Below are 220,148 nucleotides of genomic sequence, written 5' to 3'. Positions count from 1 at the left end.
TCTAGCTTCGCACAAATCTAGTATCATGCCACTCAAAACGAAACACCTACATCCCAAAGCATCCCAGAACACTGTTGCAAAAACCCCCACAAAAGTTAGTACATATAGATCTGTAGAAAATAGCTTCTGGTATTATTTCACCTTGGACTTAAAGAACTCGCTAAATCTTAGTGTGTTGATTATCATAAAGTACGTTCTTAGAAAAAATTAATTGTAAGCACTCTTCCACTTCAACACATTTTGATCTGTCATTATCAATTCTGAATTGTTCTGAAATTCATCTTATCTGTAGACTTTTCTAAATATATTTCTTAGAAAAGGCGAGTAAATTCAATGGGTACACGGGGGTTTTACCGCTTTAGCCTTTAGGAGGAAGAAATGTACGGCTCGTGTCATGTGTTAACACCTGCATTGAACTATCAGTGCAAATATGCCTATTACACATTCTATTTTTATTTATGTTTGCTTAATACTCTTTATTTTAACAGTATGGTACAAAGCAACAAGCTCTAGCCGATATTAGGATAAAATGCCTACAACTGCATGTCTGTTTCAGCAGATACCTTATTCCATGTTGTTGAGTTTTTGGAGAAGCACGAAGTTTAAAGGGCAGTAGCTGTAATTCCAACAGGCTGCATGCAATTTTTAAAATCCAGTGGTCACAGATGTGCAACTGGCCACCAAACTCGACAGCTCATTATTAAAGCACCCAGATTCCTCATGCCCATGCATTCCAGTTTGCCTGCACAAAGTCATAAGTAAGTTGCAATTTTTTATTTCATAATGAATTTAATATCAGAAGAAAATTCATGAACGTGTGCAGCATTGTGGAAATACTGCTAATACCATTAGTATGCCAGAAAAAGAAGGAGATAAAAAGAATATCTGACTTGGAACACTGAGCATGGGTACTGATAACTTTGGTTATTATGCGCACTATAAAAGTGCAGATTGTTAAGGAAATGATGATATACTTTTGTTCCTGGATTGTGAAATTCTAATTTGGCTTACTTTTTAATATTTCCATAAGGTAACTACCAAGCAGGCAGCCAAAATCTGCGAGAATTGAAAGAATGTCGCACGGTGGCAGAGTGATACAACAAATACTCCAATCAAACAAAAAAGCCACCGGAACTCCGATTAGATTTGGTCAGTGCTCATTTTCTCTTTTAATTTTTAGGGATCTTTTGACGGGGGACATTGTAAGGAACAAGCTGTGTCAAATTTCCTGGTAAAATAGCATATTTAAAATGATAAACAAATTTTTTCTTAATAAAATGTCTTTCAAAAAATAAAAGTTTTTAAAAAACATATCAACTAGCTTATAGTTTTCAAATTTACTGAGCAAATAAGTTTATGCAATTATCATTATTGACACAGAATGCACAGCTAACCGACATCGAAGGAGTAAGAATGCCAGGAATCACTATTAGACCATTCAATGCAGAAGTGTTCCACCCCCATTGCCCATACTTCTGCCCGCCAGTAGTTGTCAGCCCTAGGGTGTCCCCAGTATAGCTACTTCACAAATTACTATTTAACCTTTGCTTCACATCTTCAACACTATTCCAGTTTTTCATCCTGCCAGCATTGGACCCCAAACCCTGGAAGTGAATTTGAAAGCATTTTGTTTATAATCATTTTAAAGTTTGTTTTTCTTACTCTCGGCCAAGACTTATAACAGTGTTTTTTGAATATAGCCAGAAGTGAACACATCCCAGCCTTCTTTTGGCCATAGTCGAAAAAAAAATGAAATAAATAGGATCAGATATCAAATAGATATTAGACAAATAGAAAAGGCAACCAAGAGTAGTTATATTTCAAGCATTGTGAATTTATATGAAGCCACAAAGATTTACATCTTATAATCGTTTCTGCATTGTGTCGTTGTTCCAGGCTCAACTAGAAAACCTGGACAGCACAACTTCTTTTCTGAAAGAGAGAGAGGGTGATAAAGCATGTAAAAGAGCTTCAAGGATGAGAAGAACAACACCAGGAAAAGATAAGAGAAACTGCAGGGCGTTCAGTTCCCTACAAATCTTCAGGGATTGCTTGAGCCTCTGGAGTGGGTGAAAGACTGACCCAGGAAAAGACCGACACACTCAGTATGTGCTGTATTCTATTTGTTATAGAGGAGTCAAAATTATTTTGCTATTCCCTTTGAAGGTTTTTATAGCATTTATTTATGAACAATGTTTTTTTCAAGTCTGCAGTTACTAAAAAGTAACAAACGCATGATTATGTGCATGGATTACAGTCTGTAATAAATCTTTCTGTACAACTTCAGCCTTGGTACAGAGAAAAATGGGAATTCCTTAATAGTATTATCCATATTTGTTAATATATCCATAACATGTATCATGATACTTGCCCACTAGCAACTTTTTTTTAAAATGCTGTATCTTATTATTTTGTTTCCAGGAATGCCATTTACGATGGGGGAATATTCACTTTAAAGCAGCGTGTGAGGAGCATACTTCTGTGCATGTCAACTGACTCAGCCGTGTTACAAACTTCAGTGGTCTGGAAGAGAAGAAGGACTCAAGAACCACTCCTTATTACAAACAGTCAGGTAAGATTTAAATATTGACTGTGTTTCATGAGATATAAAAAAACTTACAGGGAGACCAACTTCTAAGCCTGGCAAACTTTGCTATCCTCATTCATTGGATCCACTACCATTTAAAATTAAAATAGACACTATTTTAGCAGTGTCTAGTCCTTTAATCACGCTGGTTAAACACTCTTGTCTTGTAATGAAAGGAATGAAAATAGATATTAGAGAGATTGTGTGATTTTCACCTATTCAGGTAAAATTATAGTATCACGTATACTCTAGTGAGTTTGATGGTGCCTTAATTATTAGACAATTCTTAATCGGAGATATCTCACTTGGAGGTGTTGCTGATTATACGACTTAATAATAGGGGTTATGGCACTAGATATACATATGCTATAGGTATCGAATGGAAGGAGATGTTGCGCTGTGTAGGCCTTCCTTTTTTGGTACTCACATTATTATTTGGATTTATATAGAGGATTCGGATTACCTGCAATTAAGTGATCTACTGTGGTTTTAAGCGGACCTCATACACTTCCCTCATAATTATTTTCTTGTACTACTATTTTTAGAGTTATTCTGCCTGGCACTTTCAGAAACAGTTCATATACCAATTAGAAGTTCTTAGAATGCTGACTCAGCAGTTTGTAAATATCTTAATGGTTTAGCTGGTGGCTCATCAGCGATAAGAATGGTTCAATTCAGCAGAAGTGCGAAGGTGCGCTTCGCAGCCACCATGCATGTATCAACAGTCAGTACAATTGTTATGGGGTGGACGACTGAAGTAAGCTGGTACACTTACCTGCAGAAAAAAACGACATGTCTTAGGCTTTTAACATAAGATTTTTTTTATCCGATCCTAATTTAATAAAGTAGAAGTTTTAATATTTGCATATTTTTTTTAAAATGGTTGTAGTTTCCATTTCATACCCCCCCCAGCAAGCTGCACATCCAGCCCTGGACGTTTCATATTCTATATTATATCTCGCTGCGATTTTTACATGTTCTATTATAAGTGAGAATTACGTCTTGTTGCATGCATTTTTATTTTAAAACTTCGCTATTTTTTGAATGTAGCAATTTTTGGAGTTTGCACTCTTTCTCGCATACACGTGAAAAATGGCTATTTTGAATATAGATAAATAAGAAATCATTTTGAACCCTTTTCTTTGGGAAAACACTCTAATTTATTAATAGATAAACTAAAGCCAATTTAATATTTCTAATTGGTGTTTTGTCGTGGCACTACTATGTTTTCTCGCTTCTTCTACAACTCATAATCTAAACACATTAACGAACGTGTCTTTTTGGCCTATTTAACATGTGGTTGTTATTCATGAGGACATTTATTTATCAGCATTTAAATGGCGACAATGCTTCACACCATTGTTTTTGTAGGCTTTACACATTTAAAATTATTTTTTTTTTAATGACCTTCATGCTTTTTATCCTTATTTTACTTTCACAGACATTTTAGACTTCAATATAACCCAACAACGTCAGTAAAAGACAAATCATGTTTTTTTTGTTTTTTTTGTGTAACATTTTGCATTTTTTGTGCACTTTTTTGCTGCTCTAATTAATGTAATCATGCAAACACTCCTTATTAATCCATTTGTTTGGCATTACTATTCATGGTAATTTATGCGTTATTTGATGTTATTTCTGATATTACTCACGGTATTTTTTAGGAATTTTTTTCGGCATAATCTGTCTGATTTACATTGTTGTCATCAGGATATGTCAAAATTACCTAAAATACCAATAATATCATCCAAGAATCAACTGTTATTTATCTGGGATCTACCCGGTTTTACACACACACACACATCCTTCACACACACCAAAACACATATGGTTTTCTTATTTGTCCATGCCTTTACCCGTTTTCACTCTTCGGTCTTGAGACCCATATTATTTGTGCAAGATGAATCCCAGGGTAAATCCATATGGGTTCTCTCTTTCAATGTCTTTATACTCGGGTTGTTAGGTTAAGAGGAAGTTTATAGAGGGAATTTATAGATTTCTACAATTTTCCTAATATTTGCTACTTCTAAAGAGTATAACTAAGTAAATATAGTTTTCAAGTTAAAAGGTTAAAAGGATCAGAATTGCCAATGTCTTTGATATCACTGCATTGTCATAATGTTAGTGTCTAAAGGTGAATGACGATACATGGCTATCAACTTTTCAATTTTCGAGAAAAAAGGAGTTGTAGATTGTGAAACCAAAACTAAAAACACTAAACAGATTTAATACATTCTACTTTTGTTTTAGCTATTATGTTCAGATCATAAAAGAAACTTTCTGTTGTGACACATGTGATATGGAAAAGTGTACAAAATCTTTTTTTTCTAATAAAAGTGTGCAGTAAAATGTTACATTAAGTGTAAGCATGCTTCAGTATTCATTCCTACCCCTGAACAGCTGAACTACTGTCGTTCCATCCACAGATCATCCTTTTGATTATTCACACACATTTGTGTCTCACCCCACTGCCTCAAAGTAGTGCTACTTCCTGATAATTATACTTTCGGTTAAGAGGTCTAATTTAGGTATAATTTAATCGTATTTAATCCATGTACACTTGTCAACATTTCACTGCACATTTCAAAAAACTTTGTATGCAATGTGCATCAGTTTTGAATTGCATTGTACATTTTCCAATTGATATTTTTGGAAATGTATATTATTACACTGAAATTGCTCCAGCCACACGAATTTGCAATTAGATGATGCAGTAAATATCTGTAATATGATACTTTAAGGGCTCAGGAAAGATGTATTTTTAGGGTAAAGAAATTAATGGATAAATGTACCTGTCATGTCTGCAACTGTTTGTTCAGTAAACACAACACAAAGAATACTGAGGAAGTAAAATGTTCTACCTACAACAAAACTTCCTGTAACACTCATTGTGAAAAAGACCAAAGAGGAACAAAATAAATCAACGAATGATTTTTTCAAAGCAATTCTCGTAATCGAACCAACAATGTAAGGTATGTTTTCTATCAAAGTCAATGTGCATAAATAATAAATATAATTTTTATACATAGTTTACAACATAAGCTCTGATAAGTTCCCTAGTGTTTATTGTTTATAACAAAGTGTGGTAAACAACCTTACTTGCACCAGCGTGGCTTAAGCCCTACCCTCCCCCTACTCCTCTTGGGATATACGGATATTACATTCTACTGAAAAATGATTCTTACTTAATCAAACTATACAATATCATTTTTGTTAACAAATATAAGTAATGATGAAGTGTTGTTTCATAGTTTAAGTAGTAAGCACTTTTTAAAAAAAATTTGGCGACAATAGTTCTTTATTCCTAGGAGGATATGAACAGTAAAGCAGGGGTGAATTTTTTTTTTTGTAAAGTGGGGATAACTGAAGTTAAATTGATAGACAACTACAAAAAATCATGAAAAATGACAAAAGTGTTAGATGAATGTACAATACGAGTAATCAATTATATTTACAAGAGGTTTGTGTACCTGAAGTCAGGAAATCCTCAGATGACATTTATTCCATGGTCATTTAATGTGGGTCTTTGTGCGAAGTTTCTGCGTCGTGAATAGAAGGCCCGTTTGATCTTGGGTTTCGAAAGGAATGTTTACACAATTCCGGTTTAGAGATGAGATGGTGATGAGATAGAAAACTAGCTCACAGAGCGCTCCTCGAGTAATTAAAAAAAAATAAAGTGTCTGGTTAAAATGAGAGTACGAAGCTTCAGAGAGATAGGTGTATTTTCAATCATGAATAGCATGGATAGTCTGAAGCTTAAACTAAGACCTGTTTACTAGTGGTAAGACAGGAAGGGCGAGAAAAGGGAGAGAAAGGAGGAGTAGATAACCTTCCCTCTTTTAATGACTCATTTTATTTATTTCAGACAACGGTCCTGCTCTTCGGTTCGTGCCCGAAACAATATCCGGGTGTGCGAAGTTATTTCAAACCAAATCTTTTTTTGTTATTTTTTTGTTTGTTTTTTTGTGATTTACACCAACAAACAAAACATAACATGTCTATGCTCTTTTGTGTGTGCATGCACACCCTTCTTTTTGAATGCTGTATAGATGCACAGTGTTCAGTCCTAAACACATTTTTGCAGTACTTTTTTTTGTTTTGTTTTTGTTTTGTTTGTTTTTTTGGTTGTTTTTTTTTGTTTTACAACATTTATAGGTCAATTTTTGCCTGTGAATTTCTGATACAAAGCAACTTTTGTGTAATGTTTTGTGTTTCATATTATAAGATACATTATTGGTGGAGAAAATAAAAACTTGAAGAAAAAACCCCCCAAAAAACATAACAATGAAAGTGGACCTTAATAAATACAGAAACATTTCCCATGCCATTGAACATACAACTATTACAATGTCAGCTACCAGGGAGACCTGTACACATCCACTGACTACCCCATTTCTTAGACACTATACCCCCTAATCCCTACTAATTTCACCATAACAAAAATCAGTTTCACACAATTCTTAAAGTTATATACCTTTTAGAGGAAAAAAAGTTATTATTACAGTGTTATATATGTTGTTCTGTCATTGACTGAATCTATGATGTCACACATATCTGTATTTCACAAATAAGAAATTATGACAGTAGGTATGTGATTTTTTTTTTAAAGAAAAAATATATATATGATATGTATTGTATATTTAGCATTTGTATATCGCAATAGAGGTAGAAGCAGAATGGAATAGAATATGTGTGTGAGTGAGGGTGTGTGTGTATATGTGTATGTGTTTAAAACATGTCAATTTGGCATCATGTACAATCTATACCATAAGTGTAATCTGCTAAGGAAAAAAGGGAATAATTGTATAATTTGATAAAAAACATCAATAGTACCTAGTAACACAAGTTTTGAAATAGCAATGCTTTGTCTTGACAAATATAAGGACATGTAGGTGTATTGAAAAAAAAAATGACAAGAGATGAAAGTAGACAAATATTCTGAAATCTTAATACAAACTTACACATGATCCTCATCATTCAAGTAATCACTTGCACCGTGATGCTTGAAATATGTTTACAAATAAAACAATTTGATAGAAGTGATTATAATGATGCTATGAAGACTTACATAAAAGGTAATGATCCTGACTTATTATAATGTACATGTGTTTAGAAGATTAAATAACAAATACTAAATTAATGGACATTAAATAGCATTACACATTATGCACATTAAAAACTATGGATTGTCAAAAAAAAACAAAAACACACACACACAAACACAAAAGAGAGAGAAAGAGGAGAAAGAGGAATGTGGAAAAAAACAGGATTCGCAGGCTCCTCATTAGACCACAATGTAAATGTATTCTCACTTAAAAAAAAAGAATGCACAAACAAAAACATTCAATGTGTGAAGAGAAGCTGCTTATACGGAGTCCATTTTTGCGAAAAACATTCTGGCTTACTATTTATTGTGTAGTAATATTTCTATACATGATATCTTTTCTTTATTTCCAATACAAATGCATTCCCACTTAGATGAATATTGAAACATGTGCACCGGTAAATATATAACTTTAACATTATTAGAATAAGGCTGAATATCTTATCTGTCATTTTGGACTCCAAATAGTATTAGCTGTTTCTTTACTTCTATCTGCTCACAATGAGCACATTTTTCTTTTAACTTAGTAAAGAGATCATTCCAAAATTTTTTAACAGTAATACAATCAAAAAACAAGTGTTCTATAGATTCTCTTGACTGAGTGCAGAAAGTGCAAAGATCTGAGTCCCTTAGTTTTATTTGATATAATAGTGTGTTTGTAGCTAGAACACGATGCAGAATCTATGATATTGAAACACACTGAAGTTTTGTATCCATTGTAACAATAAAAGGGTGAGCAAATATTTGTCCCCACTGAAGGTACTGGAAAAACTTTTTCCCATTTTCTAATGCATGTAGGAGGCGTCTGTGAACATAACTGTTTATTATATATATATCTTTTGTGCCTTTTTCTGCTTGATTATGGCTAACAGTTGTGCATAGCCTGTAGTATTTCTGTCCGATTGTTTCCATAAGTGACCAATCTTTCTTTTATAGTTGACAATGGCCATGATTCTACTATAAATACCACTCAGAAGTTTTATATTTTTGCCATGAATTTGTTGGAATACTTCAAATTATCATAGATAGGTATTCCATTATTATAAGTAAAATCCACAATTATTCATTTAATATTTACAGTTTAACCATTTTTCTACTCTTTTTTTTTATGTATCATTTTTGGACAGAAAAGTATTAAAAAATAACGGTTCATGCAGAAATTCTGTAAGTGACAAGGGGGTAGATCTAATGCAAAAGTCAGAAAAAATAGCAAATACATCTTTCCAAAATACATTTGTTTCAGCAATATTTTCCAGAAAGTATCCTCCATACTGTTGAAAATTTAAAATCTGTGGATGAATTGAATTTAAAAGGTACTTCCAGCCTGCATTTGATGTACAAATCTTCCTTATCCATGTCAGCTTGAGTGCATTATGAAAAGCATTGATATCCACTACCTTTAGTCCCCCTTCTGAGTATTTCCTGATAACAGTGGTTTTTATTTAATTATTTGATGAATTTTCTTCTTCCAAATGAACGCAAAGGCTGATTGACTAATTTTATTTAAGAATATCTCTTACCAGGACAGGGAAGAGTAATAAATAGATGAGTAAATATAAAGACAGTATAGGGATTTGAATACAGCGTTTTCTTCCTATTGGTGTGAGATCTCTTGCCTTCCATTCCCTCATATATCTTGTGCATTTTTGTAAAATTCTTTTGGTAGTTAATATTTATCACAGCTTCAAGGTCTAGAGAAAAAGTAATACCAAGGACTGTAAATGCTTCGGGATTCCATTGAATTTTTAATTGAGTCGTATAGCGTGTCAAACAGCCTTGATTAATACCAATCCAAATTGCAGCAGTTTTATCAAAGTTAATATTGAGACCTGAAAACAGAGCAAGCCTCTCCAATTCCCAAACAGTTGCTTGAAAAGATTCTTTAGATCCATCAAGAAACAATGACATGTCATCAGCAAATTGTGACACTAAGAATGATTTGTTTCTCACAACTATACCTTTAATATCGGCATTATCTCTAAGTAGAATGGAGAGAATTTCCGCACATATAAGGAAGATATATGGCGAAAGAGGATCGCCCTGTCTGCATCCTCGTTCTATACGAAAACGTCGAGAAACACAACCATTTACAATGAGGCAAGATTCTGCATCTTTGTAAAATGCATTTACCCACCGTAAAAGATCTGGTCCAAAATTAAACAGTCTAAGGGCTTTCTGGATGAATGAGTCTGCAATAGAATCAAAAGCTTTCTCAAAGTCCACTAGCAGTAGCAAACCTGGCTTCCACTGTAACTGAGTATGGTATAATATATCGTATACTAGTCTAATATTATCTGCAGTCAATCTTTCTTGCATAAAACCTCTCTGATCCTCGTGAAGCATAACCCGCTTTATTCTCATAGCTAAACAGGCTGAGGCAATTTTATATGACACATTTAATAAAGAGATTGGGCGCCAATTTTTTAACAGATGTTTGGGTTTGTCTCCTTTTGGTATTAGTGTTATAACCCCCTGTCTCTGTGTTACAGATAAACTACCCATTTTAAACCCCTCATTTAGTGATCTTATTAGAAATATTCCTAAATCTTTCCAAAAGAATTTGAAGAACACTACTGGGAAACAATCATTTCCAGGGCTTTTATCATTCTTCATTTCTCTAAGAGCTCTGCCTGCTTCTTTTTCTGTTATTAAACCTTCTAATTCATTCTTTTCATCTTCAGTTAGTATTGGGAAGTTCTTATTCTCCAGACAGTTTGGCTTAAACTCCATTAATTCAGACTCCTTACTTCTATACAATTCTCTATAATATGCTTCACATTCTTCTGTAATCATTTCTTGATTGCAAAGGATTTCACCATTTTCTTTCTCTATTGTCTTCATTAATTTACTTACAAAATGTCTTTTCTCTAAATTACAAAAGTTATTTTTTTCTCCTTCAAAAATCCATTTTGCCTTGGATCGTATCCTCAATCCTTCAACTCTGTGTTCCCTAATATTCTGTAGTTCATTGTGCAGTGCTACAAGCTGTAATGTGGAGTCTTCAGTCATTTTTTCTTCTGTTATTTATTTGTTGTTTTAGCTCTTTCTCTCTTGTAATCTGCTTCTTCTTTTTGGCAGATGCATAAGCTATACTGGCTCCCCTAATATGTAAAAGTAACATTTCAAAAAAAAGTTGATCACTTATTTGGAGGTGAAGATCAGAAGGAGAAATGGAGTCAGGGATCCACGACAATATGGCAAAGCTGTATATTGTTCTCTAGTCTCACTAATAACCTTCTTGGCTAATTGTATGTACTCTTCATCTTTAAGAAGGGATTTATTAAACTTCCAGAATGTCCTACATTTTCCATGATTTCTTCCTAGCTGAAGTGATATCATTATAGGGGAATGGTCAGATCTATAAGATGGTTCTATTTTTGCTGAAGTAACTTCCCCGGCTAATGTTTCTGATATCAGAAAGAAGTCTAACCTAGCCTGTTGTAGTGGGTGTCTCTTCCGCCAAGTGAAACCATTAGTCTCAGAATGCATCTCTCTCCAAATATCAACTAGATTAAACTCTTCAATAATGCTTTTTACTATTTTCTTCGAATTGGGATTATTTATTCTTTTATAGTTGTAATAATCAAGAGTTGGGTTTAACACCAGGTTCCAATCACCAGTCATGATGACATAAACTTGTTCTCGACTATGCAGCTTTTCTTTAAGTTCACTGTAGAAAGCCGGAGTATCATTATTTGGGCCATGAAGGTTAATTAGCAGATAATCAGAGTCATCAATGCCCACTTTTAAAGTCATAAAGTTTCCAGCTGGATCATTGTATAGATCTTTGTATTTGTATTCGAAGTTATTATTGATTAATATTGCCAGACCCTTAGCGTTTGAAACTGTGAGAATTAAAGTAAACATCATATCCCCATTTTGCTTTGACAATATGTTCTATTTTTTGAGTAAAATGAGTTTCTTGAATACAGTTACGTTGTATTTTGTTTTCTTTAAGGAAATGGAGAATATCATCTCTTTTATTCGGGTCTCCCAAGCCTCGACAATTCATAGAACATATAGTTAACTTATCCATTATTTTTAATTAGAGAAAGAAAGAAAAAAAATCATAACTAGACTGCCAAAAGAGTCATAACTAGACTGTTTCCTCTTCCGAAAGTAAAAAGTAACAAAGTACAGAGAAACAACATGTAACAACAAACAAAAAGGCTGGCACGGTGGCGCAGCAAGGCCACAGCATTTTGCCATGAGCGGTATTCACAGATGTATCGATGTCGATGATGCATATTGTTGCAGAAAGGGATGACATAAATGTCCCGCTTTGCATCTATGTGTCTAGTGCAGGGGTGAGAAATTGGGATGGTTTTAGAGGGCCGGACTAATATAGTTAACTCAGTTTTACCCAATACTGTATATAAAGTATATATACTGGCGGGCGGGCGGGCCAGCGGGCGGGAGGGCCGGTCAGAGACAGGAGGCGGGCCGGATCCGGCCCGCGGGCCGGCCTTTGCGTAGGTCTGGTCTAGTGACTGATGTCTTTTTGAGAACACAGAAATGGTAAACGCTTTGTAACATCATTCGGAAAAGTTAAACTAGATAAATATTTTTAGCTGGTCATGTTCTGAAGGTAGGTGCGCATGTACCATGCTGTCTTCAAAGACAAAGAACAAGAGCAAAAGTACTGCACATCAACTGGAAACGTTGCCATCGTCACGTGAGTGGCTCAGAGTTGAGCCTCGATAGACGAAATGGTGGCGCTTTTAATGTTTCATGACTTCGACTCGTTTATTAGAACTCATCTGAGAAGTAAAATTATAAATTCTTTTATAAATTATACCAGATACCGATGTGTAAAAAACAAAATCACTCCGATCTTTCTTCTCATGCCAGTCGATAAGACCCTAAACGATTCCCTATTTCTACTCCTGATGCTGCATCTTTTGTTTAAAAAAATTTTCACAGTCACTCAGCTCACTTTTTCTTTCTCCAGAAAAAAATGTGGTGATGAAATATAATGAGCTCTGAGTGGAAACGAGATCCTGTTCATTTCAATTTCTACAGTATGTCCTCTGTGTGACCATTGTCTTACCGTGGTTCCGAGATTGTGCATGAAAGCTTTGTACTGCTCCAGAACAATTATATTTTACATTTATTTCAAAGAGAGCATTCTGCGATAGTGTATAATGCAGTATGAAGTACAAAGGCAATAAATATTCAACAGATTGACGTGGACCATAAATTACATGAATCCTATGGCCTGCAATCTTGAAGATGTAGACCTGCTCATCACTAACAAGGAGTCTAATAGCCAGATGTCTGCGTCTATCCAGATGTTTGTCCCGATGACCAACACGGGCGAACCCACATAACCGTTCTTCAGCTGGTACTAGTCAATGAACGAATAAATATTTTGTTTATTTACTTTTGGGGAAATAGTATCTTGCTCTGTGCCCGGGTACCTCTCCGAAAAAATTCTTATTCGACAACACTGCACTCAGTTTGTTTTAAGAATATCGAGAGAGGTCATAACAGTTCTGATGATAAATTTTGAAAATTCGAATTCTAGGATGTTAAAAGAGAATTTGATTTCAGGGTGACTTGGATTGAAATGTCAGTCCCGACATGCATGCATAAATAATTTCCTAAGTAGTTTATCATCCCTCATGCAGTATTCCAATTTGAGGATTGGAAAGGATTTTCTTTATCTTTCAATTTAGACGAACGTTCAGTGAACTCTACAATGTCCAGCCGTGTCTTCATTGCCATGCAAGAACTCTCAGCAACTACTCAGTCGATGAAATGTAAGGCGAGGCTTGCATTTCTGAAATGTCAATGAAACTGTGTCAATATTTCTTCGAATATTCAGAGCGGAAATGTTGTCTTAATAACTGACTGTGTGGCTGCACTGGGGAGTAGGACTTCCCTGTACTGTCTCTGACATACAGTCGCAAATCAACGAGAGATGTCTCCGAGAATGGTCTCTGTCACAGCTGCTGTCATCCTTCTCTTTACCGGCTGTGAGTATGGAATGCTAGTGCATACAAATTTATTTAATATATCACATAATAGACTTTGTGAGTTTTTTTAGAAAATCATATAAAAAAACCCTTTAAAATCTAAGAAATGTTCGTTTTTGAATTCTTTAAATCACTGAACATTCTTCAGTATGAATCCTTGTCTTACACTTGCTCACTTGGCTACATGACAAAACTCAGAATCATCCTATGACAAACCAACGGGTGAAAATGCTTTGACCTGCATATTTTACAACATATGTGTTTGTCTAACTTCACAAACCAGCGATAGAGTCATGAATAATAAACTTAAAAGGTATAAACACATTTACAAATAAAGTCACATGATGCATTTATCCACAGTCCGCAATGCTGATATCCCTAAATGTCAAAAATAAAGCAACCCATATTCCTCAACATGTTATCGCCCCTCTCACATCAAAGATGTCTTGTGTCATTTTCATCGTTACATATATAACTACATTATTCACCTGTTTGTACATAAAAATTTACTATAACGTGTTTACACTTGCCTGGGAATAAATCAGGCGCATCTCAGATAACAGGCAACTGTGGTTCAGGCTGGGTGCTTCTTCATTCCACCTGTTACCACCAGTCTCTGAAACCAAAGAACTGGTCCTCAGCCCTGGCAAGCTGCCAAGAAAAAGGCGCCGATCTGCTGTCATGGTCAGAACAAGTAAGCAGCCGGCAGTGAAATTAATTCTTTTTACAAATGAGTCCAAAAACCATGGGTGTGGGATGGTTCATGAATGAGCCTTGAGCTCATAGTCACTTTATAAGAGAATAGAGTACAAGGTCTTGCGGTCATGGTATCCAAGTAGTCCTGTTCCCTTTCTATGTGGTTCTCTATCCACATCTTACCTTTCTCTCAAGTCTATACTTCCAAGGCTTAGGTTCTTTTGTCATCACATATCAAACTTATTAACCAAATAGCCAAAAAGATCTGGGAGGTTGTCACCCACAGCTGATCATTGACAGGAAGAAAACAAATTCAAAGTGATGATCTAGTTACCTTTGCTAAAGATTTTAACATCTTCATCATGACTATGACACTTTCTGTGATTTAATTAAGGCCTACCCCACAATATAAAATAAGATTAGGTTTCATACATTTTAGCATTGACGTGTCTACTGCATGTCTATCTTGATGTTTTTTGTTCCATGTACAACGTTTGTGCTGTATTTTTTTCCTTTTCACATTTTTAGCTTTCTGTCTGCTTTGTTGTTTTAGTTAACAACAGATTATAATAATTATTAAATTATTACTTTAGTTAATTAATTAAAATCTCATGTCTTAGTCTTAGAGTTTATTTACTTCTTCCAATCCTTCTACATTTTTGGAACCACAAATTGCTCTTCTGGCATGAATACCAACCGAACGATATACATGTATACATAGAGAGAGGGAAACACCTGAGGGAAATATAGACAGTTTCTTCTCTGTGTGACCTAGTTGTAGACCTAGTTAAGCTTGATAGATAATTTGATATAGAGAACAAGGAAAAAATTATTTAGCCTTCGTAATCTCTAACAAAATATCAGGCAGTAAACTTGTCTCGAATCATACCTTATACAGGAGTAAATGGACATTTAGTACTTTTCAACATGTTACCACCATTTCATCCATATTTTCATAATGTAAACGGAGTAAAGGGCTACAAATAATCACTGCAATTCTTTGTTGTATTTTGTTGTCACTCTGGAAATAAAGAAACTGTCAGAGATGGAACTTGCTGACTCTGAAGGAACCTGGTGGGTAAAACTACAAAGTAACTCAAGTGAAAGCAAGGGGATGTCACTCTATGATAGCTCATCTTTCTCAGGGGAAATCATGTAAGTCAGCTTTTATATAGAGTAGCTGTTGCTAATTTTGTCATTAATAGTTTCATCACGTTTACAAAACATACCCTTATTGAAAGTGCAAATTTTCTCTGCTAAAAAAGATTTGCATCAATAAAAATTTGTAAATTCAAACGAGTGAATAAAGCAAACAAAATGTCATGATGATGTGATATTCAATAATAAAAGAATGTTGTAACTGGATGTGTATCAGATTGACCCAACCTGCCTTCTGTAGATAAAGAGGACTACAAAAAAGAACAAGTTCGGCGATGATTGCCACGTATTTGTTAAGATTTGGTATGAATAAATGTTGAAATATATCAGTTTAGAGAATTCTATAAAAGTCAATATTCCTCCTTTTACTTTGGATGCTCCAAATGTTCCTTGATTAAAGATTGTGGAACGAGGGCGAGCCCAACAACCTAGACAGTCACGAAGACTGTGTGGAGATGTACCCTACGGGGAAACTGAATGATGTTCCCTGCTACCGGCAACAAAACTACATTTGTAAGAAATATTTAAGTGAGTACCGCCAGTTAGAAAGTTTTCAAAACTAGAAGCACGTGGGTTTGGTTTGCTTCAGCAACCTTTCCCAGTCAACCCAGCTGTTAGGGGACATTTTTAACCTTTACTCACAAAAAATTCACCTTTTATTCCATTTGTCAGTAGATGAGTAGCTATGACAGCTGATAATATCTATACTAGACATTTATCTACATCTATATATACATAATGAGAGAGTCAGCCAAGCACATATATATTCATATAAGGTTAGATAATAGCGTTTACATATTCAAATTCTATGACACATTTGTTTCCTTGCGTAGAGCTCGATATCCACTCTAGGAACAGTTGTGATACGAACTGGACCATGATCTTGGATTCCTGCTACAAGCTTTATAATGAGAAGAAGCAGTGGAAAGACGCAAAGAGCAGCTGTAATGAGGACGGCGCCAATTTGCTGACGTTGGAGTCTTTAGATGAGCTGGTATGCGACCTTCATACCTTCAGGTTTCTAGATACTGAATTAACATTTAGCATGCTGTACTCTGTATGTCCACTTGTCTACAACAGTATTAATTAATTTTGTCTAAAATGTGATTGCTCTTGCTTACTACTTATCTTTTGAACAGAAATAGAACAGGGACTCGAAGTTTTATTTCTAACTGTTTAATGTTTTGGATCTGACATTTACAGACTTGCTTAAATTATTTATTCTAATGCTTTCATAATAACAGTCGAAAAGTAAACATTAGGTAATCTTTTCATATGTAAGTGTCCATTGTTGCGTAAAAAAATGTTTGTCAAAAGCAGGTGCTGCTGACATTTCATACTTTAGTATACATCTATTTACTTACTGCATCGCCACTTGTTTGGCCTGAAGTTGCAGGTCAGGAAAGAGATGGATCGCATCGCCAGGGACGAACATTGGTGGGTGGGGCTGCATGAGATACCAACTAATCATTCTAGTGCCAAGTGGCAGTGGCTTGAAAGGCCTCCAATGATATCACCTGCAGTTACGTGAGTTACTATTTTATTCATTTTAAAGACCTATCTAGGTAGATATCTACCTGCATACCTGTCTACATCCCTTAGTTCAGACATTGGTAAGGCCTTGCAGATCGCTGCTGGTGCCTGCTATCAAATCATGATTTCATGCTTAAAGATGTAAATACATTCTTTGTCTTGTTTCACATCTCCTAACGACAACCCTTATTTTTTTATCCCTTCAGACAGTGGAAGAAGGACGTGCTCATCACAGAGGACTGTCTGGTGATGGACTCTGATGGTTTTCTGAGTGGCAAGCCATGTGATTCCTCTCTGTTCTTCATATGTGTGAAATCAAGTGAATACTCAAGAATTATAATCTATATTCGTTTTAATGAAGTTAATAAAATATTTAAAACATGATGCCAACAGGTCATCATAGTAATGACGAAGGGAACAACGCCCGTCTTTGGCTGAAATGTCTTGTGCTGTGAATAGTGTGTACAAGTGTGGGTGAACATGTTGTAAGACCAAAGAGATAAAAGTGCCAAACTATATTTAGTGTAGAAATAATGAGCTACATTAAATAGTAGATGTCATGCTAACTGACAGATAAATTCTTGCTAGTGACCGGTATTTGTCCTCACTGACAATGAATGCTTCTATGAATAATGATATTGAAGGGCATCTCAAAACATCAACCAGGTCATTTTCTCTTTATTTGTAGACAACTGTGAATCTGAAAGGATCGGCAGAACCCCTTCGTGTTACAAGTTGTCCAATAAGACCATGTCGTGGTCTGGTGCCCAAGACAGTTGCAAAGCCGAGGGAACAAATCTGCTGATCGTCAGAACTTTAAGCCAACTGGTCTGTAGTGTAGACAAACACAGTTCAAAAATATTTTCTGAAATTTCTTTTCGTCTTTCTATATTAGATTTGCCAACAGGGTAACAAATGCTGGTAATTTCATGTCTGGGACCATATCGCTGCTGAAATCGTGTTGCTATTAACATTAATATACAGGCTTCTACAAAATTATGTTAGATTTTTCAAGAATATAAGAATTGCTCTGTGTGTGTGTGTGTCTCGTTATCATTTAGTTCGTATGTATCTAGCACCTTTCGTATCGTCTGATGATGACATTTTACTGGTGAGATTACATTATGTGAATAGTGTATGTGTTGTCATTTGATTTATAAATAATAATACCATGACATTTTTTTTCTATTCCCATCCAGATAAAGATACAGAATGATATTGATATGAAAACTTCGCCATGGTGGGTAGGAGTGCGGACACAAAAGTGTGAAATGATCGCCTCGAATAATTCACTGGTCTTCACGGACTGCACAGAATTACACTCCTACATCTGCCAAAAAACTCATAGTAAGTGGGAAACATTTTTAGCAATTCACAGGCATTTTAAACATAACCAAGATATATAGAGGGAATTGATAGATTTTTACAATTTTCCTAATATTTGCTACTTCTAAAGAGTATAACAAAATACAGTTTTCAAGTTAAAAAGTTACGAGGATTGCCAATGTTTTCGATATCAATGCATTGTCATAATGTTAGTAATGCTAGTACAGTGGTTCTTAACCTTGTTTGAGGTACCGAACCCACAAGTTTCATATGGACATTCACAAAACCCTTCTTTAGTGTCATCACGAATTTACATAATCACTCCGGTGTGTCTTGACTTCCGTGGCAGACGCTCCGCCGAACCCCTGAGTCCGACTCACCGAACCCCTAGGGTTCGATAGAACCCCGGTTAAGAACCACTGTGTTATTGTCTTAATGTGAATGACGATACATGGTTATCATCTTTTCAATTTTCGAGAAAAAAGGAGTATAGATTGTGAAACCAAAATTAAAAACACTAAACTGTTTTAATATTTTCTAGTTTTATTTTAGCTATTATGTTCAAATCATAAAAGAAACTTTCTGTTGTGACACATGTGATATGGAAAAGTGTACAAAATCTTTTTTTTCTAATAAAAGTGTGCAGTAAAATGTTACATTAAGTGTAGGCATGCTTCAGTATTCATTCCTACCCCTGAACAGCTGAACTACTGTCATTCCATCCATAGATCATCCTTTTGATTATTCACACACATTTGTGTCTCACCCCACTGCCTCAAAGTAGTGCTACTTCCTGATAATTATACTCTCGGTTATAAGGTCTATTTTAGGTATAATTTAATCATATTTATGTCATATATTGATACATTTGTCAACATATCACTGAGGAAGTAAAATGTTCTACCTACAACAAAACTTCCTGTAACACTCATTGTGAAAAAGACCAAATAGGATCAAAATGAATCAACAAATGATCGATGCTATACAATTGTAGTAACTGAACTAACAGCGTTTGGTATATTTTCTATCAAAATCAATGAGCATAAATAATAAACATAAGATGTATATTTACGACATAAAAACTCAATTGTAAAGGATACTCTGAAAGTTCAAGTAGTAAGCACTTGCTTGGTATCTATGACAAAATGGCCGTGCATTAATGAAGACCTCTGTGCCTTTAAATTCCTGAGGTGTGTCATGAACATTTAGTTTGTTATGCTTGGTTAGTGTTATGCGTGGTTACACAAATCTGGACATTGGCGAGAACAAATATCTCTGTAAGTCAACTCAGTTGACTGCCAAGTTGTTTTGGACCTCTCGATCGGGATGAGTGCCCTAGGTCCGCGAACATCCCGATAGGTAACCCGCAAATTTTTATCGCAAACCAGCCGCTGACAATTATCCCCTAGAAAAATCAGTTGGTGAGGACCCTCTGCAGATCCTCCCAGGAAAAGGTGAGAAAAATAGCCAGAACACTTTTGCCTTTTCATTAATTGGATATGATGATTAACATGATAACCATGATGATGATGATGATAAACATAATAACACAACATTACTATTTTATCATGAAAACTCAATATTACCCACATTTTTCACAGGCTAAGTTGTTTGTGTTATAATTTAAGAATGTTGATTTAAGCTCAGTGGGTACCAAACAAAATCGCTAAGACTGTCAGTATTACTGGTAATCTTTCAGGTCAACAAGTACCCATCAAAAGCTTTTCTTCTTCACGGGGTCAACAACAAAGAAATTAGACTCCAACAGTCGTCCAAGATAGATGGGATGGAATTATATCTTTTTGATAAAATGAGTCGTAAGGTCTGTACGCTTGTATTTTTTTGTGTTTTGTAGCAAGTGATTATGCACGCACAGTATATATATATAATTTGCTTTGATGTAATACATGATTAGATAGAAGTGGGACCTTTGTCTTGTTCCCAAACTCGCTGGTGGGGATTATAAGCTAGGAGTATTTTCCATTATTGTGAAAATTTGATTGGTTTGTCTAAAAGTTATGAATTATAGCGGTATCACGCTTAAAATGAGGTTTTTACCCGTGAGACAGAAAAAAAAGAAAACAAGTATCAGTCAAAAACATGGTTATTAAATTATGTTTGCTCGTGTCTAAGTTTACATATTTCTGTTCCTAGAAAATATTTTGTAATTTGAATGAATACTGTATGTAAAAGATTCAAACTGTGAAGTCACTCAGTAACTAACCTCAGAATGTTCTCTTAAAACAGGTTTCCACAAGAGCTACTATCCTGTTAGTGGAAATGTGGAAGTTGAAAATTGTTTTTGTGTGATATTCTACAATAATAATTAATGCTTTATAATATTATACATAAAATCAAACAGAGATGCCTACATACAACGGTCTTTGTAACATCTGCATTCATCGTCCTGATTCTTTTCCCTGAAAGTAAGTATTCAACTCTGATTCAGTAGAAAGGCTTCTGGATTGTGTGCAGAGCTCAATTCTTTCAAGGTACATATAAAAGGCACATTTCTACTGTTTTCCTGTTATTCTTGTTGATGATACATGGTATAAAAGCTTATTTAAAAGGTCCTATAGTAAGGGAGGCAACCACTTTTCTATGCTAATATGTAATAGGGTTAAGTCCCCTGAGTTGTGACCAGAAAAATGACTGAGACTAAGTCGTACATTTTCTCTTTTTTTTATTATTATTCAAACACAGTTATCTTTGATTCTTAATTTTTGGATACATTTGTTATTTTGCATTTTACTTGTGCTGATACTCTAAGAACGTTGTAAACAAACAGACTCTCCAGTAAGACTTTTAGCTTTTTGTTCTTTCATTTAGTATGAACTAAAAATTTCGTTCAGCTCTGTGCCGCATGCACTTATGGATCATTCAAACTCCAAGGTCTATGTGTCCAGAACTGGGACTACTTTGAGAGGCGGACGTTGAACGTTAAGGCAGGAAGAACACGTCGACTTTCTTAGAGGAGAGGAGGACATCTGTATATTTTCTCGTGTTCCAAAGCACCGGACTTGGGAGGAGGGTATAGCATCAGATTGGTGTCTGTTCGGCGGATATACGTGGTATTGTTAACCCCGACTCGCTACACTGTGTGCTGTAGGATGTAGATGGCAATCTCATTTGCATGAGCAAAGTTGATGAGATTCTGTATGAAAGAGTGGATGGTGGTCATAACGAGAGTTAACAGACCTGTAGCTTGGAATATAACGGATAAGACTTGAATTAGATAAGCCAGTGTGTTTTGCATTTATTTAACATAATTCTATGATTGATAAATCTGTTCTTCTTGCATTGATTCGCACGTTGTCAAGTTTTCTGTTCAAGGAAGAGCAGGGATGGGGAGTCGTGTACCGCTTGCTGAGCATTGTATGTAACTGTCGCCTTCAGGATTATTTTTTAACCTGATGTCTGTGTTTTTGACCTCCTAAGGTAATGTTTGTGGTCATGTATCTCAAGAATAAAAAATAATATAAAATATGCAAAATTTGTAAAGCGCATACTCACACTCCTCAGGAGCATGCCCTTAGCACTTAAGAACAAGAACAAAACATGGACAGCATACGAGGGACAAGAAAACAAACAAATAACATAAACTATAAAAGAATAAACAACCGTACTAAACAAAGAAAAAAATCAAATACAGAAAACAAAGAGGAAGCAAACAACAAGAACAAGCGCTAAGAGTAACATGATATTACAAAAGGAAGGGTGTGAAAAAGGACGATTATTGGAAAGGTTGAAAAATAGGAGCTTGCAATTGAAGTTTACTAAATCATTACAAAAGAGTAATCACTTCAACAGACCTTTAATAGGAATTATGACGGTTGGCTAGTAAGCACTGGCTGCTGTCGAAGTATATAAGTAAAAGCTACACAAGATGCTGGTCACTCTTTGCATCGCCTCTATATGTGGCTCATGATTATTTTGGGTGGTGGTTAGCCTGCCCAGTTGCCTCATCCAATACCACAGCACAGCCATGAAGAGACACAGCAGTCCACCTGCCACAATCAACTCCATACCATTGTAGACTTCCATGACAATGCAGACACAAGCTATTAGGGCTATGATGAATATCACAGAGGTCGTGACTTTCTGGATGTGAACGAAGCCGTACTGTGTTTGCCATTCGTTGATGATACTAGAGAACTGGTCGAACTCTTCGTGGATGTCTTTCTCCTGAGGAGCAAAAGGAAAGAAGAATTGAGGATCTCCCACTGCCCCTAGAACTGATAAGTCACAAACTCAGTATGACAACACACACACGCACACTCATTATCCTAGAACAAATGAAAACCAAGGTAAAACATAAATACCTACACCTGTATCTACTTGAAAAATCACGTAGCGATTGTGGGCATCCTTCAAGACACTCTTGAGCTCCACGCTTATGTCCTTCAACTCCCTCACAAAGTCTCTGTGTATCCGGTCTCCGAAGGTGAAGGCCACAACCAGATGACGTGCGATGTCGGAGTCGTCTGCCCAGAGCCGCTTGAACTCTTTGTAGATGGCGTAGTCATCGATCATGTACTCCATATCGAGGCGCACGGCCAACAGGATGATCGGCTTTTCATGTGATGTCAGTGTCTTCCACCTCTTAATTTCTGTTATCTGATTTTCAGGTTCACAGCTCAGGCTGAAGATGTCAGGAGTATCCAAGACCTTTGCACGAATAAAACAATTTTATGACAGTCTGCCAAATCGAACTGCGAGTCAGGAAGACGCGATTTTATTTCAGATACGTTATTAGTGAAACAGAGTAGAAAGAAATATCCTGAAAGATTTATAATCAGCCTGTAAATAAAGTTACGATGACTGGTCCTCTCTCTCTCATTGTATCTCACTCTCTCGTCCTACATTCATAAAAGCCGATCCTGTCTGTTCTCCATCTTTTTACATGGAACAGTTTAAATAGAAGTCCTCAAAATTAAACAAATATATCTCGACTAATTATCCCACATACAATTATCTCACATGCCCCACTTCTCGCCACACTTGGTGGCTAACGTATTTCCTCTAAGGTACCAGACCCTCCTGTCCCTGATGGATCGTATACTTGTTATGTCACCTGACATTTGTGTTGGAGGCATGGCGGCGAGATAAGAAAGTCATTACTCTGTCTATTTAATTGTATTTGTTTGTTTGTTTGTTTGTGTGAGTGTAAGACAGAAAACTATTATTTCTTGCAAGAATCTGCGGTTGCTTGAGAATAAATATGAGAATACTATGCAACATCGCACCGTTGATATTGTGTGTCTTCTTATTGTTGATTTTATCTGAGACTTCCTTGTTATTGGATAAGACCCATCTCCGATTACGAAGGCATGTCTTCCGAGAAGAGTGTTTCCTATCCTGCTTTTTCCACTGCCGCTCCTTCCTACAACGATAAACACGTGAGACTCTGCTGTTATGTAACGTGCATACCTGGGCCCTGTATGAAGGAAAGAAATATAAAAATTCAAAGAGAGCAACACAATGAAATACGAGCACACACCTTAGACACACTCCAACAACTAACTACCCAACTCACATCCACCCGATCACAATCTCTATACCCTACCTGTCTCTGGTTCTCTCTCACCTACACCCTCAGATGGTAGCTTGTATTTTGTTTCAATATTAAATAAAATTTTTAAAAATTCTAAGAGAAAGGTCATTATAGCGTTTGATGAGGATTGTTTGTCTCATCCTTTACTCCTTTATCATGGTAAACAAATCAGATTATGTAAAAAACTGTGATTCTAGGATGGAGACAACTGGAAAGAATTCTAATCAACGGTCACGTGTCTGTTAACAGCGGGCAGAAGTTAGAATAAACTGTCGATGTACAAACATCATACAGCAGACTTGTATTGTCCACATAAGTATTGTTACGGTGTATATGTCTATGAAGATGTTTTTGTACAACTGACAGCTTTGTTGACATCAGCAACACCATAAACACGTGAGTGACACGTTAGACTACGACAACCACACCGAGGGACTCACCACACCAGATGCACGAACAAGTGTGATGGACTAAAGTAGCACTGAAATAAAAGACATTGACTGATTCTTTATTTCACTGTTGTATAAAAACAACAAATCATTTCTGTGGTATCTAACACCTTTTTCCTGTTCTTAATAAATTGTAGACATTACGGTCTATTGTATTATGTGTAAATAATCAAGCGCAGATATAAAGAGCTCGCCTTTCGATCTATGGGAGACAACTTACCTTTAGCAGTTTGTTTCGAATTTACTTGCTTACCTCCCCTGAACAGTTTGAATTCAGTTCCCATAAATTTTAGTAAGCGCACCTGTTTCATCAACTGATCTGAATGTTTGACAACGTTGAGCTTAAGGTGATGCAATTTTATAGTAGTTTGAAACAGCTTAGGAATATGTGTAAAGGCCAACAAGAATAGTAAAAGACATCAGTGTATCTAACACATTTATCGCATTCCTAAAATACTATAATGCTAAGACAAATATACTGCCTACATTAGATCAAATCTGATGGAATCATTCATGAAGGTATCGGAAAGCTGGCGAAGTCCAGTCCATGGCTTTCACGATTTTTATTTTCATTAAACTTAGTTTGTTGTGAAGGCGTGGTAGCAGGATTTTGTGAGCCTCGGGGAGAGCTGGGTGCTCAATATTCTTCTCTCCAACTCACCATATGGAATTGGATTCAAAGCAGACGACATGTTGAAGTAGACTATTCTCGACTTCTTTTGCTTTGCTATCCCGGTTATTTAGGATGTTGTTACAGTTTTACTGGATAGATGGACACGGTAAAACAGAAAAGGAACTATATCAAATATCTTCTACACGACAGCTAATATGAAAATTGTCTGGTCGTATTCTTGTTCAGCACACCTCGATACTAGAGATTAGGACCTTTTTAAGTCAGTAATACTTTCAGTGCTAACCAGAGTTATGACAACTCCAATACTACAGACAAGCTTTTATTTCTTTAACAATTATGTTTTACACTCTACATACATGTAGTTCAAAAAGTTTTTGAATTATTCATTCTGATTTAGAAAGTAAAATATTCCGATTAGAATGATTCCAATAAAATTAAAAGCTTTTATTTATTTACTCTTAATTTCTTTTCAATCCACATAGTTCCATGAGTCATTCTCGTTATTTTTTGTTTGCATAAATAAAATGAAAGTAATCTGAAGTCACACAGAGTATATAATACATATATACACGCAAATTCAATTTTTACCATGAGTTCAAGCAAGACGTGTTTAGAATTGGCTTACAGACCACAACTAGCAATTTCTGATTTAATGTTTATTAACCTTAAAGGGCTGGTTCAGGAGTATGTGTTGATATTGCCAGTGAATTGTTCTTAAATTCGGTTCTCCATCGTGTTTTCATAGTCATTAACTCCCCCCCTCTCCCCCCCTCTCCCCACACAAACAAACACACTTTGTTCACTCATCGATGTTCAACGTGTCTAGTCACTGATGTCTGTTGAGAACACAAAATACGTTTTACACCTTGTAACATCATTTGGAAAAGTTAAATTATACAAATATTGTTAGCTCTTGATGTTCTGAAGGTAGGTGCGCATGTACCATGCTGTCTTCAAAGACAGAGAACAACAGCAAAAGTACTGCAAATCAACTTGAAACATTGCCATCGAGTGGCTCGGTCCTAATTTTTTTTTTTGATCAGCTTAATAAGCCAGGGAATGGGATGATCGGATATCAACAGAGTTAAGCCTGAGATAAGCGAAATGGTGGCGCATTTCATGTTTTATTACTTAGACTACTTTATTTGAACTCATTGGAGAAGTAAAATTATAAATTTAACCAGATACTGATGAGCACAAAAACAAAATCACTCCGATTCGTCTTCTCATTGTTGTCGATATGACAACAAAAATATTTACTGTTTCTAGGCACGATGCTGAATCTTATTTTTTTAAAAATTACAATAAGTTTTTCTTTCTCCATAAAAAAGTGGTGATGAAATATAATGAACTCTAAGTGGAAACGAGATCCTGTTCATTTCAATTTCTACAGTATGTCCTGTGTGTGACCATTGTCTTACTCTGGTTCCAAGATCGTAAATAAAAGCTTTGTACTGCTCCAGAACCATTATAATTATTTTACATTTATTTCAAAGAGAGCATTCTGCGCTCATGTATAATACAGTATAAAGTACGAAGGTACTAAAATATTCAACAGATTCCCGTTGACAATAAGTTACATGAATCCTATGTCCTGCAATCATGAAGATGTAGACCTGCTCATCACTAACAATGAGGCTAATAGACACTGATTCTATCCAGATGTTTGTCCCGATGACTAACACCGGCGAACCAGTATAACCGTTCGTCAACTGGTACCAGTCAATGAACGAATAAATATTTTGTTTATTTACTTTTGGGGAAATAGTATCTTGTTCTGTGTCCAGCCACATGCAACATTCGACAACACTGCTTTCTGTTTTAAGAATATCTAGCGAGGTCTTGACAGTAATGGTCATAATTTTTGAAATGTCGAATTCTAGACTTGCTTGAAAAAGCTCTATTTTCTAAAAGGGGCTAGCATGTTGAGGTTTAGATATTTGAGATCCTTAAGACAAAGAAGAGAAAACTAACATTTGTTTTAGTCTCAACATTTAGGACATCAGTGAGACTATTGCTTATATCAGGAACCTCACAGAATTGAAGATTATTCAGAATAAAAGGTTACAGTCCGCACTGTCACTGTGTGTGTATATATGAGTTTTATATAACATGTGTACAAAACAGGATGTTGAAAGAGGATGTGATCTTAGGGTAACATGGAGTGTAATGTCAGTCCCGATATGCATGCATAAATAGTTTCCCAAGTCGTTTATCGCTCTTCAGGTAGTATTCTAAAGTGAAGATTGAGAAGGATTTTCTTTATCTTTCAGTTTAAAGAAACTTGCAGGGAAATCTAGAATGTTCGACCGTATCTTCATTGCCATGATTAAACTCTCAGCAACTACTTAGTAGATTAAATGCGATGCTTACGTGTTTCTCAAATGTCAGTGCAACTGTCCTAACAACTGACTGTGTGGCTGCACTGGGGAGAAGGACTTCCCTGTCCTGTCTCTGACATACAGTCGCAAATCAACGAGAGATGTCTCCGAGAATGGTCTCTGTGACAGCTGTTGTCATCCTTCTCTTAACAGGGAGTAAGTATGCAACGCTAGTGTGTAAAATTTATTTGAAATATCAGATTATAGACTTTAAAAACTTTAAAATCATAGAAAGGTTCGTTTTTTAAAAATTTTTTTAAGCAATGAACATTCTTCGGTATGAATCCCTGTCTTACACTTGTTCACTTGGCTACATGACAAAGCTCAATCGTCCTACGACAAACCACCGGGTGAAAATGCTTTGACCTGCATATTTTACATGTGTTTCTTTAACTTCACAAATTCAAAAGAGAGTCATGAATAATAAACTTAAAAGATATAAATACATTTACAAATAAAGTCACATGATGCATTTATTGACAGTCCGCAATGCTGATATCCCTAAATGTCAAAAATAAAACTTCCTATATCCATAACACGTTATCGCCACTCTCACATCAAGGATGTCTTGTGTCATTTTCATCGTTACATATATACCAACATTATTCACCTGTTTGTACATAGAAACTTAATGTAACATGTTTACAATTGCCTGCGGAAAAACAGGCGCATCTCAGACAACAGACAACTGTGGTACAGGCTGGATGCTTCTCAATTCTTCCTGCTACCAACTGTCTCTGGAACCAAAGAACTGGTCCTCAGCCCTGACAAGCTGCCAAGAAAAAGACGCCGATCTGGTGTCTTTAGAATCATGGACAGAACAAGTAAGCATCCGGCAGAGAAATTAACTGTTTTCACAAATGTGTCCAAAGAGAAATATGGGTGTTGGATGCTTCATCAATGAGCCATGAGCTCATAGTCACTTTATAGGGGGATAGAGTACAAGGTCTTGAGGTCATGGCATCCAAGTAGTCCTGTTCTCACCGCGTGGTCACTGATGTCTTTGCGATGATAGAAGACAGTCCTGACGACTGGTTGCCGCTGACCTTGCGATGTGATTCTCTAGCTTAAACATCCGGGCTTTTTCTCGAGTCTATACAGCCTTCTTCTTCGTCGTTCACTCAAATGGACACGCCTGTCTCCTGCACAAATGATGCTGTGCGCCGCAGGTCCTCCAGGCTGCCGTGTAGCCAGGCCTGACGAGAGGGGGGGACAGGGGGTCTGGTGTACCCGGGCCCGCGGTTGTCAAGGGGGCCCGGCCTTGGTCAGTGGATTTTTTTTTCTTCTTCTCCTTTTCTTTTTCTTTTAAAGAAAGGTCTAAGGACAGAACACCCAAGCATTACACTTGCAGAAGTTGAGTTTCAAGTCTGTAGAATACAATTTCGGGGTGCTGGGGCCTGTCGTGAGAAGTGTAGTCAGCGGTTATCATATTCTCGCTGGGCAAGCCAAGAGGCGACGGCTGCTGGACACTGAAGATTTTATCGCGTGTGAACCGCCCTGAAGAACGTTCGTGCCATGAGATTGCTGGCTACAGGTGCCACTACGGGAGGGGGGAATGGAGGAGGGGGCGGGCCCTGCAAGCAAATCGGACTTAACAGTGGAGATCAGGCAGGTATGTTACTGATGTGTGCACTGGCCACTCTGTGAACCGACATGGTGGGGGCCCGACCCTGGCGCTGCAGCCTGTAAGCGAGAGACATCAAGGCTGCTTTTTTTCGTAGTTACTAAGCAACACTGAGACTTTCCTTAACCGTATCTCCATCACCATGCAAACAACTACATTAGTCTACATAGTAGATCCTTGATACAATGAGACTATATTATCCTGTAATACTATCGCAGCCAGCAAAATAGAACACATTATTGCAAAACATTTTAAAAAACTGCTGTCCGCAAATATTAGGTTTATAAATTGATCACGGTGGTTCTTTTGCTCTTTGCCGACAAAGCTCCCGGTAAAAAGGAGGTACTATCTACCACCATCCGTCCCCAAAGCCACCTCGGAATCTTTCTGATTGTGCGCTAGTTGTCTTCAAGGAAGCTGTCATATATGGTGCTGTATATTGAGTTTTGCGGTGGCTGCGACATTTGCTTTCGAATTATCACATATATTTGAATGTGTTTTTAAAGGAGCTTCGTGTAACGTATATTTGTTTCACGATGAAGAATGGAAGAAAAGAAAAGTTTACAGATGTGTTATGAGTTATGACATAAGTGTTAGTTTGTCCACGTTTTCATTAAATTTCTCCATGTCTTGAACCCCACAATCAAGGTAGAGGCAAATTATGTTTTAGTTTAGAGGCCAGTGACTAAGATGACAGCAACTTCCACCCATGACGGCCATCGTGGGCCGTAATGCATTGTTGTTGACAACACGACAAAAGGGAAAGGGGGTGGGGGTGTGATAGTTTCTGGAAGACTCCACGGAATGGACTGGGAATTAAATGGTCGGGGTTTGGAGCAATTGGAGGTGTAGACTGATATTTTTATGAGATAGACGAGTCAGCGGTAAAGTCGCCGTGTGTTTGACCTGACACTTAATTTTCCCATCCCTTTCGATCGGAGTCATTGGACCAAAGAAAGCTTGGACAGATGGACCTTAGAGATAGCCATAGTCACTTAATTTCACACCGCACTCTCCTGCCTGTCGCACGCTGTCTTCTACACTCGAAAAGCCGAGATACGCTGCACTTTGTTATTATGGTAAGTACACTATTTTTTATTTATGCTTCTGTGATTTTCTGTTTATTGGCAAATAGCATTTGACAAGGCAGGAACATCAGTGTCAATGAGAGTGACTAGCGTCTCAAATTGACTGACAATAATGAAGTTTGTGAGAAAAGCTTATTAAGTTTGTAGCACTCTAGTAGTGTACGAAGTATAATGTCTTTGGGTTGTAGATTTGCATCTATATTCTAGAATGTTCAGCACGGCAGCAATGTAAAAGGTAGAATGTCTTGTGAGAGGGAGGAAATGATGTTCAACAATGTAGCAATGTTCACAGTAAAATGTCTGCGAAGAAGGGCTAGAATGTTCGAGGGTAGGGAGAAGAAATAGTAGGACTGACAGTGGGATGGCAGCTTTTGTGAATTTGAGAGAGAGCAGTTAGGCCAGACGCTGAGCAAAACTGAATAAAAAACTTCAGTGCGGAATTCAATCTCTGTGTTATTTCTGGTACGACAGCCCCCTCTACGTAGCCATTTGACATGTTGGGTACAAGTTTTTAGTCAGCAGGTAAAATGACAATATTAGTACTGTATAACTTTGTTCTATGAACTATTACGATTCAGCTAAAATATACTAAACATTTCTATTTTTATGTCATTGTCACAAAACCTTGTAATCTCCTTAAATATTAAAAGTATTAACACTTACTAGCTAACTAGTCTTTAAAACAGTTGCTTTGTCTTCTAAAACTGAGCACGTATTTTAACGGCTAGTGACTGATGGGGGTTGAAGTCGACCGAGTTAATGCTTCGTAAAAAGTTGGATAAATTCAAAATGTGTGTGTGTGTGCGCGCGCGCGCGTGCGGTTTTGCTAAAGGAATAATATAGGAAGGACTTTCGATAGGTGCTGCGTGTTTGTTATGTAAGTTGATAAAAATGATAACTGATGTGCTCTGCTGTTCGTCGCAGCAAACACTTTTTTAATGAGGTTATTACGACACTCGATGAAGACTTGTTTAGGCATTTACTTCTTTGGTTCTTCCTCTTTACATGTAGAAGTATAAATCACTTACATAGAGAACATTTCCTTGCACGTCAGTGAGCTTAGTACAAAAGGGCTATGTGATACCACAGTGTTGGGATAGACAGAAGACAATTAAAAGAGGTACTAACGAGATTACGAGAGAGATACGTCTTAGCCCTAGGCAGTTTTTAAAAGGTGATTATTGTATGACACTACAGTCAAATCTCCCTACTATGCCACCTACCGGGACCGAGCAAAAGTGGCTTAGTAGCGAGGGTTCGTAAAAACGGCTTTATTTGCTCAAGTTACTTGTCAGTCCAAAGCTCTCAAGAATCGTCGGCTGGCGCTAGCTGTCTCCTCTCATTCTCCCCCTCACCTCTTCATCCTCCACCCCTCCCAACCACATCCGCGCACCTGCATCCTGTCGCTAGTCGACCCCATCCCGCTCTCCCGCTGTCACCCGGCCAGCGACCACCACCCCCCACATCGCCAGCCTCCACCCTCCCTGTGTGCGTGCTAGGTTCCATCCCCACTAACTGCGATGTCGCACACTACCGTACAGTATAATAATCGAGCATTGCGTGGAATTTCACAACTTGTGTCTTTTAACAGTCACACAATAGTGGCATAGTAAAATTTTTTTTTACATTGAATTTATAGTCGGGACCGAGCAAAAGTGGCACAATACCGAGAGTGGCATAGTAGCGGGTTGGAATAGTAGAGAGATTTGACTGTATTTTACTATTTTTTTTACTAAATAGAACACTGTGCGAGATCTTGCAGGCCTTATAAGCAATCTTTTTCAAAGTTTACGCCTTTGCAACGAAGAGGTCTACTTACCCACGGTAGAGTAAAATGTAACGGGTACAATTTCATTCACTTTCTTGCATTCATTACTAGCATGGGTACTGCATTTTGTCCAGGTGATGTCCGTTTGCCTGATAATCTTCCTGTCAAATTTAGTTGAATTTGACAAAATGTGTGGATTTATATCGATGCCAGTGCCATGCGCACCACGCACTCATGCACATACCCCTCAAGCGCTACAAGTCTGATCCTTTAACATCATTTGTCCTCATTTACTAACCACTCGCATGTAAACAACTTTATGTTCAAGTAGTGATGTAGATCCTAGTGCACTTGTCCTACTGTTTGCAGTCTATATTTGGTTACTGAATGTCATGGATCAGTCCGTGCCTCCTTTGTTTTTTTTTGTGGCAATTGCGCCTGAGTTTGGTGAAAGGAAATGGAGGGGGGAGCGGGGTGGCGTAGCCAGCCCTGTGTGTGTGTTGCCCCTCTGCGATGGACAGTCAACGGCGTAATTAGTTGACGGATATAGAGGTCGTGAACCCCACGTGAGTTTCGGACATCACGTGCGGCTGAAAGAATGCGACACCTGGTCTAGGAGACTGGGGGTGAAGATTTAAGGCGGACCGTAGCGTCGGTCGGGGGTGGGGGGGAGGGAGAAACGAGTAACAAGAGGAAGTATCGAGCAGCGAGTTGAGGTGGGGAGAGAGCCATCCAGCGATCGAGAAGCTGATTGATACAGCGGCGGCTGTTAATTGTGTTAATTGTGAGTGGAGTGTATTGATGACGGACTTGCTTTACCGTGTTTGCTACGGAGCCGCTGTTTGCTGTGTTTTGGGGATCGCAACTTCAGTAGAACTGCTGCTGAAGGGTTCCTCGCCGAATCTGCTACTGGGAGCGGTGGACATCGCCGAGCTGAGAAGTTCCAGAGAAGAACAACCCGAGCCGACGACTATAGGCGGGCAGCATCTCATCACAGCTGGGGAGTGTTGAGCAAGGGGCTCCACTCTCGTACCTGACAACGACGACGACACACCGACCGCGTGGAGGGCCGTCGCTGTCGTCTTTTAAAAGTCGTGCAATGGAGTGTCGAGGACACTGACGATTTGATTGTCCGCTGGTACCGACAACGCAAAGTAAGACTTTTGCCTTTTGAGTTTACCTCCAGAGAGAGAGGGGGGAAGGTCGTACCCCCCATTGTTTATCTCCACCGTCAACTTTAGAGGGAGAATAAAACGGTTTACACGGACTGTGTGTATGTGTTTGATGAACATTTATGAGTACACGGACATTGCTGGTGGCTAGAAAGGTGCTCGGAGAGACGTATCGTTAGATGTGGATTGAAACGGACATATGTATGAGAACTGTTGTAGCAGCCTGCGCGCTGCCGTAGTGTCGGTGTTGAACCAACCTAGGATGTATACTTTCTGATTTAGATCGGATAACAGTGAACTTGTGCTGTATGGTTTAATTTGACCTCCTGGAAATTCTTGTATTACAATTTATGTTTTTTTTAGTATTTTTTTCTTTTTGGTGTATAATAAATAACAGAACGTCTCAATCTGAAGTGATCTCTTGTCGTTCTTCGTAAAGAATGCGCAATGTCCGACTACCGGTCGTGACACTGAATAAAGTGTAGATATTGAAATTCGAATTGTAAACATACATTATATACTGGGAAAATAATTTACGATTACAAGTACAAGGGGCCCGGAGAGGTCGTCTGTCCCGGGGCTCGGGCTGGCTCTCGGCGGCCCTGCGTGTAGCTTCCTCAATACTGGCGTCTCATCAGTCCAAATGCGGTGCCTGAGTTCTTCGTGCATAGGGCATTCTTGCAGTAGATGTGCTGTCTATACATCCAAGGCTCATGTACTTTGGTCATCACACATCAAGCATCTTAACTAAATAGCTAAAGCGATCAGGGAGGTTGTCACCCACAGGTGATCATTGACAGGTAGAAAAAAATCCAAACTGATGATCCAGTTACCTTCGCCAAAGATTTTAACATCTTTACGCTCATTACTATAACACTTTATGTGATTTGATTATGGCCTACCCCACAATGTAACATAAGATTATGTTTAACACATTTTAGCATTGACGTGTCTACTGTATGTCTATTTTGATGTTTTTTGTTTCAGCTACTATATTTTTTGTTGAAATATTTTTCTTTCTGTTTACATTAATATCTTTATGTCCGCTTTGTTGTTTTAATTAACAACAGATGTTAATAATTATTGTTATTATTTTAACTAATTAACTTAAATATCATGTCTTAGTCTTAGAGTATAGTCACTTCTCCCAATCCTTCTACCCTATGGAACCCCAAATCGCTCTTCTGGTATGTATACCAACCAAACGATATATATATATATTGAGAGAGAAACAGCGGAGGGATAAATAGCAAGAAAGTTTCTTCTCTGTGTGATAGAAAAATGGTAGACCTAGTTAAGCTTGATAGATTTTATGATATTGAGTACAACACAGAAATTATTTAGCCTTCGTAATCTGAAACAAAATATCAGGCAGGAAACTCGTATCGAATCATAACTTATACAGGAGTAAATAGACATTTAGTACTTTTCAACATGCTTCCACCATTTCATCAATATTTTTATAATGTAAACGGAGTATAGGGCTACAAATAAGTACTGCAATGCTTTGTTGTATTTTGTTGTCACTCTGGAAATAAAGAAACTGTCAGAGATGGAACTTGCTGCCTCTGAAGGAATCTGGTGGGTAAAACTACAAAGTAACTCAAGTGAAAGCAAGGGAATGTTCCTCTATGATAACTCATCTTTCTCAGGGGAAATCATGTAAGTCAGCTTTTATATAGAGTAGTTGTTCCTAAGGCTGTAATTAATACAAATTTTGTCATTAATATTTTCATCACTTTTACAAAACATTCCCTTATTGAAAGTGCAACTTTTCTGTAATAAAGAAGATTTGCATCAACAAAAATTTGTAAATTAAAACGAGTGAATTAAGAAAAAAAAGTGCACGATGATATGTATTCAATAAGAAAAGATGATAAAAGACCTGGATGTGTATTAGATTGACCCAACCTGGCTTCTGTAGATAAAGAGGACGACAGAAAGAAAAGTTCGGCGCTTATTGCGCGCTCCCACTTATTTAAGATCTGGTGTGAATAAATCTTGAAATATATCAGTTTTGAGAATTCTATAAAAGTCAATATTTCTCCTTTTACTTTGGATGCTGCCAAATGTTCTTTGATTAAAGATTGTGGAACGATGGCGAGCCCAACAATGTAGAGAATCACGAATACTGTGTGGAGATGTACCCTACGGGCAAACTGAATGATGTTCCCTGCGAACGGCAACAATTCTACATCTGTAAGAAATACTTAAGTAAGTACCGCCAGTTAGAAAGTTTTCAAAACTAGAAGCACGTGGGTTTGGTTTGCTTCAGCAGCCTTTCCCAGTCAACCCAGCTGTTAGGGGACAATATTTTTAACCTTTACTCAGAAAAATTCACCTTTTATTCCATTTGTCAGTAGATGAGTAGCTATGACAGCTGATAATATCTACATTAGTCATTTATCTACATCTATATATACATAATGAGAGAGTCAGCCAAGCACATATATATTCATATAACGTTAGATAATAGCTTTTACATACTCAAAGTCTATGACACATTTGTTTCCTTGCGTAGAGCGCGTTAACCACTCTAGGAACAGTTGTGATAGGAACTGGATCATGATCTTGGATTCCTGCTACAAGCTTTATGGTCAGAATAAGCAGTGGAAAGACGCACAGAGAAAGTGTAATGAGGACGGCGCCAATTTGCTGACCCTGGAGTCTTTAGACGAACTGGTATGCAACCTTCATACCTTCAGGTTTCTATATACTGAATTAACATTTAACATGCTTTACTCTGTTTATATGTCCACCTGTCTACAACAGTATTAATTAATTTTGTCTGAAATGTGATTACTCTTGCTTACTATTTATCTTTTGAACATAAATAGAACAGAGACTCGAAGTTTTATTTCTAACTGTTTGATCTCATTTTACCAGAAGGCAAACTTGCTTAAATTATTTATTTTAGTGCTTTTTTGGGAAAGGAGACATTAATTTATCTTCTCACATGTTAATACACATTGTTGCATAAGAAATGCTTGTCAAAATCAGGTGCTGGTGACATTTCATACTTTAGTATACATCTATTTACTCAGTGCATCGCCACTTGTTTGGCCTGAAGTTGCAGATCAGGAACGAGATGTATCACATCACCAGTATAGTCCACTGGTGGGTGGGGCTACAGAAGATATCTGATGGCAATTGGCAGTGGTTTGGCAAGCCTCCGATGATATCCCCTGCAATAACGTGAGTTACCATTTTATTAAAGACCTATCCAGGTAGATATCTACCTGCATACCAGTCTATTTCCTTTAGTTCAAACATTCGTCCTGTTGGTAAAGCCTTGCAGATCGCTGCTGATGCCTGCCATCAAATTTATGATTTCATGCTTAAAGATGTAAATACATTCTTTGTCTTGTTTCACATCTCCTAACGACAACCTTTCTATTTGTATCTCTTCAGTCAGTGGAAGAAGGACGTGCTCATCACAGAGGACTGTCTGGTGATGGACTCTGATGGCTTTCTGAGTGGCATGCCTTGTGATTCCTCTCTATTCTTCATATGTGTGAAATCAAGTGAATACTCAAGAATTACAATTTATATTCGTTTTAATGAAGTTAACAAAATACATAAAACAGGATGCCAACAGGTGATCATAGCAATGACGAAGGGATTCACGCCCATCGTTGACTAAAGTGTCTTGTGATGTGAATAGTGTGTACAAGTGTGGGTAAACATGTTGTAAGACCAAAGAGCTAAAAGTGCCAAACTATATTTAGTGTAGAAAGAATGAGATACATTAAATAGTAGATGTCATGCTGACACAGATAAATTCTTGCTAGTGTCCGGTATTTGTCCTCACTGACAATGAATGCTTGTGTGAATAATGATATTGAAAAGCATCTCAAAACATCAACCAGGTCATTTTCTCTTTATTTGTAGACAACTGTGAATCTGAATGGATCGGCCGAACCCCTTTTTGTTACAAGTTGTCCAATAAGACCATGTCGTGGTCTGGTGCCCAGGAGACCTGCAAAGCCGAGGGAACAAATCTGCTGATCGTCAGAACTTTAAGCCAACTGGTCTGTAGTGTAGACAAACACAGTTCAAGAAATATTTTCAAAAATTTCTCTTAGTCTTTCTATATTAGATTGGCTAACAGGGTAACAAATGCTGTCAATTTTATGTCTGGGACCATATCGCTGCTGAAATCGTGTTACTATTAACATTAACCTACAAAATTATGTTAGATTTTTCAAGAATATAAGAATTCCTCTGTGTGTGTGTTTTTTTTTTTTATCTCTCTATCATTTTGTTCGTATGTATCTAGCACCTTTCGTATCGTCTGATGATGACATTTTACTGGTGAGTGTACATTATGTGAATAGTGTATGTGTTGTCATTTGATTTATAAATGATATTACCATGACATTTTTTTCTATTCCCATCCAGATAAAGATACAGAATGATATTGATATGAAGACTTCGCCATGGTGGGTAGGAGTGCGAAGGACATCTCCAAGTAACGAGGATCTGAAGCAGGACAAGGATTCACAAAAGTGTGGAATGATCGCCTCGAATAATTCACTGGTCTTCACGGACTGCACAGCATTACACTCCTACATCTGCCAAAAAACTCGTAGTAAGTGGGAAACATTTTTAGCAATTCACAGGCATTTTAAACATAACGAAGATATATAGAGGGAATTGATAGATTTTTAAAATTTTCCTAATATTTGCTACTTATAAAGAGCATAAAAAAATACAGTTTTCAAGTTAAAAGGTTACGAGGATTGCCAATGTTTTCGATATCAATGCATTGTCATAATGTTAGTAATGTTAGTACAGTGGTTCTTAACCTTGTTTGAGGTACCGAACTCACAAGTTTCATATGGACATTCACCGAACCCTTCTTTAGTGTCATCACGAATTTACATAATCAGTCCGGTATGTCTTGACTTCCATGGCAGACGCTCCGCCGAACCCCTGAGACCGACTCACCGAACCCCTAGGGTTCGATAGAACCCCGGTTAAGAACCACTGTGTTAGTGTCTTAATGTGAATGACGATACATGGTTATCATCTTTTCAATTTTCTAGAAAAAAGGAGTATAGATTGTGAAACCAAAATTAAAAACACTAAACTGTTTTAATATTTTCTAGTTTTATTTTAGCTATTATGTTCAAATCATAAAAGAAACTTTCTGTTGTGACACATGTGATATGGAAAAGTGTACAAAATCTTTTTTTCTAATAAAAGTGTGCAGTAAAATGTTACATAAAGTGTAGGCATGCTTCAGTATTCATTCCTACCCCTGAACAGCTGAACTACTGTCATTCCATCCACAGATCATCCTTTTGATTATTCACACACACATTTGTGTCTCACCCCACTGCCTCAAAGTAGTGCTACTTCCTGATAATTATACTCTCGGTTATAAAGTCTATTTTAGGTATAATTTAATCATATTTATGTCATATATTGATAAATTTGTCAACATATCACTGAGGAAGCAAAATGTTCTACCTACAACAAAACTTTCTGTAACACTCATTGTGAAAAAGACCAAATAGGATCAAAATGAATCAAAAATGATCGATGCTATACAATTGTAGTAACTGAACTAACAGCGTTTGGTATGTTTTCTATCAAAATCAATGAGCATAAATAATAAACATAAGATGTATATTTACGACATAAAAACTCAATTGTAAGGGATACTCTGAAAGTTCAAGTAGTAAGCACTTGCTTGGTATCTATGACAAAATGGCCGTGCATTAATTAAGACCTCTGTGCCTTTAAATTCCTGAGGTGTGTCATGAACATTTAGTTTGTTATGCTTGGTTAGTGTTATGCGTGGTTACACAAATCTGGACATTGGCGCGGAAAAATATGTCTGTAAGTCAACTCAGTTGACTGCCAAGTTGTTTTGGACCTCTCGATCGGGATGAGTGCCCTAGGTCCGAGAACATCCCGATAGGTAACCCGCAAATTTCTATCGCAAACCAGCCGCTGACAATTATCCCCTAGAAAAATCAGTTGGTGAGGACTTAACCTCTGCAGATCCTCCCAGGAAAAGGTGAGAAAAATAGCCAGAACACTTTTGCCTTTTCATTAATTGGATATGATGATTAACATGATAACCATGATGATGATGATGATAACATAATAACACAACATTACTATTTTATCACGAAAACTCAATATTGCCCACATTTTTCACAGGCTAAGTTGTTTGTGTGATAATTTAAGAATGTTGATTTAAGCTCAGTGGGTACCAAACAAAATCGCTAAGACTGTCAGTATTACTGGTAATCTTTCAGGCCAACAGGTATCCATCAGCAAAAGTTATTAATTTTCGTAAAAAGAGAAGCTTTTCTCCTTCACGTGGTCAAGAACAAAGAAATGAGACTCCAACAGTCGTCCAAGATAGATGGGATGGAATTATATCTTTTTGATAAAATGAGTCGTAAGGTCTGTACGTTTGTATTTTTGTGTTTTGTAGCAAGTGATTATGCACGCACAGTATATATATATATAATTTGCTTTGATGTAATACATGACTAGATAGAAGTGGGACCTTTTTCTTGTTCCCAAACTCGCTGGTGGGGATTATAAGCTAGGAGTATTTTCCATTATTGTGAAAATTTGATTGGTTTGTCTAAAAGATATGAATTATAGCGCTATCACGCTTAAAATGAGGTTTTTAACCCTGAGACAGAGAAAAAAAAGAAAACAAGTATCAGTCAAAAACATGGTTATTAAATTATGTTTGCTCGTGTCTAAGTTTACATATTTCTGTTCCTTGAAAACATTTTGTAATTTGAATGAATACTGTATGTAAAAGATTCAAACTGTGAAGTCACTTAGTAACTAACCTCAGAATGTTCTCTTAAAACAGGTTTCGACAAGAGCTACTATCCTGTCAGTGGAAATGTGGAAGTAGAAAATTATTTTTGTGTGATATTCTACAATAATAATTAATGCTTTATAATATTATACATAAAATCAAACAGAGTTGCCTCCATACAGCGGTCTTTGTAGCATCTGCATTCATCGTCCTGATTCTTTTCCCTGAAAGTAAGTATTCAATTCTGATTCAGTAGAAAGGCTTCTGGATTGTGTGCAGAGCTCACTTCTTTCAAGGTACATATAAAAGGCACATTTCTACTGTTTTCCTGTTATTCTTGTTGATGATACATGGTATAAAAGCTTATTTAAAAGGTTCTATAGTAAGGGAGGCAACCACTTTTCTATGCTAATATGGAATAGGGTTAAGTCCCCTGAGTTGTGACCAGAAAAGTGACTGAGACTAGGTCGTAAATTTTCTCTTTTTTTATTATTATTCAAACACATTTATCTTTGATTCATTATTTTTGGATACATTTGTTATTTTGCATTTTACTTGTGCTGATACTCTAAGAACGTTGTAAACAAACAGACTTTCCAGTAAGACCTTTTAGCTTTTTGTTTTTTCATTTAGTATGAACTAAAAATTTCGTTCAGCTCTGTGCCGCACGCACTTATGGATCATTCAAACTCCAAGGAATTGTGTCCAGAACTGGGACTACTTTGAGAGGCGGATGTTGAAAGTTAAGGCAGGAAGAAGACGTCGACTTTCTTAGAGGAGAGGAGGACATCTGTTTATTTTCTCGTGTTCCAAAGCACCGGACTTGGGAGGAGGGTATAGCATCAGATTGGTGTCAATTCAGCGGATATACGTGGTATTATTAACCCCGACTCACTCCACTGTGTGCTGTAGGATGTAGATGGCAATATCATCTGCATGAGCAAAGTTGACGAGAGTATGTATGAAAGAGTGGATAGTGGTCATAACGAGAGTTAACAGCACTGTAGCTTGGAATATAACGGATAAGACTTGAATTAGATAAGCAAGTGTGTTTTGCATTTATTTAACATAATTCTATGATTGATAAATCTGTTCTTCTTGCATTGATTCGCACGTTGTCAAGTTTTCTGTTCAAGCAAGAGCAGGGATGGGGAGTCGTGTACCGCTTGCTGTGTGAGCATTGTATGTAACTGTCGCCTTCAGGGTTATTTTAACCTGATGTCTGTGTTTTTGACCTCCTAAGGTAATGTTTGTGGTCATGTATCTCAAGAATAAAAATAATATAAAGTATGCAAAATTTGTAAAGCGCATACTCACACTCCTCAGGAGCATGCCCTAAGCACTTAAGAACAAAAACAAAACACGGACAGCATACGAGGGACAAGAAAACAAACAAATAAAATAAACTATAAAAGAATAACCAACCGTACTAAACAAAGAAAAAAATCAAATACAGAAAACAAAGAGGAACCAAACAACAAGAACAAGAGCTGAGAGTAACATGATATTGCAAAAGGAAGGGTGTGAAAAAGGACGATTATTGGAAAGGTTGAAAAATAGCTTGCAATTGAAGTTTACTAAATCATTACAAAAGAGTAATCACTTCAACAGACCTTTAATAGGAAATTATGACGGTGGCTAGTAAGCACTGGCTGCTGTCGAAGTATATAAGTAAAAGCTACACAAGATGCTGGTCACTTTTGCATCGCCTCTATATGTGGCTCATGATTATTTTGGGTGGTGGTAGCCTGCCCAGTTGCCTCATCCAATACCACAGCACAGCCATGAAGAGACACAGCAGTCCACCTGCCACAATCAGCTCCATACCATTGTACAAGACTTCCATGACAATGCAGACCACAGCTATTAGGGCTATGATGAATATCACAGAGGTCGTGACTTTCTGGATGTGAACGAAGCCGTACTGTGTTTGCCATTCGTTGATGACGCTAGAGAACTGGTCGAACTCTTCGTGGATGTCTTTCTCCTGAGGAGCAAAAGGAAAGAAGAATTAAGGATCTCCCACTGCCCCTAGATCTGATAAGTCACAAACTCAGCATGACAACACACACACGCACACTCATTATCCTACAACAAATGAAAACCAAGGTAAAACATAAATACCTACACCTGTATCTACTTGAAAAATCACGTAGCGATTGTGGGCATCCTTCAAGACACTCTTGAGCTCCACGCTTATGTCCTTCAACTCCCTCACAAAGTCTCTGTGTATCCGGTCTCCAAAGGTGAAGGCCACAACCAGATGACTTGCGATGTCGGAGTCGTCTGCCCAGAGCCGCTTGAACTCTTTGTAGATGGCGTAGTCATCGATCATGTACTCCATATCGAGGCGCACGGCCAACAGGATGATCGGCTTTTCATGTGATGTCAGTGTCTTCCACCTCTTAATTTCTGTTATCTGATTTTCAGGTTCGCAGCTCAGGCTGAAGATGTCTGGAGTATCCAAGACCTTTGCACGAATAAAAAATTTTTATGACAGTCTGCCAAATCGAACTGCGAGTCAGGAAGACGCGATTTTATTGCAGATACGTTATTAGTGAAACAGAGTAGAAAGAAATATCCTGAAAGATTTATAATCAGCCTGTAAATAAAGTTACGATGACTGGTCCTCTCTCTCTCATTGTATCTCACTCTCTCGTCCTACATTCATAAAAGCCGATCCTGTCTTTTCTCCATCTATTCACGTGGAACAGTATAAATAGAAGTCCTCAAAATTAAACAAATATATCTCGACTAATTATCCCACATACAATTATCTCACATGCCCCACTTCTCGCCACACTTGGTGGCTAACGTATTTCCTCTAAGGTACCAGACCCTCCTGTCCCTGATGGATCGTATACTTGCTATGTCACCTGACATTTGTGTTGGAGGCATGGCAGCGAGATAAGAAAGTCATTACTCTGTCTATTTAATTGTATCTGTTTGTTTGTTTGTGTGTGTGTAAGGCAGAAAACTATTATTTCTTGCAAGAATCTGCGGTTGCTTGAGAATAAATATGAGAATACTATGCAACATCGCACCGTTGATATTGTGTGTCTTCTTATTGTTGATTTTATCTGAGACTTCCTTGTTATTGGATAAGAACCATCTCCGATTACGAAGGCATGTCTTCCGAGAAGAGTGTTTCCTATCCTGCTTTTTCCACTGCCGCTCCTTCCTACAACGATAAACACGTGAGAGGCTGCTGTTATGTAACGTGCATACCTGGGCCCTGTATGAAGGAAAGAAAAATTAAAATTCAAAGAGAGCAACACAATGACATTCGAGCACACACCTTAGACACACTCCAACACCTAACTACCCAACTCCCATCCACCCGATCACAATCTCTTCACCCTACCTGTCTCTGTTTCTCCCTCTCACCTACACCCTCAGATGGTAGCTCATATTTTGTTTCAATATTAAATAAACTAATTAAAAATTCTAAGACAAAGGTCATCATAGCGTTTGCTGAGGATTGTTTGTCTCATCCTTTACTCCTTTATCATGGTAAACAAATCAGATTATGTAAAAGACTGTGATTCTAGGATGGCGACAACTGGAAAGAATTCTAATCAACGGTCACGTGTCTGTTAACAGCGGGCAGAAGTTAGAATAAACTGTCGATGTACAAACATCAGACAGCAGACTTGTATTGTCCACATAAGTATTGTGTACGGTGTGTATATGTATGAAGATGTTTTTGTACAACTGACAGCTTTGTTGACACCAGCAACACCATAAACACGTGAGTGACACGTCCGACTACGACAACCACACCAAGGGACTCACCACACCACCGGCAATACTCGTGAACGTAACACACGTGACTGGAGCCCTCCCACTGTGCGATTCCATGAGTGGTGCAGCAAAGCTTGTTATTATTTATATAAATACTTTAGTTCATACAGACAGATATTGGGGATCAGATGTCCCTCTTCTACTTTCCCCAGTAAGCTATTCTATCAAACCAACTCGAGTAGCTACACATGCAGGTACAAGCTAGCACTTCGCCAGTTTGGCCTCACTCATTACCGTGCACTGGAGACTCACATGAGTAATCACTGGCTCTCAGTTGGTTGGACACGTGACTGTAGTCACGCCTGAATGGCGATAGCGGGTCATGGTCAGGGGCTGTCCGGTGAGACACGCTGGTTTCACGGCGCATATCCGCCATTCCAGACACACACAGGTGGAGGGTCAAAAACCCAGGTAACTTGAATGTCCATCAGATTCGAGTGACCTTACACCACGTCAAAGTTTATATGTCGTCACTGACAGGACGTCAATAGTAGTATGTCGTCATCAGCTCATTCCTCTCTCTCTTTCACTCTCCCTATGTTCCTCATCTCTCTCTATCTCTCTCTCACACACACTGATCAGATAATACATCAATTTTCTGCTTCATTCACTTCTTCTATCCATCATGTAAATTTTTTAAAATCATATCACCTGTTGTATATAAAATCAAATAATAAATTACAGGATGAAACGTCGGGAGAAATATTTCTCTCCCTCTTTGTCATCATTACCTAAATCACAGATGCGTTCACTTACTTGCTTTATATATATATATAGAACACACTTATACATTCATTTAATTCTTTTAACAGTGCGCTGCGATCTTTCACATTAACCTGACGTTATTTTTCATGTTTAGCTTATCAATCCATTTGTTATCCGTTTTAAATATTACATTTCAAACGTCAATTATGCTTTATGGCTTTACTTTTATCAAAATAAGGACAATCTGGCAGTATTCTTCGTGTGCTTGGACAAATAAACATAATAAAAAATTATATAATTATAGTTTACAAATTAATTATTTAATTTATAAAATATAAAATACTAAATTTCTTTCAAACATTATATGATATACTATATTCAATTTATCATAAGTGCATTAAAAGAAATTTAAAAACTTTTTAACAAACAAGGAGTAATCTAATGAGCACACACAGAAAATGAATTACATGTGCTTTTAATTATCTGCTGGTAGGTGAAAATATTCCAGTTTGGGCCTGGCTTTTTTCTGTTTTTGACCCAGGTGGAATCTGCTTTAGAGATAGGCCAGAAATATTTATTACTGCTCTCTAGGAGTAGCCATTCATCGGGCATGATGGCTGCAGACTTCTTTCCATCGTCAAATAGGTAGACAATGTGGTACATCTTTTAAATTGAAAAAGTTTTGTTAGGCCATCAAAACTTAGGAAATAAATAGAAAAAGATTATATAATAGCTTTAACAAATTAAATGTCTTATCTAAATCTTATTTCTTTAATCAAAATACTGCAGACATTTCATTTTGGACACTGGTCTATATCAATCTAAATAACTTGTTTACAATTTTTTGTTTTGTTTTTATTGATCATGCATTTTCTATTTAGTGTATTTAATATTATGAGCACACCCAATACAGTAATTTTTGAACAGACAGAAAATATCTAATGCTAACAAGAATAATATGCTCTGAGCAGAAAAACCCCTCCAATGCCTATATACTGTATACTCATACTCAATCCATTTAAATTTAACACACTATCTCCTCTAGATACATCTCTGTCGTTAAAATTTCATAATTTATGTGCAGCATTGGCTTATACCACACGAAAAAGAGAAATCCTTTAAAATAATTAAAAAGCATCAAACAAATATCACTTTCCTGTTGTGTAGTATAAAAATATGGTAATCTCAATTATATGGCCGAGACCGGACCATGTGGGAAGGGTTGCGCGAGTGAGCGTTCTTGATAATATATATATACTTTATAGTTTTTTACACTGTGACAACCATAAAGTATAAAATATATTCGTATGTTACTTAACAATCTACAAAATAATTACAAATACACACTTTGTAAAACGTGTCTTGATAGTCATAAATCATTCATGTCAGTGAGGTTGGCTCAAACTTGGTGACCCCGCTTGTATCGCGAATGTTGGCGGGTAAGCGGCTCGCCAGTCTTTGCCAATGTCCTCATCGCAGCTGATGTGAACGATAGCGCTGCGCGCGCACCGTGAACGTTGGCGCTTGCTTGGGGATGCTTGGCAATGGGCAAACCAATGTGACAAGCTTTTCCCAAGCTTGGCCCAAGATTGGCCGAATCTTGCGTGTTTGCTGGGTAATTCATAATTAGTTTTGCCGAACGCAGAATGAGCGAGAATAGAGAATGTTTGGGACATAGCAACACACCCGGCAGTTTGAAAAACTGGGTCACATCGCAGGTCTTCGGATAGAGCGTTCAATCTTCTTTCAATCAAAGTCTAGGTCTTTGTCGATAAAAGGTTCCCACGCTCTGATTCGAGGTCTTTTCGAGACAAGACAAAGGGTCGGACATTTCCTTATATGAACGCATGCGTAAACACTCTTTGCGTATACCCAATGAGAATTCACTAACGCCGACCTGGAGGGGATCATAGGTCACACGAACACGCTTCGGAAGTTTTCGGGTATCCCACAATGCAACTGTCATGGCTTGCGGTTGTAAACAAATGTAGACAGTAAGCTAGTTCTGGGATACTTTCTTTCAGAGACATTAAGTGTTCATTGTGCCTGCCAGACGCTCATTTCTTCTCAAAATACCACGTGCGAACGAATAAAAACAACGACGCCATTCTTAGATAGTCGTAACAGCGAAAAAAATGTAACGGTGAGCCGAATTCTTCTGTCGAAATCGCCATCAGTCACGTGGTAAGCGCCTCGAAGAAAAAAAAAGAGAAGTTTTAATTTCTGCTGCAAATCTCTGTAACAATCGGGACCAGATGTGAATGTTTATAAATTTGAGTGAACTTGAGAGCTTGTTTTTATGTACTTTGTCTGAAATGTTAGGAAACAGAGCCTCACATCGTTTGCACAGTTTGTTAACCGGTCTGCCTTAATTTTCACCTTTCACCGTAACATAAATAGTCATTACCTTATCTTTGGAATGCAAACATCACATACAAAAAGGACCTCGTGGCAGTGTATGGTGGTGGATGATGCAAGAAAATTAAAACAGAAATATTTTGGGAATCCAGGTAACCAGATTTAAGACGTATAGGCATTATTTGCATTATTTCATGTTGGACAAATAAACTTAATGAAAAAATAATACAATAATTAAATTTAATTAAATTTATCTTTACGTTTTGTGCGAAGTATTTAACTCTCTACTTACTTTTCTTTTGACAAATGTAGGAACGAACAAGCGTGCAGTCCGCGTAGTTCAAGCCGTCAGGAGTGATCTCTCCACACGTTCCCGTAGTATTCTCCGACTTACCAATGCTTGTAACAGATGAAGCTGAAGCACCTGGATCTGTTATTTGCAGGTTTACCCACCATCGAGAGCTCTCCAATCTGATCATTTTTCAGTAACTCCATCTTTATTTAAAAAACCAGAAATAGGTTGTTCACAATCGCTACAACATCGGCTGGCAGTAATGACTACCATTACACTGTGATTTCACATGCACAACCTACTGCGAACGTTTTTTGTTTGAGACCCATGACTGATCACAGGTGATCGCAAAAAAGAAAAAAAATTCTTCCATTTTGTGGTATAGTTTTCATGCCTTACATATTTTATTATCAAATATCGATGCTGTAAGATTTATCAGAATTGATTGATATGTACTCTAAGCTAAACACCTTCTTAATAAGAGACTTTAAATGTCTGTGATTGCTCTGTGCTTCAGTTTGTCACGATGTTTTCCAGCTGAGCGCTCATGCACGACCATGAATCCCACTAAAACCACGACTTCATTGTAAAGCGTGTAAACTTATAGGGCAACAAACTTGTTATCTCATTTTTTTTTCAATTGAACAACTCTTTACACAATTACAAGCACAAACACACAAACACAGAAAACATTCGTGAGAGTTCATATCATTACCCACTTCTATGTAAAGGGTACATAACTCATTCGCATTATGCTCATGACTTTAGTATAACTTAATCGTTATAGTAATCAAAAATGTAAGTATAAAGATATTGATTACAAAGTCATAAAACTACAAACAGAATATTTTTGTAATCTTTACTTTTGTTTAGTGGTGTTTGTCAACGCTACATACCAGTTCGTGAAAGGTGTTCACCGACAGCAAGTTACCTCCCTCTGCTTCGCAACTCTTCTGGGCCTCAGATTGCATCATCATTGGGAAGAACTTGTAGCAATTGTGTGAGATCAAGAACCAACCAGTTTCACAGACATTGATTCCTAATCCTGTAATAATAGTAAACATGCAAAAGTGCTCACTGACGATATGGCGCCCAATGGAACAAATGTGTAAAGAACTCTTCAATGCCTCTAGAGTACTGCATACATGTAATACTGTCCCATCTACTAATCTTCCTTTCCCCGTGCAGTATTCCTTCTTCAAGCAGAATTCAACATTCAGTAAACTAATAGGTAATGGAGTAAATCCTTATGAGTCAAAATACGCAGTGTGATTAAAATATTCAATGTACTTTAATTATTAAATTTCTTATTGCTCACTTGATATTTTCACGCATAATACGTGGTGAGAGGAGTTACATGCCACACCATTTAGCAGACCGTCAGAGTCCATCATCACACAGTCCTTCTGACTCAACACCTTGTCGAGCTCGTCTTCCTTCCATTGTCTGCCAAATTAAGCAAGATTTTGTGGCAAGTTTAAAATAGCATATCCTCAATTTCTTGTCCGCTTCTTGTTTAATAACACCTTTTAGCCTGTCCTTCTGGCGAAAAAAGAGCTATATAAAGACCCGCATGGAGTCTTCCAGTTTTTTTCGAAGCAGTCCATGCTATTGAATGCTTCAATTGGAGTTATTAAGTTTTATGTCCTCTCTTCAGTTCTTTGACAAATAGACAGATATATTTTTTCTTACCTGATCCATATAGCACTGCATATACATAAACACAGGTGCACAAGCACACACATTAATCAGGCATGAAATACACTGACATCTGATTCTCACTATCGTGGAGACAGGTGCTTTAACCACTGAGCCTCCAGCTGTAGATTTATTTGTTTTAATTTTTTAAATACTGTTCTCTTGAAATGTTTTTGCAAAACTTTATTATATGTACGTATAGCTTCAAAGTCTAGTACGTTTTCAATCACTGGATTACGCTCAACATAAGGTACTGTTTGCTAAAATATGGTTAAACAACTCCCATTATTAAGACAAGCTTCTACAAACATCTGCACACATAGAAAGAGTTCAAGCTCATAATTATTGTCGTTTTTTTCACAGAAACTCACCACTTAACATATAGTCCTAGTCCTTCTATGCTGGTCATTTAGCTACAATACCATATCGTCTAGCAGCATTGCCCTCCCGTTTCCTCCATGGAAATGAGGCCATTTGACTTCTGGTGTTGGGACGATTTGAGGACATGGTTATAGTAGGGTCGATTCGACTGAGGCTGGTGATGTATATGACTTCGCAGTAAGGTTTAGAACGGAAATAAGCACAAACTGGTTGAAGCCGAGACAACTTAAACGTATCTATGTATAATCCTGAGGTCTCCTATTAAGTGGATCTTTTTATAATAGACTTAACAAGTTTCTTGAGGTGTGGTTAGGTGATTCACGTTGCAAGGACTAGAGCAATTATTCCGGTGGGTAGATGGCTTGAATGAGGCGTTTCAGGATGTAGAAAACGTATTCTTTTGGACATACGTGAAGTCGATGTGATGGCCAGACAAACTGGGTTTTTGCCACGAAGATAGATGTCTTCTCAAACCATCAAATCGACGAATAGTATTCCTGGACGCTGCTACACTTGTCTGTCATGATTATCATGACCAGAGTGACCCTTGCCATGTCAGAAAATATTTTTTTGCCCCACTACTTCATTTTCCCTGCCAGAATGCCTGTGTCAGCAGCACACACGGAAGCAGTCTTATTGTACAAAGTTATACTGGTGTAGACTGTTGTGGATGCTCTGCTATTGGTATTGAGGTGTGTTGCCATTTTCAGGTCTGTTATCAGAGATGGGTCTGTTTCTCAAAACTATTTGACTTAGAAACTTGCCATCGTGGTGTACTGTCTATTGGGACTGTATACACTCAATACAATGCTTAGTGATGTCCATAGTCTGAAATTGTTTCAACAGTTGCTAAATAACCTTCTCTCAACTGTCGGGCTACTTCTTTTCTGGATATGATATTCTGAAGTCATTCCAGAGTCTGGGCGCAGACCACCGGTGTCCAACGTCTTCTTAACTCATGTTTGTTCTAACCTTATTCTCTCTCATTTTAAATACCCTTTGAGAAATAATATTGATCAGAGTTTATACTGCCAATAGGTGGCAGGGGTATACAGTGATTACGTTGTACGGTGACAGTTTTGGTTCACCAGAGCATCTTGCATATTTGAGTTTATGAAGCGTTTCTATAACACTGTGGGGAAGTTTCAGGCAGCTACAGTAAAAGCAAACCAGGTAAGCTTTTTATATACCATGCACGCATTTTAAAAATTTCCAGTTCGTTCCACGATGCCACAATTTACATTCCGTGTCCAAAATTGTCAACTTATGATGCATGCAAGGGCAATCTGTTCTTAGCTTTTTGTGAGTAATTATAATTATGTCTATCCGGAAATTATAAAAAAAAAATAGTTTGCACTGTAGCAGATATTAAAGCTTTCAATATTCGTTTAAATTCAAGAACTGTTTGGTCCTTTAAAAATTTTGCACAGTTAATGTGAGACGAAAGTTAACAGTTTACAACATGAATAATCAACCATTGCAATGACAACTGAGTATAAACAATCCAGTGGGTCTAAAGGAGTACCCGCTAGGAAAGGTAACTATTCCGTGGCGAACGGAAAAGAATTCGCAGAAAAGATTGCTGTAGGTAACAAAGTTTGAAGACAAAACTTTTCTTTTTATCTTTTTAATTTAGGGAGTAGTACTGAATGATCTGTTGCTCGCACTAACTCTTCATCTTTACAGCTATCTACAAATATTGTACATATTGCAGTTTGCTTACTATTTACTCTCACTATAATACTTCTGGCTAATTTGTGGATCATTCTCCGCCTCCACGCATCAGGCAAAGATAAAGATTCGACTAAACTTGAAAGTGCATTAATAGAGAACTCACGTGACCCGTGGTGAAAAAGAGGAAGACACGCCCTACCATCGCCATCCCCTGTCTCCTGATGATAGTTTTTGTAGACCTACCCACGATGCTGATAGGGGGTGTCTTTCTATGATTTTTTTCTTTATCTGCAACTTTACATAAAACAGTTCTAGATGTAATACGACATGTTTGCTTGCAGCACATCACTGTAACAATATTTATATCATTAGTGCTGTGTGTGCATAGGGTTTTATTTAAAATGTAACACAGAGAAACCGTTCGTATACTGCATAAAAATCTTTGGGTTATACAGTCCATATATATACATATAAGTAATGTATCTGTTATACGCAAATGATAATGAAGCAAATAGTCATTAACTTTGTTCGATAAAACGTCACAGAAATTCTCATATATTTTAAAAAAGAAATTCTCATATATTTTATCTTTATCTTCTATAAATGTTGTGTTTCATGCACACACCTATTGCAGATCTGCTGACAAAACTCTGCTCTCTCTCATATATATATATAGTGCGCTTCACGGAGCATAAACCCAGTGGATGAAAGTTGGTGAGACCTTAAACAAATTCTACTCAAATCTTTTTCCTTTCTTTATACCTCAAATAGTACTGTTTCATGAAGAAAATAAAATAAACCAAAACCTACGGGAAAACAAGGAGCAAAACAATCAATTAAAATGAAGTTTACTGCTCTACATAAAATTCTCTTAATTTCACTCCTTTAATTGGTATCAGTGAAAAGGTTGCGAGTTATCTAATTTCGCTACAACCACTGATTCAAGCCGACCGTTAGACACAAATAGATAATCAACGGCTCCGAGTTCAAATGTACAGGTTGGAAAATCGACAGAAAATCCGAAAGTCGCAGAAGAAAACAAAAGTCAGACAGACGTGCACAGCAACGACGCAAAAAAACAAGAAAAAAAAACAAAACAAAAACACATTAGCCTACACAATGGGCACAAAAACACAATAAGCTAATAAAAAGAAATTGCGGAGAGCCGCCTCTCTCAAACCTGTTAGGCGAAGGGACGCCACTCTAATCTGTGTCTGATTTGTATCTGTAACCGATGCCTTCCACTCACTTTAGGCATAAAAGATGCACTCTATAAAGTCGGTCTCGAGAAAAAAGTTAAACCCTTAACAATGCGGCCTACATCGCTGTGAACTAAGCAGTCATGACATTATTTAACTCATTCAACTGAATTGTACTTTGGTCCAAGTTTAGATATTGATGAACATGTTGTTCCAATGAACCAATAATGTGCTTTCATCCCACATAAACCATGGATTTTTGTTTCTCGTCGGTCACAACTTTGCTACACTTGGTCACCATCAATGATATTTTCCGAGGATAAAAATTTCTTAATAATCATCAAATAGTGGTCAATATGTTCTCTTACCAACTCCTGTAAAGAGCTCACACTGAACAGGTTACTTCCATGTAATGTACAGTTTGCTTGTGCATCCATCCATGTAACTGCATCAGTGGAGAGCTTATAGCAGGAACGATTGATGAGGATCCACCCAGCACCACAGTCTGCTGTTGCATTGTCTGCCACCCACAACAGACAAAATGCATTTTGTTTATTCTGTGGTACAACATCCCTATAATATAGAGACACTGCCATGTATAAATGTGCAAATTCTTACTATATATATAACAAAATATTTTAATGTATTTCTGCTCGTTTAATGTGTATAAATTTACATGTTTGAAAATTTGTCAAGAAAACTTTGAACAAATCACTCTAGCGGCAGAGAATACTGAAAACACACAGGTTCCATAAAAAGCATTAAGCTCAATACTTGTCAAAATGGACATTTTTTCGGCATTCTTCATTTTTATGGCAACTCCTAAATCGTTTGGAGGTAAACTGTCAGTAGAAGAGTGAAATTTTATAAAAATTATAGAAACTATGCTAATATCAGCTTTTACGAAGTAATAACTTACAGTAACAGCAGAGACATCTACCGTCAAATTCCCTGCTAATGGACACACACACACGCACACAAATTCATATAAACAGGAATATAAAGAAAGAATCAGATTATCACACCTTGAAAGGGCAGAGGATTAAAATGTGGATTGGTTGCACTAAGTCATTAAATAGTTATGTGTAGGTAAAACGACAACCAAGTATAAACTTGAAAACTATTTTTCGTATAAATAATTACTCTTAATTCAAAAAGCGCTGTTTTCGCGCCTTAGATTCATACAGGTAAGTGACCCGTGTTTGAATCATGACCGCCGGCCATTGTGTTGATTACCTGCTTTTGTCATTAGGCACGTCCGCTGCTTGCAGCGCATTTTCTACAGTTGCTAGAATATGGAATCTCCTATCACTAGTGTGCTTAAATATTTTTAACCATTCAACTCTCCAAATGTGTTTCTTCGTAGAATGCTTTGAAAAATGGGATAGTCACAGGTTAAATTTACATTCTTCACTCCTGCTTTTTTTTTTTGCTATTTAAATTCATTTTAAAACTTATAGCAACAAGCCCTCTTCAAACGTTTCTACTTACTTAATTGTTTTTTGCAAATGTATCGGCGAGACCGCTGACAGGACGCAGCACTCAGGAGGCCGTCAGGACCCATCACCGCGCAATCATTGTTGTCTTCGTCCCTGGGCTCGTCTGTGTCCCACATTCTTTAGTTCAAAGAGAATTGGTCAGCGGTGATAAACAGATTTAGAGAAACGATAGACTAGACAAGCACCGTGTCTAAAACATCGTGTACACGACTGTGCTAGTAGTAACTAGCTGTAAAAAGGTAGTTCACCAAGGGGAATACGTGTTAATTAAAAAATCCGAAGCAAATATAAATTTAAACGACTTTGTCACATGTAATAAGCGAGATCTTTCAGATCTCCTCTGGAGAAAAAAACTCACGTGACTAGAGGTGTATATGACGATGTTTCAGTCCACTGACATTTGCCGGATGGTTGGACCTTTTGTAATCCTACCCACCATCTTGATATAAGGGGGAAACGTTCCATTTCTTTCTTTATATGCAGCTTTAGATAAACCAAACCAAGGTATCAAAGATAACAATAGATATAACGGTAACAATATATATATATATATGTGTGTGCAATAAAAGTACTTAAATAGTGGTAAAGTACGAATTTGACAAAACCACTGCTTCAATAAATAAATTAAAGACAGTTTTTCTTCCCCGTTGAAAAGTGCATACCACACAGTTAAATAAATAATGGGAAAAACAACTCCAATCATAAATTCTCGAAATTTGCTCTTAAAGCAGTGTCTATAGAGAGAACATACCAGTTCATCTATAGAGTTTATAGAAAGCATGTCAGCGCCATCTGCATTGCAGCTCGCTTCAGCATCCGACCACACCATGTCCTCTACAGACAGCTTGTAGCAGGAAGAAGAAATAAGGATCCAGCCAGTTTCACAGTTTTTTGAATCTCTGGTGTGGTCTGAAAAACCAAATCCAAGGAACCACTAGATTATGTAATACATCTCTCATGACCTTGCCTTGTACGACTACTATCCATCTATATATCACATGCAGTGTGTGTGTAAGGACGTGTACAGGTGGATTGCTGTCTGTCTGCCAAGACCAACGTTTAGCATCTTGCGAAGTTCTCTACTGTTAGTCTCGGCGAGCCGTAACAAAGAATGTGACTTAACCGGAAGCTTTGTAGTCTCATGGCTCGTTTAAGTAGTTGACTGGAGAAAATCGTCTGCCAGTATTCCGGGGATATCATTTCGTGGTGTGTGTGTGTGATCAGGATTGGGAGGCGATGTACATAAGCGGCAAGTAGATTCTACAGCTTGGAACCAATTTAAAAAAAAAGTAAATTCTAAGCTTTAGTGAATAATTCAATCCTAATAATGGATAATGTCCAACATATTCAAAACACCAGCGAAAGTTTAAACTATATGTCAAAGACTAGCATAAAGGATTTTTTTTATTCGTTTCGGGTAGTCACCTTCATAATTTGATAGCTGTTTTCATCTTTAGCTCAACAGTTTTTGTCGCATAAAATTCTTTTAAGAATTTCTTTCCTCTTTTTTTCTTGGAGTGTCCAGCAAATATTAACTTACTGATATGTTTTTCACAGATGTATGGTCGATTGTTGAAACAGTCCACGTCGTTCATGAATCCGCTAGTAAGCATCTCAGCGCAATTCTCCATATTGCGAGTGTTGTCTGGTTGATTCACATCCCACAATCTTCAGTTTAAAACAATGTAACAATTAGTCATTAGTAGTCAATTCAACAACAGAGTGTGTGAGAGTGTGTGTGCATGTGTGCGTGAGTGCTTATGTGTGTAAAAAAAGGTTAAGGTCACCCCTAACCTTTACGGGTCGTTTGGGGGGGGGGGAGGTGTTGGTGACTTCCCTTTTCGGTACCAGCTATGTATGTGTTCAGCTCCTCTCCCTCACTGACTTACCTTCCCCAACCCTTTCTGGAGTTAAGTACCCATTCCCGCCAGCTGGGTCGAGTAGGGAAATTTTGCTGCACTAATCGCGCATTAACAAACAATAATAAACAAACAAACTAACACTGTGAGCAGTTGTTTTGCTCGTCGAGGTGACGATTATGTGTACTCACTTTTATACCCAAGATGTAATATTAGGTGGATCTCATTAAACACGGGTGATTTATGTAAAAATGAAAATACGAAATGTCGACTGCATGCTGTTGAGTTTGCTGTCAGCACGAAATTCTCTCTTCGCATCGCTTACACCAAAACAATTAATTTTCAGCTTTCGGGTCTTTAGGCATTTTACCATCTGGAACGACTATAATGCGAATTTTTCTCCTCTTTTAAAGGACTATTGAGGTAATAAGGATATAACACAACAGTGATCTATTTCACCCACCTCTTTACCTTCAAATTTCTCTGTAAAAAGCAACTTAATGGGTAAGAGGCTGTAACGGATAAGTACTTGGTACAGGGGGTAAGGCGGGAAGGTCGACAACCGTGGTTGATCTGATCTAGGGTAGTGGGCTGGAAGTTGTTTGCCCTTGAGCAAATGACGTAAATTGTGATGTCAAAATAAGGTGACGAAAAAGATAGAGGAAAATAACGTTAGGAAAAAACGGTAACAGAGAGCAAACGGCGGAACAGAAGTTGGAGTTGGTGGTTTTTCTCTGGACTTTCTCGCTACTGCTGCGACCGCGGAATTAGTATTACCGGGGAAGTAATACTGTGTCTATACTACAGTGGATGTACTTCACAGATAGTGATTTACTGTAGTCCGTGTCCGCGCCGTGGGGAGGTCTGTGGCATGGGCATCCCGCAGTACAGTTTGTTGGTGGGGCCAAGAAACCACACACTGGTGTGAGCGAGTAACCGACGGATCCAGAGCAGAAAACTTGGTGCAAAACTGGTGCACCGACCACCATCCGTCGCCCGGAGAAGACAGTTCCAAACAGCCCGAGATTAAACCGCCGGTGGAGGGAAGGTTTTCTCTCGGCCTTCAGCTCACCTATCATCATCCTGCTAAACACCCAGGAGGCAACCGCATGTGCAAGTCCGCGACGTTCTGCTTGTAAACTGTCGGTATCGTAAAACAAACACTTTTTTTAAAATTATAAATCGACTTATAGGAAATAAGATTAGTGTTACTCATTAGAATAGAAGACTTGGGAGGGTTGCAATGACTGTAATATAAAAAAGTTTGGGTTTCGTCAAGAACGAACATTTTATACTATAATACAGTGGATATTGACATCAAGAAATGACAGCACCGGAAACAGCGGAATACTTCATCAGTGACAGTATTTATGATAATCAACTTTATTGTTAAATCTAATAGTAAGTTGGATGAATGATGTAATATATTGGTAATATATCTTGTGTGGCGAAAGAAGGAGTGAATCTCTGATTGTTGATCCTTTGTCATTTTTCATTTAAAATTGTGTTTGAATTCAATAATTATTGGTGCCTCTAAGGAGGTACGCCCACCCTCAAGCGATCAGATTATTTTGGTTTGTGGAAAGAATGCGCGTGTCTGCGGACGGTCCGTGACAGAGGCACCCCCGTATCCGCTCTGACCTCCTACTAACGCGTACTGCGCATGCACTGAATAATTGCCGAAATACCTTCATATCGTATTTGTTGCGCCTGCTGTCTTCCGCAGACTTAACGCCTGGTGGAGTCCTTTTCTAAGACCAAGAAAGGACTGACCCGTGCGGACAGTAACAGTACCGATACCAGGGGTCACCAGAGCAGTTTTTCCCAATCGTGGCCCTGCATCCCTCAGCCCCACGCTACCCTTACAAATGACCCCACTCTGACACCTCCTTAACCTCGGAAAGTTGTATTTGTTGGCTTGTCCGTTGATCCAAAGTATAAATGCCTAAACATATACGTGTAACTTTACAGGCTATCACTCCGTGCCAGCGACTTTATTTGATTCCAGTTGTGATCCTGGTGAAAGGACTCACATTACTAGTGGTGTCAAAGATGGGGGCTCTTCAAGCCATTTCCACGTGTTGTTTGATGACATGTTCTTCCGAAGTCCCACCCACCAGTGTGATTCACGTTCTCTTCGTTTCATCTCCTCCCGTACTTGCAGCTTCATGTAAAATAATTGACAGGTAAAACAATGTTTAAAAAAAAATAAGTCACAAGAGAAGGATTGTGAAGAAGACTGAGTTCTTTTTCTATATTACCACTACTACTTTACAGTATCATACGATTGTGAAGCTTTATGTTTATTGCCTAATTCCAACTAAAGATTGTTGGTCTTCGTATTCTCTGCTTTCGCTTAATATTTGTTTTAGGTATGATTTACCTATATACCTAAAATTGCTTCCAGTAAAAGTGCCTCGACCAAGCAGCTTACATTTATGGCTGAAATATTAACGAGTTCTGTCACCGGCGATTTAACAGAAATATTTTAAAAGTTTGAAAGATTCAGGGCATCAAAAATCCCACACAAGAAAACGACATTACAAAAGGCCGTCATAGGTAAGTATACAAACTTACCACAAATGCAAATTTTTGCTTACCGAAATCTGAAATATATCAGAATATATTTTTCGTCCCTTCGTGTTCAAAATGCACGGTCTGCCATTTACAACAAGCAGCGCGGTGAAAAAGGAATTATTCCAAAGACGGTCGTAAATGAATGTCTATAAAGACTACCTACCAGTTCTTTAGCTGAGCCAATGGACAGCAAGTTAGCGCCATCTGCAAGGCAGGTTTCTTGAGCTTCACGATAATTCGTTTTCGTTGTGGAAACGGTGTAGCAAGAGGACATGCCAGCCGACTCAGTACTGCAGTTCTCGTTATCTGTCAAAACACGATGAAAAAAGATCAATGTCCCAGGTATATATTTTTCGATACATTCATCATCACCGTAAATCTTACTCACACATTAGTAGTGTGTTGTGGGAGTGTGTCAGTGAACCTGTACGCTCGCCGTGGACTGACTGGGAGTGTTCCTGACGCCGAGATACGTCGGACCTTTTGATGCTTGTTGAAGTGATTCTGGCGAACAGTAACCGTGTTTTCATATTTTCTTATCAGGGAGACCTTTTGTACTCTGGACCGAGTTCCAGATTGGTGCTCCGATTCTCGGTACAGGACTGACCAGTTAGAAATGTACTATAGACGGTTTTGACGAGTGAGAGGGAGAGATGTGTTTCATGTATTATTGAGGCAGTAGAGAAAAGCTTGTGTATCTGTGCTCTTCGCGGTACTCTTTATTTTGTTTACCATTTGTGTACGACCTGTTGACAGCTACCCACCTAGAGTGGGCATAAGTACCAGCGGGCTATTTGAGTAAAGTAAGACGAGAAGCCCATGGACAGATCGTTGTCTTGTGTGTTGTTCGAATGCGCGTGAACACCGTATGTCACACGGTTGTGACATGCACACACAGCGTTGGATGGCTTATTTTTCACTATGTTCCTGTGTATGTGTTTTTTCTCATCCTCTAATGTTTAGTATTGCATTTTTATGTATATTTGTCTCTTGTACGTGTTTTGCGTACTATGAAATAAAAAAATCATTGGGGAAAAAGCATTCATATATTTGAAAACAAACAAGTAAACATGTGTTAAAAAAAGAAAATATGTTCATACTCATAGATTTTTCACAGATATATCGAACAGAAGTGTCGCAGGACGCATCATTCAAGAGTCCTCCAAGGGTTAGTTCCACGCAGTTCCCATTGCCTTTGTCGTCGTTTGGCTCACCTATTTCCCATGGTCTATAGCCCGAGAAGAATTGGTGGCAGTTGGTAGAATTTGCAATAAAACAATAAAAAATAATATTTTGCAATTAACATGAAATTGACAATAAAAGCAATTGATATTTTACGTAGCACCCATTCCAGATATTTTTTAGAATTTGAACTTAGCTGATTCGAAAGCCAATCCGGTAGCCCGATTCGTGTTGTAGAGATATTTGCAATTCGATATCCACACACACACACGCAGATATCCAGTGGCACGGCTTTAGGTCACAAGTCCTATCCTTCAGGCCTTCTGTTCAACTCTACCCTTCGGTATGAGAAGTGTCAGTGACTGTTAAGCACGAGATGCCAATGCGTCCAAAGTCTGTCCTTCCACACAGAAACCCGCTGTATCCCGTGTGGTGCTGATGTAGTCTCTATACTACTCGGTAGGAAGGTGTCGTTCAGGTCCACCCTTCGGTAGATAAGAGTTAGCATTCGTTGCAATGTGATGCTAAAACTTCGCGAGTCTGTCCACAACACAGATCTCCCGCTGTATACCTTCTCGCATCAATATAGACACTACACTCCTCCAGCAGACAAGGCGTTGACTCAGCTCCACCTTATGGGGATGAACGTTGGCCTCCGTTAACAATGTCCTGATATACTTCGGTTTTACTCCTCAAGCAGCTCAGCTCTGACTTTCCTGGGAGACGTTATACAAACTATCTTATTTTCCCCTTACTTCGGTTTTTGGCCACTGGATAACTCGGATGATCGCTTAGTGACCCGTCGTGGGGTCCATGCCGACCAATCATAATCTTTGTACCGTGTTGTCGGCATGGATGCCATCCTGGATGGACTGTAGTCGCCATAGTGACTCCTCGCTAACGTTTCTTAACCCATTGAATGATGTCAAATAATTCACGTGGAGATTGCGTCGGCATTCGCTCGACTGCTCTCCCCTGGTATCATAGCTGAGACCTATGGCCTGAGACAACAAACAACTAGAAACAAGAAACAACATTCGCTTTAAAACCCGATTCGTTACAATGATTATCAAGCACAAGGAGGGGGGGGGGACATCAGTGTTAGAAGTGAAATTCTTGCATCACTGAAAGATGAACAACTACAAAAAATGTGCCAAGTTAGTTTTCATTAGTCGCGAGTGAAAGTCGGAGGGTGAAGACGATCAGATACTGTTGTATTTCTGACCAACTGGCGATTGGTGTTGCTTCATCGACTCTGTAGGCATCTTCTTAGAAACCAAAGTTTTTGGGGTTCCCAAGGATTTATGGTTGCAAAGATAAAACTTCAAGGAAAAATGGAAAGATATTGACTGTGGCTTAATTTGATTCAACTCAGAAAACTCATTTGGTCCAGACACTGTAAGAATCGACAGACTGATAGCTCTTTTTTGAAAAGGCACATCTACATCGGACGTTCTTAAAAAAATAGAACGGACAGTCAATTGAACATAAGACTACTTTATGAAAACGTGAAACTGTTTACACAGGACTGCAAGAGACATCGCCATGAAGTCATGGTAATTTAGGAAAACTTTATTTTGAGGGATAATAGTGCATGTAAATTACATTAGACTATATTGCATAGGATAAACAATCAGATTAAGAAGTTATTTTTAAGGTAATTGGTTGAAATGAGTGACAAAATATTGTAAAGATGAGATGGTTGTAACATCAATAAGAAAATTTTTAGTACAATGATTGTAATACACTTTTTCATATATGTAATGAAAAGCATGTAATACACCTACAGATCGAAGCAAATAACTATTTTTATTTTTCAGTTCGGGAAACAAATACTGTGAGGAATGTTTTAAAAAAAGTCCACTATTGCTAATCTCCTTATTTTATTACAAGATTCTAACTCAAAGCTTCTTTCAAATAAGAAATTTATCAAGCGACTCACGTGAACATCTTGTATGGCGAGGGTTCTATGAGCCACTGCCACGGCATCTTCTGTAAGCCTACCCACCAACTTGATGCTGTCCTTTCAAGTCCTATCTCCTTTTTTATCTGCAGCTTTAGATAAAGTGTATGCCTATGTGATATGTTTCAAGACATGGAAACGTGAAATAATTAAAAAATAAAAATAAATATAACACAGCTACCAGTCATATTACACATGTAATTTGCGTATACTAAAGGGGATCCACATCTTCAACAACAATGTGAAAGCTGTCCTGCTGTATGGTTCTGAAACCTGGAGAGTGGCAAACACCATCAACAACAAGGTCTAGACCTTTCGGAACCACGTGTGCCCAACTGAAGTTGGGGGGGGGGGGGCAATATACAGGCATGTGATAAGGTCGGAGAAATGGATTATGTGAGTGAAACATCCAATAGAAAGAACCTGGGAAATGAGATGCTGTGCCATGATAGACAATCTGAGGATTAAGAGCTGAAAGCCTTCGGGAGACTGTTATTAGACCTGTGTGTATGTTTTTGAAGTGTTAAATTCAGATAGATATCTAGGACTTGGATTCTCCACAAAATAAAGTATTAATTACGCATTGAATGATATGGTAATCAAAAGAAAAAAGGACAACTGAAATGTTAAATACAATGGACAAGCTAAAATGTAATAAGGCAAGAGTGTTTTTCAAACTTTTCAATGAAGTAATTGTATCCATGTTACTGTATGCTTTAGAAATTTTGGGGCTAAACCAAATAACTGCAGTAGAAAAGATCTATCTGTTTGTCTGCTAAAGATTCAATGAGGTAAACAAAGATATTACTGTGTGTTTATTAACTATGACTACTAAAATTGTTCTACTTTCACAAAGAACAGCTCTGATTAAACTCTTAATTAACTTGTTCATTTGAGTAACTTAAAGCCACTATTTTCCCTGAAGTCCCCAACGGACTTTTTAAGAGACTGGGTCTGGTTTGCAACTATATTCATCATGCAACCATTGAGCACTCATCAGTGGAGTAGGGCTCAGAAGTATATGTTTTAAACATACCCAGTCCAATGAATTAATTTATTTTGCATTTGTATTGTAGTTTTTTACACGATGGAAACAACTACATATTTTTTAGTAGAATGTTGTGCTTAATAAGAGAAATTACACGGGATTTTTTCGATTTCGACTGTAATACAAGTTTGTGATTTTAGGGCTTTGATAGACAATTGTATACTACACCCAGGTTCCAAATATGTATACAGTCGTAATTGAATACACGTATTTTATATAATCATCACATTGTAACGTACCTTTGTTTAATGCATTAGAAATGTACAATTAGTCATTAGGATGTCACCCTCCTGATAGGGATTGATGGCTTCTGCAATGAAATATTTGTTCTTTCGTTCTCTCTTATACACACATAAACTGTATAGAATGCAAAATCGCTAATTGCAAAAAATAACACCATGAGATGGATTATGAGTCTCACTATACAAAGTGTAAATAAAGACTACATACCAGTTCCTGTACAGAGTTCACAGACATGAGGTCAGCGCCATATGCACTGCAAATCCTCAGGGCACCAAACCAATTTCTTTGGACTGTCGACAGCTTGTAGCAAGAAGAGGCTACTGGGATCCAGCCACTCTCACACTCCTTCATCTTGTTTGAGTTCTCTACAAGCCCACAACACAGATGAGTTGCATTATAAGATATATTGTGTGTGTTTAATGACATTTTAACAAAATATTTCATTTTCTTTCCGTGAATCATGGAACAAAAATACATGTTCTTGTGTATCATTTTTACATTTTAACTCCGAGGATTGTTTTCTTTTTTTTGTGGCTATCAAACTTGCAAACTGTGCAGTTCATGTGCTGAACTTCGAAACAAGTGGCGGATTTTCCCCCCAATATGAATATTGGACAAAATCTAAGGGCTCATGGACCTAGGGAAAACAGATATTTGGTTACTGAGCTTTGTCATTGATAGCCAATATATTCGTAAAAGCTTTTTATTGTTTGGTTGAATTGTTGACCACATTATTTATTCGACCAATGAAGAATTCATAGATAAGATTTTAGTATGAAGCACCAGATAGAGAGGCTCATGTTTTGCCTTTGTAGAACCGTTACCTTGACAAGGAAAGCTTATGGATATGTTTAAGTTGTAAAGGTCTCAGTCATTTGGACAGCTTGGAACATTTGTTACTAAGGGGAATTGTTACACCACGATTTTGACCTCTTCATGTGCATCTAGATGTTTGTAAGCGAATATCTTATATTGTAACAGCTTTTAACACTTACCTAAAGGCTTTTCACAAATGAAGAAGTTTGAAGAGGTGCATGAAGCATCATAGAGAAGACCGTCAGAGTCCATTAATGCACAGTCGTAATTGTTTTGGTTGCTGGGGTAGTTTGGTTTCCAAGGGCTTTATTTCAGAGAGAGAGAGAGAAGGTAGTCATTAGTTTTTAGAATAAATAGACATATAAGTAAATAAAAACTTAGAGTCATTATGATGAGCATCAAGTAATTTACTCCTGGCTGTTGGGGCTGGTGGTGCTCTGGAATGAATACTTCCTCTGAGCCAGGAGTAAATTACTTGATGCTCATCATAATGACTCTAAGTTTTTATTTACTTATATGTCTATTTATTCTAAAAACTAATGACTACCTTCTCTCTCTCTCTGAAATAAAGCCCTTGGAAACCAAACTACCCCAGCAACCAAAACAATTACGACTGTGCATTAATGGACTCTGACGGTCTTCTCTATGATGCTTCATGCACCTCTTCAAACTTCTTCATTTGTGAAAAGCCTTTAGGTAAGTGTTAAAAGCTGTTACAATATAAGATATTCGCTTACAAACATCTAGATGCACATGAAGAGGTCAAAATCGTGGTGTAACGATAGTATAGATTACTAGTGCCATCGTTGCAGACTATTTCTTTTTCATATATTTATTTGCTACTTCTAATGTTTTTATTAATTTTTTTTTCTAATCATCATCTCTGTGTCTGGGACGTGTGTCCCGCCACATGTGTTCAGAGATTTTCCCTTTTTTTTCGGTGGTGGAGAGATGTAAGCGTGCCTGGGTGCCCGGATGGTGATATGCTGGGTTGACTTTCTAGTTGATGTCATGTCGGCTGTCTTCGCTCAGAGAAGGGGTGGCAGAGCTAGAAAGATTTATAGGCGCACACCTGGACTTATCCCTAGCAGGGTGGCGAGTGAGGTTAAATTGCAGTAATTAGAATGTGGGAATGCGGGGGACAGTTTTTTGAGAAAGCTCCACGGGAGAGCAGATATGTAGCGTGTTTTAAAATATTGAGAGACTGCGGGATGAAGAGAGCAGACCCTGGATGTTCGAGGTTGAGGACTCTGGGTGAGGCTCGTATCAACAACATCACGTTCCCTGCTGTGCAGGTTCCAGGTTGGGGATAGCAGAAAATGTGCAAGTGGAAGCCCTAGCCAGATATTAAGCTGAGGGCAGGAACCTAATTTTGCACGTCTTCCAGTACGGCTAAGTGAAACAGCTCACCCAAGAACAAGAGCGGTACCGGTGTGACTGGTGGAAGTCAGATAAGCACTATTTCGGGAGACAACAACGGTGTGATTGGTGGATGTCAGATAAGCACTATTTTGGGAGACAACAACGGTGTGACTGGTGGAAGTCAGATAACCACTATTTTGGGAGACAACAACGGATGAAGGAAACTGTGGTACAGCACGGCTTTGGCTTCCTCGTACATAGATAAAGGCTAAGATCCGTCAGCATCTGTATATCCAGCAGGCTGTATACCATAAGTATTCCAAATCTTGTTACTCATATCCATAGGCTGATTTCCAGATTTGTTTTCTAAGTACATTGTCCGAATTCCACTCATGGATACAAAGACGTGGAGGAGTTTTACCAACTTCACAAGGTTATAAAGCAGTTCCAGAAAAAGGAAACCATTGTTGACTGCAGCACCAAGGTCAGCACAGACGCTTTTCATCAATGGGCAGGAACGGAGGGTTAAAAAAGGGCTTTGCGAAATCAAGGACTGGGGACTCAAGAGTCCGAGTTCTTGCGCTGAGCCATCCTCACCTTAACCAAAAAGTTACAACCTCACAAGAAATTGAGGGCGGCCACTTAGAACTCACCAAATGGATTGGTCCATAAACTTATCTACTTCCCCTTTAAAATTCAGGATCAAAAAGAGCTCAGTTATTAGTCATATTCCTTCACAGAAAAGGAAACAATAAAGTGTCAAACTTTGAAACTACAGAACTATAAGTCTTATCAGCTACCCATGAAAATAAACGCTGAGCCCCACCAGCACCCCTGATGAGGAACCCCTAGCAGCAGAAGAAAAGATCATGAAGGAGCATGGCTGACTAGATCTTCATCTGTCTCATCCTGATAGAACAACAGGACTTCTGTCGCAGCTTCATGGTATTTGAAAGGCTATCGACAGAACCTGCAACGGCATGCGATACAAACATTTCATATCGAAGAAGGCCTCATCCAAGTTATTGAAGCACTACATAATCACTCAACGAGAGCAGTACTGCTTGACGACCGAATAGGTGTTTACTTCCACACGACGGTAGACGTACGTCAAGGGTGTCCTCTCTCATGTGTGATGTTAAACATCTTGGAGAAGATCAAGTGTGAAACCCTCTACAACCATCCCACTTTTATTGTTATCGATGAAATACCAATTTGTAGCCTACACTTCAACGACATCAACTTGCTAGCAGGTAATATAAAAGAACTCCAAGATCTTAGTAACAGACTGATAGTTTGAACATATGGAATGGAAACCAGCAATGATAAGAATAAAATAATTCCTATTGGCAACGACAAAGAATAGATCTTCATGAACAGAGTACAGCTCCAAGATGTCAACAGCTTGACGTACTTGGGAGCCACCCTCTACAAAGACTGACTGTCCTGTACAGGACTTTCCCACTATTGCAAAAAAATTAAAAAATTAAAAATAAAAAACGCCAAAAAAAAAACCAAACACACAACCCAAAACAACAAAACAGAAACAGGCGTAAATGGCTGCCGTGTCCATGTGCTACCCTCAACGGTAGTTGCTGTTAAATATTAATGTATATTAAATTTTAAAAGTATTTTTTAAGTTTTTACATAACTTTTATTAGAAATCCGAGGAAGTGTTCAAAGTAGTTTAAATCTTAAGATATCTTTGTGTATGTTTTTAGAACAATAACTTTCACGTATATATATATATGTCGCAGCTGCACTGAAGGAGTGCTCAAAATTAAATAAATCAGTCGTTAACTGTGATATTCTTTGCGATACATTCCGATCTGTGGTGCGATTCACGTCCACCCTGTAACCCACGTGAGTCACGGAAGCCTAAGTTCATAAAGGTTAAAGCATCTTTCACAGGAATGACAGGTTCTATAAGAAGGGCCTAGGCTACCCTCCTAATATGTGTACATGAGTTACACTTTGAAATACAATTTCAGCGCTTGCCTATGGACTGAGTAAACTGGCTTCTTACGAGATATGGCCTGTGGAAGAAGAGTTGACAGGAACAGATACCAAGGTGCCTTCAAGTGACTTCATTTCAAAGGCAACCCACCAGGTCATCTGTTTCATCACGCTTTCTGTCTGTTGATTTATGTATAACTGATAAAGAAAAAGTGAAAAATATAGTCGAGATTAATAAACAAAATATGCATAAAATCTATGTATGGCAGCAGTTTGAGGTAAATATGAATTTAAATACTCTAGTCTCACCCAAAACACAGTACGATTTATAATGAAAAATACGGATTCAACTTTGTGTGTATATTATTTTACTATCACAGTTAACTGTTACCAGCCTTAACTATGTTAAAACTAAAAAAATTAAAACACCTACCCAAACAAACACATTAATTTATGTTATCTACACCGCAGTACATCCAATTGGGTAAATTAGTAAAACAGTTTGTTTTAAAATTGCCGTCCAGACAATACTTACCATTTTCACATTATCACTAGGTTTCAAAGACAATAGATCAGCGTCCTTTTCCTGACAACTTGCACGAGCTGCTGACCAGTTCATCCTTTCCATGAAAATATGGTAACAAGCAGAGTTGAAAGGACTCCATCCGTAGTCACAGGGTTCTGTTACCCTAGCTGCGTCTGTTATTCGACAATCAATTACATATTTATAAAGCAGTAAGTAGTACATATGCCCCCCACACCCCCTAACACACACACATATATATATATGACGGCTTTGCAGGAAAGTGTTTTCGCCTGGAAGTGATTTCATTAAAAAATTTTCGGTAGCCACGAAAACGATCCGAAATGGCTACCAAAACAAACATTGTGAAAAGCTTATAACTCCGTCAATGTTGTGAGTAGACTCAAATTTCTTTTCGAAATTGGTGCCTAATAGACAGATCAAAATTTGTATGGGGGAAGTTTGCAAAATCAACTTAGTTATTCTTTATGATTTTTTTTGTAAAAATGTGCGTTAAATTTTAAGAAATTCGGATTGAAAACATAGTAACTACTAAACTAGTTGTTGTTGACCCTATAGGAAAGATAGTTGCTCGGCCTAGTCAAAAGGTTGGATTATATGGAGTCGTCTATGGACAACAAAGTCATCTGTGCCAAAAAGTCTCTGTCTCCCGCACGTTGAGTATATTCATGTAACAAGTAACCAACATTTACAGTTGACACTATTTTAAATCCATCTCTTACATTAGAAATACTTATTTATGAACTTCCTCCTTTGTCTGAGATAATGAAGTGTAACATCATATAAAGTGTTTCGAACTCACCCTAAGATTCACAACTTAAATGTATTACAGAACTGCTGGTACTTGTAAAAAAAAATTACACTCACCAAAACCAGAAAAGAACAGGATAACTGAAGCTGCAACGATGACAACCAGTCGAAGCATCTTTTTCTAGGGTTGAAAAGAAGGAAGTATAATGTTTACTATGAAATACAACACATTTTTCGTCCGTTATACAATAAAATAATTTAGAGTGTGAATTCTGACAGTTTTGTGGACATAGTCCATGTATCTGAGACTCTATTTAGAATTAAACTATCTTAAAGTAACAGTCTGAGAATAGAACCGTTTCCTAAGTAAAAAGGCAAATACCAACCTCAGAAATCACAGTGTCTCTACAAATGGCAGAGCTCTTGAATCAGCACTGAAACTCCAGCCGATGCTACGCTTCCTGTTTTCTAGGGGACTCAAGATAGAATTGATAGTCTCACTCTGTTAGCGGAAGTAAAGAGTTATCTATTTCCGTCTGCGTTGAAGTCCTGCTGGGAAAAGCCGTTAACTAGCGATGGAAGAACTTTTATATGCTATCCATAGCAAAATAAACCAGAACTGTCTGGAAAAAAACCCATACATTTTGCTTTTGTTACCTAATGCGCAAAGCCAAATAAAACGAAATAGAGATGTTTTCTCACACACACACACAATCGCTCGAGCGTACACAAGAATGTTGCCCACAAAGAGCCCAAGAGGGAGAAGGGGAAGGCAGTTAAGGAAAAAAGAAACAAAATGGGACACAAAAAAAGACAAAGTGCAACGAGAACCAAGCGAAAAGTGAGCTTTGGAATTTTGTACAAAGAATACAATAAACAATGAAACATACGAGTGTTTCTCGTGTTTATAAGCTTTCAAAAAGGGGGACACTAGTGACCTCATCTTCCTCCAACACTTTCATGAACTCATTTCTGACTATCCTAAATTCTGCTCAGTTTTTACAGATGGCTCCAAAATCCTAAGTGGTGGCCCAGTCGCTGTGTCAGCAGTTCCGTCCTGCCAACCACAACGGGCTGCTTCAGTCCGATTGGCAGACCAATGTTCTATTTTCACAGCGGAAATCCTTGCCATCTTGCTTGCCTTACAGCATGCTCACTTACAGCATGCACCCTGATCTCTTTGTCATACATAGGCTGAAATAAAGTACAATACAAGCAGATTTAGCAAGAGTCCCGTACTTCGCCTCTGTCTATGATCCTAAAAAGTGAAAAATGCGCTTCAATGAAGCTCTTCAGAGTGACCTCGTTATTTAGGGTCACCCTGAGAAAACAGAAATCCTACTCAAGCTCTAGATTTGTGCAAACTTTACACAATATCTTGATTGATGATTCATTGCTTATATTATTTGTCTATATCTTTATGCTGACAAAGTCCCTATGGCTCATACCTCGATCTTTTCCCTTCCTGGAATAAAAAATAATGTCTACGATTTATTCTTCCTCTTTCAACTTAGTAAATCACTCACTGTCAACACATGCCATGATGCAAGGTCTTCTCATTGTGTTGCTTTCTCCAGAGTAAAGAAGAGGGTATACTTTCGAGTGGTGAATGCTTATAAATATACTAACCACAGTTTCACGCTAAGAATGCAAACCATTAACTCGTTTAAGTTGGAGTACAGAAGCTCAACGATCACCAAGCGCCCGATGGTCAACTTTCAGTGTACCTTGTCTTCTCATGACAAAATTACCTAAAGTTTTCTGACTAGTAGGATCTATCACCAAGATGACTTTTTCTCATAATCTACCTTTTCTACCAGTATTAGTAAAAAGTTATTAGTGCATACCAAAGGGTAGTCCTAGTCATACTTGTGGTCAAAGGGAAGGAATTGCGTAAAATAAAACTCATGAAGGTCATAGTTATCTCCCATGACTTTCGGATCGGTTTTACTTTTGCTGTGCATCTTGAGTACAGTAGCAATATTGTTTAGTTAATGGTGACATCAAAAAGTAAAAAAATAATAGCTACTCCTAGAGGCGTGTTATCCTAGGCCGAATGCTTTTATTACAGTGACAAAAGCATCATTTAAAGACACGTCTAAGAATTTACAAGCTTTTTTTCAGAGAATATCTTTGATCATCACTTGACGAGTGTAGTTGCCGCAAATAAAATGCCGATGCCTAAATATAATTGTTCGATGTCTGAAAAGTGAAAGTCTCATCTTTTTTCATTCATCACTCAGGGTTTGTGCTAGCCCCTTTCTCAGCCTCTCCCTTGGGAATGTGAAAAGTCTCGTCTCCCTTGAACACCGGAATCACACAGAGGGACTTGGCAGCTTTTGTCATCAGCAAATCATTAGGAGGGTATGCCATATCCTCTCTATTTCTGACCATGTGTTGACATGTGAGTTTTCACTTTTGTAGTCTGTCTGTAGAACCAATCGTCACTGCAACTCATTCATTCCACGGACTATTCCCTTGACCAACTTTACTGACCGTCATCTTGTACTTGCCTGACGTGACCTAAGGTCACCAACTGTGTCTACTGTTTCTGCAAATGTGTGTGTGTGTGGAAGAAATTGTTTAACACGTATATGTGTGTATTATGTAGGACAAACAATATCTTGCATTGCCCTTTTAGATATAGTTGTTTTTCATTCTTGTACACAGAAGTAAAGCACATTTGACACTACTGTAACAGACGACCAAGTTGACACTCGATAATCTGTTGCTAGTTTGACGTTCGAAATCCCCTATCATTATTTTCATTAAAATTAAAATTTAAGAAAGACAGCTATACATCTAAAACTCTTTATTTTGCAGCAACTCATCATCTCAAAATCGTTTCTTTACTGTTGTAAATGTAGACTTTTTTAATTGGTATTTTTACATTTTAATAATGAAGAGTATTGCAGTCATTCGTCTTTGTCACACAAAAATCTTTAGCCAAAACAGTGTTAAATGATCAACATAATGAATCTTTAGTTTTGCTTTATATTATAATATTAACTATTGTTATAGCATTATGAAATATAAACGGTGAGCATTATAAGACGAAACATTTTATCTGATGTTTATTGGTTAAATTGTTTTTTTTTTGTGTGTCTTCTTAAATTCCCTTAGATTATCTCCTTTGAAAAGAAGAGCAGAACTTGTGCACTTTCAAATAGTATATTTGCATATTTGATCTTTAGGTCAGTCATCTAGAATCTAGAAGCTAGGTACAATACAGATGTAGTCCTTTTTTGTATAAATTTTCTGGACAGAATGTATGTATATAAGTAACCTTTACAGAAATATTCAATGTGCTATGGAATATAAAAATTGTTTTGACACTTGAGAGAAATATACATATCTGAACAGCTTTATGTCAATACATCATTTTTCATGCAGCAATTTTAGTTCACTTGTTCAGGAAAAAATTAGCTTCTTTCTGTTCATTTTTTAAAATTAAACGTCAAATACTTAACAAATTCAGAAAATCAGTATTTGACTTTTTTATGAGAAGTAGGAGTATCCGTGTCATGATGGTCACAAGGAATGCGCTTTAATGGTAAGAAGTTTCCACGTGTAGCCTGAAGAAGATTTTTAATGTTAGTCGTCAATATTTCGGTCTTGTCATTTGATGTCTGGGTGTCTACGAAGCAGAGTTTTTCCCTGCATTTTATTTTGTCAAGTTTACTCAGACTGTCATCTCCTGCGCTGCTCTTCTCGTCTGTAACAGTAACAGTAACAACTATCAAGTGTTGCTCAAGGCGCTCTCCGAAGTACGCTTCAAGTCCCTCAAAAAAGGAGAAATCTTCAGACGCCACCTGTGATTCCCTGACAAACACCAGAATGACATGTGGACCAGGCTCCGAGGCCTCCAGCAGCGAGCTCATCTGCTTTTTAAAGTCACGGGTGTTGAGACGGGATAACTCCGGTGTATTGATGATCTTCATCAAAGTGGAAAATATGCACATTTAACATTTGAAAAGGTATAAAGACTAACGAAAACGTCCGCTAAGAGAAATAAAGGGAAGTAACTAAGCTAACATCAAACCTAAAATTAACTCCCGTAGACCGCTTTTTTAAAAGTCTGCTTTAAAGACCAGTATTCAACATAAATATGTTAGTAAAGGCTTAATTAAACGTTTGATATATTGTTGTATTTTCTTAGACTTTTTGATGATATTCTTATTACGAAACTAATATGCGGGCATCGGGGGTAGGGTAGGTGGAGGACACAACGACTGAAGGAAATTTATGACATGATCATGATCCATAAATGTGAGGTACTGTAAGTAAATGAGATTTTGATATTTTTAACATAAGCAAACAAGAAACACTTATGGCGATAACCCTATTTGGTTTGTTTTTTTTTTCTTAATTTTTATTTATTTATTTATTTTTGATTATGCAACGACAATTGATATTTTTCCTTTTCCATGTATTGTGTTGATTTTTATTTAATTTAGTTTTATTTAATTAAGACGACAAACACGGGTTGGTTTAAAAGATAGAACCTTAGTCATCTGGGCTCCGGTGCATAGGCGGTCTTAACTCGAGTTAAGACCGCAGTTAAGCCAAGCACGCTGTCTTAACCTAAGACGCCTGCTAAGCGCGGTGCATGGGCGGTCTCAACTCGCTAAGCAAGCGGTCTTAGTCTTAAAATTTGAGACTGGTCCCCCCCAGGCTTAACTCCTTGCTTAGCCGCGACACGCTGCTTACGCATGACCGTACGGCGGCTTTCGTAGTAACAGTGGCGCTTGATCGTGTTGTTTACTGAGTTGCCCTGTGTATACCATTGACAGATACAGATTTTTCACTACTTCAGCGATCCATCAAATCCATTTGAAATGTATGACGTCGATTTGTTTCATTGTTTTCGATTCCGTCGAGCGAACATAACAGTGGAAAATGATTTCGACCATCATTTTCAACGAAAAGGCTCTACTCCGCCTTTGCTGCAGGTAAGACTATAGTCACCACCACTATATAAATATATAATTAATAAGTGTAATTGACAGCATTACGTTAAAAATATTTAATAATGTTAGCATGACTTCAAAATATAATCACATAACAAAACAATGGCGTATAACTTAAGACGGTGTTGACGACAGTGGGTGATGTTTGTTGTTATTATTGCTGCTCTCAGGTAAACAAGAGACCACAAAACTTATATATATTTGGAAAGGAAAAAACTTGAATTTTGCAATAAAAGTAATGAAAATCTTCTACTTTCACTCTGGTGACAGCAATAATCCAAAAAAATTCAGTTTGCTATACTTGGGTCATATGAGCAGACGCACAATTCTGGCCCATCCACTGTGCTCCAAGTGTTGTTTTAGAGTATGTAAACATTATTAAAAAATTGATGGCATTGTATTTAAGTAAAACAACACAGAATAATGTAGCAGAGCACACAGAATCTCTTATATAGTTTGATTTAATACATGTTTATCAATTTGACAGGCAGTTCATTGCAGTATGTCTCAAGTTGTAAACATGTGGCTCAAGAGATAGATAATCATAATAGGTTAATGTTCACATCGTCCTTTTTAACTAAAATGGACAGTTTTGTTTAGATGTGAATACTAAAATATATAAATCATTGAGGTCAATAATATTTCCTATGTCTTTTGCAGGTGATGGTGGCATTACAATTTTACGCTACAAGCACAATGCAAGTTGTAGTGGCTGACGGCATTGACATGGGATGAATATGGGAGACAGTGGCTACCCGCTGAGGGACTGGCTTAGTTTCCCTTTTTTTTAAATGCAGACAAGGAAAAGAACTCCTCCCCTTTAATATCATATGCTTCAGAATATATTGTGTGACTTCAGATACATCCCTGCCAAAGCAGCAAAAATCATCATGTGTTCCATTGTGCTGTCATAATTTCTAACTGAATGGTCACATTATTATTCAATTTGACTTTGGCTGAATAGCAACATCCACCCCAATCAGTTGGTGAACACTTTCAGCAGCTGGCATTACCAATCCATTTCCATCTGTTTTTCTGTCTAGTATTTGTTACCTCAGCCTGTGCCAGATTTATTTTGATTTCCATGAATTGCAATTCTTTTTTAACAAGATTCAAGTTCACTGTCCAGGAGCTACAAAGTTTTTTGTTCTCTTATCTTTGTTGTGCATTCTTTTGTATCATCAGGTATTTTGCTTTCTTCGGGTGACCCAGTTGACGGATGGAATTCTGGCTGCTTGGTACATCACCTGGTGTTTTTATCTGACAGTCAAAAAGATTTTTTTCAGAAATGTGCAGCTGTCTAGGTCTAAGCCGCTTTGATGGCTTTGAATATTGCTGTGTGGAACTCTGTGTGGTCTTGATGCTGCACGAAAGAAATGTTTCTTAGAACAATTGATTCATGACACTTCTACTTGGGAGCACTGAGTACTTACCATTGCATTAGGTTATGTAAAGGTATTGTTTGAATTACTCTTCTGTGTAAGGTTTCTATATAAATAGATTATTGTGTTGCTTGTTATTCTTTGTGATGCCAAGTAACTAGTAAAAAGCAGTTATGTTGATATTTACTACATGCTGCTAGTAGGATTGTGAAGGACATGTTTCTCTCTTTAGAGTTAATATTTAGCACTTTTCACTGGACTCAGGTGTAGCCATTTCAGAACTTCATAACATCTTATTTGCAACTGTTTAAGAATGTAGACACTGCAAATCTGTCATTCAGAAGCTGAGTGTCTACTGGAATCTAAACTGTAGAACACTGGTACTGTAACATGTATTAGACTTGTAGTTAAAACTGGTTAAATGTCCAAACTGACTGTGGATGTAAAGACAAACCTGCTGTGTACATCTCCCAAATTATGTCATAGTCTGTGTTTGGCACTTGAATTAAACAATTTATAATTTTAAGCCAGCTGTGGAAAATTATATGTAGCTGCCCTCTCTAAAGGACAAAAACCTTGGTGGCTTTTCCTTAATATTTCATGTTTTGTTCAAAAATACCATCAGGAATATCTGTTCTATAAAGTACATTTTTAAAATTTCCCATTTGAAAACATCATCATCTGAAATGTTCAATTCATTGTTGTTGTTATGCATGAAAATAATAAATCTGCAGATATACTTCTAGCAAAAGCATTTCCATTGTTGAATTAGAAGATTGAACTGGAGTGTTCTATATTGCACCTCCTATATATGTCAATATTATTATTTTATTACTCTCCCCTATCATGAAAGACTTCTGGAGGAACCAGCGTAAATGATTCACCACCTGTAACAAAAACTAAATCAGAAATGTATCTAGTTATTTTAAATAAATGTATTTCGGATGGAAATATTTATTTTCTAAACCGGCTGTTGTGTGCTGACTATAGGCTTTGCATTTGCATTCTCTCGGTATCTAGAGCTTTTTCTGCGGATGACACAGACGTAAAAAAAAATCTACACAGGTAAACAAAATGACTAACCTTCGATGTTTGTGCCTTCCATCAGTTCTCTGAAATCATCTACCAAAATATTTATCACTTTCTCCATTCATCACGGGTGTTTCTGGTGGCACCCTGTCCGTGGGTGGATGTTTTTGACGACTGAGAAATGAAATTATGGAAGATCTTAAATCCGCTCATTTCTTTATTTCATCTTTTTCTTTTTTCTGGTAAAGCCTCTTCTTCTCCCTGGTAACCTCCTCGATTAAGACTAATATTTCGCTGTCGCACATCTCTCCTTCGTTTCAACCATGGTGCGCAGACGAATTTCGCGGCTCAGCACCATCGCTGTAGCGCAGTTTTCATTGGTGGAATATACGGTTGGCAAGGCCGCTCCCGGACGAATTTATTTATATCACTGACCTCGACCGCCGCGCTGACCTGACCCGTTTCTCAGCTAAGCAAGGGGCTGAGATCGCTCATGCAACAGGATTGAGACAGCGAACTTAGCCAAGACGAAAAGCGAGTTAAGCAAGGCATCTTAAGACGAAAAGTTAAGACCGCCTATGCACCGGAGCCCTGAAGTAGATCCTGGTTATCTTATAATCATGTATTTATAGAAGATTTCATACTAGGTAGAAATTATCTACATGAAAAATGTTTGACACATTCACATATTTTTTTGCGTTGTTTGCTGTCATCTAGGGGCAGAGTTTTACGAGAGTGAACATCTAGGCAAGGTGTCAGGATGAGGCCGAAGATTAAATAATTTTACCTGTAACCACATTCCATCGACTTCAGTTATGTAGCTGGTTTTCTTTGGCATTGTTGTGCCTGCCTTGAAGACTTTTCTTCGTACAAGTGCATTGCCTCCTGAGATTTTCCCGCTTGCTGTGGATCCAAGGAGAAGGATTCTCTTCAAGTCACTAGGAAACTCTGTATAAGCAGACAAAGGACTTCGTAATGAATATTTTTGGAAAATAATGTGTGACAAAACAGAGACAAAAACATAAAATATATAGAGAGTCAAGCTTGGTTAATGGGAATGAATTTTGTAGACTTGTATCTCATTTTTTAAGCATAAAATTTTAGAAACATGTACAATTTACAACCTCTGTGGCTATAAGAGCTATACCCTGGATATATCCTACCTAATAAAAGGATGCTCTCAACATTAAACTACAATATTCTTTAATGAAAGAATTAGGTCTGATTTTTGTATGTTATAAAGATGAATGACGTTTTTGAAAATGATTATTAGTCAGTCGGATCTCGATAAGTCGAACTCAAAGGGACCCGAAAAAAAACCGACTTACGGAGTTTTCGAGTTAGGGAAAATTGCGTAATAGACGCAGGTATTTGGCCGGGAACTAACAATTAATTCGATACAGGGAGGTTTTCGACGTAGGGAAGGTCGACTTATCGAGGTCCGACTGTACTTCCATATTAAATGACAAGCAGAGTTTTCATCTTGTATTAAATAGCTTTAAAAAATTGAGAGAAAATCAGTAATTATCAAAACTAGCATTCAAAGTAAAAACAAACAAACAAACAAAAAAAAACACGTACGGAAGTTGGGCACAAGGTTCATGAGATGAATAACCTGCCGCTTTTTGTCCTCATCTTTATCCTGACTGCTGAACACGATGTAGCGTCCTTCAGCATCTTCCAGAACCGCCTTCAGCTCTTTGCAGACTATTTTTAGTTCCTCTTCTATGTCCGTATCTTGTCGATCACCAAAGGTGAAGGCCACTGTTAGCCTCGGCTTGACGTATTCTTCTCCTAATACTTTCTTTATCTGCTCGTAGATCTGGTATTCCTCCGCGGTGTAGCGAAGGTCACACCGAATGGCCAGCAGTATGACATCAGGGTCATGTGACTTCCACTTGATGATTCTTTCATTAGCTTCCTCTTTGTCTAGACGCAGATTGCTAACGTCAGGTGTATCAGTTACCTACAAAAACAATGTATTTAAAAAAGGTTATTTAATTATATGTAATAATTTATTTAAATACAATAGTTAAAAGCTTTCGACAGCACCATGCCTATTGCATATGAATATTATCCTAAAGCACACATTAAATCCACTCCACTTTTTTTAAATTTTATTTATCCACACATTAGAAATACGCTAATGTTTTTAAAGATTGTGGTAAATTATTAAAAGTTGAAAAACTTTCTTAAATTATGAAAAATAATGCCATATAATTTTAACATTACCGTCATAATTTTCGTCTATGGTCTATTTTTTCTGGTTCTTTGTATACTGATTAAATATTTAAACGCCATGATGGAGACATTCGTACTTTGATGGTCACTCCAAATTTCTGAGCTGTCCTTTCCAGGTCCGTTTGTGCAGATGATACCAAACCTCGTGTAACGGGAAAGGCGTCTGTGTTCAAGATGGAGTTACCTACACTGCTTTTTCCATTTCCAGTCTTGCCAATTATTAACACTTTCAGTTCGCGTTCTGCAACAAATTACATTATCTGCTTTACCCTAGTCGCGACTCGACAAACCCAAAGGAAACTTAAGAACCTCATCAGGGTGTTTGGAAAGATGTTGATCTTGAAAGAGTTTAGCCCTTATCTGAAGACATTATGTTTTGGGTGTGTCCATCTGAGGAAAGTCCTCGGTCACACCATTGTATGCTCATCCAACGGTACACCCATAATGCTCTTAGTGTGGATTCTCTAGTTCCAGATATACAATTTCTTCATTCAGGTCAAAATCAACACATTCAAACACTATGCAAAATAAAAGAGGAAACATACTAAGTACATTCTTCGTATGGCCGTTTTGCATGAAAGTCTCTTCTTGCTTGTTAGCTTCAAAGTGCGGCAGTCCAAGAATCCGTCACAGGATCCAGACTCCTCTTCGCACTCCATACAATCCCCTTTTGAGTTTTCTGTTGACACTGTTATAGAACAGGCTATATAGAAGATTATCACAGATAAAAAAAGCGAAAGGAAAGACAAAGGATCCCGGAGAATATGAGAAGCGAGTCTTCTTACAAATAAAGAAAATTACTACCTTTAATATAAATAATACCTGTAATAAGGGTCTTTTGTTTATTCTGTGCAAACTTTATGGTTTATGATGTGACTTGCATGTTTCTATCGTCAATAAATATTAAATGTATGCTTAAATTTATAATCATTTTAAAATATATGTTTTAGGCAAGGACATTTACTTGAATTTTGTGCACGAGAATAAATAATATTCACATGAGCTGGTTTGATGAAGTGTTTGCTTTAAGGCGAAAAAGTAACCTACTCAGATCATCACAAATCTGGAAGACCTGGTGAAGGAGTGTTTCTTGTTCCCTGGCGCCAATAAACAAATGTCGTGTATCGGCTTCTCTCCAAATCTCTTCCAAACCTGAGTGTGTTCGCTTTTTGAAATCTTCTACACTCTCTTTCAGCTTGTCTTCACATGTGAAGAGCATTGCCAGACGTCTGCGAGTAAATTCTGCCTCGCAGAGATGTTTGAACCTTCTGAACCTCAACACGTCAGCTCCAAGATCGAGTGGTACACAGCGGATGGTCAGAAGGATGAGGTGAGGATCAGGACACATCTTCACCCATTTTCTGATTTCTTTCCTCGCCGTGGCATCGTCTTTGAACTCATGACTGCCAATGTATCTAGTACCTTTACATGCAACAAGTGTATTAATGACACATTACGAGGAAAGCTTATCGATGAGATTTTAGTTATAGTTTCTAAAGGTGCTTAAGTCGTGTTCAATTGTGGTTAAGTTACAAAGACAAGAGAACAATAACTTATTTTATTTAGAAGAATTAATGCTCATACTGGTAGTATTTTTGAGGCACCATATCTATGGATGTTAATGCTGTTAAAGAAGTAGTGTTAATGGCGTCCATATAATAGATGTGGTGTGTTTGTTGCAAAATTATGTCTAGCTTAAAATCGTGTCTTCTGTCTGTTTTAATGAATAATGTCATTAAAAAGTGCTCACCTTTAGATGCCTGCCATATCTCGTGCTCTCTCCAATCCTCGCTTCTTTTGTTTGACTATCGAGTGTGACAGCACTTGACACCTGAAAGTGGTCCTTGCCGAGGAGAATATTACCTACTGTACTTTTCCCACTGCCGGAAGCACCAATGATAAGAACCCGGATTTCACCTTGACCTCGTGTCTGATTTAGATCAGGGTCATCGTCTTCGATACCGGTTGGTACATAGTTGCCAGAAGAGGCTCCAGCTTCCGCCATCCTTTTTTTCGAGGCGAGGTGCGGCAACCTATATCTGAAAACACTTTGTCAGTTTTGTCATGTTTTATAGACAAACGCACCGGTCTGGAATAAAAAGATGATGATAAATGAACTCCATTACTTGTTACAGCTAATTGTTTAATATTTGAAAATCTGATTACATGTACTTCTTTGGAAAGCTTACTTCCATGTCTAGTGTACGATTCTGAGGTTTACGTATTTATGTAGAATAGATACCAGACAACCTGTCGGCATATAGCTCCCAGAGGATGCTCATACAAGAAACTTGCGAATGCAATATTTGTACTGTCCTGCAATCATACATAAAGTCCAGGGAGATACGATGCACAAAAATATACTTCTTATTTACAAAGATAAGTCACTATTGTGCAGGTATGAGAGAATTACACAGAGTGCTCTCTTTGAAAACCTTACAATAAACAACTGCAAGCGATAGAAGAAGTAGACACAAGGTGAACTGTGCTGAAAACATCCAAAGCTCTCATTTTGGAACATTGCAGAGAAAATTGGGAATACTTGATTGTAATATTATTGTCTGACCACTCTTAAACAATGATCATGATGATGATTATGCTACTACATATCATCATACCTATCAGTAGGATCAAACATTTACATTCCTAAAGGGCCTAAGCCGTTGTGTTATGTCCAAAGGACAAGTCAGAACTGCGACTTAGTAAGGAGCCAACTTCGCCATCAAACAACAAAAATTATCGTCAAGGTAACACTTTCTAGGGTCACACCAGAAATATAAAGAAGTGATGTCAGCTTACCTGTTCTATCACCTCTTGTTTTCTGGAAATCTGAACAATTGTCTCGAAACCGGTACGCTGCTGCGAAGAGCACTTGATGTTGACGTTTGCTTGCACTACCTTTAACCCTGGCGGCGCGAGCGTGAAGTGTTGTAGGCGGGGCTTGTGGGGATGACAGACAGCGTCACTCATACCCGCTGTTACAACAGCCGCGCTGGTTTCAATAAAACTGTAGATTGTAGCTGCATCTGTGCAAGTGTTCGTGGGTGCGTGAGTGTGTGTATTTGTGTGTGTGTGTTAAAGCTGTATTTACCAGAAACTTGCAAGAGATAAGGACATTAGGACATCATTCATTATCAAGAAACTGGGTCGAAACGGTCCAAAAGCCGTGCTATGACCTTCCCCTTACTGCAGACTGAATGTAGAAGTGTGTTTCTACCTTCGTTCAATTTCCATGTCTGTCGTGTGCTAGTGTGCTACCCTTACATTGTCAGAGTCCACCTACATTCCAGTCACTTACCAGAGACTTACCGATTCAAAGAGGAGGCGGGGGGAGGGATAAGCGACACTGTACAGTTGTTATTTTGTTTACATGTGAAGCAGGGTCGTGTTTGGGGAGGACTACCTGGACGTGTACCTGGAGGGTTCTACCTGACCTGTCTACACATCAGTTGAGAGGTACCTGCTTCATACTTCAAGTGTAGCGGGGGTTGGAATGTTATGGGAGGGCTGTGTTCCGTCCCCACCATTCACCCACCCGTGACTAGACTTCTGTACAATTCATTTTCTTTATGACCAGTAGGCTCTCGATTCGCTATCTTCACTATTTCAATAGCTTTTATTGCGCTGTGCCTTAAAACAATTCATTTATAAATGTCTTGAATTATCGTAAACTATTTATATTTCTTGTCAAAAAGTCAGCAGTGCATTGCGTTCTATTTATATTTTCAGTTTCAAATTTCTGAAGAATGTCACTCTCCAAACTGTCATCCACTGTTAAAGGTAGGTGTTATCACACATATGGTAGGTGTTATCACATATACGGTGTTATACATTACTTGCTAAATAACAGCACAGGGCCATATGTTTGCTTTGTTAAAGCATTACAAAACTGGTAAATGAAAAGCAGTGTGTAAAGTATCGAAAGAGTTTGTCCTAGAAAATTCCTTTAATTTTTTGTTAATTTTTATGAGTAGCTGCAATCAAGCAAGAAAATTTTAAAAAATTACATTTAATTTATTTTATACCTGGTTGCACGTGTCATAAATGTAACAAATTGTTCTTATGGGTTTTTTTTCATTCAACAATTCATGCAAGTATAGATGTATGTATCCCTTGCTACCCTTGTCAATTAAAACAATAAGACCCACTAGTCTTTTAACATATATGCTTTATTCCTTTGAAGTGTTTATCATTGGGAAAACTGGAAACGGAAAAAGTTCACTGGGAAACTCTATTTTGGGAAGAAAAGAGTTTCTGGTAGCGAGAAGCATGAGATCAACGACAGTTCATCTTGGCGAGGCGGTTGGCGTTGTAAATGGACAACAGATTATGGTAAATTGGTAATTTTAGGTTATAGTATTTGCTGTATTACATGTCATCCAGATCAACAAGGTAAACGAATATAAAATATACTCTGCATGAACTATGTACCTCCGCTCAGTTTGAGATAAATGCTACTATTCTCACGCGCAAACTCCGGACATGGGGAATGCACAGACTTATCTAATGAACAAAATTTTATCACCGCTTTTCCATCTTTTATAACTTCAAAAACATTTATGCGATAGTTTATACTCAATACCTACACTCAGTAGCCATTTGAAACAAAATATTGCGATCTTGTAGGCACTTAGAGCAAATCAATAAATTTGAAATACAGCTCGTCTGTTATTTCTTAAATATTTTCTAAATTATATGCAAATATAAAGGCCTATGCCTTAATCACATATTTCACACAGATACTGGACACCCCGGATCCAGTTAACTTAAACCTCAGTGATGCAGAAATCAAAAATGAGGTCTCTCGGTGGAAATCAGCGGTTGAAGGTCCCTACGCCATCTTGCTGGCGGTGAGGTGTGACGTGCGCTACACGGCGGAAGAATACGACATCTACAAGAGAATCAAGACAGCATGGGGAGACAACTCATTCACTAACCGCCTGGTGGTGGTCTTCACGTTTGGAGACAGACAGGACAGAGACATCCACGAGGAGCTGAAGACAGTTTCCTGGGAACTGAGCAGTGTCCTGGCTGATGCTGGGAACCGCTATGTCCTCTTTAACAATATGGTAAGTTATTGGTCCTTAAGTCGTGTTTCTAGGGATATGATATTTATAGTCATATTTATCAAGAAAAGAATCTTATTATATATTATAATCGTAAGACGTCATTGCGGAGACTCTTTAAAGTTTGTCTATAAGGGAACAAGTACACGATATCAAAACTTATTCCACCCTATCCTTACATAAACCTTTCACAGCCTGTCTATGTTGTTACATTTTCTAAACATTCAGGCTAATCAAAGTTCAAGTGAACAAAACCTCACAAAACAAAGCTTCTTCTTTTATCACGAATTTTCAACATGACGGTTTAAAAAGCGACAATCCAATCTCCATTTCATATTATTGTAAAACTAGTTACTCGTTACCACAGTTGCAACCCTATCAGCTTTCTTTGGCTATTCTTCTGATGGAAAATATTGCCGCATTAAAAATTTAAACACGTGTGTGTGTGTGTGTGTGTGTGTGTGTGTGTGTGTGTGTGTGTGTGTGTGTGTGTGTGTGTGTGTGTGTGTGTGTGTGTGTGTGTGTGTGTGTGTGTGTGTGTGTGTGTGTGTGTGTGTGCTGTTTTTTTTTTTTTTAATTCAGGCCCGAGGAAGTGAGATGGCGGCGCAGGTAGAGCAGTTGTTGAATGCCATTCACCGTCTTGATATGAAATCTGCAGTTTCTCCAATTACTCAAGACCAGGTGCTCATTTTGGTTGTCCTGGTTGTTATTTTCATGACAGTGGCTGTGTATATTACCCTAAGATAGTTTGACTAAACAATCATCTATATGCTTAAGGTTATTGCATCATGTAGTATTTCTAGGCTAATACGTTTGACTACATTAGTTGTAAGAGAAAATACCTTCTGCAAAATCGAAACCTGTTAAAAATAGTAACATCTAGAAATACTTCTGTTGATTTAAGAGATTTTAAAATAAATTACTTTTCTGGAACTGAACAGACTAACGCAATTTCGACGTGAAAGTGTGAAATAAAAACTATTCTTATCATTGGCGATAAGACTTCATTATTATGGAGTCTTCGTGTGGTTCATACTTTGTCTTAGGAGTAAATTCTCGCGGGCTTAGGTCTTGCCGAGATCAGTGTCTGGAAAAAAATCCCCATACCCTCACAGCACTGAATGAAACAGTTAAATACTGGGAAGGGAGAGAAATTATGTGCTCCCCCTTCTAACTGCTATGACTTACCTCTGGTCAACATCTTACTGCTCTTGTTGGCGCAGACATTAAAATTGGGACATTAAAATTTTAATGTTACATCAGCTCGAATAATATCATTCAACTTGCCTGTAATGCTCTGATGTTTACGTGATTTCTTTATATAGATATTCTCGAAACCTAATGTGTAATCTATCATTTCTTCTTATCGTTTTTATAAATTATATACATGGTAAATAATTTGCAATAAACACGTATTTAGTAAAATGTGTTGTTCTGACTTTTAGTAAATGGGGTTGTAATCTTTTTTTAAAATCTGTATATGCTTTTATAGTATATATATATATTTTATAGCAGTAATAAAATTAGTGGACTAAAGTTCGACTGGATACTCGTGTGGACTGTAGTGGACATGAGGGGTACATGCGGTAGGTTATAGGCTTTAGTGGCCTGTAAAAAGATAACCGCGACACAACACTCAACCCATTTATTTTATTATTGCATCCTAGATAAATGTGGAGAGATACTGTACATTGTATTAGTCGGAGTAGGCATGCATGCATAGACCTCACCCTTCTTATCTGAGTGGTGAAAGGGGATAAAATGTTTTCTGGTTTGCATCAAAGATAACACAATGAACAATACATAGAGGAAAGGAATCATAAAAAACAAACCAGGGATGTTAACTTTATTACTGTCCTAAACTAAGAAGGAAAGTTAGCTGAGAAATATTAGTCTTCTGCTTAAACTGCAATAAAAAGCAATCAAAGAACTTGACAGAAGTTTTATTTACAATGCAAAAGTGAAGCACAATTACAAGACACACTAATCTACGATTTAGACAAAATCGTATACTACAAATATTCTGCGCTATTCAATAAGCGAAAAAGAAACATGATGATGAGTACATTTGCAAAACTTGTGGACCAATTGGCAATGTTTGATATAGTGGCCTTTCATTATTTATTTGCTTTTGCTGTTATGTGAGTCTTGCAGTGAGCACTTGGTATTCACTCCGGTGAGGAAACAGTATATAAACAATGAAATGCGGACATGTTATTTCATGAAATATTTGAACCACGAGAAAGCAATATGAGATTAAAGAGTAAAATAGTGAGAGTGAGAGCGGTAGGATAATGTTTCACAACACCAGACTGTCGTGGTAAGGCTCTTATATACGTTGGCAGAACAAAGACAATATTTGTATGATTATTGCAAGTAGTGGCCTGAGAAGTTAATCTTGATTGATTAATACAAATAGTCTTGGTGTGGGTAGACCGAGTTGTTTCCTACCTGTGCCTAACATTTTGCTCAGGTAAACTGCGTTGATTCTAACGAGTTGCCGGTATTTTCAAGATAATAGGTAAGACATTATATTACACAATTCTGTACAATATTGCTTTAACTGTAAAAGTTCGAAAATCAGCTTGTATCTTTTCCCTTTGTTTTTTAAAGGTTTGAAAAGGATTTTATTTCTGTTTAAAACAGAAAGTAGATTTTACAATACAGAAAATATAAGGCAGCGCAAAAATGTGTTGTTTTTAAAAGTTTTGGCTTTAAACTAAAATATACCCGAATTCTCGTGTAATATTCCACCTTTTAAAGGATCGTTGAACGTCGTGCTGTTTCCAATTCAACATTTCTTCCCTCTCTCTCTCTTTTAGAGTCCTGTGTCAGAAACCACTGGTTGGATTGTAATTAATTATACGTGCTTTCTTAAATCAGAACATCAATTTCCTGGCTCATTTCGCGGCAGGTTCTTGACTCAGAATTAATTTGTTTTGTCTTCTAAACACTGGCTGAGTAAGACACGAAAGAAGATGATAGCTGTATTTTAATTACATAACAGAGCACTTCGGTAGCAGCAAACTGTCTACAACACAAAAGCGGTTGTACGCGTCACACAAAACTTCTTTGAGATCTTCAGATGCTTCCTCAATTTGGATTTTCAGAGTATCCAGCATTTTATTTGTGGAAAGAGAGAGTTGTGTCCGCAGAAGAATGCTTTCCTTTCGAATTGGGTCAAGAATAAATATTTGAAGCATTTCTGACTAAGCTCGAAAAGAAATAACACATACACGTTTTTGTTTACATTATAGATATAAGACATAAGATATAAGTTCCACTCGTTCTCGAGATACAAATATACACTAAAAGGAGCTCTTTCCTCTTTCTCTTCTTCATTTGTTGGTGCATATCATTTGATGATGGTGGTCTTCCTTCCTTTGACATTGAACTTTGCTGACATGAGCCGTGGTGAGACTGGTTCCCAGGCTATCAGTGCCTTTGTTGTCTCTGTTGACATCAGCAGTGCTACTCCCTGGGTATGATCGTTGTCCAGGTCTTTGCGGCCTGAGTAAATAATGGTTTCTCCTGATGTTAGTCTGGTCTGACCACTTCCATTCCATCTGTTTTAGCATAACCCGAGAACCCTGATGTTGTATTTTCTCATTTCTTTTGCCACTTGAGCTGACTTGCAGCTTTCATAGAGGGTTTTGCTGTTCTAGGTCCCCATCCTGGTTCTTGCCTTGGTCGTCAAAAGATGAGTAGGCAAGCTGGCTTCCCTAAGGCTTTCACTAGCATGCGTCATGAGCTCTTCTAGAGAGGAATCTTCCCGACCAGGCCCTTGTAGTATTGTTGTGGTTTCTGTAACATCCTTTTTTACATAAGTGGGTTGTTAGCCCAAAGAAAACCACCAACCTGGAGGCCCAGAGTGCAACATTTTAATCTGGCCTCTCCCATGACAGACCTGTTCGGCTTTGTTAGACCTGCCAGGAGCACAAGGCTCCTGTCTGTGAATCAACAAGGTTCACAAGCCACCACACCGGTACAAGGTAAGTTGCACCAACTGCTGGTGGAATATATTTTATAATTGTGTTTTACCACCGAAGGCTCGATGTTGTTTCAAATTTGCAAAACATCTTTAACTAAAGCTCAGACTAGGGATTAGGTAAACAATTTTGCAATCTTGGTCCGTTGCATCTAATTATCGAGAAGAAATTTGTCATCTAGCCCATACCATGATATCAGTTAAGGTCCAGTTTTAGCTGCAGTGGGAGGAGAGAGGTCAGCATTACGAGGAGCAGAGATCGACCAGTGACCCCTCAGGTGGCTCGATATTGTTTTCTTCGTGCAATCTCATGCTAGAGTAACAAAGTCAATGTGAGTGGTTACACACCACTGCAATTAAAGCTTTAAGGACAACATGAAAACTCTCTAGCAAGATTGAAAGTCTGCTCCTGCGGATCACAACAGATAGAGACAGAATGAAATCTAACGACAACCAGGTATTGAGGCAACAAGAAAGAAAGTTGAAAGAGAGACTCGAACACATTGAATGACAATATACACACATGCAATAGGACCTCCTCTCCAAACTTCCTATGTACAGTCACAACAAACGCTGCAGTTCATCAAACTAACTTTTTACCATATTGCGAGAGGGAAGCATGCCAAAATATAGGTCTAAGAATGCATACATGAACTTATAAATGTATGAATTCATGTATAAATGCATGAATACATTGAAAAGCTGAACATTCAGGCTTTTAAGAAGTTTGCACCAATGACCACCAAGTTTATTTTGTATATTATTTCACCTTTATTTCGACACGCTACAAGGGCAACGGAAGGCCACAGAGGAAACAAAAAGCTCATTCGTGACAAACTCTGCTTTCTAATTTCTAATCAGTTCGTTTACAAATTTTGATAGAAAAACTAACAAGGGAATGAAACCAATGAAATACCACGCAGGGTTAAGATGTAGGGAGCATAACTGTCTTCCATGCTACGTAAGTTCTAAAACATCTATGTTTTTTAAAGTCCATACAAAATAGCTTGTGTGAATAAGAACATTGCAGCATTTATAAACACTTACGATGCTCGGTACATATTAATCTATAAAAAATGTGTTATAACAATGGTAGCATTATTACAATTAGGACCATACCTCCATGTTACACGTGTGCTAGCTTATTACGTGAGATATTTCTAAAAGTTTTATGACAAGATTGTGATAAAACTTTTTTAACAGAATGCTTGTTTTTACAGACAGATTTATTAATATTGAAATAACAACTAAGACTACAGGATATACTTGCCATATACATTCGGAATTCCTTGTATTTAGTACTTTCATTTCTATTGAGATATTTAAGGACCATTATCCCCCAGATATGAGGAACATTGTCCGATTTTTAATCTTTTACAAATTTACAATAAAACACGTTCTTACGATTCTACTTTCAAAAACTAGTGTGTATAAATATCTTAATAAGTAAAAAATTTACAGTATTCCATAAACGTTTACAAATATTGCTGGAGACATTAGCAAGTAAAGAATTAATTTTTTCACAATCAACAGCATAACGGCACACTGTGCCGCATAGAGGCGTGCTCATTGCAATAAAACAAAGTAGTAATAGAAATATCAAACTAAACATCACAGGCTGCAAACCAAACTACAAAACACAGAGAGGCTGAGTAGATGGAGGCAAAGATGTTGAGAACAATAAGCAGACCAATAGAAGTGAGAAGTCAGATGGCCACTGAGCGAGCTATAGGGAAGAGCATTCCATAGATGGTAGCTATTTTAGCCGTGCTTATATTCTTGATTCACACTGAGTTCCGCTAGAGAACAACGGACAAATATGCATATTACATAACAGCACAAAACATATTATCTCTTAAGAAACTGGGAATAATATGATATAACTTCGCTAAGAGTCCCGAATTCATATCTTTAACCATCTCGTCTTTAATCTCGTCGACGGAGACGCCTGTCTTCTCAGCCTCTTCAGCAATTTCTTGGTCGACCCTCTTGACAAGGTCGTTTGAGTAATAGGACCCGTTATTCTTAGTCTTAAGGTCGACCACATGTTGCAGCAGTCTTCTCGCTTCTTCATCCGTGGAGGATGGGTTTTTGATATCCTCGCTGAAGCAGACGACCCTGTTGTCAGCTTCTTCGAGCAATTTTAAAAGACTGTCAGGAAGAGGACTTTCCTTGTTGCGCCAATCTTGTAGGAATTCCTCTTCAGAGACTCGGGTGAGGACAAGAATAAGGTATTTAGTCATTTCCTGACCAAAAATAGCTTTTAAATTTTCATACGCTTGTATTTCCTCCTTCGTAAACCGATCCGATCCTTTGATTACAAAGCAGATGGCGTCAGGTCCTGGCACCATGGTCCCTACACACTTGGCGATCTCCCTTTCCACTTCACCTTCAGTTTTATGAGTGTCACAAACCCCTGGTGTATCAGTTACCTGTAACAACATTCAGGCAAATAACTAAAGATATGCATTAATAATAATAAGCAATTAATTGCGCCTTTCCAGTGATTTGCTCAGAGCGCTTTGCAGAAGTGGTATATGTACTACAGATAGGAATAAAAAATAAAAAGTGAGGGAAATGTGTAGCAAAGGAAATAGAAAGGAATAATGGTCAATACAAGTTTTTACATCCAAGCTACAATTCTAGAATATTTCAATATCCAGCTCAGCACAGTTAACCTCTGTTAAAATTCGTACTACTAGTTAAAGCTTGATTATGAGGTAAAATAGTATTGTATATGGTTTTTAGAACCCTGTATTTCTTCCTTTTTTACCAATTTGTTATAAGGTAAAATTGCGATGTCTTTCTTAAATCCTGCGCTATGTTAGTTTTGTAAACTGAAAGACTGAAAGAACCTCAATGGGATAGCCACATCTGTAGCCCTTCTTCCAGGCACACACAGCCGTCACTGAGTTCATTCCACGCTTTGGCTTAAAATGCTGCTCTCCCAGAATGGCGTTGCCCGTAGTGCTCTTTCCATTTCCGGTCTTACCTATCAGCAGAATGCGGTAAGCTGACATCTGAAAAAAAACCAATAAAAATTTTATGTCTTTCTGTCTCACTGTGGTGCAGTATGAGTAAACCATGTTCGTGAGACCACTAACATTCATTCACACATTAATCTATAAATGATCTGATCTTGGTGTGCACGCGCCCGCGCGTGTGTGTTGGTGTGTCAGTTTGTGTGTACTCTGAGGTCAAATTCACACCGACTGCTCGATCACTAACAAATTTGCATTAATATTCATTTTGACAACGCGAATGAGGCAAAAGATAAGGGGATGGGAGAAAAAACGAACAACTGAGCAACCGAGTGGCGCGCGCGAGCACACACACACATTAGCAACAAGCAATATTTTTCCTTTTTCCTTATCTCCCTTCAATGTAACCGCAGTTGTCAAATATCTGCCATCACATTATGGGGGCACCAAGAATACAAATACTGACACCGCTTATAAATACACTAGACTCTAATAAAGTGACAGTTGGAAAGTTGACAATAAAGTCAAAAAAAGTAATAGTCCAATAAATAAATCAGATAGCCTATACTAAGCAAAAGAGCTTCAATCGTTCCATGTCTTAATATCATTTGCATTATTTTCAGACTACTAGCCAGATTTCAGAGCCAGCTCATACTTTCTCTTATTCACGTTCGTCAGCAAACAATATTGTAAAAACATGAACTGAGTAACTATGCAGTGTGCTGCTCAAGCAGATCTTAAAATATATTATTATAAATTCGGTACTTTTGAAGGTCGTTTTTCAAAACAAAAAATAATATATATATATTTGAATATATTGTAATGTAAATACGCACAACATGTAAGACAAACATACCTTTTAAATCACTGTCTCTTGGCTTTTATTAGGTTGTTTGGAAGACACGAAGTCTGAAAAGTTTAAGGCAAAGACCATCTGTGACCCGAGGACAGCACTGACAGATGGGAGAACCTCATTTGATATTTTGCTGAAACTGCTTGTCATGCAGCTCCGCCCTCATTAGCATGTGAAATGGTGAGAGAGAGAGAAGGAAGAGATAGCTGAGAGCAGGAGCACCAGGCATACACAGGCATGTGTATAGAGGGACTGCTGTCAGTCTGCCGAGACCATTGCCTCTCCGTTGTCAGTCTATGTGAGCCTAAGCAATGAACAGGAATAAACAAGAAAGTCTTGTACAAACCTGCATCGGTTTAGTAGTTAACTGGAACAAAAAATTGTCTGCAAGCAGTCCAGTAATACAAGTTGGGGCACGTACGTTGTTTTATTTGTTTGTTCCTTTGAAACTCTGCTCTGTACACGCCTTCGAACCTGTCGGTGGCATTTTCCAGAAACTGTTTAAGTAAATGCTTTGAAGTCTGCAGCAGTACGACACATTCAGACGAGGAAATCTTGTACACGATTGTATACACATATGTCTGCGCATTAATACATGTAAACACATGCGCATAGATTCATGCACTTTATTGATTGATTTTGTCTGTACTAATCAAGGTGCAGCATTTGCTCTTAGAAATATGATTAAACAAATACAGTACGAGAATTTTTGAATAGTTGAATTATATTTAAGAAAGAACATAGCAAACATCTCACTTAAACGACGCTTCCCAATCACAAAAGCAAACCATTTCTGAAATCGCTGTGTGTTCGTGATATATTCGAATTTTAAGAGAAATACACTAGGGGCGAACATTTTAACGAAATGTAACTTCCATAGATGGCAAAGCTGAAACAGTCTAGTAAAAACGTGAGCAGTCGATAGCTCCTTCGATAGAGATTGTGAGCAATTATAACCCAGGAGTAGTTAAGTGGGGTTTAAATATAAAGCACTAACAAAAAGAACTCATATGGACCTCAAGTAAATGTTTTGCTCCCCACCTTTCTTTCATTCTTTCTTTTATGCTCTCCGCTATCTCCATAGGTCTATCTTAACGATTTAGAGGTGCAGTTTTTTATGATGGTTACATATGAATATAAGAGTTTATTTCCCAAAATCTGGGTCACTACCCTTAAAAAAATAAGTGTTCCTGAGTATCAGAGTGTAGTAATGGGGAACATCTCTGATAGCACAGAGAACCTACACACTGTTTGGTCATAAGTTTCCTTTTAAACTGGGACACAGAGGCCTATTAGTGCTCTCTTTATTGTGAATTGTTTTGATGCTAGTTTTTCTTATTAGTGTTATTTTATGTTAGTTAATAAACCTGTCTATTTTGTAAACTTTGTCTTCGTCATCGCTGTGTGGTCTGCGCTCAGCCTGTGGTTCGAATGGTATGTCAGCAAGCCGTCTCCGGCCGAGCGGAGGGGGTCGCGCGTTCGTACCGGCTGTGCGAACGGATTTCGGGCGTGCATCCTCCGCCGTCTGGGGGTGGTCACGCGACACCACTGTATTATCATTGTCTTATCTTTCCTGGAAAAACTAGGTAACCTGTAGAGTTTACTGTCTTTAAAAACCAGGGATTGAAATGGCAATCCAACTGATCACTTCTTTCACCCGAGGGACTACATTATCCAAGTCACAAAAGTGTGGTTGTGCAGAGAACAGATGTCTCTACATTAGAATTTGCACCTGTACTAAAAACCACTTTAAAGGGATTCTAAAGGCAAATTAAAACTGCTTAGAATCGCGTAAAGAGTAGGATCGATTTGAATCTCGTCTATTTATATGTGTGTTCATGTGGAAAACGTTGAAGGTTTTTAGTAGAATGATGTGTTTAATAAGAGAAATGACACGGGACTCTTTTTTTGGTTCCACGAAGTCTCGTTCTCCGTCACGTTCTCCGTCAGGTGACCCTATGACGTGTGGTTTCCATAGTGAGAACCATGCCTCGAGAATGTGCTGCACCCGACTGCCACGAAAAGATGGGAAAAGATTCAAAATTTTCTTTTCAAATTTATCCTACTCTTTACGCGATTCTAAGCAGTTTTAATTTGCCTTTAGAATCCCTTTAAAAATCACAAAGTGTATTGTGGGTGAATAAAATAAAGGAATTCTGTTTTTTGAACCACATTCACGTAAAACACTCGTGCAAGCACACACTCACACTCTCCCTCTCTCCCACACTCGCGTACTTTTGAAGAGAGGCTGTGAAAAGAAGAAACACGCAAGTGTGTATGTGTAGAGAAGACCTGCACATTCGAATAGAGGTCACGCTGATCCAGTTTCCCGTAAATAACCATCATCCTGATAACCATGAGCAAAATGCTTCAGCTTCATTCAGCAAGCCAGCACGCATTCAACACACACACAAGCAATTTAGCTCATAAAAAAGATGCCCCACTTTGAACATATATTTAATATATACTGTATACAGAACAAGCCTAAAAAACGTAGTTCTAAAATTAAAACATCTAGAACTTAGCAATAAAGAGAACAAGACAAAGTGCTGGAACTTAAGCAAGCGCTGACCTAATAATAATAATCCGTTCCCTGCCGGCAGTAATGTTAACATAAACAGTCTAACAATATGTCCTACACACGCACACACAAGGTGGTGCTGCTACAAAATTCTACTTCGATTGACAGTTCTGTAGCTCCGCCCTGTCTGGCTTAGACTGGCAGCAGGGCGATCGAAATTAATAAAAATAGATTTCTCAAGGTTAAAGGTCACTTTTTGAGGTAAACTAAGTCGTTTATGTTTCTTAGATTTATAGGATTTTCTAGAAACGCATGGAAATATTTCTAAGAAATGATTTAGAAGCTGCAGACTAAGGCTATTTCCGGTCTAATGATAATATTAGTCCAATGGGAATTTCCGATTAGCGAGAACACTAAAGTAGAATTAAGTGCGCCAGTAACTACTTTCATGATTGACACATTCCGCCTGAGTTGCTGTTTATTCACAGACCTGTATATAAATGTCAAAGCCTAATATGACCATTAACAGGGTTTCGAATTTCTATATTTTTGAATTCCTGTATTATTACTTAGCCAGAGAGGGCTTAGATCATTGTAGATTATTACAATCTAATTATTTGAAGAAAAATAACAATAAAAATAATAACAACAGACTTTATTAATCCCAATGGGCAATTTAAACACGGGAGCTGTGCCCTGCGTCCAAAATATATGTATATGAGAGAAAAAAAAAAAAAAAAACCAACAGAAACATATATGAATTAGTGAGCTGGAAACAATACAAGACCTTCATCCTAACAGCAGCATTCCTTAGTAACAATAAAGTTAACATAATTATAAACCGTCTCACCAGGTCATATTTCAGAGAAATCATAGCAATAAACATTATTTTTACCTCTAAAAATAAAAAATAGGATACAGTCATTTTACATTTATGCTGCTTACATTACCGAGCAAAAGGTTTTGTTTTTTGATACTTGTGTTGGAACAGTTTCGGATAAAGTTTTTAAGAGATTCTTATCTTGTTCGGCGACAATTTCTTGCTTCACTTCATCAACATTAACTCCTTTTTCCTTGGCGTTATCGTTCAGGATGTCATCGCATTTCCTCACGATGCTGTTGGTGTAAAAATCTTTTGTATCTTCCCTGAGCTTATGGACAATACTTAGCAAATATTCTGCATCTCTTTGTCGAGTTTCCTTGTTGTTGCGCGCATCAGGACTAACACATGCATATCTATCTGCGGCCTCTTTCAACACTTCTATCAACTTGGGAGGAGGGGGTTGCTCGCTATTTTCCAAAAATTCCTGAAGTTCTTCGAGTTCTATCGCGGTGAACACCAGTATTAAGTACTTGGTCAGATCTTCTCCAAATACCTCCTTCAGATCCAGGAAGGCCTTGTGTTCTTCGTCTGTGAACCTTCTCTCGCCGCTGATTACCAGGAGAATAGCATCAGGTCCTGGGCTCATTGTCGCGAGGCACTTGGCGATTTCTTTTTGAATGTCTTGTTTATCACGATGAGTATCGCAAACTCCAGGTGTGTCTGTCACCTGAAATTAGTAAGATTTAAAGGCACTTTTTACCTGTTTATGTCTACTTAGCACACGAAAACAGTGCTGTTATGATGCATTAGAAAAAGTAGTCAATTAAACCAAAAATATTTAACCTAATTATGAAAAACGTTCCAAATGCTATAATGCTATATGTTGCAATCGTCATATTTTATAACAATTACCGAACGCTGTGAACTATGCATATATACAAGGCTAGATACCCCGATAGTATCTGATAAAAATCATAATTTGGTAAAGTGTTATAGCAAAACAACGCAAACTGTGTTTCAAGTTTACAGCTGCAGAGATTTAGCTCCAAACTATGAAAGGTTAGAAGCAAAACTGTAATGGTTAGCTGCAAGATTACTAAAACCGAGTCCGAACCATACTGCAAATTTTATTTCTTATGAAATGTAAAATATTACATTATATACATATAGCAATTTTAGAAAGAAAAGATGTGGTTCCGCTGAGAGATAAATGTGTGTGTGTGTGTGTGTGTGTGTGTGTGTGTGTGTGTGTGTGTGTGTTATATGTCTCGTAATAGAGTGTGCATTATACCGTAAACACTGACCTCGATGGTGAGGTCATCGACAACAACTTTGTGCCACGAGCACACCTGTGTTCCAGAACTCATACCTCTGGAAGGTTTACAGAGATCCTCCCCAAGAATAGCGTTTGCGGTGGTGCTCTTGCCGTTACCCGTTTTTCCAATAAGAATCAGACGAACATTTCTGGGAGATGCCATCTGCACAAGACAAGAGCATAATTTAAAAAAGGCTGAATATTTTAATTAATCTAAAAAAGAACAAAAAATTAACGTGTGAACACATTTATACCCACACGCACAAAATTTTACAAATACTCGCTCTAACTCTCAAACACTCATGCATTCCACTCCTCATCCCCAGGCAGACACGCATGCACACACACCGATAGAGAAAATAGCGAGACGGAAGGAAGAAGGAAATGTTGTTATGAAAATGACAATGACGATGACAATGACAATGACAATGATAATGACAGTGACAATGATCAACTTTATTGGTCCCACTGGGCAATTTAAACATGGGAATGTGCTCTAGTTACATAAGATAGCATAAGGATGAAAAACAACCAATGGTATGTAGCGTAAGTAAAATCTTACCTTTATGATACTATTGTGAATTTGCAAACGAAAGTGCTTGATATCCCTACAGTCAACGTTGAGTTCTCGTTGTCACGTCCCCAGCGACAGTTACATGGCCCAACCGTTTGGAGCACTGGTCTATGCACATGCGGCTTATATCTGTTTCTGTAAACATTAAAATATCTAGAGCGTAGGGGTGTGGGTGTGGAATATACACGGACAGCAACCTTTTATGCAAGAGACGATAGGCAAGGGAGGGAACTTTAGTGTGTTCCCCCTGCAGCTGGATTGATATGCAAAGGAGGGCTCAGCCTATCTTCTGCTCTGGAGTAAGAGTTGGAGGGGAATAAACACTTAAATAAACTTTCTCGGGACCTTGTCTGCGTGATCATAAAAAGCCACACACAGAGACTAACTGGACATGTATACCTTGATCTATTGATAATAGATGTGTGTGAGTGTGTGTGTGTGTCATTGAGGACAAACACTAACTCTTAAATACGTTAGATGTTCTATGATATTCGTCCTACGCAGACATACATCTAACAACTATCAGCCCATTCTTTGCACACAGTTGGTCTCGGCTTTGTAAGTGGTTTATTTATAGATACTTGCCCGTTGTGTCGTTGAACACCCGTAGTACGAGGGAGATACCCACACAAGCAAAGCTCACTGCCGTGGGCGGACATTTCTGCCTTCAGGCCCCTACCATTGCTGTTATCGGTCACTTTACACTTGATATCGAGCAGTCATGGTGGGTATTGTCTTTTAATTGTACCTTTCTATCAATGTGCATATCTATGTAAGCATGGTTCTATTTATGCCTAGCTATATATCTATCTTATTACCTACGATGCGATACTTTAACGATAGAAGGATCAAAATGCAAAACATGTAGATTACTAAGCCGTTATTTAATTACAGTGATTTGTTTTAACAAAGTTTTTTGGGAATGTGCTTTACGGAATACGAAACTAAACAAACAACTCAATATTTATGTGAGAGCGTGAAGGAGTTTTGTTAAAATACAAGCTAAAGAGAAGTTTTTAAACAGCATTTCTAAAAATCTTTTCAATGTCTGATCTTCAGATAAAAATGGCAACGCCACGCAGTGCCGGAAACAGAAACAACATTGGAAACAACCTGACTATCATCTTATTTGGTAAAACTGGGAACGGGAAGAGCAGTGTCGGCAACACCATCCTCAGCACTGGAGTATCTCGGGAGCAATTTCCAGTCGGAAGAGGACTGGCATCCACTTCTGTTGAAATTAAAACAATTTCTACACACAGGAAAAGGGAAACTATCGAGGTATACATTTTCACACAGGAGCATTTACATCACATTTTTTGAGAATGTTTATTATAGGTCTCTTTCTCTTCTACATTATTAGAAGCAACAGAAAATCAACATCCCCATCTCAACAGCAATATTACCACCACAACTTCAATACATTACAACGCTACATAGATCATAAAAATAGTAGTTGCAAAAGTTTTTCTTGGTGAGACACGCTTCTGTTGACAATAAAATGTCTGAAAATTAGTAAAATTTACAGAAAAAAACTTTGGTTACCATAACTTATTTCACCTCGTGGTGTGATATTCTTATTTAAACTTCTCTTGTTACGCAGATCCTCCTCCTCCTCCTCGTCCTCCTCATCATCATCATGCTATCTACACCACACTTCAACACACACACAAACATACACAAACATACACTGTATCAAAACAATACATTCTTACAGTATATATGAGACCTAAAACTTTTCCCTCAAAACACCACAAACACAGTTACAATTTTTTAAAAGGAATGGTATTGTTAGATAATTATAAAAGTTGACAAAAATAGCCTAGGGTTATAAAATCTGACCTTGTGTTCTCATGAAAAATTCCATTGTTTTGCAGGTGGTCGATATTCCCGATTTCACCAACCTTGGCCGTGAACAAGATCAGGTCAGAAGGGATATCGGGTCCTTAAACAGAAAGGTTTCTAGAACCCCCTATGCTATTCTTCTGGCGATCCGTTGTGATGTGCGCTACACAAAAGAGGAGCATGATATTTATACAGAGTTCAAAGCAATATGGGGAGGATTCATCCGCGATCATTTGATTGTGGCCTTCACTTTTGGAGATCGTCAGGATCGTGACATTAAGGACGATTTGAAGAAGGCCAATCCGGAGTTGAAGAGCGTGCTCGAAGATGCCAACCATAGATACGTGGTGTTTAATGACAAACATGACAAACATAAGGGCAGGGAAGTCAAGAAGTTGATGAGGGAAATTCAAAAGATGCAGACCAGAGAAACCACTGTCTGCAGCATTTGCAGTGTGTCATAGTGTGGCAGGCTGCACTGATCTTACCAGTGTGTAATCCAGTGATATAAAGATCAACTGTCTGTACATTTTTCATGAAACTCAAACATGCAGCGGGCAAAGGACAAATTGCAGGGTGTAAGACTATAGCAATACCCGAGTTTTAATTCCAACTCTCTGCTCTTTTAAACTCTTGTTCGAGTCCGTGTATTTCTTATGTTTATTCTACTTAAAAATATGTTTCCGTCCTACTTCTATTGATAGTTTATAGCTCGAACATTGACTCAAATGTTCAGGTTATTAGGGTCATTCGTCCTAGTGACAGTAGACTTACTCCATTTTCGATAGCAGCAAGTCATTATAAAAAGCCAGATTTGTTCTTGTTTTGCCACATATAATAGTATCTAAACTCTTTTTAACCTTAGAGTCAATTATCTAACCCTCTCTTTTATGTTATAAATTTTACAAATCAAGGCAAGCACAAAGCTGATGTAAAACTGCAGACAAGAGGAGACATTAAAAAAATGTTTTCCAGTTTGCAATTTCTGGCGAGCAATGTTTCTGTATTATGCTGTGCTATTTGGCTTACTTCCTTGAATTTATTGTACTTTTTTATCTGTATGTTGTTACACAATGTCATTGTTGTAAATTTGCACAGGAGACGACCAAAGAACACAATTTTAGGTCTCAATTGCCTGGATTCTTCTTTCCGTTCGGGGAAAAAGTCCCGGTTGTATATTGGTATAAATGGTCGACTTCTATGGTAACAATAGTTAGTTTCGTTGTTCTTTTTCAAGCTGTATTTTGTTAAACTTACTTTAACTGCATGTTATTTATATGTAATAATTTGTATTTTCAAGACAAGAAAAGCTTAGAGATATGTTACGTGGCTTTCTCCAGGACAGAACTGACACCGAATAAAGCTTTATCTTTGACAGGAAAAAATGTGTGGCATATCTACATGGTAGCGATTAGTATACTGAAAGTTAAAGTGAACTGTATTTTCTCTTTACATCTTTTTGAAGTCTCCCTACACTTTTTTTAGTTAATGTGCATGTGAACGCTGATATTTTGATGTTTGTTTTAGTTGCTTTTATATATCTGTCTCTGCATACGTCAACTTATGATTTCACACACATGCCCTAGAAAGAGAATTTTGAAAGTAAAATGATACATAAATGATGTGAAACTCAAAGCGAAAGGAAGCAGAAGAAGGTTTAAACAACGCACTGTCAGACTGTCAGAAAGAAAAAGAAAAATAAAGAAAATGTGTCTTGTTGCTGGAAAAAATCTTTTATTTGTAGTCAGCTTCACTTTTTTGGTCACACGCGTTGACTCAAGCATCTAAACAAGCAAACTGTATGACAAGTTTATTGTACTAAATTACTTTACACGAGAATTTTTAATTAGTTTGCTGATTGAGAAAAGTTGATACGCCTTCTAAAACTCAATGATGCTCCCGTCTGTGTGATGTTCCTGCGTTGAGACTTAATATTATTCTTAGGGTGTAAAATTTGGCATAATCCGATTTCTATTAAACAATTTGTTCACAGGAAGTATCCTACGCATTACCTGGGTATCATTTACTGGTATTTTGTTTCTTTATTCCATGTTTTGTCAAAAGACACGAAGAGAAAAACATTTTGGCAAAGACATCATAGTTACGAAGTACGCGTTACAAAAAGGACAAACAAAGAATGTTTACTTTTAAAATAATTCCAGAATTAAATATTTTCTTTGCAACCAAAGATACACATAAATCCTAAATGCAGAAGTTCTTATATGTTAATTTCGTAAAATAGTTTTATGATGATCATTCTGTATATATTTTATGCTCGATTGAGTCCTTCTGGGACAGACTGAACACGATATACAACTGAATTAAAAAAGAGGTTTAGTCTAAAACTTTTTCTTGAAAATCACAGCAGCTAAAATGCCAACACCTACACATGAAATGGCCATCACATTTTTAAAGTTCGCAGACTTTAAAAAATCAGGTGACCCAGGCGCTTCTTGTGAAGATATTTTACCAGGGCTGTTCCTCGCCTCCTCTGAAGATCCAGTCGTCAAAGATGTTCTGCCAATGCCATCAATTATGTTTTGAAGTTTCTTCACTTGCTCTTTAATTTCTTCTTTGGAACCCTTTAATCCCAATAGATATAAGAATTAAAAACTTTCTTACGACAGTTAAGTAACATTCGTATTAACTTATTTTTATTAAGAATGCAGGCTGGCGATTGAATAAAACCATAATTAACCAACATACGTACCAAAGCATTAAACAGCGCATAGCGACCTCCTGAGTCTTTCAAGACATTCTTGAGCTCCGGACACACGGTCTTCAGCTCCTCGTCAAGGTCTGTGTCCTGACGGTCGCCAAATGTAAAGGCGACCACAAGCACATGTTTGAACGAGTCGTCTGCCCATGCTGCCTTTATCTTCTTGTAGATGTCGTACTCTTCAGCTGTATAGCGAACATCACATCTGACCGTTAGCAAGATGGCGGATGGGCCAGGGGAGGTCAGTCGTTTCCACTTTTTTATTTCTGTATTGAGCTGCTCAGGAGTCAGATTAGAATTGACCGGATCGGGAGTATCAATTACCTGCATGAAACACAGAAACTAGTTTTTGAGCAAAATTCTTTAAAAATTTACATCATAACAAAATTACAGCAATCGTAGTCTTTAAATTGGTGTAGGATGGCCTTTAAATTCATTGATATCCCTGCTTCGGGCTTTATGATTCTTGTGCTGAGAGAATGATGACGAGGCAGTTTGGAGTTATGACACTACAGCTCTCAAAATGATTTAATACTATAAAAGATGGTGTATCTATCAGATAGCAAAAAATAGAAAACAGCCGACAACAGACTAAAAGGCGAGATGAGAACAGCCGAGAACTGCCAAAATGGAAAGAGCAGACATGACCCTGGGGTTATTTTTGCTGACCTTTACCACTGAGTCCCCCCATTGGGCTTTGACGACTCGCACTTCACGTGTGGTTGAAGACAGTGATCTCCCAACCGTGAAACTTTGCTGGCCAGTAATCGCATTCCCGAGGGAACTTTTTCCATTTCCAGTTTTACCGATGATGACAATCGTGGTTTCTCTCTTGTGAACTTTATCGCCGTCTTCAAATATAAGAAGTACTAGCAATCAGTATAAATAATATCTACGTTAGATGCTTTTCTTTTATCGTTTACTAGACTGAAAGTTGCTGAGAAACATGATAACCTTCCAAGATATCCAGCAGTCGTAAGTGTTCACTGATTGAAGGAGAATTGCAGTCATTACAGTTCACAAGTTAAAAGCACAGCAGTAAAATATAAACAGTGATGTTTTACGTAAGAGTGTGGTTGTATTGATTGTTGTTTTAAAGGAAAATGATTGCACCAAATTATGATTTCTTTCTAAGATTTATTTTAAAGTGCGAGGACATACATAGGGGAATCCTAATGGGCTGCTAGAGATAATAAAAACGTGTTAGCTTCATTGTTCAATCAATCAATGTTTTGAGCAGTAATATTTTAAACTGTTTTAATATGGCTTTCGTGTGTGTTCATAAGGCATGAATGCACTCACCGTGTACAGGCTGGGCCTGAGCAAAAAATGTCCACAAAGCCGGAATGGCTGAAAAAGAGTTGCAATTATGTATTTTTTTTTTATTAGAACAGTGTTAATAGCATAATGTGTAGGAAACCGAAACCCCTCTACATATAAAAACTTTTCAATTTTGTAGAGTAGAGACATAAAATAAATGGAAATTGTTACTAATCAGATTAATTTCATAAATATCATTAAGTACGACGTTCTATACAGTATAAGAATGATTTTAATAGTCATCTATAATAAAATGCGGACATAGGACATAGGCGTTCATGTGTTCTTACTAATGTTAACATTTGAAAGATTCAAGAATGGAGCCAGTAAAGTAAATTTCTTTGAGAAAATTAAAAGCCACAAATTATCTAAATAATCTTAAGGAAATTCAAGTAATTTGTTTATTATCTAAAACTGTAAAGTAAATTTATCTGATTAAAATACGCTGCTACGGATTTAACCTTTACCTATTCGGAAATACTGGGGTTTGATCCAAAATCGTGTAGCCATACTGCAGAAATCTCTCAGTCCTTTAAACTGTAGTATTCGGGTCCATCAGACAAAACAGTCGTAGCTGTGAATCCAATGAGTTAGTGACATGAACTGTTATCTTATTGTTCACTTCCCCTCTGTTCTAATCTTTTTACATTAAATACATAATTCTTCCGCCTGCTCCAGAACACCTGACGGGTTGAAAAAGTTCACCGCTCTGCGTTCCTTGCAAGATGCATACAGTGGGACAGGAAGACAACTCCGAGGTAAATACAATCACCTTTGACCTCTATACACATTTATTTCTGAAAAATCACATCCACACCGAAGATATGCTTGATGTTTTTAAGCTTTCCAAAAGTTTATTGTTTGATGTATAGTGATAGCCTCGTGTTTTGCACAAAAACCTAGTTGATGTACATGGTTAGGCAAGAAATAATGTCATTAACATACAAGAGACAAAACTAAAGCTGTGAACCTCAGCACGACGAGATATGCATACAACACAGCCATACTGTTAGTGTGGGTCTTCCTGAGAAATTTAATGACTGGATCTCAGTGATTATAATCAACTGCTGTTCAAAGGTTTCCACCTGGCGTGCCGATCTATGCAAAAAATGAGTATCAGGTATCGCTTTTATTCAGACATGGGCTGAAGACCTAATTTAAAGCCTATCTCACTTAGTTCACCACCCAAACTCTCTCTCCTTGCGCGCGCAAATCGTCCAACAGCAATGAAAGACGCTTGCGTGTGTGTGTGTGCTCGCGTTTGTCAGATCGTACGTACGTTCCTAAAGTCTTTGCTGCTCTTCATTTCTTCGTTTTGTTCTGAGTCTAACCCCTTTACCTCCGGTAACCACCTCCCCTTTCTCTCTCTCTCTTTCACAAATGCATACACATATTTATGCATGTGTAGTAAAATCATTTCCTTAAATCTTCTTTTTAGTGTTTAGTTAAATCTTTGGGTTTGGGTTACTTAAGAGATGGTCTGTTGGAAACGCTTGACGTGCCATGAATGCTAATTGCATCCAATTTGAAGTACTAGTTAAGGTAAACACAACTCGATGGCCTCAGGCGATTACTTCCCAGAAATCTGTGAAGGACCTCGGTGTCACCATCGACCTCACATAGTGACTTACAATTCTTATTTTCATTTAAACAGCATAAACTGAAAGAAATCTGAAAGAAATTTGTTTTTATTTATGAGATGTACATTTTGAGATATCGTCGAGTTACAGTGTTAGCAAAAGACTTCTGCAAAGTCATTTAAAGGCTGTGTGGTAGCTACAGTTATGTTTCTTGTCTCTTTTTTTGTTCTGTCTCCATTTTTACGAGCTTCTTTTCTTTAAGTTTCATTTGTTTTTAAGCATACCACAATCGAAATGACGATATTCTTCAATCATGTCCTGCGATTAATTTTCATATGTACAGCTTAGTAAAACACTCGATTTAAAAGGAATGGGTTAAAAATGCATAAAAATGTGTATTTAATGCGTGTGCGGACGTTTTGCCTACGGACGTTTTGCCGACCGGCGTTTCGCCGCCGGACGTTTCGCCGCATTATGTCAGAGAGAGAGAGAGAGCTTACTTACTTCCCAAAGAATGAAAGTAACTACTAGATTACACAATAATTCTTTATTTCAAACAAATTTTACACACAGACTTCACAGACAGTTCACTTTGATTGTCACAGATTATGCGCAACAGCTTTGAGAAAAAACATTGATACAATGGCGAGAGAAGTGTGTGAGCTAACGGTTCACATGAGGAGGGATAGTGAGAGAGAGAGTTCACTGATACATTGATACAATGGCGAGAGAAATGTGTGAGCTAACGGTTCACATGAGGAGGGATAGTGAGAGAGAGTTCACTGATACATTGATACAATGGCGAGAGAAATGTGTGAGCTAACGGTTCACATGAGGAGGGATAGTGAGAGAGAGTTCACTGATACATTGATACAATGGCGAGGGAAATGTGTGAGCTAAGGGGCGTCCCACACTTGACTTCGGCTAAAGGTCCCGCGTGAAATGCCGAAATGAAGTGCCCCGCGCCGAAACGTCAGGCGGCGAAACGTCCGGTCGGCAAAACGTCCGACTCCGAAACGTCCGGCGGCAAAACGTCCGTCGGCGAAAAGTCCGTGTACCATTTAATGAGATATATCCAAAGTTGAAGATGCAAGCGATGTAATACGGTAATGCCTGGATGGAAAAGAAAGGGTAAGTTAAGAAAGCGAGAAAACGAGAGCACAGGTGCAGGAAGGAAGAAGGACAGAGCGTGTGTTAAGGACAGTGAGCAATCAGAGAGAAAGAGAGAAACAGAGTGCCGCAGCTCTATTAATCATGCAATAAGGGGAGGTTAATATATCTAAAGACAGATACATTTAGTTCAAAAGCTTTAACTCCGCCATTATTTCTTGAAAATTACATCTTTCATCAGTTTTTAAACATTCGGAACTGCTGCACATACACCTACAGTGGCCCGTTGAAATATTTAATAACTTTAGCGTGCTTACCACTCCCAAATACACACGCAAGCAAGCACTTACTTTAAAGACAGCTAATTAAACTGAGGTGTTAAGTAAACGTTTTGGGTTAAATCAACTCCACTTACAAGCTTTTAACCGCTTCTGCTTATTGAAAAATTAATCTTATTTCGACCTTCACCAAGCCGGCAGAAAAAATAATCCGTTGCATGTCAAGAAGGTCGTTTAGCTCAATGAACCTGAATTCCAACAAAGCGGTCACTGGGTCAGCTTTTATTGCAACAGACAACATTTTTCTCTCGTGCTTAGCCTATCCCGGTGACGAGACTTCATGTAAATTTTCTGTAAAAGGAAGACTTGCTATTGGTCAATTTTTAGGACATTCTGCAAAGTCGTTGTCAAAGCATGAGAATCTAGGTCGGTACGAGTGTGAAGTAACTGGGTTGCGGTCATGACTGGGTATGCTCTACTAATCATGCGGTAGGGAGAGGTTAACATATCTAAAGACAAGTGCACACATGTTTTCTCGAAACTCGTACGTCGTTCAGCACAAAAAGCAAACAAACTTGGAACAGGTACGTACGCATCTGCAGCCACCTGTTGGTAAAATAATCACGTTCGCGCGCCACCTGCACACAGACACACGCGAGTAAAAGCCGCAGGCAACTTTGAAGACAACTATTTAAAAGCATTATGAGCAGCAAGGATGTCTTCTCTCTACATGCTCTCTATAGAACTGAACGATATTTTTGTTTCTATTCAAATGTCCAATGTGTTTTGACACGAGTGCTTGGTAAGCTTCTTGTGTTCAATCATGCTCACTTAAACTCGTTTAATCACTTGAACCCGTACAAGTTCGAATGTCCTGACCGTCTAATGACCCAAATGTCAACCAAAACGGTCGTCGGGTCAGCTTTTATTAACATAAACAGCATTTTTCTCTCCTGAACAGCACAAACCTTTCTTATGCCGGTGATTAGACTCCATATAAATTTTCTGTGAAAGAAGACTTGGTATTGGTTAGACATGGGGCCATTATTTCTGCCAAGGATAAGAAACAAGAAGGGTGTGCGTGTGAAGTAACTGGGTTACGGTCATGAGTGTGTATGTTCTGGAAGCTCGATTAATCATAGGGTAAGGAGAGGTCAATATACATAAAAACAGGAATGCAAACGTTTCGTCTCTGTCCTTGTTTTCCAAAGGTCTTCAGTTATTCAGCAGTTTCGAGAACACCTGCAACTGGTGCCAACGCACTTGCAGAGACTTGTTTGTAGGTATATTTTACACCCCCGTGTTTTCATGCCGATTACTAGACTTTATCTTCTACGGAAAAAGTCTTGGTATTGGTTGGAGTTTATGGCATTGTTTCTGCAAGGTTGTTGTCAAAGCAAAGAAATCAAGATGGACGCGCGTGTCATGTGACTGGCTCAAGGTCATGGGTGCGTCGGATCCGACAAAAATATTTTATGTAAATGAAGTTTTTCTCTGTTCTTGACCTGGAGGCCTTGGTAGAGGTGTGTAAATGCAATGTCGATTCAAAAGCGTTATCTTAATTTATTTACACATTCATTGTAGAAGCGTGTACAAAATAGTCTGATGTTCATATAAATAGACAATTAATTCACGTAATAAAACAGATAATTAAAACAATGTAATGAGTTAAAACAAAAATAATTATTTGTAAATGTGATCACGCAGTTATTATTATTAATCTACTAGTTATGTGTGATAAGCATAATTATCAACCAAAGTCAGTTAAAGTCTAACTTCCTTGTTTAACCTTACAAGCTTGCAATAGTTAAAATCTTTTTCTGTATATATATAATACGAAAGCAAAATATACAGAAGATTAAAATGTTAAAAAGAGATATGGAAACCTCGCTATGACAGTAATACACATTTGGTAAGACTTTATGGACACATTGGAAAGTTTACACCAATAGTCGGCCTGAGTCTAAGCTAAGGTGAGAGATCGGACGTCCTGTAATGAGGTTAACAGAGATATTTTCTAATAAGACTAGTAATCTAAAACATGAACTGAACAATAACAAGAGATGGAAACGTATGTACATATCAATCTTTTGTTTTACATTTCTTTGAACATGTCACATGATTTAATTATGTATATGTTTAAAACAAATTACGTTTTTCAAGAACTCATTTCAAATACAACATTACGTACTGATTGTTCTTTGGCTTTTTGCAGAAACATCGTTTGATCAATTATTTTTTTAAATCATTGCTGAGATAATCTGTAGGTGTTTGTTGTTATTATCCATTGGAGGTAAGTACTGTGTGCCACAGTTATCAGTAATTGCAAGTGTCTTAATTTATTCTAATAATCATTCACATCTTTGCTTTAATTACATAACAGAGCATTGCGATGACACCAAAGTAGCAGCTTTACCCACTAGGGGGTTTGAAACAACTGGCAATATGTAATCCTTGGTAACATTCGTTAGAGTTTGAAAGAAACCAGGTTCTTCTTTTTCTTCCACGACGAATTGTCTGGTTTCTTTGACCGCCTCCTCTGTTGACAAGTTTCGCTCTGCCTGATGGCGACTTATGGTTTTCTCCATTTCTTTGTCGTATTTAGCAACAATATTGTTGGTAAAAACAACTGTTCTTGTTTTTAACTACATCCTAAAAAAGACATAAATAAAAGGCATACCCTTTTTTACAACTGAATGCAATGTTTCCCTATGTAATGGCCAACCTACTTGACATAAAACACACACACACGGACGCACGAACGCACACACACTTTCAAGATAACTATTTTTACCGAATGTTCAGTACACTTCTCGGGTTAAATTATTTCAGTTTCGAAACTTTTAACCACTTCTGTCTATTGACCTAAATTAATCTTTTTGCGACATTTTCCTAGCTGATAGAAAAAAATCCGTTGCATGTCAAGAAGGTCGTTTAGCTCAATGAACCTGAATTCCAACAAAGCGGTCACTGGGTCAGCTTTTATTGCAACAGACAACATTTTTCTCTCGTGCTTAGCCTATCCCGGTGACGAGACTTCATGTAAATTTTCTGTGAAGGAAGACTTGCTATTGGTCAATTTTTAAGACTTTCTGCAAAGTCGTTGTCAAAGCATGAGAATCTAGGTCGGTACGAGTGTGAAGTAACTGGGTTGCGGTCATGACTGGGTATGCTCTACTAATCATGCGGTAGGGAGAGGTTAACATATCTAAAGACAAGCGCACACATGTTTTCTCGAAACTCGTACGTCGTTCAGCACAAAAAGCAAACAAACTTGGAACAGGTGCGTACGCATCTGCAGCCACCTGTTGGTAAAATAATCACGTTCGCGCGCCACCTGCACACAGACACACGCGAGTAAAAGCCGCAGGCAACTTTGAAGACAACTATTTAAAAGCATTATGAGCAGCAAGGATGTCTTCTCTCTACATGCTCTCTATAGAACTGAACGATATTTTTGTTTCTATTCAAATGTCCAATGTGTTTTGACACGAGTGCTTGGTAAAGCTTCTTGTGTTCAATCATGCTCACTTAAACTCGTTTAATCACTTGAACCCGTACAAGTTCGAATGTCCTGACCGTCTAATGACCCAAATGTCAACCAAAACGGTCGTCGGGTCAGCTTTTATTAACATAAACAGCATTTTTCTCTCCTGCACAGCACAAACCTTTCTTATGCCGGTGATTAGACTCCATGTAAATTTTCTGTGAAAGAAGACTTGGTATTGGTTAGACATGGGGCCATTATTTCTGCCAAGGATAAGAAACAAGAAGGGTGTGCGTGTGAAGTAACTGGGTTACGGTCATGAGTGTGTATGTTCTGGAAGCTCGATTAATCATAGGGTAAGGAGAGGTCAATATACATAAAAACAGGAATGCAAACGTTTCGTCTCTGTCCTTGTTTTCCAAAGGTCTTCAGTTATTCAGCAGTTTCGAGAACACCTGCAACTGGTGCCAACGCACTTGCAGAGACTTGTTTGTAGGTATATTTTACACCCCCGTGTTTTCATGCCGATTACTAGACTTTATCTTCTACGGAAAAAGTCTTGGTATTGGTTGGAGTTTATGGCATTGTTTCTGCAAGGTTGTTGTCAAAGCAAAGAAATCAAGATGGACGCGCGTGTCATGTGACTGGCTCAAGGTCATGGGTGCGTCGGATCCGACAAAAATATTTTATGTAAATGAAGTTTTTCTCTGTTCTTGACCTGGAGGCCTTGGTAGAGGTGTGTAAATGCAATGTCGATTCAAAAGCGTTATCTTAATTTATTTACACATTCATTGTAGAAGCGTGTACAAAATAGTCTGATGTTCATATAAATAGACAATTAATTCACGTAATAAAACAGATAATTAAAACAATGTAATGAGTTAAAACAAAAATAATTATTTGTAAATGTGATCACGCAGTTATTATTATTAATCTACTAGTTATGTGTGATAAGCATAATTATCAACCAAAGTCAGTTAAAGTCTAACTTCCTTGTTTAACCTTACAAGCTTGCAATAGTTAAAATCTTTTTCTGTATATATATAAATACGAAAGCAAAATATACAGAAGATTAAAATGTTAAAAAGAGATATGGAAACCTCGCTATGACAGTAATACACATTTGGTAAGACTTTATGGACACATTGGAAAGTTTACACCAATAGTCGGCCTGAGTCTAAGCTAAGGTGAGAGATCGGACGTCCTGTAATGAGGTTAACAGAGATATTTTCTAATAAGACTAGTAATCTAAAACATGAACTGAAACAATAACAAGAGATGGAAACGTATGTACATATCAATCTTTTTGTTTTACATTTCTTTGAACATGTCACATGATTTTAATTATGTATATGTTAAAAACAAATTACGTTTTTCAAGAACTCATTTCAAATACAACATTACGTACTGATTGGTTCTTTGGCTTTTTGCAGAAACATCGTTTGATCAATTATTTTTTTTAAATCATTGCTGAGATAATCTGTAGGTGTTTGTTGTTATTATCCATTGGAGGTAAGTACTGTGTGCCACAGTTATCAGTAATTGCAAGTGTCTTAATTTATTCTAATAATCATTCACATCTTTGCTTTAATTACATAACAGAGCATTGCGATGACACCAAAGTAGCAGCTTTACCCACTAGGGGGTTTGAAACAACTGGCAATATGTAATCCTTGGTAACATTCGTTAGAGTTTGAAAGAAACCAGGTTCTTCTTTTTCTTCCACGACGAATTGTCTGGTTTCTTTGACCGCCTCCTCTGTTGACAAGTTTCGCTCTGCCTGATGGCGACTTATGGTTTTCTCCATTTCTTTGTCGTATTTAGCAACAATATTGTTGGTAAAAACAACTGTTCTTGTTTTTAACTACATCCTAAAAAAGACATAAATAAAAGGCATACCCTTTTTTACAACTGAATGCAATGTTTCCCTATGTAATGGCCAACCTACTTGACATAAAACACACACACACGGACGCACGAACGCACACACACTTTCAAGATAACTATTTTTACCGAATGTTCAGTACACTTCTCGGGTTAAATTATTTCAGTTTCGAAACTTTTAACCACTTCTGTCTATTGACCTAAATTAATCTTTTTGCGACATTTTCCTAGCTGATAGAAAAAAATCCGTTGCATGTCAAGAAGGTCGTTTAGCTCAATGAACCTGAATTCCAACAAAGCGGTCACTGGGTCAGCTTTTATTGCAACAGACAACATTTTTCTCTCGTGCTTAGCCTATCCCGGTGACGAGACTTCATGTAAATTTTCTGTGAAGGAAGACTTGCTATTGGTCAATTTTTAAGACTTTCTGCAAAGTCGTTGTCAAAGCATGAGAATCTAGGTCGGTACGAGTGTGAAGTAACTGGGTTGCGGTCATGACTGGGTATGCTCTACTAATCATGCGGTAGGGAGAGGTTAACATATCTAAAGACAAGCGCACACATGTTTTCTCGAAACTCGTACGTCGTTCAGCACAAAAAGCAAACAAACTTGGAACAGGTGCGTACGCATCTGCAGCCACCTGTTGGTAAAATAATCACGTTCGCGCGCCACCTGCACACAGACACACGCGAGTAAAAGCCGCAGGCAACTTTGAAGACAACTATTTAAAAGCATTATGAGCAGCAAGGATGTCTTCTCTCTACATGCTCTCTATAGAACTGAACGATATTTTTGTTTCTATTCAAATGTCCAATGTGTTTTGACACGAGTGCTTGGTAAGCTTCTTGTGTTCAATCATGCTCACTTAAACTCGTTTAATCACTTGAACCCGTACAAGTTCGAATGTCCTGACCGTCTAATGACCCAAATGTCAACCAAAACGGTCGTCGGGTCAGCTTTTATTAACATAAACAGCATTTTTCTCTCCTGCACAGCACAAACCTTTCTTATGCCGGTGATTAGACTCCATGTAAATTTTCTGTGAAAGAAGACTTGGTATTGGTTAGACATGGGGCCATTATTTCTGCCAAGGATAAGAAACAAGAAGGGTGTGCGTGTGAAGTAACTGGGTTACGGTCATGAGTGTGTATGTTCTGGAAGCTCGATTAATCATAGGGTAAGGAGAGGTCAATATACATAAAAACAAAGGTCTTTTCCAAAGGTCTTCAGTTATTCAGCAGTTTCGAGAACACCTGCAACTGGTGCCAACGCACTTGAAGAGACTTGTTTGTAGGTATATTTTACACCCCCGTGTTTTCATGCCGATTACTAGACTTTATCTTCTACGGAAAAGGTCTTGGTATTGGTTGGAGTATATGGCATTGTTTCTGCAAGGTTGTTGTCAAAGCAAAGAAATCAAGATGGACGCGCGTGTCATGTGACTGGCTCAAGGTCATGGGTGCGTCGGATCCGACAAAATTATTTTATGCAAATGAAGTTTTCCTCTGTTCTTGACAATGGAGGCTTTACTAAAGGTGTGTAAACGCAATGTCGATTCCAAACATTGCAGCTTTCATTGCATCGTATGTATTAAAAAAAAAGTTTCTTTGTAAAGAATGCCTTTGAAAACAGTAGAAACAAGTTGTACGTTTCCTTATAATAAGTGATGAATAATAAATATCATATATTTTAATAATGATAGGAAAAGTATGTCTGAAAGCTTTAGAAATTATATTCGATTTTAATTTGAATGTAAAAAATGGAGAAGATCACTCAGAATATGCAATTTAAGAAAAGCATAGCTCCAAAGAGTGAGAAGGGAACGTGTTAAGAAACGCATTAACCTAGACCTATGGCCAAACATTAATAAATTTATCTCTTCAGACAATAATTAACATATAATCAAAACCTATTTTCTATTAATATTTTAGTACAGAGTATGGATACTGTGATTCTTACTTTTAGAAGCAGAGAAACTTTTAGTTTAAGAAAATAACTTCCTTCCGCACGCAGATGCTTTTTATATTTTCATTTATAGCGCTATAGAACAACAAGACAGGGACAACATACCAGAGATAGAATAACAAACAAACAACATAGGAACGACGGAAGTATAAACAGTAATGATGAAGAATAAGAGATAAATTCAGAAAACGCAGAAAGGAACCAAGTAACAAGGACTGAGAACAGGAAAGTGACATTAAGAGGAAAATGGAGGAAGTGTGCAACAAGTATTGTGTGGCAGGTTGATGCATTTTCAATGAACATTTAAAGGATTCAATCGTGTGTAGGTGGAAGTTATAAAAAAGGGAGAAACTACATCGTTTTGCTGCACAATAACTAAAAATCTTCATACTATAGGCTTTTATTTGTGTAGAAGGATTTTTACAATAAGCATATCTTCATAATAGTTTAAGAAGATTGGGTCTTCATAAAAGTGTAATATAAATAAAATAAATTCACAAGAAAATGGAGACTTTATCGAAAAGTAATAAAAGCAAATGAAAGAACTTTCAGTGTTATCTTAATTTATTTACACATTCATTGTAGAAGCGTGTACAAAATAGTCTGATGTTCATATAAATACACAATTAATTCACGTTGTAAAACAGATAATTAAAATAATAATGAGTTAAAAACAAAAATAATTATTTGTAAATGTGATCACGCAGTTATTATTATTAATCTACTAGTTATGTGTGATAAGCATAATTATCAACCAAAGTCAGTTAAAGTCTAACTTCCTTGTTTAACCTTACAAGCTTGCAATAGTTAAAATCTTTTTCTGTATATATATAATACGAAAGCAAAATATACAGAAGATTAAAATGTTAAAAAGAGATATGGAAACCTCGCTATGACAGTAATACACATTTGGTAAGACTTTATGGACACATTGGAAAGTTTACACCAATAGTCGGCCTGAGTCTAAGCTAAGGTGAGAGATCGGACGTCCTGTAATGAGGTTAACAGAGATATTTTCTAATAAGACTAGTAATCTAAAACATGAACTGAACAATAACAAGAGATGGAAACGTATGTACATATCAATCTTTTTGTTTTACATTTCTTTGAACATGTCACATGATTTAATTATGTATATGTTAAAAACAAATTACGTTTTTCAAGAACTCATTTCAAATACAACATTACGTACTGATTGGTTCTTTGGCTTTTTGCAGAAACATCGTTTGATCAATTATTTTTTTTAAATCATTGCTGAGATAATCTGTAGGTGTTTGTTGTTATTATCCATTGGAGGTAAGTACTGTGTGCCACAGTTATCAGTAATTGCAAGTGTCTTAATTTATTCTAATAATCATTCACATCTTTGCTTTAATTACATAACAGAGCATTGCGATGACACCAAAGTAGCAGCTTTACCCACTAGGGGGTTTGAAACAACTGGCAATATGTAATCCTTGGTAACATTCGTTAGAGTTTGAAAGAAACCAGGTTCTTCTTTTTCTTCCACGACGAATTGTCTGGTTTCTTTGACCGCCTCCTCTGTTGACAAGTTTCGCTCTGCCTGATGGCGACTTATGGTTTTCTCCATTTCTTTGTCGTATTTAGCAACAATATTGTTGGTAAAAACAACTGTTCTTGTTTTTAACTACATCCTAAAAAAGACATAAATAAAAGGCATACCCTTTTTTACAACTGAATGCAATGTTTCCCTATGTAATGGCCAACCTACTTGACATAAAACACACACACACGGACGCACGAACGCACACACACTTTCAAGATAACTATTTTTACCGAATGTTCAGTACACTTCTCGGGTTAAATTATTTCAGTTTCGAAACTTTTAACCACTTCTGTCTATTGACCTAAATTAATCTTTTTGCGACATTTTCCTAGCTGATAGAAAAAAATCCGTTGCATGTCAAGAAGGTCGTTTAGCTCAATGAACCTGAATTCCAACAAAGCGGTCACTGGGTCAGCTTTTATTGCAACAGACAACATTTTTCTCTCGTGCTTAGCCTATCCCGGTGACGAGACTTCATGTAAATTTTCTGTGAAGGAAGACTTGCTATTGGTCAATTTTTAAGACTTTCTGCAAAGTCGTTGTCAAAGCATGAGAATCTAGGTCGGTACGAGTGTGAAGTAACTGGGTTGCGGTCATGACTGGGTATGCTCTACTAATCATGCGGTAGGGAGAGGTTAACATATCTAAAGACAAGCGCACACATGTTTTCTCGAAACTCGTACGTCGTTCAGCACAAAAAGCAAACAAACTTGGAACAGGTGCGTACGCATCTGCAGCCACCTGTTGGTAAAATAATCACGTTCGCGCGCCACCTGCACACAGACACACGCGAGTAAAAGCCGCAGGCAACTTTGAAGACAACTATTTAAAAGCATTATGAGCAGCAAGGATGTCTTCTCTCTACATGCTCTCTATAGAACTGAACGATATTTTTGTTTCTATTCAAATGTCCAATGTGTTTTGACACGAGTGCTTGGTAAGCTTCTTGTGTTCAATCATGCTCACTTAAACTCGTTTAATCACTTGAACCCGTACAAGTTCGAATGTCCTGACCGTCTAATGACCCAAATGTCAACCAAAACGGTCGTCGGGTCAGCTTTTATTAACATAAACAGCATTTTTCTCTCCTGCACAGCACAAACCTTTCTTATGCCGGTGATTAGACTCCATGTAAATTTTCTGTGAAAGAAGACTTGGTATTGGTTAGACATGGGGCCATTATTTCTGCCAAGGATAAGAAACAAGAAGGGTGTGCGTGTGAAGTAACTGGGTTACGGTCATGAGTGTATGTTCTGGAAGCTCGATTAATCATAGGGTAAGGAGAGGTCAATATACATAAAAACAAAGGTCTTTTCCAAAGGTCTTCAGTTATTCAGCAGTTTCGAGAACACCTGCAACTGGTGCCAACGCACTTGAAGAGACTTGTTTGTAGGTATATTTTACACCCCCGTGTTTTCATGCCGATTACTAGACTTTATCTTCTACGGAAAAGGTCTTGGTATTGGTTGGAGTATATGGCATTGTTTCTGCAAGGTTGTTGTCAAAGCAAAGAAATCAAGATGGACGCGCGTGTCATGTGACTGGCTCAAGGTCATGGGTGCGTCGGATCCGACAAAATTATTTTATGCAAATGAAGTTTTCCTCTGTTCTTGACAATGGAGGCTTTACTAAAGGTGTGTAAACGCAATGTCGATTCCAAACATTGCAGCTTTCATTGCATCGTATGTATTAAAAAAAAAGTTTCTTTGTAAAGAATGCCTTTGAAAACAGTAGAAACAAGTTGTACGTTTCCTTATAATAAGTGATGAATAATAAATATCATATATTTTAATAATGATAGGAAAAGTATGTCTGAAAGCTTTAGAAATTATATTCGATTTTAATTTGAATGTAAAAAATGGAGAAGATCACTCAGAATATGCAATTTAAGAAAAGCATAGCTCCAAAGAGTGAGAAGGGAACGTGTTAAGAAACGCATTAACCTAGACCTATGGCCAAACATTAATAAATTTATCTCTTCAGACAATAATTAACATATAATCAAAACCTATTTTCTATTAATATTTTAGTACAGAGTATGGATACTGTGATTCTTACTTTTAGAAGCAGAGAAACTTTTAGTTTAAGAAAATAACTTCCTTCCGCACGCAGATGCTTTTATATTTTCATTTATAGCGCTATAGAACAACAAGACAGGGACAACATACCAGAGATAGAATAACAAACAAACAACATAGGAACGACGGAAGTATAAACAGTAATGATGAAGAATAAGAGATAAATTCAGAAAACGCAGAAAGGAACCAAGTAACAAGGACTGAGAACAGGAAAGTGACATTAAGAGGAAAATGGAGGAAGTGTGCAACAAGTATTGTGTGGCAGGTTGATGCATTTTCAATGAACATTTAAAGGATTCAATCGTGTGTAGGTGGAAGTTATAAAAAAGGGAGAAACTACATCGTTTTGCTGCACAATAACTAAAAATCTTCATACTATAGGCTTTTATTTGTGTAGAAGGATTTTTACAATAAGCATATCTTCATAATAGTTTAAGAAGATTGGGTCTTCATAAAAGTGTAATATAAATAAAATAAATTCACAAGAAAATGGAGACTTTATCGAAAAGTAATAAAAGCAAATGAAAGAACTTTCAGTGTTATCTTAATTTATTTACACATTCATTGTAGAAGCGTGTACAAAATAGTCTGATGTTCATATAAATACACAATTAATTCACGTTGTAAAACAGATAATTAAAATAATGTAATGAGTTAAAACAAAAATAATTATTTGTAAATGTGATCACGCAGTTATTATTATTAATCTACTAGTTATGTGTGATAAGCATAATTATCAACCAAAGTCAGTTAAAGTCAAACTTCCTTGTTTAACCTTACAAGCTTGCAATAGTTAAAATCTTTTTCTGTATATATATATAATACGAAAGCAAAATATACAGAAGATTAAAATGTTAAAAAGAGATATGGAAACCTCGCTATGACAGTAATACACATTTGGTAAGACTTTATGGACACATTGGAAAGTTTACACCAATAGTCGGCCTGAGTCTAAGCTAAGGTGAGAGATCGGACGTCCTGTAATGAGGTTAACAGAGATATTTTCTAATAAGACTAGTAATCTAAAACATGAACTGAACAATAACAAGAGATGGAAACGTATGTACATATCAATCTTTTTGTTTTACATTTCTTTGAACATGTCACATGATTTAATTATGTATATGTTAAAAACAAATTACGTTTTTCAAGAACTCATTTCAAATACAACATTACATACTGATTGGTTCTTTGGCTTTTTGCAGAAACATCGTTTGATCAATTTTTTTTTAAAATCATTGCTGCGATAATCTGTAGGTGTTTGTTGTTATTATCTATTGGAGGTAAGTACTGTGTGCCACAGTTATCAGTAATTGCAAGTGTCTTAATTTATTCTAATAATCATTCACATATTTGCTCTAATTACATAACAGAACATTGCGATGACACCAAAGTAGCAGCTTTACCCACTAGGGGGTTTGAAACAACTGGCAATATGTAATCCTTGGTAACATTCGTTAGAGTTTGAAAGAAACCAGGTTCTTCTTTTTCTTCCACGACGAATTGTCTGGTTTCTTTGACCGCCTCCTCTGTTGACAAGTTTCGCTCTGCCTGATGGCGACTTATGGTTTTCTCCATTTCTTTGTCGTATTTAGCAACAATATTGTTGGTAAAAAAACGTTTTTTGTTGCTTTCAACTACATCCTGAAAAAGACATAAATGAAAGACATACCTCTTTGACAACTGATTTCAATGTTTCCCTATGTAATGGCCAACCTACTTGACGCGAAAACACTTACACACACGCACACAGATGAAGCACATTGCCAAATTGCATATTTGTAAAAGGTAGAGGTTCTGAACTTTCTTTTGATATAAATGTTGTTCTTCTAGCATTATCGCGAAGTGAGTTATAAACGTTTGAAGTGTGACAGTACGGCTGGGACCATTTTGAGAAAAGCGGGTTCAAAGATTAGCGTCAAGATGGCCGACCATGTCTGTTTACTCCTAAACTTTTTCAGACAAATCTTTTGATCGGTTAATATTTGAATCGTTCTTTGAAGAAGTTGAACATACAGACTCCGTGCTTTCTGTCAAGTATAACACGATGGGTTATGACTTGGAATTAGTATCGAAACAGCGTTTGAATTTTGTCTGAAAGAGGTACTGATCGCAGTAGGGTACCTCGATTAAAACGTATTTAAAGTCAATTTCTAACTTTATTTTAACATACCAGTGTATTTTCCTGATAGTGTAATAACCAAGGAATCCATTTTTAAAGAAAAGTCAAGCTGCACAAAACTGACCTATCTCCTTTCAGGGCCTCTAGCACAAAACTGTTCTGCGCGACTTAAGACTCATTTCGTCGTGGATGGTCACATATAAACAAGTATTATTGTGCAGATTACAGACTTCAAGCTTAGGTGAGAACTTTATTTAAACAAAGGATGTTTTTGCTTCTGAATATTTGTTAAGACATTATTATTGTAACCTAAAAGAGTCCTGTTAAAGGTATTTAATCTCTTTTTTATATAATTTAAATTATCTTCGTGTTTTATGGCGGTTGATTGAGTTTACCTGATTTTAGTACGCACAATGTTTCCCTTGATTATTCAAAGTCAGTTCTCTGATTATTAAATCAAGAAAATGGCACAGAACTTGACAGGCAATATTCTATCAAGCGAATAAAATCACACCTACTTAGACTGAAAATGCTTGATAATGGTTAGTGATGGAATATCCCATCCTTTATTAGTGTATCAAAATTGTGTTTTTGATATTAATTAAAATCTCGCTTTGATTCTATTTTCTCTTTTGTGAACGAATGGGCACTTTGTCTTGGCCGGTGCAGTTATCAATATATGAACTACAAATAAATGATGAAGTCAAATATGACAGGTCTGATAGCGGCCGGAACATATGTTTTATTTCGTATAGCTAAACATTGCTCAAATATAGCTTCTTCGACTTACTTCAATGATCTTTAGAACGACCCGTGCGTGCTGCCTCTTGGCTTCAGGTGAACCTTTGTTGTCCACCACACAGAAACGGTTGCAGACGTCGCGTACAACATCTTTCAACAGTTCTGATCCTTTGTCAATTTCTTCTTTTAGAGCAGCCTGCATCTGATCTGTTGACAAAGAAAGAGGTAGTGTACTCTGTAAAAGAAATAGCAGATTATAATCTCATATTTACGAGATCAAGAAAAACACAATTTAGGTCCAGAAATATCTGAAAAAACCTGCTTGAATTAGATTGTGTTGACTCTTACTGAAAGGAACGTCAAGGCTATCTCCTCCGACGAAAACTGCCATGAGATGAGAACGAACATTCTCTCCAAACAGTTTCAACAGAGTCTTTACTGCCTGATGTTCTTCCTGTCAGGAGAAAAGAAATTTGCAAGAAACATGCTTACAGAAGCGGAAATAATTTAAAATATTTAATTTCAACATCTCATAAGAGAATTACAAAGCTTGCCAAAGAAAAAGTAATTTTGTACTATGAATCAGAAAGCTTAAGCTTAAACAAATACATTTTAACCAGAGGGAAAAAAACAAAGGGGATGAGGTCTAACGAGGGTAATGGATTGCATGCACACACAAGTACAAACAGACAAATACAAACTCATGTGTTCGTATACACACAAAGGGAGATCCGTTACAAGAAGACGTCTTTGTAATTATTTCACAGTCATGGTTAATCGCCAGCGGCCTGGTGGCGCAACGGTTAGCTGTTAGCGCTTTTAGCGCCTGTCACCAATACAGTGAAGGTTGGCTGCCCTGAGTTCATTTCTCGTCTCGGGCATGGTGTTCTTTCTCTGCACGTGGCATCTGTTTACAGGGCTGCCCGCCCTCCGCCAAGGACGGTCCCAAGCCCGGCTGCAAAAGGAGGAGGGTTGGGCGTGGGGCCAGCACCCCCACCCCTAAAACAAATCCTTGCTATCAAAACATCGACAACAGTTAAGACCGTAGTCGATGGCCTGTGCCCCAGGATGGGCGAAGGGCCTAAAAAAAAATGGTTAATCGCCAAGTACAACACGATTCTCACTTTTCTTCAAGTGTGAAGCCTTTAAGAAGCTACAAGTGGTGCTATGAAAACATTATTCTTTATGGCGTTTATTTAAGACGTGTTTCCCAAGGGTGGATTTTCTTTCCTTACTTTAAGGACACACCCAAAGAAACAGCTTGATTTTTAAAGGGATTATCACGAGTAGACTAACATTGGTAAAGCGTTGATCACATCGAAGGACAATGATGACAACGTGAGGTCCTGGGCAGGCCACAGCTATGGACTTGCCGATTTCCAATAGAATTTCCTCCTCTTTGCGGTGGGTGTCACACAGTCCAGGTGTGTCTGTCACCTTGGAAGAAAATAAAACAGATTAGACAGTTCATCTAGGAGAGGAGCAGCTTAATCAATTTGACTTCACTTTACAAGGGAAAATGATAAAATATTGAGTATTTTGGAAGATTGTAAGAAAAAGTTCATACCTTAGAGAACATCATTAAAGCTAAATAGAATAGTATACTACATTAAACTCTTTCTTTACTAAGAATTGTCATGACTACTGCATGTACTTTAACTATTCCCGAAGAGACAGCCATGTTTACTAGCAAACTGACATAAGGAAGGCTTTTTTTTACTTCTTAGGTTCAGATTTACACATGCATAACATTCAGTGATTAACTGCACAACTTTCGCAACAGCCAACTTTTATTTAGTAAGAGTATTGGTCCCTAGTAATTAATTATCTTCATCAATCGCTGTACTAATTACGTGTGTTTTACACTTTAAATCTTATAGAAATTAGCAGGTTTCGTGAAGTATGGATGTGGTCCTATGCTACTCGAGGAATAGTTAGGACTAAACTAGTGAGGTTTTGTAATGGTAACTTCTGTTTAGAAATACTCACACTGAGGATTGTCCCATCAACTTTAGCTTCTGCCCAGTTACACTTTTTTGTGCCAGAATTCAGGCCGCGTTCAGAGTCAAAGGCGTTACGGCCTAGGAGTGTATTTCCCAAAGCACTCTTGCCACTTCCGGTCTTTCCCACTAGAACCACGCGAAGTTCGTCCATTCCTGCTCACAGACATAATGGATCCTCTTAGAGGCCAAAACGTATAAGATCATTATATAATCTATCGTCAGAAGCTTTTAACACTCCAGTGATATCACTAACAAACTATAGCTCGTCAGATATGGCAAAAATATTGTAAACACTAAATTATATTATACGCTACAGCTTAGGAATTACTAAAATATCACAGTTGCATTACGTAGAGGAAAAAGTAAATGTATGCATATACGTAAGTCCATTCTGTTAAAAAGAACAATTCATGAGCATTGGTAGGAATCAACACATTTTATATAATCTTACAAACTATATGAAATAAAATATGAAGAATCTCTTGAGCTTACGACTAGAAAATAGTGTTTTATCTGCCGTAGATGATCAGGCTTGGACGAGGAGAGAAGCAAGTGCAGCAGATTACAGTTGTATCTACTCCTTGGCGTCGTGCATGAAACTAAATGTTTTCGGTGGGTATGGGCGGAGTAACTTGATAAGCCCCGGCAAATGATCACACTTGATGGACATGACTGTTACACGCCCACAGAGTAGATACTTAACAACATGCTTCTCTATGAAATTGTTCATTTGATCCGCCAGTCCTTCATTTACATAGGAAGGGCCTCCCTAACATGAATGCAGGTTAAATGAAGCATTTGCTATTGACCACTAATATTTATCTCCTTTAAACATGAATGTGCTATCTTTTGACTGATCCAACAACTGTGAACAGACTGTGATCATTTATAGTTATGCATATATATCTGCCCACAATGTGTGCTTTAGGCTTGTGGTTAATAAATGTTAACAAAAAACAAGACAGTTACAAACCCGTACAATAAACGACGTAGTATTTGTTGTTGATTCCTATATTCCGATAGTTTCGAGTAGCTATCTGGCTAATTATAATTCCTTAAGTGTGTCATATAGTTATGTTAAAGTTACACTCTTTTAAATAAATCTTTCCTTTACTTGTGTGTGTGTGTGCGCACACTGACTTACAGCTTCTAGTGAGCTGTGAAAATTTTCAGCTTGAAGAAACATCAGGGATCCAAGCAATAAAGGCTGCACACTGGGCGGGGCACTCAGGTTTGTTGATTGACAGAGTCGCTCAGCTCTCAGCCAAACAGGACCCGCCTTCTGATTCATGGTCGACTGACGAGCCACTCCATTCATTACTTCACAGCCTTTCGTGATCGTTGGGTCGGCGAGTTTTCGAAAGGACACGCTGTTATCCAGCCTAACCTTCTGATTTAGGATTTGGCTCAAAGGTATGTTTGTTTTCTGTTCGTATTCACTGCAACTGTCTCTAAAAAATGACAGCAAATTAGATGACATCCAAAACTATAAGACTCACTAATATAAAATTTACTGGTAGTGGACCTGTAATCACAATCAGTAAATTCTAGATAGTATTGAGAGCAGTTGATTTCCTACTGGTTATTCCTCTTTTGTTTATATGGTCTTGGTTGATTAATCAACCAGCTCTTCCGTAGAATGATTTTCTCTTATGACTCCGTTATCAGTCGTTGTTGTGTATGGAGGAAGAGCTTACTCGTCACTTGTTCCAACATAAGCCTGTTCTCCCTCACATAGTAAACAAGAAGCTCCAAAGCCTTCCTTCTCCTTTCTGTTGATCAAAATTGCAGCGGAAAACGAAACACGTTTTACTCAGTATCTACTTATCACAAAAGCTGATATCTAACAGAACTGATAAACTATTATCATAACTAAAGAAACTTGTACGAGAGAAGTTTATATCACATGACAAAACTTTGCTCATAAATGGTATATTGCAAGTCACGATTTATTTTAGTCGATTGATATGTTGTTTTATTGTTTCTAGTCTTTGAAAAAGTTGGTACAACAAAAAAATTTCATGTAAATTATTTGTTTTAAATTGCTTTATTAAAGCATATTCATCATCGCAGTGTTGTTTATTCTTCCGTAGACCATATGTTTTTTTGTATTTTCTTCTTGACCGTAACCCACGTATTTTACAGTTTGAGAAATAGATCCCTCAATTAATAAAATGGAGACAGAAAAACAAGCATCTTTGGAGAAAAATCAGCAAACGGATTCGCAGGCTTTTCCTCTCCACAAAAACGCGGAAACTAAAGATTCCCAAAATGGTGACGACAGAGAAATGAGAATCATCATTATTGGTGCCTCTAAAAGTGGGAAAAGCACAGCCAAAGATGTTTTGCTTGGTGAGGAATGCATTAAACAAAGAGCACCAGCTAGTCAATCAAGTTCCACAACTACCACGGCAGAGATGGCTGAGGTGGAAAAAGGAGATATGTATCTTAAGGTAAATATTAATGATAATAATATTAGACACAATAGTGATATTCATTAGCTTCAAATACATGCCTTTTAAAGACATTGCTCCCATCCTCATCGTCGTCGTCATCGTCATCATCATCATCATCATCATCGTCGTCGTCGTCGTCGTCATAAGAGTAGCTGATACTGTTCTCTTTATTATTGTTAGAGTAATAATAATGGTTGCAAAATTATCTCTTTCATGCTTATACAGTGTCGTGGTATTTTTGTTTAAAAGGTTCTCGATACGCCTGATATCGGCTGTCCAGAATTAAGGGACGAGAAAAAAGCGAAAGAAGAAATCAAAAAGTGGAAGGTAATGTGTCCTGATCCACATCTGATTTTGCTGGCCATTCGCTGTGACACACGTGACCTAGTGTCTGATGTGTCGAAATTCCAGAGATTTAGAATGCTATGGGGAGACAATCTGAGAAGACGTTTTTCGGTGCTCTTCACATTTGGAGACAAGTTGCAGGAAAGTGTCGACGAGTTTCTATCCCGGTCTCATTCAGCCTTACAGGATGTCATGGACTGCGCTGGACATCACTACATCATCTTCAACAGTTTACTAAGTACAAGTGAACAGAAAGGTCGTGCTCAGCAGGTGTTTCAAATAGTCAAGGACTTCAGTAAGTTAGTTGTTTCAGTCTATAAGAGTTTTCCACTTAACTTACACGCTATGAATTACTGGATTCTTCTGTTACTTTATATTTGGACACTGTAATATTTTTGTCAGGATAACAGTATGATGGTTGCACCAAATCGATTTGTTTCAGGAAATGTGTTTAATGTGTTGATAATCGGCAAGACAGGAAACGGTAAAAGTTCCATAGGTAACTCCCTTCTGAGAACACCTGCCTTCAGTGTCTCTCGTGGGATGTCATCATTCACCAAACACACCGTGACACAGTCAGCTCAGATAAACGACATGATCGTCAAAGTAAGACAGTTTATTAACTCAGTTTTTCTGACTACTTAAAGGTTTAGGAAAGAAAAATAGATTTATAGATAGATTAAAAAAAAACCACACCCGAGATAAATTTAGTCTTATTGTACGCAGAATGATTATGATGCTGCCTCTAGAGATGTTGAAATCGTAAGAATAAAATGGCTAATATCCTTGTAAAGAGACTGCTCTTTGAAGATATTCCTGTTATGAATCAAATGCGCAAAATATTAGTTTAAAACAAAGTTCTGTTTTTGAGGTATTGATTTAATAGATAGTAGGAGTAACTAGTTTTCTCAAATTCCTTAATATTAAAATTTTACTTGTTAGCTTTATTTAGCAGTCTTATTTAGCTACTTTATCAAGATGAATAATTTGATGATAGTGTTATCTAGGGCTTTATCCTATTAGTTTTATTAAAAAGAATTGCTTTTCTTATTGAAAAATTATCATTCATTTAGTGTATGTACGCATCTATGTTTTGATATATTGATATACTGTTTTCTTATTTGCTTGTCGTCACTGTGATAGCTAAAATCAGGCCGAAGTATCTTTCTGAAAACATCGTACGACCAGTCTAATAAACAAAGACTGCTTAAATGTTTGTGCTTTCTCTTCCTAGCTGCTTTGATCTCATTTTCTTTTCATCGTGAGAGCATACAAGACCAGTATGCTTAACATTAATATTTCCTAGGTAACAGACACACCTGATGTCAGCAACATTAGTACTGACGAGAAGGCTGCAGGTGAGGAAATAAAAAAATGGTGTTATTTTCATCCTGACGCTGTTTTGTTGGCAATTCGTTATGACATCCGCTATACCCCAGAGGAATACCAGATATACCAGCAGATTAAGAAAGCCTTAGGAGAACAATATCTGAGATCAAGGCTAACAGTAGCCTTTACCTTTGGTGATCGTCAAGACAAAGATATCAACGAGGAGCTGAAAACAGTTTGCACAGAGCTGAAAGATATTCTTAAAGATGCGGATCACAGATGCATCATGTTCAGCAACAAAGCACAAAAGGTTTCAGAACACAACAAGAAAGACCCTCTTACCCAACTTATGAACTGTGCACTTAGTCATGGTGAGAATTTTCTTAAAGTTCTTTTAATAACTCGTAGTTAAGAAGGATGCAAACAATAACTTACAATGACAGAACAGTTACTAAAGCAAACATTACATATATCTCCTAACAAAAATTTAGAATTAGTTGATTATTTTGAATTGTTTACAGCTGAGAGAATGCGTGGTTGTGAAGTCAACAGTTCACTCAGTGCAGGTGATCAAATGCACAAATGCAAAGTGATTATAGTAATTCTTATTAGTAAGTATCTAGTTGATGTTTTTACAAGTGTTTATAGAATCAAATTTATATTCTTTATCCATAGTGTTAGATATATATTATTACAGGATGGAGAAAGCTGTAGCAGTGCCATGTAAAGAGACCTCATACCAAGAAGTGTGAAAAAAGTTTGTGATTTGCCTTTTAATGTTTGATTCTGTATTTACTTTCAGATAGCTTTTATTCATTTCCAGAAGACCCTTGTGAAAATACTCCAACACAGTTACAGTCTTGTCGTGCTGCTGATGTGGAAACACAGCCAATGCCTGCTCGCAACATCCGACAGCTTAAAGGTACTCATTCATGGGGTGTATATAATATGAAATATTTAGTTCTAGTTACTGGAATGTGCGGCAAACTTTCGAATATTTTCTATTAATAGCTGTCCTTTTTTCATAGAAATTAATTTATTTTATCCAAAAATGTGTGAATTTGTAAATGTGTAGAAAAAAAATTATCTTCGCTTCGGAGAGTACCATACCTATGGAATGTGGTTTATCAGGAAAGTGGTACTTGCCTGTGATTGGAATCATGAAATGAGTCGATATCACAAGATGTGCTTACATGTCGATTAAAACAATGAAAGGACTTTTAGCTAATAAAGGTTTTTTGCCACAACATTCTCCCACACTTTTTCTCTTATACTCTTTCTTCCTCACTTGATCTTCCGAGTGTCATTTTCAAAATGTGACCATGAGGTTAGAGAGAGGAAGGAAAATAAATTTAATGAGGGAAAAATAGGGGAGACCACCAGGTAGTGAAGGTACTTACGAATTAAGTCCCTTTAAAGGTATGTCGTAGTCACCGCAAGTAGTGACAGATAGAGGTTTTCCCAACAATAAGGCCACACTAGGCGTAGTCGGGATTGCAACAAGCTCACCTCAGAGAGAAGTGGTTTAAGTTCATGCGAGCATACATTTCATTTGCGTCTTTTTATTAAATTATTTTTGAAGTTTTTTTGAAATCGCAGTGTGTCATTATTAAGTCTCTTTCACACTATACATGTAGTGTGTAACGCTATCAAAGAAACTTTGCCTTTTGTAACAACAATGTTGCCAAACGGCCACGGCAATTTTAAAGTTTGTGTTTGACACTAATAAATGGGGATAATCAGTGTAGACAAATACATTAACAGTGAGAGAAACTGCTATAAAGTAATTATTAAAGGGAAACCACAGACTTGTTTTTCGGATGCATATTTAGCAAAACCATGCAGTGTACAGTTCAAGCACCTATTGAATATTTTCACATGCGTGTTTTTTATGTATTAACTGGATCATTCCTTTGTTTGTTTAAAATTCTTTTTATAAGTCATTTGTTCTCGGTTATGTCATCATGTTATGGTGTATGCTGTATGTTACATGCTATATTCTTTAGGTGTTTTATGTAATAACCTCTAGTTCCTTTGCTTTTAAGTACTGATCATCGGCAAAACTGGAAACGGAAAAAGCAGCTTGGGAAACATACTCCTGAACAACACTTCCGCCTTCAGAGTCTCACGTGGGTTGAATTCCTCCACAACATTCGCTGTCACGAATTCTGCTGAAGTACATGGAGTGACGGTCACAGTAAGATATAAACAGGGCCTTTATACTTAGAGCTCTGTTATACCATACCTTTCTTGTTTTTTCTGATGATGACGATGATGATGATGAAGATGAAGATGAAATAGGACGTTAAGGGACTCACATGCATTAAGTTACACGAGCACATAAATAATTGGGCAGGAAATGGATCTTGCAGATTCATTCACCGTCGTTCAAATTACCTTTCTCTCTATCTGCCTCTTACACACACACAAAGTGGTGGAAAATCACCGATGTTATAACAAAACTCGTTATCGTTATTCTATTTTTGAACGGTAAAGTGAAGCATGCTTGGAAACATTATGTTTGACACTGCAGCAATATTTTTGTGTGAATAAGTGTTTGTACAAATTTCTTTATTGTTTTACATTTTCTCATTTATCTGAATCCACTAAAAATAACTACGTCAGTTCTAACCTTATTCTTTAAAACTCCAGTAAACCTCATTTCCTAGACATTAATCTTACATAGGTAATGGACACACCTGACATCAGCAACCTTGGTGTCGACGAGAAGGCTGCAGAGGAAGAAATCAAGAAATGGTGTTTCTTTCATCCTGACTTCATTTTGTTGGCCATTCGATGTGACGTCCGCTATACTGCTGAGGAACACCAGATATACCAGCAGATTAAGAAAGTCTTAGGGGAAGAACATCTTACATCAAAGTTAACGATAGCATTCACCTTTGGTGATCGTCAAGACAAAGATATCAACGAGGAGCTGAAAACAGTTTGCCCAGAGCTGAAAGATGTTCTTAAAGATGCGGATAACCGATACATTATGTTCAGCAACAAAGCACAAAAGGTTTCAGAACACAACAAGAAAGACCCTCTTACCCAACTTATGAACTGTGCACTTAGTCATGGTGAGAATTTTCTTAAATCTCTTTTAATAACTGGTAGTTAAGAAGGATGCAAACAATGACTTACAATGACAGAACAGTTACTAAAGCAAACATTACATATATCTTCTAACAAATATTTAGAATTAGTTGATTATTTTGGATTGTTTACAGCTGAGAGAATGCGTGGTTGTGAAGTCGACAGTTCACTCAGTGCAGGTGATCAATTGCACGCTGATGTTACTAAACTCAGTAAGTATGTGGCTGGTAATTTGACAATTGTTTTTAGCATCAAATTTATATTCTTTATTGGATGTAATGTTAATGCCTACTTAATGGTTTCTATTTTATAAGCAATAACATAAAAATGAGATAAGCGGTGTAAGTTTGAAATGTTTTATCATGAAATCTTTTTAATATTCTTTTCCCTCTTATTTGCTTCCTAAATCTTCGTACTTTAATAGGAGTGTTTTTAATTTAATTTTTAACGACGTTTGTAGTGTTAGATATATATTATTACAGGATGGAGAAAGTTGTAGTACTGCTGTGTAGAGAGACATTATACCAAGAAGTGTGAAAAGAGTTTGCTATTTGCCTGTTAATGTTTGATTCTGTATTTACTTTCAGATAGCTTTTATTCATTTCCAGAAGACCCTTGTGAAAACACTCCAACACAGTTACAGTCTTGTCGTGCTGCTGATGTGGAAACACAGCCAATGCCTGCTCGCAACACCCGACAGCTTAAAGGTACTCATTCATGGGGTGTATATAATATGAAATATTTAGTTCTAGTTACTGGAATGTGCGGCAAACTTTCGAATATTTTCTATTGGTAATTTTCATTTTTCATAGAAATTAAGCTCTTTTGTCAAAGAATGCAAATAATGTTGAGTAAAAAAACTTTTATCTTTGCTTCGGAGAATATTATAATGTATGGACTGTGTTTGATGAGGAAAGGGACACTTGTACGTGATTGGAATCATGAAAGTAGTCGATATCACAAGATGTGCTTACATCTATATTTAAATGTTTATTGCCACAACATTCCCTCAAACAATTTCTCTCGTATTCTCTCTTCCTCATTTAATATTGTGGATGTTATTTGTGAAATGGGACCATGAGAGAAGAAGGAAAAAAATTCAAGAGAAAAATAGGTTAGTCCAACGGTCAGTGAATGTATTTACGTATTTAGTCCCTTTAAGGGTTTGTCGTAGTCACTGAAAGTAATGATGAAGGTCTTTCCAAAGAATAAGGCTCGGTAGGCGTAGTCGGGATGGCAACACCTTCACCTCAGAGAGAAGTTGTTGAAGTTCATGCGAGCATACATTTCGCTTGCTTTTTTCAACTTTGTTGATTTTATTTTTTCCAGCTCTTTTGTGGTTAAAATAACAATGTGTTGTTATTAAGCCACTTTCCTACTATAAAGTGTAACGCTGCTAGTTAAAGAAACATCGCTTTTTGTAGTAATATCATTAACAGTGAGAGAAACTGCTAAAAAGTAATTATGAAAGGGAAAGCACATGCTTGTTTTTCGAATACTTATGTCACAAAAACATTCAGTGTAGAGCTACTATTGATTAGTTTCCCAAGAGCATTTTTATCTTACTGCATTAACTTGATCTTTCCTTTGTTTAAATTTCTTTTTATAAGTCATTTGTTCTCAGTTATGTCATTACAAAATTAATATATGGTTACATATTGTATGTTACATGCTATATTCTTTAGATGTTTATAATATAGTTCCTTTGCTTTTAAGTACTGATCATCGGCAAAACTGGAAACGGAAAAAGCAGCTTGGGAAACATACTCCTGAACAACACTTCCGCCTTCAGAGTCTCACGTGGGTTGAATTCCTCCACAACATTCGCTGTCACGAATTCTGCTGAAGTACATGGAGTGACGGTCACAGTAAGATATAAACAGGGCCTTTATACTTAGAGCTCTGTTATACCATACCTTTCTTGTTTTTTCCTGATGATGACGATGATGATGATGAAGATGAAGATGAAATAGGACGTTAAGGGACTCACATGCCTTAAGTTACACGAGCACATAAATAATTGGGCAGGAAATGGATCTTGCAGATTCATTCACCGTCGTTCAAATTACCTTTCTCTCTATCTGCCTCTTACACACACACAAAGTGGTGGAAAATCACCGATGTTATAACAAAACTCGTTATCGTTATTCTATTTTTTTGAACGGTAAAGTGAAGCATGCTTGGAAACATTATGTTTGACACTGCAGCAATATTTTTGTGTGAATAAGTGTTTGTACAAATTTCTTTATTGTTTTACATTTTCTCATTTATCTGAATCCACTAAAAATAATTACGTCAGTTCTAACCTTATTCTTTAAAACTCCAGTAAACCTCATTTCCTAGACATTAATCTTACATAGGTAATGGACACACCTGACATCAGCAACCTTGGTGTCGACGAGAAGGCTGCAGAGGAAGAAATCAAGAAATGGTGTTCCTTTCATCCTGACTTCATTTTGTTGGCCATTCGATGTGACGTCCGCTATACTGCTGAGGAACACCAGATATACCAGCAGATTAAGAAAGTCTTAGGGGAAGAACATCTTACATCAAAGTTAACGATAGCATTCACCTTTGGTGATCGTCAAGACAAAGATATCAACGAGGAGCTGAAAACAGTTTGCCCAGAGCTGAAAGATGTTCTTAAAGATGCGGATAACCGATACATTATGTTCAGCAACAAAGCACAAAAGGTTTCAGAACACAACAAGAAAGACCCTCTTACCCAACTTATGAACTGTGCACTTAGTCATGGTGAGAATTTTCTTAAATCTCTTTTAATAACTGGTAGTTAAGAAGGATGCAAACAATGACTTACAATGACAGAACAGTTACTAAAGCAAACATTACATATATCTCCTAACAAAAATTTAGAATTAGTTGATTATTTTGAATTGTTTACAGCTGAGAGAATGCGTGGTTGTGAAGTCGACAGTTCACTCATTGCAGGTGATCAAATGCACGGTGATGTTACTGTAGAAGTACACTCTAATATTCTTAATCGTCCTATAAACTTTGTGAGATCAACTCTGTTCGCCATACTATGTCCTTCTTAACCACCAACATTCTCATCTGTCCATTTTTTTTTTCTCATTAGACTATTGAAGCTCTCTTCTAGCTGGCTGTCTACATGACCTCATTGATAAGCATAAGAAAATCCAGAACATATCTATTTGCCTCGTTTTCCTGACTCGCAAATGTGAACATGTCACGCCACTTCTTCACTCTCTTTATTAGACTACAAGCTCTCACCTCTGTGCTATGGATTCTTTGATGGCTTCCTCCTCTCTACTCTATTGAAATTTTGTTTGTCTACACTCTTACTCTTAATGTATATAATGTAGATAATGTATATACAGATAGTCCTCGACTTACGACGGTGATCCGTTTTACGCGGCGTCGTAAACCGAATTTCGACGTAAGTCGGATCATACGTTCATACAGTACTTTACAGCACAGTACTGCAAACATTTAGCCTATCCAAACACCTATCCTAACACAGTACCCTAAATAATTCTCAATAAACATAAGTACAGTAAAATATTGTGCAGTACAGTACGTTTAATAATGAGATACTGTACTGTAAGTGCTGTAACAGTAATAAACAGTGTACGACGCTAAACCTCGTAAGTCGGAATGAGCGTCGTAACCCCGAAACGACGTAACTCGAGACCGTCGTAACCCGAGGACTACCTGTAATGTTATTTGAAGTGCGAATTTCTTGGATCTATTGGCTTGATTCCACTCCACCGTGCTTCATTTCCTCCGGTTACCACACTAAGTTGCAGTGAAAAAAAGTGACGATCACCCTTTTGCAGTTTCACATGATAACATTTCTTTATGTTCTCAAGATTATTCAGTATCTTCCCAGTATTTTTCAGATGTCACTAACCTTATTCTCTGGAGTCGTTACTGTTGCATCTAGTTATCGCCTTTTACTGTCGGAACACAAAGAGTCCTTGCATTGTTCCTCCTTCTACATCTTTGTTACTATTTTGTTATCGTGTTCATTGCAGTGAGTCAACCTTTGGCTAACATATTGCACTATATAAATTCTCACTTCTTTTTCTTAATATTGTTATTATTATTCGAAACCTTTGCTCCTCATCAGACTCCTGCATTCTATCCTCCCTCCCACAAAGACAGTCACATGGGGACAACGGATATCCTCCATCTGTGCTGCTAAGTAGTAGAATTCACATCACATACGCCACTCGGACTCCAAGACTACATTCAAAGGCTCTCTAAAACATTTCTGTTCACTAAGTACTATCAATGAATTACTATCCACACCTCCTTCTGCAATGTTGTCTGTCATAGGCACCATTATGTAACTACTCCATGTCTACAATGTTTATAATTCCTATATCCTTTCATACCTCTGTTCATTGCATCACGTTCTACACTTCTTTAGTGCACTTAAACGGATCTCACAGTCACTGTGTGTTCCTAATGTTCATTTATCATTTGTACTTCATCTTTAGTGTGCTTATACGTATCTCACCGTCCATTGTGTGTTACATTATATTCATTAATCATCACTGGTCAGTACAGAGGGTGCGACCCATCTTGGTCGTGTTGCTGCGCGATACAAGTACACACATTATTATTAGTATTGAGTCACAAGTGCTCTAAAAAGTCTCCGGATGAGTCGTAAATCGCAAATATTATGAGAAAAAAATATTATCATCAATTATTAAATTATAATTGGCATGATCATTTCCAGTGGTAAGCATCGAAGAAAAGTTCTGTTTATACTGCTCTGTCATACTCATTAATTTATGCGCTAGAGTACAACGAATTATCAATTTAATGTATGATAGTTCTGGGTAGGACAAAAAATTTAGCAGGTCTTTATTTACGTTTGTCTGTATCGCAGAATCACAGGATCCTGTCGCAGTCAAAAAAAGACGAAAAGAATGTGATGCAGCTGACAGTGATGATGTCCTTGCTCATCCTGTGATGCCAGTCTCTTGTAATGGCGCTGACACAAACGCCGCCCTGCACCAATGTGAGGAAATCAGAATCATCATCATTGGTGCTTCTGGAAGTGGCAAAAGTACAGCTGCAAATGTTCTCATTGGAGAAGACATGTTTCAAATGTATTCAATTAATAATCCAGTCTCACCAGCGACATGTCAGCTCAAACAGACACAATCACAGCACCCACGTATGAAGGTCAGTATTATAACAAACTCTCCGAAAAAAAATAATCGTCAGTCACACTCACTCACGCACTTGCTAGAATAAGCAGCTCTAGTCAAATCCGCGCGGTGGTCACCGGCAGGTCAAACGGGGTCACATTCCGCTTCAAAGCGCTGACGACACCTTGCACAGACCGCTACACCATTTAATTAATAACATTGCTTGCTGTAAACTTTTTCCCTACAGTTCTGTAAGCAGCCTTTGTACAAAAGTAAAAGAGCCTTAAGGATTGACTAGAAGCAAGAACTAAAGAAAATGTGGCTGTTAGGAATATCTAATGCTAGTGGTAGATGCTGTAATAAAACTACAGCAAATCGTAAGTGATGATAAAGGATAAATGAACAATATTCTCAATGTTATCTATTTTTCTCTTTTATGATTAGTTGGCTTCATTTTTGCTGTGTTTAAAGGTTCTTGATACGCCCGATCTCGACTGTCAAGAATTAAAGAACGAGAAGAAAGCAAAGGAGGAAATCCAGAAGTGGAAGGCGATGTGTCCCAATCCTCACCTGATTTTACTGGCCATTCGCTGTGACACACGTGACCTAGTGTCTGATGTGTTGAGATTCCAGAGATTCGTAGAACTATGGGAAGACAATCTCAAAAGACGTCTAGTGGTTCTGTTTACATTTGGAGACAGACTGAAGAAAAGTATCGAAGAGTTTATGGTAAGTTCCTCTTCTGCCCTTCATCAGGTCATGGACTGCGCTGGACATCGCTACGTCATCTTCGACAGGTCACTGAGTGCAAGTGAACAGAGAGATCGTGCTGACCAGGTGTTCAACATTGTGAATGAACTCAGTAAGATGATTTTTTTCATTTCAAAAAAGTGTATTAGGAAATGAATTTTATAACAAATCATTCCTTTTATGTGTGTTTGTGCATAGTGTAAAATACATTTTTATTTTCATTTACATTATAAAAGTTGTTGTCGGGTATTTGTTGAGATATTACTTATGACTAATGAGCTTACTTATGTACTTGAATACAATCTTTACTAAACACACAAATAAAAAGTCATTTCTTTCAGAAAACGGGTTTCATGTGATGATCATTGGCAAGACAGGAAACGGTAAAAGCACCGTGGGTAACTCCCTCCTAGACACAGCCGCCTTCAGAGTCACGCGTGGGTTGGCAACATCCACCACGCAGACCGTGACAGCCTCAGCTCAAAAAGATGGCTTGACGATCACAGTAAGGCAGTGTAAACAGTGTAGCTAGCCTACATATTTTATAATTATTCATTTTTGTTAATAAACTGCTTTAGTAGTTTTGTGGGAAGATCTTTTCATTTAGTTTCGTTAGTTTTGCAAGAAGTTTGATAACTGTAGAAATCTCGCTTCACTTGCTAACAACATTGAAAACGTTTTATCCATTAGCTGGAAGATTCGGTATTGAAAAATAACTGCTAGTTATGTATATATATTTGATATTAAATCAGTCGGAATACATCTTCTGACCTATTGTGCTGCTTAAATGCCAAAGTGGGAGATGACAGCACCGACAGAGAGCTCATCATGGGAAGACATGGCGTCGGCACCTGCAATGAAAACGGGGAGCTCTTCATAGACTTCTGCGCTTTCAACGACCATGTCATTGGTGGCACTGTATTCCCACACAAGAATATACACAAAACAACGTGGACTTCCCCAGATGGCCAAACGGAAAACCAGATTGACCATATAACAGTTGGTCGAAGGTGGAGAAGGATTCTCCAAGATGTCAGAGTGAGAAGAGGAGCAGATGCTGCTTCAGACCACCAGCTTCTAATAGCAGTCTTCAAGATCAAGCTGAAGTCTTTCATTGATACAGCAGGCAGACCACATCACAAGTTCAATACCCAGTACTTCAAGAACAAGGAGACACGGGAAATTTATAACTGTGAAATTAAGAATAAGTACGAGGCCCTTTCAGGATTGGCGGAAGAATCTGTGGAAGAACACTGGTCAACACTCAAAAGAATTTGGAAGTCAACCTGTACAGATGTTCTAGGAAAGAGGGAAAGAAAACATAAGGAATGGATGACCCAAGAGACCTGGGCAAAGATTGAATCAAGAAAGGGACTGAAACAGAAGCTCAACCAGTGCCAAGACCAGCAAGAGAAAGAAGGTCTCAGAGCAAAATGCTGGGAAGCCAACCGCAAGTGAAGAGGTCGGCAAGGGAGGACAAGAGACGCTTCACCCATGAACTAACAGAGGAAGCAGAGACAGCAGCCACACAGGGAAACATGAAGAGATTATATGAAATAACACGAACTCTGTCAGGCAAGAGCGTAAACTCAAACAAGCCGGTGAAAGACAAAAACGGCAAGACCATAACAAATGATGCAGAGCAAAGAGACGGCTGGATGGAGTACTTCGAAGAGATGCTGAATAGACCTCATCCACCATCCTTACCTGACATACCACCAGCAACTGCACAACTTCACATCAACACCAGCCCTCCCACTAAGACAGAAATCATCAAAGCTATCAAAAGCATGAAAAATGACAAAGCAGCAGGCCCGGACGGCATACCTCCAGAAGCATTAAAGGCAGACCCAGAAACAACAGCAACAATTTTACAGCCCCTCCTACACAAGATCTGGGAACAAGAGCTAGTCCCAGCAGACTGGAAATTAGGCCACCTGGTCAAACTACCAAAGAAAGGAGACCTGTCCCAGTGCAACAACTGGCGGGGAATAATGCTGCTGTCCATCCCCAGCAAAGTCCTGACAAGGATAATACTAGAGAGACTGAAGAAGGCACTAGACATGAGAATGAGACCAGAACAAGCAGGGTTTCGCCAGGACAAATCATGCACTGACCACATTGCAACCCTTCGTATCATCATAGAACAGTCCATCGAATGGCAATCCTCCCTTTATATAACCTTTGTGGACTTTGAGAAGGCCTTCGACAGTGTAGACAGGGACGTCATCTGGAGACTGATGAACCACTATGGTATTCCGCCTAAATTCATAAACATCGTCCAGGGATTGTATGAAGACTCATCCTGCCAAGTTATCCATAATGGCAAACTCACTAAACCTTTTGTAATGAAGACTGGTGTAAGACAGGGTTGCATACTATCACCGACAATCTTCCTGATGGTCATAGACTGGGTTATGAGTAAGACGACCCAAGACAACAACACCGGTATCCAGTGGACCTTCACTAAACAGCTAGAAGACCTGGACTTTGCAGATGACATTAGTCTCCTATCTCATCGGCAGCAGCATGCACAAACCAAACTGAGCAAGCTAGCAGAGGAAGCAGGAACAACAAGCAGGAACTTCCAATTCAACTTCAAGGAGAGAACATCCTAGAAACAGACCGCTTCACATATCTGGGGAGCATCGTCAGCAAGGATGGTGGAGCGGACGACGACATCAGAAGCCGCATAAACAAGGCCAGGCATGCTTTCAACAGTCTGCGCCACATCTGGAACTCCCGAGCATTATCCCTTCGCAACAAGACCCGCATATTTAACACCAATGTGAAGGCAGTCCTACTGTATGGCTCTGAAACTTGGAGAGTGACAAACACCATCAACAACAAGCTCCAGACCTTCACCAACCGATGCCTTCGCCATATTTTGAGAATAAGATGGCCTGAGAGGATATCAAACAGCAGCCTGTGGGAAAGAACCAACCAGAATGCCACTAGTCAAGACATCAAAAAGCGCAAGTGGGGCTGGATAGGACACACCCTGCGCAAACCGGCTGACACCATTGCCAGGCAGGCACTTGACTGGAACCCGCAGGGGAAGAGGAAAGTTGGGAGGCCAAAACAGACTTGGAGAAGATCAGTAGAGAGCGAGGCAAAGGCTGCCGGAACCACATGGGCCCAACTGAGGGGGGCTGCCCAAAACCGGGTTCGCTGGCGAGTTGTTGTTGCGGCCCTATGCTCCTTGAGGAGTAACAAGGAATGATGATGATGATTGTGCTGCTGCTAACCTCCAATTTTTAACCAGATATGTGTATACATTTACAGATTTTTTCTTGTTTGTATTTCACCTTCGTACACACTAGATCTCATTAGTTTTTTTTTCTTCTTGTGATTGCCTATCAGGTCAGTTAGCTAAACATTTATGCTTTCAAGGTAGCAGACACCCCTGACGTCAGCAACCTTGGTGTCGAGCGGATAACTGCCGAGCAAGAAATCAAGAAATGGTATCTCTTTCATCCAGACATCATTTTGTTGGCCGTTCGATGTGACGTCCGCTACACCGCCGAGGAACACCAGATATACCAACAGATTAAGAAAGTCTTGGGGGAAGACTATCTCAGGTCTAGGCTCATAGTAGCCTTCACCTTTGGTGATCGTCAAGACAGAGATATCAATGAGGAGCTGAAAACGGTTTGCACTGAGCTGAAAAATGTTCTTAAAGATGCAGGTCAACGCTACATCCTCTTCAACAAAGAAGACAAAGCAGACAAAAGACATGAACATTTTATGCGTCTTAAAAAGTTTGTCTTTGATGATGGTACGTCTTTTGCAATGGATTCATAACAACTTCTTCCAAATGTGGTAGAGGTTACCAGATTATCTGTAGTTTTTACTGGTATCTAATTTTGTGAGAATAGCTTGAATTGCTTATATTGTCTGCTTTGATTACTTCTAAGCTCATTGAAAAGAGGTTTAAACAATCTTACATGCAATTTTCTAAAGGCCATTTTAGGAACTTAATTGTTCCGAAAGTATTTTGTGGACAACAAAAATCAGTAAAGGATTACTTTATCTCTTAAATTCATCTGTTGTAAAAAAAAGTATAAGTGAAAATTGTAACAACTGAAAAGGTACCATGGCCACCTTTACTCTTCCTATTTATAATGAAGATTATGTATTAAAATCATAAAAAAATGTTTTTTTTTCAAAATGCGACGAATTGTATGGGCTTATCAGAAATTCCTTCTGAAGGTAACACTAGGCGCCCTAAACGTGCACAAGAGTCCGATCGTAAGGCCACAACAGGCAAGGAAGCGAAGCTGCCCATCAAAGGAGCCTCAGAGACTGTCCATAATATACAGTTACAGGTGAGTACGAAATAAAATATGTCTGATTCAAATTGTCAGAATAAGAATTCAGGGGACATTACATCTGGATTTATTAGCTAGACGAGATGGAAAGACCGACTAAAAATGTTAAATTTTATACAAGAAAGTAGAAAAAGTATTGTTAACTTTTAAATAGTTAATGAAGGGCTTCAGATAAAAACGACTGAATTATTTTCTCGCCAGAGAAAATCATTTTACAAAGATGTTTGCTATATTTTGTCTCTCTTTGTTTAGAAGATGTGAGTGAAATCCAAACAAGTAAGATGTCTTAAAATGTATGCAACAACATAAATCGTTTCAAAAAATGAATGTATTTAAAATAGCTTGAATGTCACTTAACAGATGACCTTACAGACTTTAAAATAGTTAATTTTGCTTAAATGTGAAAAACACTATCAAATCTGATTGGAAGAATTCTAATCACTACAGGTGAAACAAAGACTAAATATATCTAAATACCCACTAATTCATACTGTTACTGTTGCCTCTGTGTCGTCATTGTCTCATACTTTCAGTCTCATCACTGGTCATCTATTTTATCCTTTACATACAATTTGTGTAACAAGCGTGTTTGTTCCTACATGAAAATATCTGTGTGTTTGATAAATATAACAGTTCATTTGTTAAGATTTTAATTAAAGATAATATCTAATCTTAAGTTGCAGCATGAAAAAATCATTATATAATAAAAATAAGATATAACACAATTGAAATGACACTTCGGACAACCTAAATTCGAAAAGTTGAATTTGATGTGTTTTATACAACTGCACTAATCATAAACAAGCCTGGAAGGCTGTTTTACAAACTGTTGAATTATACTTTTTTTAAAAGTCAATATAGTGACTCCAGCTAAATAGATTTTAAAAAGAGCCGCTTAAGTGTTTGCAAATTTCTGCCTTCTCACTGCATTCAAAGGAACTTCCCAATGCCCTTTTTTCACTTTTACTTACCTGTCCTATGTTTACTTTTTCCTTTCTTTATTTTTTGCTTTGTTTTTATGTTTTATTCCCAGCTTCTGAAAGAACTGAACATGTGAAAGGTAGATGTAGCTTAGATCTGTTCTGGGCCTTTTTCAAATAAATGTTAATCGTATACTATTGCCATGACTGCCATACATGACCAGCAGCCAAGCAAGTCTAGTAAAGGAAAACAAACGAGTTCTTTTAGGATGTTGAACTTAAGACAACACTCTGGATATTTCTCATTCCACTGATTTTTTCTATTCTTGTTTCATTGTTGTTGTTGTAGCAGGAACTCAATTAATAGATCCACTTTTAAAAGCTTATGACCTCGGCTATCCATTCAACTGTAAAGTGACATAAAAATATACAAATAAGGCTACCTGACAAGAAGGACATAACGGAAATGTGGTTTTTATAATAAAAGCTAAACTTAGAGGACTTCATTGGCAAGATTAGGTGATTTCTTACTATACATTTTGTTTATCCAGCTGCCTGGAAGGGTGTCAAGAATGGAACCTTATAAGGATGTGAAAAGTTCTGAAAGATTTTCAGCCTTCCACTGTGAGCTTCTGTGAAATTGTGAAATTTAAAAGACAATTTTATTGTTTAAATATTTACATTGTACTGTGTTGCGTACATACATTGTGTACATACATTGTGCACATATATGTAAATGAGCCATATTAAGATATTCTTACATGTAGTAAGCCGTTTTGGGGCATTTTCTGGATATATATATATTCAGCAATGTTAAGGTACCTTTTAATAAGTTTATTGACACATTCAATTGTGTTTAGGTTAGATCTTTTAAACTTTTTTTATAGGGATATAACCACTTATGTAATTCAACTGTTTAGAATAATCATAGTAATCATTAAAATTAAATAATTTAGTATATTAATAACGATACTCACAGTAATATGCCCTGATATATATATATGTATCATGCTTATTCTCTTTCAGGCAACATAATGACATGATCTTATATTTGACTATAGTATTAAACATCTTTATTATCTACTTTGGTTCGAAGAAAAACAAAAATTTTCCCTTGTTGGGAGATCTAATAGGTAACAAGTAATAACTGAACACTCACATCCATACAATTACAACACTCATATTTGAGCCCTCTCCCTGCAATGATTATCAGAGGTGCGTGTTCACATTAGGCAAATCTGTTAGTTCTGTTCAAGAATGACATTGCAGTTGGTATGAAGGACTTGACAAAAACACTCTTCTTAGAGACCAGTTGTTTCCATCCACCTCCAGAGGGTAGCATTTGGAAATGGTGATGTAGTTTGTGAGAGGGAGTTTCTGATTTTCCTAACAACTTTAAACTTTACAGTCCTGTTGTATAAATCACTTAGTGGTCTGTGATAATACTGACAGCTTTTAACCTCACACCACTGGTCTATAGGTCACTTAGTGGTCTTTGTAGAAAGCTAACAATGCTGGCAAATCTTGACCACCCTTATCAAGCAAGCTTTATCTTTGATGGTAGAATGATAAAGCAAACTAAATGTTTAAATGCAGATTAAATGTGAGAATGTTTTCGATACACCAATTAAAGTACATGGCTACTGACATCAAAATTGCAAGCACTAATGTACTTTCCTGGAAATGATGTTAGTGTTTTCCTGGAAGGATAGTTTGCTGTACAACAATATGCAAAGGTATTTAAAGCTTTGCACCTGTTCTACCGTCTTGTTGCCAAAAGCCAAAGATGCATGGACAGGTTGATGCTTACTCTTATCAAGGACGAATTGTTTTAGTTTTAACTTTTAATTCACCAATTAACCTTTAACTGTGCTCAAAAAATGCATCTACATGGAGATCTTTAAGTATGAATAGATGGAACATGTACAATATGTTGCCATACAAATCTTGTATTATATAATGCATAACCATTGCATAAATACATGTAGTTGTTCCTTACAGCATTTTTATTTGTTTTGGCTTTGTTTGATATTTTCAGATGTTATGAGACATCTTCATGGTTTAGCGATCAAATTTGCTAAGCTATTTAAAGTCATTTTGCCTGAGCAAATAAAATACTTCTTAACGATAGATGACTATTTATATACTTTAAACATAGTCTTTGTAATTGTACTTACAATAAATGATCTTTCTATCCTTGAGATTTTCCTACACTATGAGTCTGCTGACAACATTATTTGTTACTGTCTTTATAAGCTTAAACAACTGACAAGCCGACGAATTATATTTTGGCTTCCTTTCTTATATTTAATAAGCTGTGTGAAAACCACATGTACACTTGTTAGACATTTATTAATTAAACATAATCATATACCCTATTCAACTTTTAGAATCAGCTGTAGAAAGTATGCCAGATCTATGTGCATACACAAAGCTATACTTGATATGTTTATTGGTGATTTCCGCACTGTTGCTGAGTTATTTATTTGTTTATATTTATTTAGATCAGTTTTTGCTATATATATATATAAAGTTTAAAACATGGTATTAAAGCCTTAGTAAAAGTAAGTACAACTGTTATAAAAATAAAATAGACAGAATAGACATCTTCAATTTGAAAATGCAATTGACTTTGTCAGCAAATTATATTTTCTACTGAAGCTTATTTAAATATTCAAGAATGTCAGCATATTTTGAGCTTCTGTGAATGTTTAAAACCAGTGTTTACAGTTGTTTAACTGGTGTTGATGATGTTTAAAAGAGTAGTTTTCCTACCTATGTATGCATAACATAAGTGAAGTTTAATGTACATGACAATTTATATAGGCTTCAAATTGTATTCCTTTACTGGGACAAAAGATTTATGGAAGTTTAAAGATTCCTTTTTTGTACTTCTGTAAATGTTTTAAACTAACTTCTGCTTTGTATTTAGCTCTGATCATGGTTTAGAAGGGTAGTCTAAGCTGCATGCAAAGAAAATAACACTTTCCTACTTGTGTATATACTACATGAATAAAGTCATATGAGTGACAGCATCCATGCTTGCCTTTTTTGTAAGTCAATGGATAAGTGTGTTCTGTTGCCCTCTACTGGCTATGTTTGTTTGTGACAATGCTAAGGACTAATTTTACTTTCTTTTCTATCTCTCCATCTATTCTTAGAAAGCCTAGTCTTTAAATCTATATATATACATAAGCACAATGTCGATTCAAATGTGATCACACCATGACCAGATAGTGCACAGCTGTTATTAGTAGCTAAGATAATGGAAATTGGAAAAAACACTATGAAGGACTTGGCAAAACACTCTTTCTAGAGAACTATTGTTTCCATCCACCTCCAGAGGGTAGCATTTGGAAATGGTGATGTAGTTGGTGAAACGGGGTAACAGCTTTTAACTTCACAGTCCTGTTGTATAAGTCACTTAGTGGTCTGTGATAATACTGACAGCTTTTAACCTCACAACACTGGTCTATAGGTCACTTAGTGGTCTTTGTGGAAAGCTAACGATGCTGGCAAATCTAGACCACCCTTTTCAAGCAAGCTTTATCTTTGATGGATAGAATGATAAAGCAAACTAAATAATGGAAATCGGGAAAAAAACTACAAATATTGTATTCCTTCTTATATGTCAACAAAATAATAGAGGTTTACAGAGAATCTCGACATATTTGAATTGAGTGAAGGTTTATTCAATGTACGTTCAAGATATATAGATAAGCCCTCTAATTCCTACCAACTCCAGGTGACCTTGTGAATATATGCTTATCTCTTCTTTAACCATCACCTTGTACATATCCACCCTTCTCTGTGCTTATTATCTTTTTATATTTAATGCTTAATTAATTCATTTATATAGTTAATTTCCTTCCCTGAAAAGGGCGAGGGCTAAGTGGAAAAAAGCGCTCAGTTGCTTATTTTACCCCTCGTTAATAAAGAATTGTCATTGTCATTGTCATGTAGTTATTTTGTTTATTATTACTGTTTGTATGTAAAAGACAAGTATATTCCTACAATCAATATTGTCTTGTTTTATTAAAGATGATAATTTATATATATATATATAGAGATAGACATTAAGGCTATTTTTATTGTCTTATCTAATAATACAAATAAACTAAACCACATAAACTATAAAATACATTTTGAAAGACTGCAGAAATCCTGGGCTATAATGCTTCCCTTCCTGTTTCATTAGAGATTGCATCTATTCGACTAGGTATGAGTGCATTCTTTTACAATTTTGAGCTTAAGATAAAGTGTCTGTGCTTGACTGCGATATTTTAACTGCACATTAGAACATATTTTCTACATCAATGAAAGTGTCAGCTTGGGTTAGGCCAGCAACTGAATTCAAATGACGCATCATCACTAAACGTATTTCGTACATAACACTTCAACGACAAAAATCATTTGCTTAATCCTAATCTCGTTTACTTCAATGAAATTGGATCATTATTAAAAACATTTAAAACCTTTACCTTTAAAGAAATGTCAGTAAACAACTCGAACAGAAACGTAGCCATGCTATCGAGTTGTCTCCCTTTTACAAAAACGTGACTGAGTGCATTCCTCTTGTCAAGGCTATAAGGTAGCACACAGTGACAAAGACAATTCTTTATTCACGAGAGGTAAAATAAGCAAGAAAATGTTTTTTTTCCATTTAGCCCTCGCCCTTTATGGGAAAAAAATAAACTAAGTAAATGAAATAATTAAGTACTATGAGAATAGTTAGTAGTAAACATACGGTAAGGACGTATCAATTTAAAGGAGAGTGGAATGTAAATATGTAAAAAAGTGGTGGTTAAGAAAAGCATATATTCGACTGACAAGTATTAGCTGCAGCTCTCGGTATGTACAAGAAAGGCAGTCATTAGAGTATAAATCTTAATGTGTAAATCAGAGAAATTAAAGATTTTAAAGGGATTTATCTAGCACACAAAGTTCACAGTTTCAGAACTTTAATTGAAGACAGACATAAACGTGTTAATTGGCGATGGTAAAATATCTTTAGTGAGACTTTAAATAATTAGTGACGTTCAAGCTTACTTTCCACGCTTAATATGCACTTACACAGTTTAAACCATGAAACAAAGGTTAAAAGGAAGTTAATTTTTTAACAGGTTAAAATTAAGTTAATAAAGAAAAGAAAAAATGAATATGTCTTCATCATCGATGCTGAAAGTAATATGTGAGCTTGTCGGAATTTTATAAACTTTAAATTATTTATGCAGACTAGCTGTGGCACTTATTTACACCTTTTCGATATCAGATGACAAATCTTATAAAGATTTTTATGAAGTTCAATCCTTATTGTCAGCATCTTGTTAGATAACATTCTGCACTTCGTTATCAGGAAACATCTCAAGGTAGAACTGATAAGGAATGTGACACATTGAGCCTCTAACTCCTTCTTTTAAAAAAAAAGCAATAAATGTTTCCAAGAAAAAATTATGGACCACAATAACATTAAAACTATTTCAAGTTAGGTAACCGCACAAAAATTATTCAGTAAGTAGATCGCAGTTACTTCCCGTATGCTACCTCTAGAAATGGGTTATTAAATTTTTGGCCTGTCCTTCACAGCCCCACCCTTAGCCTTAGTATTCTGTAGCCTTGAATATTTTTATATTTTTGCATAATTTCAAACCGCTTCTTATGTAGACAGCAATGTTCTCTCCCTTGCTCTCTCTCTTTCTCTGGGTTTTTTTTTCTCTCTGATACATGCACACTGACATGATCACCCACGTTCACAAACATATACGTTTTTAGTAAATCTTTATCTTCTGAATTAAGATTAAGACATCAGACAAATTTTCCTTTATTGTTTAGAAAATCAGCTTTGTAAAAAAATGTCTGAGGAGTAACAAGTTGATCAGATTTATTTTCGGAATTTACACCGACATACCAGCGCCAGAAGGACTATCAACAAAGCAACCACCCCCAGGCCGATAGCCAAATCCAGCTCGTGGAAGACTCCCGCAGTGACACAGCCACCTGCCGCTAGTAGACCGATGGCCATGCAGACCATGGACATGATTTTCGGTTTCTGTGAGGCCTCCGACCTGTATGGTGATCTGATGACTTTAAACAGCTGATCGACTTGCTCTGTTTTGTTCAGGCCCTGTAAACAAAACTTAATGAGATGTTGTTCGCTCACGATACGCAAGGGGCACTTGTACCCAGGCCTGTTCTTAGCCCCCGCGGGGCCCGAGGCAAAGCGCATGTGCGGGGCCCTCACGTCACGATCACACGGTTTTCCATATGCCTAGTTACCATATCAATCAAAAGCGCGGGGCCCTAGGCAGATGCCTCGTCCGCCTGCCCCTAAGCACGGCCCTGCTTGTACCTATACGAGTGGGTGAACACTTTTAAAAAGCAACAAACTAAAGCAAATACTCCTTGATAGTCGGTTGTAACGGTTTAATACATTGTTTTATTTTAAAATGTCCCTTTTTAACTTTCAAGGCAGAGTCAAAATGCTGGAAACACATCCACAAACAAACTTAAAGCAAACAACAAATGTGCTTTGCAATCATTCACACACACACACAGGGACAAATATATATATACACAGAGAGGGTGAAAAGAAAACAGAGTACCCAGAGAAATTCAAGGTAAGCCCTGTGAAAACAGTTGCATCCAGAAGGATCCAGAGTCACTGTCCTCTTCGAAGACGTAGGATCCTAATGTGACAGACGCTTTAATAATGGCGCTCTGACGAGTGAAATGGCGGACATGCACGCAATGGCGTACACATGCACACATACTGACCTACTGACCTTTTTGTTGAAAAGCATGTAGCGGTGGTTGGCATCTTTCAAGACACTCTTCAGCTCATACACACACCCTCAGCTCCTCTTGAGGTCTCGCGTCTGCTTGTCCCCAAAGGTGAAGGCCACAACGAGATGGCGCCTGATGCCGGCGTTGTCCCCCCAAAGGCGCTTAAAGTCTTTGTAGATGGCAAACTCCTCGTCACAGCGCAAAGCAAGTAGGATGGTTGGATGGTCAAGTGATGTCATTCTTTTCCAGCTCTGGACTTCTTGCTCCCTCTCGTCAGGACCGTAATGAAGGTTATCGATGTCTGGTGTGTCCACAACCTTAGGACAGAAAATGTTGTCCCTCTTTACTACTTAATTTACAGAAAAGATATCGTCTTGGCTTCCATTAATGATTACTGCAAAAGCAAAATAGAATTACTCATATCAGTGTAACCTAAGATCTACAATTAACAAAAGGGATTTTGTGGTGATGACTGTTTCGTACACAATACATAATTTTAATAAAATGTCATACCGTTATAGTTTTCACGCTACTAATTCTTGATCTCTTTTCAGCTCTTGCTGTTGTCGAAAACATACCAGTACCAGTTTCAAATTCCTCTTTACCCAGAATACAGTTTCCCAGGCTACTCTTTCCATTGCCTGTCTTTCCAACGATGAGGAAGACGTGGTGTGAAGCCATCATAAGATCTCTACCTTGGTATTTTATCTGTTATCTCAAGGAAGATTCTAGAATACTCACGGAAGTAAGGCTCTTAGGCCCAACTGTTATATATTTATATCAGTCTCTAGCCCCTGTTTAGTTCTAAAGTAGGCTTTTCGTTCTTAGCCACACGCCTATGGAATGTTTACAGTTCACATCCACAAGATGAAGCAAGACACGTGACCTGGCTAATCACTAGTTCATACAGTAGGTATAGCCAGTCACAGCATTCTATAGATGTATTTATGCAACAGATGCTGCAAGCTGCTCCTCTGCATAAGCAGTATATCGAACACGCACACATGCTCGCTGCGTAATTTCTCAGAAAATGGAAAATGACCACCCCAAAATAAAATAGTACAGACGAATAACAAAACATACATTAGGCAGAACGTTCAGTGTCGTTAAATGTGATTGACAGCACGTTGATGTTTGGCCCCGCCCCCTGCTTCAGCTGTCATTTTCTCCAAGCAAGTATCACAGTCACATGAAGTGGTGATCGCTAGGGTTGGGACGTGTTACAGAACCTGACTTACCTGACGTGAACGTTTGATTTCAGAATTCACTGCTGTTCAAAAGGTATGTTTGCTTCCTTCCATCTCAACTGTTATCGCTAGATGATGATGATGATGAGATGACATCGATATCTAGATGATGATTGATGATGATGAGGAGCGATGATGAGATGATGATGATGATGATGATGAATATGATATGATGATGATGATGGGGTTGCATAACGCGCAAAAATCCGTATCATGGAGAAACGCTCAATGCGCCGAAATTTTACATAAATTCCTTCCAATAAAATCCCACATCAGGCAGCTGCAGAAAACCAAAAGGGAAGTTCACACCAAAATCTATACAGTATAAACGCGATCGAACGCTAAAAAAGAACCACAATTGTGGAGCGACGATCTGCTGCTTTCCAAGCGCATGAACACCACTCACAAACACAGGTGCACAAATCAGGAGAAGTAAAACAGGTGTTTTACATGGGCATTGTAGGAAAAATGAAGGAAAGATGACATCAGGTGCTTGCCCTGCAGTAAGTCGTCAGTCCTCTTGACGAGTGCTGAGCGACATGCACTGTGGTCGCTATCTCTGTGACCTGTATATAGCTGATTGATACAGGCTTCACTATCAAACTTCACGATGACAACCTCTGATTACGATAACTCATTCATGTTGACAGTACGATATTACAATGATAGTACAGCGGTAGTGGATAAACAATGAGACAGGTACCATGACACGTGACACAAGGCACACGAGATGTAGTCGGATGGACGGAAAAGGCAACAATTGCCAGTAACCGGGTGTTGGATATCGATATATTATTAAATAACGTTTTAAGGTTTTACAATCTTCCAAATGAAGATGACATGTTTGTATTAGGGTTAATGTAGCTTTTGCACGTGAATCATAGAATTTTAAACATGCAAAACAAGACACCATTGAGAATAAGACCTAACAGCTTTTTTTAAGCAAACATTAGGACCTGTTGCTATTTTCTGAGAAACGGTTAATGTAAACGGTTTCTTTTGCTGATTTTCTTAGGCATGGATGCATTCTCTGGTCAGGTCATATGAGCAAAAACTGAAACTCAACATGAAGAGATTAGGATATCATACATCATTGTGCTTCACGAAGGTGGTAAAAGCACAGCTGCAAATGTTCTTCTCGGCAAGAATATATTCCAGGTGTCGGCAGACACTAGGCAGAGATCGCACATGACATGTCAGTTTGGAATGACAAAAACAGAACATGGATACGTCAAGGTCAGTATCTTATACTCTTGTCAGAAATTAATAAATCAGTGTAAGAGATCAATGCAAAATTGTATGAGTCCGAGACAAAATGCAGACAAAACGTAATCATAAGAAAAAAAAAGATTTTAAGTTTAATGCCCAGATCGATCCATCAATCAATCAAGTTAATGGTTTCAAAACCTCATACTAAGTGTTTGCTATGACATGTGTTTGAGTCATATATAAGCTGCGGCTCATCGCAACAAAGTCTTCTTAGAGGTAATACTAAAATAACAAACAACACCAACTGTTTTATATACATAAAATACACCATAGGCCGCAGAGGACAATTTAATCCAAACTTGCTAAAAGAAGAGACGAGAAGTTAATAAAGAGTGGTGAATATTAGCTTCATCTTCGTGGTTCCCAAAATTTGCCTCATAAATTCGAACGATCACTGTTACTTCTCAAGGTCCTAGATACGCCCGACATCATGGCTCCAAAACTAAGAGAGGAGTCCAAAGCTAGAGAAGAAATCCAGAAGTGGAAGACGACGTGTCCTGATGCACATCTGATCCTGCTGGCCATTCGCTGTGACTCCCATGATCTTGACGCTGATGTGATGAGATTCAACAAATTCAGAAATGTGGGAGACAATCTCAGAAGACGTCTTGTGGTGCTCTTCACATTTGGAGACAAACTACAAAACGACATCGACGAGCTTCTGGATCGTTCTCATCCTACTCTTCAGGACATTTAGGACTGCATGGACATCAGTTACGTCATCTTTGACAGATTCACTCGGTGCAAGCAAACAAGATGGCCGTGTTCACAAGTGTTTAATTTGTTAATTGAGCTTAGTAAGTTTCGGCTTCGAAAAAATTAAATAAACATTAGAATTGTCTTATACGAGTGTGGCTTATTTAAATACCTATATTCTAGAAAACAGAAACTAAGATTTATAGGAAGTATTCTCCATATTTAATAAAAACGCATGTTTGAAAATCTCAAACTATACACCTGTATGATGATATTAATTATTCTTTTACTTTTCAGTTGTTAATTTTATTATTGGATAACTATTGATTATTACATAATAAGTAAAATTTTTAGGACACGGACTTTTAATGTGATGATCATCGGTAAAAGTTAAGAGCTGGTAAAAGCACCTGGCAAGCTACCTTCTAACACCGCCGCCTTCAGTGTCTCCCATGGACCGACACAGTCACTTTCACACCGTGACGCGGTCAGCTTTGAGATAGACGCGTGGCCATCACAGTAAGGCAGCTAAACATGTCCCTGTTAGCTCTTTAGCTCTGTCTTTTTCTTAATATTATGGAAAATTATTACCATCATTTGATCAGTAAGTTCGTTACTTAGTAGCCTACTGCACATTGACTGACATTGAGAATGTAAGCACTTTCTTCCTTGGTACTATTACCAATGCTCTTACTAAGCTTACTTAAATAAAATTGTGACAATCAGACTTTTACCATAATTACAAATTTTATATCTTAATAATAGCAAATGTATAATCAATTTATATCTTTTTTATTACTTTTTAAATATTTGAAAAAAGCTATGAACTAAGTTGTAAGCACTGTATTTAGGTGACTGACACACCTGACATGAAAATCTTGGTATCGTCAAGAAGTCTGCGAAGAAGAAATAAAGAATGGTATGCTTTTCACCCTGACATCATTTTGTTGGCCATTCGATGTGATAGAGTCAATAGTAATTGTTCTGGACACATTTACCTTTGCAAGCTAAAAGCCAGTTAGAAAAATGTTCATCGATGGGCCCAAGATGTGGGGGTGTCGTTAGAAGCGTTTCTGTATTCATCGGAGGATTAAATACACCGAGAGAGGTTAACCAGAGATTAAGAGGAAGTCTTGGGAACCTTCCACCGTCAGAAATATGTGTACCGCGTCACCAACCGTCCCTATTAATAGTGGCCTTTATGACGAGAAACGGAAGACGTTTGGAGATCGTTGGGCAGTGTAAGTTACATTTTGCCTCATAGCGCGGATTGACGAAAAGACTAAAAAACAGTTTGCTATACACCAAGAGCTGAAGATGTGCTGCTTAAAGAGGCAGGACAGTCGCTACATGTGTGTTCAGCAACGAGGATCCAGTACAGGACAGGATTCCAGAAAATCAGTTCATGCGTCCGCCGCGCCGATTATACAGATACAATTTATCACCGCATTTGCCTTTAATGAGGTAATGCAAACGTCTGTTAATGCTGATCTCACTGATTAGAAAATTAATTAGAAAATGTAGACCAAATATTAGTTTTGTTGTATTTAGTCGTATATAAAAATAAGTGCATTAGATTCCTAATGTCAACCAAACCATGGTTACAATACTGTATATAATCATACCGATGGCTTGTATAAAACGCTTTAAAAATGTGAACCTGCTTTTTATTGTGTTGAACAAGTGATCCATTTGAATGCAATGAAAGGCACTCTGAGAGTACAATTCCGATCAAACCAGCAGTTCAAGGAGCATCAGAGGCGCACCATGGTGATATGCTCCAGGTATGTCAGGGGTCAAAGACTATGTGTGATTACGACGACTGTGTTACGAAAAATTCGAGGAACTTTATTTTGCCATCTCTTAATATATCATCTCGAGGCAATACTATTAATAATTAAGCCATAAATTACTATACAGAGTGAGACAATTGAAACTGAGAAGGTGAGGTGTGTGTACTGATCAACTAATTTTTTTCATATGAAAAGTGGATCAATTAATGTGTGCTATATGACATTATGTAGATCAGTGTATACTTAAGTATATATAGAGAGAGGAGTATATTGTGCGCGCTGTGTTAACATAAACTTATCAGTGTTGTTGTTGGTCTGAGTGTGCCGTTTGCTTGGCAGTTATACCATCCAAATTGTGAAGGAAAGTAAAGGCGCGAACAGGTGATAGAAGTAGAGTGAAAAGTTAAATTATGTAGTTAGGTTTGAGTGGCAAAGTCCAGATCGTCCTGTGTTCGTGACAAACTAGAACTTAAGTATATCTAACCCTCCAGTTATGATGTATTGTTTTACCCTGTCCGAGGACTGGACGTGTGTCAATGGAGAGGCTAGCACAGGAAATTAGCTAACAGGACGATTACTTACCTACTGACATCGCGAATCTAAGGTCAAACATCAAGAGTCAGAAGTCACGTGTCAGTACAAGATAAGGAACAGCGAGGATGAGGGATGTCTTTATACCGATGTTCTTATTATATGAGACAGCTATATCCATCTGCTTTGTTCTTATCTCTTAAAGCGAACATTACTAAAAGAGACTAGACCTCTCATGCTGCCGCAGGAGAAGTTGTGGAACCAGAAAATGAAACAAAGAATGATGAGAATCTTAAAAAAAGTACTGAAAGAACTGATTGAAAATGAGAGTTGACAGAGAAAGACCCGAGTTATCCAGCGGGTACAGACCTTACTGATCCCAGCTCAGACTCAGTTCCATTTAATCCGACTTTGACAGAGAGCCTATAGAAATTTATCCCGTAGATCGTGTTGTTATGTACAAACAGCATTGCTGTAAGATCCCGGTAAGTTGACAGTGCCTGTTGGCATAATTTAAACATGAATGAATAAAGTATTGTCATTATTAAGACCATTTAGTTTTGTCATAGAACAAAAGCTGTTAGTGACGGAGTAATATCGTGAATAACATATATATATATATGATTTTACTTTTCTCTATCTAGCCCTTGAAGACTGTAAAAGTTTTGACATGCGAAACAGATCTTCAAAGGGGAATCAGTGCTCAATCATATGTCGAAACTTCTTATTACCAGGTAAAATCTGTTTTTATCCATAAAGGTGTGTGTGTGTGGTGGGCGTGGGAGTGCACGCGGTCGTGCGTCTGTGTGCCTGAAAGATAAAGCAAGATTATATTTTGGTGTTACGTGTTTTCTGTCTTGTTTATCTTTTGTGAAACCTTTCGATCTTATGTTTAATCATTAAATAATTTTGTGCAATTTTCTAAGTACAATCGCAAGCACAAGCTTTCTCGCTTACATATTATATAGATTTATATTTCATTGTCGACAGGGATATGAGAAGGAAATGAAAGGAAAGTCAACATTCTACGACGGTAATAAAACTGATGTCACCTATAAAGATTACAGTTTTGTATAACTTATAAGTATTAAGGCACAAACATTGCTTATTCCTTCCTAGAAATTTAGTATACAATGTATATGTGTGCCATCTCATCTTAATGCGATTGTGTGTGTGATTATATATATATACTGTATATGCATAGACCTTTTGTTCCTTTTATAGATTTTTTCCCCATTCTTTTGTCTTCTTTTATTTTTTCCTTCCTTCCTTTTTCTTTATTAATTAGTTTTATTTAATTATTTTCTGTCTTTTTTTTATTTTTTCTTCTATTATTCTATTATTATTTTCTGGTTTTCTTCTCATTAATCATTATTATTAGTAGTAGTATTCTTCCTCGTCCTCTAGTTCCTTTTCCTATCTCTTTCCACTACCTTTGCAGGAGTGTGCATTTAATGGCGAGATGAGCTTTGCACTTTAAACTATTTTACAAATTTTTGAAGCTCTGGAAGACGAAGGCTACAACTTGGTTCTCTTTGGAAAGACAGGCAGCGGGAAAAGTTCTTTGGGTAACACTCTTCTGGGTAAGAAGGTGTTTGAACAACAACAAGGAATGAAGTCTGGAACTCAAACAACCGATTGGAATCAAGCTATAGTTGACGGATTGAAACTCAAGGTGACGTTTAATTTTAACACATTTCCATCTTTTAATATAGAGAAAACAGAGAGAGTGAGAGAGAAAGAAAGAAAGAAAAAAGCATACGCAAATCTTCTTGTGCACAGCCCTAAGAATGTATTACTTGAATCATGGAAAAGCAAATGTGGACAGAGAGAAAATTAAACTGCATATTGAGACAAAAGTGAACCAACTGCATCTACACAACAAGTAGGCAGTTAAAAGAATTAGCTAATTAAAGTTCAATATGGCTATTCGTATCTTTCTCTCAAGCACTTCAAATACGTTTACAAGCAGAAAGTTTAGATAACTGCCTCAGTGATGTGAAAAGTGTGAATAAAGAAAGGCCATGAAAGATGCAACTATAGCAACGAAAATATTTTCCTTTAGTAACTTCCAAACATTTTGCACAGAAGAAGACCTACGATGTACAACATACAGATTGTGTAATACAGTTTTAAGTTTTACTCGCCTTTCTAACCTACTTTTCTGCGCCTATCTTTACTCTAATTTTCTGCTTCCTCCTCCTCCTCCTCCCTCTTGTTCTTGTTTTTGTTATTATTTGTATTAAAATGTATGTGTATTTTCATATTTTATATTGTGTCCCTATTTGATAGATTACGGATTTACCAGGACTGAGTGACACACATCGCCAAGAGGAAGACATCATAAAGGAAATTGCAAAGGGCACGGCGCTGATTTCTCCTGGACCCCATGTGGCTATTTTTGTCATTGCGGGTAGTCGTCGTTTCACAAAGGTCTAAACTATACTAGAAGCATATCTGTATGTCCTGTCATGTACTCTTATGTGTACTGAATATGGATGTTGTTTGATTGTCCCTAAAAATTGGTTGCCTGGCGGACCGGATCAAATGATTTCGCGGGCCGGACGCTCCCCAACCCCTCATCCCTAAGTAGAGAAATATTTCTCTCTAAATAATTTATATACAGTATACAATTTCTTGGGTTGTTGAGAAAGAGCCCTTTGTTCAACAAGCTAAAGCTGTGTGTGAGTGATATTCATGTTACTAACCTTTTGCCTGCAGCCTTCTCTCGTTCTTCTTACAAAGAAAAGCCATCGTTACTAAATATCTGGCACTCATCCACATAAAAAAACTTCTGCTTATATGTGTTCGACAATATTATTAAAGAACGTTTTACTGCCACGAGTTCACATAATCTCCTTCTACATCATTTTTTTTTTCTTCTTCGTCACAAACGATTAAATAATTTTAAAAGGACAGGGATTTTAAACTTAGTTCAGGCATATTTTTCCTATTTCCTTTCAAACGGATTATAAATAAAGCGTAATATCAAAAATATTTTTTATTTTTATTTGTTTGTTTATTTATTGCTCTCTGCTGTCAGGAAGAGATGGATGCTTACGAAACAATAAAGAAAATCTTCACACAAAATATTTGCAGCTTTATGATCATTGCTTTCACTCGTCTGGACGAACTAAGCCCACCTGCAAAAGGTATGTGCCCTACTTTATTACAGAGTTTATAATTTTTTTTAAATACAATTTTTACATCGGTGATTTATATATTATCGACTCATTGTTCACTCTCTCTCTCTCTCTCTCCCCCTCACTTTTTATACTTTTTTCTGCCTGTCTGTCTTTATGTGAGCATTGAGATTCTGAAATGCTTGCGTATGTTTCCTTAATAATGAAATAATTAATAAGTATGCTTAAAGGCTTAACCAAAAAATGTGTATATTTGCATTGTGATGATATCTTCTCCCACTTTCACAGTCGTAAAGTTAAGTAAGTGCGTTCAGCGCAGTTCGTAAAGTTAAGTAAGTGCGTTCATCGCAGTTCGTAAAGTTAAGTAAGTGCGTTCATCGCAGTTCGTAAAGTTAAGTAAGTGCGTTCAGCGCAGTTCGTAAAGTTAAGTAAGTGCATTCAGCGCAGTTCGTAAAGTTAAGTAAGTGCATTCAGCGCAGTTCGTAAAGTTAAGTAGGTGCGTTTACAGATGATATAATTACCTGCCTTCTTGTCACTATATTTTATCAATACCTCTATTAAATATGATATAATTCGCAGCGTTTTCCTCACTACCTTACATCAATCCCTCTATTACAGATGATATAATTATCGGCCTTCTCCTCACTATATATAATCATTCACTCTATTACAGATGATATAATTACCGGCCTTCTTGTCACTATATTTAATCGATCACTCTATTAAAGATGATATAATAAACTACATTTTATCAATCCCTCTATTACAGGTGATATAATTAGCGGGCTTCTCCTCACTATATATAATTATTCACTCTATTACAGATGATATAATAAGCGACCTAGTACTCGCCATATTGGATCAATCAATCTATTACAGATGATATAATTATCGGCCTTCTTATCATTATATTAAGTCAATCCCTCTATTAAATATGATATAATTAGCGAGGTTCCCCTCACTACATTTCATCAATCCCTCTATTACAGATGATATAATTAGCGGCCTTTTCCTCGCCATATTTGATCAATCACTCTATTAAAGATGATATAATAAGCGACCTTGTACTCGCCATATTGGATCAATCAATCTATTACAGATGTTATAATTATCGACCTTCTCTTCATTATATTAAATCAGTCCCTCTATTAAATATGATATAATTAGCGGCGTTTTCCTCACTACCTTTCATCAATCCCTCTATTACAGATGATATAATTATCGGCCTTCTCCTCACTATATATAATCATTCACTCTCTTACAGATGATATAATTACCGGCCTTCTTGTCACTATATTTAATCGATCACTCTATTAAAGATAATATAATTAGCGGGCTTCTTCTTACTATATATAATCATTCACTCTATTACAGATGATATAATTACCGGCCTTCTTGTCACTATATTTAATCGATCACTCTATTAAAGATGATATAATTAGCGAGCTTCTCCTCACTATATATAATCATTCACTCTATTACAGCTGATATAATTAGCGGCCTTCTTCTCATTATATTAAGTCAATCCCTCTATTAAATATGATATAATTAGCGAGGTTCCCCTAACTACATTTTATCAATCCCTCTATTACAGATGATATAATTACCGGCCTTCTTGTCACTATATTTAATCGATCACTCTATTAAAGATGATATAATTAGCGGGCTTTTCCTCACTATATATAATCATTCACTCTATTACATATGATATAATAAGCGGGCCTTTCCTAACTATATATAATCATTCACTCCATTACAGCTGATATAATTAGCGGCCTTCTTATCATTATATTAAGTCAATCCCTTTATTAAATATGATATAATTAGCGAGGTTCCCCTAACTACATTTTATCAATCCCCCTATTACAGATGATATAATTAGCGGGCTTTTCCTCACTATATATAATCATTCACTCTATTACAGATGATATAATTATCGGCCTTCTTATCATTATATTAAGTCAATCCCTCTATTAAATATGATATAATTAGCAAGGTTCCCCTCACTACATTTCATCAATCCCTCTATTACAGATGATATAATTAGCGGCCTTGTACTCGCCATATTTGATCAATCTATCTATTACAGATGATATCATTATCGGCCTTCTTTTCATTATATTAATCAGTCCCTCTATTAAATATGATATAATTAGCGGCGTTTTCCTCACTACCTTTCATCAATCCCTCTATTACAGATGATATAATTATCGGCCTTCTCCTCACTATATATATAATCATTCAGTCTATTACAGATGATATAATTACCGGCCTTCTTGTCACTCTATTTAATCGATCACTCTATTAAAGACGATATAATTAGCGAGGTTCCCCTCAATACATTTTATTAATCCTTCTATTACAGATGATATAATTAGCGGGCTTCTTCTCACTATATATAATCATTCACTCTCTTACAGATGATATAATTACCGGCCTTCTTGTCACTATATTTAATCGATCACTCTATTAAAGATGATATAATTAGCGGGCTTCTTCTCACTATATATAATCATTCACTCTATTACAGATGATATAATTACCGGCCTTCTTTTCACTATGTTTAATCGATCACTCTATTAAAGATGATATAATTAGCAGGCTTCTCCTCACTATATATAATCATTCACTCTATTACAGATGATATAATTACCGGCCTTCTTGTCACTATATTTAATCGATCACTCTATTAAAGATGATATAATTTGCGGGCTTCTCCTCACTATATATAATCATTCACTCTATTACAGCTGATATAATTAGCGGCCTTCTTATCATTATATTAAGTCAATCCCTCTATTAAATATGATATAATTAGCGAGGTTCCCCTAACTACATTTTATCAATCCCCCTATTACAGATGATATAATTAGCGGGCTTTTCCTCACTATATATAATCATTCACTCTATTACAGATGATATAATTATCTGCCTTCTTATCATTATATTAAGTCAATCCCTCTATTAAATATGATATAATTAGCAAGGTTCCCCTCACTACATTTCATCAATCCCTCTATTACAGATGATATAATTAGCGGCCTTTTCCTCGCCATATTTGATCAATCACTCTATTAAAGATGATATAATAAGCGACCTTGTACTCGCCATATTGGATCAATCCATCTATTACAGATAATATAATTATCGGCCTTCTCTTCATTATATTAAATCAGTCCCTCTATTAAATATGATATAATTAGCGGCGTTTTCCTCACTACCTTTCATCAATCCCTCTATTACAGATGATATAATTATCGGCCTTCTCCTCACTATATATAATCATTCACTCTATTACAGATGATATAATTACCGGCCTTCTTGTCACTATATTTAATCGATCACTCTATTAAAGATGATATAATTAGCAGGCTTCTGCTCACTATATATAATCATTCACTCTATTACAGATGATATAATTAGCGGCCTTCTTTTCATTATATTAAGTGAATCCCTCTATTAAATATGATATAATTAGCGAGGTTCCCCTCACTACATTTTATCAATCCCTCTATTACAGATGAGATAATTAGCGGGCTTCTCCTCACTATATATAATCATTGACTCTATTACAGATGATATAAATACAGGCCTTCTTGTCACTATATTTAATCGATCACTCTATTAAAGACGATATAATTAGCGGGCTTCTTCTCACTATATATAATCATTCACTCTATTACAGATGACATTATTACCGGCCTTAGTTACAGATGATATAATTAGCGGGCTTCTTGTCACTATATTTTATCAATCCCTCTATTAAATATGATATAATTAGCGAGGTTCCCCTCACTACTTTTTTCAATCCCTCTATTACACATGATATAATTAGGGTCTTCTTGTCACTATATTTTCTCGATCACTCTATTAAAGGTGATATAATTAGCGGGCTTCTCCTTAATATATATAATCATTCACTCTATTACAGATGATATAATTACCGGCCTTCTTGTCATATATTAAGTCAAACCTTCTATTAAATATGATATAATTAGTGGCCTTCTCCTCACTTCATTTAATCATTCACTCTATTACAGATGATATAATTATCAACCTTCCCCTCACTACATTTTATCAATCCTTCTATTACAGATGATATAATTAGCGGGCTTGTCCTCACTATATATAATCATTCACTCTATTACAGATGATATAATTACCGGCCTTTGTTACAGATGATATGATTATTAAGCTTCTCCTCACAATATATAATCATTCACTCTATTACATATGATATAATAAGCGGGCTTCTCCTAACTATATATAATCATTCACTCTTTTACAGATGATATAATTAGCGGCCTTCTTCTCATTATATTAAGCCAATCCCTCTATTGAATATGATATAATAAGCGAGGTTCCCCTAACTACATTTTATCAATCCCTCTATTACAGGTGATATAATTAGCGGGCTTCTCCTCACTATATATAATTATTCACTCTATTACAGATGATATAATAAGCGACCTTGTACTCGCCATATTGGATCAATCAATCTATTACAGATGATATAATTATCGGCCTTCTTATCATTATATTAAGTCAGTCCCTCTATTAAATATGATATAATTAGCGGCGTTTTCCTCACTACCTTTCATCAATCCCTCTATTACAGATGATATAATTATCGGCCTTCTCCTCACTATATATAATCATTCACTCTCTTACAGATGATATAATTACCGGGCTTCTTGTCACTATATTTAATCGATCACTCTATTAAAGATGATATAATTAGCGGGCTTCTTCTCACTATATATAATCATTCACTCTATTACAGATGATATAATTACCGGCCTTCTTGTCACTATGTTTAATCGATCACTCTATTAAAGATGATATAATTAGCGGGCTTCTCCTCACTATATATAATCATTCACTCTATTACAGATGATATAATTACCGGCCTTCTTGTCACTATATTTAATCGATCACTCTATTAAAGATGATATAATTAGCGGGCTTTTCCTCACTATATATAATCATTCACTCTATTACAGATGATATAATTATCGGCCTTCTTATCATTATATTAAGTCAATCCCTCTATTAAATATGATATAATTAGCGAGGTTCCCCTCAGTACATTTTATCAATCCCTCTGTTACAGATGATATAATTAGCGGGCTTCTCCTCACTACATTTAATCATTCACTCTACACAGAATGATATAATTATCGGCCTTCTCCTCACTACATTTCATCAATCTCTATTACAGATGATATAATTAGCGGCCTTTACCTCGCCATATTTGATCATCACTCTATTAAAGATGATATAATAAGCGACCTTGTACTCGCCATATTGGATCAATCAATCTGTTACAAATGTGTAATAATCGGCCTTCTCTTCATTATAATTAAATCAGTCCCTCTATTAAATATGATATAATTAGCGGCGTTTCTCACTGGGTTTATCAATCCGTCTATTACAGATGATATGATTATCGGCCTTCTCCTTACATATATATAATCATCACTCTATTACAGATGATATGATTATCGGCCTTCTCCTTACCTATATATATAATCATTCACTCTATTACAGATGAATAATAAGCGACCTTGTACTCGCCATATTGGATCAATCAATCTATTACAGATGATATAATTATCGCCTTCTTATCATTATATTAAAGTCAATCCCTCTATTAAAATATGATATAATTAGCGAGGTTCCCTCACTACATTTCATCAATCTCTCTTACAGATGATATAATTAGCGGCCTTTTCCTCGCCATATTTGATCAATCACTCTATTAAAGATGATATAATAAGCGACCTTGTACTCGTCATATTGGATCAATCAATCTATTACAGATGTTATAATTATCGGCCTTCTCTTCATTATATTAAATCAGTCCCTCTATTAAATATGATATAATTAGCGGCGTTTTCCTCACTACCTTTCATCAATCCCTCTATTACAGATGATATAATTATCGGCCTTCTCCTCACTATATATAATCATTCACTCTCTTACAGATGATATAATTAGCGGCCTTCTTCTCATTATATTATGCCAATCCCTCTATTAAATATGATATAATTAGCGATGTTCCACTCACTACATTTTATCAATCCCTCTATTACAGATGATATAATTAGCGGGCTTCTCCTCACTATATATAATTATTCACTCTATTACAGATGATATAATTACCGGCCTTCTTGTCACTATATTTAATCGATCACTCTATTAAAGATGATATAATTAGCGAGCTTCTCCTCACTATATATAATCATTCACTCTATTACAGATGATATAATTAGCGGCCTTCTTCTCATTATATTAAGTCAATCCCTCTATTAAATATGATATAATTAGCGAGGTTCCCCTCACTACATTTTATCAATCCCTCTATTACAGATGATATAATTAGCGGGCTTCTCCTCACTACATTTAATCATTCACTCTATTACAGATGATATAATTATCGGCCTTCTCCTCACTACATTTCATCAATCCCTCTATTACAGATGATATAATTAGCGGCCTTTACCTCGCCATATTTGATCAATCACTCTATTAAAGATGATATAATAAGCGACCTTGTACTCGCCATATTGGATCAATCAATCTGTTACAAATGATGTAATAATCGGCCTTCTCTTCATTATATTAAATCAGTCCCTCTATTAAATATGATATAATTAGCGGCGTTTTCCTCACTGGGTTTTATCAATCCCTCTATTACAGATGATATGATTATCGGCCTTCTCCTTACAATATATATAATCATTCACTCTATTACAGATGATATGATTATCGGCCTTCTCCTTACTATATATATAATCATTCACTCTATTACAGATGATATAATAAGCGACCTTGTACTCGCCATATTGGATCAATCAATCTATTACAGATGATATAATTATCGGCCTTCTTATCATTATATTAAGTCAATCCCTCTATTAAATATGATATAATTAGCGAGGTTCCCCTCACTACATTTCATCAATCCCTCTCTTACAGATGATATAATTAGCGGCCTTTTCCTCGCCATATTTGATCAATCACTCTATTAAAGATGATATAATAAGCGACCTTGTACTCGTCATATTGGATCAATCAATCTATTACAGATGTTATAATTATCGGCCTTCTCTTCATTATATTAAATCAGTCCCTCTATTAAATATGATATAATTAGCGGCGTTTTCCTCACTACCTTTCATCAATCCCTCTATTACAGATGATATAATTATCGGCCTTCTCCTCACTATATATAATCATTCACTCTCTTACAGATGATATAATTAGCGGCCTTCTTCTCATTATATTATGCAATCCCTCTATTAAATATGATATAATTAGCGATGTTCCACTCACTACATTTTATCAATCCCTCTATTACAGATGATATAATTAGCGGGCTTCTCCTCACTATATATAATTATTCACTCTATTACAGATGATATAATTACCGGCCTTCTTGTCACTATATTTAATCGATCACTCTATTAAAGATGATATAATTAGCGAGCTTCTCCTCACTATATATAATCATTCACTCTATTACAGATGATATAATTAGCGGCCTTCTTCTCATTATATTAAGTCAATCCCTCTATTAAATATGATATAATTAGCGAGGTTCCCCTCACTACATTTTATCAATCCCTCTATTACAGATGATATAATTAGCGGGCTTCTCCTCACTACATTTAATCATTAACTCTGTTACAGATGATATAATTATCGGCCTTCTCCTCACTACATTTTATCAATCCCTCTATTACAGATGATATAATTAGCGGGCTTCTCCTCACTATATATAATCATTCACTCTATTACAGATGATATAATTACCGGCCTTCTTGTCACTATATTTAATCGATCACTCTATTAAAGATGATATAATTATGTGGCCTCTTCCTTACTTCATTTAATCATTCACTCTATTACAGATGATATAATTATCGACCTTCTTGTCACTATATTTAATCGATCAAACTCTTATTACAGATGATATAATTAGCGGGCTTCTCCTCACTATATATAATCATTCACTCTATTAAAGATGATATAATTAGCAGGCTTCTCCTCACTATATATAATCATTTACTCTATTACAGATGATATAATTAGCGGCCTTCTTTTCATTATATTAAGTCAATCCCTCTATTAAATATGATATAATTAGCGGCGTTTTCCTCACTTCCTTTCATCAATCCCTCTATTACAGATGATATATTTATCGGCCTTCTCCTCACTATATATAATCATTCACTCTATTACAGATGATATAATTAAAGGCCTTCTTGTCACTATATTTAATCGATCACTCTATTAAAGATGATATAATTAGCGGGCTTCTCCTCACTATATATAATCATTCACTCTATTACAGCTGATATAATTAGCGGCATTCTTCTTATTATATTAAGTAAATCCCTCTATTAAATATGATATAATTAGCGAGGTTCCCCTAACTACATTTTATCAATCTCTCTATTACAGATGATATAATTAGCGGGCTTCTCCTCACTACATTTAATCATTCACTCTATTACAGATGATATAATTACCGGCCTTCTTGTCACTATATTTAATCGATCACTCTATTAAAGATGATATAATTAGCAGGCTTCTGCTCACTATATATAATCATTCACTCTATTACAGATGATGAAATTAGCGGCCTTCTTTTCATTATATTAAGTGAATCCCTCTATTAAATATGATATAATTAGCGAGGTTCCCCTCACTACATTTTATCAATCCCTCTATTACAGATGAGATAATTAGCGGGCTTCTCCTCACTATATATAATCATTGACTCTATTACAGATGATATAAATACAGGCCTTCTTGTCACTATATTTAATCGATCACTCTATTAAAGACGATATAATTAGCGGGCTTCTTCTCACTATATATAATCATTCACTCTATTACAGATGACATTATTACCGGCCTTAGTTACAGATGATATAATTAGCGGGCTTCTTGTCACTATATTTTATCAATCCCTCTATTAAATATGATATAATTAGCGAGGTTCCCCTCACTACTTTTTTCAATCCCTCTATTACACATGATATAATTAGGGTCTTCTTGTCACTATATTTTCTCGATCACTCTATTAAAGATGATATAATTAGCGGGCTTCTCCTTAATATATATAATCATTCACTCTATTACAGATGATATAATTACCGGCCTTCTTGTCATTATATTAAGTCAATCCCTTCTATTAAATATGATATAATTAGTGGCCTTCTCCTCACTTCATTTAATCATTCACTCTATTACAGATGATATAATTATCAACCTTCCCCTCACTACATTTTATCAATCCTTCTATTACAGATGATATAATTAGCGGGCTTGTCCTCACTATATATAATCATTCACTCTATTACAGATGATATAATTACCGGCCTTTGTTACAGATGATATGATTATTAAGCTTCCTCTACAATATATAATCATTCACTCTATTACATATGATATAATAAGCGGCTTCTCCTAACTATATATAATCATTCACTCTTTACAGATGATATAATAGCGCCTTCTTCTCATTATATTAAGTCAATCCCTCATTGAATATGATATAATAGCGAGGTTTCCCCTAACTACATTTTATAATCATCTATTACAGGTATATAATTAGCGGCTTCTCCTCATATATAAATAATTATCACTCTATTACAGATGATATAACTAAGCGACCTTGTACTCGCCATATGGGATCAATCAATGTATTACAGATGATTATTTCGGCCTTCTTATCATTATATTAAGTCAGTCCTCTATTAAATATGATATATTAGCGGCGTTTTCCTCACTATATATAAATCATCACTCTCTTACAGATGATATAATTAGGGCTTCTTGTCACTATATCTTAATCGATCACTCTATACAGATGATATAATAGCGGGCTTTCTCACTATATAATATATCACTCTATTACAGATGATATAATTACGGCCTTCTTGTCATGTTTAATCGATCACTCTATTAAATGATATACTTAGCGGGCTTCTCAACTTCACTATAATAATCATTCACTCTATTACAGATGATATAATTACCGGCTTCTTGTCACTATATTTAATCGATCACTCTATTAAAGATGATATAATTAGCGGGCTTTTCTCACTATATAATCATTTCACTCTATACAGATGATATTTATCGGCCTTCTTATCATTATATTAAGTCAATCCTCTATTAAATATGATATAATTAGCGAGGTTCCCCTCAGTACATTTTATCAATCCTCTATTACAGATGATATAATTAGCGGGCTTCTCCTCACTACATTAATCATTCACTCTATTTACAGATGATATAATTATCGGCCTTCTCCTTCCTACATTTCATCAATCCCTCTATACAGATGATATAATTAGCGGCCTTTACCTCCATATTTGATCAATCACTCTATAAAGATGATATAATAAGCGACCTGTAACTCGCCATATTGGATCAATCAATCTGTTACAAATGATGTAAAATCGGCCTTCTCTTCATTATATTAAATCAGTCCTCTATTAAATATGATATAATTAGCGGCGTTTTCTCACTGGGTTTTATCAATCCTCTATTACAGATGATATGATTATCGGCCTTCTCCTTACTATATATTAATCATTCACTCTATACAGATGATATGATTATCGCCTTCTCCTTACTATATATATAATCATTCACTCTATTACAGATGATATAATAAGCGACCTTGTACTCGCCATATTGGATCAATCATTATTACAGATGATATAATTATCGGCCTTCTTATCAATTTATTAAGTTCAATCCCTCTATTAAATATGAATATTAGCGAGGTTCCCCTCACTACATTTCATCAATCCTCTCTTACAGATGATATAATTAGCGGCCTTTTCCTCGCCATATTTGATCAATCACTCTATTAAAGATATAAATAAGCGACCTTGTACTCGTCATATTGGATCAATCATCTATTACGATGTTATAATTATCGGCCTCTCTCATTATATTAATCAGTCCCTCTAATTAAATATATATAATAGCGGCGTTCCTCACTACCTTTCATCAATCCCTCTATTACAGATGATATAATTATCGGCCTTCTCCTCACTATATATAATCATCACTCTCTTCAGATGATATAATTAGCGGCCTTCTTCTCATTATATATGCCAATCCCTCTATAAATATGATATAATTAGCGATGTCACTCACTACATTTTATCAATCCTCTATTAACAGATGATATAATTAGCGGCTTCTCCTCACGTATATATAATTATTCACTCTATACAGATGAATATATTACCGCCTTCTTGTCACTATATTTCTAATCGATCACTCTATTAAATGATCTAATTAGCGAGCTCTCCTCACATATATATAATCATTCACTCTATTACAGATGATATAATTAGCGGCCTTCTTCTCATTATATTAAGTCAATCCCCTATTAAATATGATATAAGATTAGCGAGGTTCCATCACTATTTTATCAAGATCCTCTATTACAGATGAATAATTAGCGGCTTCTCCTCACACATTTAATCATTAACTCTGTTACAGATGATATAATTATCGGCCTTCCCTCACTACATTTTATCAATCCCTCTATTCAGATGATATAATTAGCGGGCTTCTCTCACTATATATAATCATTCACTCTATTACAGATGATATAATACCGGCCTTCTTGTCACTATATTTAATCGATCACTCTATTAAAGATGATATAATTATGTGGCCTCTTCCTTACTTCATTTAATCATGTCTCACTCTATTACAGATGATATAATTAAGTAATCGACCTTCTTGTCACTATATTTAATCGATCACTCTATTACAGATATATAATTAGCGGGCTTCTCCCACTATATATAATCATGTCACTCTATTAAAGATGATATAATTATCGGCCTTCTCCTCACTACCTTTCATCAATCCTCATTACAGATGATATATTTATCGCCTTCTCCTCACTATATATAATCATCACTCTATTACAGATGATATAATTAAAGGCTTCTTGTCACTATATTTAATCGCATCACTCTATTTAAAGATGATAAATAATTAGCGGCTTCTCCTCACATATATACATACTTCACTCTGATTACAGCTGATATAACAGCGGGCATTCTTCTTATTAATATTAAGTAAATCCCTCTATTAAATATGATATAATTAGCGAGGTTCCCCTAACTACACATTTTATCAATCTCTCTATTACAGAGATTAATTAGCGGCTTCTCCTCACTACATTTAATCATTCACTCTATACAGATGATTAATTACCGGTCTTCTTGTTCACTATATTTAATCGATCACTCTATTAAAGATGATATGAATTAGCGGGCTTCTCCTCAACTATATATAATATCAATTCACTCTATTACAGATGATATAATTACCGCCTTCTTGTCACTATATTTAATCGATCAACACTCTATTAAAAGCATGATATAATTACGAGCTTCACCTCACTACATTTTATCAATCCTTCTATTACAGATGATATAATTAGCGGACTTCTCCTCACTATATATAATCATTCACTCTATTACAGATGATATAATTATCGGCCTTCTCCTCACTACCTTTCATCAATCCCTCTATTACAGATGATATAATTAGCAGGATTCTCCTCACTATATATAATCATTCTCTCTATTACAGATGATATAATTCGCGGGCTTCTTGTCACTATATTTTATCAATCCCTCTATTAAATATTATATAATTAGCGAGGTTCCCATCACTACATTTTATCAATCCCTCTATTACAGATGATATAATTAGCGGGCTTCTTGTCACTATATTTAATCGATCACTCTATTAAAGATGATATAATTAGCGGGCTTCTTCTCACTATATATAATCATTCACTCTATTACAGATGATATAATTACCGGCCTTCTTGTCATTATATTAAGTCAATCCCTTTATTAAATATGATATAAATAGTGGCCTTCTCCTCACTTCATTTAATCATTCACTCTATTACAGATGATATAATTATCGGCCTTCCCCTTACTACATTTTATCAATCCTTCTATTACAGATGATATAAGTAGCGGGCTTCTCCACACTATATATAATCACTCTATTACAGATGATATAATTACCGGCCTTTGTTACAGATGATATAATTATTGGGCTTCTCTTCACTATATATAATCATTCACTCTATTACATAGGATATAATAAGCGGGCTTCTCCTAACTATATATAATCATTCTCTCTATTACAGATGATATAATTAGCGCCCTTCTTCTCATTATATTAAGTCAATCCCTCTATTGAATATGATATAATTAGCGAGGTTCCCCTAACTACATTTTATCAATCAATCTATTACAGGTGATATAATTAGCGGGCTTCTCCTCATTATATATAATCATTCACTCTATTACAGAATATAATTAGCGGCTTCTTATCATTATATTAAGTCAATCCCTCTATTAAATTGATATATTAGCGAGGTTCATCTCACTACATTTGATCAATCCCTCTATTACAGATGATATAATTAGCGGGCTTCTCCTCACTACATTTAATCATTCACTCTATTACAGATGATATAATTATCGGCCTTCTCCTCACTACATTTCATCAATCCCTCTATTACAGATGATATAATTAGCGGCCTTTTCCTTGCCATATTTGATCAATCACTCTATTAAAGATGATATAATAAGAGACCTTGTACTCGCCATATTGGATCAATCAATCTGTTACAAATGATGTAATTATCGGCCTTCTCTTCATTATATTAAATCAGTCCTCTATAATTATGATATAATTAGCGTTTTCCTCACTAGGTTTTATCAATCCTCTTATTAAAGATGAATATGATTATCGGCCTTCTCCTCACTATATATAATCATTCACTCTATTAAAGATGATATAATTACCGGCCTTCTTGTCACTATATTTATTCGATCACTATTAAAGATGATATAATTAGCGGGCTTCTCCTCACTATATATAATCATTCACTCTATTACAGCTGTTATATTGACCGGCCTTCTTCTCATTATATTATGTCAATCCTTCTATTAAATATGATATAATTAGCGATATTCCACTTACTACATTTTATCAATCCCTCTATTACAGATGATATAATTAGCGGGCTTCTCCTCACTATATATAATCATTCACTCTATTACAGATGATATAATTAGCGGCCTCCTTGTCACTATATTTAATCGATCACTCTATTAAAGATGATATAATTAGTGGCCTTCTCCTTACTTCATTTAATCATTCACTCTATTACAGATGATTTAATTATCGACCTTCTTGTCACTATATTTAATCGATCACTCTATTAAAGATTGATATAATTTAGCGGCTTCTCCTCACTATATATATAATCATTCACTTATTACAGATGATATAATTAGCGGCCTTCTTCTCATTATATTAAGTCAATCCCTCTATTAAATATGATATAATTAGCGAGGTTCCCCTCACTACATTTTATCAATCCCTCTATTACAGGTGATATAATTAGCGGGCTTCTCCTCACTACATTTAATCATTAACTATATTACAGATGATATAATTATCGGCCTTCTCCTCACTATATATAATCATTCACTCTATTACAGATGATATAAATATCGGCCTTCTTGTCACTATATTTAATCGATCTTTTCATTATATTAAGTCAATCCCTTTTTTAAATATGATATAATTAGCGAGGTTCCCCTCACTACATTTTATCAATCCCTCTATTACAGATGATATAATTAGCGGCTTCTCCTCACTATATATAATCATTCACTCTATTACAGATGATATAATTACCGGCCTTCTTGTCACTATTTTTAATCGATCACTCTATTAAAGATGATATAATTAGTGGCCTTCTCCTTACTTCATTTAATCATTCACTCTATTACAGATGCTATAATTATCGACCTTCTTGTCACTATATTTAATCGATCACTCTATTACAGATGATATAATTAGTTTCCTTCTCCTCACTTCATTTAATCATTCACTCTATTACAGATGATATAATTATCGGCCTTCCCCTTACTACATTTTATCAATCCTTCTATTACAGATGATATAATTAGCGGGCTTCTCCTCACTATATATTGTCATTCACTCTATTACAGATGATATAATTACCGGCCTTTGTTATAGATGATATAATTATTGGGCTTCTCCTCACTATATATAATCATTCACTCTATTACAGATGATATAATTACCGGCCTTCTTGTCACTATATTTAATCGATCACTCTATTAAAGATGATATAATTATGTGGCCTCTTCCTTACTTCATTTAATCATTCACTCTATTACAGATGATATAATTATCGACCTTCTTGTCACTATATTTAATCGATCACTCTATTACAGATGATATAATTAGCGGGCTTCTCCTCACTATATATAATCATTCACTCTATTAAAGATGATATAATTAGCAGGCTTCTCCTCACTATATATAATCATTTACTCTATTACAGATGATATAATTAGCGGCCTTCTTTTCATTATATTAAGTCAATCCCTCTATTAAATATGATATAATTAGCGGCGTTTTCCTCACTACCTTTCATCAATCCCTCTATTACAGATGATATATTTATCGGCCTTCTCCTCACTATATATAATCATTCACTCTATTACAGATGATATAATTAAAGGCCTTCTTGTCACTATATTTAATCGATCACTCTATTAAAGATGATATAATTAGCGGGCTTCTCCTCACTATATATAATCATTCACTCTATTACAGCTGATATAATTAGCGGCATTCTTCTTATTATATTAAGTAAATCCCTCTATTAAATATGATATAATTAGCGAGGTTCCCCTAACTACATTTTATCAATCTCTCTATTACAGATGATATAATTAGCGGGCTTCTCCTCACTACATTTAATCATTCAGTCTATTACAGATGATATAATTACCGGTCTTCTTGTCACTATATTTAATCGATCACTCTATTAAAGATGATACAATTAGCGGGCTTCTCCTCACTATATATAATCATTCACTCTATTACAGATGATATAATTACCGGCCTTCTTGTCACTATATTTAATCGATCACTCTATTAAAGATGATATAATTAGCGAGCTTCACCTCACTACATTTTATCAATCCTTCTATTGCAGATGATATAATTAGCGGACTTCTCCTCACTATATATAATCATTCACTCTATTACAGATGATATTATTACCGGCCTTAGTTACAGATGATATAATTAACGGGCTTCTCCTCACTATATATAATCATTCACTCTATTACAGATGATATAATTATCGGCCTTCTCCTCACTACCTTTCATCAATCCCTCTATTACAGATGATATAATTAGCAGGATTCTCCTCACTATATATAATCATTCTCTCTATTACAGATGATATAATTCGCGGGCTTCTCCTAACTATATATAATCATTCGCTCTATTACAGATGATATAATTAGCGCCCTTCATCTCATTATATTAAGTCAATCCCTCTATTGAATATGATATAATTAGCGAGGTTCCCCTAACTACATTTTATCAATCAATCTATTACAGGTGATATAATTAGCGGGCTTCTCCTCATTATATATAATCATTCACTCTATTACAGATGATATAATTAGCGGCCTTCTTATCATTATATTAAGTCAATCCCTCTATTAAATATGATATAATTAGCGAGGTTCATCTCACTACATTTTATCAATCCCTCTATTACAGATGATATAATTAGCGGGCTTCTCCTCACTACATTTAATCATTCACTCTATTACAGATGATATAATTATCGGCCTTCTCCTCACTACATTTCATCAATCCCTCTATTACAGATGATATAATTAGCGGCCTTTTCCTTGCCATATTTGATCAATCACTCTATTAAAGATGATATAATAAGAGACCTTGTACTCGCCATATTGGATCAATCAATCTGTTACAAATGATGTAATTATCGGCCTTCTCTTCATTATATTAAATCAGTCCCTCTATTAAATATGATATAATTAGCGGCGTTTTCCTCACTAGGTTTTATCAATCCCTCTATTAAAGATGATATGATTATCGGCCTTCTCCTCACTATATATAATCATTCACTCTATTAAAGATGATATAATTACCGGCCTTCTTGTCACTATATTTATTCGATCACTATTAAAGATGATATAATTAGCGGGCTTCTCCTCACTATATATAATCATTCACTCTATTACAGCTGTTATATTGACCGGCCTTCTTCTCATTATATTATGTCAATCCTTCTATTAAATATGATATAATTAGAGATGTTCCACTTACTACATTTTATCAATCCCTCTATTACAGATGATATAATTAGCGGGCTTCTCCTCACTATATATAATCATTCACTCTATTACAGATGATATAATTAGCGGCCTCCTTGTCACTATATTTAATCGATCACTCTATTAAAGATGATATAATTAGTGGCCTTCTCCTTACTTCATTTAATCATTCACTCTATTACAGATGATTTAATTATCGACCTTCTTGTCACTATATTTAATCGATCACTCTATTAAAGATGATATAATTAGCGGGCTTCTCCTCACTATATATATAATCATTCACTCTTTTACAGATGATATAATTAGCGGCCTTCTTCTCATTATATTAAGTCAATCCCTCTATTAAATATGATATAATTAGCGAGGTTCCCCTCACTACATTTTATCAATCCCTCTATTACAGGTGATATAATTAGCGGGCTTCTCCTCACTACATTTAATCATTAACTATATTACAGATGATATAATTATCGGCCTTCTCCTCACTATATATAATCATTCACTCTATTACAGATGATATAAATATCGGCCTTCTTGTCACTATATTTAATCGATCTTTTCATTATATTAAGTCAATCCCTCTTTTAAATATGATATAATTAGCGAGGTTCCCCTCACTACATTTTATCAATCCCTCTATTACAGATGATATAATTAGCGGCTTCTCCTCACTATATATAATCATTAACTCTATTACAGATGATATAATTACCGGCCTTCTTGTCACTATTTTTAATCGATCACTCTATTAAAGATGATATAATTAGTGGCCTTCTCCTTACTTCATTTAATCATTCACTCTATTACAGATGATATAATTATCGACCTTCTTGTCACTATATTTAATCGATCACTCTATTACAGATGATATAATTAGTTTCCTTCTCCTCACTTCATTTAATCATTCACTCTATTACAGATGATATAATTATCGGCCTTCCCCTTACTACATTTTATCAATCCTTCTATTACAGATGATATAATTAGCGGGCTTCTCCTCACTATATATTGTCATTCACTCTATTACAGATGATATAATTACCGGCCTTTGTTATAGATGATATAATTATTGGGCTTCTCCTCACTATATATAATCATTCACTCTATTACATATGATATAATAAGCGGGCTTCTCCTAACTATATATAATCATTCACTCTATTACAGATGATATAATTAGCGGCCTTCTTCTCATCATATTAAGTCAATCCCTTTATTGAATATGATATAATTAGCGAGGTTCCCCTAACTACATTTTATCAATCCCTCTATTACAGATGATATAATTAGCGGGCTTCTCCTAACTACATTTTTTCATTCACTCTATTACAGATGATATAATTATCGGCCTTCTCCTCAATACATTTCATCAATCACTCTATTAAAGATGATATAATAAGCGACCTTGTACTCGCCATATTGGATCAATCAATCTATTACAAATGATATAATTATCGGCCTTCTCTTTATTATATTAAATCAGTCCCTCTATTAAATATGATATAATTAGCGGCGTTTTCCTCACTAGGTTTTATCAATCCCTCTATTACAGATGATATAATTAGCGGGCTTCTTGTCACTATATTTTATCAATCCCTCTATTAAATATGATATAATTAGCGAGGTTCCCCTCACTACATTTTATCAATCCCTCTATTACAGATGATATAATTAGCGGGCTTCTTGTCACTATATTTAATCGATCACTCTATTAAAGATGATATAATTAGCGGGCTTCTCCTCACTTCATTTAATCATTCACTCTATTACAGATGATATAATTATCGGCCTTCCCCTTACTACATGTTATCAATCCTTCTATTACAGATGATATAATTAGCGGGCTTTTCCTCACTATATATAATCATTCACTCTATTACATATGATATAATAAGCGGGCCTTTCCTAACTATATATAATAACTATATATAATCATTCACTCTATTACAGATGATATAATTAGCGGCCTTCTTCTCATTATATTAAGTCAATCCCTCTATTAAATATGATATAATTAGCGAGGTTCCCCTCACTACATTTTATCAATCCGTCTATTACAGATGATATAATTAGCGGGCTTGTCCTCACTATATATAATCATTCACTCTATTACAGATGATATAATTACCGGCCTTCTTGTCACTATATTTAATCGATCACTCTATTAAAGATGATATAATTAGTGGCCTTCTCCTTACTTCATTTAATCATTTACTCTATTACAGATGATATAATTATCGACCTTCTCCTCACTACATTTCATCAATCCCTCTATTACAGATGATATAATTAGCGGCCTTCTTGTCACTATATTTAATCGATCACTCTATTAAAGATGATATAATTAGCGAGCTTCTCCTCACTATATATAATCATTCACTCTATTACAGATGATATAATTAGCGGCCTTCTTTTCATTATATTAAGTGAATCCCTCTATTAAATATGATATAATTAGCGAGGTTCCCCTCACTACATTTTATCAATCCTTCTATTACAGATGATATAATTAGCGGGCTTCTCCTCGCTATATATAATCATTAACTCTATTACAGATGATATAATTACCGGCCTTTGTTACAGATGATATAATTAGCGGGCTTCTCCTCACTATATATAATCATCCACTCTATTACATATAATATAATTAGCGGGCTTCTCCTCACTTTATATAATCATTCACTCTATTACAGATGATATAACATTACCGGCCTTCTTGTCACTATATTTTATCAATCCCTTTATTAAATATGATATTATTAGCGAGGTTCCCCTCACCACATTTTATCAATCCCTCTATTACATATGATATAATTAGCGTGCTTCTTGTCACTATATTTAATCGATCACTCTATTAAAGATGATATAATTAGCGGGCTTCTCCTCACTATATATAACCATTCACTCTATTACAGATGATATAATTACCGGCCTTCTTGTCATTATATTAAGTTAATCCCTCTGTTACAGATGATATAATTAGCGGCGTTTTCCTCACTACCTTTCATCAATCCCTCTATTACAGATGATATAATTATCGGCCTTCTCCTCACTATATATAATCATTCACTCTATTACAGATGATATAATTACCGGCCTTCTTGTCACTATATTTAATCGATCACTCTATTAAAGATGATATAATTAGGGGGCTTCTCCTCACTATATATAATCATTCACTCTATTACAGATGAAATCATTATCGGCCTTCTCCTCACTACATTTCATCAATCCTTCTATTACAGATGATATAATTGCGGCCTTTTCCTCGAAATTTTTGATCAATCACTCTATTACAGATGATATAATTAGCGGCCTTTTCCTCGCCATATTTGATCAATCACTCTATTAAAGATGATATAATAAGCGACCTTGTACTCGCCATATTGGTTCAATCAATCTATTACAAATGATATAATTATCGGCCTTCTCTTTATTATATTAAATCAGTCCCTCTATTAAATATGATATAATTAGCGGCGTTTTCATCACTACCTTTCATCAATCGCTCTATTACAGATGATATCATTATCGGCCTTCTCATCTCTATATATATAATCATTCACTCTATTACAGATGATATAATTACCGGCCTTCTTGTCACTATATTTAATCGATCACTCTATTAAAGATTATATAATTAACGAGCTTCTCCTCACTATATATAATCATTCACTCTATTACAGATGATATAATTTGCGGCCTTCTTTTCATTATATTAAGTGAATCCCTCTTTTAAATATGATATAATTAGCGAGGTTCCCCTCACTACATTTTATCAATCCTTCTATTACAGATGATATAATTAGCGGGCTTCTCCTCACTATATACAATCATTCACTCTATTACAGATGATATAATTACCGGCCTTTGTTACAGATGATATAATTAGCGGGCTTCTCCTCACTATATATAATCATTCACTCTATTACAGATGATATTATTACCGGCCTTCTTTTTTTTTTTTTTTTTGGATTTTATTTCATAATACTTTAATACACCAAACAGATACAAAAATATACACATATTTTAACATCGTAGAAAAATACAACCACAAACGCACAAGGCACAGTCAAAAAACAAGTCATACAACACAGTATGCGCACACTTCCATGTCAACCCCATATGAAGTAAGTTAGCACTTCTCTCAAGCCCTGAAGCAAAGCATGACAGTAACAGAAATTACATCCAACAATCATGTGACCTAATACCTCCACACACACACATATTTAAAACACTTTCCAGAAATGTGCAGTTTTGTTCTAGCATAAATCAAAATTTGAATTGACACAAAAAACTGCAACCATATTGTTCTCACAAAAACTTATTTCTCCTTTGTACAAAAAAAAAACCTATCACAAGGTTCACAAGTTCAGCAAATGTATACAGTATATCAAAAGCTTTAGAAAAAAAAGCTGAAAACAATTGTTCGATCTAGTCATTGCACGACAGTACCTACACCCTCACTATGTAGGAATGTTTATAATAGAAATTCACAAATTTATTTAATCTCGAGGCAACAGCCAACAAACTGTTATTCAGAGCAATAATAGCAAGACCCATTTTTATTCACATCAGCTAACAATGAAGAATCAAAATATTTTCTATATAAAACAGCATATTGTTCTCACAAAAACTTATTTCTCCCAAGCCCTAAGCGCATTTATACAAATGGCTGATAATGAAACAAGTATTTACATATTTTAACAGGGAAGCAAGACAGATAAAGAATGTGAAAAGAAAGACTAACTAGACTATTAAAGAAAGTGTTGTGGAGACTGCCAAATGTTGGCAGTAAAGCACGAATTAAGACAGAATGGATAAAAAATTGCACCAAAAAATGTAAATGAAACAGATAAAGGACACCTGAGGCTTAACACAGTTTTAGCAGTTAAACACATGGTTGATGACGTTGCAATGGGAGTAACAGTAAGCAAGACTGTACATTTGTTCTACACCTTGAGAAAACATAAATAAACAAACAAAACAAAACAAAAAAAAAAAACACACACACACACAAAAAACACATAAATTTACAAAAACAAAACAAAACAAAACTATGGATTGTCACAAAAACACAAACACAAAAGAGAAAAAAAAATTTAAAAAAAATAAAAAAAAGGGAGGAAGAGGAATGTGGAAAAGAACAGGATTCGCAGGCTTTTCATTAGACCACAATGTAAATGCATTCTCACTTAAAAAAAAAAAACAAAATAAAAATAAAAATACAGACAGAAACATTCAATGTGTGAAGAAAAGCTGCTCATATGGTATCCATTTTAGTGCAAAACATTCTGGCTTACTATTTATTGTGTAATAATATTTTTCTACATGATATCTTTTTTTTATTTCCAATACAAATGAGTTCACACTTGGATGAATATTGAAACATTTGCACCGGTAAATATAAAAACTTTGCCATAATTAGAATAAGGCTGAATATCTTATCTGTCATAAGCTCATTTTGGACTCCAAATAGTATTAACTGTTTCTTTACTTCTATCTGCTCACAATGAGCACATTTTCTTTTAACTTAGTAAAGAGATCATTCCAAAATTTTTTAACAATAACACAATCAAAAAACAAGTGTTCTATAGATTCCCTTGACTGATTGCAGAAGGTGCAAAGATCTGAATCTCTAAGTTTTATTTGATATAATAGTGTGTTTGTAGCTTAAAAACACGATGCAGAATACGATATTGAACCACTGAAGTTTTGTATCCATTGTAACAATAAAAGGTGAGCAAATATTTGTCCCCACTGAAGGTCTGGAAAAACTTTTTCCCATTTTCTAATGCATGTAGGAGGCGTCTGTGGACACAACAGTTTATTATATATACCTTTTGTGCCTTTTTATGCTTGTTTATGGCTACCAGTGGTGCATAGCATGTAGTACTTCTATCTGATTGTTTCCATAAAGTGACCAATCTTCTTTTATATCTGACAATGGCCATGATTCTACTGTAATACTCGAGAAAGTTTATATTTTTGCCATGTATTTGTTGGAATATTTCAAAATTTTCATAGGTATTCCATTATTATCAAGTAAATCCCCAATTTTCATAATATTACAGTTTAACCATTTTTCTACTGTTTTTTGTGTATCATTTTTGACAGAAAAGTATTAAAAAATAACGGTTCATGCAGAAATTCTGTAAGTGACAAGGGGGTAAATCTAATGCAAAAGTCAGAAAAAATAGCGAATACATCTTTCCAAAACACATTTGTTTCAGCAATATTTTCCAGAAAGTATCCTCCATACTGTTGAAATTTAAAAATCTGTGGATGAATTGAATTCAAAAGGTACTTCCAGCCTGCATTTGATGTACAAATCTTCCTTATCCATGTCAGCTTGAGTGCATTATGAAAAGCATTGATTATCCATTACCTTTAGTCCCCTTCTGAGTATTTCTCCTGATAACAGTGTTTTTTTTTTAATTTTTGTGAATTTTCTTCTTCCAAATGAACTCAAAGGCTGACTGACTAATTTCTTTAAGAATATTCTTACCAGGACAGGGAAGAGTAATAAATAGATGAGTAAATAAAGACAGTATAAGGGATTTGAATACAGCGTTTCTCCTATTGGTGTGAGATCTCTCGCCTTCCATTCCATCATAATCCTGTGCATTTTAGTAAAAATTCTTTTGGTAGTTAATATTTTCACAGCTTCAAGGTCTAGAGAGAAAGTAATACCAAGAACTGTAAATGTTTCGGGATTCCATTGAATTTTCATTGAGTCATATAGCGTGTCAAGCAGCCTCGATTAATACCAATCCAAATTGCAGCAGTTTTATCAAAGTTAATATTGAGACCTGAAAACAGAGCAAACTTCTCCAATTCCCAAACAGTTGCTTCAAAAGATTCTTTAGATCCATCAAGAAACAATGACATGTCATCAGCAAATTGTGACACTAGGAATGATTTGCTTCCCACAACTATACCTTTAATATCAGCATTATCTCTAAGTAGAATGGAGAGAATTTCCGCACATATAAGGAAGATATATGGCGAAAGAGGATCGCCCTGTCTGTAACCTCGTTCTATACGAAAACGTCGAGAGACACAGCCATTTACAATAAGGCAAGATTCTGCATCTTTATAAAAAAAACAGTTACCCACCGTAAAAGATCTGGTCCAAAATTAAACAGTCTAAGGGCTTTCTGAATAAATGAGTGTGCAATGGAATCGAAAGCTTTCTCAAAGTCCACTAGCAGTAGCAAACCTGGCTTCCGCTGTAACTGAGTATATAGTATAATATATCATATACTAGTCTAATATTGTCTGCAGTCGATCTTCCTTGCATAAAACCTCTCTGATCCTCGTGAATAATAGATGGCATAACTTCGCTTTATTCTCTGAGCTATACAGGCTGAGGCAATTTTATATGACACATTTAATAAAGAGATTGGGCGCCAATTTTTTAACAGATGTTTGGGTTTGTCTCCTTTTGGTATTAGTGTTTATAACCCCTGTCTCTGTGTTACAGATAAACTGCCCATTTTGAACCCCTCATTTAATGATCTTATTAGAAATATTCCTAAATCTTTCCAAAAGAATTTTGAAGAACTCTACTGGAAACCATCATTTCCAGGGCTTTTATCATTCTTCATTTCTCTAAGAGCTCTGCCTGCTTCTTTTTCTGTTTATTAAACCTTCTAATTCATTCTTTCATCTTCAGTTAGTATTGGGAAGTTATTATTCTCCAGACAGTTTGGCTTAAACTCCATTAATTCAGATCCTTACTTCTATACAATTCTCTATAATATGCTTCACATTCTTCTGTAATCAGTTTTTGATCGCAAAGGATTTCCCCATTTTCTTTCTCTATTGTCTTCATTAATTTACTTACAAAATGTCTTTTCTCTAAGTTACAAAAAGTATTTAGAATTTTTTTCTCCTTCGAAAATCCATTTTTGCTTTCGATCGTATCCTCAATCCTTCAACTCTATGTTCCCTAATATTCTGTAGTTCATTTTGCAGTGCTACAAGCTGTAATGTGGAGTCTTCAGTCATGTTTTCTTCTATGTTACTTATTTGTTGTTTTAGCTCTTTCTCTCTTGTAATCTGCTTCTTTCTTTTTGGCAGATGCATAAGCTATACTGGCTCCCTAATCTGTAAAAGTAACATTTCAAAAAAAGTTGATCACTTATTTGGAGGTGAAGATCAGAAGGAGATATGGAATCCAGTGATTCACGACAGTATGGTAAAGCTGCATATTGTTCTCTAGTCTCGCTAATAACCTTCTTGTCTAATTGTATGTACTCCTCATCTTTAAGAAGGGATTTATTAAACTTCCAGAATGTCTTGCATTTTCCATGATTTTTTTTCCTAGCTGAAGTGATATCATTATAGGGGAATGGTCAGATCTATAAGATGGTTCTATTTTTGCTGAAGTCTAACCTAGCCTGTTGTAGTGGGTGTCTCTTGCGCCAAGTGAAACCTTTAGTCTCAGAATGCATCTCTCTCCAAATATCAACTAGATTAAACTCTTCAATAATGTTTTTTACTATTTTCCTCGAATTAGGATTATTTAATCTTTTATAGTTGCAATAATCAAGAGTTGGGTTTAACACCAGGTTCCAATCACCAGTCATGATGACATAGACTTTTTCTCGATTATGCAGCTTTTCTTTAAGTTCACTGTAATAAGCTGGACTATCAGTATTTGGGCCATGAAGGTTAACTAGCAGATAATCAGAGTCATCAATGCCCACTTTTAAAATCATAAAGTTTCCAGCTGGATCATTGTATAGATCTTTGTATTTGTATTCGAAGTTATTATTGATTAATATTGCCAGACCCTTAGCGTTTGAACTGTGAGAATTAAAGTAAACATCATATCCCCATTTTGCTTTGACAATATGTTCTATTTTTTTAGTAAAATGAGTTTCTTGAATACAGTATACGTTGTATTTTTTTTCTTTAAGGAAATGGAGAATATCATCTCTCTTATTCGGGTCTCCCAAGCCTCGACAATTCATAGAACATATAGTTAACTTATCCATTATTTTTAATTAGGGAAAAAAAAAAAAAAAACAAACAAACTAGACTGCCCAAAGAGTCATAATTAGACTGTTTCCTCTTCCGAAAGTAAAAAGTAACAAAGTACAGAGCAACAACATGTAACAACAAACAAAAAGGCTGGCACGGTGGCGCAGCAAGGCCACAGCATTTTGCCATGAGCGGTATTCACAGATGTATTGATGTCGATGATGTATACTGTTACAGAAAGGGATGACATAAAGGTCCCACTGTGCATCTATGTTTACGTCGGTGAGCTTTTTGCTGTGCATAAGCGCTACCTTTATTTACGGCTGCGTACTTTTTCTTGATGCGAGTACATGGGAGGGGGGAAAGAAAGCACACTCAATTCTAAGTAGTAAGAATTCGTGCAGTTTAGAATTTAAATGTGCTAATAACTGTCTCTTACTTTTTACTTTTTTATTTAATAGAGAGAGTCTCAAAGGGTGGGCTATTTAAAAAAAAATAAATAAATAAAAAAAAAAAAAAAAAAAAAAAGGTAACCCATCCTTGGCTCTGCGTATTCCTACTAGCTTCTTCACTCCCCTTATTTAGGTCTCAAAGAGTACAGAACATATATATATGAAAGTTACTTACCAGTACACACTGGTTTTTGAGGGGAAATCAAATATATCCATGAATTTTCAGTTTCTACATACCGAATGTCTACTGCTTTTTGTCATTAGTATTTCACAATTACACAAGTGGATTATCCAATGTTCTGCTTGTGTTTTGCATATCAATGTTGCTCACTTCACCTGCGGAGGGTTGCTGTTCCTTGTTAGCGTCGTGCTGATGGAGGACCGTATCTGTCTCTAACACAGGTTTCGGCGCATGTACCCAGGTAGTTGAAGGCGTCGAATAGGTGGTAGGGGAGAAATGGGAACGTGGCGGTGAGGCTCCATGACGGTCGTCCCCCATCCGTCCTGACCTCTGATGGTGTTGTCTTTGGTCTTGCTGCCGTCGTTGCTCCCCCTGACGATATCGCTGTTGTCTATTTGGTTCCCTGCTTTGTCGCTGTTGCTCTCTTGTAACTCCCACCAGTTTCTTCTCTATGGGGTTGGTGTCTCCGTTTTTGATTTCCATTATTGATAGGTCTATCAGTTTAACGAATAAACGACCTCCTGCCGCTGACCAGGCATCTAACACGCCATCGTGTTGCCGCAGACGATTTAGTCTTTGTACATTTAATTTAGTCAGGTCTTCTGTGATGACAACATTTGAGCCCTTAAGTCTATTTCTTGTTTTGATCACCTGATCTCTGTCCTTGCGCGACACGAATTTTATGATCACTGGTCGAGGTTTGTTTGTCGTCACTCTCCCCACTCGATGAAGTGTTGAAATTTTGGCACTATCAATATCTGTCAAACCAAGCACATTCTGAATCATATGCAGTATTTTCTTTTTCACATTCTGCAGGTGTTTCTTCTTTTCTGTCTCCCTGTATCCCGAACACACGTATGGATTCACGTCGTGAGTACTGTTCCAGCCCGTTGATTTGTTCCTTCTGCTCTGCACATTGTATTCTCAAACTTTGTGATTCTTCCTCCAAGCTGTTTACTTGTTTTTGCGTTTGTTCTAAGATTTTTTTTAGCAGATCGTTTCCAGTTCTTAATTCAAACAAAGTGCTTGTAAGAATTTCTATTTTTTTATCAATTTGCTCAGCAAGTGAACATCTGCTGTTTTCTATCAGTTGTTTCATCGAATCGGTCGTTTTCTGTAAGGCCTCGAGTCTTTCTACAATAGCAGCATTGTCGCCTTTTTTGACGAGAAAGGCCTGTGTAAGTAGCGTTTGTTGCCTGTCTCTAGACTGGGACGGCCTACCTTTTTTGGAATTACTATCCGATCTCTCACGAAGACGGCCTGTTCTCTCTTCTCCGTCCGTTATTTTGGAGCTTTCCATCGCACTTTCTTCAGAACTTGAAGCCTTCTTTCTTTTTTTGTCCTTTTGTTTCATTGAGGCCATAACCTGGCCCGTGTTCACCAAAGCTTAGAGTTGTTTACGAAGTCGGCAGAAGCAGAACTCACCACGTCTCACAATCAATTATTCTTTTGTAACACAGCGGGTGCAGGAATCTTTCATTTGTACATTCCCTGATTATTTTTTACTATTTTTTAAACATCTTCAACATCGATTGAAGCAGGTTTAGGGAAAATTTTTTCTCCCATACACAGGAGCATGTCCGTCAGCCATGCTGAACATCGCTCACCCCCCTTCTTGTCACTATATTTTATCAATCCCTCTATTAAATATGATATTATTTGCGAGGTTCCCCTCACTACATTTTATCAATCCCTCTATTACAGATGATATAATTAGCGGGCTTCTTGTCACTATATTTAATCGATCACTCTATTACAGATGATATAATTAGCGGGCTTCTCCTCACTATATATAATCATTCACTCTATTGCAGATGATATAATTATCGGCCTTCTCCTCACTACATTTCATCAATCCCTCTATTACAGATGATATAATTATCGGCCTTCTCCTCACTACATTTCATCAATCCCTCTATTACAGATGATATAATTAGCGGCGTTTTCCTCATTACCTTTCATCAATCCCTCTATTACAGATGATATAATTATCGGCCTTCTCCTTACTATATATAATCATTCACTCTATTACAGATGATATAATTACCGGCCTTCTTGTCACTATATTTAATCGATCCCTCTATTAAATATGATATAATTAGCGAAATTCCCCTCACTACATTTTATCAATCCCTCTATTACAGATGATATAATTAGCGGGCTTCTCCTCACTATATATAATCATACTTAACTTTACGAACTGCGCTGAACGCACCTACTTAACTTTACGAACTGCTCTGAACGCACTTACTTAACTTTACAAACTGCGCTGAACGCACCTACTTAACTTTACAAACTGCGCTAAACGCACTTACTTAACTTTACGAACTGCGCTGAACGCACCTACTTAACTTTACGAACTGCTCTGAACGCACTTACTTAACTTTACAAACTGCGCTGAACGCACCTACTTAACTTTACGAACTGTGCTGAACGCAGTTACTTATCTTTACGAACTTTGCTGAACGCACTTACTTAACATTACGAACTGCGCTGAACGCACCTACTTAACTTTACGAACTGCACTGAACGCACCTACTTAACTTCACGAACTGCGCTGAATGCACCTACTTAACTTTATGAACTGCGCTGAACGCACTTACTTAACTTTACGAACTGCGCTGAACGAACTTATTTAACTTTACGAACTGCGCTGAACGCACCTACTTAACTTTACGAACTGCGCTAAACGCACCTACTTAACATTACGAACTGCCCTGAACGCAATTACTTAACTTCGAACTAATTGTTATTATTATTATTAGTAGTAGTATAATTACCTACTCGTCCTCTATTTCCTTTTCTTCTTCATGTACGATAACTTCGCAGGAGTGAGCTTTCAATGGCGAGATGAGCTTTGCACTTTAAACTATTTTACAAATTTTTGAAGCTCTAGACGATGAACGCTACAACTTGGTTCTCTTTGGAAAGACGGGCAGCGGGAAAATTTCTTTGGGTAACACGCTGCTGGGTAAGGATGAGTTTAAAGTAGAACAAGGAATGAAGTCTGGAACTCAATCATCCGATTGGGGTCAAGCTACAATTAACGGAGTTAAACTCGAGGTGACGTTTTATTTCAAAATCTTTTGAGACAGAGAGAAATAGAGAGAGAGAGAGTGAGTGAAGAGAAACCATTAAAAGAATAAAATAGACGCATATTATTTTCGTGTGGGCAGTCAAGCTGCATGTATGTGACTTGAATCACGCGGCAGCAACAACCAAAAGATTTGCATTTTTTAGTTGCTTATTACATGAAAGTAGACCAACGGAGTCTGCACAAAACGAAGGCAGTCAGAATAATGAGCTAATTGAAGTTCAATATGACGATGCATATCTATCACTCAAATACTTCAAACACGTTTAAAAGCAATAATTAGAAGGTGATATTTTTCCTCAGTAACTTCCAAACATTTTGCTCAGTAGAACACCTTCAATGTACACATTGTTTAATACAGTTTCAAATTTTATTCGTATATCCTTTCTTCTGCCCATCTCCTTCCCCTAATTAACTTTCTCCTCCTTCTCCTCTTCCTCCTCCTCCTCTTCCTTCTCCTTTTTCTTCTTTCATATTGTGTCCCTATTTGATAGATTACGGATTTACCAGGACTGAGTGACACACATCGCCGAGAGGAAGAAATCATATGGGAAATTGCAAAGGGCACGGCGCTGGTTTCTCCTGGACCCCATGTGGCTATTTTTGTCATTGCGGGTAGTCGTCGTTTCACAAAGGTCAAAATTAATGTAAAAAAATTTTCTTGTTGCGTCAATGCCGGTTTCCTTTCTCCCTTTCATCTCTCTCTTTGCCTAGTTGACTCCCTTTAATACTTCTGTAAGCTGTAGTTTTATTGATGGTTTGGTTATTTAGTTTAATAGGTATCCATTACTTTTATTGAAATTGGCGATGCATAACATCAGAACCTAACGCGAGGTTGTATTTAATGTTCTTTAGAAAGTAAAGTGTTCAATCTCAGCCTGGCTGGCACTGCTCACCTCTAAATCATCACAATCCATCTTTTCGAAATAAGATGCTCGAAAATATGCTCTACTCCTATGAAAAGCATAGCGAGGAAATTATTTGCAGTCAAATATATGTTTATAATGAGAAAGTTCCTCGACGAGACAGAGTATATTGTACCAAAATCTTTATTTTTAATGCACAATTTTCTGTTTGTGGTTGTGCAGTAAAGTGCAATAATAATAACAACAATAATAGTAATAATAAGAAAGAATTACATTGGACACTTGTAGGCCTAAACTGTACACTGAGGTGCACGGTATTGTAGAAGTACGTTACATGTATCAATAGCCAATTTGTAACCAAAAGTGGCATTGAATCCACGTATGAAAGGGTGGAGTTGAAAGGTCACACGGATGCAAAATGCTCCAAAATTTTCCATTTAGGACGCATATAGAAGCATATGTGTCTGTCACGTCTGTAACTCTCACGTTTCCTGATTATCCCGTATGTTCCTGAAATGTCCCTCAAAATTATTATTAACATTATTATTTACTTTATATACCTTTATCTTGCTGTTATACTAAGCTTACAGATTTACTGAAATGTGCGGTTGCCTGGCTGACCGGATCAACTGATTTCGCGGGCCGGACATTCCACCCTCCTGATCTAGAGGAATATTTCTTTCTAAATAATTTATACAAATAATTTCTTGTATGTTGAAAAAGATACCTTTGTTAAACAAGCTATAACTGTATGTTAGTGATAACTGTTTCATCTGCATTGCAAGCGCTGCTGTGAAGTCTTTTCTCCAGGTCTTCTTACAAAGAAAATATATCGTTACTAAATATTTGGCAATCATTCTTCCACATAAAAATCTGTTGTTTAAATTTTGTAGGCAATATCACTGAAAGACGTTTTACTGCCACAAGTTTACCTAATCTCCTTCTACATCATTTTTTTCTTCCTTTACCTTCGCATCAAATAGCTTGGTAAGGACAGGACTTGTAAACCTAGTAAACCTAGCCTCTATTTCAAGGTTTATTTTTTCTTCTATTGTGCCTATCAGGAGGAGATGGATGCTTACGAAACAATAAAGACCATCTTCACAGAAAATATTTGCAACTTTATGATCATTGCTTTCACTCAAGTGGACGCCTTAAGCCCACCTGCAAAAGGTATGCGCCCTACTTTATAACAATGTTTCTATTTTTATAGTGAATAAATCTCATTTCTATGTCTCATTATTAGATTATCTCTTCGTTCTATTCTCTACTCCTCCCTCTCTTCACTTTTCATACTTTACTTTTTGTCTCTCTCTGCCTGCATGTCTGTCATTTCTTGTGGAGTAATAAGATTTAGACATGCTTGCGTATTGTTTACGTTTATAATCTCTTAGTGCGCTTAAAGACTTAAACAAGAAATGTTTATATTTACATGACTTTTTCGGTTTTTATTTCTTACATTATAGCGTCTTTCTATCGTTAGTATGATGTGTCTGTTTATGCCAACATTTATGAGAATATTATATATAAAGAGCTTGACCATTCGCTAAAACAGATCGGTTAATTAGAGTTTAATTAAATTTACTTCTTCTTATCCAGGAGGTAGAAAAGAAGCACTATCCCATGCAATCATAAATGCTCCTGATAGTATCCAACTAATTCTTAAAGAAGTGGGCTATCGGTACATTGCAATCGAAAATTCTGCATCCGAGAAGGATAAGAAACAACAAAGAGACGAGGCCCTGCAAGCTATTAGGGTAATGTTTACTAAGACTGTTCTAAAAGGCTTTGGTTAAATAATTTGCTTAAGTTCACTATATGTACCCTTAGAATTTGTATCCAGTCATATGATACCATATTATAAATTCCCTGCTATCAAGAAAACACAATTAATGGATGCTTTCTACAATTGGTGCAGCGATCCATTACTTTTTTTGTGTTGAAATCGGTCAAGAAATTTCTGCTTAGAAAGAATTATGATATGAGTAAAAAAAATTAAGACAATAATCAGTATTAAAACTCTGTTTGCACTTTCACGTTTGTTCAGAGCCTGTGCGAAAAAACCAAGGGAAGTACTATGCTGTTCCAAAGAGATACCACGGCTCATTGAGAAAGCAGAAGAAGATAAGGTGAAGGCACAGAGATGCACCATGAACGAAGCAGCACAAAATCTGAGGAAGGAAATAGCAGCCGATAAACAACCAGAGCTTGTAACAGAGGTTGAGAAGGAAGCCAAGAGACGAAGATGGAAGTGTGAGATAATGTGAAATAATGTCTGCGTATATTTTCCACACATTCCCAAAAGAGGCACATACGTGTTGAAAATATTTTCAAAAGAACTCATGATAACGTGTAGCTCTCTGAACACAACATTTTTTAATTTATGCCATCAAGTTTTTAGATATGTAGAATATTTCACGTGGAAGTGGGTAATGGTGGTGGTAGTGTATAATGTCGGACACTTATTACAGATACACCAGGACAATCTCTAGGTATCATATTAACAATACTAGAAGGTTTGGGTTTTATAAAGTCTTTATAAAGTCTATATAAAGCATGTAAGGGCCTAGAAGTCATGCAGATAGGGTACAGAGTACTAAAGATAAAATGAAGCTTGTTCTTACGGTCATCGATATGAATTATTATATCTAAGTATCTGATTGAGATAGTAAGAGAGAGAGAGACAGAGAGAGAAAACAGGCTGTATGGAGAAAAAAGTTTAAATAAAGGGAGTAATGGAGATGTTATATGAGGCTTTCTTCGGTGAGCTCAAAGAAAACAAAATCAAGTACAAACTTAAACGTTATGGCCTTTTGATTTTTGACCCCATTACATGCCTAGCTGAAGCTGTCGTTATACCTCTTATGGTTTCTAAGTCCTTTATTCAAAGAAATTAATTTACCAGACCACCCATGCTATTGCTAGTCTTTTTGACAATAAGAACAACATGGTTTATCTTCACTGCTTTGTGTGTAAGAAGAGAATCAAAGAAAAGACAAACATTTTCCACATCATTCAAACTTTTACCTCATTAAAAACTTTCTGAAGTGTGCTATTAACATTTTCTTATTATTGTCTAAAAAGACTCAAAATGTGACCTAAATAGACGATGTGATGCTGAGGAGTGTTATTTGTTGTTGGTTGACGGAGGGGGAGTATTATTGATTTAAAGTCAGCAGACAAGAAGAAAGCCACTCCTACCTGTACGCCATTTTTGCTATGGCCGTCGTGTATTTATACTAAATCTGTGCCAATATTCCCCAAATCTTGCTACTTTTCACCTAGAAAAATATTACTAGTTATATCCAGCTTGCAAACGTCGGTTAGCCCCGAGCGATATTACACAGGGGACATAAACGCGTTGCCCTATTTTTGCAAAGAAGATAACTCCACCCAACCCAATCTGATATGATATATGGGACAACTCAAACAACTTTCATAAATGCTTGTATGCGGGGTTTCATATGGAAGAAAAAAAAACATACACAGCAAAATCCACTTATAATTGAAAAAAATGTATGTTTGTAAATAAACAAAGAAAAGTTTGCTAAATACTTGCTACCGTATAAACAACTTGTTACTTAGACATTCATGCTGATATATATATATATATCTTCATGATTACTTAAAACTATCTATGTCTTTATATTATGTACATTATTATTGTTGTGCTGTTAGCCCATTGAACGAGGGATCCAAGGCGCCTGCTATGTCTGTGCTTGATTTGTGTGAGATGTGAAAAAACATATACTGGCTCAATCATGGTTTGTTGTGTAAGATTATACATTGTTTTTGGATGACTCGCTTTGCTGATGAATGTACACTTAAGCAACTAGTACCTTTTGCGCATATGTTTGTTTCATATTTAAAATACCGTATTTTATGTAATATCTGTAAAACATGATGAATGTTTTTTTTAAATTTAAGTTTTGATAGAAAGGAGTAGATGTCATACTTTTAAACCCTCATTCCTTGTAGATGACAGATTTAAAACAAATTCCATTGTGTTTCCCTATCCAAAGATAATAACAGACAATTTCAACTGTTTTAAGATGGTTTATTGATCGAAAAAAAGGAGAAAAGCATATACAGCAATACAAAGGAAAATAAAGAAGATCTTGAAAACTACATGAAAAAGTGATTAACACACTGAATAAAAAACTAAGCAAGGATCAAGAGACAATGAGAGCAAATGACATCTATGTGACAACTATGTGTGATACTCTGTTTTAAAGAGCCTTTTAAAAACAATTACATGGTGTAAATTTTAAGAAAAATTTAAGAAATATTGTTTTTTTCTGTTAGTAAAATCAAATGAAAGATTGTAACTGTGTGCTAAAAAGAATTCACAAATCGGGAAGTAGAGCAAACATTAGAAATTTACAAAATGTTATTTGCACTAGATAAACATAAAAAACCAAAAAGACATGTTTTATTAGAATATACATTAAAATTTAAACATTACTTACTTTTGTCTTCTTAATTTTGGTTTTTTAAGTATAAAATCGATGTTGAATTGCGTATCTGGTAACCGACTTTGATATAGCGCTTGATCAACTGAACCTTGGCCTGCTTTCAAACATAACAAAATACCTGAGTGGTTCACTTTTTTTAGCTGTTAAAGGGAAGTAATTGATAGTGGAATGACTCCCAAAGGTTCCGGTAGCTGCCTCCCTTATGTACTCATTCATTTACTGACAAAGCAATGTGTTTTCATATGCTCCCCTTATTAGCTCGCAGTACATATGTGTGTAACCCATTATCTGTACTATTTAATATAGTTTTGGAGAACATCATGCTGAAAACCTGGTTTCTGGCTAAATGAAGGTCGGTTATGTGAAGAGTTTGTTATATTTGGTATTAGTAGAACTGGTAATGTTGATAAAACTTTGAACATCATTATTATTCTAGCAAACTTTTTCATTTATACATGCAAATCCCCCAAATCCCTACCAACAGAAAATAAATCTATGCCTTTTCTAAAGTATATTGTGGAACAGTATGTGGCATCGATTAATAGCACACACATATCATTTAGGGAACAGTGGCTCCCATTTAGTCATTTCTTAAATAACAGTATTATTTGTGAAATATAAGGGACTTTTTAAAGTAACTGAGGGCGGCCTCGAGATAAGTGCCTAATACAGCAAGTGTTAAAATCTGATTGGATTTGTGTAAGTTTAACCGGTCTTTTTGTGACACCTGCCTCTTCACTGTGCATGTGCATGGTAGGAGGAGATGACAGGTTAATGAAACGTTTACCAATACATAAGTGCTAAAAGCAAGCTTCCTAGGTGTGTGTATGCGCTATACAAATTTTGCATTTATAATTAATATTGCCTAAATTGCAGCAGATGGATTGCTTTGTGATTTGCTTTTTCTATTATCAGAAGTTTATATTATATTGTTTGTATATATATATAATGGTTTTTAAAATTTGAATTATAATATGTATCATTGCATGAATGTTAGTATTTGGGGATAAAAGTGTAAAATTGAAAACAAAAAGGGTTTGGTTAAGTTAAAGGTAAGTAATAGAATCTTTATATCATTGCAGAATACTTTTTCTAATACTACTAATACTTTTTCGTAACCCTGACGTTCTCTGCATAGTTTTTGTGTCATGATCTTGTACTAATAGGTCTTTTGTTTCCTTGCTAACTTTGCATTAAAGTTGAAGCATTTTGATTCGCAGGGGTTTTTTTTTTTTTTTGGAGTCAGTTTTCTACATGACAGAGCACCCTGCATCGGCTTTTCTTGCAACAATAGCTGAAATAAGTGGTAGGACTATCGCTGCAATTATCCGAATCAGAGTTGTAAAGAACTCGGATCGTTCTGTTCCAGTTGCAATGGCTTGCATGGTTTTTGACTCAGCCTCTTCCCTAGATAGGCGTTCAGCTCTTTCGCGTTCCTTCACGAGTCTCTGCACGTTTTCGTTGCATTTTGCTATAGCTTCATTGGTGAAGAACGCTCCATTGTTTTCTTCAATCATATTCTAGATAGCAGATTAAAATAAAAACCACATATCGTTAATTAACAATTCTCTAGGATGGTGCGAAAGCAGATATACTAAAAAGTATTTCTCCTATAGTTGTAGTCTATCATTGAGTTGCTACTGCTTAACTCGAGATAGATAAAATGTCCTCACACGTTTGTAGTCAGTGCAGAGAAACCGAAACTTTTTAACTTTAGTATGTTTGTGTGTTTGCGTGCCTGTGTGCAAGCGTGCGTGTGTGTGTGTGTGTGTGTGAGCGCGCGCACGAGTAAGACAAAGAACGACATAGAGTGGACGCATACATATCATAACAGAATCATTTACAATAAAATGCGATTATTCTAACGACCCCAACATTCTCAATACTTCAATTAAATTTATGGGTAGCCCGAGTTACATACGAAAATAAGCTCAAAGTTACCGACAAGCAAATGCAGCACAGCTACAACAATATCTCAACCTGCCAAATATTATTTATTGCATCATGGAAGTCACATAACACTCCAATGTAACAAATAAACTGTAAAAAAGCATTATGTAACAGTCAGACTAATGTTCTGACATCACAGAAATTAAAGTCTGGACTCTTTTATATGGGGATCGAATACTGTTATGTTCAATGAAAAAAGATATTTGCTTAGACTTAAAACTAGCGCCTAATAATGGACGAAATGCGTTTGAAGTAATTTTTATACCATTCTTAATAACACAGTTAATGTTAACAGGAGTGCATATTCACGTCTTTTTTTGTTGCTGTTTTGTTTGTTTTAAGAGGTGCAAAGTACATTTTGAGATTGACTAGTTTATGAAGATACGTAGTTCTTACTATCAACTGATTAATTCACGTATTCAAGTCCTGTGACAGCAGTAATTTCTTCATAAAACTGGTAAAATAGTTCAAACAATGATAATTTGGAAATATGGGATTTGTTGGGGAGAGATAACACAGCGTTAAATGTATAATTTCTCTGAAAACTGAAAATATTTATTGTAAAAGCCCGCATTCAGTTTATTTAAATTTGAAAGATAATTTAATGTAAATGAATGAGAGAAAATATTCTTACTTGAACCATATTTAGGATAACGTTTGAGTGTATTTTCAAATCCTCACTTGAACCAGTGCTTGCCACAACACAATAGCGGTTGTTAAGAGAACGCAGAACATCCTTCAAAACACTTACTCGTCTCAATTTTTCTTCTAAGGTCTTCTGCATTTCACCTGTTGGCATCGATTGAGATAAACCAATGATAATAATCGTTTCCATCGCTATTATCATTATTACTATTGCATTGTTATCGTCATCACCATCTTATGAACCAGATTTTTTTTTACAATTCTAGATAAACATTTCAGGCTTCAATAAAAAGCAAATTGTCTGATGCTTTTTTTGTTAAAATAAGAAGGCTATCGATAGCAAGAGTAAGTTCAATACTGTCCACCACGTCTGGAAGACAACCATTAGATCATTCTCTTTGGCCCTCATACTTGCCTTCTGTCTGGAGTTAATGGTACACTAGTTTCTACTATACACCCGCAAAGGCAGGGCGGACAGTAATATTTTTCTCTTTATAGCCCCAAGCTATTCATGAATGAGACCTGGTTTATTTAACAGCTCAATTAGTCAATTCAATCATACATTCTAAAATAAATTGTTATTTTAAAATGTTAAAACTTGTTTATAGTCTTGGTTGTAGGCGCAGTGATTTAAACTGGTTTGATGTGTCTAGGCCATGCCAAGGCATTTCCTACCGCAGCTTTTTTTCTTTTCTTCGATGGGTTATGACTGGGAAACAGTATCGAAACACCGTTTGAATTCCGTCTGAAATCGGCAAGGATCGCAGTAGGGTACCACGATTAAAACATATTTAAAGTCAATTTCTAACGTCTATTTTAACATACCAGTGTATTTTCCTGATAGTTTAATAACCAAGGAATCCATTTTTAAAGAAAAGTCAAACTGCACAAAACTGACCCCTATCACCTTTCGGGGCCTTTAGCACAAAACTGCTCCGCGCAACTTAAGACTCATTTTGTCGTAGAGGGTCACATTTAAACTCACAACATAAACGAAAGAGTTGTTTCCCTGACAAGGTGAAGTAAAGTCTTGGAACCATAGGACAGAGTAGACTAATTTACAAGGTATGGTGATAAAAAGTCACGACTTGAAAATCAGTTGATCTTTATGGATTTTTTTTGTTTATAAAGGTCTTACCAGCAGGTACTCCAAGAGTATCCCCACGTGTGAAGACTGCCATGAGATGATTAGACAGGTTGCCTCCAAGGACCTTCTGCAGTGTTGACACCGTATCTTGCTCCTCCTTGTTGTCGAGATAATATGTTTGTATTATTTTCTTTTCAAATAATTATTTAAATATAGAATTCTAAAACTTGTCATTCTAAAACGCTAATTTTGTTTAAGTTTTTTTTAGAACTAGAAAAGTTTCAGTGTCACATGCAATGATTGTTGCCATATTTTATACATGAGTTCACTTGCATTAAAACTCACTTTCATCTGAATTCAGTTCATAGCAATAAACAAATGACCTAGCTGTGAGAAACAAGACACATCTATTTAAAGAAATATGCATCTATCAAGTTAAAATGAAGACACTAAATAAAATAATAAATATAGATTACAGATGCGATTCATCATTCTATTTCGAAGTGTAGGTTAAAGTAGAAATAAAGACAATTTTATAAATGAGAGATACATTACCTATAGTGTATTACATTCCTTAATGTATTTGCGTGTGTAATTAAGTGAATTTTTTGTTTGTAGTCTGTAATATTATGGAATCTTTGTGTTTACTGAATACTTTTATATCTCCATCATCCTAGTATTCTGTATTCTTCAGTTTATCGTTTGTACATTGCAAATTTTTTTTCAAACCATTTGTGAATCTAATAGACCAGGGATGCCCAACCTACGGCCCGCGGGCCATATCCGGCCCGCGAAACTTTTGCCCACAGTGCAGGAAATCGGCATGTTAGTAATAAAAAAAGACATAAAAAAGCGAAAAAAAGGGAAGAAGAAGTATGTATCCCTACGTAGGGGCGTCTCTCAATCTTTTTTTCGATGGACGAACATTTCGATTCAGTGCTCCTACTTGCTCTATTTTGTTTCTTTCTTCTTTTTTTTTTTTTTTGTATTTTTGCGGTTAAGCGGCCCGTGACACGCATGTCGGAAATGTGTATGGCCCGTAGGCCGAAAAAGGTTGGGCATCACTGTAATAGACTATCAGAGTGTTTACGACTCAACTACTGCATCTAAAGAAGTCGTCACCTACTCATGAGGTCGTTTATCTCCGGCCATGAATCCCCCTCTAGAATTATTTATTGTTTGTCACCACAGGTGCCAAGAACCTTCTCCTTCACCTGTATTTTTCTCTTTCGTATCCGATTTTCTCTTGATACTACGATGTCATATTTGTCCCACTCTACTCCATTTCTCTGTCAATTTCTTCGTCGATGTACCCTCTGTGCACTAACGTCCGTAGGAATATATATGTGTGTGTGTTTGTCGTGCGTTGTTCTGACTTCTTGTTTCTTTTTCCTTTGCAAAACTGTTGTAAAAGATTGATAGACGCTCGTGTCTGTAAAGAAGGATGAGAAAACATTGATCGTATATTCCGACTTACTTTAGTGAATTTAACATCACATCGAATGACAATAATAACAACGTGAGGCCCCGGCGAGCACAGAGAGAAGCTCTTGCCAATTTCCAGAAGTACGTCTTCATTCAGTTGTTTAGTGTCCCACAGTCCAGGTGTATCCGTTACCTTGATATGGAATGATACTTCATTAGTAGACAGCTAAAATTATTTTGGTAATTAGAAGATTCAAATATATTAAACGCTAAAATATGTACATTATTATCATCGTACTGTTGCCAGAAATTACCAATCAATACAATTTTAAACTCACACTAAATACCTCGGAAACTCCATTAACTCCATTTACCCCAACTGCTGCAGCGTGGAGTTATCTTTTGATCAAAGTCCATGCAATCTGAATTCTGACCTCTTAAAAAATGAGAATTTTAATGCACTGCTACAATATAATGTCTCACCAGTTTTAAATGAAAATTATCAGGTGATATAATTCTGGTTTCTTTAAGTTTTCGTCGAATAGATTTACATAATATGTTTTTGCTAAAAGAAGACATTTAAACCACTTGAAACTTTAATGATAGATTTCATTGCTGCTTGTTTTTTATATAGGTCGGCTAACTTATCAGGGCACATAATCAGAGTCATAGCAGGCTGTAGCATATTTGTCAGCTCCAGGGGTAATTCCTCTGAGTAATATTTAAATGATCACTATCACATACAGGTAAGAGCTCAATGATTATACGCAAAAATCAAGAAACATTTCAGCTGTAAACTTCTTTGCACATGATTGTAATGGACTGCCACGTGTGGGTCCTGCGCGCAATGATTACTTTCCACTCGCATGCACCCGTCCAGCCTGCGTCCACACGCTCACTCCAAAACACTCCTCAAAATACAGAACTTCAATATGAATAAAGAATATAATCAAACAAAAGGCGCACACATACATATATCTACATACGGGAATGATCACCAGTATATCCACTTCACAACTCAGCCTTCCGGCTCTTACTCTCCTCACTGGTCAAAGTTCACTAGCTAAGGTTCACAGTTCACTGTTTACACGTTAGAGTTCACCAATCGCTGTTTCAATGTTCATCAATACACCCCGTCGATCCACGCTGGGGTACTTCCAGTTCACTATCAGTTCTCTAGACATTCACTACAAGTTCTTCAAGTCTTTTACGTCTTCTATAATCCAGGAGACGGACTCTCAAGCTGCCGCTCACCAGTGGCGTGTTGCATTGCACGTAGCGAATCGAGCGAAGCTAGCCTAGCGAATCTAGGGGTTAGCGAAAGCTAGTGGTCCCTGTGCAACGCAGTGTAGCCGGAAGCCAGAGTTTCAAGATGGCCGACTTACGGCGAGGTTTGAGTGAAGTCTTTGTTTTGCAAGCTACACCTCGCCATGCTGTGGCCAAGCCGTCGCAAATAAATATCGAGCTTGCGGCCCACCTGTCCACTGAAAGTAAATCAGGACAATAATGAAAATTCCAATGCCCACATGATTGGTTTCGTCGAAGTCATCGTTCCAGGATACTCGACATACCAGTTCAAATCTCACTTCGAATGTTGCCGGGACGCCTTTGATGTAAGTTAACGTAATAAAATAAAGTAAATGTAAAAAACTTAATGAAATATAAATAAAAATGCCAAAATCAATTTTAAGGAATGTGAACGTCCAAGATATATATATATGCATAAATGTATCCACTACACATATCTATAATAATGCTCTCACACACAATAAACACAAACTTTCATAGAGATCTTTGTGAAATTTTTCAGGCTCTCCAGGCTTGGATTGAGCCTCATCTGCCACAGCAACGTGGTTCAACAATAGAACAAAGCTGCTTGACACCTTGTGGTTACTGGCACCAAAATCACCCTCCAGAATATATTCACCTATATTTGCCATACCACGTCTATAGCAAAGCATCCATCATCAGTGTCTGCTTTTCTCTTCCACAACATTTATTATTTCATTATATATAATTTGAATATTTTGCATAAATATCTCTTGCATTTGTATCAACACCTAATTTCTTTCCCCATGCAAATTGAGGTCTACATGTCTTTGTGTCACCATCATTAATAAGTTGTCCACCATGTGCATATATTATCTATGTGCATTTATATTTATGATTGGTGTGATTTTGCAGTGGGTGCTTATATGTTGTCTACATACTGAAGTTGACACAGCAGCAGCAAAGTATTGTCATACACCATATGGCTGTGTATTTTTTCATCACTGTGTACAGTTCTCTCCCAGCAACCTTTATTATTTCCATTGCATAATTTGAATTTTTTTATACATATCTCTTGCATTTGCATCACCACTATGATTTGTTTTTATTCGTGTAAATTGAGGAGTGTGCGTGTGTTTAATTCCTGTCACCGTCCTTAATAATTTGCTTTGTCACCAGATGCATGTCATGTTCTGTGCTTTTCAAATGAGTGTCACTTTTCGTGTTTAGCTTTGATGCAACACTTTTCCAGTTATAATTTCTCATTTGATTATCATGTAATGTGTTTATCATATAATAAATTTTCATTTGATTTTACTAATTCATGGTAGAAACAAGTGTGCTTCATTGTGTACATGATTATCAGGTAAATCAGGATTTTTTGGTTTTTAACGGTCACAGTGAAAAAAAAAAACCATTTGTAAGGGCGTGTAAGTTTTTTTATTTAGTACTAAAACCAAGACAGTGACAATATCCTTTATTCAGTAGGGTCATACTAATAACCGATACTGGGAGAGGTGAGGAGTCTCCTGAGACATTCCTTGCTGTTCTTGCTTCTTTGTAGGGGTGGCACATTGCTGGGTATTGGAGATCTCGGAGAGAGTGTTTACTGAAAAATAAATATTAATGAATTATGACCAATATATGGCATGGAAACCCAAATATGTCTAGCCTGTATGCCCATGATAACTGTCTTGCTGGAACAGTGCATGAATACAAAAAGTTCCTAACTGAGCTTTTTACATATCTAGACTCATCTGTTTCTGGCAGAACAGACTTTTGTCACTACCCTCCCCAAATACCTGTAGGAAAAGAAGCATTAAACAATTAATACTTGAACTGTCAAATGTTTTACTAAATATGGCTATACTAAAATTATGCTTTACTTGCTTATTTATATTATAAATGGTTCACTCACCTTTTACACTCCCCAGTGATGATGTCAGTGGTGGGATGAACAAAGGGTCTCCTTCCAAGATTTCAGCCATTCTGGAATAGAAATTCCATCGTGATCTTCCCTGGCCCGTTTTCTTGTTGAAATCTAATATAGCTTTGTACCTGTTGGGATACAAGTACCAAACATGCTTACATATCATTATGTATCCAGACTAATTTCACACAGCTACCAAAAAATCTCTACTAAAGCTTGGTTGATACTGGTGGGGTCTTGTTTACAGGTTAAATGAATGAATTGTGGTCACAAATAAATAAGAACTTGCACAACCTTAAAAACCTGCGATGTTTTGTTTCTCAGATCTATGGAAAAATGTTGCACTCTAAGACAGAAAGCCAATGATTTTGTAGGAACTCACCATATTTTCATATTGCTCCATTTTTTTCTCAAGTGCTGCTGGAGCAAAGTGGCATCCTGAGGCTGCCATTTCCGAAGCAATCCTCTTCCATACCTCTATTTTCAAGTTGGAATTGCAAATTGTTCCTTATGTTTGGCATAAGTGTCCATGAGGAAAAGTATGCCCCCTTGGTCCATTGATTTCCCACATTCATTTCTGTTAAAATATGAAATCAATTAATCAGGAATAAAAACAGGAAAATAAAAACCAGAATAACATAGTGATATGTTTAGTAAATGCAACAGTATCAGATTCAAACTTAAAGCTTTGATTCTAAACATCAAAGAATAGGGTAGTTGTACTATTTTATTCTGTTGGAAGGATAGTTCAATAATGTGCACAATATTTTCATAGCTGGGTTATTTGTGAAAATAATTAAAGCCTTCCATTATAACAGCTCTTCATGGCATTTATAACACTGAAAAATACCTTTATCACCACCTTCAGCCTTTTCATAACTTGAGATAATAAATTTTGGAACTAGAAAGCAGAAAATTAAAACACACACACAAGAAGCCGGTACAACGCGGAGACTGCAGATTGGAGGATACTGTCGGGGCTACAAGTTGTTATAAAATTACTCTCGCTAACATGTGAATATTTTGTCAACCTTGATAATAGAGTATTTTAAATAGCAATCGCTAAAAGACACCACTTTGTACACGGCCTTAATCGTAAAGCTCGTACTCGGCAAACGCCAATCCGACTACACATTGTCTAAAATTGCTCCCGCTACACAAATAAATATATGTTTCCACATAAATAAGAGTATTTTTATTACTTATCATTAAAAGATACTTACCACTTTGTTTCCGGTCCAATACTCCTTTTTAACGGGAGCATCAAAGAAACTCTCATCTGCAAACTTGAAACCGACAACAAAGTCGGCCATTTTGAATAGCAAGCGTAGGACCTCCAAAGGCCGCTAGCTTTGCTACGCTAGGGGTCTAGGTTCGCTAGCTTGTAGGGGCGCGCTCTTTACACTTCCGGCTAGATTGGCTAGCTTCGCTCGATTCGCTACGCCTATGCAACAAGTCTCAGCTCTCTACCCGGAGAAGTGACGTTCTCTTCCCCTCCCCAGACTTCGTTGGTTTCTTGGTTCCGGTGGGCGTAACTTCCTCCTGGTGGCCTTGGAGGTGTAGAAAGGCTCTGAACGCAGGTGTAAGGGGCGTTGCTCGCCTTAGGCGGTACCCGGCCTTCAGCTGGACAATACTGGGTACACAGTTATTTCACTTTGTATACATCACTTGTGGCCGCTTACGTCGGGTGTTGTCGCTAGCGCCGACTGGCTAGTGGTGTTGAATAGGGCGGCAAGACATTTGGCGCGCCAGTCGGGCCGATATGCCGCCAGCTTGACCAGTTCACTGCTTTGACATTCTAAACAACTTTACCCCCACCCGACTAACACACTAAATCCACTAAATACACAAAATGCCACAAAAGTAGAAAACATATTTTCTACAATGATGATTGATGATGATGATGATGATGATGATGATAAAACAAGTGGGAATTTATAAGCGCATTATCTCAGCCAAAGGCGGACTCATTGGAGTGTACCGTGCGCCGGCAGTCCATTCCCCTACCGTAGGGTAGAGAGAGCAAAAGTCTTGACCGACACATAGGCATAGCTGATAAGTGTGTCACCTGCTCATGGAAAGTTAGTGGGCGAATGTGATGTGGTGTAGAGACAATCACCCATGATGTAACATTACAATGTTTAATTGACCGTGCTGTAGAGTGCGTGTGTGCGTGAAATTGCAAATATTGTTTAACATGTAAGGACGAACATTTATCAACTGTAACGTTTTATTTAGCAGTTTCTATGCAGCTTATCCAAGGGACATGACAAGAGTCTGTTCTTGTTACTGTCTATTCGCTACCCTGCAGCTTAGGGCGAGTTATTGCCTTGCAGGTGAGACCTATCACTGTTTTATCTCAACTATTGCTGTACTTCGGTCATCTCAATCATATCTATAGATCTCAACTATCGCTACTATCGTAATCATCAATATTACCAACATCCGGCAACCAGCAATTAGAGGATTAATCCATCAGTGGAGTACACCCAGTCATCTGTTTAACAGCCTTGTGTTCATAGTCACAGACATATTGTTCAAAGTTTTGACATTTTATCAACATCACAATCGTCACCTATCAAGACAGTGGTCTCCTGCAACTACAACCCTGTGGGCCAGACCGTCATTGCAGGAGTGTGGTAGATAGTGAAGATGACAGGGCAGAGTCGTTGATCCGGGCATCTAGCTACGGGACACTACTGTAGAACTCTCATCATCATTTGTCATCACTTGTACACCGCACAAGCAACCAAACTTAAATATTGAAGTGACATGACATTTTCTGATGGAACTCATAGTTACTGAAACCGAGACTATAGAATCATTGCAAAACTAATTATTAATCGATTTGATATTTTTGCATTTTAGGGTTATTTTGATGTATCCTGATATAGATTGGTTTAAATCAGTATATTTGAAAATTTCTAAAAATACCAATATCTGTAAAAAAACCAAACAAACAAAATATATTATCAATTCAAGTGGGAACTTTCTATAAGAAATCTGGGAACCATATGGACCTATCTAAGACCAATTTGGCTTTTCTGGGAAACACAGGGGAGACATCATGGTACCATATACATTTCCAGGTAAAACAAAAACGGGGCCTATCAAAAGCAATTTTGCATTTTCACCATGGGACCCAGCCTGATGTACCATATGCCTCCCTGATACTCAGGAAATGGGAACCAGATGTCCCCCCTCTTATTTTGCTACTAGGGGTGTAAATTTCTTGATCCAAACATGGAATCTCTACCATATCCACCAAATCATGTACATCAGCATCACGTACCTTATTCCTGATTTATAATGCCCATAAATGTGTGTAACAATGAAACTTTTTCAGAGATTTAACATGAATTTAATTTCGGTATTAGCAGTTTTACTGAAAAATTTGACAAAAATATTGCAATACAGAAGCTGAAATATTTTACATTATCATGTCATTACTATGAAAAAGTTCTACAAGATTTACCATATGACTTACATTAATTATATTACTATTGTGCTGTAACAGTTGTAGTGGCTGAAAAAGGTACTGACTTTGAGAAGTATTTCGCCAACTTGAGCTTCTCCCCATTGGCATTTTTCTGTACAGGACTCAAGTGCCGATGAAGTTTCAAACGTCTTCTTTCCTAGAAGTGTATTTCCAAGAGAACTTTTTCCATTTCCAGTCTTGCCGACCAGAACCATTCGAATTGTCTTCATCACTGTGCACATCAAAAACCAAGGACAAACTAAATTATAATTAATGTCAATGTTTAAAGATTAAGTTAGAGGTTCAGTGAGGGCGAAATTAGGATTCCCGTTTAGGAATGCATATTCACATTTAAGTAAAATGAAGTCTCGTAAAAAAATATAAATCTATAAATTTGAAAGCATACAACTAAGACTCACTCTAGTTATATCTTTCTCGGTGGTTGGTTTATTTTCTTACGAATCGCTTACACTGTCGTCCTAGATAAGCAGTACAGCCGTATACTACGCACATACAAGTAGGGTTAGCATCATTGAACACATCGCTCTGTGCGTAAAAGAATAAGTACACAAGGGAGGAAGCCACCGGAACCTTAAGGATTTCTTCCGCTACCGATTACTTCCCTTCAAAAGCTGAAAACGTCAACCAATCAGGTATTTCGTTATGTTTGAAAGTGGGCAAAGATTCACTTGATAAAGCGCCATGTCAAAGTCAGTTACAAGTTACTAAATTCATAATGGATTTGTATTCAAACAACCAGAAATGAGAAATTACAAAAACACAATAAATAATATTTATATTCTTATGTATATTCTAATAAAATATACGTTTGTTTGGCACTGTATGTTGGTATATATTGTGTAAATATTTTTGTTAAGTTCTAATTTTTGACCTATTTCACGATTTATGAATTCTAGTTACGATCTTTCATTTCATTTCACTACAAGAAAACAAAACCTTTACTTTTTAAAAGTCACACCACGTAACTGATTTAAAAATGCTCTTTAAAATGGTGTATCACAGTTGGTTGTCTTTTTTATAGATTAATTGTTGTAAATAATTCAAAAAAATTTGAGTGCAGGCTTTTTAGTCCAAAATTACACGCAGCCGTTAATACTGATAGTTGTCTTTAATGTAGGTTAATAGATATAAATTTTAAAAATACGGATCGAAATTTTATTTGTGGGGATTCACTACCGCGCCTAGAAAAAAATAGTGGGCATTCGTCGTTACGCTTAGAAAACTGATCTTTCTTACCTTTTCTAGTCTTGATTACTAAAGCACCATGCGACATGTCAGGAGTACAAGCTGATTTTTCACGACGCCAGCCACTTATATACTGATCTCCAAGTTCTGAGAAAGTGGTGAGTGGGCGAAGTCACCGGTCTTTCTGAAAAATCAGTCACAGTCACTACTCTCAACCCCCGTCATCTCCTTAGCTTTGAGTCTTCAAATATGCATTCTCTCGAACTTTGTAAACACATGCATGCACATACGTAAGCAAACTAACAGACACACAAAGAGATAGATACGGAGAGATAACCGCACGCACACACACTAACGCAAATATAGACACTTTAATGCAAGAACGAAAGAGCAAAAAAAAAAAAATTATTTCTCTGTCTGTCTGTCTGTCTGTCTGTCTGTCTGTCTGTCTGTCTGTCTGTCTGTCTGTCTGTCTGTCTGTCTGTCTGTCTGTCTGTCTGTCTGTCTGTCTACTAGGAGGCCACGAGTTTGAGAAAATGAAGTAGTGGTACACCAACGCTGAATAAGAGTAAAGCAGTTTCTGGGTCAAGGCAACGACTCAATTTCATATAACACGAGCACTCTGTATACAGCAGTATCAAATTGGTATCAGAGCGATTTAGCTTCTTTCTGTGATCAACAAATAGTAAGGAAAGCTTTTTATTTTGTCAATACCTGAACATGTACTAAGTAGAGAATTTGTATAAGTAGCTCAGGTAAACGTTATTCCATGCCAATATGTAAACGTAACAGACACCTGAAATCGTTTGTGCCATCTGCAGTCCAGCTGTTCAACCTCAACTAGTGCCAAACAAACATATATTTTATCAGAATATACATTAGAATTTAAATATTGCTTACTGTTTTCTTCTCATTTTCGGTTGAGTACAAATCCATGTTGAATTGAGAAGCCGGAAACCTTCAACATGGCGCTTGATCAACTGAGCCTTTGCCTACTTTCATAGCGAATGAGATCCACGTACGACAGAGTACTGTGTAGACGCTGGGAATTCAACTCTATACACTCGAAAGAAAATGATCTAGTGTCTTATCATGGATGAATTCTTTGGGAACGTATGAACACGTAGTCCGTTACCATATTTTTCTGTGCATTTGAACGGCACAATAATTTCTATATCTGCCCTAGGCCTTTTCAGATTAGATATTTTCTTGGAAAATTGCGTCAACCATTTTATGGTCAGCCATGATGCCATCGGAAGTGATGCTACACATGATTACGGACCAGACCGGAGAAGTGAACAGAGACTGACGTTTCTCCTTGCGATTTCATGATCGAGGCATTAATAAGTGCTATTAAAGGAGTCTGGTAGGTCTTTAAAAACAATCTAGTATCAAGATCCTGTGCTACTGAAAAACTTTCTGAAGTTTTATTTTAAGTAAATTAGTTTTACACACGTAACGTACTATGGATGATAAGACCATGCTAAGTCACGGTGCAGAAATCATAATTTTAATTTCAATTCCAGTTACCTTGCGACATCTTTGTCCTTTAAAACCTTTCACTATTTGTGTCTATTAAACATGCAAACTACTAACAGTAAAAAATAGATATTTTTACCGAAAATTTATATCGAAACGCTTTGAATCGCGCACATACTCATACTTTGTCATGCACTGAAGGAATCGTATACTTAGTCGCTGAAATGTAAATTTATAATTATCCTTCTGTCAAATTAACTTAATGCGTCATCATAATTTTATCCATTATTAAAACTTAAAAAATGTGAACAGTTCGCAACCTGTCGATATTCTTGGTGATTGTTATCCTCAGGGTGTCAACAATAAGTATGAAGTAGCAAGATCGTGCTGCCTTCTGCAGAAAAATGTGAGCTGGTCAAGTAAAGGGCACGACACATCTGCGCATAGAAAATGTAGGCAATAACATAGCTGGCTACGAGGAAGATAAACCTCAAACACAGAAGACAGAAAATATAAAAGCCTGATGCATGCTAAGTTCTAGTCAGAGAGAAGGACATTTCTCCCGATTTTAAAATGCCCATGAAAACTAAGTGCACACGGTGTAATAGCCAAAATCCGCGATAAAAAGAAAGCATTTGTGTAGAACATTTTCTTTTCCTTTTCATCCGATCCATATCCTGTTTCTTATTTCAGCTACCCTGACCTGCCAGTGTTAAGCCAAAGCCTTCACACACACACACTCAGTTAGGCTGCTTCTAAGTTCTCAGTACTGTCTACAAACATTTGATACAATATTACTTTTGTAAACACAGTCTAAAAATAGTCGTGTAGAATATTATGAAAAACGAAATGATGAAAGCGAAAACAGAATCCTAAATAATCTGATAAAGCTGGATAGTTCTTTAAAGTGTATCTTAAACTCAGTAAGAAAACATAAGCACATACTGGGACTGTCCCAAGGAAAGTACTCGAGATATGTTTGTGTGACAGACCTCTGAGAACTACAGTGGGTCTGTTTGATCATTGACATGATACATATGTGTGTGGTCTTCAGTGAAAGTGGCCAGATGAACTCAGTTGCCTTTTGGTTACTGCTTTTGCATTGAATGTTGTACACAGAATTTAACTGTATTGTCTCACGAGAGCAGTTTGTGTAAGTATTGTATTGCCAGGCACTTACAAAGCCACAAGAAAAGTGAAAAGTATTTACAATGTTCATCTATCGTTTGTTATATAACATTTAATGCTAATATATATATATATACAAATACCCTTCTTCAATTCCTTCACACCAATCCGCCGACACCCAAATAATCTCCCTCAGACATAATCAAGCTCTCTAGCACATCCTATTCAAATCTTATTCTGTACATCATTGTGTGTGTATGTACCCAAGCTTTTTCCCCTCTATCTTATGGCTTTCCAAAAATATCCTTACCTTGTTGAGCAGATTTTTTATTATCACACTCAGACTAACCCAACTAAATGTAATCACTGATTCAATAAATATTCTGTTAAAATCCAGTTCAACGTCTATGACTTTTGAATACTTTTATTTTACCCACTCTGTATGTCCATGGAATTTTGTTATCGATATATTACCACTTTACTTTGTCCTCGAGGTCAAATGTTTTACAATTTGAGCAGTATAGTAAACTACGAAGAGGACTAGTAAACTATAGGCTATCTACCCCTAAAGGGACAAAGTAAATCGAAAGCAGTCGATAGAAAATTTAAAAAGACTAAAACGTTAAAAATAAAATAAGTAAAACAAAACATACTTTATTTAGAATACACTAGAAAGGTCTCGGGATTTTCTTTAATATAAAAAAACTTAAAAATATAGAAGTGTGAGGGATACTGTTAACTTAAAACACTCCGAGCCCCGTACGCCTTACTAGTTCTTTCGACCTGTGTCTGAATTGCAACGAAAATTAAAAAAGTAGCTTCTTAGCGACAACTTCGCATTTATTAAGCTAGGGATGAGTCATATGCACAGTGCATTTTTGAGGAACTAGGCTTCTCCCCCATAAAAGTGGAGTAGTACGCATCAAGGTGACATTACCCTGTGCTTTTACGAGCTTCTACCCCACCTGAGAGAGTCGGCGTGAACAGCCATTGTCCCCCGATCAACCCATATGTCACGACCTTACTCCAATAAGAGTTGGGGAGATAAGGCAGATAGTGAGAGAGAGATGGGAACCGCCCTTACATTAAGTTGGTCTCTATAAAGTCTTTTACGCATCTCTTCTTCCTGACAGTTATCTAAATAAAAAGGTTACGGGATGAAATTTATCTTTTCTTTGTTTGCCTTAAACGCAATGCGTAGGATAAAATACCCAGATAATTTTGAACGAAGATGGAGAAGTATGCATATAGATCACTTCGTGTATTATAGTGTGTCGTTGTAGTCATGAGCAAACCTGGAGATGTCGACATATCCACATTAAGCTTCAGGCCAAGGAGGTTACCACAGACGAATAGGCCCAAAACCAGTGACTGTTGAAACCGCTTTCCTGAGAAATTGTACTGATGTAAACAACTCATGCGCTGACAGGGAAGTCAACTCCAGGTCAAGGCACCTACCTGACACCATTGTGTATGAATGCAGAACTGAACTTGATCAAAACATATTACTGCATCTGTTACTTATCTGTGGTAAATGAAACAGTTTTGGAGCGAGGTGTATATTGCAAAAAATCGCATGACTATGCAGGGGTGTAAACGAAAAAAATTACAAAATTATGCAATGAAGGCACATGCACAATATTCTCTCTAATAATTTCTTTCTCTCTCCATTGTTCATCCTTTCAGCATAAATAACAGTTAGCCCCGCCTACACATTTACGCATTTACCTCCGGCCTGTTAAAAGCTTCGTGCAGCAGAACATCGGCCAGGATTACGGGACGTGCTTTCAAATCAGAAGGTAGGGTTAGTTTAATCACTGTTTCATTTAAATAATGTAAAGCAATATTTTTATAGCAGCAAGTTCGTGTATTTATGTAATATTTACCAGGGCTTTGACGGTCTTGACCAACGCTAATCTAGAATTGTTAACAAATGTGAAAGGCTAAGAGAATGATAAATAAATAATATTTTCAAAAAATCATTCGGAAAGGCGATGCTGCGGCGGCAAAAGTTAAGTGAAACTTAAGAGATTTGTAACTTCTACTTGCGTCTAGAGGTCCCTGTCCCTGTCCCAGTCTGTCGTCCTTTGTCTTATAAATTAATTAATATTGTAAAATTTATAATTTGAAAGAGTGACGATTATTTGTTATATTTTATTATATAGGCTGATGTAGTCACGCCAAATTCTGGAGCATATTTCTCGAGTGATTTGTGTATCGGAATGGAGGATCTTCGTATATTATTACTGGGCAGGACAGGATGTGGAAAGAGTTCTCTAGGAAACACACTCCTAGGCAGCCGTGTGTTTGTAGAACAAAATGGAATCAATCCCGCAACGAACCAATGTCAATATGCAAGACAGCACATCAACGGGAGAAATGTTACTGTAAGTACTTCCCTAGACAAAGTATAGTGTCAAAACAGGTTTTGCTTTAAAATATGTTGGACAACGAGGCACTTGTGTTTACGAAAAATGAGGGTCTTATGGTTATCATGGAAGAATGCATTTCAAAAACTAGTACCATAAAAGGAAAACAATCGGCTCACAGATGTGTCTCCTCTGATGTGAGATACATGAAGGTCTTTATAAGCAGACTGCTGAAAAGAATTTCAGATAGATATTCCAGTGTATCGCCATTTTGTGTAAAAGCTTTCTTTCAGCGTGATATTATGCCAGTGACAGTTTTTTGCAAGTTTCATTTATGTGCGGTTTAATTGCTGCTTGTGTATTTAAAAAGAGACAAAACTTTTGGTGAAAACGTTGAAAAAACTCAATCAGTTAGCAAGAGAACAATGTTATAGATAATCATGGTCATTTACTGCATGCAAGCCACCCGCAAAATAATATCTGGCCCTTCATGCACTTCTGTTGTTGCTGCCCTGGTACTTCATGATTGCAAAATATCACAGTTAGACAGCTCCAGCCTTACGCAAGATGTCCTGTATAATCCAACTTGAACGTACAGATAGTATTTTTTTTTTAGCCAGAAGCAGTTTTACCTCAGTTACCATTTTCTCTCTATACAATAATTTACTAGTGCTTAAATTTTACTCAAGATCTAATAGAGAACAAATATTATTTTAAATAATGCTTGCATAGATTGTAAGTAAGCATTCAATAAATATAAATATTCTTACTTATATTTACTTATTATTCCTTACACATATTATGCGTAGTCTACTTGCAGATTTACAAAGAACCTACATTAATCCTTTTCAGAATATTATTGTGTTCTTTCCGACAAACCTTTACATACAATGTTAACACAGACTGAAAGAAATCAAATTTCTACATCCAGTCTTTGTAACCATTTACGTTGTAATTTATTATCACACAAGTATTTACAGTTTGTACTCATTCATATTGTCCAAAAACAAAGAGACGAGCATGACATCAAGTAATACGTATACAAAAAGAACGATCTGGCATGCAAGCAGGCGAGATTGGCATCTGCATTCGTGTACGAGTTGGTTGTAGTTGAATTTGTATTAAAGTATTTGAATTTCTTTTAAACTGTCTACATGTACTGCGCGTGTGTATATATAGAGAGAAACATTTTTAGTCATTCATTCGTACCTTGAGTGGCCCCGTAGACAACTTACTATGGTGGTCTTCCGGTACTGGTTGCTGGGACAAACAGATAGACGTGGCTGCTGATAAGGCTTGCAATTTAGGTCATTCTTAAACGATAATAAGGCAGCCATGTTTGGTATGGTAGTCCACTTTTTATGTTTGTTTTTTCTGATTGACTTTGTATTGACTCCTTCCATCACTGCGCACAGTGTCCTGCCGGGTCACATTCCAAACTAGCTTGTGCCGCGTCACTGTTGTCACTGTTAATCACACGTTCCAGTTCTAAATCATATTAGGAGTATTTAAATCGTGATGTGTCTCTCGACTCAGTAAAGTTTTCAAGTATAAAATTATATATATCAACTATAAAAATGTAAATTGGTCATGAGTTTCGGAATTTATCTCATTTAAAAGGAATACCTCTATCCTTCTATACAAAGTGTTCACAAAAAATGTCCAATGTACAAAGGTTCACATTAATTTCCATTTGGAAACTAAAGAAAATTCATGATTTGAAAAATTGATCATTATAATGTATGATAACCTACTTAACTGTGTCGCAGATTCTAAATATTAAAAGAAACAATTTGTTATACCTTCGTATGCCCTACATTGCACAAATGCACTGTCTCCGTTTCTAAGGTGGTAGACGCACCTGGTTTACGCGGCGACAGAGTAAGCGAAGATACAGTTTTTCAAGAAATATTGAGCACCATAGCTATTTGGAGTCCAGGACCTCACGTCGTCGTCATCGTACTTCGATGCAATAATCGCTTTACCCTGGTAATCAATCGTATGATGATTTAAGTTGCTTTGATAATTTGCTGATAAATAATTTGTGCCTTAATTATAATTTAACTAATTTACAATTCACAGAAAAGTGAGATTTTTGATACAAGAAAAGCGAGATTGTATTTAACCAGACATTTCAAACAAGTTGTCTTCTAAATAAATTGTGATGCGCTGTTGTTCTGCAATATAACAATTTCCCATAACTCTGTTAAAATGTTGGAATAACGGTAATCTAAGCTGTTGTTCTGCTTAAATAGAAGTATACTGGGAAATATTTAGTAAACACGTCAATATTGAAGGATTTTTACTGATGGTTTTAGCATTTCAGACTCGTAAAATATTCTCTTGTATTAATGTAAGTTCATGATTGCTATACTTTTGCTATGTTGACAGGAAGAGTATGCAAGCGTGAGGACACTGCAGAGGTTGTTTGGGAACAACATTCGTCCTTTTCTCGTAATAGTCTTCACTGGCGGAGACTCTCTAGGAGCTACACCGGGTAAGGGTTTCAACTACGATTCCACGATGTCGTGAGTCCTAGGAAGAAGACACGCGGGATAGACGGAGGTGTCGTAATTAATCTTCAGACTAATTACACTCTCGTTTTCTCCGGCACCCTCGCCAACACGTGCTTTTTCGGAAATATACTTACATTAACTTGCTAACTACTGATCTAACAAAATAAAAAGGAACCACCAGTGAAAACTCTCAATGAGCAGCTCAATTTAAGGCTAAAATAAACAAGTTGTTCATGCAGAGCTAAAAGCTGTCCGCTGTCCAGTCCTTACTGAAGAACCGGGTGATGGGTAGACCGTTGATTCTATCGCTGTTCCTGGCTTCACACCCGAAAGGAGAAGCGAAAACACCGATTATAGGAACTAAGACCTACTCCTCGTGCGAGTAGTCCCTTAGCACCAGCACGTGTCTTGTCTATCACCCCTCGGCCTAAACTATCTTCGAAAGAAGAAAAGAGCTTATCAACGTGGAACAACGCCTTTCCTCACAGCCTCCAGAATATATAGCATATATACTGGCAGGCGGGCCGGTCAGAGACATGAGGCGGGCCGAATGCGGCCCGCGGGCCGGCCCTTGCCCAGGTCTGGTTTATACAATACTGGGTCCACACAGATCATAACTACGAACACACAACAGTCAGCTCTTGTATGAAGCCTCTCAGCGTCTATCCGTACATTCGAATGCTCGCGTACTTTCTCTACTCTTAGACAATAGTTGGACATGCTCAAGGAGTTGAAATGTGTAATACCTGTTTATTCTTGGTAATAGAGTTTCTTCATCTCTCTAAATGTAGTATACAAGTACAAAATATTCTGTCATATGTAAAAATATAAATTGTTTTATTATGAGCAGATGAGATGAGGCAAGCCCTAGAAAGGCAAATTGCGGCTGCCGGAGATGAGCTGAGGTTACTTCTACAAGACGTGTCTAACCGATTCTGTGTTGTGAGCAATACGGGGTCACCTGAAGAAAGAAATCAGCATGCGACGGTTGTCTATAATATGATTCAAGTAAGTTCACTTCTTTTACAGTTAGAATTTTCATGAGTGTATTGCTCCAAGATAATGCACTAGATCAGTCTCATTAAGGCTTGGCCGTGAACTGTTGGTTAGGTGCACATTTGTCTTGTGTTTATTTCTCGGTTTTAAGATGTTACCAGGGTTCTGTAAAGAAGTCTAGACAACGTCGTAATTTGTGACGATACCACTAAAGGAGACCGAGAAAATTAAACACACACACACATTAAGAAGAAAGGACAGGGGTAGGAAGAAACCGGAATAGAACAATTTAAATTAATATTAAACCAAAAGACCCTTAACTCCAGTTCACAGGTACAAGCTTCGTGGAAAAAACTGGACCCCTTATATACACCAAAATAAATAAATATGCCAAAAAGAAACAAACCCAATGAGAATAGTTAATGAAAATTAGGGCGCGAAGTAAAAGTCTCCTCCTTATCTAAGTATAACCATCTCCACTTCTCGTCTATCTGAGATCAAACCAAAAAGCCAATCTTCAATCGCTGTAGGCCAGGATGCTTTAAGTACTTTTATAGACATCAATTATATCAGCGATGACAGAGACAGGACAGAAACCCAAACACCTTATAGTGAAGGCGAGGACACTCAAATACTACAAAAGGATGCAGTGTCTCTAACCAGAAGTACCAGTCCGTCAGACCGCAGATAACTTTTGTTGGCATTGCGTAGTTAGTTGTTTCGTGGAGGTAATGTAGAATTTTCTAGAGTTACTGCCTTTAGAGAATGGCGAATAGAGATCAGAGGTTTCACGTTGATCATCAGCGCAAACAACCGCTCAAAGGTTTTGCATATGCAACACCTTATCTTTGTGTTTGGCTTTCTTATTGATCCTCCCACTGGCAGTTTGGACATGTAAACTGAATTCATTTTAGGCAAGATTTATGGTAATAAGATGTAGCAAGGTGTGGTAGCCTTAATCACGACAACTTTTTCTTGTTGATCACCTTCCTTCTTTTTAAATCTAGCTGTAAAAGAATAAGCTTGAAGCAAATTTAAGAAAATGTGACTTCCACTAATATTCTATTTGGAAAACGAAAACTACACCTGTGCCTTACATTGGTTTTTTTTCCCTTTTTTAACTGATAATAATTCATGATTCAAGAGAGACATGTCTCTGCCAAAAGTGCACGACTTAGGTGAGTTAAATCGAAACCCACAGGAACAGAACAGGTCGTTCCATATCACGATCATTAATTTTATCAAACAACACATGCAACATAAAGAAAGCACAAAGAGAGCAGAAACAAGCATAACAGCACCTTATTCAAACGTGCAAACACCGCAACCACAGACGTTGATCTCGCCAAATATAGCAAAGTTTAGTGTTAAAAGTAAATCACTTCAGACACAAGGTCCAAACTAAGCACCATTATCAAGCTGGGCATCATTATCCCGAGACACACGGCTGGACTGGGAGTTTACTCTTCTAAGAGCAGGTCCACATCTGTCAGACTCTGTTAGGTAGATTGCTCGGAGACATGGGTCATTATTAGATGCTACATGTTTCTAGAATATTTTGTGCATTGTTTATAATCCCTGAAAGTGTGTGAAGAGTAAAAACGATAGAGACAGAATTCAAGAACTTGTGAGAATTACGAAATAGGCTGCAACGGGGTTAGCGCAGAGACATTGTGCAAGCATTGTCAGGTGTGAGTAGCCTTTGATCATGTAGACATTTGTCCGCAAAGGGTTTTTCGTTTGTATGCTTCAGAACCTTTTGTATAAATTAAATTAAACTGGATATGACGAGAGAAAAAACACCAACTTTAAAAAAGGTCACAAGCAGCAGTAGTGAACACATGCGGCATCAAGAAGCAGAGACACTCCTCCCACACCTACCTCAAGCCCTTCCATTCTCTCTCCTTCCATCCTACTCCTCCATACTCCGCCTTGTCCCACCCCATCCCATCCCCTCACGCCACCCCGAGCATTACCACCGTTACATGAAATTACTTTTACCGTCAAAGCACATTAGCAACAACAAGAAGTCCCATGCATGTACATAATTTTTAAGCTAACTGGCTTAATGACATATGACTACAGATAATGGACACGTGTCTCGCATCTTTCGTTAAAGAAAATTGAGATGTTTATTTTCATCATTGTTTTTGTCTGTGTTGTAGCAGAGCGTGTTAACACCAAACAACGGGATGTATTTTACAAACGACACGATTGAAAGAACCACCCAGGAACTGGAGGAAGTCATTGATCGCCTTCAGGAAACCCATAGACCTGAATCTGCTGCACGTTTCGTGAGACGTATTTGGGGCAGGGTTATTAACCATAACATAACCTTAGCCATCATCGGAGCAGCCGTAGTTGTAGGGTCGGCTTTTTCAAGATGATGCTCCATTATGCAGTAGCCAATAGTCCGATACGAGCTAGACGACGAGTGTTACATACAAGACAGAGGGAACAATCACTAGTAAACTATGGGCTTAATGGCTGTACTTATGTATCTGAATCCGTTGTATAGAAATGAAAGATCCCGGTTTGACTTTTACAAATAAATTTACTTTATACTCACTAATCTTTTAGCTGTTACGACTTAAATTATGTCTAGTGAAGAAGTTGTTTATCCTGCAGCTAGTGTTTGTAAACTTTTCTTCGTTTATTTCTAAACATGCATTAAATTTTTTAATTGTATATCTGTTTTAATATTTGAATAAAGGGTTCTAGATAGGGAGATTTTTTTAAAACCAAGAATATATGTATGATTTTGCGAGCAGAAAATTAAGTCAAGTACAACATCTTTCTCGAAGTTATTACTGCATTCAAATAGGACAAGATGTTTACTGATAGTTATCCCTGGAGCATTTGTACATTTGTCTAATACATGATTTCTCCAAAAGTGTTTTCATATTTACAATTCCAACATATATGCTAAATATTTATTTTTTTATACGTCTTGCAAAGGGCGAACAATCATTATCTTATAGTTCCATGTGGGAAAATATATCATTTTTTACCCCAGAGTTAAATGTAGCACTCTGATTTGACACCATTTTAATTTAATATCTTTTATATTAGTCATTGCTTTAAATATGACATGCCAATCAACATTTCTGTTTACTTTTCGTTAAATTTCAAACAATGGTATTTGTGTGTTCTACATCATTTTATTATAGTACAGTCTTGCTTCTTTCTGTATTGATGGAATTATTCTTAGGGTTTTGTTTGTATCATATGTAAAAGAAGATAATTCTGTTATAAATTATTCATTCGATTAAAAATTTTAAATGTCTTTATGGCCTTTACACGACCATTAAAAGAGACAAAGTTAATGTTAACATCATAATTTATTTTGAACACCTTGGTATGTTAAGAAGTTTCCTTTTTTATTTATTAAGTGTCCAATTAAGTTTTTATTTTTCTCCACCTTTCTCCTATATAGACTTGGCTTATTCCAATTATGTTACTACAAAAGATAAGTTCTCACAAAATTTCTTTGTTTTTTGATGCAATATACTCTCTTATTACTATTCTCCTTAATGGTGTTAACTGTCTCTTTAACCATCTTTTGTACAGTAATCTAAGTTTAGCAAGCTTACTATCACAACTTATTTTAGATAGTCTTTTAGATTATTTGTAAACCAAATGCCAAGAATTGCACTTTTTTCTGGATTCCACAGCATCTGTAAATATTGTAAGAACTTAATCGGTAAATTTGTTTTGCTTCCCAGCCATATTGCACTTGATTTTGTCGGTGTTTAGTACTAATCCAGATATCTTTCAAAATATGTTTTATATATCTCATAGTTTCTTCAAAAGACATTCTGTGATCTTCCAAGGTTAGTTCTGTATCATCTGCATATTGTGCTATTTTACTTTCAGAGTTGTGGATTTGTATACCTTTTATATATTTGTTTTTCATGATCATAGTAGTCAGAATTTCTACGCACAGAATGAATAAATAAAGTGAGATGGCATCGCCCTACCTGCGTCCTCTTCTAATTGGGAACCATGTTGATAATTTCCCATTCGCTGACACACTTTGTTTGAGATTTGTATAAAAGGTGGTGAAGCCATTCAGAGAAAAGAGGGCTTAAGCCAAAGGAATGTAGAACATCAAGCATAAAACTCCAACTAATACTATCGGTGGCTTTCTCAAAGTCCAGGCATATTCGTAAAGCAGGCTGTCCATTTGAATGTAAATATTCTATCAGGTCATATATGTCTAATATTATCCTCAAGATATCTTCCATGGAAAAAACTACGCTGATAGGCATGAATAAGAGATGGTAAAACTTGTTTCGTTCTGTTTGTAATGCATGCTGCACCAACCTTATCTATCATATTTATGAGAGTGATTGGCCTCCAGTTCTTGATTTGATCTCTGGGCTTATCCATTTAAGGTATACATATAATTACACTTTCGTTTAGTGTAGCTGATAACTCCTTTTAGAAAGCCTTTGTTTAGGGATCTAACAATGAAAGGACCAAGCTGTTTCGAAAAAACCTTAAAATACTCTACAGTAAATCCATCGCTCCCTGGGCTTTTTTATTAAACATACTTTGTACGACCTGACCTGCTTCAACAAAAGTGATAGTTCCTTCTAGTAAATTAAGTTCAAGCTCGGTAAGTTTTATTATATCTTCATGGATGTAAAAAAAAGTTGAAGTCTTGAATTGCTCGTTCCGAATACAGATTAGAGAAAAAAGCTTGAACCTAAGTTCTTATTTCTTAAGACCTCGTGGTGCTTTCCCCATTTTGATTTTATAATTTTCGAATTTGTTTGCTTACATAGTTGCGTTTTCCTAATGATCAGAAATATTGACTGACTTTCAAGTTCTTTAATTTTTTTCTTCATTCAGCCTCCCTTTGTCTTCCAGCTGTTTAATTATTTTTCTAATATTTTTGCCTTTTCCTTACTTTTTTCTCACTTGCAAAAGCCTCTGTTTTTGTTCTGATTTTCATTTTCATAGTGTCTAGAAAGATTTGGTCAGATACAACAAACTGCAATTCCATCAAAGGAATATTTCCTAAATTATTCGTTTCATATGAAAAGGTTGAGCGTTCGTCTGTAACTTCTCTAATAACAATATTTATTTGAGTTAGATAATATTTTTCTTTTAAATGTGATAAATTGAACTTCCATAAATTAAATATCCTTTTTTCTTCTGTGTTGCTTAATGATAGAGTGATCAAAGAATGGTCAGTTCAATATCCTGGAGTGATATCCACAGTCCACAGGACTGATGAGACGCCAGTATCGAGGAAGCTACACGGCAACCTGGAGGACCTGCGGCGCACAGCATCATTTGTGCAGGAGGCAAGCGTGTCCATTTGAGTGAACGAAGAAGAAGAAGAAGAAAAAGAAGAAGATATCCACATCCACAACAAGATCTGAAAGTGTCTGACATAAGGAGGAATTCCAATCTGCTTTGTTGAAGGGGCCTTTTTGTCCACCAAGTGTATCATAGTGCTTCTTGATTTAGTTCACGCCATGTCAACCAGGTCTAAATTTGTCATCATCTTATCAATTTGTTTTGCCCTCTTGTATTGTTGTCATGCTTATAATTATTATAGTCTAGCTGAAAATTCAAAACAATATTCCAATCACCTCCAAGAACAATATCATCTATACCAGACCTGGGCATATGCCGGCCCGCGGGCCGGATCCGGCCCGCCTCCTGTCTCTGACCGGCCCGCCCGCTGGCCCCCCCGCCAGTATATATACTATATATACAGTATTGGGTAAAACTGAGTTAACTATATTAGTCCGGCCCTCTAAAACCATCCCAATTTCTCATGCGGCCCCTTGGGAAAATTAATTGCCCACCCCTGATCTATACCTAATTGCCTCACACACTTTACAGTAGGCAAGTCAAAGTGAGGGTACCCCGATGGCCACACGAGTCACATTTGTTTTGTCATAAGGACCGCACAAGACAACTAATTCATTTAAGTCATATAATAAAGATTGTTGCAGAATACTTCTATTACTTAAACTTAGAAACATACTCTACTACTTTCTATTGCAGTCATTGATTGTAACAATAAACTTTTCGGACGATTCATTTAATTTGTAATTAACTCCCATTTTATTAAAACGAAAGAACTAGTTTTTTCAATTTATATTTTACAGTTGTTTTACAAGAATTTTGATGACTTTTGATCCAGAGATACAATAATTAATCGAAGAAATCGACTGAAAGGAAACATTTTATTTCCGAGATATAATATTCTATTTGCATAACTTTTGACTTTCGCTCTGCCCATATCATCAACAGACCGTAAAGGAAATGTGTACTAAGGTAAACACAAATTTTATATTTCACAATATTCACGACAAAATTAAGGCTAACGACGACACTACGGTTTCTTATCAATAGGTAGACACTTTCACATCTTTTTATCTGATTCTAATAAGCTTCAATAGCTGCAATAAGGGATGAAAAAAAAATATTATGTTACAACTTAGTAAAAAAAAACAAATTTAGCTACGCCTGCGGAAATGTAGTAATTTATTCCCAAAAGATACATTTGAATACAACACAATTCTGAGGAGCTGCTGAGAGTACAGAATTTAAAAATCATGTAGCGACATAAACATGGTTGGTTTTCACAAAATCTATCACGAAACTTCATTTGATAAACATAGTAAAACTCATCTTATAAATAATATTTAATGGTCAATATTACTCGAAGTGAAAAAGTTCTGACTGTCCTATTGAATCTTAGAAGCCAACTACAGAAACATTATACCCAAATGTCCATTTATCTTGTTCTGATCGATAACTAACAATAATACATTGTTACGTTCTGATCACACAAAATAACACTCGTGTAAAGAGACGCTTCGCATAAAAGGTGTCCTCTAATATTTAGCAAAGTAGACGAATGTATAGAAAATGCATCAAATGAACTCTTTCATAAAGAAAGCGTACATTTTGGGGATATCTCGAAATAAAACGATGGACTACTATGTGGAAAGGCATTCACTTGAATTAAAAAAGTTTCAAAAGCAAAGATTAAGCAGTTACCTTTCAATTACTTGTAAATTAAACCTGTCACGTAACACCTCATTAATTATAGACTCTAGCAAACTGATTTGCTTTCTTTTTCGAGTTTGCTACCACAAAGCTATGAAGCTTCCTTCGTTGAATTAAGGACATCCTTAATGTGATCTGCAAATAATTTTTTCTTGTGCTCTGGCGTTAAATTTTCGATTAACCAGAGAGTGTGGCCGCCTTTCGCCTCTTCACTCATTTCACATAAAATGTTTTCCATTTCTTTCACTCGCTTTGAACAGAACGTACCGCCTCATATCATAGTACAACAAGTTTCACGTGCTGCTGAGGTTCTCCTCGATGAAGTCTGAAATCGTCTGAACAGTTCGAGGTCTTCAGTCGTCGCAATGGACTTCCTGACGAAATAAAAGATGGCGTGTGGACGGGGACGAGTCACTTCCAACAGACTCCTTAACTGCTCCTCAACGGCCATATTCCCGGTGTATCAAATACCTTCAAGGAAAACAACGCAGTCGTGTAACAGCCATCTTTGTTTCATTGATTCTCTCAGTGTATCTTTTTACCATCACGAGCAAAGTGATGACAATGACAGAATGACCGAACTTCGTCAAACCAGTGGGAAATTATATTAGTTTATGACGATGCTTGTGAGATTTAACAAAATTGTGATATATACTGTTTAGAAAAAACTCACAGCGCTTAAGTGTGTGTTATGAGGGAGATAGATGAGGCTGGAGATTTTTGATGCTGAGAATTACACATATCCCATGATGGTTTTATTTATTGTAACCTCCTGTTATGCAAAGTCAACACATCAAACCTGAATATCATAACAAATACAGCTTGTTGTGACCGCAAAACTACCTGGACACCAGGTCGTTAATGTAGGTCAAATAGCTGACCGTCGCGACAGTCTCTGTGCGCCTGAAACACTGGTCTGCTACGATGGGATCGCCACCTGAAACTCATTCCCGCTTTTAGGGGTCCAAGAAGAAAGAATCTTCTTTATTTCTCCCTCATTTTCTGTTGAGATTATAAAAAGATGCTATAATATATTCGCAAAATTTCACATAAATTATAGTAATCGTCGTGCGAATAATTAAAACAAGAACTGCGCGAAAAACCATGGCCTAGTACGTGGCTAAACCCACATTGAACACAGAGCACGCTGTAAGTTTATTCATTTCTAAAAGATATTATATTGCTGTTACTAAAATGCGCCGACCTATCCGTGCCCCACCAATGTCTTGTCATGGGGCAGTGTGTGACATTTACTCTCAGTCCGTTGCTACATGGGAACTCTCTAATTATCTGTCCACACTTTGCCTCTGGCGCTGGTTCTCCCGTAACATTAGAACTTTCTCTAGGACTATCTCAGACATGCAGTGTGTGTGTTGGAGGGGGGCTTGTTATTAAAATAAATGAAGTGCTTAGGCCCGAATTATATTAATTTAAACTATGATATAGAGTTACAATTTTAATCATTCAATGATCAAAATACCATAAAATAAAATAATCGTTTATCGTAGGGACGAGAAAAAGCACTCTGTAACTAGACACAATAAGTTCTGAAATGCAGCAGCATTCGATTATAAGCATCCTGTTTGTAGAGCTTTAAAAAAGCTTGATAAAAGCACTTACCAGAGTAGGTACGAAGGCGCTCAGGTGCATAATATGTTTCTTTTTTTTCTTCAGCAGTCATCTTTTCTAAACACACAGATAGCGATTGTCTGCGTCCTTCAGGTACCATCATGCAAACTCTATCACGCTATGGTCTCCTTCAGTTCCTCCTTGGATGTCTCTGTCCAGCTGCTCACTCAAAAAATGTGAAAGGCACGGTCAGCCTTGAGCAGAGGTAGTCATCTCTCAAACCTTTCTTTATCTGTTTGTAAATCTGGAACTCTATTGGTCTGATAGCCGTAATCACAGCGGATAGTCAAACAAGTATGACATCAGGTTGAAATGTCCGCAGCTGCTGGATCTCTCTGTCCACATCTTTGTCATCGACAGATGACATGTTGCTGAGGTCAGTAAGTGTCAGTCACCTGACCAAATTATTATTGGACTGTAATGAGCGTTATATTCTTTACAAGCATACGATACCTACGTGCATGTATAATGAATATAATTGTGTATAATTAATTGCTTTTGCATTTATGGTTATTTAAAATGTCTCTACTTACTACGTATCGTGTGTAGCTTACAATAGTCGTCTAGAATCACCAACGGATCAGCCATAACGAATTTAAAGGGACGCGCGAACACAATAC

At 36.8% G+C, this 220,148-nt stretch overlaps 15 protein-coding genes and 2 long non-coding RNA genes across 36 annotated transcripts; 7 read left to right on the top strand and 10 right to left on the bottom strand.

The window, feature by feature from the left end:
- The first annotated feature begins 13,592 nt into the window (after nt 1-13,592).
- LOC112574460 (macrophage mannose receptor 1-like) lies at nt 13,593-21,687 on the top strand. The gene is made up of 9 exons (XM_025255548.1): nt 13,593-13,669; nt 14,215-14,363; nt 15,399-15,520; nt 15,924-16,051; nt 16,357-16,517; nt 16,914-17,050; nt 17,263-17,375; nt 17,745-17,884; nt 18,256-21,687. The coding sequence occupies exons 1-9, from the start codon at nt 13,615-13,617 to the stop codon at nt 18,460-18,462; spliced, it is 1,212 nt and encodes a 403-aa protein (XP_025111333.1). The 5' UTR covers nt 13,593-13,614; the 3' UTR covers nt 18,463-21,687.
- Nucleotides 21,688-22,219: 532 nt separating this feature from the next.
- On the bottom strand, nt 22,220-23,784 carry LOC112574517. The gene is made up of 3 exons (XM_025255644.1): nt 23,629-23,784; nt 22,709-23,050; nt 22,220-22,567 (listed from the first exon to the last, which is right to left on the bottom strand). Exons 2-3 carry the CDS (start codon nt 22,922-22,924, stop codon nt 22,220-22,222), a joined length of 564 nt encoding a protein of 187 aa, XP_025111429.1. The 5' UTR covers nt 22,925-23,050; nt 23,629-23,784.
- Nucleotides 23,785-27,207: 3,423 nt separating this feature from the next.
- Nucleotides 27,208-38,429, top strand: LOC112574459 (secretory phospholipase A2 receptor-like). Its single transcript, XM_025255547.1, has 9 exons — nt 27,208-27,556; nt 28,067-28,224; nt 34,593-34,714; nt 35,139-35,266; nt 35,574-35,734; nt 36,123-36,247; nt 36,464-36,576; nt 36,944-37,083; nt 37,454-38,429. Exons 1-9 carry the CDS (start codon nt 27,502-27,504, stop codon nt 37,700-37,702), a joined length of 1,251 nt encoding a protein of 416 aa, XP_025111332.1. The 5' UTR covers nt 27,208-27,501; the 3' UTR covers nt 37,703-38,429.
- Nucleotides 38,430-41,450: 3,021 nt separating this feature from the next.
- On the bottom strand, nt 41,451-68,465 carry LOC112574065 (C-type mannose receptor 2-like). 4 transcript variants are annotated; one of them, XM_025254891.1, is made up of 22 exons: nt 68,148-68,465; nt 67,879-67,942; nt 67,003-67,166; nt 66,538-66,665; nt 62,541-62,698; nt 61,022-61,134; nt 58,998-59,125; nt 58,061-58,203; nt 57,354-57,484; nt 55,002-55,129; nt 54,213-54,370; nt 53,820-53,944; nt 53,454-53,578; nt 52,331-52,482; nt 50,927-51,057; nt 48,329-48,456; nt 47,907-48,055; nt 44,828-47,213; nt 43,908-44,097; nt 42,896-43,086; nt 41,980-42,321; nt 41,451-41,838 (listed from the first exon to the last, which is right to left on the bottom strand). In XM_025254891.1, the coding sequence occupies exons 5-15, from the start codon at nt 62,682-62,684 to the stop codon at nt 50,959-50,961; spliced, it is 1,446 nt and encodes a 481-aa protein (XP_025110676.1). In that variant the 5' UTR covers nt 62,685-62,698; nt 66,538-66,665; nt 67,003-67,166; nt 67,879-67,942; nt 68,148-68,465; the 3' UTR covers nt 41,451-41,838; nt 41,980-42,321; nt 42,896-43,086; nt 43,908-44,097; nt 44,828-47,213; nt 47,907-48,055; nt 48,329-48,456; nt 50,927-50,958. The 4 variants fall into 4 exon arrangements, with proteins under 4 accessions (XP_025110676.1, XP_025110677.1, XP_025110675.1 ...); XM_025254892.1 differs by having other exon boundaries at nt 43,890-47,213; XM_025254890.1 differs by having other exon boundaries at nt 43,908-47,213.
- Nucleotides 68,466-70,590: 2,125 nt separating this feature from the next.
- LOC112574432 (GTPase IMAP family member 8-like) lies at nt 70,591-80,267 on the bottom strand. 7 transcript variants are annotated; one of them, XM_025255508.1, is made up of 9 exons: nt 80,183-80,229; nt 79,626-79,699; nt 79,134-79,422; nt 78,431-78,805; nt 77,929-78,071; nt 77,461-77,624; nt 76,724-77,108; nt 75,930-76,090; nt 70,591-71,696 (listed from the first exon to the last, which is right to left on the bottom strand). In XM_025255508.1, exons 5-9 carry the CDS (start codon nt 77,957-77,959, stop codon nt 71,244-71,246), a joined length of 1,194 nt encoding a protein of 397 aa, XP_025111293.1. In that variant the 5' UTR covers nt 77,960-78,071; nt 78,431-78,805; nt 79,134-79,422; nt 79,626-79,699; nt 80,183-80,229; the 3' UTR covers nt 70,591-71,243. The 7 variants fall into 7 exon arrangements, with proteins under 7 accessions (XP_025111293.1, XP_025111295.1, XP_025111294.1 ...); XM_025255510.1 differs by having other exon boundaries at nt 79,634-79,699; nt 80,183-80,198; XM_025255509.1 differs by lacking the exon at nt 79,626-79,699 and having other exon boundaries at nt 80,183-80,267.
- Nucleotides 80,268-80,431: 164 nt separating this feature from the next.
- Nucleotides 80,432-83,857, top strand: LOC112574579 (GTPase IMAP family member 4-like). Of its 3 annotated transcripts, none has more exons than XM_025255754.1 (5): nt 80,432-80,839; nt 81,113-81,158; nt 81,565-81,715; nt 82,123-82,452; nt 83,032-83,857. In XM_025255754.1, the coding sequence occupies exons 2-5, from the start codon at nt 81,130-81,132 to the stop codon at nt 83,194-83,196; spliced, it is 675 nt and encodes a 224-aa protein (XP_025111539.1). In that variant the 5' UTR covers nt 80,432-80,839; nt 81,113-81,129; the 3' UTR covers nt 83,197-83,857. The 3 variants fall into 3 exon arrangements, with proteins under 3 accessions (XP_025111539.1, XP_025111537.1, XP_025111538.1); XM_025255752.1 differs by having other exon boundaries at nt 81,113-81,163; nt 81,567-81,715; XM_025255753.1 differs by lacking the exon at nt 80,432-80,839 and adding an exon at nt 80,893-80,959 and having other exon boundaries at nt 81,113-81,163; nt 81,567-81,715.
- Nucleotides 83,858-87,027: 3,170 nt separating this feature from the next.
- On the bottom strand, nt 87,028-90,556 carry LOC112574469 (GTPase IMAP family member 4-like). Its single transcript, XM_025255566.1, has 3 exons — nt 90,275-90,556; nt 89,293-89,457; nt 87,028-88,869 (listed from the first exon to the last, which is right to left on the bottom strand). The coding sequence occupies exons 2-3, from the start codon at nt 89,455-89,457 to the stop codon at nt 88,264-88,266; spliced, it is 771 nt and encodes a 256-aa protein (XP_025111351.1). The 5' UTR covers nt 90,275-90,556; the 3' UTR covers nt 87,028-88,263.
- Nucleotides 90,557-92,712: 2,156 nt separating this feature from the next.
- On the bottom strand, nt 92,713-95,730 carry LOC112574312 (GTPase IMAP family member 4-like). Its single transcript, XM_025255316.1, has 3 exons — nt 95,493-95,730; nt 94,920-95,093; nt 92,713-94,342 (listed from the first exon to the last, which is right to left on the bottom strand). The coding sequence occupies exons 2-3, from the start codon at nt 95,091-95,093 to the stop codon at nt 93,734-93,736; spliced, it is 783 nt and encodes a 260-aa protein (XP_025111101.1). The 5' UTR covers nt 95,493-95,730; the 3' UTR covers nt 92,713-93,733.
- A 136-nt stretch (nt 95,731-95,866) lies between these two features.
- LOC112574313 (GTPase IMAP family member 4-like) lies at nt 95,867-99,079 on the top strand. The gene is made up of 3 exons (XM_025255317.1): nt 95,867-96,228; nt 96,564-96,785; nt 97,382-99,079. Exons 1-3 carry the CDS (start codon nt 96,226-96,228, stop codon nt 97,811-97,813), a joined length of 657 nt encoding a protein of 218 aa, XP_025111102.1. The 5' UTR covers nt 95,867-96,225; the 3' UTR covers nt 97,814-99,079.
- A 144-nt stretch (nt 99,080-99,223) lies between these two features.
- Nucleotides 99,224-102,121, bottom strand: LOC112574311 (GTPase IMAP family member 4-like). The gene is made up of 5 exons (XM_025255315.1): nt 101,856-102,121; nt 101,371-101,418; nt 100,738-100,919; nt 100,060-100,392; nt 99,224-99,931 (listed from the first exon to the last, which is right to left on the bottom strand). Exons 1-5 carry the CDS (start codon nt 101,896-101,898, stop codon nt 99,689-99,691), a joined length of 849 nt encoding a protein of 282 aa, XP_025111100.1. The 5' UTR covers nt 101,899-102,121; the 3' UTR covers nt 99,224-99,688.
- A 13,747-nt stretch (nt 102,122-115,868) lies between these two features.
- Nucleotides 115,869-132,430, bottom strand: LOC112573903 (GTPase IMAP family member 4-like). Of its 2 annotated transcripts, XM_025254597.1 has the most exons (8): nt 132,292-132,430; nt 129,803-129,919; nt 127,033-127,149; nt 120,190-120,356; nt 119,497-119,637; nt 118,549-118,654; nt 118,250-118,407; nt 115,869-116,981 (listed from the first exon to the last, which is right to left on the bottom strand). In XM_025254597.1, the coding sequence occupies exons 3-8, from the start codon at nt 127,037-127,039 to the stop codon at nt 116,700-116,702; spliced, it is 861 nt and encodes a 286-aa protein (XP_025110382.1). In that variant the 5' UTR covers nt 127,040-127,149; nt 129,803-129,919; nt 132,292-132,430; the 3' UTR covers nt 115,869-116,699. The 2 variants fall into 2 exon arrangements, with proteins under 2 accessions (XP_025110382.1, XP_025110383.1); XM_025254598.1 differs by lacking the exons at nt 127,033-127,149; nt 129,803-129,919; nt 132,292-132,430 and adding an exon at nt 120,696-120,846.
- On the top strand, nt 120,978-141,609 carry LOC112573901. 5 transcript variants are annotated; one of them, XM_025254594.1, is made up of 18 exons: nt 120,978-121,616; nt 122,349-122,656; nt 122,909-123,299; nt 123,447-123,610; nt 124,311-124,704; nt 125,157-125,255; nt 126,379-126,530; nt 127,020-127,413; nt 127,564-127,641; nt 128,017-128,136; nt 129,146-129,297; nt 129,790-130,183; nt 132,309-132,607; nt 133,045-133,435; nt 133,665-133,828; nt 136,717-137,101; nt 137,521-137,651; nt 139,126-141,609. In XM_025254594.1, the coding sequence occupies exons 2-18, from the start codon at nt 122,378-122,380 to the stop codon at nt 139,210-139,212; spliced, it is 4,074 nt and encodes a 1,357-aa protein (XP_025110379.1). In that variant the 5' UTR covers nt 120,978-121,616; nt 122,349-122,377; the 3' UTR covers nt 139,213-141,609. The 5 variants fall into 5 exon arrangements, with proteins under 5 accessions (XP_025110379.1, XP_025110380.1, XP_025110377.1 ...); XM_025254595.1 differs by having other exon boundaries at nt 125,136-125,255; nt 128,038-128,136; XM_025254592.1 differs by having other exon boundaries at nt 125,136-125,255.
- Nucleotides 141,610-144,346: 2,737 nt separating this feature from the next.
- LOC112573937 lies at nt 144,347-146,006 on the bottom strand. The gene is made up of 3 exons (XR_003101305.1): nt 145,871-146,006; nt 145,357-145,674; nt 144,347-144,698 (listed from the first exon to the last, which is right to left on the bottom strand). It is a non-coding gene; the product is annotated as an uncharacterized LOC112573937 (long non-coding RNA).
- Nucleotides 146,007-149,727: 3,721 nt separating this feature from the next.
- On the top strand, nt 149,728-187,175 carry LOC112574516. Its single transcript, XM_025255643.1, has 12 exons — nt 149,728-149,810; nt 150,254-150,353; nt 151,538-151,627; nt 151,884-151,926; nt 152,396-152,568; nt 153,186-153,326; nt 153,937-154,045; nt 183,839-184,011; nt 184,537-184,677; nt 185,973-186,081; nt 186,508-186,699; nt 187,000-187,175. Exons 1-12 carry the CDS (start codon nt 149,728-149,730, stop codon nt 187,173-187,175), a joined length of 1,530 nt encoding a protein of 509 aa, XP_025111428.1.
- Nucleotides 187,176-190,603: 3,428 nt separating this feature from the next.
- LOC112573668 (GTPase IMAP family member 4-like) lies at nt 190,604-204,301 on the bottom strand. Of its 3 annotated transcripts, XM_025254237.1 has the most exons (7): nt 204,173-204,301; nt 202,425-202,557; nt 201,233-201,399; nt 194,543-194,683; nt 193,117-193,222; nt 191,968-192,122; nt 190,604-190,903 (listed from the first exon to the last, which is right to left on the bottom strand). In XM_025254237.1, the coding sequence occupies exons 2-7, from the start codon at nt 202,459-202,461 to the stop codon at nt 190,634-190,636; spliced, it is 876 nt and encodes a 291-aa protein (XP_025110022.1). In that variant the 5' UTR covers nt 202,462-202,557; nt 204,173-204,301; the 3' UTR covers nt 190,604-190,633. The 3 variants fall into 3 exon arrangements, with proteins under 3 accessions (XP_025110022.1, XP_025110024.1, XP_025110023.1); XM_025254239.1 differs by lacking the exon at nt 202,425-202,557 and having other exon boundaries at nt 204,173-204,295; XM_025254238.1 differs by lacking the exon at nt 204,173-204,301 and having other exon boundaries at nt 202,425-202,620.
- On the bottom strand, nt 197,309-200,507 carry LOC112573671. The gene is made up of 4 exons (XR_003101269.1): nt 198,913-200,507; nt 198,072-198,266; nt 197,678-197,817; nt 197,309-197,368 (listed from the first exon to the last, which is right to left on the bottom strand). It is a non-coding gene; the product is annotated as an uncharacterized LOC112573671 (long non-coding RNA).
- A 2,346-nt stretch (nt 204,302-206,647) lies between the features above and the next one.
- Nucleotides 206,648-214,837, top strand: LOC112573670 (GTPase IMAP family member 4-like). Of its 2 annotated transcripts, none has more exons than XM_025254241.1 (6): nt 206,648-206,779; nt 207,146-207,367; nt 209,198-209,338; nt 209,741-209,846; nt 210,716-210,873; nt 213,030-214,837. In XM_025254241.1, the coding sequence occupies exons 2-6, from the start codon at nt 207,203-207,205 to the stop codon at nt 213,246-213,248; spliced, it is 789 nt and encodes a 262-aa protein (XP_025110026.1). In that variant the 5' UTR covers nt 206,648-206,779; nt 207,146-207,202; the 3' UTR covers nt 213,249-214,837. The 2 variants fall into 2 exon arrangements, with proteins under 2 accessions (XP_025110026.1, XP_025110025.1); XM_025254240.1 differs by having other exon boundaries at nt 206,649-206,779; nt 213,027-214,837.
- The last annotated feature ends 5,311 nt before the right edge of the window (nt 214,838-220,148 follow it).

The sequence above is a fragment of the Pomacea canaliculata genome, linkage group LG10, assembly GCF_003073045.1.
Source record: "Pomacea canaliculata isolate SZHN2017 linkage group LG10, ASM307304v1, whole genome shotgun sequence".
Lineage (NCBI taxonomy): Eukaryota > Metazoa > Mollusca > Gastropoda > Architaenioglossa > Ampullariidae > Pomacea > Pomacea canaliculata.
Note: the sequence above shows the minus strand (reverse complement) of the source record. Positions and strands in the feature narration are given on the sequence as shown.

Coding starts and splice junctions, on each gene's coding strand:
- LOC112573670 (XM_025254240.1), top strand. CDS start 207,203: ATGGAGGATCTTCGTATATTATTACTGGGCAGGACAGGATGTGGAAAG. Junction 207,368..209,197: donor TCAACGGGAGAAATGTTACT/GTAAGTACTTCC, acceptor TCCGTTTCTAAG/GTGGTAGACGCACCTGGTTT. Junction 209,847..210,715: donor CTCTCTAGGAGCTACACCGG/GTAAGGGTTTCA, acceptor TATTATGAGCAG/ATGAGATGAGGCAAGCCCTA.
- LOC112574517 (XM_025255644.1), bottom strand. CDS start 22,924: ATGGAGTACATGATCGATGACTACGCCATCTACAAAGAGTTCAAGCGG. Junction 22,568..22,708: donor TTTTTCAAGTAGATACAGGT/GTAGGTATTTAT, acceptor TTTGCTCCTCAG/GAGAAAGACATCCACGAAGA.
- LOC112574313 (XM_025255317.1), top strand. Junction 96,786..97,381: donor GGAAAAGGGAAACTATCGAG/GTATACATTTTC, acceptor ATTGTTTTGCAG/GTGGTCGATATTCCCGATTT.
- LOC112574311 (XM_025255315.1), bottom strand. CDS start 101,898: ATGGCTACACGATTTTGGATCAAACCCCAGTATTTCCGAATAG. Junction 101,419..101,855: donor ACCCCAGTATTTCCGAATAG/GTAAAGGTTAAA, acceptor ACTCTTTTTCAG/CCATTCCGGCTTTGTGGACA. Junction 100,920..101,370: donor TCAGGCCCAGCCTGTACACG/GTGAGTGCATTC, acceptor TTATATTTGAAG/ACGGCGATAAAGTTCACAAG.
- LOC112574312 (XM_025255316.1), bottom strand. CDS start 95,093: ATGGCATCTCCCAGAAATGTTCGTCTGATTCTTATTGGAAAAACGGGT. Junction 94,343..94,919: donor TCGATGACCTCACCATCGAG/GTCAGTGTTTAC, acceptor TACTAATTTCAG/GTGACAGACACACCTGGAGT.
- LOC112573668 (XM_025254237.1), bottom strand. CDS start 202,461: ATGTCGCATGGTGCTTTAGTAATCAAGACTAGAAAAG. Junction 194,684..201,232: donor TTGGCGAAATACTTCTCAAA/GTCAGTACCTTT, acceptor TTCCATATCAAG/GTAACGGATACACCTGGACT. Junction 192,123..193,116: donor TACTCTTGGAGTACCTGCTG/GTAAGACCTTTA, acceptor CGATGCCAACAG/GTGAAATGCAGAAGACCTTA.
- LOC112574469 (XM_025255566.1), bottom strand. CDS start 89,457: ATGTCAGCTTACCGCATTCTGCTGATAGGTAAGACCGGAAATGGAAAG. Junction 88,870..89,292: donor GATGTGGCTATCCCATTGAG/GTTCTTTCAGTC, acceptor ATGTTGTTACAG/GTAACTGATACACCAGGGGT.
- LOC112574459 (XM_025255547.1), top strand. CDS start 27,502: ATGTCTCCGAGAATGGTCTCTGTGACAGCTGTTGTCATCCTTCTCTTA. Junction 28,225..34,592: donor TAGAATCATGGACAGAACAA/GTAAGCATCCGG, acceptor CTGGAAATAAAG/AAACTGTCAGAGATGGAACT. Junction 36,248..36,463: donor ATGATATCCCCTGCAATAAC/GTGAGTTACCAT, acceptor GTATCTCTTCAG/TCAGTGGAAGAAGGACGTGC.
- LOC112573901 (XM_025254592.1), top strand. CDS start 122,378: ATGGAGACAGAAAAACAAGCATCTTTGGAGAAAAATCAGCAAACGGAT. Junction 126,531..127,019: donor TACATGGAGTGACGGTCACA/GTAAGATATAAA, acceptor AATCTTACATAG/GTAATGGACACACCTGACAT. Junction 137,652..139,125: donor TCCATAATATACAGTTACAG/GTGAGTACGAAA, acceptor TTGTTTATCCAG/CTGCCTGGAAGGGTGTCAAG.
- LOC112574460 (XM_025255548.1), top strand. CDS start 13,615: ATGTCTCCGAGAATGGTCTCTGTCACAGCTGCTGTCATCCTTCTCTTT. Junction 14,364..15,398: donor TGCTGTCATGGTCAGAACAA/GTAAGCAGCCGG, acceptor CTGGAAATAAAG/AAACTGTCAGAGATGGAACT. Junction 16,518..16,913: donor TGGAGTCTTTAGATGAGCTG/GTATGCGACCTT, acceptor TTTGGCCTGAAG/TTGCAGGTCAGGAAAGAGAT.
- LOC112574065 (XM_025254892.1), bottom strand. CDS start 62,684: ATGAAGGAGTGTGAGAGTGGCTGGATCCCAGTAGCCTCTTCTTGCTAC. Junction 57,485..58,060: donor TTGGCTCAGCTAAAGAACTG/GTAGGTAGTCTT, acceptor TTTTACATGAAG/CTGCAAGTACGGGAGGAGAT. Junction 53,579..53,819: donor TCATATACACCTCTAGTCAC/GTGAGTTTTTTT, acceptor TTTGAACTAAAG/AATGTGGGACACAGACGAGC.
- LOC112573903 (XM_025254597.1), bottom strand. Junction 118,655..119,496: donor GTGATCAACGCTTTACCAAT/GTTAGTCTACTC, acceptor TTCTCCTGACAG/GAAGAACATCAGGCAGTAAA. Junction 116,982..118,249: donor TCGTTCTAAAGATCATTGAA/GTAAGTCGAAGA, acceptor TGTCTTTTTCAG/GATGTAGTTGAAAGCAACAA.
- LOC112574579 (XM_025255752.1), top strand. CDS start 81,130: ATGTCACTCTCCAAACTGTCATCCACTGTTAAAG. Junction 81,164..81,566: donor ACTGTCATCCACTGTTAAAG/GTAGGTGTTATC, acceptor ATTCCTTTGAAG/TGTTTATCATTGGGAAAACT. Junction 82,453..83,031: donor ATGTCCTCTTTAACAATATG/GTAAGTTATTGG, acceptor TTTTTAATTCAG/GCCCGAGGAAGTGAGATGGC.
- LOC112574432 (XM_025255509.1), bottom strand. CDS start 77,959: ATGCAAAACGGCCATACGAAGAATGTACTTA. Junction 77,109..77,460: donor AATTTGGAGTGACCATCAAA/GTACGAATGTCT, acceptor TTGTTTTTGTAG/GTAACTGATACACCTGACGT. Junction 71,697..75,929: donor TCGATGGAATGTGGTTACAG/GTAAAATTATTT, acceptor ACTTTGATGAAG/ATCATCAATACACCGGAGTT.
- LOC112574516 (XM_025255643.1), top strand. CDS start 149,728: ATGTGTACCGCGTCACCAACCGTCCCTATTAATAGTGGCCTTTATGAC. Junction 184,012..184,536: donor TTAACGGAGTTAAACTCGAG/GTGACGTTTTAT, acceptor CCTATTTGATAG/ATTACGGATTTACCAGGACT. Junction 184,678..185,972: donor GTAGTCGTCGTTTCACAAAG/GTCAAAATTAAT, acceptor TGTGCCTATCAG/GAGGAGATGGATGCTTACGA.